This window comes from Kogia breviceps, chromosome 2, assembly GCF_026419965.1.
Source record: "Kogia breviceps isolate mKogBre1 chromosome 2, mKogBre1 haplotype 1, whole genome shotgun sequence".
NCBI classification, from domain to species: domain Eukaryota; kingdom Metazoa; phylum Chordata; class Mammalia; order Artiodactyla; family Physeteridae; genus Kogia; species Kogia breviceps.
This window is the reverse complement of record NC_081311.1, coordinates 8106181-8394538: the sequence shown is the minus strand read 5'-3', so window position 1 is coordinate 8394538 and position 288358 is coordinate 8106181. Positions and strand designations below refer to the sequence as shown.

Here is a 288358-nt window from a genome sequence, read left to right as displayed (position 1 = left end):
CTGGGAACTCCCTGTGGGGTGAGTCTTCTCCTGCTGCAGTCTTTCTGTCCAGTGCTCATTTTGAAAAAGTTGTTCTCAAAGAAGCTAGAAATCAGTGCAATCATATTGGAAGGCCTAGGCTTCCTGATAGAGAAAATGCTACTCGGAGAATTTCTCCTCTCTCAGCGTCCAGCTCTCCTTCCCCCAAGGGACAGAACCCCTCCCCGCAAATAACCTGTGTGTCACATCTGTCCCAAGAGCAGAGCTCCAAAGTGATGGGAAAAGGGTTCAGGGAAATCTGAGTTACCCACCTTCTCCCCACCTCACCCCCGGGGTTGTCTTTCTCAGGAAGTGGTGACCTCAATCAGAAGCCACCTGCTGCACCCACTTCGCTTAAAACCACCTCTAACCTCCAGGCTTGACATGTCTCCCTTAAGGAGAAGCCAGCTCTATTCTACCTACTTTCTTTAAAGGCAATTCTCTCCTCCTCACGTTCCATTCCGATTCCATCCTCCACTGCACGTGGAACTTATTCCTGCATCGCCTCTTTTTATCTGCACCACCTCCACGATGAGGACAGGAGGCGGGCCGCTCAGAGTGACCTCCTTCCCATCCACTGTCCAGAACACTTTCAGGCCGAGGGGCACGGGATGGCAGCATTAACGCCACTCGTTTACTTCACAGTTAACCAGTGTGAGACTCGGAGAGGCAAAGAGATGGCTCAAGACCCACAGCTCGGGCTTCCCTGGTGGCGCAGGGGTTGGGAGTCCGCCTGCCGATGTAGGGGACGCGGGTTCGTGCCCCGGTCCGGGAAGATCCCACGTGCCGCGGAGCGGCTGGGCCCGTGAGCCGTGGCCGCTGCGCCTGTGCGTCCGGAGCCTGTGCTCCGCAACGGGAGAGGCCACAGCAGTGAGAGGCCTGCGTACCGCAAAAAAAAAAAAAAAAAAAGGACCCACAGCTCTTTGGAGATGACCCAGAATTGTCGAGATCGGATGTTCTATCATGAAATTTATCTATCTATCTAGTCTATCTATTGATTGATCCAATCATCTACCTATTAAAATTCCTCACAGCAGACTTGGTATCTCCTAGCGTGGAAGGTGCAGTTGTGAGCAGGCAGGGATGTTTTATTAGCCCTTTTGAGGGATTAAAAGAGTCTGTGTGCCCATGGAGAGAGGGCTCCTGAGGAAGGAAAGCTTCCCTTCCAGGCCATCTGCCCTGAGCAGCCTTCAGCACCGTCGCTGGGCTCAGGGGCAGATGTCAGAATGTCCCTTTTCCAGAAGCCACTGGAAGCTTCGGGGAGCTTGCCAGAAGAAAGAATATCCTCAGTTTCCCAGTCTGAACAATGAGGACCTGGCACAAATGAGTCTGAGGGAGGCCTTCGAAAGCCACTGCATTCAACCTGTTAAGAACACGAACCCCTTTCTCTCCTCAGTTCTGGGTTAGTAGGTTTGGGATGGGATCTAACCCAGGGGGTTCTAAGACCCAGTACATTTATAAACCACGGTGATAGGCTGCTTTGACCTCAGGAGAATCTGCAAGGAACAATCAGCCATGCGAGCCAGTTTCTCTGCTTCTAAGCAACTCCAGCACCTGAACTTTTGAAGCTGATATGTGCAAATTGCTTCAGGGAATGTCCATTGCCCAAATCCAATTCTAATACTACTATGTTGCTAAGAGCACTTGCTACTGAGAATGAGCTAATGTGAGACTGATGTTTAGAAACATCTTTACAGAAAAGCAAAATGGGCTGGGCTTGGGGGAAGCTACACAGTTTGCAAATTTCCTCCCTGCTTTCCTTCCTCTCTTGTTTATTCTTCCTTTCCCCCTCCCACCTCCCCTGCCCTCCCTTTTTTTTCTCTTTTACTTCCACATCCTGAGAACATTTTAATTTTGGAAAGAAATGCTATATAAGCCAAAGTTATGTGATATGTGAAAGTATGGGGTGTGGGAGGGGAGGATAAGAGGGAGGCATCTCAACACCTACCAAGGCAAGGAATGAGCTTTGAAGAGGATTCTAGAAAAACAACAAGCTAAGCGGTGGTCTTCCAGTCTTCACCATCACCCTAGAAGCCGCCTCTGAAGTGTCAGAACACTTAAAGGTGCGATGACTCCCTTAGATCCTGGGGGCCAAACAGCCCTTATCCCAAGAAAGGCCAGGGCAAGCATGAGAATAAAGTGCATTCTTTTCAGCTGACGTATAATTGATTTACAATATTGTGTTAGTTTCAGGTGTACAGCGTAGTGGTTCAGTATTTTTGCAGATTATATTCCATTATAGGTTATTGCAAGATAATGGGTATAATTCCCTGTGCTATACAGTATATCCTTGTTGCTTATCTATTTTATATATAGTAGATGATATCTGTTAATCCCATACCCCTAATTTGTCCCTGCCGCCTCCTCTCTTGCCGTCGGTGATCCCAAGTTTGTTTTCTGTATCTGTGAGTCTGTTTCTGTTGTGCATATGCATTCATCTGGCTCCCCATACAGCAATTCAACCACGTGTCGCTGCACTGCCCAGTCCCTCTGTTCTTGGCTGAGACTTTTAAAATGTGTGACTGGTAAATCGTAACCTGAACATTTGGATTGCACGAGAAGAGACAGAAATCTAGACGTGAACATGGAAAGCAATTTCTCAAATAAGCAGAAGCTTAGTTCTTGGCTCTGGAATGGCAGTTGGTGCGTCCATCCAAAGGCTGCGCTAGAGAGGAGCATTGGCTTGGGGTGGTACCAGGTGGAATGTTTTATAGAAAGAAAGGGGAGTGTTGGTTAGTCAAGCAGAAGTCAGTTAAAAGAGCACCTATTGCATCTGAGAATTCCCAAGGAACCGCTCTCCTCCTCGGTGTGCTGTCTTCTTGAGCTGTGCTCCCAGCCTCCCACCACCCGCCACGCTGGGGCTGGGGTTCACTATCTCATAGATCAGCCTCTCTGCTCCCTGGTTCAGTGGAATGCCTCCCTGGGTCAGCTGTGCTTGTCATTGTAATGAAACGGTTTACAAAAACCAATGAAATAAGAGTGCTGAAAGAGAGTGGTTTCCACGAAAACTAAGTTTGATTTTTTGGAAAGGCTCTTCCTGTGAAGGTGCACTTACAAGACTTTAAGTTCTCACTTATTTTAACGGAGTCAAAATTGGAAATTATAGGCGATGTGTTTGGGGTGGGGTTTACATAAGAAAGAAGACTGGAAACTCCAGACAAAGGACTTGGTCTCAAAGAAAAGCTCTTGGCGGGCCGTGAAATTCTCGCCTAATGAATGATGTAAGTTTTAAGTTAGAGTAAAATGTTTAATGTGTTATTGTTTCATGATTAATGGGAATCGTAAAACTCATGATGGGTCATATATGGCTCATGAAGGAGGTTAGATTTTTCCCTGCAGCAGTGGAAAACCCCTGAAGAATTCTAAGTAGGCAGTGATGTGATTGGTTCGGCCTCTCAGGTAGATCACTGACTGTGTATTGGAGATGGATTGAAGGCGGTGGGCGCGGCATCAGAAGAAAGAGGTCAGCAAAAAAGCTAGAATATGGGATGAGTGGTAAGAGTCTTGACTCAAGAGAAAGGAGATGCAAAGAAGGGGACAGAACAGAGGAAATATTTGGGAGGTAGAACAGACAGGATGAGGTGATTCGACCTAGGGGTTTGTAGTCTGGGTGACTGGGTGGGTGGTTGGAGATGCCTCTTATTAGTTCATGGGAGATTCAGTTGCACTAACAGGGAATTTGTTCCTGAGATTCCTGACTACCCAATGTTAAAGAGGAAATTATTGAGGCGACATATGGAATTTTCCCAAATCGTGTTTTACCAAACAGTTCCGCAGGACACCAACAGGCCATATCATTGGGGGAGGGGAAGACCGGAGCGTGCCCTGGGGGTCCTGTTCCCAAATTCGTATAAAAAGTTAAAGATGTTCTCTTTACTAGAAAACTTCCTGAGGTTGAATATGGCCAGGCGATGTCCTGAATCTCTCAGGGGGGATATTGAAACCGGTTGTCTTAGCACTTTATTGAATCTCCCAGAATGGTGCTCTATGGAACCCCAGTCTGGGGAATATTGGTTTAATGCGGGCCGGAACTCTGCAGTTTCAGGAGAGGTGGCTAGAGTCTAATCATTAAGAGCCATCAGGCAGATGAGCTGGTGTTCCATATGTACGGGCTGGTGAAATAATTTCCCCTGCTGTTCTGTGCATTCTTTTTTCTTTTTCCATTTTATTTAAGGTATAATTTAAATACAGTACAATTCCCCACCCCTGCTTTCAAGTTCATTTCTGCCAATTTTGACAAATGCATGCAGTTGTGTAACCACCATCACAACGAGGATACAGAACAGTTTCGTCAAACGCTCCCCCCCCCCCCCCGGCCCGGCAATTTCCTTGTATTCCTTTCTAGCCAACACTCTCCCCCACCCCTTGTCCCTGGCAACCACTGATCTGTCTCTGCAGTTTTGCCTTTCTAGAATATCATATAAAAGGAATCAGGCAGTATGTAGCCTTTTGAGTCCGTGGAATGCTTGTGAGTTCACCTAAGTTTCACTTCTCAGTAAGTTTCACTTCTCAGTGGCACATTGTTTTTATTGCAAGTAGGGAGGGACCATATCCAAAGACTGTCCATCCACCCGTTGAAGGACACGTGGAGGATTGTTTTCAGTTTTTTGGTGATTACTGAGAAAATTCCTCTAAGCGTCAGTATATAGGATTTGTGTAAACCTGAGTTTCAAATCATTAGGTAAATACCTAGGAGTGGGAATGCTGAGTCATAGGCTGAGTGTATGTTTAACTCTGGAAGAAACTACCACCCCATTTTTCCAGGGTTTTAGGCTTTTGTTCCATAGAAGAGCCTCCGAGCAGGATGGTATTTCTGCCCCTCCTCCTGCTGTTTCTTTCCTGAGGGGGCCCCACCAGGGAGACTTTTGAAGGTCTCTGGACCCTAGTCTTCTGTGTGAGCGGCCGAGGAGGTCCGTAGAGAGCATGTGATGTGGGTACAAATCCCCTTGTATCTGTGCTCCCCACCCCCACCGCCCCACCCTGGGCATCTCTAACCTCTTATTGGCCTACCTAGCCTTTAGCAACTTATTAACATTTTAGCTGAATTCTCCTCAATGGTGTCCAGTTACACAAGTTCTCAGAGAGCTGTCTGTAGGCGGAGGTACCAGTCTTCCCTCAGATGTCTGGTTAGTTGGTTGCCCCGTGACCTGGGCTCTCTGATGGATTCAGGAAAATGCGTGACCCTGCAGACCTCCTAACTCCTAAGGGTGGCAACGATGATTTTTCCAGCTCTTTTCATCCTGTACGGAAGCTGGAAGTCCTGCAGGTGAAAATTTAAACATATCAACTTGAACCCTGGTGTATCATGCTCCTCTATCTCAGGGTATTCAGAGAGAGAGCAGGTGAGGTCTGCTGGAAGATGACTTGTCATTCAATCATTCATTTGGTCATTCTTTATTGAACCCTACTTTGAGCCAGGTGCTGAGCTGGGACTGGAGATTGAATAGTGAATTAAGAGGGGCTGCTTGCTCCCAAGGAACTCAGTCTAGTAGAGAGGCAGATCCATAGGCATCTGTCAGTCAGAGAGCACAGGGTGTTGCAGGGAATGTTATCCAGTGGGGGTGGGAATCGGGACTTGTCCAGGAAAGCTTCCCAGAAAGAGGGACGTCTGAGACCCAGGTGAACCTGGCCACGGGGCATGGGATGGGCTGTATCGGTGGGGAGTGCAGTTCATGTGGCTGGAACATGGACACAGGGTACCAGGAGGTTGGAGAGAGTTGAGTCTGGTGTGCCAAGTAGGCAGATCCATGGAGCCGTCAAGAGCCAGCTGGGCTGTCGGGTCTGAGTCCTGGCCCTGCCACGTAGCATCTGGGTGGCCTCAGATAACTATTGACTTTCTCTCTTCCTCAATTTTCTCCTCTTTGAAGTGAAGATATGGCAGCACCTACCTCATACACTTGTGAGAGGTGAGATGTGTGGTGGCATGGAAGGCACTTAGCACAGGGCCTGTCGTCGTGAGGGCTTCAGGATTAGCTGTAGTTAAGCAGGAACCAGACCGTGAGGGGTCCTGAGAGCCACAGGAACGGGTCTGGATAAGGTCTTGAAGGAGCTGCGAACATCGGAAGGTTTCAAGCACGAGGCTGATGTGATTAGCTTCGCACGAGGCTGATGTGATTAGCTTCGCTTCAAAAGATAAGTTTGACTGTAGAACAGGTGGGGGATTGAGAAGCGAAGAAACTGGAGTTGAGGAGGGCATTTGGGAGGCAGAGATGACCCGGACCTGAAGCAAGGTGGAGGCAGGGGCTGGAGAGGGGAGTGGATGAATTGAAGGTACAATGGACACACGTGGTGCTTGGCTTAAAGGGAACAGGAAGGCGAGCGACGCAACCCAACTTTCTATGGAGGACGCTCACATACAGGAAGGTGTAGAAATGCTCTTAATTCTCATCAGCAAGCATCATGCCTTCTGAAGTTTTACATTCTCCAAACCTTGTGTAGCCCCTGGCGTAGAGAATGTGCTCAAAAAATATCTGTTAACAGAAGGCTTGGCTTCCCCACTTGGTAAGTCACCAAGGTAAATCTTTTTTTTTTTTTTTTTGCGGTATGCGGGCCTCTCACTGTTGTGGCCTCTCCCGTTGCGGAGCACAGGCTCCGGACGCGCAGGCACAGCGGCCATGGCTCACGGGCCCAGCCGCTCCGCGGCATGTGGGATCTTCCCGGACCGGGGCACGAACCCGTGTCCCCTGCATTGGCAGGCGGATTCTCAACCACTGCGCCACCAGGGAAGCCCACCAGGGAAGCCCACCAGGGAAGCCCACCAAGGTAAATCTGAGTGGAGACCTTTAAACATCTAACTGGGACCTTGCTGAACTTTTTTAAACTCTTAAATCGGAAAGAGAAAGGTACATGAAATGAAGGGAATTCAAGAAAGTACAAAGTAGCAGTAAACTTAACTTCTCTGAAAAAAATACAGCACCTTGTAACAAAAATGCGCAATCTTCTGCAACTTGCCTCTCAGCCATGACTTCAAGGCAACCTCCAATTTCATGCTGTGAAAAAGATTTTCACTGCTGGGGAAACGGACAAGAAAATCATATCTTTGGAAGTTTGCTAAAGAGGATGTCTATCGTCTTTCACTTTTCCCTTGAACTTAGTCAAAAACGTTCCCCAAGACACAAAAGTCATCTTTTCTTTCCCTCTCTCCGTCTCCAACACCCATTGTTCCCTCGGCCATCCACTCCAGTCAAATATTTCAGCTGTCACATCGACATGATTTCAAGGTCAAAAATGGGTTCATTTTCCCTCCCGTGAAAAGTCACACACACTCATTCAATTTATAAGAGGTGATTACGATACTTTGTGCTTCAAAAAGCCTTTCTGGCTCAGAGCAGCACCAGAAGAAAGTTCCTAAAAAAACCATCTTTGAAATTCATTGTCTGCAGAAGCATCAGGTGCAGCCTTTTCCAATACACCATTTCCTCTGTATGTCTCTTGTGTTCAACGAGGAACAGTCATGGGTAAATCGAAAGAGAGACAGAGATACAGAGAGAGACAGGGATGGTGGCAGACAAAGAGAGAGCTCATCTGAATTTAAAAGATGAGTATGTTCTGTCCAGGTTTCTCCCTCCAAGTTCCAGGGCTCCTGCCAGCTTGTTCTGAGGACTTCGTGTTGGGCACCAGCCAGGTGCCAGAGGGACACAGGCGTGAAGGGCTGCAGGATCCGTCAAGGAATCCTTAGCAAGCTGGCAGGATGGTCAGACGTGGCTGAATGCCAAAGGTGAAAGGAACAGATGCGACCCGCAAGGAGGCGACGGGGGCACGAGGAGTTAAGGGGTCGACTGGGAACCCAGGGAGGAGCAGAGGCAAGTCACACCTGGGGAACCAGTGGTGCCCCCAGAGACTGGTGGGAGGGCTTCTCATACGGGACTCCATTCAATTGTCATAACACCTCCACAAGACAGATGTCACCCTCCAGCTTGCAGACGAAGCAAAGGAGGTTCCGAGAGGTTAAGCAAAGTACCCAAGTCAACAGTCAAACTGAAGTCTGTCTTTTCTAAAGCTCTTACATGCAGTAGGCAGAATAATGGCCTCCCAGAGACGTGCACGCTTTACGCTCTGGAACCTGTGAATATGTTATGTTGCATATGGCAAAGAGGAATGAAGGTTACAGATGGAATTAAGGTTGCTAATCAGCTGACTCTGAGATGGCAAGATTCTCCCGGATTAGCCAGGCGGACCCAGTGTAATCACAAAGGTCCTTAAAAATGGGAGAAGGGGGGCTTCCCTGGTGGTGCAGTGGTTGAGAATCCACCTGCCGATGCAGGAGACACGGGTTCGTGCCCCGGTCCGGGAGGATCCCACATGCCGCGGAGCAACTAAGCCCGTGAGCCGTGGCCGCTAGGCCTGCGCGTCCGGAGCCTGTGCTCCGCAACGGGAGAGGCCACAACAGTGAGAGGCCCGCGTACAGCAAAAAAAAAAAAAAAAATATGGGAGAAGGAGGCAGAAGAAGGAGCCCTAATAGGTGGCAGCTGGGGGAGGATGCCACCTGCCATTGCTGGCCTTGAAGATGGAGGAAGAGGGTCATGAACAGGGAGGGCAGGCGGCCTCTGGAAGCTGGAAAAGGTGAGGAATCAGATTCTCCCCTAGAGCCTCCGGAAAGAATACAGCCCTGCTGATGCCTTTTTTTCACCCAGTAAGACCCGTGTTGGACTTCTGACCTCCAGAATTGAAAGAAAATTAATTTGTATTATGTAAGCCACTAAATTTTATTGTAGCATCAATAGAAGACCAATACATTAGCCACACTTTTAAGCTGGATTTTAAAAATTCAATAGCGTTTCAATAGAAATTTCATGCCCGGAGAACTACATAGACTAAAAGAACAGAGGCAGGGGGGTCAGGCTGCCTGATTCAAGTCTCCATTCCACCCATCCCACGCTGTATTACCTTGGGCACATTGTTTAAATTTTGTAAGATTCTGTTTTATTCCCTGTAAAATGGAGATAACCAAAATACCTGCCCAACAGGGGTGTAGTGAGGATCAAATGAGAAAATGCATAAAAATGGACTTGTGTGGTGCCTGCTGCAGACGAAGTGCTCAACGAACTGAAATTATCACATCATCACCATCATCATCATCACATCACGGTCATCATCATCACCATCATCATCACGTCACCACCACCATCATCACATCACCATCATCATCATCACATCAGCGTCATCATCATCATCACATTACCACCACCATCATCACATCACCATCATCATCATCATCACATCACCATCATCATCATCACGTCACCACCATCATCATCACGTCACCACCATCATCATCACATCACCACCATCATCATGTCACCACCACCATCATCACGTCACCACCACCATCATCACGTCACCGTCATCATCATCACCACATCACCATCATCATCATCACATCACCAGCACCATCATCACATCACCATCATCATCATCACATCACCACCATCATCATCACGTCACTACCATCATCATCACGTCACCACCGTCATCATCACATCACCGTCATCATCATCATCATCACATCACCACCATCATCATCACGTCACTACCATCATCATCACGTCACCACCACCATCATCACATCACCATCATCATCATCACATCACCACCATCATCATCACATCACCACCATCATCACATCACCACCACCATCATCACATCACCACCATCATCATCACATCACCACCATCATCACGTCACCACCATCATCATCACATCACAGTCGTCATCATCACGTCACTACCATCATCATCACGTCACCGTCATCATCATCACGTCACTACCATCATCATCACGTCACTACCATCATCATCACATCACCACTGTCATCATCACATCACCGTCATCATCATCATCACATCACCACCATCATCATCACGTCACTACCATCATCATTACATCACCACCACCATCATCACTGTTGTTATTAAAGAGTCTCTGGATGGTGGGAAAGGACTGGGACACGTGGGTCTAGGGTCAGAAGGGACAGTTGAAGCGTGCTGCCTTACCAGCCTCACCTCTTCCACTTCCTCTGCCCTCTGCAGGCATCTCTGTGTGGCATCCTCTCGCTGCAACTGGAACCTCCCCCTGGGCTATGTCTGGGTCTTTTGAACCCAGGACAGGCTCTGGGCTGGGTCTGGGGCACCTTTTGGCATGCAGTTTTTGATATACACATCTGGGCTCTACCCATCTGTAGCTCCTCCCCTCAGTGCCCCAGGGACCCAGGCCTTCATTGGCAGCAGCCCAAGAGGGGGTAGGACAGAGATGCCTCTTCCAGTGAGAGGGAGCTGAGGTCCAAATTCTCAGCGAGACCATCTCTGGGGTTTTGCCAGCTTTTCCAGAGATCAATTGGACTCCAAGGCCTTGAGCTCAGCCTGCAGCATCTGTTCTGGCACTCCCCCACCCCTGCTCCCATCCCTCACCTCTTTGGCTCATGACTTCCATCCAGCAGGACTTCTGGTGCTGTTCTGGGGCAGAAAGGGTGCCTGATTCAGCAAACTGAGATTTGCAGAGAATTCCAGGAGAGGCAGTTAGGTTGCGAGGGATGGGAACCACCAGTTCAAGTACAAAGAGGTAGAGGAGACCAGGGACAGTCCTGTTAAGGTACCACGACTCCAAGGACAGAAAACCAAGTGCAGCCATCTCTCTCACATGCTGGAACCAGCAGAAAGCTGCAGGGAGGCCAGTCTTCTCTATCATCTCAGACACAGTGTGCCTTGCCCGCCCTGCTCCTCCCTGGGCATCTGCTATAGATCTCATCACTGCTAGGCCATGGATGGGACTGGATATATGAAATCATGCATTCATCCTGATACCTCCAACGCAAAGTCAATGCCACAGGCTCTTCCTCACCTTCTGCCAACCCAAATTTGAATCTCCCTTTCTTCCACAGTGAGAACCCTGGTTCTAAATTGTCACTATGTTTGTTCAGTTGCTCCATCCCATAATGTACATCCAATAGTCTCAGACTTACTACCTTATTACCACTCCCAACCACAAACCTGTGATATCTGCTTGCTGTTCTTTTTGTCCTTAGAATATATTGCAAGTGAGGGTCTGCCTTCTGGAGACCCTAGTCAAAGGCAAGTGCACCAAGAGATTCAGAAAACGAGGCACTTCCCAGTCTACCTATGCCGCGGGTGTCTGTCCACCCTCTGAAGCTCAAACACAGCCCTGGAAGGCGTGTCCACGGTGCTGGGTGAAAAAAACACTGGGTCATCCCCTCAGCAAGCTAGGTTGGTCAATGACACTATTTTACCTGGTGTCTGAAGCCAAATAGAGCTTCAAGGGCATAAGGCGTTCCCTCCAGTCCAGGCACATGTCAGGCAGCTCTGGAGACACAATAAACATGCCTGCAACAGTCAGGACATAGAGTTTCCCGGGGGTATCAGAGACTACTAAGCAAGCCTCTGTACATTCATTGTGTAGCCATTGTGTAGCTAGCACAGGGCACATGGCCAAACTTGGCCAGCAGTTACTGAGAGTTGATCACGTCCCTGGCATGCTCTCCAGGGATCTACGAGCATCGTGCCACGTGATCCTCGCCTTATGACAACACAGGGGTCAGCACTATTATTAACTCCACTTTACAGATGAGGAAAGAGCAGGTTTGGGGGCCACGGTTTAAACTTAGGCCCCCTGACCCTGGTCTCTGTCTTAGTTAGTGTGGGCAGCCTTCCATGTGGTGGAAGGAAACCACATTTACACCAGAGAGACTTATGACACAACTACCTGACCAGATCATCCTGGTTTGCCCAGGACTTTCCAGGTGTTAGTGCTGAAAATCCCACATCCCAGGAGACCTCTCAGTCCTGGGCAAACCTGGGTGGTAGTTCACTCTCAATGCCTCTCGGCCCCATCTTTTTTTCAGCTCTCATTCAATGGATCCTCGGGCCTCAAGGACTTTACAGGTCATCTTGCCTGGCTCTCGTGTTATGCTTGACCCTCTCCCGCTGTGTCCCTGTGGTGTGGGTTACTCACCTCTGTTTTTACTTGTCCAGAGGTCAGAAACTCGCAACTGTCCCGGTCACAGCCCTTGCTGTCTGACAGTGTTGACCCTGAGTGAGGCAGTGGATAGAGTGGAAAATCTGAACCCTGGACCAGACACACTGGATCTCGTCCTGCCTCTGACATTCACTAGTTGGGTGACCCTGGTTGTGTTACTGGATCACACACAAGCTCGTATGCAAATCTGAGATCTCCGCAGTCCCCTCCTCCTGCCTGAAGGTGCTGGGGCCCCCCCGGACCACACAGCCGGGGGCGCCTCGGCTGGCAGACTTGCTGAGCTCCTGAGCTTGCTGGGGCCCATTTGGAGCCTCAGGCCCGAGTGGTCCTTACTCCCCACATGCTGAGCTTTATCCGCAGTGGACCTCCACTCTGGATTTGGATGGAAGATCTCCCCGCGGGGCTTGGGATGGCTTTCTGTGGGGCCGGATGACACTCTCTTAAGTATGGAAGAGTCAGCTCCCTGTGGGGCAAGTCTGGGCTCAGGAAGCAGCAGGCAGGCGGGTCCACTCCTGCTACGTTCTCCCTGCAGGGAATGGGGATGACTGCTGATGAGTGCAGGGTTTCCTTCTGGGGTGATGAAATGTTCTAAAATTAGATTGTATTGATGGCTGCACAACTCTGAGTATAAAAAAACTACTGAACTGTACGCTTTAAATGGGTGAATTTCATGGCCTGTGAGTTATGTTTCCATAAAGCTATTACAAATGAAACAGTGAGACAAACCTATGTTATTTTAAAAAGTGTACATATATGTATGGACACATAAGACATGTATACAATGAAAGATATATGTGTGTGTATATATGCGTCTGGGTGTGTATATATATGGGTGATATATATAAAAATTGTATCGGTTATTTGAATGTGAAGAACAACCTGTATATATACAGGCTACAGCTGTTTAATGTACTGTTTTTGTTCTATTCTTCCTACTTTTCTGTAGGTCTTTAATTTTTAAAAGTAAAATTTGGGGCAAAGTGAAGTTGCCATCATTGGACCAGGGAGGCAACCCACCCATTTGAGAGGCAGCCAGTGGCCCCTGCCCTCTTAGGACTCTGCAAAGCCATTCACCTGAGTGCTAACTGCTTGGGCTCTTGCCAAATGGGTGCTACCTGCGGTGACAGGCTCCATACGTCACAACCAGAGAATTCAAGTTTTCAAAGCTGATCCTCCAGGCCTGCCTGTCAGCGGAGCAGACTCAGTGAGAAGACCTCCCTCCTCAGGGTCACCTGGTGCCTTTGCCAAGCATGTTGATGCCAGGGCTGGACCCTCTGAATTAGAACCTCTGTCCAGATGTGCACATGTTGGACAAGCTCCTGAGACGTTCTTGTGCCCATTCACGTTGAGGAGCTCTAGACGGGTAGATTGTTCCTTTTGCACCTTCACTGACTGTGGGTTTTGAGGATTACATAGCAAAGATTCTAGGTCAGAATAGACAGCCATGGGTGTAACTGACCGATGCAAAATCCAGTCACCACCCCCCACCCCCCGCCTGGATGTCCCCAGAGACCCAACCGACACCCCGTAGCCACCTTGTCAGAAGAGATTCCTCTCAACACTGTCACCTCAGGAAGGGGGCTTTGGGGTTGTCCCCCAAGGAAGAGTAAAGACAATGAGCTGGCAACACCCCGGTTTAGTTGCCCGACTTTGGGCAAGAATGATCCCCAGAGATGCTCACAGGTCATTGCTGGCATTTCCTCCCACGCATCCCCCACCTGGTACCCAATCATACCTACTTCCAACTGAGAGTTTTATTAGTAACCCCAAAATATTATATGTGATTATCTGTAGGCCTTTGACAAGACTGGGAAAAAGTAACCTCATTAAGTCCCCTTTTTATTAAATGTTTAAATGGCATCCGCTCAGAAAGATTTCAAGTTATGCACTGTTGAATCCGAAGATGAATCTTGACAGGCGAGAGACACTTAAGTCCATTTACAAAGTTTTGTTTACGTTGCTGCTGAGCTGTATACATTTTTAAACAGCCAAGTAAAACCCCAAACCAGTCATTGCCTGAACTCATGTTTGTGAAAATGGGGAAAGAATCTTCCCGATCAGAATGAGGCCATGCTCCTGAGGTTGAGGAAGGTCAGGAGTTTTGCCTGAACAATTTTATAAAGTTTGTTTGAGGTGGAAGATTTAACAATGTAAGCAGATGCTAGTTTAGTGATATCATTAAAAGGCACCAATTATGATGTTTGCCTGACTTGAGCTGACTTGCCCCCTGCTCTGAATTCTGTTAGGCGGTCAGGGGACATTCTCCACCTGATGCCTCACCTGGGCAGGGACAGTGGTTGACTGCCCCCATCAGGGTGGCTGTCCTGGAGGACAGACCTCCAGAGGAGAGGCAGGTCTGGGGCACAGTTCAGGGCCCTGCCCTGGCTGGGAAGTGGCCGGGCCAGTGGTGGCTTGAGATAGTTCCCTGAGCCCAGGCCACATCAGTTGGAGACAGGAGTCAGGGGACAGAAAGAAGGCTTTCTCTCTTCCCCATCTGGCTCCTGTGGGGTGGTCAGCAGCTTGAATAGTTGGAAAGGGGCAGTTGGGATATTAAATATAGTGAAATTTGGGGACAATTTGATCTAGTCACCTATGATCTTAGCGAAACAATGAGAGAAATTCCTCAAACCAGATATTCGGGGAATGTGTATAGAATCAACCTCACTAGCTCCCCAGCACCTACCTTTCTTTCTTTCTTCCTTCCTTCCTTCCTTCCTTCCTTCCTTCCTTCCTTCCTTCCTTCCTTCCTTCCTTCCTTCCTTCCTCTCTCTCTCTCTCTCTCTCTCTCTCTCTCTCTCTCTTTCTTTCTTTCTTTCACTGAACCTTGAGGCTTGCAGGATCTTAGTTCCCCAACAAGGGATTGAACCCAGACCCCTGCAGTGAAAGCACCGAGTCCTAACCACTGGATCGCCAGGGAATTCCCTCTGTAGCACCTTCTTAGTAGAGCCAACCTCATCATCAAAGTCTTCAAGGCTCTCATGTGCCATTCTGAGCTTTGCTCCTGCTTCCTGCACCACCCTCAGGGCCTGTCCTTGGCTCAGAGTGCCACCTTTGCCTGGAATATTTTGGAGGTGTTATCTCCCAAACTACATACGTTGCCAGGCCAACTTAGATGTGACGTCTTCCAGGAAACCTACTATGATTGCTCTTTGGAGAGATTTTATCTTTCTCTTTCAAACTCCCATGATCAATCATTGCTTGCTCGCTTTCTCTCTTTCTCTTTCTCTGAAAGTCAGATTTAAGTGGGTTCTTGCTATTTTTATTTTTAGATCACTCCATCACAGTTTATTTCTATATAGGTTATATGTTCTCTACTATAATTATAGATTAACATACTATTTAAATCATTTCAGTAGCTTTGTAGTTAGACCAGTGTTGAAATCCTGGCTTCACCAGTAGTGTGGCTGGATTTGGGGTCTACTTTTACTTTATGTCTCAGTTTCTTTTTCTGTGAAATGGAGTGTTATGGGCTGAATATTTGAATATCCCCCCAAACTCATATATTGAAGCCTCTACCACTAATGTGATGCTATTAGGAAGTGGGACCTTTAGGAAGTAATTAGATTTAGATGAGGCTGTCAGTATGGGGGCTCCTGTGATAGGATTAGTGCCCTTATAAGAAGAGACAGGAGAGCTAGCTAGCTCACTCTCTCTCTCCCCCATGTGAAGACACAGTGAGAAGACACCCATCCACAAGCCAGGCAGCAGGCCCTCACCAGGAACCAAATCAGTTGGCATTTTTATCTTGGACTCTCCAGCCTCCAGGACTGTGAGAACAAATTTCTATTGTTTAAGCCATGAAGTCTGTGGTATTTTGTTATAGTAGCCAGAGCTGACTAACACAGGGGGGTAATAAGAGCACTGACTTCCTAGGGATTCTATGAGGTCAAATGGTACAGTATGCTTGTGAAGACTTAGGAGTCAGAAGGGCATATAGTAGATGCCCCATCCATTCTGGTCATCACTGTCAGGTTGTGATCTCCTTAAAGTCCAGCCACAGCTTATTAACTTGGCTTCCACACCATAAAGCCATGCCTATCAATGTGCCTTGCTCTTAGCAGACATTCAGTGACAGTTTGCTACATCAAAGAGTGAGTTATCAATTAATAATGAAACAATGCCCTCATCTGCTCTTCAACACAGCAAGTATGTCTTCTCCCCAGAAATTCCACGGCTGATCCTAAACTCTGTACTCTAGCTGCAAGCACATCTGGTTCCTGATACTCAAAAAGATAAGCTCTCAGTGGGGCTTCTCCTCCACCTTTTCCCTGGGAAGTACTTGGACACTGGCCCAAGGTCATTCTAAGAATTTGGGAAAGATCAGGAAAGAGGAAGGAAATGCATATTGAATTATTTTCTACTCTGTTTTGAGCACTGTATACGCCAGTTTCTTTCACATTTGTTATTCATGTCGATCTTTAAAACAGTGCTATTATTTCCATTTTTCAGATAAAGAAACTAGAGCGCCAGAAAGCTAAGCAACTTATTTAAGGTCACACAGATAGGAAGTGGCAGAGTAACATCTGATAACCATCGAGGTGACTCCCAAAACCTTCAGCGCGGGGCTCCGTGTCAGTGATGGGGTCAGCATTGGCCGCGTGATGAGCTAACCCACCGTTCAGAGCAGAGGTGGTCCAGGCAGAGGTCGAAAGAGGACAAAGCTTGTACCAGAAATGAGGGCCAAGAGTTGTTTAAACCAGCGGGCAGCGAGCTTGGTGAGTGGTGGGGTTCCAGCAGAAACAGGGAGACAGTAATGGGAGGAGGTGCGGTCAGTACCGCGGACAGCTCCCCAGCGCTTCCTACAGCGGGACCGTGGGGAGATGCTGGCCAGCTCCATCCCCTCCAAATAAATGTCCTGAGTGGGCTCCTGTTAAAGAGACTAGTGGAAACCCAGCTCCAGGCTTCCTGGCGGAGTGAATCAATCAAGTATCACTGAAGACTGGAGATGTCTGTACTTCAGAGCTGATGGTGGGTGAAGGGCTTGGCTGGGCTACTTGGAAGCCGGCAGGCTGGTGGATATTTTCACACACAGACCCCTGGACTCTCCCTCACTGGCCTCCACTTCCTCCAGGGCCCAGACCACTCTTGGTCCAGGCAGGGGTCCCAACCAAAAGCCACTTAGCCAAGATCTTGTCACATAGTGTCAGGAGTTCCTGGGAAGTGTCAAACTTTGATTGAAAAGGTAGGATGAGTAACAAAAGAACCTTTAAATTCCCAGACTGAAAAGTGGCATCTGGCTACAGCTCCTTAAACAGCATTCTCAAACCTCTCCCTTAAAAAACCCACGAGGGCTTCCCTGGTGGCGCAGTGGTTGAGAATCCGCCTGCCGATGCAGGAGACACGGGTTCGTGCCCTGGTCCGGGAAGATCCCACATGCCGCGGAGCAACTAAGCCCGTGAGCCATGGCCGCTAGGCCTGCGCGTCCGGAGCCTGTGCTCCGCAACGGGAGAGGCCACAACAGTGAGAGGCCCGCGTACCACAAAAAAAAAAAAAAAAAAAAAAAAAAAAAAAAAAAAAAAAAAAACAAAAAAAACCCCACGAAATTTAGACGAAGACAACCAGTCACAATAGCAGTGAAAACTAAGATAGATGATATGTGAGCTGAGGCTAAAATCTAAGGCAGATGGAGCTCAGATAGCAAAGCCCAGCCAGGCTTTCCCTAATGGAAAAGCAATCCGCTGACAGCTGCCACACCTCACAGCCCCTGCCATACACAAACCACACATACACACACATCACACACACACCCCTACATCAGACACACCCCTACGCTCTACACACAAACCATACACACACGTTATACATACACCTCCCATACACACTCCACACATCACACGCATCACACATACCACAAACAAAGCGAGGAGGGGACTTTAGAGACGGCTTCACTTACGATTATTACAGAGCCAGTTAGTTCAAGTTAAGATCTTTAGGTAGCAAGCTAATTTACTACTCAGTGTTTAGCCAGAGCTCCATCTGGAAGCGATGTCATCTGCCCCACAATTCTCTTGTTGTTTGAGCTGTACATTGATGGGTGCTTGGAGTGTGCATATTAAAGTTGGCTGCAGTTAATTCCTGAGGCCAAGCATTTCCAGACAGACCTAAATAATTGCAACTACTGGATGTGGGGATTTTTCCACTACATCAACCAAGCTCTTTGAGCTCCCTGAAGGAAGAGATTGAGGAAGACGTTCCTTGCAGATATTTACATAGAAAAAAAGTCAAGGTGCACGACGTGCCCCCGACAGGGTCCCCTTGGAAAGGCCAGGACACCCTGGAGCTGCCCTTCCCTGGACCCAGAAGTGATGCTGTGATAAAGCGGTCATTTGCAAGAGGCCAGCCTTGCCGCCTTCCCAGGTAGCGCATCAGAAACTGTAATAAACGAACACAGCATTGTTAATCAACTCTATGCCCGTAAACACTTAAAACATGTTTAAAGAAATTGTCATGTAAATTCTAGTGTTTTCAAATGGCTTCAGAGATGGCTCCCGGGCGGCCGATGTGGGGGGGGCTACCCTTAAGAGAGAAGGAGAGAGAATGGAGGAGGGTCGCAGGAGGCTGGGGCCCTGGGAGGCTGTTAAAGCTGCCTTCCCTGCTCCTCACCTGTCTGCTGATCCATAGGAGTTGTGGCCTCCAATGACCTCTCATAACAGCAAAAGCAGCATGTGGTGTTTGGGTGTTTGGGTGGCAGCCAGGCTTTCTGCATCATGGCACATCCATCATGTCAGTAACTAGTACTTACTGGGAAGTAATTAGGAAACTGTTCTGAACAAATGAAGGGTGCAGAGAGGTGTGGGAGCTCTCAAACAGTTGGCAGTCTGGATAAATTTATTTAAAATGGCTTATCCCGCTAGGAAAAAATGGACAAATGCATTCTACCCATACTTGGTGGTAGCAGACCTCAGAGAGAGCCTGCTAAAGTTAGGAAAGGAGAGATCTTTCCCCACCTCTCTTGGAACTCTCCTTCCTCTCCCTGGCCTCCACCCCCATCCTCCATTGAGGAAAGTTAAAGTCATTTGGTCAAGGGCAAGAGGCCTGTTGGACATGGTCCTGTCCAACAGGAGGTTACAGAATCAAGATGAAGGCATTTGAACCTCTCCTACTGTACCCTTTCCTGGTACCCTCACCTGGTACTCACTCCTTGAGGCACTTTCTCTCTTAGAATCGTCTGCTTCTGGATTGCTCCTTTGCTTCTGATGCTTCCTTTGGTTTGGGAGCAGATGCACATCTCTTCCTTAGAAAGACAGGAAGGGACCGGCTGGTCACATGGAGGAAAAGAGATGCTGTTCAAAAGCTGCTTAGGACCATCAGAGGGGGTCCTTGCAGCTCTGGCGGCCCAGCCGGGGTCACTATGGGAACCAGAGAGGGACCTCAGGTGCAGCCAGGGCTTCCTCTGCACTTTAATGACAGCAGAGGGGCTTCTTACATTTCTTTTTTTTAAAAATTTTAATTTATTTTAATTCATTTATTTTTGGCTGCATTGGGTCTTCGTTGCTGCCCACAGGCTTGTTCTAGTTGCATTGAGCGGGGGCTACTCTTCCTTGCAGCGCAGGAGCTTCTCATTGTGGTGGCCTCTCTTGTTGCAGAGCATGGGCTCTAGGAGCATGGACTCAGTAGTTGCAGCTCGCGGGCTCTAGAGTGCAGGCTCAGTAGTTGTGGCACACGGGCTTAGTTGCTCCGCGGCATGTGGGATCTTCCCAGACCAGGGCTCGAACCTGTGTCCCCTGTACTGGCAGGTAGAGTCTTAACCACCGTGCCACCAGGGAAGCCCCCTTACATTTCTTACAAGGGGTTATTTCTCAGACTTGGTGCTAAGCCCTTTCCTGAATTTATTGTGTGAAACCTCAGGGCGATTCTCTGGGGCGAGGATGCCTGTAGCTGTGGAAGATCGGGACACTGGCTCTCCCAGCCCTATCACCCGGTCATCCTCAGGCCAGGCATTTCAAGCTCATCGGATCACCTAAGCCTCAGGACCACCTGTGGGTCAGGTATTTTAAAGATCAAGAAACTGATAGTCACAAGAGACACAGGACACGCCAGGAGCCACGTGGGCAGTACGTGGCTGAGCAAAAACTTGGTCGGGGTGTGGCTGCCTCCAAAGCTCACACTCTTTCTCCCTAATCCGCTTCCCTACCCCCACCTCAGTGCTCAGCTTGTCCCTGCCACCTGCGACCTCAACTCCTCTCTGACCCCAGGGCTGTCTCTCCAGCTGGGAACTCACCGGTTCATGCACTCCTGCGCAAGCTGCCCGTGGGCTTCCTCCACCCTACGCCTTGCTGACTCTGGCACATAAACTGACAGTCTCCTTATCAATAAATACTCAATACACATGAGAAAAGATGACGTGTGTATAGCGCTTATTCCAGCATCTGACACAAAGTTAACACTCAATACATTCTGCTGCTGGTGGAGTGGTTATTATTATTATTGCAGCTGTAGTTGGCAGTTCTATGTTTCTGGCCTGTCCCACCCTCACCAGCTGGATGCAGACATCAGTAAGCCCATTCCTTCATCTCTGAGACATTTTTACTGAACTGGACAGCTTAGTGATGTGAGGAAATCACATCCCAGAAATCACAGCTTCTAGCTAACCTGTAAGCTATAAAGGTTAAGAACAGTTTAAAAAGAAAGGGGGGGGGGGAATGTCTATTTTTATGCCTCAAGACAGACAGCCTTAGCAAAGTAACAGGTCCTCTGCAAAGTGCTCTTTGAAAACAAGTTTCTTATTTTAGCTTAATGACATTCCAGACTGAGCCAAATGATTAAATATTGAAACAGGACTGGCGAGCTTGAGTTTCATCCGGCCCATCAATGTAAGATGAAGCAGCAAAAGAAAATGCAAATGTCAAATGACCAAATCCAAGTGAAGGCTGAGCCTTTGTAAAATGTCACAGAAGTTTCCTGGGCATTTGTATATTATTTTTAACCAAAAGGTAAAATACAGAAGGAAGCGATCAGGATTTCCTCCCACCGTGTTCTGCCTGGGAAGCCAGTGCTGCTGAGAAATGTCAGCCGTGTTGACTAACAAGCGTACATGGCAGAGGATCAGGACAGCAATGAGTAAAGTGAGAGGAACAGACAAAACTCCTGCCTGGGTTTCTTCCTGTGAACCTGGAGCCAATGCCGGGCAGATATCAGAAAACTCAGGGCAGACGGGAGAGGAGCCCACCCACTGGAACCCACAGCCAGCCCCTGTGGCTTGAACCTTCAACCCAACTGCTTCAGCACCTGGGACTGACAAACGAGGAAAGCTAGGATAGCATCACCACCATACCCCACAGCTCAGCAGCAATGTTCCCTGTGCCGAGAACATGAACACTTTCTGTGTTCTTCCACCAGAAAGCACATGATGTTGGTTTTCTCCCATGCTGTGATGTTAGCCATCACTGAGAATGATTTATTCTGGTTTCCAAGGACCAGGGTAAGTTCATGGAGGACATGAGGAGGAGAAGGAAGGGAATTCCAGGCACAGGTCAGAAGGAAAAGTCCATGACCGGCCTGGGAGGGCAGGGAGCTCAGCATGGTTGGATAAGAGAATACAAGGCAAGTGGGATAGCTCAGCAGGCCTGGAGGAAGATGCTCCAGAGCCTGGACCATATCTTGACAGGATGATGGAGGAGATGACGGGCCATGGATCTTCTTCCAGACCAGAAAGAGTGGTGATGGCTTCTAGTTCAATCGGCTCTGGGGTCGTAAGAAGCAGGGGTCACACCTAGCCCAGCTCCACTCACTTAGACCAACTTCTGGACGGCACTAGACAGGACCACCTTCTTGCTAGGCTAGGGTTGTTCCTCGTCTAAAACTACTGTGATAGAACTCGGTCCTCTCTCAAAAGCATCTTTGCATCGTGGAGTCTGTCTCAGTCTGCTTATGGTGCCAAGGTCCCATAGACTAGGTGGTGTAAACAACAGAAATGTATCGTCTCCCTGATGTCCCTTTCAGTCCCAGCTTCACCGTTTATTAGTTCTGTGACCTTGTGCATTTAAGCAATCTCTCTGTACATCAGTTTCTCATTGGTAACATTGAGCAAATTTATTTTAATAACATAGGATTCATCTTGCATATTTTAAAATCAATTTTCCTGAGGTAAAGATTACGTACAACAAGTGCATCTACCTTAGTGTCAAGTTCGATGATTTTTGACAAGTGTTTATACCCAGGTAACCACCACCACAATCAATATAAAGAACATTTCCATCCTCAAAAATGTTCCTTGTGACCCTCCTCTGTCAATTTTATCCCAAACCCCAGCCATAGCCAACTATTGATGTGCTTTCTGTCACTACATATTTATTTTTTTCCCTAGAGTTTTATATAAAAAGAATTATATAGTTGGGCTCTTTGGCTTCTTTTATTTGGCATAATGTATCTGAGATTCATCCATGCTGTTTTATATCAGCAATAAATTCCTTGTAATTTCTTTGTCATATTCCATTGAATGAATATATCACAATTTGCTTATACATCTACTTGTTGATGAACATTTGCATTGTTTCTGGTTAGGGGCTATTATGAATACAGCTGCCAAGAACATTGTGTAAAAATCCATGTGGACTTAGGCTTTCATTTCTTTTGGGTGAATGAATACCTAGGAGTGGAATGGCTGGGGTCATATATTTTTTAACTTTTTAAGGAAACTGCTAAATTGTGTCCCAAAGTGGGTGTATCATTTTACATTCCCACCAGCAATATATGAGAGTTGTAGTTGGTCCCCATCCTTGTCAACACTTGATATTGGCAGTCTTTAAAATTTTTTCTATTCTAGGAAGTGTAAAGTGGTATTTCAATGTGGTTTAATTTCTATTTCCCTGATAATCAATTGACCATCCTTTTATCATTTATTAGCCATATATATTTTCTTGTGAAATGTCTTTTTAAATCTTATGCCCATTTTTAAAATGTGGGGTTGTGTTATTATTAAGTTAAAAGTGTTCTAGACACAAAAATTTTGTCAGAAATATAATTTTATAAATTTTCTCTCAGTATGTGGCTTGCTTTTTAAATTTTTTCTTAAAGCTGTCTTTAGAAAAAGAGTTTTTAATTTTGATGAAGTTCACCTCAACTATTTTTAAAAATAGTCTGTGCTTCTGTGTTCTGTTTAAGAAATTTCTGCCTACTCCAAAGTGGTGAATATTTTATCTTATGGGGTATTTTTGTGAAAGGTATATAGTGTTTGCTTTTCAATCTAGGTCAATGATCTACTTCAAGTTTAATCTTTGTGCTTGGCATGAGGTAAAATTCAAAATTCACTTTTCTCCATATGTATATCTAGTTTTTTTCAACACAATATATTGAAAAGACCATCCTTTCCCCATTGAACAACCTTGGAAGCTTTGCCAAACTCTAACCGATCACATATATGTAGATATACTTCTGGAATCTCTATTCTATTTATCTATGTATCTATGCTTATGTCAATATCACAACATCTTAATTATTTTATTACTGTAGCTTTATAGTGAGCCTTGAAATCAGCATGCTGGACCCCTCCTCTCTATGCATCCATGGCAAGTGTCTTACCTGTTTGCAGGTTGGCGGGTGACAAGTGCCTGGATGCCAGGATCCTGGGGCCCCCTCGAGTGGGTGCTTAGTAGAAGGGGTATCCTCATCCCTCAGGCATGCCAGCCCACTCCTACTGTCTCCCAGGTCCTGGGGCACAGAAAACGGACTCGCCGGGATAGAAAACTCTCCCCACTGCCTCCTGCCCCCTCTTGCCAAACCCCAACCCCAACTCCAGCCTGAGTTTCCCAGCCCACAGCATCTACTGTCCGCACCTGCCTTTTGAAAGTACGACATGTGCCCTCACATGTGCTAAATACAAGAGCAGGGCTGAGGGGCTGAGCAGGTGAGGAAGGCTTGACAATGAAAGTTTGAGTTTGACCCAGCGTTTGAGTTGGGTCCTGACAGCTGGCCAACGGAGGGAAGGATAAGACTTTGGAATTACAGAGAAGTACATGAGATCTTTAGCTAGTGAACAAGTGCTTTTACGTGCAAGGAACACAGGATGGGTGACTGCGCTGGAGGGAGGGGGCGCTGGATGGGGAGACGAGGCTGGGCCTTTGGGTTCTTGGGTTGGAGCCACAGACACCCTGCTGAGGAGGTTGGACTGTATCACATGGACATTGGGGGCTGTAAAAGATTTATGGTTCTAGAGGAGGAGGGACACAACCCAATGATGGCGTGGGCAGTGGTCAGGAATAGGAGGGACAAGGGTAGAGCAGGGAAATCAGGAGACCACTGCACACATCGAGGCTTGAGACGATGAAGTTCAGAGCAGTGACGCTTGGCCAGAAAAGGAAAAGGTGATCTGGTCAGCTGTGGCCATCAAGAGACCACACTGAAGGATGACTCGTCTCTTTAACTCCCTCGGCCTCTTCAACTACAAACTTAGGCTGGGTCTGCTTAACCCCAGGATGTACGAACTTAAAAGATGAAAATTGCAGTCATTTACTTAGATGGGGTAGCTTTGGAAACACATATTCTAGAATTATGGGTTGACTTTGCATCAGGTTGACCCGATAATGGGTGATTAATTAAGTTACTCTTTGCTGGAAGTTTTTGAGCAAAAATGATGATCAGAAATTTGAGGAACACTTGAGAGCTTTTTCCACTGGGTGATGTTAAATTGGATCGACTTTAAAGCTCTAAAGCTGAAAATTCTGTGATTCTATTGTCCGTATAGATGGTAGAAAAACCCTGCCCCTGATGGGCCCATGTCCTAAGGCTTTGACTTGTGGCTACAGTGCAAAGTTGAGTTTCCAATACAATTTTATCTGTGTGATATGACTGTTCATGAAAAGCTTCCAAGTGAAAACCAGTGTTGCTGGTGACTCATGTTACTGAAATATCTTTCTAAGCCACAGCAACTCAAGGATGAGACACACAGTTCACTGCCCAGAAGCAGAAACTGGGCAGGGGAGAGTCTGTTGCGAACAGCTTCAGTTTTCTCCGTGCCACTTCTGACATATCCTTGCCTTTGTCAGCATCCGCTAAGTGTCATTCTTTTCTAAAATGAGGAAGGAAGTCCCGGTGGGGTTTGAGGAGTCTGGAAGCCTCACCAGCTTGAAGTGGGGCAGGACTTGGATGATGCTTCTACACATAGGAAAGGGGCCTTGTGTCATTTGAGTAGAAATTACTTGGAAGCCAAATGGGGAAGAATCAAGATTCCCTCCTCACTGGAGGCAAGGTTGGCTTGTCTGGCGTTCCACGTTTTCTGGCCTCAACAGTGTGACCCAGGATAGAGCGGAATTGTCATAATTTTCTCAGATGATTCTCAAAACTCTCACCCTGGCTTTTGGGTTCACATCTGGGGGGGGGGTCAATGAAACGATCACTGTCCCCCAACTCCCAAGGGCACTGAGGGAGCTTGACATTTGCCCCCATCCTCAGATGATCTGACAGGCCGGTGATTGTCATGCTCCAAGCAGAGGGGGAGGGCTCTCTCAGCGTCTCAGGGCATCTGCTGGGCTTGCCACACTCTGCAGCTTGCCGGGTCTCCTTCCTGTTACTCCTTTCGCGGGACCTGCTGCTCCCATCCAATGGGGCCATGGCTGTTCCACTCACACCCCCAGCACTTCCTAGCCTCTGTGACTCGGCTTCCTTGGCTGTCAATTTCGCAAAAATTTGGCTACTGGGAGCTTGTCTCTTTTTGCCGAAGACACCCAGACCTTCATGCTTTTGTCTTTCTTTACACTGAGCCCTCAGTCCCGTCCGCATTGCATACTGTTGAACTCTGCCCCTCCTTCGAAGTGCAGGTGGAATGCTACCTCTTCCAAGAAGCCTCTTCCTAATCCTCAGTTGAAACGAAACTTTCTTTGAGGCTCTTATAACATGTTCTACCTATAATGATGCGACGAATCTGCTCTGCCCATATTACAGTGATCCCAGTACGTGTCCCATATCTAAATCACAAGTTCCTTGGGATGATAAACAGAATCTTATCCAAACTGATATCTCTAGCTCCAAGCATGGTGCTGAGTATATGGTAGATACTTCATTAAGGATTATGGCATGCCACTGATCCCTCTGGAGACCAGAGCATTCTATTAAGGACATACTTTAGGTGTGGACAGCTCCCTCCTAAAGCTGCAGTGGGTTTACCGAGACGGCATTCTTTATATACAGGCATGGACTTTAAAATTCCTTCAAAAATACTATCAAAATGAGCATGTTATGAAAAATCTATTTAAAGATGTTATGCACTCAAGGGAAATAAATATGGCAGAAATGTCTTTGCAAATACCTCTGGGCTGGCGCTAGCTCTGCATAAACTTCAGCCCACGTGCTCCAGGCCTTTTGCCTCTAATGACAAAAACAAACAGCCTAATGAAAATGGAAACAGTCTGTCAATGGTCTGCACTTTGAGAATTTGCCCAGGTATTTGAAAATATAATTGGCTAAACTTTTACAGGTCTAACCAAATGTTTTCTGTCCCAAGAGCCATGGCAATATTGGGCACACACACACAAACACATAGAATATTTGAGGATGCCAAACGGTGCACAAAGTTGGTATTTTTCCCCGGCATTAAAAATGGAAAATGATTGAAAACCAGAAAACAAAAAGAAGCATTTGCCCGCACTGGGCAGAGAATAGAATCAAGTAGTTCAACCGGCCACAGAAAAACGGAAGAGGAAGGATGTTCGCAACAGCTCCCTCATCGTCTTTGCCTACAAATCCAAAGTCTTCTCTCCAGGTTTACCTGCATCTTCTCAGACTGGAAGCTTGGGTGCCTCCCCAGGAGGTATGAGAAGCAGCCACATCAGCACCTTCTCTGAGGCTGCAGGTCTGGTGCTCTGAGGCGGGGCTGGAACTGACACCTGTAATCAGCTCCCCAGCTGTGGCTGTTCTTGGTGAAGTTTGAGAACCACGGCCCTGAGCTCTCTTCTTGCTGTCCAAGCAGGCCCGAGGGAGGATACTGTTACCAGCCAGGGAAGAGGCCAGTGTCCTTGCACCGGGCTTTGGCACTGTGGTTTGAGCTTCTGTCCCTTTGCCTGCCAGGAGAAAGAGACTGACATTTACAGGATCTAAGACGATTCCTCCCTCATTGCTCCTGACAGGCTCCTCTCAGAGATGAAGGCCGAGTTCCTGTCCTTTTAAAAGAGATTTGCGGGCTTCCCTGGTGGCGCAGTGGTTGAGAGTCCGCCTGCTGGTGCAGGGGACACGGGTTCGTGCCCCGATCCGGGAGGATCCCACATGCCGCGGCTTAGGCCGCTGAGCCTAAGCGTCCGGAGCCTGTGCTCCGCAACGGGAGAGGCCACAACAGTGAGAGGCCCACATACTAAAAAAAAAAAAAAAGAGATTTGCCCCACACAAACCTCAGGGATCAAGTTGTTGGATTTTTTTACCCCTAATGAGGGAAGTTTCAGCTGCTCTAACAGCCAGTCTCTGCACATTTACTTGCGTTGGCCAAGCTGTCCATCTAATTTATGCCCTCGGATTGCTGGGCATGCAGGATGGGCTGGCATTAAATATTAGGAGGCTTTCTCTGGATTCCCCTCATCTCTAGTCTGACACGAGGCTCTGCTACCAGCCCTTCCTTAAGTGGAAGTGCTGGATCAGATGACTTCCAACCCTGGAGAAAGCTCTCTTGGGGAACGTAGAAGGGCCTTTTAGGTGGCTCCTTGTAGCACCCAAAACTTTCAGAAGCAAAGGAAGAAATAGGGGCGTTGCTATTCACCAGCAGGCCTCCAGTATAAAGAAGGAAACGAGAGCCACACGAAGACAGCTCTCGGTGTGTGTATGTGCCGTGCTCCAAGCAACTGGACACGTGGTAGACCCAAGCCATGGAATTGGTGACATCGTAAAGGCCCCATGCCCCTCAGATCTTATTGGAAAGTCAGTTCCTCTCTAAAAAGAGCAGGAAACAGACTGTGGGCTACAGACTCTCTGCTGGGGTCAAGGCTGTTGGGCTTTTGGGATCAATTCCAGTCTCTCTCACTCAAAGTCAACTTACAAATAGCTCAAATGAATGGACAGACCTCATCGCTGTCTGGGGGCAGCAGGAAAAAGAGGCAAGAGTGGGGTTTTTGAGTCATTTTGCCTGAGATGGAATCCCAGCTGAATCCCTCACTAGTGGAAGTGACCCTGGGCAAGAGAATACCTCTCCCAGCCATACTTCGCTCCTCAGCAGAATGAGATGCTAATACCCCTCTTGCAGTGCTGTAGAGAGGACGATGTGGAAGCCATGGGACCTGGGAAGAGCTCAAGTAAGGTTAGTTTCTGCTCCTCCGTGGCAAAGCCTGGGTCAGAACTGGGGGCCAGCTCCACGGGGTTGGAACACGGTGTTCCAAATGCTGGGGATAGAGGTTGCAGGTCAAACCAATATCCTCCAAGACTGGTGACAGCCACCCAATGGAGGAGAGCTGCTCCAGAGGCCTTGGGTCATGCCCTGAAATTAGGGGCACTCATCTATTCACTCAACTGTTATTTAATGATCACTTTTTATGTGCCAACTACAATGGTAGCTCAGGGAAGGCACTGGTGAGTAAGACAGATGGTGACCAGCCTCATGGGACTTACAGGCTAAGGCATATTTGAAAAAAATAAAGGGTTACCTCTAAAAGGAAAGCATTGATTTAAGTTACTCTTATGATAATGTTATTTAAATGTATTCAAATATAAAATGACGTATCAATTCCTTAATTTTGTAGGTAACTTTTAAACAACTAGGGAAATAAAATAAATTTATGAATAAAATATAGATAAGATAATAAAATGAATAACATTTAAATTATCACCATTTGATGGGACAGATGATGCTGTTTTGCTGAAACTGAATGTCCAATTTGGGATTTAAAAACAGAAAGCTGTTGCCTCATGTCTAGTTCTATATTTAATCTAAAATTTAACTTTAATGAATGTACCCACAGAATGGAAGAAGATATTTGCAAATCATATATCTGATAAGGGATTTGTACCCAAAATATGTAAAGAACTCATACAACTCAATACTTAAGAAACGAAATAATCCATTAAAAAAAAAAAAAAAAAAAAAAACAGGCAAAGAGTTTGCATAGACATTTCTCCAAAGAAGATGTACAAATGACCAAGAAGCACTTTCAAAGGCGCTCAACATCATTAGCCATCAGGGAAAAGCAAATCGACACCACAATGAGATATCACTTCACATCCACTGGGATGGCTATAATCAAAAAGTCAGATAATAAAAAGTTTTGGCAAAAATGTGGAGAAATTGGAACTCTCACACATTGCTGGTGGGAATTCAAAATGGTGTGGGCAAGTTTGCAAACAGGCCAGATTTGGCATTTCCTAAAAATGTGAAACATAGTGTTTACTATATGGACCAGCAATTCCACTCTGAGTTATACAACCATAAAACCGAAAGCACAGGTCCACACAAAAATTCGTCACACACAGCAGCACTATTCATAACGGTCAAAAAATGAAAATGTCCAAATGTCCATCAACTGATGAATGAATAAACAAAATGTGTTTATCCATACAATATATGGATTGTATGGACACAATGGTATATCCCTACAATGGAATATTATTTGTCAATAAAAAGGAATGAAAATACTGATGCATGCTACAACATGAGTGGACCTGAAAAACATTATTCTATAAAGTGAAAGAAATTAGTCACAAAAGACCACATATTGTCTGATTTCATTTATATGAAACGTCCAGAATAGGCAAACCCAAATGGGATGGAGTGGCGGATGGGAATAATTATTAATGAATATGGGGTTTCTTACCTGTGGTGGGGGGCAGGGACCAGAAGCTTCTAAAATTAGATGTGATGGTTGTATAACATTACTAAAAAAATTAAATTATACACTTTAAATGGACGAATTGTATGGTATGTTAATTGTATCTCAATACAACTGTTAAAAAAGAAAACACAAGCTGAGGATTCCTGAAAAAATAAAGGTGTGATGTCCATGATATTAGTTACCCCAAGGCACTGTTTTCTAGGGCTGGATATTGAGACCCTGTATGGAACTGGAATTTTCCACGAACTACCTGCAAATGCCACTTTTAAGGAGGTCTCCCTTGATAACTCTAAAAATCTCACTGAAGGTATTGAAGGTGGCATATTGGGGAATTATTTGTCTTAAACTGCACCTCGTCTAATTATTGTTGGAATTGGGAACAAAACATTTTCACGTGGTTTATTTACAATTGGAGTTGGAGCTGGTGCACGTGGAGATGAACCCTCAGCCTGTATGTGGTTTCCTGTCAATGCCCCCTCACCTCTCGCCTCTCATTCTCATCTCTCACCTCTCATCCTAGGGCTGGAAAGAGTCCAGCTCTTTTCAGTTAAAGGCGATCTCAACCATGTGGCGCTCCACCTTTTTTCTACCAGGGAACACTGGCGTCCTTCCACGTCAGCTTGGCCCAAATTTGATTGTAAATACAAATGATGACACTGAAATTCTAGGGTAGGAATAGGTCATCGAAGGGAATCCTAGAAATTATGTGTGTGTGTGTGTGTCTGTGTGGTTGTCATGCACATACACTTGCACAATTATTGTAGAGAAATCTCAGACCTGATTAAATAAACAGATCAAGAGTTTACACAGCCAGGAGTTTGGAGGGCAGACAATGGAAAACAGCAAATCTGCACGGGAGAGAATGGATACGTGTGCTTCTGGGGAGATGAGGCTTGGGGTTGGTCCAGGGCCCTGGACAATGAAATAAGCATTTGGAGGGTGACGGGCTCGAGGGAGGTGATGCAGGTGGGAAAGGCCAGACTTGAATAAATGCCTGAAGGACTTGAAGAGGAGAGTTTCAATGCTACAATGTCACCCACCCCTTCTGTCCCCATTAACTCTCCCTCAACAGGCTCTGGAGGCTGCCCTTCGGCCTTCTTGCTCCTCTCCACAGAGATTTCCAGTCATTTTCAGGTAAAAAGAAGGAAACCACAGACATGAAGAATCTTTGGAAGGTGCAGCCCATGGCCTGGTGGCCCAGAGAAAGAATTATTCCAAAGAGCAGCTAAAGGGGCTGCCCTGTGGCTAAGGCCTTGGCCCTGCTGAGTTTCCACACCTTCTTTGGTTCCAGGGAGTGAAAAGGAGAGAAACCGACTCAATGAACTGAAGGCCAGGCCACTAATTAACATTCTGGATAAAAAGGACCGAGAACTCACTCCCTCTCCTCAGCAACCGAAATGAGGGGTCGTGCCTTCACTTGTGTAGCCAACATCCAATGCACAGACCCCTCCCGGTCCTTTCTGTGCCTCCCAGTTAAACCACAGATCCTCTTTGCTAAGTGCAAACTCCCTGCCAACAGGCACCCAGGGAGCCAGATTGCATTTAGCACATGTGAGGGCACATGTATTTAGCACATGTGAGGGCACATGTCGTACTTTCAAAAGGCAGGTGCTGACAGTAGATGCTGTGGGCTGGGAAACTCAGGCTGGAGTTGGGGTTGGGATTTGGCAAGAGGGGGCAGGAGGCAGTGGGGAGAGTTTTCTCTCCCGGCGAGTCCGTTTTCTGTGCCCCAGGACCTGGGAGACAGTAGGAGTGGGCTGGCATGCCTGAGGGATGAGGATACCCCTTCTACTAAGCACCCGCTCGAGGTGGCCCCGGGATCCTGGCATCCAGGCACTTGTCACCCGCCAACCTGCAAACAGGTAAGGCACTTGCCATGGATGCGTAGAGAGGAGGGGTCCAGCATGCCGACTCAGGTCACATTCTGCAACTTACAAGCTACACGGCCACAATTTGGGCAAGTTATCGACCTCGTTTTCATTTGTAAATGAAGACAACAATTTCTAATAATAAGTCGGTGACAGTAAATAATGAGCTGCTCAGCGACAATAAATGGTCACGCCTTTTTTTCCCTGCCTCTACCCCCCACCCCCCGTCCCCAGATGAGCCGTCTCCCCTCCACCTGCTGATCTTGTTAAAGTTATCTTTCTACTTTATGGCAATGTAATAAGAATTCCTTGCTTGTGCATTTGCATACACATTACCTCTTTGGATCCTCTCCCAAACTGGGGGCGGATGGTTTATTATTTCTGTGTAACTGGTGAGGAAAATGAGACGTGGAGAGGCTAGGTCACTTGGCACAGGTCACAGCGCTGAGTCCCACAGCCCGGGTCAAGGATTCCAAGTCAGCGTTCCTGCCCTCTGCCGCCCCCCGGTGGAAGTGCAGGGAAAGGAGCCGCCGTCCTGCATGGCACCCCACCGTCCATTAGCCCTGTAGCCCCTACTTGGCTGTTGAGAACCCGCTGTCCAACCCGCCACCCACGTCCCGAATTTATGCCTCCCAGTGTCATGCATTCAGCATTTTCCAGAGGTAACATCAACATAGCTTGTTGTAAAAGGGGCAAAGATACACGAGTGAAAGTTCTCTCATCGGCTCCTAACCTAATACCTCCCCTGCCTGGGCTGCCTCCGTGAAAGTTTTAGGACATCCTTCCGGCCCCTTTTGCTAAGCATTTACATGCATACTCATGTGTACATATATTTTAACATGAATGTTGCTGTACGATATATATTATTCTGAGAATTGACCTCAACAACGTGTCTTGTGGAGCCTTCTAAATCCGCTGCCTCATTTTTAACCTGTAGAGTGATCCAGTGTATACGGCTGACCTCTATTTTCCCAGTTCCCCCATGGCAGACATTTAGATTGTTTCCATTTTTTGTTTGCTTGTTTGTATTTTGAATAATGTTGTAACGATCATTCTAGACGTTGGTCTAAGTGCATATGTATAAAAATGTCTGCATTATACCCATTTTACAGATGAAGAAAATGAGGCAGGATGAGGTGAAAGGATTTGCTGGGACCAAAACTTGGGTGTCCATAATCTTCCATCAATGTTCTGGTCTTCGGAGCACAAAGAAGAGAATTCTAGGATTTCCACAAAGGGAGTAAGTCTCATTGTCACAAGGCATTCTGATCACATGTCCTTCCTCCTAGAATCATCCCCCACACAGCAGCCAAACTGAGCTTCCAAGATGCAGCTCTGGCTACAGCCTTTTGCCTGCTTTATTATGGTCCCCACTGTCTTCAACCCAGAGTCCACGCCTCTCAGCCTGGACTGGAAACCTGTGTGACCCCCCCGCCCCTTCAGTGCTTCCCCAGCATTTCATCCCCTTGGAAGCAGCCCGTCCTCTTCCACTTTCCCTAGGGCTTTCCCATGCCGCTGTGTGGCCATTGTCCTTGAACTTCCTTTTCTTTGCCACTGATTACTTGGTCAACACCCCTCAGCTCTCAGGTCTCCTTGATCTATAACCACCCCCAAGAAACCTCCTGGTGTCCTTCACAAAGTTTACCACCCTGGACTGCAACTCTCTGCTTACCTGCCTATCTCACACCAGACCGAGAGCCACACGAGAGTACAGATGCTCCTGCCATGTGTTTACTGGTACATCCCTAGCAGTGGTGTCAGCCTGATGGTGACCACGGGTTTGTAGAACCAATGACTGGACACATGCATCCATGCCAGAGTCACGCTCTGCTCCCTGCCTGGTACCCTCAGAGGCTGGGGAGACATCAGATACTCCAGAACACTGACCCTCCCATGTCAGGCCGCTCCCAGTGTCTCAGGACCGTCACGCATACACAGAATTAGGCCACTTCAGTTGGTTTTCTTTCTGCTGCTTGAGTAGCCAGAGGATCAGGGTTTCCCTCAATAAGGGCAGGAGAGAGAAAGGAAGGAGGCCAAGGAAGAGGGACAGAGATGTCAGGAAGGGTCACCACTGAAGATGTCTGCAGACACTGGCACCTCAGTGGTTGTGAATATTGCATACCTGAAGACAGATTGTGTTTGGGGGCCACGAAGCAGGGACTATTCAAAATGGGTGGGGCTGCAGGACGCCCCCTCCCTGCAGGACGCCCCACAGGGAGGGAAGAGTGGTTGCACAATAAGAATCTCCCTGAAGCCTAGATACGGAGAGGACCAGCACCCTGGAGCGTCTCCACCTGCAAAGACCCGGGAGATCCGACCTTCTGATGTTACTGGCCCATCTACCTGATGCTGGTGGTTCTACAAACGTCAGCACCAACAGGACCGCTGGAGGGTTTGCTGTCCACACACGTGTTGTCCCCGCATCCTCTGTACATGCGTCTAACATTATTTCTGCAGTAGTGTATTCCTGAGAGGTGGTTCTCATTATCCATTGTACAACTAAACGATGGAGGTTGGAACTTGGAGAGATGAGCCACACGCCCACAGGCTCAGGAGGACTCTGTCTCCTGGCATTGCCGCTGGGTCCTCAGATTCCACGGAGAGTGCAGACAGAGCCAGAGATGCCATCTCTACTTCCCTTCTCCTCTCCCCTCATCCAGCCTCCTCTTTCCTCTGCCGCGTTCTATGGCAAAAGCTCCTTCTTCGGAACAGACTCCATGAGTAATTGTTCCTAGGAACAGAGTCCCCAGGAGAAGACCCGCTGCCCTTGTGGAAGGGTCCGTGCAGCTAAAGCAGATCAAAAGCTCGGGGACTGGGATATTTTTGATTTTGAGGCAGGTGGCTGAGACAAGGTAATCCCTAAATTTAGAGAAACGTGTAAAATGTATGCGTTAGACTCTTCTTGGAGGAAGACTTCCTGCCCAGAGAACAGTGCATCTCCGAGTCCCTCAGCTGGCAGCCCAGCTCAGCTTCTCACCAGGGGATTTGCAGTGAGTTTCAGGGCAGTGAAGGGCCGTCCTTCATAAGTGGTTCAAACGTTCGGGTCATGCAAAGATCCCTCCGTATTCCAGAAGGGGCTGGACGGCAGTGTCCAACCTATATAGGAAGAAAGAAGAAGGCAGAGAAAGACCATCACATCTCAGAGGGGAGAGTGAGAACATCAGAGAAGAAAATGACTGTATCTGTCAAGAAACAATAACCAATATTAAAGGGAGAAAATCTGGTTATAAGAAAGCCAGGAGAGAGGAGAATAAGTTAATGACATCATGTGGAGGCAGCTGGAATCCAGCTGGTGGGTTTGTCTGCAGGGAGCCTGGCCTGGTTTCCTCAACAAGTCTGCGTCACTTAATTGGGACTTTGCTGAGTTAGCAGAGACCTAGGGACCTAGTAAGATGCCCTGAGTGGTCCTGCATCAAAGGCTGCTTTGGACAAGTCAGCTCTAGAGAACATCGTTGGGTCAGTCAGGGAAATTAGAAAATGGTCTGGGTATTAGATGGCATAAAAATGTTCCAAAACCAGCAGCAAAGTGGAGATTGTTTACTGGAAAAAAACATCAGATTATGAAACATTTTGTACAGAATGATCTCATTTGAGTGAAGTAAAAAAGGAAGAATACGTACTGAGGTGTTAATGGTGGAAAGCTCTGGGTGGTAGGAATGTAATACCTCTCATTTTTACTTCTGCTTAACTATATGTTCCATTTTCTGCAATGCACATACAGGGAGACGGGTCTGGCCTCTTCAACAAGTCTGTGTCACTTTGCTGCTGAGCTACCGGGGACCTAGGAACATAACAATATGCTCTGAGTGGTCCTGCAGAGCTTCTGAAACAATGAAAGATGAATTTAAAAGCGAAACAATTTGGGCGACATTACTAAGTTAGCATGGCAGACGAAGGGTTAATAACCCCAAAGAAAGCATTCTTATAGTCATAAGAAAACATCAAGGAAAGAATGGAGAAATGGGCCCAGGATACAAATAGAAAATTCACAAAGAAGGCAATGTAAGTGACTAGTACATTTGAAAATGTGCAGACTCATTAGTAAACAAGGAAATGCAAATTAGAACAAGGAACCATTTCTCCCCATCGAATTAAGAAGCACTGGAAAGGAAGAAAACACCCTGTGTATCTTCGTGGCTTCTGGAAGTGGCAGGCCATCCCTGGTGTTCCGTAGCTTGTGGCAGCATCACTCCAGTCTCTGCTTCGTCTCCACATCCGTGTTTCCTGTGCCTGTGTCTCTGTGTCCAAATTTCCTTCTACTTACGAGGACACCGGACCTTGGATTAGGGCCCACTCTAATGCACTATGACCTCATCTTAACTAATTACATCTGCTAAGAACCTATTTCCAAATAAGGTCACATTCTGAGGTTCAGTGTGGACACGAATTTGGGGGGACATCATTCAACCCCATACAAGTGGCAAAACTAATCACCTACCTGATGCAGTTGTTTGAGCTTTAATTGAGTTACTGTATATAAAACACTTAGAACCATGCCTGACATATGGAAAGCAGCATCTAAGTGGTGATGATGATTTTCCTTCAGCTGGAATCTGAAGCTGCCTTCTGGAACTTTCCCCACACATAAGCAGATATTCAAAGCTGCAGAGCAAATAGTCCAGTCATAAACATTCCCCCAATTTTACTGCTATTGCACACCCTGTGGACTGTAGGTGATCCGGTTCGAAAAATCACCTCTGACTTTTAGCTAAACTGGGGACAAATATACTTGACACTCTGGAATCTCCTCTCAGCCCTTAAAAGCTCCCATTTGTTGCTTTGTCCACCAACTATGCACGAAGCTGAGGTGGAGAAAGCAGCAGGGCGAGAGGTGGGCAGAGGAGGTGTAAGGAGAGGGCAGCGCTCCGTGTCCGTCTCTAGGAATCTGCGAGGCTCAGTTGCTCCCTGACTCGAGGTGATGTGGCACCCAGTTTCCCACCAATAAATCGCTTTTGCCAGACTAGTTCAGACTGGGATGCCGCCCGTTACAAACATGATGCCCTTCCTAAAATAACTGGCTATATGCTTGGGAGTTGAGAGTACTCCTGTCCTCTTGGGACAGATTTGGGGCAGGGGGGAAGGAGAAAACTGAACAAATAGTCTGTGACCAGAGTTATGGAAAAGACAAACATCAGGGACAGTGAGGGCTGATGCTTGGGTTTTAATATACTCTTTATATATATATATATATATATATATATATATATATATATATATACACAGCAGCTTCTTTTTTTTTTTTTTTTTTTTGTGTGTGTGTGTGGTACGCGGGCCTCTCACTGTTGTGGCCTCTCTCATTGCGGAGCACAGGCTCCGGACGCGCAGGCTCGGCGGCCAAGGCTCACGAGCCCAGCTGCTCCGTGGCACGTGGGATCCTCCCGGACTGGGGCCCGAACCCACGTCCCCTGCCTCGGCAGGCGGACTCTCAACCACTGCGCCACCAGGGAAGCCCCAGCAGCTTCTTATTAGTCATCCATTTTATACACATCAGTGTATACATGTCAATCTCAACTCATCACACCACCACCTCGACCCCCCGCTGCTTTCCCCCATTGGTGTCCATACGTTTTTTCTCTACTCCCGTGTCTCAATTTCTGCCCTACAAACTGGTTCATCGTATATGCATTAATATAAGATATTTGTTTTTCTCTTTCTGACTTACTTCACTCTGTATGACAGTCTCTAGATGCATCCACATCTCTACAAATGACCCAATTTCATGGCCAAGTGATATTCCATTGTATATACGTACCACAACTTCTTTATCCATTCGTCTGTTGATGGGCATTTAGGTTGCTTCCATGACCTGGCTATTGTAAATAGTGCTGCAATGAACATTGGGTCCGTGTGTCTTTCTGAATTATGGTTTTCTCTGGGTATATGCCCAGTAGTGGGATTGCTGGGTCATATGGTAATTCTATTATTAGCTTCTTAAGGAACCTCCATACTGTTCTCCATAGTGGTTGTATCAGTTTACATTCCCACCAATAGTGCAAGAGGATTCCCTTTTCTCCACACCCTCTCCAGCATTTATTGTTTGTAGACTTTCTGATGATGCCCATTCTAACTGGTGTGTGGTGATACCTCATTGTAGTTTTGATTTGCATTTCACTAATGATTAGTGATGTTGAGCAGCTTTTCATGTGCTTCTTGGCCGTCTCTATGTCTTCTTTGGAGAAATGTCTATTGAGGTCTTCAGCACATTTTTGGATTGGGTTGTTTGGTTTTTTTAATATTGAGCTACATGAGCTGTTTATATATTTTGGAGATTAATCCTTTGTCCGTTGCTTCGTTTGCAAATATTTCCCCCCATTCTGAGGGTTGTCTTTTCGTCTTGTTTATGGTTTCCTGTGCTGTGCAAAAGCTTTGAAGTTTCATTAAGTCCCATTTGTTTATTTTTTAAATTATTTCCATAACTTTAGGAGGTGGATCAAAAAATATCTTGCTGTGATTTATGTCAAAGAGTGTTCTCCTATGTTTTCCTCTGAGAGTGTTTTATAGTGTCCCGTCTTACATTTAGGTCTCTAATCCATTTTGAGTTTCTTTTTGTGTATGGTGTTAGGGAGTGTTCTAATTTCAATCTTTTACGTGTATCTGTCCAGTTTTCCCAGCACCACTTGTTGAAGAGACTGTCTTTTCTCCATTGTATATCCTCACCTCCTTTGTCATAGATTAGTTGGCCACAGGTGCACGGGTTCATCTCTGGGCTTTCTATCTTGTTCCATTGATCTATATTTCTGTTTTTGTGCCAGTACCGTACTGTCTTGATTACTGTAGCTTTGTAGTACAGTCTGAAGTCAGGGAGTCTGACTCCTCCAGCTCCATTTTTTTCCCTTAAGACTGCTTTGGCTATTCGGGGTCTTTTGTGTTTCCATACAAATTTTAAGATTTTTTGTTTTAGTTCTGTAAAAAATGCCATTGGTAATTTGATAGGGATTGCACTGAATCCGTAGATTGCTTTGGGTAGTATAGTCATTTTCACAATATTGATTCTTCCAATCCAAGAACATGGTATATCTCTCCATTTATTTGTATCATCTTTGATTTCTTTCATCAGTGTCTTATAGTTTTCTACATACAGGTCTTTTGTCTCCCTAGGTAGGTTTATTCCTAGGTATTTTATTCTTTTTGTTGCAATGGTAAATGGAAGTGTTTCCTTAATTTCTCTTTCAGATTTTTCATCATTAGTGTATAGGAATGCCAGAGATTTCTGTGCATTAATTTTGTATCCTGCTACTTTACCAAATTCATTGATTAGCTCTGTAGTTTTCTGGTGGCATCTTTAGGATTCTCTATGTATAGTAACATGTCATCTGCAAACAGTGACAGTCTTACTTCTTCTTTTCCAATTTGTATTTTATTTTATTTCTTTTTCTTCTCTGATTGCCATGGCTAGGACTTCCAAAACTATGTTGAATAATAGTGGCGAGAGTGGACATCCTTGTCTTGTTCCTGATCTTACAGGAAATGCTTTCAGTTTTTCACCATTGAGAATGATGTTTTCTGTGGGTTTGTCATATATGGCCTTTATTATGTTGAAGTAGGTTCCCTCAATGCCCACTTTCTGGAGAGCTTTTATCATAAATAGGTGTTGAATTTTGTCAAAAGCTTTTTCTGCATCTATTGAGATGATCATATGGTTTTTCTTCTTCAGTTTGTTAATATGGTGTATCACATTGATTGATTCACGTATATTGAAGAATCCTTGCATCTCTGGGATAAATCCAGCTTGATCATGGTGTATGATTCTTTTAAGGTGTTGTTGGATTCTGTTTGCTAGTATTTTGTTGAGGATTTTTGCATCTATATTCATCAGTGATATTGGTCTGTAATTTTCTTTTTTTTGTAGTATCTTTGTCTGGTTTTGGTATCAGGGTGATGGTGGCCTCATAGAATGAGTTTGGGAGTTTTCCTTCCTCTGCAATTTTCTGGAAGGGTTTGAGAAGGATGGGTGTTAGCTCTTCTCTAAATGTTTGATAGAATTCACCTGTGAAGCCATCTGGTCCTGGACTTTTGTTTGTAGGAAGATTTTTAATCACAGTTTCAATTTCATGACTTGTGATTGGTGTGTTCATATTTTCTATTTCTTCCTGGTTCAATCTTGGAATGTTATACCTTTCTAAGAATTTGTCCATCTCTTCCAGGTTGTCTATTTTATTGGCATAGAGTTGCTTGTAATAGTCTCTTCGGATGCTTTGTATTTCTGTGGTGTCCGTTGTAACTTCTTTTTCATTTCTAATTTTATTAATTTGAGTCCTCTCCCTCTTTTTCTTGATGAGTCTGGTTAATGGTTTATCAGTTTTGTTTATCTTCTCAAAGAACCAGCTTTTAGTTTTATTGATCCTTGCTATTGTTATCTTTGTTTCTATTTCATTTATTTCTGCTCTGATCTTGATGATTTATTTCCTTCTGCTAACTTTGGGTTTTGTTTGTCCTTCTTTCTCTAGTTCCTTTAGGTGTAACGTTAGATTGTTTATTTGAGATTTTTCTTGTTTCTTGAGGTAGGCTTGTATAGCTATAAACTTCCCTCTTAGAACTGCTTTTGCTGCATCCCATAGGTTTTGGATCATCGTGTTTTCATTGTCATTTGTCTCCAGGTATATTTTGATTTCCTCTTTGATTTCTTCAGTGATCTCTTGGTTATTTAGTAACGTATTGTTTAGCCTCCATGTATTTGTGTTTTTTACTTTTTTTCCCCTGTAACTGAATTCTAATCTCATAGCGTTGTGGTCGGAAAAGATGCTTGATATGATTTCAATTTTCTTAAATTTACTGAGGCTTGATTTGTGACCCAAGATGTGATCTGTCCTGGAGAATGTTCCATGTGCACTTGAGAAGAAAGTGTAATCTGCTGGTTTTGGATGGAATGTCCTATAAATATCAATTAAATATATCTGGTCTATTGTGTCATTGAAAGCTTCTGTTTCCCTATTAATTTTCTGCTTGGATGATCTGTCCATTGGTGTAAGTGAGATGTTAAAGTCGCCCACTATTATTGTGTTACTGTCTATTTCCTCTTTTATAGCTGTTAGCAGTTGCCTTATGTATTGAGGTGCTCCTATGTTGGGTGCATATATATTTATAATTGTTATATCTTCTTCTTGGATTGATCCCTTGATCATTATGTAGTGTCCTTCCTTGTCTCTTGTAACATTATTTATTTTAAGGTCTATTTTATCTGATATGAGTATTGCTACTCCAGCTTTCTTTTGATTTCCATTTGCATGGAATATCTTTTTCCATCCCCTCACTTTCAGTCTGTATGTGTCCCTAGGTCTGAAGTAGGTCTCTTGTAGACAGCATATATATGGGTCTTGTTTTTGTATTCATTCAGCAAGCCTGTATCTTTTGGTTGCAGCATTTAATCCATTCCCGTTTAAGGTAATTATCGATATGTATGTCCCTATTACCATTTTCTTAATTGTTTGGGGTTTGTTTATGTAAGTCCTTTTCTTCTCTTGTGTTTCCCACTTAGAGAAGTTCCTTTAGCATTTGTTTTAGAGCTGGTTTGGTGGTGCTGAATTCTCTTAGCTTTTGCTTGTCTGTAAAGCTTTTGATTTCTATATCGAATCTGAATGCAATCCGGGCTTCCCTGGTGGCGCAGTGGTTGAGAGTCTGCCTGCCGATGCAGGGGACACGGGTTCGTGCCCCGGTCTGGGAAGATCCCACATGCCGCAGAGTGGCTGGGCCCGTGAGCCATGGCCGCTGAGCCTGCGCGTCCGGAGCCTGTGCTCTGCAACGGGAGAGGCCACAGCAGCCCGCGTACCGCAAAAAAAAAAAAAAAAAAAAAAAAAAAAAAAAAAAAAAAAAAAAAAGTCTCTCTGAATGCGATCCTTGCCAAGTAGAGTAATCTTGGCTGTAGATTCTTCCCTTTCATCACTTTAAGTATATCATGCCACTCTCTTCTGGCTTATAGAGTTTCTGCTGAGAAATCAGCTGTTAACCTTATGGGAGTTCACTTGTATGTTATTTGTCATTTTTCCCTTGTTGCTTTCAATAATTTTTCTTTGTCTTTAATTGTTGCCAATTTGATTGCTCTGTGTCTCGGCATGTTTCTCCTTGAGTTTATCCTGTATGCGACTCTCTGCACTTCCTGGACTTGGGTGGCTATTTCCTTTCCATATTAGGGAAATTTTCGACTATAATCTCTTCAAATATTTTCTTGGGTCCTTTCTCTCTCTCTTCTCCTTCTGGGACCCCTATAATGCGAATGTTGTTGAGTTTAATTTTGTCCCAGAGGTCTCTTAGCCTATCTTCATTTCTTTTCATTCTTTTTTCTTTATTCTTTTCTGCAGCAGTGAATTCCACCATTCTGTCTTCCAGGTCACTTATCCGTTCTTCTGCCTCAGTTATTCTGCTGTTGATTCCTTCTAGTGTAGTTTTCATTTCAGTTATTGTATTGTTCATCTGTTTGTTTGTTCTTTAATTTTTCTAGATCTTTGTTAAACATTTCTTACATCTGCTCGATCTTTGCCTCCATTCTTTTTCCAAAGTCCTGGATCATCTTCAGTATCATTATTCTGAATTCTTTTTCTGGAAGGTTGCTTATCTCTAATTCATTTAGTTGTTTTTCTGGGGTTTTACCTTTTTCCTTCATCTGGTACATAGCTCTCTGCCTTTTCATCTTGTCTACCTTTCTGTGAATGTGGTTTTTGTTCCACAGGCTGCAGGGTTGTAGTTCTTGCTTCTGCTGTCTGCCCTCTGGGGGGTGAGACTATCTAAGAGGCTTGTGGACGTTTCCTGATGGGAGGGACTTGTCTTAATATACTCTTTTGTTGAGAGAGAGAGATTAAACACAAAAACAACATCCTGTCTGCCCCAGTTGAATATTCAGAAATAGACAAAAAATTTTCAAAAACAACGATGTGCTAAATCACCCAGGGTTTTATTTCTCAGGTGTTGGTGGGTGACAGGTGTTCTCTAAATCCACTCTCTTGTCAACTCTTCAAGGAGTTTCTGACTGTATTTCACAGGGAAAAGACTGGTGATGGAGTGGAACCTCTCCTGGGCCAGCCGGGGGAGGGGGGTGTCACCTGCTAACTGGAGCGCCTCATGCCTGGGGGCACTGCCACGTGTCACGATGCTCAGGCAGCTGAACCATGTCCCGGGATGGTCTGCAGTCCTACAGAAACAGAAAGCGTCTGTTTGTGTCATTTGTGTGTGGTTAGTAGCAGCTCTCAGCACAAATCTGAAGCAAGGCTAAAGAGAAACGAGTGTGGCTCCTTCCACCTGGAGTGCTGGTGGTTCCTCAAAGCCTTCAGGTGTTCTATCTCTGTGCATTTGCGTAAAACATTCCTTCTGTGGGAGACGCCTTTCCTCGTAGGAAAGGTTCAGCACTCAGCCCAGACGTTACCTGTTTCTTGGACAGCTGACATAACCTTAGCAAGCGCCTTGAAGGGCAGGCCTGTAGCATCTTTGTCTCTGTGCTTTCAGCGAGTTCCAGAGGCCCTCTGTACTTTATTGAATGAAAGGATGGATGGATGGATGGATGGATGGATGGATGGATGAATGGATAGATGGATGGATGGATGCCATGTGGGAAAGTGAATGTGATTGATTTAAGATGGCTTCTTAGAATTAGCTTATGGACACAGAACTGAGGTCCTAAAGAATCAGTGACAACTAACTGCGAGCTTCTCAAGTGACAAACACAGACTCTTACAAGCAAGCCTTTCGCAGATTCTCCAGGGTCGATACCAAAGCCCCATGCCCTGAGGAACCCACCCCAGCCCACATGGGCCTTCCCGTAGGAGCTCAGATCTTTCCACAAGAAAAAATCCTCTTGATTCCCCTTTGGATATATACAGCGAGCCTCACCAAAAAATAGCACAGCCCAGGGAACCAGGAGACTGGGTCTTGTCTCAGCACCATGTGACTCAATATGAGGGCTTTGGGTTCCAACAGTTGGAAGCTGCAGGGATGGGGTGGGGTCAGTCCAGGATTTCAGGACCATGGGGTTGAAGTTCATTGGCCCTTTGCTTGTTTTTCTATTGTGGGCACCGTGCCCACTGACGGAGAGGATATAACGTCTGAAACTGCCTTCAAGTCCACGTGGATGCAACTCACCGGAACCTGGACAGAGTGGGTGAAAACTCCCGGAAGCGGCCAGCAGCAGTCAACCTGCTCTCCCCAGTTCACATGCTGACCCTTCTGTTCCCTCTTTTAATTGACCAGAGAGATGGCCTGGGGACCACTTGGGGGACAGAGAACGTGGGCTTTAGAACTAAACAGACTCTGGTCCCAATGCTAGACCTGCCACTTCATACTGTAGAATCTGGGCCAGTTGCTTGATTTCTAAAATCCCTCTGTAAAATGGGGATAATAATGTGCTGTGAAGTGGCAGGATGAACTAGCACGGAGACCCCAGCGTGCTGCCGGCTCCTAGGAGGTGTTGCCCCAGGCCTTTCCTCTGTTACGACTTTATACCGATGAGAAAAAGCGGGAGCGGAGTGTGCTCTCCTGAGAGGACCTCAGCTTCCTGAACAAAGCAGGGCAGGGGTCTGAGGGCTGGGCGTGTAGGAGGTAGGAAGGGGTGTGGTCTTGCAGGAACAGAAGGAGTGGGGGACAGCCACAAGAAGCCAGGAACTCGTCTCCAGGCGTATCTGCCTGGGCTGCGGCACGGGGGGCACCTCTCAGGACCCGGGACTGCCTCAGCCAAGACAGCATCACATCCAAAGTGGATATATTTAGTAGATAAAGAAGGAGTAAAAAGATAGTCAATATAATTATTCCATATAAAAATGCAAATTAAAACTGCACTGAGATACCTCTATCCACTATTACAATGGATATTTTAAAATCACTGACAATACCAAGTGCCAGTGAGCACACAGAGGAAGTTGAACTCTTGTCCATTTCTGATGCTAATGTGAAACTATCACAACCATTTTGAAAGACAGTGTGGCAGTGTTTTATAAAGGGAACATGTCACAAGTCTTTCTATGAGGCAGCATAACCCTAATATCAGAACCAGACGAAGCCAGTAGAGGAAAACGAAAACACGGGCTGATATTTCTCAAAAACACAGATGCAGAAAAACCTCAAAATCTTAGTGAAAAAGGACGGCTAACTAGGAATGCAGAGTTGGTGTAGCATTAGAAAGTTTAATTAATGTATTTCCCTAGGCTAACATTATAAAGGAGAAAATACAAAGAATGACGTTTTCCCCAGGTTAATCTACGGATTTAATGTCACCCTAGTCAAAAGTCCAGCATGCTTTTTATTTGTTTTAGTTTCCATGTTTTGAACATGGTAAATTTAATATAAAGAATTATTAACTACAGTTAGGCTACTAGGAACTCTAAAGAATAGAGGAATAGCAAGATTTGTTTTGAAACACGGCAAGTGATTTAATTTCTTATTCACTTGTGAAGATACATTTCCCATTAAATAATAAGAAAACAAATTGTCCAAATTGTATGAACTTATATAGGCATTTCTAATGCAGAAAAAAAATTATAATGTATGCAAATATCAGTTGTCCCCTCATCTCCCTCCATAAGCCATCCCAATAAAATACCCACTTTCCAGCATGATTTTTAAAAAAACTAAATTGGCAAGCCAATTCTAAAGTTTATATGCCATCAAAGGACACTGTTAAGGAAAGGAATAGACAAGCCACGGATTAGGAGTGTAGTTGCACATATAAATATAATAAATGTCTTAAATCCAAAATATATTTTTAAACTCCTACATTCAATAAGAAAAAGACAAACAGCCTACTTCAACGTCAGTTGCATTGTAAAATTGTACAGATACTTTGGAAAACTCTTTGGCAGTTTCTTATGAAGCTAAATATAAATGTAGGTATTTACCGAAGAGAACTAAAACATATGTATACTTTAAAAAAATAGTACAAAAATGTCCACAGCAGTTTTATTCAGAATATACCCAAATTGTATATAAAACAGTTGTTCATTGATAGGAAAATGGTTAAACGAAATGTGACCTATTCATGTAATAGATTTCCACTCAACAACAGAAAGGAATGAACTAGCAAAACACAGAACGTGCTTAGCATGGCTAAACCTTAAAAATATTATGCCAAGTGAAAGAAGCTTGATAATACAAGAGCACACACCATATGGTTCCATTCATATGAGGTTCTAGAACTTGCAGAATTCAGTTATGATGATAGAAAGCAGAACAGTAGTTAGCTAGGAGGTGGATTGACTGGAAAGGGGCCTGAAGAAACTTTCTTGGGTGATAGAAACATTAGGTGTCTTACTAAGTGTGTGGATTACAGACGATGCATTTATCAAAACTCATCGGTGGTACCGTTCAGATTTGTACTTCTCACTACGTAAAGCAAACCTCAGTAAGAAAAGGAATTCTGGTAATAAAAAATTTTAAAAGTGGATCTGCACAGGAGAAAGAGCTGCTTCCGGTACTGGAGCCACAGCGTACGAAACAGAATGACTCAGGCGATCTGACTGGCTGCTGGACCGCCTCACGGGTGGAGGAGCGGGGTAGAGGGAGGGCCCTCTCATCCACTCCCATCTGCCTGGGTCAGGCTAGTGTGACACCCTTGGCAGGATCCTCAGGAGCTAAAGCTACAATATCTGGTTGAGAGAATAACTCCTGGTGCTGACAAGTGGTGTTTGAGAACGTGTGGTCAGCCTTGGGTCTGAGAGAGGCAATTCCTTTCCTGTAACAGCCCCGCCCTTACCTCTCTGCCATGAGCCAATAGTTTGGTTTCCCATAAAGTGCCCCTTAGTAGTCATACAAAATAAAGAATTGATTTTTCGTGCTTTTTAAATCTTGCTAAGCCTCAAAAAGAGTTGTCATTTAGTAAAAGAGATTTATGTCTGCCTCAGTTCCCTATGTTCCCAAACCAATTTCCATAAAAAAATATCACCTTGATGTCTCTAGAAAATCTTTCTGTCTCTGTCTCTGTCTCTCTCTCTCTCTCTCTCTCTCTCACACACACACACACACACACACACGCGCGCGCACACACACACACTGCCTCTGTCCCTGAATGCATATACAGAGCAGGGCCTGCTAAGCACACACAGACCCCTTAGGTGTGGCGAGCTGAGCCCCGTGATTGCTCTGACCAGGGCACAGTCAGGAGGAGTGAATCCTGGACCCCTCCCCCACCATATCCTCACAGACCTCCGAAGCGGAAGTGGTGCATGGACTTCAGCTGCCACCTCAGCAGAAGGGATTGAATTCCAGCCGAATGGGGAAGGAAGGCCCCACGATCCTAGTCTCTGCCCTCCTTTTCCTGCTCCCTCTCCCCTTATCAAGTCCCTGGTGACATCCATCCTCAAGCAGCCTAGATTCACATGTGACATGGCCTCATCTACCCAGTTCATTTCACGGACGGGTAACGAGAGAGGAAAGAACTGCCCACATGCATAGGGTCAGTTAGGGGCAGTGCCTAGACCAGAATCCTGAACTCCTGCCTCCCAATCCAGGGTGCTGTCCGCTGCACGACGCTGCCGGTCCAAGGTCTCTTTCCCATCAGAGAAGTGGGCTCGTTCCTATTAGACAGTATTGGAAAGTAGCACTCAGGTCAGGGGCTCCTCCCCTGCTGAGGGTATCATGTGACTGCTGCACCAGTCCTGGGGGTGGGGACACAATTAGGGTGACTTCAGAATCACCAGTAAAGGGTGTCTCCCTTTCAGACCCCTGGGAACATACACACAAAGGTAAAGACCCTGGAAACAGCCTCCAGGGAGCCCAGTGGAAGCCAAGTCAGGCCACACATAGGACAGGGAGCAGCCTGGCATGTGCTCCGTGTTGTATATGACCAATGTACTATATGTTACAGGAACTGAGAGATGGACAGAGGAAGTAAAATGGTTTCAAAACATTCCACATCCCCAAATGATTGGGCAATACAATTCAGTGAATACAAGCGTGCGTGCTGGAGTCCGACAGGCCCGGATGTCGCCCCTCTCTAGATGCGAGGCTCACTAGAACTGAGCCTCAGTTTCTGAGTACGCTAAATGGGAGGAAATGGCCCAGAATCCGCTCAAGAAACGTCAGCTGGAGCTGGCTCAGTTTTGAAGACCTGGTTTCAGAACTCAGTAGACACTTGGAGGCCAGCTCTGGGCCTCCACAGCCAGTGTTTCTTAAACGTGATCAGAGGACAGTAGACGGATTGGGGAGAGAGGAGCTGTCCACGTCTCAGTGCTGATATTCCTGGAACTCAATCCCAGGCAGGAGCCTCGTGGCTTCCAACTGCTTAGGACCCCTGGTTCCAGGCAGCAGTGTGGGAGAGTAGGGACAGGAGTGGGACAAGGAACTGAGAGAAACAGCTCTTCCCGAAGATTCTATTCCTGGGGATACACGCCAAGCTCCTCTGCCCCACTGCAGCTCAGAGACAGGAAGTGAAAGGAGGCTAGTCACCCTCAGAAGTCAGTCCAAACTCTGAGAAGCCACTGTTCACGGACTGCTTCAATGCCTCACAGTCGAACACTCAGGGAGATCAATCACACACTTTTGTCTTTGGGGAGCTGGTACAGGTCGCAAATAAAAAAGCTTCTGCTGCCACGGGTAGGGTTAGTGGATTTTCAAGGCAGAGTGCAAACCTCACTGGCTGGCTGTGTGGATGTGGTAAAGCCCCATGGAAAAGCTCCATTTCTGGGCCAGGCAGACTCTAGCCGGACTGCAAGTCCTTCTGTTTTCCCAGCTGCTGGGGGCAATTGTGGTGTAGGTGGTGGAGCCCTGGTCTGGGGCGGGTGGCGGGGGGGAGTCGGTATTCCAACCCCAGCTCTGCCAGAGGCGATGAGATCTCGGGCAAGCAAGCAGCTTAGCTGCAAGCCTCTGGCACCCCATCCGTAAGTGGGAGAGCAGTCCGTCTCCTCTGAACCGTAAGGCCTGGCTCTCAGACAAGGTTACACATATCACACACAGACTTCCTACACCACCCAGGTGGCATGCAGCCCAAGGATCCAGTTTGGAAAAGGAGGTAGAGGAGGGAAGAGTGGGAGTGATGGTGGATTGGGCATAAACGGGAGAGAAGGAAGTGGGGGAGGGGCGCCCAATCTGGGAACCAGGACGGGGTCACGGTGATTTTGCACATACAGGCGCCGAGTCAGACGGGAACCCCCCAGCAGTTCTGACACCCTGGGCAGACCTTAACCTTTTCAACCTCACTCTCCTTATCTGTATGACGGGGTAACTACAGTCTCTCTCGAATAGGGCTGCTGTGAAAATTAAATGAGATCAGGTAAGGAGAGTGTCTGCGTCACACCCAGCCTTCGACAAGTAACATCCTGAGTCTCGTCAGACAGAGGTGGCTTAGCTCCTCCCAGGAGATCACCAGCAGAGACTGCCGGGTACTAGGCTTCTTCTTCCCTTCCCTTGGCCCGCTTCCTGCTACACCCGGCCTATGGGGCCTGGGACAGCCATGGACACTCAGGAGTGACAAAGGCCCTGTTCAGAGATCCAATGCCTCTCCTCACTGATAACAGGCAAGTGAGCCAGAGGCCCGATCCTGTTGGAAAGATTCTGTTCAGTTGATTCTGCTTGCCCAGCGTGAGGGCTGGACCAGGAGGTACGCAAAAACGGCCTGCCTGGAAAGGAATCACCAGCCCCGGAGTGGGCAGCAGCTGGCAGCAGAGAGAGCACTGGACAGTGAGTCCGGGCCCCGTGCAATGAGCGCATCTCTGCGTCACTCCTAGACCTCCCGGTGTTCCGTGGGGTCACGCGAGACAGCAGGGGTGTAAGTGCTTTGACAATAGAGGCCTGCTGGCAGGCTCAGGTGGACAGGCTGGCAGGGATGTATCCCTGAAACAGTTAGAGGTGCCAGGTTCCGGAAGTCATCATCTGAAAGGGACTGACCTTTCTGTCCTTCAGTCTGGCATTGGGCTGGCATCCAGGATTTGCCACCGCCTTTCTTTCCAGCCGTTCTGCAGGCCCACCTTTGTTCCAGGGCCACAAATCCACACTAGGCTCCGGCCTCGGGGGGTTTGCTCAGGCACCTCCCTCCCCCGGAACATGGGTTCCCAGGCTCCCCCTCCACTTGCGGAAATCCTGAACCCTCCATTCTCCAAAGGGATGTGTCCTCTGTGTCTACATCCCCAAAGGGATGTGTTCTCTGTGTCTACTTCAGTTGGACCTCTCTTGGGGCATTGGTGACATTTTGGTTTCTGTGCAGTTTATAGAAATCTTTCATCCCTTTCTGAAGGTAGCTGTGGAAAGGACCACTTCCGTCTCCAACATCTCATTGGTAGGTTATGAGTCATGCGTGTGTGTGTGTGTGTGTTCGAGCACATGTGTGTGATAAATACAGTGGAAAGAACATGAGTCTTCATGTCCAATAGATGTGGATTCCAATTCACGTGATGACTCCACCTTCCTAATCAGCTCATGCTACCCTATTTATTGACGCCAACTTGGAGTGACCTGGAGCAAATTAAGGAACTTGCTGGGTCTCAGCTCCTTCACTCATCAAGATGGAATCATGGGGCTTCCCCGGTGGCACAGCGGTTGGGAGTCCGCCCGCCGATGCAGGGGGCGTGGGTTTGTGCCCCGGTCCTGGAGGATCCCACGTGCTGCGGAGTGGCCGGGCCCGAGAGCCATGACCGCTGAGCCCGCGCGTCCGGAGCCTGTGCTCCGCGGCGAGAGAGGCCGCAATGGTGAGAGGCCCGCGCACCGCAATAAATAAATAAATAAATAAATAAGATGGAATCATGATGTCCACGTTGAAGGGTTGAGGCGAGAATCCCCAATGACGTGTGTACGTAGCTCTGCGTCTATGTGGAACTATATTAAACCATCTAAAGGGATGAGACTCAGTCCTGTTTCTGAGCCCTCCCTCCCTCAGGGCCCACTTACAGCACTTCACGACTCATGTTAACACTGTCATGAATATCCCGTCACTTGTCTCCAGCGCAGAGAAGCATGACACGCAGATCTGGCCACAGTGTGGTCCCCTGGAGGGCACGCTCCAGGCCCTGGATACTCAGCTCTCCGGTCATGCGGGCCTCATTTTACAAGGAGCAATGGGAACCCCGTGTCCAGGCCCGGACAGGGACAGACATCTCGCTTCTTTGGTGAGTGCGACCTCATTGCTTGTCTGGAGATGTGTCAGAACCTGTGCTCAGTGAGGTCCAGCCTGCGGGCTGAGGACCTGACCCTAAGGAGGTCCGCCCTCCCAGACCCCCACTGGGAGCAGGAAGTATTGCTCACAACCAGAAGAAAATGAGTTTCTATTCCTTAGAAAACTGAGTTCAAATATTCTGACTGTCTTTCTGCCATGTTCACCTTTCAGTGCTGCCTTTAAAGAATCAGAAAGCAAATGATCTTCAAAATGATGTGTGTGTGTGTGTGTGTGTGTGTGTGTGTTCACTGATTTATTACTGTTAAACCTGGTTACCTGGTCACCACCATCATTCTGATGTTGCAAAGTTGAGATACCTTCAAGTTCCAGCCCAAAGATACCTGCTCGAGAAAGTGACTGAGGACCTCTGGAGTATGCAGAAGGGGCCAGTCGATGGTGCTCGAGGTGCTGGCTTCGTCCCTAACCAATTCTGTCACTTAACCTCTTTGGACCTCAGTAGCCTCATATCGAAAATGTGGATGAGAAGCTTTTCTTCTTGTCATTGTGACGGGTGAAATGAAGTGCACTGATGTTTGGACGTGTTTTATAAACTCTTATGTGCTGTAAGCAATTAGTTAACACTTCACGCTGTGTTTCCTGCACACACTGATGACCCTCCAGCAAGAGGCTCCAGGCCAGAGCCGCAGAGACCACGGCTGCGGGATAAACCCACGTGATGAGCTGGCCTCCAGCCACTCCGCCCGACCGCTTCTCATAGAGCTTGCTCTTCAGGGTCGTGCTCATGGACCACCCTCATGAGAATTACCTAAAGAACTCACTGAGAGGGCTTCCCTGGCGGCGCAGTGGTGGAGACTCCGCCTGCCGATGCAGGGGACACGGGTTCGAGCCCTGGTCTGGGAAGATCCCACGTGCCGCGGAGCAACTAGGCCCGTGAGCCACAACTACTGAACCTGCGCGTCTGGAGCCTGTGCTCTGCAACAAGAGAGGCCGCGACGGTGAGAGGCCCGCGCACCGCAATGAAGAGTGGCCCCCGCTTGCCACAACTAGAGAAAGCCCTCGCACAGAAACGAAGACCCAACACAGCCAAAAACTTAAAATTAATTAATTAATTAATTTTTTAAAAAAAGAACTCACTAAGAATGCAGAGTCCCAGACCCGAGAAGTATGGCCCAAGGATCTAACTCTTTAGCCGGGATCCCAATTTATCAGGTGATCCTGATAAATACTGAAGTATGAGAATCGTGGCTCCAATGATGCTCACAGAAACGTGTTAACTCAGTCATTTATTCCACAAAGAGTTACCTGGTCACCAGTCTCTCTCCAGGGGCTATTTGTGGGGACAAAGTCTTTGGGAGCAGGGGAGACGTGCAGGCGAATATCTCACTCGGATGCAACACCAAGTATCTAATGAAGATATATCCAACCCTGAAGTCTGTAGGCCACGTGAAAGGCCAAGAGATGAGATTGCTGGCTTTCTGCTCCGTTTCCTCCTCTGGTGGGCAAAGCTCCCCACACAGTATCTTAGCTATTTCTCCCCAGAACTCTGAAAGGTACAGAAGGACACGGAGGCTCCTCGAGGTTCAGTAACTCGCGGGATCCTGTGAAGTCAGTGGTGTGTTGGTAAATGTTCAATCACAGGGTGGGAAGGGGAGCTCCGATCCGCACACCCTCCCCGTGGGGTCCTGATAGAAGGACAGAAGGGCCACAGTCCCTGCGCCATCTCCCGAGGGGGAGCTGGGACCCCGCCTGCCCAGAGTTCCTGGGGTCTTCACCAGGCCACCCTCCTCCCCTTTTTACAAGGAGTTCCTGCATGGTGTATCATTTAGGTCCCTCGCAAACTGGAACTTGCTGCCTCACCAGACCCGGAGCAGGTGGTGTGGGGGCTGACAGACGGCCACACTGGAAGCCAGGCCGGGAGTGCTGAGTATCAGCCCCACCAGGGCTCTGCTGAGACTGGCCAGGCACAAGCGGGCCTGTCCACCTGTAAGCGCTCAGGGTCAGATAAAGGCCTCTCCTGGCTGAGGGAACACCTAGGGGGTGTCGCAGTGTGTCTCAGCGTCTCCCCCCAGCTGGCTCGAGGATGCTGCTGAGGCCCCAGCTGGAGGGTAATGGGAAGAGGGCACCGTCAACCAAGCGCCCCCAGGAGTGTAGCAGCTGCCCTGGGGACAGTGGGGGAGGCCTTGGAGACAGCTGGGGCCAGGGCCTTGATCACGGAGGTTGGAGACGGGTGCGTTCCTTCCCCTCTCAGCAAATGCAGCTTGCCTGAGCTCCCCCAGCTCAGCCCAGAGAGGGAGAAGCATCAGCCCTGGGAGGCTCAGCCAGGACAGGTGGGGTAGGACCTCCAAGGTCTGGCCAGGCTGGCCCTTGGGCTGGGACGGGTGGCCCTGAGGCATGAAGGTGCCCAGACGTCCCTCCCTTTTCTCAGACAGACTTTCTTGACTCAGCCCGTCTCTGACACACGTAAGGAAGGATTTGGGGGTGGGGTGGGGGACAGGAAGCTACAAAGAGCCAATCACCCTGCACCGGAGGCTTCAGGGCTGGTTCTTTCCGAGTGTGTGTGCGCGCGCACGCACCCGCGCGCATCAGCGGGAATTCTGTGAGAGAAGCAGCCAGATTTTGGAGAGAGAGAGGAGAGGAGAAGGAAGAACAAGAGGGGGGGAGAGAACTAAGAGTGGGAGAGACAGACGGAAAGAACAGCAGAGGGGAGAGCGAGGGAGGGGAGAGGGAGGGAAAGTGTAGGGGAGAGCAGAAAGGGAGAGCGAGCCGAGAGAGGGGAGGAAGAGGAAGCGAGGTTGTAGGAGAGGGCGCCGAGCGGAGCCGGAGCGCGGAGGGACGGGGAGAGGGCCGGAGGGCGTAGAGGCGGCAGCCGGCGCCCACCCGCAAGCCGGGAGCCCGGGGCGCGCTAGGCTCTCGGCTCGGCGACGCGGCGGCGCTCGCCCGGGAGGTGGCGCGGGCACCAGGGCTCCGCCGAGCGCGCAGGTGCCGGCCCGGGAGGTGGCGCGGGGCTCCGGGGAGCCATGGCGGCGGGGACCGGGGGGCGCGGGGCGGCGGCGCCGCCGAGGGGCTGAGCGGGCGGCGCCATGGCGGCGCCGGGGTGCGGGCCCTGAGGGCCGGCGGCGGGCGCGCACCATGAACTCGTGGGACGCGGGCCTGGCGGGTCTGCTGGCGGGCACGATGGGCGTCTCGCTGCTGTCCAACGCGCTGGTGCTGCTCTGCCTGCTGCACAGCGCCGACATCCGCCGCCAGGCGCCGGCGCTCTTCACCCTGAACCTCACGTGCGGCAACCTGCTGTGCACCGTGGTCAACATGCCGCTCACGCTGGCCGGCGTCGTGGCGCAGCGGCAGCCGGCCGGGGACCGCCTGTGCCGCCTGGCCGCCTTCCTCGACACCTTCCTGGCTGCCAACTCTATGCTCAGCATGGCCGCGCTCAGCATCGACCGCTGGGTGGCCGTGGTCTTCCCGCTGAGCTACCGCGCCAAGATGCGCCTCCGCGACGCCGCGCTCATGGTGGCCTACACGTGGCTGCACGCGCTCGCCTTCCCCGCCGCCGCGGTCGTCCTGTCCTGGCTCGGCTTCCACCAGCTGTACGCGTCCTGCACGCTGTGCAGCCGGAGGCCGGAAGAGCGGCTGCGCTTCGCCGTCTTCACGGGTGCCTTCCACGCGCTCAGCTTCCTGCTCTCCTTCGTTGTGCTCTGCTGCACATACTTCAAGGTGCTCAAGGTGGCCCGCTTCCACTGCAGACGCATCGACGTGATCACCATGCAGACGCTCGTGCTGCTCGTGGACATCCACCCCAGGTGAGGGTTCTGGGAAGGGCTGCGGGGACTCAGTGGGGGAGGGGAGGCTTTGTGGCAGGAAGGGGGTCCTCGTCTCCCCCAGGCTCTGGCTGTGTGGCTTTGGGCAAGCCCCTTTAACACCGAGCCTCCATTTCCTTTTTGGAAACCTGAGGTGGGGTGGGGTAAGGGCTACCGTTGCCTGTCTCAAGACAGGTGCTTAGAGCGTCAGCAAAGCAGGACCAGCGGAAAACGTGGGTGAAACAAATAGATACGTTTTTGAAGCATCAGCGTAGAAACCACAGAGGAGCCGAACTTTGCTGGACTTCTTATACTTATTTTATGTTTGTAGTTTTCACTTTAAGTAGCATATGAAAAGGCAGTAATCTCTGTTCGCTGCCTTAAATGGTTCTAATCAGGCCCCGAGAGCTTGGCCTGGATGCTTAGGGCGCTCCTGAAGAGCTCTTCAGACAGGAACGTGCTGCTCTGCTGGGTCTTTCCTTTCTCTGGTGTCTGGCATTGCCTCTGTCTCCTGTTCCTGTGTGTGAGAGAGTCCTGCGGCTGCACCTTCTTCTGTGGGTCCTTAAAGGAGCATCTGAAGGGCTCTGAGGGAACCGGGGTGCTCTTCCTACCCTTCCCAGACAGCACCGTCCCGTGTCTCCTGGGCTTGAAGCCTGGGAACCCCTGCAGAGGGAGAGCTTCGTCCTGAGGCTCCGGTGACAAAACCTGCCCACCCTTCCATATTCACCTGGCCTCTGTTTCTCAGGAAGGCAGTCGGGGTGGGCAGTTCAGGTTCACGTACCCCGCCACACCCCGCCCTTGCCCCTGCCCCTGCCCCTGGGAAGTCCTGCCATCCTTCGGAGCCTCTGGGGAGAGAAGGGGGAAAGTCTTAGCTGAGGTGTCCTGAGCTCACCTTGGCTTTCCCCCAGAGAAGAGGAGCACAGCAAGGAGAATGGCTGCTGGTGCCCCTGTAGTAGACTCTGCTGTTTTATATCCTGGTGCCCCAGACGCTAGAAGGGGGGGGTTTGGTGTCAAGATGGCATGAAAAGTGACGCAGGCCGAATGTACCAGTGTGGAGGAGGCCAGCGGCAGGGAGGGAGCTCGACCCCTGTCGTGCGGCTGCCTCCCCGGCCAGGGAGAGGCTTGCGGCTGAGGGCGACAGACCAGAGGGTCAGGGTAACCAAGAGCTCCTTCAGTTCTGGGTTTTTTCTGCCCACGAGCAATACAAAGAGAAGACCTTGAACTTCACTGCGTCTGAACACAGGACATGTATGCGTGTGTCCCTTGTTCCCCTCCGATGGCCCTTCCAGATTACATGCTGGACCAAAGCTTCCAGTCACAGAATCTTCCTCCCAGAATCATGTACACAATATGTACATGTAAATGACACCAGGGCATGTGAACCATGTATGAAATCGTGTGAGCCTCACACACACAGTCCTGTGTGTTCCTATATCAACCGCGTGGGTAACAGATCACTCCATGTCACAGGTGTGGCCCTCCTGCACACTGACACAAAGGCATGCACTGACTCACTGCATGTGGCCATGCATGGTTCAATGTCATTTAAGCCTCGCAGAGCTATTCCCCTTCCTGTCACCTCGGGGCGGGAGGACCTCACTTTACAAGGGGCATCATCCCTAGGACGTGCACGGGGACTGCTCTAGAAGCTGCAGGCAATGTTGTTTAACTCTCGGAACTTGGACGATTTCTACAGTAAGCCCACTTGCCACGAGTCTAACAGCGGAGGAGGGAATGAGCTGGGAAAGGAATCAGTTCTCATCTAGACCAGTATAAACCCCGTCCCCGCTCTCCCTCCAACTTCCAGAACAGGAGGGTGGTGGCTTCTCTTCAGCCCATTTAGGATGTAGGGTCGGCTCCAATCTTGCCGGTCTCTCACGGACTCCAGGCCAGACACTACAGAGAGAGCTCCCAGGGGTGTCAGGAAAAGAGGCGGTTGCCCGGCTGCCCTCCGGTCCTCTCTTGTCTCCTCCACTTCCCTCTGGGGAAATCTGGCTGCTTCTGAGCCCAGGATGCTCTGAGGAGACCCTCTTCCCAGAGCCACGGACAGGGTCCTGCAGGGCCAAGGAGCAGTGCCGGCCTACGCCGGGGAAACCAAGGGCTTCCGGTGGGACGATTGCCCTCGGCCAGTTCAGACAGGCCCCGCTGGCTGACGGTTGGCCTGAGGTTATGGAATTGTGGGCAGGTGGGACAGCACTGCCCCGTCAGTGACCACAACCCGCCTTGCTCTGTGGGGTCGGTTCCCAGAGTGAGAGCATGGGTGGTGGGCCACACGGGAGGGCACCAGCCTCCCTGGCAGCAGATTCACAGGCTTCTTTCTTGGTGTCTCCAAACTCTTCCTTCCCACAAATGAGAAATTGCAGAGCTAACTCAGGGGGGGTGCTGCCCCTAGGTCCCCCGAGCCTTAGGCACTAAGGCTTCAGGAAATTTCCTGGCCAGTTGGTACTGGGAGCTGGGGGTGGGGTGGGGTTCTAGTCCCAGATCAGCAGAAGCCAGGCTTCCTTATCGGGAAGCCGGGGTGGCAGGTGGAGGTGGCTTTGCTCACTGGAAGATTCACTTAACGACCACCACACTGATGGCCTCCTGGGACTTAATGTTGGGTTCCCTGAGGCCCAGGGTGGCATCTGTCAGGAAGCTCCCTGGTGACGCCAGCTCCTCCTGCAGAGGGTTAAACGCAGTGAGTGACAGGCTGGACTCCTCTGCTTTACCACCCCTAAAAGGTCAGGGACTCTCTGCTCTAAATTAAATCAGGGACCCTGAGAGACGTCACCCACTCCTGCCGTTCTGGGGTGGTTTCTCGAGTTCCTACAATCATAAAGGAATTGGGAATTCCTAATATTTATCACCCACCTGGTCTCCAACCGCCCAGTGTGCTTGGTTCAGTTCTCCCAAACCATTACTCCAGACCAGTTATAACCAAATCCTCTCCCTGGTGCCACCAGAGACACAGAAGGGGAGCCCGGACATTGGTGCTGCAGCCCTTCTCTCCCCGTCCAGCTGAGGGCGCCACTTGCCAGCACAGGTTAATGACTTCAGACTAGACTGTGGGTGAAGCATACTTACGCTTGTGATCAAGGGCTACGGGGGGGCTGGCTGGGTGCCGAGCCGGAGGGTGTCAGAATTGTGCCATAGTAGATGCAAGGGCTCTCACTGTGCCCTTGACTTTGCAGATGAGGAAGTTGGGAGCCCCAAGGAAGGGGCACGCTTGCCGTATTGAACAGATCTGGACTGTGGCTTCGCCCAAGATTCACACCTAGGTCTGCTCCTAAGGTTTACGGATGGAGCGAGAGTGCAAACGGAGTTTCACAAACCATCCACACGAGTAGTTAGGATTTCTAAATTCAGCTTACAAACTGTTAAGTGAAATATGTTCTCTCCTCCTACCTTGAGAAATATTCAGTTATAACACTTGGCAAGGCTGGGTTCAGCCTTAGAGTTATTGGGCTCCTTGGAGTGCAGCCTTGTACGTGGCCAGGGGAGGTGAGCGGGCCCCGGGCCACAGCCCACCGCACCCCCGCCCGACACCCCGGCGTGGAAAGGGGCCCCCCTCACACGAAGTGGCCACTGCTGTCTAGGCCTCCACGTGTCGCTCACAGACGTCTCCCCTCCGGGTCAAGCCAAGCACACAGGTGGCACAGCCCTTCCTCGGGAGGACGGGCCCGGGGAAGATGCTGTGCGCTTTCTGGAAGCAGGCTCAGGGCATCTGGGCAAAGAATTCCGTGTCCCATGTGCCTAGAGCTTGGTCTAGAATGGAGGATGTGGGTTCTGGGTGGGCACATCCCCTTGGCCCTATGACGTCTTCATTTCGTGGGGCGGTGTGGGTCCCTCAGTATCCGGGGCCCAGGACGGGCCCCCCCACCCCCTGGCCAGATCGCAGGGCAAGACTGCCCACAGCAGTCCTAACCCCGCACTCGAGGCTCTTCACCACCAATCGGGCAGCTCGTTTCTTTGCCTTTTGTTTCATTCTCCAAAACGCCAGAAAGCAAATCCGGGCGTCTCTCTGAGTATTCTGAGCGTGGCTCTCGGCTACCGTCCCCTGCGGATCAGTCAGGACCCAGACCCAGCGTCTTGTAGCCACAATCGCCTCGTTTACTGACTTTTCAGATATCCCCAGTATCATACGTCCCTCTGCTCTGTTACGGAAGCCTCCTGGGGAATGTGTCTTTGACCCTATGTGTCTCAGTGCTGGAGGGCTCATCTCCTTTTGGCTCAAGGAAACTCCGTGTCTCGTCACGGCCCTGGGGTCGCCCCACCCCGGTACAGTGCTTGCACTCTGGGCGAACGGACCGGGCAGGAGAGCTTTGGGCCTCTCACCCTCTGCACTGCGGATTCTGCTGGGCAGTCCAAGGACTCCAGCTGCCACCATCAGGCCCGGGAATATCTGGGCATTAGCGTAGCTAGACGCAGCGTGCCCATGGCTCAGGGACTCGATGGGGGGACACCCCAGATTTTGGTGTCAGAAGACCTGGAATGAGTCCTGGTCTGTCTTGAACTTACTTTGCAACCCTGGGCATGGCATAAACCTTTTTGGCCCTCCGTGTCCTCTTCTGCAAATACGTACAATGACTGCTTATAGGCCTGCAGGAGTTCAAGGAGCTCCGTTTTGCAAAGCTACGGCGGGAAATAAATGACAGCGAGTGCAAAGTGATTTTATTATGTCGTTGTTTTCGGAGCTGGTGAGCTGCTCTCATACTGGGCTTAAACAATACTAATGATAAGCCAGAGAGCTGCACTGCTCCCGTCGGAGCCTGAGAGACTGCCCTGCTGTCCTCTTGCTGCCGCCTCCCTGGTCTCACCTGGAAACGGGGGTGGGGGCACTGGGCACAGAAGTTGGGTCCATTTCTCTTCCTTTGCAGGAGTTCAGGGATGCAGCCACATGGTTCCAGACTGGGTGTCAGGAACTGGTGCTAGCCCTGCCTGCAGCCCACTCTCCAGGTGGGCAAGTCCTTGTCTTCTTTGAGCCTCAGTTTCCTCATCTGTGAGCTGGGTTGGGTGGGTGAGAGCATCTTTCGTACTACACAGGACTGTAGAGCCTTAGCCAGCCCGCCCCAGAGCAGACCCATGACCAGGCCCATGCAGATGTTAGCCAGGCACAGCACCCATCCCACACACCCGCTGTGCTCCCCCAGCATGCCAGGTGCCATCGAAATTAGGGAATAGCATCCGTCGCGCCCTGGAGACCCAGAGAGGGTCACAGAACCAGCACGAGAGCCCAGACTCAAGCTCAGACCTTGTCTGGCACAGTCCCTGATCGCAGCGCTCCCTCTCTCTCTCTCTTTCTCTCTCCCAGCTACCCTTGTAAATGCAGCAAGAGAATTTTTGCCGTGGGAGGGATCCCAGTGGTTTGGGGGTTCAAGGTAGTGCTGGAACATAGTCGTTGTTTTATAAATATATGCCGAATGAATAATAATAAGGATCCACACTGAAGTGCTTACTCTGAGTCAGGCACAGTCCTAGGTACTTTCTGGGTGTTAACTCAGTTCATCTCAACAGAACCCTACCAGATAGGTACTCGTATTATCGTCATTTTAGAGATGAGGAAGCTGATGCACAGAGAGGCTGGGTAACTTGCCTAAGGCCACACAGCAAGTAAGTGGGGAAGCCTGGATTTGAACCCAGAGGTCTGGCTCTGGCACTGCTCGCATGCTCACCACTTCACCATCAACCAGACGGGACTCCAGGCCATGGAAGTGTGCATGGCCTGACATCTACCGATGAGTCTTGCTTTGTCCGAAAAGCTCAAGATTTTTAAGTCTCACTTTAAAAAATCTGTTCTAGGGCAGATTTCTACTATCATCTCTTTTGAGAAGGTCACTTAAAAATGATTGAGTCTTAATTTTCCTAAGATGTTTTTAAGGGTTGTTCATTAATTCAAAGACATACACTCATTAGGTGTTTTCTGGGTGTAAGACGTTGAGCTTTGCGCTGTGGGAACCCGAAGCAGGAATGTGTGTGCCGAGCGCTTGCTATTTAATCCTCTCTCCTGTACAAAGCTTTGCAGGAACAAAGAAAATTAATTCCCTATAGGATTTTACAGTGTAGAAGAGTGACATTGATTATTCTAGCCTCTAAAGTGCCCGTTTTATTCCTGTACAGTCACTGAAGTGTTTCTGTTTATCCTTCTGAAGACCTTCAGAGCTTTAACCAACATGTCTTTAAATATTCCTCAGGGCTTTGGGGCAGGATTGTCTGGTATGGCAGGGTGGGGGGCTGCTTCTCCTGGGGAGACAGCTGAGTGCTCAGACTCTCAGCAGGAACGCAAGTCCCTCCTTGAGGGCAGGGGCCGGGGAGGGCAGAGGAAGCTCCTCACTCCTTAAGAGCTTGGTAGCTGGCAAGTCACTCCAGTCCCTGAAAAATGGTAGCTCTAGTTATAGTCATAACTCTGAAACCTTCCTCAGATAAGTGAGGGACCAAATTCAGAGAGGTTGAGTGACTTTCTTGAGGCCACACAGCTACGAGGGCACAGCTGGGACTAGGACACATAGCCAGCACTTGTTCACTCCTCAGGGTTCTTCTGAATGTCTGAGAAATGGATAACATGGTCAGGGTCACCAACTGGAGGAGGGCCCGGCCCCAGTGCACCACCAGTTTCGCTCGCGTCCCCTTGATTCATTTACGATGACTTTGGTGCTCATTTTCGAGGAGATGCCCAGAATTCTGTCCTCCTCTCGTGGGGTGAGTGTACTGGCATGCCTCAGGCCACCCAGCTCATGCCCCAAATCTCCAGCAATTCCTACATCGATTGCACTGAGAGTTTGGGGGGAAGTATTTGAATATTAAACAAGCAGTCCTCTGTCATGGAGGATGTGCCAGACACGCTGCTAGGTTGACCGTTGTCCTGATTTGCCTGGGACTGCAAGGGCTCCCAGGATGTGGGACTTTGAGTTTGAAAACCAAAACAGTCTCAGGCCAAACGAGAGGAGTCGGTCACCTTCCTGAACACAGACGTCCAGGGTGGGGACCTGTGCCTTCTCTCCACGCCACCTGTATTGTGCATATGCCACAAGAGCCACAGGACTTTGGGAGAGGACACTGCAGACATCCAGTGTAAATGGAAAGGGAGGAGACTTAAGACTGATTCTTGCTGTGTGGCTTTAGGCAAAGTCGCCCCTCTGTCCCCCCCGCCTCGGCTTGTATTTGTCAGATTTTCTGAATGAGGTGATGCCCCGGTGCCTCCCCAGGGATGTGTAATGACCCCAGTGAATTGACAGATGACACTCAAGGCTCCAGAGTCAGATGGCCTGGGTTCAGCTACTGCCATCACTTAGGGAGACCGGCCATCCTGGGTTGCCCGAGATGGGGGGGGCATCCTCAGACGCAGGATCTTCTGTTTTTAAAACCGGGAAGGTCCTGTGTAAACCATCCAGGCTGCAGGACTTCTAGTGCTAAAACTGGGATGGTGCTGGTTATCTGGAACAAGCTGGTCACACTACTGCCACCCCTCACCAGATCGCTGTGTGATCTTGAGCAGGTTACTTAACTCCTCTGTGCCGCAATCTCCCTCCTTATCTGAAAACATGAAGATTACAAGTGTATCAGTCCTTTGCTTATAGAGATGTGTCAAGCAACAAATGCATATGAACCCCCATCACAGTATCTAAGATGGCACATAGTAGAGACTCAAGAAATGTGAGTTATTAATATTAGCTATTAGCAATTAATTCATAATGTTAGTCATGAGTAAGACAATTTCAGCCAGTATGAAATCTGTGTTTACTGGGCCAGACTCCAGTTCCCAACTCTCTAAATTCCTGGAAAGACACAAATCAAGGGAAAAAAACATCCTGCAAGAATTTCAGGGGGCTTCAGTCCAAACTAACATAGCATTGTCCCTCTGTGATCAGAAATCGGATAAAGAAGAGTCTCGATTAAGTATGAAAATGGCAGTTCTTGTGGAAGGGAGGGGAGGCTGCCCTGGCGTTCATGCTGCCCACGAGCCTGGCTCAGGAATATTCTCTCCACTCCTCGCTTCTGCTGGACAGAGGGACCTAATTGCTGTGCCAGGTCTCTGCCAAGTTATCTTCACTCCTGGGCAACTCTGTCCACGGTCTTCCTCCCCGTGCAGTTTTGGAATCATATGATTTATTTTCAAAGTAAACAGTAGAAACACATGCCCACGTTGGGCCCCATGGTCTGGAGCACGTGAATCCTTACGGCTGGGCTCGCCTTTACGTGCATGCGCCTTGGCTGTGGAAATGGACAGACTGGCTGTTGCTTGTGCATTTCCCCATGGCTGCAGGAAAAGGGTTGCAAGACCACTGCTCCCAGGTGGCGTGAGATGTCAGTTCTCGAAAGGCCGGGAGCAGAGTGGAGTCGGGAACAGGGTGTGGTTGGAGGCGTAGGTGGCCATCCGCGGAGCTGTGGCCCCCATTCTCCAGGGACCTGGCGGGCCCGTAGCTTCGCCTAGCTTCGTCTCTGAACAAGTCAAGTGACTTCTCCTTCAGTCACCTCATAGTGCGTTACCTGTAGCTCCGGGCGGGGCTGAGGCTTTGGGATGGAAGAAACAGGGCTGAAGGTGTGGAGGAAAGGAAGCCCTGGGCCACACTGCAGAGTCCAGGCGATCCCAGCTGGAGAGGACCAGCTTTCAGTCACATGGACACGGGTTCAAATCCCGCCTCCACTTACCAGCTGAGCAAATCATTTGGCCTCACTACTCATGGTCTTTGTTGTAAAACAGGGCAGGTACGACCCACCTGGCAGGTTCAGTTGTGGTAAAGATAAGAATTTGAGATATTACTTACAGAGTGTGGACTCAGGCTGGCCCATGGCACGGGATAAGTGAAGGACATGAGTGCTAATAATGAGTTTAGATTTGCACTTGCTTGGGTTCTGTGCTAATTGCTTCACGTGCTTCATGCATTGAATTCTCGAAGCAGCCCTTTGGGGCATCTTATTATATTACTATCCACGTTTTACAGATGCTGACCCTGAGGCTTAGTGACGTCACACAAGGTGCCCAAGGCCACGTGCCTACAGCGCAGACCTGAGCTCAGGCCTTCCTGGCTCCGTGCTCCATTTCTTACGCTCGCGGCCACTGCCTGCATGCACGCGTAGTAACTCACTGTGGCCTGCAGGCCCCCCGTGACTCGGCTGACCGTGACTGCGCTTTCTCCTCTCTCACACGCAGTGTGCGGGAACGCTGTCTAGAGGAACAGAAGAGGCGACGGCAACGCGCCACCAAGAAGATCAGCACCTTCATAGGCACCTTCCTCGTGTGCTTTGCGCCCTACGTGGTCACCAGGTGAGCTTGGCGCGCGGGCCACGGCCTTGGGGCAAGTGGGCCGGGCACGGGGCTCTGGGGAGCGAAGCAGGGCCTGCGTGGCCTTTAGCTTGACCACGTGTCTTCCAGAGGCTGGATCAGGGGATGAGAGTGAACTTGACGGGTTTAGTGAGAAGGGCACACGCTTTTTCTCTTCAGCCTCAAATTGTTTTGGATTAGACTCCGGACCGAAAGGCAGTGAGCCTCTCTCCCACTTGGTCTCCAAATCACATCATTCTAACCCTCAGCCCCCAACCCCAAGAGACCCGAAAGGAGAGGACAGGAGAGAAAAGACAGGGGATAGCACCCTGCAGGGATTGGGTTCTTACTGTCCACTGAGCGCAGGAAAGCCCAGCTCGACATCCTCAGGCCGGACGCCCTGCAGAGCCAGTGCCACCTGCCCAGGGACCAGGGAGCATGCTGTATGCCCAGGCAGGTGGGCCCACCTGTCCCACGGCTCCAGGGATCTGCCACTGTTAGTCTAGGCATTGTGAGCTTGTCACGTTCTCTCCCAATCCCAACCCCCCATGCCAGCCAAGGTTGCAGTGCGCTGGCCTCAGGGCTGTACGTTCCAGAAGCCAACCTGCTCCAGCTACAGAATTTTGCTCACACGTTGAAGCCAGCAAAAAAAAGAAAAAAAAAGAAAAAAAAAGTATCACCCACTCAGTTTTGCTCACTGGAGGGGAAAATACCCACACAAATGTGTATCCAAAATGGCTTAGCTGTTCGGGAAGGTGACAATAAAAAGGACTTTGATGTTCTATTAGGAGGAGGATGTGGAGCCGGGGAAGTAGGCTCTGTGCGGGGTTTGTGTGCGCGCGCGCGCCTCTGTACGAAAGAGAGAGCGCACGGCCCATCCCCCTGCGTCCCCCGGCATCCTCAGTTGGCAGGGACATGGAAGGGACGCCCTGCCTCCCCGTCCCCCAGAGTCGCGCTCTGCAGAGGAGGAGCTCAATGTACCCAGGTCCCCCTGGCTCTCCCTGTCCCTACTCATACTGAGCTGAAGCCTGGCCCCCCATAGCTCCACCTATGTCCCCCAGCCTGCTTTCTGCAGCCCGGGAGAACGTCTGCCCTCTACTAACAGAGGCCCTGCCAATCTGCAGACAGTGAGCTGGGGTTCCCCAGAGCAGCCCCCATTCTCCAGACACCACAACCCTGGAGCGTCTGTCACTGTCTTTTCTGCATGTGCCAGCGCCTCCGGGGGAGAGCCAGGGGGCCTGCATTTCACTTTAAACATAGGACGTAGGACTGTCTGCAGGTCTCGTCCTGGGTCTGCCCCAGGCAGAGCAGAGCCATCAATTCTTCCTCCTAGAACTGCCCGCTAGACCTCAGCGCTTCCTCACATTCTCTGTGGGAGACCGTCCTGTGCGTCGCAGGATGTTAGCGGCACCTCTGTCGCCTACCCACTACCCGCCGGCAGCACCTCTTCCCTCCTGCTCCCCAGTTTTGACAACTAGAAGATCTAGGCCACCTGGGGACCAGAATCACCCCCCGGGTGAGAGCCCCTGGTCTAGGCCCGCCACGTCCAGCCGGGACTCCGAATACCATGTCGTAGCATCTGATAGGGAAGCGTCCCAGGCTTCTGAGGCAGGAGCGAGTGAAGTGGGCTTGGCTCTGCAGGGAGACAATCGCAGCAGAAGGGACAGCATGAGCCCGGTGTAGAGCCCTGCACGGGAGCCACCAGCCACAGGTCCCTTTGAAGCACTTGAACATGGCTTGTCCAAACCGAGATGTGCTGTAGGTATAACATGCACACTGGGTTTCCAAGGCTTAGCATGACTGTATAATTTTATATATATATATATATATATATATATATATATATATATATATATATATATATATATATATATAAATTAAAACGTTTGATATTGATTCCATAGTGAAATGGTGAAATCTTGGATATATTGGGTTAAATAAGATTCGTGATTAAAATTAATTTCACCGGTTTCTTTTCCCACCCGCGGCCCGCCTTCCCTTTCTGTTGGGCAGGGCTGGCCTGTAGTCAGGGAATCTGGGGCCTAGGTGTGCCGATGCCCTCGCTCCCAGCTCCTTTTTTTCCCTTGACCTCCAGCTGCCCGTATCATCCTTTTCTGACCAGGAACCCACTGGTTCCCAGGATCGCCCTTCCGGCCGCGCTGCACGAGTGCTCAGAAGTCCCTCCCTCCTCCCCCGTCCAGCGCCCTGCTCGATGCTGGAGTTTATAAGCAGTGGCCAAATCAGCATCTTCCTCTGTGGGGTCAGGTGCCTCGAGGCAGGAGTGCTCGGAGGGTCTGAATGAGGGGACATCAGGCCCCAACGCTGGGTGGCAGCGCTGCAGCGGACGCATCCTCGTGGTTAACCCTCTTGCAATCACACCCCTCTGTCCACACCCCCATACCCCGCCTTCCGTGACCGGGGGGGAGAAGAGATTCTGATGAGGTGCCTTGTCTCTGTGGTAGCTGGGCCCCCGGGCACACCCCAGGGAGATGGACACCTGCGAACTTGCTCTTCGCAGGCAGGGGAGCCCTCCGGGCTCCAGGTGTGTGCTGGGCACGGCCAGGATCACACCAGAGCTACACTTCCACCACCGGGGCAGCGAAACTGCCAGGGTGGGCTGGGGTGGGGGTGAGGCAGGATTTGCTCTGACACCCACCTCCAAGGAGCCTGACCCAAACTCTCCCATCTTACGCTGAGTCCGGGCTGAGAACCGCACATTGACTGTGGGGAGAAATCAACATCCAGTAAGGAATCCGTAAAATAACCCGTGCAAGGCATTCCCCCTGGTGTATATATCCCACTATCGCCAGCGCTGGGATCGGGGCGACGCACACTCTGGGCGGTGAGTGATCCTCCCGCTGTTCTTCTCAAGCTGGTTTCTGAGCGTAGACAAGACCACCGCGGTCTCAGAAGCAGCTGAAGTCAGACTCTGCTCTGGAAATGTAGTTGAGAATTTAACTTCTTGCAGGAATTGATTGCTTATGGAGAACCTAGAGCTGTGGGTTATGGAGGTGGACGTTTCCTTAGCAGCGTGTCATCCAGGGAGGGCGAGCTGTTTGCAGCCCACCTGGGATCCGCTGCACGGGGCAAAAGCCAGCGCGGTGTTGATAGGGATTCTGAAGGCAATCCAGTGAGTGACCCAGCCAGGGTTCCAGCCCGGGTCTGCCTGGAGCCAAAGCCCACGCAGGGCGCCCCTTGCCCTGCACTGTTCTGCTTCTCTGAGGGCACGGGGGCTCCCTCCCAGAGGATGTAGGAGGGCACTTTGTGCCATGACCCCCTCAGAACCAGGAAGCTGCAGCTTCTGAGATGATGAGGTCAAGGTGTTCAAGTGTCACTCAAACTCCTCACTGAGCTGTCAGTGCAGAAACCGCTATTTCCCGAGGCTCCACGGTGACAAGCTCTATCCAAGCAGCCCGCCTTGCTACTCCCCCCATTGGAGCCTGATAGGTGGAGTCATGCACAAGCATGTGGGTTCACGTCAGGCCAACCGTGGGGAATGCTGGGAGCTGGCAGAATCAGAATGTCGAGAGAGAGGAGGGGCTTGTGCTGTGACACCTGCCCTCCCTCTAAGTTGATCAGGAAGGTCCGGCTGGCAGGGAGGGGGGTCCCTTCTCTTTATTCCCAGTCTGTTCACATCTGCCTGATAACTTTCTCAGACTGGGAAGCATCATTCTTGGGTCAAGAACCATTCAAGTCTTCCAGTAGATTCTCAGGCTTCCCTTACTGGAGAACGTGGAGTCTTTATAACCATACCTATCACTTGCTCGACACTTGTAATGTACCCAGGAGGTACCAGCACATACCTGATTGTACCTAGTACAGCTGTCCTGCAAGGTGCTAGAGTCCTCATCTTACTGAGGGTCAGCGAGGTGAGATGAGTGGCCCCAGGCCACAGGAGTAGTGGCTGGCAGAGCCAAGGGTTAAAGGGCAGTGCCAGGCCTATTGGCAGTAACTTAGCCCTGTGGGCATGTCACATCTCCAAAGCCTGGGGACCGGGCACTGAAAATGTAGAAGTGCTTATCTGCAGGCTTTTGATCCAATTTCCTATGCCCAGGCACCTTGGCATGAACCCAGACATAGTATCCAGACTCCTGTGGGTAAAGGCAGGTAGGTGAGTGAGTTCTTTCACCAGAAGCAGCGGTGGGACCTCCCACCTGGCTGACAGCAACTTGTGTGGACCTGGGGTGGGGCTCAGAGGCCATCAATGCCGGCAGCTGGAGCCATCGTCAGACTCGGTGGCCTCACCCCGACCACGAAGCCAACACCTCTCAGAAAGACAGTTCCCCCGGCTGCACCAGCCAGCCAAAGAGCCACTTGCACCTGCACTTTGTGGCCTGTCAGATGGCAGAGGGACACTTTGGAAACCTCCACCCTCACTCTTAATAGGAGTCACTACCTTCTCTTCACACATTCACACCGGTTCCCAGGTCCTCCGAGCCCTGGTGGGTCACATCGGGCTCTTTCCAGAGTGTCTGAGCGTGGTCTGAGGATTTGCAAGACATTCGCATCCAAAAGCTCTAATTACGTTTTTCTGAATTAAAACGTGCACGTCCAGAAGCATGTGTGAGGCTATCATCTCTGCAGCGGGACAGGCTTACAAATAATTATGGTTGTCCCAGATCATCGGAGTGGGGCTTTGAGGCATTTGTGGATCAGACGGCACCATTATTGTGGCTTTTCAGAGTCACGGGATTCTGTCAGAGGGGTTGCATATGCAGGTGGCTGTCTGGTGTTAATAGTCTATTAATAAAATGCCTTTTCCCTGCTAATGTCTCATGAACATTTGAAGCTCCAGCTTATTACTTACAGGTCTTCAAATATGCAGACCGGATTCTCCAGAAGTCTTCTTGGGAAGGCATTGGGCTTGCTTCCCAAAAGATATTCCGTGGCCCACGTGGCATTTGGTGCACAGCGTGCGTGCGTGCGTGTGTGCGTGTGTGTGTGTGTGTGTGTGCGTGCGTGCGTGTGGCAGCGGGGAGAGATGATGGACGCACAGGAGGTGTAAAGAGCTGGGGTGGATTTACCACTTTAAATTCAAGGGTTGACAGTAAAGGCCTTGACTGGTCCCCGGAACCGAGTCAAGGAGCTGGGAGGGGCAGCCCGGCACCAGGAAGTCCTGGTCTCTGGCGCCCACAGTCCAGGGTTCAAATCCTGGCTCTTCCACGTCCAGGCCATGTGTCGCTGGCCCGTCACTTTGCCTGGGTTCCTTCTCTGTAGTGTGAAGCACAGGCAACACTGTCGAAGGGCGCGGGTGGGAGGTGCTTGAGACAATGTTTGTCAAGCGGCTGCCAAAGCACTGAGCCTCTGGGGACACAGAGGAGGAGCTGGGTCTGGGGCTACTGGTATTACGGGTCTTGTTCTCATCCCCAGAATTTAGTTTTTTGGAGAGTCCGTTGTCGAGCAGAATCGAGACATTGGTTTCTCTGGGGGTTCCGAGAGTGCCTGAGAGTTCTGGCAAGCGTACCCCATCCTCCTCCCGGGACCAGGAGGGCCAGGCTGGCAGGGACGGGTGAGAGGTCCCCGTGGGTGAGGGGCCAGGCACCCGGCTTCCTGGCCTGTCAGCCCTGTGCTGTGACAGCCATCACAGAGACTTCCCGTGACCCGGATCGGAGGGCCCTGTGCTACGAGAAAGGGCGTGGCTCCCTGGGGGGAGTTCCCCCGAACAAACACAGAGCTACGGGGTGCAGAGGTGGGGCAGACACATAGGACTTGGGGTGGCGGGAGAGGATGGGTGTCTGTTCTGTGTCACCCTGAGTCAGAAAAATACCCATCTCTGTGCTCTGCTTCCGATACGGTCCCAGGCCACACCCGGCAGCATTTCACCCCCCACCCCCCACCGCAACCAGGCTCTGACCAGACGTCCCCAGGCGCTCACAGCGCGTCTCTGAACCACCTGCCTCGGAGTCACCTGAGATGCTTGAGAAAGCAGACTCCTGCTCTGGCTTCCCCTCCCCTTGCCCTCCCCCATCAACCCTCCGCCTGACCTCTCAGCCCAGCGGATCCTCGGGGGAGCCGTGCCAGGCTGTCTGGGGCAGGCACGTGTGCATTGTGAGCACGGAAGCATCGATGTTTCCCCCCGAACGGAGCCTCGTGGCCGAGGTTTTGCCGGCACAGACCTCAGGCGGTGCCTGGAAAGTCACCTTGGTGCTTAATGGAAGGTGAGGGCAGGGGGCAGGGAGCACTGGTCGTGGGGAAACTCTGCTTCCTGGAGGGCGGGGAGGGGGCAGTGCCCTGCTCTGGGGGCTGCTACCTCTGCAGACCTCAGGGTCTACCCTGGGTGCTCACGGGCTCCAGGAACTCCATGGGGCTTGGTACCCTGTTGGTGTTATGACCGGGGACCCATGGACAACCAAATCCTGCCTTACAACCCCCTGCATCCCCACGGGGTTCCTTAGCGGATGTGGATCTGTTTCCCAGCACTGCTGCCCTAACTAGCTTCCACTAAGTGGCTTAAACAATGGAAATGTATGGCCTCGGTCCTGGAGGCTGGAAGTCCAAGGTCAAGGTGTTGGCAGGGTGGTTCCTTCTGAGGCTGTGAGCGAGAGTCTGTTCCAAGCTTCCCCCTGAGTTTCTGATGGTGAACTTGCAATCTTTAGTGTTCTTTGGCTTCTAGAAGCATCACCCCATCTCTGCCTTCATCCTTTTGAGGCATCCTCTTGGCACGCATCTGTGTCCAAACTCCCCCCGTTTATAAGGGCACGGTCACATTGGATTAGGGGCCCACCCTTCTCCATTAGGACCTCACCTTAACTGATGACATCTGCAACTATCCTATTTCCAAATAAGATCACATTCTGAGGTGCTGGGGGTTAGGACCTCAACACATGAATTTGGGGAGACATAGTTCGACCTACAACAGGGAGCTATAGTGAAAGGAAACAAAGTCCCACTTAATTAACACCTGAGCCCAGTAACCCCTAAACTCAGGGCTCTTGGGGCAGAGCTGGGGGCAGGGGCAGGAGAGGGGAGTTCAGTAATGCACCATGATTCGTAGCGGACAGGGAAGAGGCAGAGCATGGCAGGCGCCTAGTAGCGCACAGTGTGGCCCTGCTCCCGCGGGGACTGTGACTGCGCAGAATAATAATGACCCTTTGCTTGGAGGGCAGGGTGTTGGGAGGGGATGAGCAGAGCTGGATCTGGCGTGAGAAGATGGGCTGGAGCGTTCCCTTTCTAAAAGGTCATCTGGAGGGGACCACGTGACCATCCCCTGCCCAGATCTAGCCTTAGAACGAAGCAGTTGTAGCAATACGGAAGTCCCTGCCCCTGCCCAGTCCCCTTAAACAAGTGGGGACTTGGAGCTGTCAGCGCTGGAACAGAACAAAGGCGGCCACAGCAGGCACGTGGCAGAGGGGTCCACGTGCCCGGGAAGATAAAAAAAGCGGGTCAGCCAGTCACATCCGGTCACAGAAGGGAGCATGCTAGCTTCAGCCTGGCCCGGGGGCCACACGGGAGCAGTGCCCAGGCCCAGACGGATCCAAAGCATCTCTTTGCCTGGAGCCCTTGACGGAGGCCAGATGTGGGCTTTTCAAAGCAGAAGTCATGTACACTGTGGCTGGGGCAAGCGACAGAAGTGGTGGGTAGCCCGTAACCACTTCATGGAAAGGGGATGCTTGGGGCTGGAAGGGACCCCAGAGCACATCCAGTCCCATCTGCAGTGTGCAGACTTGAATCCCATCGTGGCACCTAGACAAGACGTGGGCTGCAGTTAGATGGCACTGGGTTTCCCCGTGGAGGAGATGCCGGCTTGCTGCTCAATCTCTCTGAGCCTTGATTTCTTCGTCTGTAAAATGGGACTAACGATGCCCATCCTGCAGAGAATAATTGTAGGGTTAGAGATTGTGCACATCACGTATTTGGCCCAAAGGAGATACTTAACTGGGAATTATTATTACTGAGCCAGGCAAGTTCAGATTTTACATAAAATGTCTGAGAAGCAAATGCAACAGATTTTACCTCTTTATTATCTAAATGGTGAAATTTTAAATTGCCCCAAATAGTTTTACTCTGTGAAATCCACAGAGCCTGCAAATAAGCATTTTGATCTTGCTGGATGGTTTGATGACATTTGACTCTTAATAAATCCTCCTGGGAGAGCCAAAGGGCTCAGACTGAATTTAGCAAACGTATATAGAAGGCTAGACATCCCGGAAAAGTAATTTGGCACCCCATAGCAGCAACAATGTCTTGGTATTCAACTGTTTCATTGTTATTATTGGGTGTGAATTCTAAACTCCGGGGTGTTTGTTCCCTTAACTTCATCACTTCCCAAAGTAGATTTCTTAAAAGTACAGATTTCTCAAATGCCAACAGCTCCATTTCCCCATTCGGGCTCCCAAGGAGAGGAGCAAAACCATGGCGGCATACCCCCTCGGAGTCGGAGGGCAAGGGTGGATAGTGGTGCTGGAAATGGGACACCTAATAGAAGGGCCTCAGAATGGGTTCATTAAGGATCTATTTGAACAGGGGGTCATTGCAGTGGGGGGGGGGTCTCACCCCACCAGCTTCCTCCTCCTCCCTTTCCTGGGCTCGTCCTCACAACCTCAGCCCAAAGAAGCCTTCAGGAAAATCACTGAAGTTGGCAGCCCAGAGTCACAGCCCAAGCGCAGTCCTCTCTGTACCTGGGTTCTCACCTGGGCAGCCCTCCAAGCTGAGAGCCACCGCTGCCTTCCGTCTTGCCGACCTCCCTGCCCTCCCCCCGCCAGGTAGAATACAGGTGCCAGATCCCAGTCTGAGCACAGATGCTGGATTTTCCTCTACCACTGACTTGCTGTGTCTGGGCCTCGATTTCCTCATTTGACAGTGGGTGGGGAGAGGGCAATTTATAATCTCTAAGTTCTCTCTCAGCTCTGTGGCCTTTTCTACCTTATATTAATGCTGGGTAACGTCCAAATGTGGCCAGGGGTGCTGGACACACTTGGGAGAAAAGAATAAATGGCTTGATTTGGGAGAATTCCGTTTACACAGGGGAGGGCTTTTGCTACCTCACAGCCTGGCCTTAGCACCATTGAATGGAGCTGTTCGATGGGTACCCGGAGGACACTCAGAACTGTGCCCCTTTGACACAGGAGCTGCCTCTTCCCTCACCTTCTCCCAAAGAATGAGGGTCCCTTTAGGGCACCCTGACTGCCGCTCTAGCCGGGGACCACCTGAATCCCAACCCTGGGAAGAAGCTTTTCCCACCGGCAGATTCTTTCCTGATGCAAGACATACTCTGAGCTTCGCTGAATGTTTGCAAAATTAATCTCAGCCCTTCGTCCCAGGCCAGCTGCCTTGGAAGGCGGAGCTAGGATTTGAAGCCAAGAATCAGCCTGTCCTAGTTACAACGATCATAGAGATGATCTTATTCAACTCCCCCCTTTTCATAGAAAACACCCAGGCCCCGAGAAGGGAAACCACTTGCCCAGGGCCACACAGCAGGTCAGCAGCACAGCCGGAGCAAATGGCCAGGGTGCAGTTAGCTAGTAGGGCAATTCTTAGATCCGCTTGGGTGCCTGGGTTCAAATCCCTGCCTTTACAGTGTACTGGCAAACTGTCAGTGCTTAACCTCCTTGGACGTCTATTTCCTCACATGTCAAATGGAGAAGTCTGATCTTCCAGGGTTGCACGAAATCACGTGTCAAGTGCGTCCTTAGCCCAGTACCTAGACTAAAAGAAGTGCCGGGAGAACGGCCACCGTAGTGATGGTTGTAAATTGCTCTTGTCATTGTCGCGGGAGGAGGAAGCCTCGGAGAAGCTGAAGCGTGGCCGGGAAGCTGGGCTCAGGGGCTCGGGCTAGAGCCTGGGGTGCGCCCAGCTGCGCCCTCCTAACGAACGCGCTCCCCGTCTCTGTCCGCAGGCTGGTGGAGCTGTCCTCCGCGGTGCCCATCAGCTCCCACTGGGGGGTGCTGTCCAAGTGCTTGGCCTACAGCAAGGCCGCATCTGACCCGTTCGTGTACTCCTTGCTGCGACGCCAGTACCGCAAAAGCTGCAAGGAGATTCTGAACCGGGTCCTCAACAGGCGTTCCCTCCGCTCCTCCGGCCTCACCGGGGACTCCCACAGCCAGAACATTCTGCCGGCCTCTGAGTGAAGGACGTTGCTCCTGCTGGAGAGCTTGGAACGAGACGGCTGGTGAGAAGCGGGGGCGGGAGGGCTTGGGGCGCCTGGGCGGACTCCAGCAGCCGCCACCATCCTTCAAGTCCAGGAATTCCGGTTCCCTGGCTTCGGGGTGGGGGGGGGCTCCGAAGGCTGCTTCCTGGTTCCTCGAGGGCAGATGTTGAACTGTCCCTGTTTATCACCAAAGGACGACCGAGGGACATGCTGTGCTCTGGCGTTTCTTTTTGAGAAGCTCCTTTGAGGTCCTAGACTCACCAGAGTCTCCCCAGGAGTCACAGCCCGTCCGGTCATGATCAAGGACACACAGTGCTGGTGGCAGGTGGGGAAGCATGGCGCCCACCTGCTCACTAACCCCTGGACGCTGGGCTCCATGCTGAAGAAAAGGGGTGACCTCCATGGGGCGTCAGTCGCGCTGAGAGTGAGGCTGGCAGTGGCCACTTAGGCCCCCATCTGGCATGGCCACCCTTCTCCACATGTAGTGGTGGCTGCTTTAACCCAAATATTATTCAGCGGGAACTAACTGAGTTGCACTCAGCTGGGTCCCCTGGGCCCCCGTGTCCAAGGGGAAAACGTTTGCCGACTCGTGTTGCCCAACTGTTGCTGACAAGTCGTCTTAGAAATGGCTACATTGGATTCAACTTTTAGCCCTCTCTTCCCTCCCCCTCCGCCCCAAAGCTAACATCTGTGTGTGTAGACCATCTTAGCATGAAACTGGTTTAAATAAGCAGTTATTACTACATGTAATAATGTTCTTTGAAGTCTGACCCGAAGTCACCTTCTTCTGATTCACATGTCATAACTCTTGGAGCAAAGGAGAGGCAGGAGGCAAGTGGCTGGCAGGTCCCCCACGCTGGTTTGTGACCTGAATATGCAGGAAGCGTTTCACCTTGTTTCACACATCTTTTTTTTTTTTTTTTTTTTTTTTTTTTTTTTTGCGGTACGCGGGCCTCTCACTGTTGTGGCCTCTCCCGTTGCGGAGCACAGGCTCCGGACGCACAGGCTCAGCGGCCATGGCTCACGGGCCCAGCCGCTCCGCGGCATGTGGGATCCTCCCGGACCGGGGCACGAACCTGCGTCCCCTGCATCGGCAGGCGGACCCTCAACCACTGCGCCACCAGGGAAGCCCCACCTTGTCTCACACATCTTGTCCAGCGTGTTCTCTTAGGTGATTGGACAAGAACTGACCTGAGCAGGGTTTTAGCCTTGATTTTAAGGCACTGGCTTCCCTTATCCTAAGGGTTCAGTACCCTAGTTTCTGTAAGTCATCAGCAGACAGTAGAGGCTTCCCAAGGTGATCCAGAAAGTGCCCTGTGGCCGTGATGGGAGAGTGACATCTTTATTGAAAACCGTAACTCTAAAACGTATGCCAATTCCCTAGCAGCCCCCATCTTGAGTTAATAAAAACCAAGGTGAGTGGACCTTGAATTAAATTAAACGCTTTCTGCCCATCCATCTTTTTTTTTTTTTACCATTTCAAATATTGTGTGAACGCTAAGAGCAGTTATTTCTCCATCCTCCACTCTGTGTGATTCCTCCAGGGTGGAAAGGATGGGGCCACAAGAATTAGAGGGCTCATTCTCTCCTTCCTGCTCTGCAGAGCGTAACTTTGGAAACATAGAAGGGAGGACCCATTTCAGTAGGGACCAACCAGGAAGAGCCTGAAGCTTTTCACTGCCAGGTGGCCCCAATATTGAAAAACGAAGTGTGTGCGTGTTTGAAAAGATGGCGTCTCACTAACTTTAGCTCCTCCTTTAGAAAACAAATCACTGAGCCTGGCCTACTCTTGTCTGGTTTCTAAGTTTGCATGGAGACAGACATAGCCTTGGAAGCCTTGCCGCCTTCCCGTTGCAGCCGGAGGTGTGCTCGCACCTGCTTGGGGGAGCCAGTGGCACGCACCCCTTCCCGAGTCTCTGTTCTGGGACATAAGCTCGGGAGCTTGAAATCAGCTGTGATGGGCATATTTATACCAAGAAAGTCAGTAAAGGCTACAAAGTGGGCCTTTTTTCTCCCCCGAGAGCTCATTGCTAAACGTCTCCCAGCACATCACTGCCCAGACAGGACTTTGTGTGTCACCGAAACAAAACCGCTCGGGTCCAGAGCGCATCTGGCCACTCAAGTTCGAATCACAACAGACATTCTTTTTTGTGGCTCTTTCTTAGAGTCAGGCAGCTGTTCACCTTTCACTGTCCCAACATCCAAAGAACCAAGGAGGTCGAGGACAAGCACAGAGTCAGGAAAATATGCACAATTGAGTCTGACCACCTCCCTTTCACACAAATACTCCTTGGGCAGCAGAGGCGTAGTGGCCCAGTGGATGAGGTCAATAGACAGTCAAGTTCAAGCAAACAAATACGTTTTCATCAGTGTCAGGTTGGAGGGATAACTGTCATCTCCTCTTGCTGCTCGCTCTGGAGGCAACAAGTTATACTCCCGGAAGCAACCTTACCCCTTTCACCTCTTCTTTAGTGGAAAAATAAGATCTGTCACCTACAACGCCACATGTCTTGAAAAGATGCATTTCGTAAATTACACGGAGCCTTAGGCCCGCCAGAACGACAATAAAACCCGTTGTATTGGCATCATGGTGACAGCCCCCCAGATATGCCAGTCGGCTGGGTATGTTCATTATTATTTGAACACAGGCATTAAAACCCTAGGAGAAGTGGGAAGAAAATCGCTGCGTTGGCGATCAGCGTCAACCAACTCTGCTAGAAGTACCTTTAGCTAAATGTTTATATACAGTCCATACAATTCTCCTCAGCTTCTTTATTCCCAAGAGAATTATCTACCGCGTTTGGTAATTTATCACACGTAACATGGTAACGTGGGTTTCTCAGGTAGAACGCTTAGAAACGTCCAGATCAGCATCGGTGTCAAGGGCCTGGGATAACTTCCTTGACATCAGTCTAGAATAAGGCTTGATATTGAATTATTGAAGGCCCGAACTTGGGTAGACAGCTGGGCTCGGTGTGAGAGCAATTTAAGAAGATGGAAAATAAAGCCTCGATGGAGAGGCTGTCAAATTCCTAAACCCGCATCCGGGGCTCAGTTTCTAGCCCTACCTGATCTGAACTTGTAGGTTGAAACCCCATCCGTGATGGCTTTTTCAGTCACTCTGCAATTCTAGCTTTTCTTTATGCTGCTTCTTAGCGGGGATTTCAGGGCCCTGGGAGCCACTGAGGGAAAAGCGTTGTGGCATTTGGGGTTTGTGTGTCTCATGGTCCGCTGACCTCCCAAAGATGCTTCCCTGAGAGCCTGCCTATTTCTACCATGAAGTCGGCTGGTGGGGGAGGGGAAGTTGCCTTGACTCATCTCACACCAACTGTACATTCCTTCTAGGACTCAGCTCAGACTTCTGCCACCATGAGCAATAAACCTCTCTCCTCATGTTTGTGAAGCTAGTTTTCTTTTTCACGATGCCCTTCTTTCTGAGAGAAGATGGAAAGAACAGGCCAAGTCCAGGTCCTGGTTGCTGTCCCTTTACGTACTTTGGTGCAGGTAGATGATGCCTTTGCAGGGCTGCAGTGTGACCCTCGGGGGGGACCGCAGGCTGTGCGTTTTTAGAATTTACCCAAATTCAGCATCAACTAATTTGCGTATGATTTCAATGAGGATATTTTACCAGGTGCCAGGAACTCCTCACGTCTGCTCATATCCTTTGGGGCACTTGCACCACAGGGGAGAGAAAAGTCCTGGATATAGTTGAGGCTCCTACTACCTTTCTGGAAGGTCAACGGCGTCTGCAATGAAGCCATTGGCTCCTGACCTTTACTATCCACAAGAATCACCGAGAGACGTTGTTTAAAATTCAGATTCCTGAGCCCCTTCCCTGGAGATCCGTTTAAGGAGGTCTGGCGAGGCCTAGGAGTCTGTATTTTCAGACATCAGGGCCCAGGTGACTGTCGCAGGTGGACTTCAGAGTCCTCCCTGAGGAAAAATGATCTTAGACACCTGGATAAACTCTATGGAAAACTGGGTCTTTCTAAATATCTAGGTTCCGATGGTCTTCCATGGTTCCGTAACATGCCAGATAGTTCAATCTCCGGCTTACTCAAGGGCTGAGTCATTTTGTTCTCAGAGGGACAAAATTGATCACGCCATGACATTTTAAAAACCTGTTTTCCCGAGACTCTGGTGGAACAGGAGGAGCTGCCCACCGTACCTCTGAAGGCCTTGGCAAAACAGCCTCCTTCCTCTCTGTGGGGCTCCCGGCTGGTAGGCACGAGATGCGCCGGGGGTTGGCAGGATGGCGGCGTTCACTGGCTCAGACTCTGTGTTAGAGAAAAGGGAGCCTGGCGCTCAGAGGGCCCGGGAGGGATGCTTGCTTGGGTCCTGACACAGACTCTGTCCGGGCAGCCTGGCTGGGGGAGTCGATGGCTTCTAGCCCCTTCGCCGCTAACCAGAGCCCTCACCCCTGCCCCCTTCCGACCAGCTTCAGACCCGGGGGGCCGAGCCAGCCGAGGCGGGGCCAGAGAGAGACGGTGCTGGATGCCCACCCTTGGGTGTGGGTCTTCCGCGGGTTCCGCGCCTCATCCAGCACGGCTGACCCTGCCGGGTCCCCCACGAGCAGCTCGTAATAATGACGGCCTAAGAGCCGGTGTGTCCTGAGTGAAGACTGGACACCAGACACCACGCTGAGAGTTAGCGGGTAGCGTTTCCGCGAATCCCCGTGAGACTCCTGTGATGTCAGTACTATTACTCTCTCCTTTTTACAGATCGGGCACAATCCGTGGGTCCTCGGGCAGCATGTAGAGGAATGTGTGGGGCAACACAAATAGGCCTCCAGAAGGGGGGGCTGTACCGATGGGAAGCTCCCAGCTCCACCCGGCTCTGGGCAGCTCAAGGAGGAGCAGGTGACTTTCCATCAGCAGCAGAGAACCCCGCGCTCTCGGCTCCTGAGCTGACACCCACACCGGCCCGCTGGGCCTTGGGCCCCTCCCATCGCGGCCACCCCTGCTCTTCTCTTTCTGTGCGTGTGCTTCTCGGGGTATTCGAGGGGAAGATGCTCGGCGGCAGCCTCTGTACCAGAATTTCTGGTCCACAGGTCCTCTTCAGCTGCAGAGAAGCTAGCTGACGAAACGTCGTAGGTGTTTGCGGACTCATCGTCCGAAGAATGTTCCCGAAACTCTGGGCCAGTAGCCTTCACGAGAATCAGTACAACACAGCAGCGCCTGGCACTGAAGCCGACCTTTCCCCCTCACACGGATGCCAAGAGGTTAACGTGGAGAAGCCTGTGCTGGCCTGGTGGCTAGTGGGGAGAGGGTGGGTACAGGTAGCCACCACGGTTTGCTCGTAGCGGGTTCAGGGGAGAAGCCTGGCTGAGAGCAACGGGTTTGTGAGTCCCCTCACCGCCTTCTCAGCAGGCTCCCACTTTCTTTCAAGACCGAGTGGCCTCTTAGCCCTCAGTGAGCTAGCCTGACCCCTGGCCAGCTGCCTTTGCTCTGCTGGCGGCCAAAGCCCCGGCCTGGTCAAAGGAATGCCCGTGCAGATGCAGCCACGACGTCAAAGGCCTCCGCACGCCTCCTTCCACGATACAGGCCGAAGGAGCAGGGGCTGGACGTTTCTGGGAGTCAGCTACCTAGGAGAGAGGAGGCCCCAGATCTTCCCAGGCAGTCTGCGTCGGGAGAGGAAAGCGGCTATAGGACACGAGGCTTCTCTCAGCCCGACCCCGACTCCACTGAGGAAGCAGGGTCCGCAGAGATCCGGGGAGGCGGGGTCCTGGGGAGGCTGGGCCGCGGGGCACGGCAGGCTGCAGGCTCCAGCCCAGCGCTGTCGCGATACCCACCTGTCACTCCTCTGACGTTTACGGAGCGCCTTCTGTGTGCCCGGCCCTGGGCCGTGTCAGACTCAGGGGGGAGACCAGAGATTACTCTACACCGCGGAGGGCGGGGCTGCCCTGGAGCAGAGCGTACACGGTGTAGGGCGCGCAGGAGGGGGGCTGATGCGCTTGGCGGGTCGGGGAGGAGCGTGCTGGAAGCTTTCCTAGAGGTGGTAGCATCGGGCCTGAACCTGCAGTAAGGAAGCGCCTATGACGAGACGTGGAGGAGGTGTGAACAACGTGCCCCAGTGGGGAGTCGAATGGGGTGGGAGCTTAGCGTGTGTCCGGGAATAGGATAGGTTGGGCACCTAGGAGGTGACGGGACTCCTGAGACAGAGTGGATGTGATCTGTGGTCCTGGGGAGAGCACCGAGGTCTTGAACTTGGCACTTGCGAAATTAGAGCTCTTTTAGAAAGAGAAAACGTGGGGGGAAATCCACATATATTTAGCCATTGACAAAGAGAGGGAAGAAAGAAAAGAAAGAAGACGGAAGGAAGGGAGGGAGGGTGGGAGAGAGGCCCTAAAAGCATTGCATCTAATTTGTGGGGCATCTACATTACACAGTGAGTGGGAAGGGGGCGTGACTCACTCTTAAGAAACCAACCATTCGGCCAGGGCATATCCCCTGATGATTCATCTCAGTGGGAATAAAGGTACGTCTTCAGGAGGGAGCGTACGCATTCCACAGGAACACAGGGTCCGCGGGGGCATGGCCCGTACCCCGGAGACAGCTGGAAGAACCCACAGCGGAAACAACCACGTGTTTGGAAATGTTACCCTTGTCCCAAGTAACAATTCAGCCACCCCCGCTTCACACCCATCTCCGGGGCTTGTTCAGCTTACCCATGCGGTGCGTCACGAAAATATGCGTTGGGCATCGAGGGTCCAACGTTATGCATCTACTCAGTCTTAGCAGTGCGATAGTCTATCACGTGTACCCACATTTAAGGACTTCTAATATAGCTTCGATTGTTGACTCCAAAGATTGTGTGTGCCCCCTGTGGGGTGCGCGTGCTCTTGAGGACATTGGCTCAGGGTGTGTCCTGTGGCCTTTCTCTTGCAGTCCTGGTGATTCTATAGTCAGTATCTTCATTACTCCCTGGCGTGGACGAGTGGTGGCACGTGTTAAATAGAACCTAAAGTGCACGTTCTGAAGAGTCTGAAATCTGTATTTGGAGACAGGAATCCCACTTTGAATTTCAAGAGTCAGATCAGAGTCATCAAAGCCTCGGCAATACCCCAGGCTACTCGTAGGAAACGTGTTCAGGGAGCGTCAGACACCAGCGCGATGGCACACAACTGATTGGTTGACCTGAGCCGGTCAATTTCCCAATGACCAGATCAGAGAGACAGCTCCTGCCCGGCTAAAATACCAAACACCCAGCCCCCAAGGGCTCTGTCCACCAGGGCCCGGCGTTCAAGCCATTTAATACCAAATCTTTGCTTGAATTATTAGTAACCAAACCCCATGCTGTATTTGAATGCCAAGTCCGCTCACGAGTTGAAATCATTCCAAACCTCAACGATCCTGTTTTATAGCAAGTTTGTAAACGTAATCTCTTCTGGAACATTTGAGGGACGTTTAAGGAGTACGGTGTCTCACCAAGCCCATCAGGATTTCCCCGGGGGAAGCTTGAAAGTCCAGTGACAAATCAAAGAGGTGCCTTGCCTTACCCTCCTTACCACATGGGACATTCTTATAAAAACAGGGATAGGCTAGTCTTTCTTTTCTTAGGAGAAGGAATTCAAACCTTTGCCATTTGGATGTGCATTGTCCATTGTAGCGAGACAGCTCCTCAGAAGACATAATCTGTCCCTCTGCTATGGTGTTGTGTTGAGCGGATGCCAGCAGACAATTTCAGCCACCCCTATCCATCCTCCCTAATGGAGCACAGCCACCTCCCTCACACAGCTTCATCCGGCCCTGCGTCCGATGGGAGAACCAGCTCCCTGAAGTGAGACCGGTTAGATGCTACCCTTTGAACCCCAGAAGCTCCAAGGAGTGAGCACACCCAAGTTGAATTCTTTGCATTCCTTCAGTTTTCACAGATTTCATTTTTGGAGGGGCTTGTGCAAAGTGGGCTGCGGGGACTTACACTGTCCATAGCTTGGACGTCCAGAGAGCAGAAGGGAGTCTGCACTAAGGAAACCTAAGGCATGTGCCAGCTTCTTCAGCATTCCACATGGAAATGTACTTTATATTTGGATACTTCAAAAATACTTTTGGAAGCCAGGATTTAGAAAAACTAACGATATTTCATTCCCGGGGGACAGAGGGATATGCAAATGGCCGGCTCCTGTAAAATGTTCTGTTCCTGAAGTCAGACCTATAGGAAAATGGGTGGGACGTCTGTGACTTCGTTGGAACAAATGCGCCTGTCACCGTGCGCCCCCATGACTCTGCTTCCCTCTGTGTGCCCTTATGGGCGAATGTTCACCAAGAGCCGCATACGAAACGTAAAACAAATGAAGCAAAATGTTACCATCCTCTAGTGTTTGTTTACATGGTAGTTTTAACTTTATTTTCTCCTACTTTATTAAACAGAAGTACAGCTCTATTAAAACACACACACACACACACACACACAGGCACACATTACCAGAAGCCCTCCACATGTGGCACTGTTACCTCTCATGTGATACACTTGCCAACAGCTGTTTACTATTGCAATGGGACTCAGGACTGATGAATCCAAGGCCAATGTCGCCTGCTCTGTTTACAATGGCTTGTGTTTAGTGACTACATAGCAAATGTTGTAATACATTTTTAGGAGAGAATACTTGGTTAATACAGGGAAAAATATGTATTGGGATTCTGTTCAACAAAGCCTCCTGTTATAAAATCCCATCCACATTTGTTGACCTGGTATGAACACATTTTTATTAGGCACAAGCTAATTGTCGGATATGGTGGTTTTATAATTTCATGGTGGGACATAAGTTTCTATTTCTTTCTATCTTTCTATATATCTTCCTATTTTGCACCTCCTTTTCTCTCCTGCTCCCACTGCTCCAGACACTACTGACTGCCACACAGCCTCCGAGGGTCAGGAGTTCATCCTTTGGGGCCATTTCTTTACTACCCAGGCCCCCCAGAAGTCACCCCTCCCATACACACCTGCCCAGGGACTGACTGACATGGCCCCCACCCTCCTAAATTTTACCAGGTAACCTTTGCCACTTTTGACCCAGTTCCTTAGGCTTTGCTAGATGACAAGTTGCTGCTCAAATCCCAGAGAGAGAGCAGGAAGGGCCTCCGAAGGGGAGAAGTCCCATATTCGTTGACTGCTGCAGTGTGTTGGGCCCTGTGCTGGGGACCTGCCACACACCGCATGTGCGTGTTCCCCCAGAATTCATAGGCTAAAACCTAATCCTCAGTCTGATGGTGTTAGGAGGTCATGAGGGTGGAGCCCTCATGAATGGGATTAGTGCCTTTATGAAAGAAGCCCTGGGGGTTCCGAGAAGACAGCGTCTATGAACCAGAGAAGCAGGCTCTCACCAGACACTGAATCTGCAGGTGCCTTGATCTTGGACTTCCCAGCCTTCAGAACTATGAGAAATAAATTTCTGTCATTTGTAAGCCATCCAGTCTATGGTATTTTTGTTATAGCAGCCCAGACGGACTCAGCCACAGTTCCTCATTGAAGAGTTCCAGAGGTGGCACTCTCATTTAGCAGCTACAGAGACTGAGCTCATAGAGGTTAAATATTCAGCCCAGGATCACACAGCTAGTAAGTGGGGCATGGAGGTTTGAACCAGGTAGCTGATGTTAAACTCCTGTTTTCACTGAATCCCTGAAGATGTCTCCAAAACGTAGGGATGATTCAGCAAAACCTCTCTTTTTACAGTTGGGGAAACTGAGGCATATGGAGGAAGAAATTACTTCCCAACATCAGGCATTAGACCTCAAGTGTCCTTTGATCTTAGGCAAGCAGCACAGAAACTCACATTTAGAAACTCTCAATCAAAGTTCCAACATTACCTTTGTCCTGGGGTCCACTGCGCCCCAGCTGCTGCTTCTTTAGAATGTAACCTCCTACCTAACCAAAGAATTAACTTGTAAAATTAATATCTTCACTCAAGCAATGTCTAAGAGCCAGAGCACATGTGATGAAATACCAGCTTTGCACTAATTTACTGTGTGACCTAGAACAGATGACTTAACCTCTCTGTGCCTCTGTTTCTTCATACGTAAACTAGTGGTAACAGTAATATCTGCCTTGCAGTCCTGTGGAATCATCGTGTTCTAAGTGCTTAGAATGGTGCCTGACACAGGATTAACAGTTCAGTCAATGTTGGAGGCTAATATTGGACTTACCTTCCCAGATAGCATCCTGTCCCTGTGAAAGGGGATCTTGGACCCACCTGGGAGGAATTCCTAGGAAAGGCAGGAGTGAGGGAGACATTGTGGGTGAGGGGGCTAGGCTGGGGCCCCTTTATCTTACCCCACTCCCCCCACCCCGTGCCCACAACACTGCAGCTTTATCCATTTCTGAGCAGATTTGCATGGCAGTCTCAAGCTTGACACTCAGTCCAGGGATTTTTGCAGGAAGACCCAGACATGATGCAGCAGGTGCTGTGTGGTGCTTGGCCTCCCCAACACCCCCTCAGGACCCACAGACCCTGTCCCCACCTCACTGGGCCTACTGAGGCCTCGAGAATGACCGTGATGCATGACGCATCACTGCCCTGCGTGTGCCTGGGGTGGGCTCTGGAGACATCCTCTTGGGTGGGGTCCAGGCCACTGCCCTGATCGGGCTGAGCTGACACCCAGATGCTGCGTGGAGGAGGGCTGGAGTGTCCTCAGGGGAGTTGCGTGTGGGTCACAGCCCAGCCCCCAGGAGAACAGGGAAGAAAATGGAGGCTGTACCTGGGAATGGGATGCCCAGGCCAACAGGGGGCTCCCTTTGCTACCAGGGGCCATCTCCAGAGTCAACCCCGGGAGAAAAGACCCTCATGCAGCCTAAGGGTATGAAGAGTCAGTCTCCTGAGCACCCACTGTGTTCCGGATGCCCCACTAAATACTTCCAAAGCATCACCTCATTCAGTCCCCCAATATTCCTGTGAGGCTCGTATTATTCTTACCCCCATCTTACAGCTGAGGAAGTACGATGGTTAATTTCATGTGTCAACTTGACTGGATCATGGGATGCCAGATATTTGGCTAAACGTTATTTCTGGGTGTGTCTGTGAGAGTGTTTCTGGATGAAATTAACGTTTGAATAGGTGGGCTCAGTAAATTGGTTTACCCTCCCCAATGTGGGGGGCACCATCCAGTTCGCTGAGGAACAGATCACAAAGGAGGAAGGAGGAGCTTGCCCCTTCCTGCCTGATTGCCTGAGCTGAGACATCAACCTTCTCCTGCCCTCAGTTCCCCTGGTTCCCAGGACTCTGGACTTGGACTGAATTACACCACCGTCCTTCCTACTTGCAGACAGCACATGGTGGGGGCTTTTCAGCCTCCATAATTGCATGAGCCAATGCCTTATGATGTTCCCTTATACACATACAAAGATAGGTGTGTGTGGTTCTGTTTCTCTAGAGAATCCAGACTGTGTGGATTCAACCAATAGGGATTCAACCAATAGCTGATATGAAGAGTCAGCTCCACCTCTCTCACTCCCACTCTGCCTCTCACTTCTGCAGGGACCCCACAGTAAGGCTGGGAAGCAGTGTCCAGGGAAGCACTGTTTCCCAGCATCACTATCCACGCTGCTATTTACTGTGTCCCTCTTTGCTGACTTCCAACAAGAGTTAAAAATGAATATTTAGCAGATGCTGGCTTTTTCTCACAATGGTCTGAGAATGCCACTGTGGGCAGTGCTGATAATGCCCATGGAAATGAAAAAAAAGAATAAAAATGAATATTTACAAGAGTCACATTCCATCCTGGCCTCTAACTTACTGGGTTTGACCTTGTACAAGGCTTTTTACTCTCTCGGCTCTAAATTTCTCATCTTTAAAAATAAAGTTATGGTGTAAGTTTAGACATATGTCAGTGGAAAAGAATTGAGAGTCCAGAGATAGATCCACACACATATGGTCAATTGATTCCAACAAAGGTGCTAAGGCAAGTCAGCAGGGAAAGGATGGTCTCTTCATCAAATGGTGCTCAAAGATCTGGATATTCACATGCAGAAAGAAATAATAAACCTTGACCTATACATCATCCCGTGCACCAAGCTTAAATTGAAATGTATCATCAACCCAAATGTAAAGACTAAAAATATACTGGTAAAACTCCCAGAAGAAAACACAGGAGAAAAGGCTTTGCAACTCTGGGGCAGGCAAAGATGTCTCTGATAGAATGCAAAAGGCATGACCATCAAATAAAAAACTGATGAATGGTCCACATCAAAATTTTAACACACTACTATTGAAAACACCATGAAGAAAAATGAAGATGAGCTACAGAAAGGGGAAAACATTTGCAATACATGTGTCTAGCAAAAGAATTGTATCCAAACTAAATAAGAAGACAACCCAATAAAAAGAGGCAAAAGATTTAGACAGGCTCCTCCAAAGAACATTCGCTCATGACCCCCACACACAAAAAGGTGTTCAACATTATTAGCCATCAGGACAGTGCAAATTAAAACTATGGTGAGATGCCAGCACACAGGGAATGGCTGGAATTAAAGACTGAGAATACCAAGTATTGGGAAGAATGTAAAACAACTGGGACTCCCATACATTGTTGGTGGGAATACAAAATGATGGAAAACAGTTTGGCAGGTTCTTATAAAGGTAAACATACACTTATCATATAACCCAGCAATTCCATGCCTAGGTTTTTTCCTAGGAGAAATGAAAACATGTGTCTGCAGAAAGACTTGTATAGCAATGTTTGTAGTAACTTGATGTGTGATAATCCAAAACTCAACACAACACACACATCCATCAACAGGTGGAAAAATGATTGGGGTATATTCTGTAGAACCCCATGTATGTGAAATGATTTCTTAAAAACAGACAAAACTAAGCTGGAGGAATCAGGCTCTCTGACTTCAGACTATGCTACAAAGCTACAGTAATCAAGACAGTATGGTACTGGCACAAAAACAGAAAAATAGATCCATGGTAGAGGGTAGAAAGCCCTGAGATAAACCCATGCACCAATGCTCACCTAATCTGTGATAAAGGAGGAAAGAATATACAATGGAGAAAAGACAGCCTCTTCAATAAGTGGTGCTGGGAAAACTGGACAGCTACATGTAAAAGAATGAAATTAGAACACTACTTAACACCATGCACAAAAGTGAACTCAAAATGGATTAAAGACCTAAATGTAAGACCAAACACTATAAAACTCTTAGAGGAAAACATAGGAAAAACACTCTGACATAAATCACAGCAAGATCTTTTTTGACCCACCTTCTAGAGTAATGAAAATAAAAACAAAAATAAGCAAATGGGACCTAATTAAGTTTAAAACCTTAGGTTTAAACTTTTTTTAAGCTTAAAGACTTTTGTACAGCAAAGGAAACCATTGACAAGATGAAAAGATGAAAAGATTTCTTCCCTTAGAGTGGGAAAAAATATTTGCAAACAAAGCAATGGACAAAGGATTAATCTCCAAAATATACAAACAGCTCGTGCAGCTCAATATCAAAAAAACAAACAACCCAATCCAAAAATGGGCGGAAGGCCTAAATAGACATTCCTCCAAAGAAGACATACAGATGGCCAACAAATACATGAAAAGATGCTCAAAATCACTAATCATTAGAGAAATGCAAATCAAAACTACAATGAGGTATCACCTCTCACCAGTCAGAATGGCCATCATCAAAAAATTCTACAAACAATAAATGCTGGAGAGGGTGTCGGGAAAAGGGAACCCTCTTGCACTGTTGGTGGGAATGTAAATTGATACAGCCACTATGGAGAACAGTATGGAGGTTCCTTAAAACACTACAAATAGAACTACCATACGGCCCAGCAATCCCACTACTGGGCATATACCCTGAGAAAACCATGATTCACAAAGTCACATATACCCCAGTATTCATTGCAGCACTACTTACAATAGCCAGTACCCAGGACATGGAAACAACCTAAAAGTCCATTGACAGATGAATGGATAAAGAAGATGTGGTATATATATATATATATATATATATATATATATATATATATATATATATATATATATATATATAAAATGGAATATTACTCATTCATAAAAAGGAACAAAACTGGGTCATTTGTAGAGAAGTGGATGGACCTAGAGTCTGTCATACAGAGTGAAGTAAGTCAGAAAAAGAAAAGCAAGTATCATATATTAACACATATATGAGGAATCTAGAAAAATGGTACAGATGAACCTACTTTCAGGGCAGGAATAGAGATGCAGATCTAGAGAACGGACATGTGGACACGGAGGGGGGAAGGGGAGGGTGGGATGAATTGGGAGATTAAGATTGACATATATACACGACCATGTGTAAAATAGCTAGCTAGTGGGAACCTGCTGTATAGCGCAGGGAGCTCAGCTCAGTGCTCTGTGATGGCCTAGATGGGTGGGCTGGGGGTGGAGGGAGGTCCAAGAGGGAGGGGATATATGTATACATATATCTGATTCACTTTGTTGTACAGAAGAAACTAACACAACATTGTAAAGCAATTATACTCTAAAAAAAAAAAAAAGACAAAACTAGTCTATAGTGACAAAAAGTAGATCAATGGTTACTTGGGTTTGGGGTAGTAGACATTATAAAGAGACACAAAGGAACATTTTGGAAGTGATAGAAATACTGTGTATTTAATTGTAGTGATGACTGGTTACTCGAGTACATTGTCAGAGCTAGTCAGACTGCACACTTCTACTGGGTGCATTTTACATAACAACGTGAATAGAATTAACATGGCTGAACTGTGCACTTAATATGGTTAAGATGGTAACACTTATGTTATTTGTTTTTAGCCACGATTTTTAAACAATTAGCACACATAGAACAATGGGTGCATTTTACTGTATGTAAATTAAAGCTGAATAAGGTTGATTTAAGAAGTAAAGCTATACATCTCTAAGATCTCTTCTGGCTCCTGAAAATCTTGACAAATTCTCAAAATTATCTTCTCTCACCATTATCGAAAATTCTTCACTTTTCCATACTGCTCAAAATTTTCCTAATAGGATGAAATTAATCTTAAGATCAATTTAGAGGTGGAGTCTTTAAACTTTTATGTGCCATGGACTTGTTGGCAGCCTGTGAACACTATGGGCTCCTCTAAATAACATTTTTTAAAAGAATGAATACAGAAGATTTTGAAAGCAAACAATCGTATTAAAAATGTAGTTGCCAAAATATTTTTTACATATATGTTTGCAGTATAGTGACATATGTGCTTTGCTATCAACACATTAAATAACAAGGAATAGTGACAATCTCAGAATTTACCATCATTTCAAAAGATGAGCCTAAATAAGATTTCGAGTACCTGTATCAACTGTAAAGTGATGTGAAGTTACCTGTGATCTCCACGGGTGACAGAGTTATAGGCTAACACCCCTATGTTCTACTCCTCATTCATAATTGAAGTTAATGCTAAATTTTTTAGTGAAAATGAGGACCACATTTTCCACCAAATTCATGGACTAAATTCGGTCTGTGGAACGCAGTTTGAGTATCCCCAGTTTAGTGTGTGATTTTGTCATTCACACCTTGATGTGACAGCAGCTTTTGACAGCCTCCTTTCAGTTAACCCTGAGATTATCCCCTCACCCACAGGAAGCTGAGAAGGGAGGCTGGAGCACAGGGAGGACGGGGGGAAGGGGGGTACTGAGAGCTCGGGATCTGGATGTAAATGGTGGGGGGTGGCCAACAAGGGCATGGGGAGGGTCTGTCTTGAAGTCTCGCGATGGGCTGGTTTAACCTCTCTCCTCCTTTAAATAGCTTCTCGGAAATGTGGCGCAAGGAGGGGCACCTTGTGGGTTCCCCCAGTCTGGAGAACCCGGCTCCCACAGAAACTGGCAAGAGCTGGAGGAAAGATGGCTTGGCAGTTAGGGGCGGCGTGAGCTCCTGTCCATACTCTCCTGGAGGCAGGCTGGACGCAGGGCAGACCCTCCCTCCCGCCCCGCTTGCGGCTCCGGCTCCCCCAGCGGGCTGCGCAGGGATGGCAGGGCAGGGTCCATCCCGGAGCCCCCGCCACAGCCGCCCCACTGGCTCTCACTGCCTGGGAGGTAGCTTCCACGCAGGGCTCTTGGCTTTGCCTTCAAGGTGCTTTGAGTTCTGCCCTGAAAAATTCCCCTAGGCAAAGAAACACAAAGTGGTGGTTATCTGCTGAAATTCCTCACATATTTACCCGCTGCTGAGGCCCAGAGAGGGGAGGGGACCCGACTTGGGTCCCAGGGAAGCAGGTGGAGGGGCTGAGACCCGCGTCAGGTCCAGGTTCACTGGCTCTCTTCTCCCCTGAGACGTAGGGGTGTCAAGGAAGGGCTGCATCGTGGGCGGCGCCCCGGTAGCCCGCCTGTGGACACACAGGTGGCCAGAGGCAGGGTGGGCCTCGGAGATCGTCAAGCGTGCTTTTATAGAGGAGAGACATGTGTTCCAGAGAAGGGAGGAGGCTCCTGCCGGCGCCAGCAGCTGGAAGTGACAAAGCGGTCCTTTGGTCCTAGGTTAGCGGACTCCGGGGACCAGTCCCAAAGCCGCACGTCAGAACCTCTGTCGAGGGCTTCCCTGGTGGTGGCGCAGTGGTTGGGAGTCCGCCTGCCGATGCAGGGGACGCGGGCTCGTGCCCCGGTCCGGGAAGATCCCACGTGCCGCAGAGCAGCTGGGCCCGTGAGCCATGGCCGCTGCGCCTGAGCGTCCGGAGCCTGTGCTCCGCAACGGGAGAGGCCACAGCAGTGAGAGGCCCGCGTACCGCAAAAAAAAAAAAAAAAAAAAAAAAAAAAAAGAACCTCTGTCGAAGGGCCTGACATCTGCACTGTCACTGAGCAACCCAGGCTCGGGGACCATGGCACTGAGCCATTCCCAAGTGTGCCCTGGAAGGGGCTGGGGTGGGACCTCTGACCCCTGCCCTGGGCTCTAGTCATGGGCAGACGGGAGGGAAGAGGGCAAGGAGAGTGTTCTCCCCTTGGGGAGGAAGAACGGACCTCAAATAGGTGTTGGTTCAAGAAAAACCTTAAGCCTTGAGCCAATCCTTCCGTTCCGTTGGGTAAATCTAGACCTGAGGGGTTGGGTGCAGGGAGGTGGGGGGAGGGGGACTTCACTGGGTACAGCATCATTTTAACTCTCCGATTCTCTCCATTAGATCCAAAGAAGGACAGAGGCTGCATCTTACTCATTTCTGTACCCCAAGCGCTCAGTCCAGAGACAGGTACACAGCAGGCAGTAAATAAATGCTCCTGAATTCCCATTCTTAGCTACGCTGCGTGAGTGGCGCTTTCACGATAGATTTTTCTGCCGCCTCTTGAGTTTACGCAGACACTGGGAGTTGCTGAGAATGCTGCATCCCAAGTCAAAATATTCATTATGACACACACGCTGTTTGCGGCTTCCACAGTCCCAGTCATTACCCCGTAACGTGCTTGGGGAGGAAAACAAACCGCTCTTGGAAAGGCAGCCGTGCGTGCAGTAGCTGAGGTCAGAGCTCTGTCGCCACACTCAGTGGCCTTTCCAGGGCGCATCTCTGTTGACGGAGACCAAAAGGGTCTCTGGACCTGGGAGCGCTGGACAGTGGATCTTCAGCCAGGCAAGATCCAGTCACACATCTCAGGCAAGGTCAAGAAGCCCAAGGACCCCAGGGACGAAACCCACCCCCTGGCCCCTGACATGTGCTAATTGCAGTATGTTTATTTGCAACGCTGGGGACCCTTTCAGTCATGGGAGCAACATAGACATCCCTCTGTTTAACAGACATTTTCCCTGTTTATCTCATTAAAAAAAATAGCTGCACAGTGCAGAAGTTTGCTCCTGTTCTCATTAGCTGTCTCCTCATAATTGCAGGTTTTTAAGCAAGCTCAAGGCAGAGCCTCTGATGGAAATTAACCTCAAAGAGAAAGAGAACAAGAAAAATGCGTAGGAGTTGAATAATTGCATGCCTGTGTCTCTAGCGGTGGTGGGCTCAGGCAAACAGAGCAGCAGATGGGGTCTAAGCTGAAGGAAATAACGGAAATGAAGCTCAACTCAGACAAATGGTAATCAAAGCAAAAGCCCTGAGAACATTTCTGGACAAGCCTCTAGCTCTCTAGCTAGTGTTTGTTTGGTGACTTTACCTGGTAATTGGCTCTGACATTTCCCCCCTGACCCCTGACGGCACTCCCTGGACCTCCTCTCTCTCTTGGCCGGTGAGGGTTCTGGCACCTGCTCCCAGGGCTGCAGGTCACCGGACACCAGCCAGGGGACAGTTGACCTGTACTTTCCCTCCCAGTCTCTCCTGCCAGCTGCACTCACTTTCATCCAGCCAGCTGCAAACCTAAGCAGGGCATATGAGGGCTCTGTACTCTCACAAAGCAGGTGCGAGATTTTTTTTTAACCTGGAATCTTGCTCAGCTCTTCCTCCAGCATGGGCGAGAGGAAAAGTCATGGGCTCTGGAATCAGAATGACCTGGTATGGAATCCATTCATTGCCATCTTTGTGACCGTTGTCCTCTCAGAGCCGCCATCATTAAAATGGTGATAATAACACCCAAACTGGTAGAAGGATTAAATGAGCTGTCTCTGGAAAGCGCTGGCCCGCAGTAAGTACTCCATGTATGTTAGTTCCCTACTCAGCCTCCAATTTCTAAGAAATCCGTAATGTCCTCTGGAGTGAAGGTCAGACCATTCGGGGGTTTTGGAATTGCTAGCTTTTCAGGGCAGCCTCTCTGGAAGGAACAGTAAGGCTCAGTGACAGGAGCCCTGTGGGTTTGAGTCTCCTGGGACCTTGGCTCTGGTCCCCATCCTCTTGGGTCTCCGTCTCCCTGGTGCCATCAAGGATGTGGTGACCCTGTCCCAGGCCCGCCCTGCTCAGCTGACGAGGCTGTCGTGAGTTCTGGGTGGCTAAGGTGTGAGAACAAGCTCTGTAAACTGGTAAAAAGGAACTTTTACTCCAACCCAAATGGGCAGCTTATGGGAACGGGCAGCTCTGGAAACCCACAGAGGAAAAGAATTCTCAAGGACTTTTGCTGGAGACTCCGTGTGGGCTGGTAGCACAACTTTGGTGCAGCTGGTGTCGTGGAAAGAGCCAAGGCTTTGGAGCCTGAAGAATCTCGCTGACCTGTACCTGCTGTGAGGCTCCAGGCCGACTCCTTCCCTGACAGAGGGAAATGGGAAATGCATAATAGATGTAAATGCTCTTTATAAACTGTAAAGCGCAGATCCACCCGTTAGTTGTTTCGTAATTCTTCACTCTAGCCCCAAGGATGCCCAGCTCAACATTACTTTCTGGTTGGTACTTAGTGTAAAATAGATAGTTAGTGGGAACCTGCTGTATAGCGGCAGGGAGCTCAGCTCGGTGCTCTGTGGTGACCTAGAGGGGTGGGATGGGGGGAGGGAGGGAGGTCCAAGAGGGAGGAGATATAGGTATACATAGAGCTGATTCACTTCCCTGTACAACAGCAGAAACTAACAGAACATTGTCAAGCAATTATACTCAAAAAAAAAAAAAAAAAAAAAAAAATCCCCGTAGAAGCGAATATACCCAGACCCTCCCCGAAAGCACATTTATGTCCAAGCAGCCTTTGAAGCAATTAGCCTTTAACAAGATGATATTTAATGCAGATTGGGGTCTGCAGAATAAAGATAATCCCCAGAGCCTGTGAATATGTTATGTTACCTTAAGTGGCAAAATGGACTTTGCAGATATAATTGAGTTAGGGATCTTAAGACAGGAATATTATCCTGGATTACCTAAGTGGGCTTAATATAAGCACAGTGTCCTTAAAAGAAGGAAGACAGGGCAGTCAGGTAAGGCGATGTGACGATCGAAGCAGGGGTCAGAGCCAGAGAGAGACGGAAGAGCTGTGCTGCTGGCTTTGAGGTGGAAGGAGCTCAGCGAGGCAGGCAGTCTCTGGAAGCTGGAAGAGCTAAGTGGATTCTCCCCTAGAGCATCCAGAAGGAACGCAGACCTGATATCTTGATCTTAGCCCATTGAGACTCATTTTGGACTTCAGAACAACAGAGCTGGAAGATAGTAAATCTGTGTTGCTTTAAGGCGCCCAATTTGTGTAACTTGTTACAGCAGCAAAAGGAAACGGATACACAGAAAAATGGAAACTTCTGCAACTTGCATACAAAGATCCCAAAGCCCAGGCACAAGAAGGGAGAAACCTGGTTTAGCAGGCACACTGTGGAACAGAGCTTAATGACTAAATGTCAGTGATGTGGCCCTGGTCACAATGGCAACTTCAGTGTTGAGGTTCTGTTTGTTTGTTTTTAAAGAAGTAGAGTAACTGGAATGAGAGAGAGGATGTTTTACATTCACTGAGGTCACTGGTCACACAGAAACAATGGGTTCAGTTGAGGGCAAAACAATTCCAGGAGGGCGTTACAAACTAGTTCATCTCCTAAGCGTGAGAGAGAGCAGGAACTCTCTCTGGTGGAGAGCTAACTGGTACCACTTCATTGGATAGCGATATGGCAATGTGTATTAAAAATTTAAATGCACATATCTTTCAATCTAGCAATTGCATTGCTCTAAATCTATCATACAGATACCTGTACAGAGAGGTATATGCAATGCAAGGATATTCATGATTGTTTTGTTTGTAGTAGCAAAAGATTGGAAACTACCTAGTGTCCATCAACAGGGGACTAGTTTAATGAAATGTGGTTTTTATTAAACTGCCTATGTTGCTTTTAAAAGAATCAGGTGTGGCTTTAAATACTGATGTGGAATCATCTCCAAAATTTATTGCTAGGTTTAAGAAAAGCAAGGTGCAGAATAGCGTATGTCATATTTTTGTCTAAAAGAATGCGTATACTTGGCGAATGCATAATTTCTCTTGAAAAGATAGGAAGCGGTAATGTGATTATCTCTGGGGAGAGGATTCCAGAGTCTGGAGGTATGGCAGATGAGGTTTGATTTGCCCTTCATCTCACTTTTACACTTTCTCCTCCCATGTGCCTGCATTACATATTAAAGAAAAGGAAGGTAAAAGGGAAGGAAACAGAAGTCCCTGAAACCAGCTCATAGGTGGGGCTGTTAAAAGAATTGGAATATTTACTCTGTGCAGAGATCAAGGCCGAACCAATGGAGAAGATTTGGTCTTTGAAATAAGGAAGAATTTTGCAGCCATCAGAGCTGCCTGAAGGAGAACCAGGCTGCCCCCCTGAGGAGTGAGTTCTCTGTGACTGTCGTGCTGACGAAGCTTAGGCTGCGTGAATCTTTCTGGCGGGGCCACAACGGGGTCTCCAGTTTTGGAGGACTTAGTATAGTGCAGGAAGTTTCACCCCAGCTCCATATTATTATTATTTTTTAATAATAAAAAGGAGCCTTTAAATGTAAATAGTACCATAATTCATCAAAATACTTTATAGAAGTCAACTGCCTCTTAAATATAATCTTATAAACGATGCCTTCTGGAGTTGAAAGTAATGTGGATATGCAATCTGTTTAACATTATCTATTTAGAACATGGTAATAGAAGTGGAAACAAATTAACAATCTCCTATGAAGTCTTCTAAGAAAGGAAATCATGACAAGTTTCTGATCAGAAAAATGCCATTCCATTAGTAAAATGGGTTAAAAAGAAGTGTAAATAGATCTGAATAGGCATGTCAGTTTCCTGGGGTTTGCCCTTCTCTACAAACTTGACTCTTTAATAGCGTTAAAATTGTATTCCTGTTTTCTGTCATAAGCAAAAAATTCCTTAACGGCAGCTCAGAAGTGACCTTAATGTCTTGGAGAAACATAGTTCTTCACCTCCTGACGGTCACCTGGTGCTCCAGTCTCTAGAATATCCTACCGTCCGCTAGTCCTCCCGGGTGACGGACATCACAGCTGCTCTGATTATTCTTCCTCAAATCAATCTCCCACGCTTTGTATATTTTATTACTTTAATTCTTCCAAGGAGGTAGTTTTGGACATATTCATCTAGTTCTCCTTTTAAATCACTGTCCACGAGCATGATTTCCTGGAGAAGCCAGGCAGGCATGTGGTCTAGGAGGCTGTGCACAGGCCAGAGCCAGGCACACAAGCCACCATTGTAGAAACAAGTAGCAACACCAGCCCCTGGCAGATCCATGGAGGCAGACTTGTCTGTACATGTGCTGCCTTCCTTGCATCTGCTACATCTCTGTGGCAGCCAAGCCCTTCCCGGGAAGCATATTGAAAGCATGTTTCGGATACCGCAGGTCTCTCAATGGCTGATCACTTTCATTAAAAGTCACACCCAGTGCAGAAGAGAATTTCACATGATCTTTTTCTGGATCTTCAAGATGGTTATCTCTCACATGGTCAATTTTGTTTGCTTTGAACTGTGATTCTAATACTCCACTTGGACCTCGAGTGAAACAGGGATAGAATTTGGGGAGCAAATAGTCCCTGGAGCCCAGACACCTTGATGAACACATTCTTCAGTGGCTGTCACTTCACTGAAGTTGAAATAAACACAAAGCAAAACTGTCCAGTTCACAGGTGTAAAAGAACATCCACAACAGAAATATTGCACGGTGACACTTCCCGCTGCAGACCCAGCACAGCGGAAGGGCTGCTTTGGACTTCCTGCCGCAGAAGGTGCTGGGGCCATAAGCTGGTGCTGGAGGCCGGGTGTGAACTGGTGTGAGAGCGAGACACTCTGGGGGTGCAGTCGTGGGTTGGGGGCCACCCTTCCGGAGCTTGACCTCCAGGACCCCGGCTCCGTAGTGGAGCCATGTGGGGGACTTTTACATCTCACTGATGCCTCACCCTGCCCCCGAGACCAACGGAGTCAGAATCAGGAGTCTGGGCTCCATTCCGGCCTCATCTACTCCTGTCCCACACCCAGCTCAGAGTGACCGTCTGAAACATCCATCTGATCACCCCACAACCCCCTCCCGAAACTTCCAGTGGTGTCTCACTGTACTCGGGACAAAGATCATGTCCTTGTCAAGGCCTGAAGTCCCTCTGAGTTCTGTTCTCCACCGGTCTGGCCCTCTCATTCACTCACAGGGATCCGGTCCAGATGCTCACCACCATGAGCTTACCAGAAGCACCACTGGCACATTCACTGGGCCTCTCACTGCCCCTGGTTATAATGTTTCACTTTGATTAAAAACACAGGTGCACATATTCCTTATTTCAGGCGTTCTCTAGGGGCAGAAGCAGCCAATTATCCCGTTACAGAAATCATGTACCTGGAATAATGATTATGCCTCAGAGGAATCCAATTGCATCACTTGAATAACGTCAAAGCATTTAGATTGCTCTTAAGGAAATCAGACATGCACAAGAATGACTGACTTGTTATTAGGGGAGATACTAGCTCTGGATGGAAATTCTACCAACTGAGATCAAGAGCACGGGGGTGGGAATGATGGATCCCTTGGAAATACGTTGAGTCTGAGATGCCGTGGGGGACTCCGGCGGGCAAGTCCAGTGCATGGTTAGTTGGATGATTTTGAAGAAGGAGGGAGAGTTCTAGGATGGAGACAGGGTTGGGGAAGCACCGAGATGGAGGAGGTGGTTCAAACTATCTGAGCAAAGAGATCACCCAGCAACTGGGTGTTCGGTGACCGTTTCTGGGGCAGGTGGAAGGAGAGAAGGATGGAGACAAAGAGAAGATGCAGAGAAAGGGACAGTGAGAACAAAACCAAGGAGTGGAGAAGTTTCAAGAAAGAGAGGCAGTGTGTCCAAAAGAATGAGTAAGATGAGGCCATCTCAATAACCCAGGCTGGGGGAGCGAGGGCTCTGCAGGGACTGGATCAGGTATGGTTTCAGGAGCAAGATGGAGGTGGAGGTTGGAGCACAGAAGACAGAGCTATAAGCGGGAGACGAGGAAGGGCCTCAACCGATGGAGGAGAAGTGGCTGCTCCCCTTTGCACACTAAATAAAATTTTAAAAATAAAAAAGAAAGGCTAGTGTCCCTGTCTTCCACCTCCTCCCTGGCCCACAGACCTCTTCTTCCAACCTCTCAGAGCATGGTGTGCATGTGCTGTGTTTAAGTCACTTTGCTTTCAGATTCTTGCCTTTCATTTATTTCAGACAAAAAAAAAAATGTTAATGCATCCCGTATTAGTCAGGGTTCTGCAAGGAAATGAAACCAAATGTATTAAGAGATTTATTTTAAGAAATTAGCTCATGTGATCACGGGGGCTCGCAAGTCTGAGATTCATAGGGCTGGCAGGCCGGAAACTCAGGCAGGAGTTGATGTCACAGTCTTGAGAGAGAATTTCTTCTTCTCCGGGAAACTTCGATTTTTGCTCTGAAGCCCTCCCACTGATTGGCTGAGCACTCCCTGCCATGATTGAGGGCGATCATCTCCTTTATTTGCACTCGTCTGATTGTAGATGTGAACCATATCTACTTCCCTGCAACACCTAGATTAGTGTTTGATCAAATATCTGACTGAAGCAGAAAACTAACCATCTCACCTCCTAAATGATGCAAACGGCTGGTCTCCTGCTCCAGCCAGACCCATGACGGAGTGTTGCATCCAGTTAATAAAATATCAGAAAATGGAAGGAGGACGTGGGGGTCCTCCTACAGCCCCTCAAATAAGACATGAAAAATTGGAAGGAGCTGTAACCCTAGTTTCTCAGAGGATGATTTTCAGTTTCTTCGGAATTCCCCCACATGGCCTGTAAGACAGAAGGAACCATCTTATTATGGATCCAACCGTGTAGCCTCGGAGGACTTCTCCAGGCGTGTTAGCAAGCAGGCGCCTTTACAACGACAGTCGGGGAGCTGATAGAATGCTCTCCCCCACACTCTGCTCTTCCAGTGTATTTAACAAGACTAAATCGGTCCTCCAAGCTTGCTCGTTTTTTCCTCCCTTCTTCTCACGTTAACCTGTCAGCTATGTGAGTGGATGATCCTCGAGGGCCACAGCTCTTCTGCCACAAGGGAAGTGAGGGTCCCCGAGACACCCACACAGCCACCTCTGATGATGCTCTTTGCCCCAACAGAATACCCCCGACCCGAAGTGAATCAGACTGCAGGATCGGTCTGCACTGCAAGTCACTTGCTTTAGATGGGATGGAGGGTGCAGGGGGTGGGATGGGGGGTCCCTGGGATTCCTGCCTGCCCACTCCTTTGCCAGTGCCCTTGCTGCCTTTAGCTTTCTGCAGCTCTTGCGACTCTTAAACTGGTACGTCCACAGTGAGCAACACCCTTAAAAACTGTGGTTATGGACCTACTTGAGACGAGAATCGACATCTCTCCAACTGACCGATAAGACTCAGATCACTGAGATAAAGTGTGGCTCCACTAGACCAGGGGTTTCCATCTGGGTGTCCAGGGGTCCCTTGGGTTCTATGAACCTGAATGGGGGAAAAAAATGCTCCTTTGTTTTCACTGACTTCTCAAATGCAGCATTCCTTCAGTTACGAATGTCGGTGACACTCCAGAGTGGTGGTCTCAGCACCTGTGGCTTTGTCACCAACGGTGATCACAGATATTTCCACGTCTCACCACAGTCGTAGCAGAATTCTCAAAATAGCATTTTTGTTCATCCCTACTTCAAAATTCCAGCCAGTGTGAGTCACTAGCCAGATCTTGCATTTACTGTGTTAATAATGAAGCACACATATTACTGTATCACATTTGTTTTCTCAAATATGTTTATAATTGCATGTCAGTCTAATAAGTTTCTATTGTAACCTGATGTCCATTGTCTTGTGCATTGAAAAACATGATTCTGAGGAATGCACGGCAGGGGAAAGATGCAGAACTTCTGCACTGGATCAATGCTTTTCAAACCACAGCCGTCATGGGTCATAACATCAATTTAGTGGATGGTGACAGGCATTCTTCTTGAAGAAAAATGCATAAAGTAGAAACTATCAGAGCCCATCATGTGTGCTAAAGATGCATTAAACATTTATTTCTGTGAGGCCTGTGTGTGCTGGTTCACAAAGTAAAATGCATTTCTTAGTATGCCTGTGCTGGAAATGTTTGAAAGTCACAGCTCCAGACAGCAACGCTTGCAAGGACGGGGTCGTGGCCACACGTTGCTCACCCCTGCTTATCGCTCCAGTACTTAGGATGATACTCGGAGTTAACAGGTGCTTGTCAAATATCTATAAAATGGAGAAGTGAAAAATCCAGAGAGTAACAACCATACGAGGTACATCTCCATCAAAAATGGTTATAAAACCATTCAAGAAATATCTTTTGAGTTTCTACTATGTGCTGGTGGGCGCTGGAATTTCAGTAGTAAACAGTTAATGGTTTAGCTTTTAGTGTAGCAGAATGAACAATTTTGTTAACTTTGACCACACATACACACACACAAAAGAAAAAAACCTCATGAGTTTGAGATTTTTAACACATATTTTCTGGGTACATGCTTGTCCTGAAGACCCCGAGAAGGATTTGAAGTTGAGGCTCATGTGGCTCTTTGGTGGAGAGCCCACTGGACTCTGGTGTGAGAGTAACCAAGTTTACACGAGGCTAGAACTCAAGGCCAAATGTGCCGAGGGCCAGGACAGTCCAGCAGGACGCAGGTGTTGGGTGATTATCAAAGAAATTCCAACAAGCACGTGTCTTGGGTTAATCGCAACCTTCCTGAACAATGGAAGGATCGTTGACTGCTTTAACCACAGTCCCTGACCTCCTAGCTCAGCTGCTACTGTCCTCCGGCTGTCTAGCTCCATCTTCGTCTTTTAAGCCCACATATTACACATTTATTAATTTTTAAAAAACATTCAACATACCTAGGCTTATCTAGACATTTTCTATTTCATGAACTCATCATTTCTTTTCTATACCTTATATCTTCCTCCTGGGATTATTTCCCTTCTTCTTGAAATATATCAATTAGAAGTTCCTCAGTGGGGATCTTCTGGTGGTATCAGGGGCAGGGCTAGAGTGAGGCACCTACGGTGTCAATTTTAAGGTAACACTCACTCTGAGGTGCTAATTCTAAACTGTCACAGCCCTGAAAGTGAGCACCTCCTTACATTCCAGTGCCCCCTGGCACCTCACCTGCCTCACCCTCGTCCCAGCCCTGGAGGTAAACTTCCTGTTTTTATTTATCTAAATGTATTTATTTCACTCTTATTCTTGAAAGGTAGTTTCACTGGCCCTACAAAGTTAACAATTATTTTCGTTCATTTACCTGAAGACAGTATTCCACTGTCTTTTGGTTTCCATTGTTGTCATTGAGAAATCTGTTCCCCATATAATAGTTTTCATTTTGTAAGTAATTTGTCTTTTTTCTCAGGCTGCTCTGAACCATTCTATTTGACTTTGGTGTTCTGCTGCTTAAGTAGATGCATCTAGATGTGGATTCCTTTTAGTTAACCAGCTTAGTTTTGAAGGGCTTACTGATCTGAGAAATCCCCCCATTATTTGTGGAAAATGCTTAGCAATTATCTCACTGAGTAGTGACTTTTCCCCAATCTCTCCATTACCTCTTCTAGAACTTCAAATATGTGTTGACCCATCATACTTTACCTTCCATTCCTCCTAACTTCTCCTCATATTTTCATCTCATTTTGTCTCTGTGATGGTTTCTGAGTAATTTCTTTAGACCTATCTTCCAGTTTCTAACTCCCTCTTCTGCTACATCTATCCTGGTCTTGAGTCTCTTTGTTGTCTTCTTAATTTCTGTCACTATAGTTTCAATGTCCAAAACTTACACTTGCTCCTGGTCACCTTTTATAGTCTTCTGCTCCTTACTCATGTTTACAATTCCCTCTATACTTCAACAATATTCAGCATACTTACTGTATATACTGGACTTGAGAATTTCATTATTCAAAATCACCATAGGCCTGCTTTTCATTTGCTGTTTTGTCTGACTGTTGCTCAGATAAACAGAACTTACATAGGAGATTAAAGAAAAAACTAAAGGCAGGAAAGGGACTCAAGATTTCTTGGGGGAAGGCACATGTTTCAACAGGTGTTTGGGAAAGACTTCACTGAGAAGATGACAGTTAAGCAAAAACTTGAAGATGATGAGGCAGTGGGCATTGCTAATATATAAGGGAACAGCAGGTGCAAAGGCCCTGAGGTGGGGGTGGGTGGGTCTGACATCTCTAAGGCTGGAGTAGAGGAGTGAGAGGGAAAGTGGTGTGAGGGCAGGAAGGCAGGATGGTAAGAGGAGGCCAGACCGTGAAGACCCTGTGGATGATGGTAAACATATCGACCTTTACTCCGTGTGAGGTGGGAGCCACCAGAGGGCTTGGGGCAGAAGAATGATATGTTATGACTTAGGTTTTAAAAGAATCACTCTGGCTGTTGGCTTGAGAAATGGCTGGAAGCAGGGCAGAAGCTGCGAGAGAAGTCTGTAGCAAGCACGGCTAGAAGCGAGGTGATATTCGTCCATCATACCTGGAAATATTTGGAAAAGAAGCACCAGGGGGGTGAACTGGGGAATTGCTTGGGGTGCGAGAGAAAGAGGGAATCAGGTTGAACGACTCCAGGAGTTTTAGCCAGAGCAACCAGAACGACGGAATCTCCCCCAGGCTGATGTGGGGAAAACTGTAGGAGAGGCAGGGGGGTGAGGAGAGATCAGGGGCTCAGCTGGCTGCGTCCGAGCTGCCCAGGCAACTTCTAAGTGGGGCTGTCCGGTAGGCAGAAGGGTGGACAGTTTGAGTTCAGGGGAGAGGTCTGGGCACAGACACAAATTTTGGAGTCGTCGATGCAGTGAGATGAGTAGAGATAGAAAAGGGAAGGGGTCGAAGACCCGAGTCCTGCCCCAGGCCCCACTCTCAACAATGAGCCTGTGATCCAATGATAACGCCTGGACTTCGGGGTGGTCTTTTAAAATCACTCAAAGATCGTTCACATCTGCTGACTTGAAAGACACCCGGGTGAATAATTTTTAAGTGGCTGACGACAAAGGCGCCACAATCCAGTTCTGAGCCATGTGCCCAACCCCCCGGGGCCAACCTTGCCAAGTCGAGTCGGGGCTGACCGTGGCTGTGCCAGCGCACCCGCTAAACCCTCCTCACACACTCTTTCCCGCTCTGAGCAGCTCTTCCCCATTCCACCAACTGACCAGTGCCGCCTCATTCAGGAACAAGATCACAAGTCACCTGCTGGACTGGTTGATGTTTAGGGGCTACAAGTATCAGGAAACAGCCCCAATCCAGGTTGCGAAAAGGACTGGGGACATTATGGGCTTCAGCTGCCAAACTACAGATGGGAGGAGAAAGGCCAGGCGAGGATGGTGGATCACGTGGCCATCAACGCTGAGGAGGGGTAGGGCCTGTGAAAAGATACACACCCCGTTGCGTTCGTTCCCTGCCTATTTGAAGGGAAAAAGGGAGCTAAACAGGTCTCTCCAAAATGCACAAGACTCTCCTGGCCCCGGGGCAGCGAGCGGCTCTATTCTCTGGGCTGTACAGCCTTTAGCAGCCTGTTTGCTCTGATTCCTGGTTTGCCTGTCAGCCTCTCCATGTAGACTGTGAGCTTCATAAGGAAAAGGGCCACACTTATTCAGCAGCATGTGGAGCAGTGCCCGGCAAACAAGAGGTGCTCGGGAAAGAGTCTGCAGTGAAGAAATAGACACAGGTTCCTGGATGGAGCGTGTGTGCCAGGGACACGCAGATGCCGTCTCATTCTCATCTGCGCTCCCAAAACACATACGTTCAGGCTCCAAGAGGCCAAAGTCATAGGTCCTACCTTCGGTTCTGGAGCGGACCAAATGCTTGCCCAGACCAAATGCTTCACGGTCACATAACTGAAACTATGATGCACTCTAACCTCTGACCTCAAAGGCTAACAAATGCCAGCCGCCAAGGAGCCCAGCAAGCCTTGCGGCCATGAGGACCCATTAATAAGATTTGTGGCGAGCTGCCCTGGAGATTTCTCCTACATCATCCAGGGCATGCCTGGTGACTTTTCATTGTGATTTCCAGGAGTACGTGTCTCTCCTAAGAGGGGACCACCTGTGCACATATGGATATAGAATTTCACATCTCTAACATATAAGCATCCATACACACAGACACAGACACAGACACACACACACACACACACACACACACACACACACACACCCCTCAACACAGAAGATGCCCCAGGACTTCTGGTCTCCTGTCTGCAGGGAAAGTGTTGAGGCTTCCAAAGCTACCTCTGTCTCCATCCCAGTCTCTATGGAAACCTTGAAAACAGACAGGACTAGGCCAGGCTGAGTTATTTGTCTCCTAAATGAGGAGCCATAGCAGAGCCCAGTCCCCGCGGCTAAGAGTTAATAAGACAATGCCTTTCAAATAGACAAGCGCTACACTTCTCTGCCTCTAAATACTGGGCCCACGCAGGCCAGGGACAGTCTTTCAAATAGAGCCAAATGTACTTCTGTGTGAATATAGTCTGTGCCAGGACCAAATACAGGCTGATGTCTGCAGAAGAAATATCAACTAATATGATATAGCTACTGTTTAATAATAATAATAGAAATGAAATAATAAGAGATATAATAGTTGAGTACTTACTATCTGTCAGGCACTGCGTGTAATGCTTTACCTAAAATTATCTCCTGTAATCTGCACAAAGATTATCTCACTACAGTTACATAAACACCCTCTGAGTCCCGAATCCACTGGTTCCCTCCCCCTGCTGGGGTCCTCTGTGGTCTAGCTGTAACGGACTGTTGCTTGGGTCTGCTCTGCCCTGCACCGTTGCCCTTCTTCTGGTAACTGCACTTTGGTCTTCCTTTGGGAAAGGCCCTTCCCCACTCTGTCCGGGTGGCCCTGTTTGAGAGTTGACGGCACTGCAGCTCCAGGGCTGGATGCACAACCCAGGTCTGGCTGGCCTGACCTTAGCCATGGCCATGCCAGTTCATGGTGGATATTTAGCCCTGTGAGCATGTAGGTTTGGAACTGCTAGGCACCTATTTCGATTGTCTATTGCTGTATTACAAACCACCCCAAAACGTAGTGGCTTAAAGCAACAACTATGTTATTATCTCTAGTGATGTTGTGGCTTCAGTGGGATCATCTGGGATGTTCTTCTGTGCCATGTGATGATGTTTGGGCTGTACCCATCTGTGGGCTCTTCTGGGCTGGAACATCCAAGATGGCAGTTGATGCTGGCTGTGGGCTGGGAGCTCAGCCGGGGCTGCTGACCAGAGGGTCTCTGTTCCCATCACAGCCTCTGTGCATGTTTGGGCTTCACAGTGTGTCGAATCAGCTCCACGAGCAAGTGGTCCAAAGGGACAAGCCCAGTGTGCAAGCCCTTATCAAACCTCTGCTTGTCGTTTCATGATTAGCATATAAACAAGATCATGCAGTATGTAACTTTATGAGCTTGGGTTTTTTTTCACTCACATAATGACCTTGACGTCCACCCGGCTTGTTAAATGTTAACAGTAGTTCATTCCTTTTTATTACTGGATAGTGTTCCATGGTATGGATGTATCACAGTGTTTTAATCCATTCATTTGTTGATGGATATTTAGGTTGCTTCCAGTTTTATTACAAACAAAGCTGCTGTGAACCTTCATGTACATGTCTTTGTAAAACATGTGCTTTTGTTCTCTTGAGGAAATACCTGTGAGTGGAATTGCTGGATTATTTAGTAGGTGTAAGTTTAACTTACGAAAATATACCAAACTATTCCCATTTTACATTCGCACTAGTAGGATGTGAGAATTCTAGGTCCGCCACAGCCTTACCAACATTTAGCGTGGCTGGTTTTCTACATTTTAGTCATTCTCTTACATATGTCATGGTATCTCATTGTGGTTTCAATTTGCATTTCCCTAATGACTAAGATGTTGATTTCATTTTCATGTCTGATTTGCCCTCCATATATCTTCTTTGATATATATAATCCCAATACAAAGCCTAAAACCATAAGACTTGCAGAAGACCATAGAGGAAAAAATATTTGTCAGCTCAGGTTAGACCAATATTTCTTAGATACAAAATCAAAAGTATGAGCCACAAAATAACAAATTGAGAAACTGAACTTCATAAAACTGAACACCCCTGTTCAGAAGACATTTTATGAGACTAAAAAGGTTGAAGCTGGTTTTATTTCATTTTATAGATTAGTATGCTGAGTCTCATAAAGATGAAGTGATTTGCTAAGGTTACTCACCTAGAACACGAGGATCAGACTTTGAACCAGATTGTGAATCCTCTAGTATTTCCTTGCAATGTACCATGCCTCAATTTTCCCTTTAGAAATGGGTGCAACCCTTTAAAGCACTTTCCAGTAACTCAGAGATGGTGAAACTCTCTGAAACATTTTCGAAATCCAAAAAGAGAAGAACAAAGACAGGCATGTTTAGAAAAAAATCTCAACAACTTAAATACTCAGAACAACTCCATCAATAGACTCAACACTGCATCCTCCAAGTCTATGGAACGATCATTCCTTCAGCCTCTTAGGAGGAAATGGTGAGGTCTATTTTAGAAAAATGGTTTCCAGCCAAGACTTCAAAGGTGGTCCTTCCCTCACAGGTGCTCAAGGACCCCGCTGTGTTGGCGTGAGGAGGCTAAATCTCCAAGCTGGGGCCATGAGAACTGTCAGGTAAGACTTCGCGGGATAAAGTTTGCGGACTCCCTAACGGCACAAACGGCAAGGCTCACTGGACTGGCGTTAGGAGGAATCAGCCCCTCTCCACCTCCTTCACTTTACTTCTCATCCCTCAGAACAAAGCTTCGTCTCATCGTGCTTGCAAAGTCCACATTGAAGGCAACTTCTCTTGGATCATCTTCGAAGTCTGCCAGGCTCAGCCCCATAGGGATGCAGAGTCCAAGATAAATAAAACACATCTTAGCATGCGCTCACCACAGTCCTCTCCACACAGCTTCTGCACACATGAAGCAAGGTTAAAATAAGCACCGAAGGAGATTTTGCAGGGAAAAAGAGGATGCAGATGGATGCTCACAGAAGAAGCTGGTAGAAGGGAAAGAAAAGTTAACAACAATTCGCTTAGTCTGGAAGTGTCAGGAGGGACCGTGGATAAACACAAGTATAATAGGAGGTGAAGGGGCACCATCATTTAAAAGCACCACTGCTTTTATAGACACCAATATTTTAATCAGTATTACACTATACACAATATAGATGGGTTTTCCATAGATATCTTTCTCTTATAAAAGAATTCACAGTCATTACTAAGCATTTTGTATGTGTCAAGCACTTTCTGAAAATTATTATATTTCATCTTTAAACAGTCTGGAAATGTTGGTATTATGATCCCCATTTAAATGATGAAAAATTTCAGCTCATAGAGGCTAGGGTCTTAGACTTACTAAGTGGCAAATCTAAATTCAAACTCAACCATTCCACTGTACCTCAGGGAGGTTTCTGTCATAAAATGGATAAAAGTCACTGGTATAAACCAAATTCTCCTGGGGTGGGGCGGAGAGGGGGTTCATGATTAACATAGAAAAAGGAGGTAGTTTCATGTGAAGAGACCACAGTAGGTAGGAAGGCAGGAGTGGCGGATACAGTGAGGGGTGGCTGGAGGTTGGTGGAGGGGTTTCTGCAGGAATAGAGAAGCAGGAACTTGGGGGCACAGCCAAGAGTCCCTAGGTCTTTGGTCGGGCTGCCTGCACCTGAGCTGCTGGAGTGGGATAACGGAGTGTGTTATGGGAACTTTTAGCTATGGGCTGGCTCTCTCATGCAGTCATTTCAAGCCAGCCGAGGGCACAGCAGGCGGTGGGGGTCCTCTGGGCGCTCAGCAATAGTCAGACTCTCCTGCTCAGGGACCCCAAGTTAGGTCCATTTGCTCCTAGAAACTCTGGTCCAGCTGGTAGCCTCTCTTCAGTCTTCCTGGACCGTGGCTTTTGGCTGAAAACAAACATGGCACCCAGACTGTCTTGTGGTCACCCCAAAACTACCTGAGCCCCAGGCTCACCTGGAGATCAGCTGGTTCCAAAGCACAGGTAATGCCAGATCTCTCCCTGCCCTAGAAAAACTGACTCCAGGAATTCTGTAACACTGCCAAGACTTTTCCATGGGGATTGTGCAAAGTCCTGTCTCCAGTTCCTAAAACGGAATCTACCCTTGGTCAGGTTCAGGGTCAGGAGATGAGACGAGAAATCAGCAGGTTAACAGGACGACCTACATTACCACTCAGGACTGTGCTTTTATCCTTCACAAGACCCTCAAATGACATCCATGTTCAGGCCATTCTGTACCCCAATCCAGAGTTAGAGTCATCTTGACATTGCACAGTACAGTGATACAGACATTCTTCATTAAAAAAGAAAACCCACAGCCTGAGTTTTGATGGCAGAAATGTGCTATTACGGGTTCAAGAGTTTCTTCTCTTCCTCCCATTTTCTCAGTCAGGAAGGACATTCCACTGGCCATGCAAAGGCTCCTCAATAGATTGAGGGGATTTGGAAAATACAAGCTAATAAGCTGCATCTGTGAATTGGGGTAGTAAGCAAGACTAAAACCAAAGGAAGGTGTCATCTGAGCTGGTTCCCTTCACATCCAGTTGTCCCCAAGGCCCTGCTTCCCTCTTCTCCCAAAATAGCATGTCCTCCAGAGCCCTTCAATGTCAGAGGAGAGAGGGACTTCCCCAGATCATAAGCGGGGCTGGCAGGGAGAAAAGATGGGCGGTGCTACCGGTCTACAGACGCTGTTCCTGTAGAGACCCAACATGGGGGCTCTTCCAATTCACGGAGTGTAGTTAACTTGGGGGCTTATACGTGTATTCCCTCCAAACATCCCCCATACAGCACAGGCACGGGGTGCACCCGTCAGGGAGACTCATTTCCTTGTGGGGCTTGTGGAATCTTATGAATCAGACTCAAAGACAATCTTAGTGCTTGAAGGGAACACAGGGGCCCAATGATGTAAGATGGTTTTATCAAGACCACCTGTAAGATGTTGCGGAGACCAGATCACGGGTTCCTGCTCCCAGGCGAGTGACGGTCTGCAGAGCAGACACACATTCCACGCGCACCAGGCTTAGAGCCGTCCCCGAGGCTGCGAGAACCGCTGTCTTCACGGGGCCGATAGGTTGCTTCTGCAGTCCAGCCATCCTCTTTTTCTGGGAACAACCCAACTGCCTTTTGCAGAACCACCCTCTCCCCCATTCTCCAACCACGTTCTTAAAATGGGCGTGATCCCCTCGCCCCGGCCCTGGAGGTGGACATGTGACCCAGGCCCAGCCACTTGGAGCACTGCATCCCCTGTGCCAAAGACATTGGGTCAGAGATGGGCATATGCCCCCCTGTGAAATAATAAGAGTCTATATTTATATTTATGCTTATGTTATTTATATTTATATGTGTGTTTCTTTGCTCTCTGTTCCTGCTAATATTTGGTCTATGACCCTGGTTCCTGACACAGAGTTCCTAAATCCCTTGGAACTTCCTGGGTGAAAGGAGCACCTTTTGTTTTTATGAGGTGACTCTGGGTGGGCTTCTGGATGGAGGTTGCTCACCGGAGAGATGAAGCCATGATTAGAAGCTTGGGACTTTCAGCCCCACCCCCAATTCTGCACAGAGGGGAGAGGGGCTGGAAGTGGAGTTAATAATTGATCATGCCTACGTGATGAAGCCTCCATAAAAATCCCGAAAGCGTGGGGTTCAGAGAGCTTCTGGGTCAGTGAGCACATCCACGTGCCAGAAGTGTGGGGCACCCCAACCCCACAGGGACAGGAGCTCCTGTGCTTGGGACCCTTGCAGACCTCTCCTTATGTATCTCTTTACCTGGTTGTTTATCTGTATCCTTTCTCATGTATTTTGTGATGTAATAAACCGGTGAACATAACTAAATGTTTCCCTGAGTTCTGTGAGCTATTCTAGCAAATTATCAGATAGAAAGAGGAGGCCGGGGGAACCCCAATTTACAGCCAGTCGGTCAGAAGTGCGGAGGACGACCTAGGACTTGTGACTGGCCTCTGAAGTGCGGGCAGATTTGCGGACTGAGCCTTAAACGCAGGTAGATAGCGTTAGAACTGAATTGTAGGACGCCTAGCTGGTGTCAGAGAATTGGCCGGCACGGGAAAAAACCCCACATCTGGAGTCAGAAGTGTTCAGTTTGAGGGTAAAGGAAAACAGCGTGTTCTTCCTGGGTACAACCCCAATTTGAAGAACCACTGTCAATCCAAAAAGATTTCTTGGAATTATTAGGGGAAGGAGCTCTCCTCTCCTGGTGTTGAGCTGGTAGGATGGTCTGGTACTGCTAAGGCTTATCCCTGACAAAATATGTTGAGAACCCTCCCACCATGAAGCAACTTCAGAGAAAATCAGAGACAAGGTATGAAGAAAGATTTCCCATGACATCATCTGCACCCAGATCCAACTATGTCTGAGGTCCGCTTACTCCTTGAAGTTTCAGTTGCATTAGTCAATGAATTCCTTCGTATCTTAAGCCCATTTCAGTTGTTTTTCTATCACTTGCAATTGAAAGAGGCCTGACTTCTATCATGAGGATGACCCTACGTACCCCCTTCAAATGGAGCTACGCTTGAGAAGCAAAGTCAAGGAACAAATCAAGCCCCTTTCCTACACAGGACCTCCACTTACACTCGGACCACTCCCAGCTGTTAGTTGTCTCCTCTTCTCCACCCCATAACCAACGCTACTTCCCCTCCCCTTCTTGCACCTCACTTCAACCCCCAATATCCCAAGTCCTTCTACCTTGCCAGGCCATTTTGAGCAGCCATCCCCACCTCTGTCCCTTTCCCTCCGCGTCATTTTTGGTGCCAGGAACCCCAGCTCTGTGAGGGGCCTCTCCCCTACTCCCTTTCCTGGCCCCAGGGGACCACGTTTCCTTCCTGCATCCCCGCCGGGAGAGGAGAATTAGGCAGCAGCAGCATGTAGCATCTTATTGAGCTTTTCTAGGACATAAAAGGAAAAAAAAATCCCAAGAGATGTAGAATACAGCTTTTTCTTGGGAGGACTGGTAGACAGTGGCAGTTACAAACAAGTTTAGAAGACAGAAGTTCCTTTATTTGAATTGCTTAGAGACAATATTACTTGTTCCCCCAAAAGGTTAATAAAAAATCACCCAAAATGTGATCTTGGTAACCTCACCTCTTCTCAGAGCTCACGTTTCCCACTGACAGCCAGTTTGGGGGACGGGCTTAAGCTGTAATTGAGTCAAATGCTTTGAAGAGATTGAATCAGACTCTAAAAGTTCAAATAAAGATACTCCTTGTTTTCCAGAGTTATCGATGGGATCTGAGAGGTTCTATGCACTGGTTGTTTGGAGGTGGGGTGGGAAAGAGGAAAGGAAACTTTAGCAGAGCTATAGGTCACATCAGAAGTTACAAACTCGTGCCCACAAACCCCAGCCATTATTTTTATTTGAGTTAGCAACCAACATGTAACTCCCATAACAATCCCAATTTCTGGCTTTTCTTGAAAACCTAGCAGAGCTAGTAACTCGGGGCCACCCCTGGGTGTGGTGCTCGGTCATGCCGGGCTGGAAGTACACGCTACAGGTGCCCTGTTCCTGGCCTGGCACACCCAGCCGCTACCCCTGTCTTGCATCTCAGCTTGAGTGAAAGCAAGATGGCACCTCCTCTCACAAATCACCGCCGGGCCTGGGAAGCCAGCCAGTTAGGGCACACGGGTCCTGTGAGGAGTGACCACAGCCTTTCTGCTGGTAGGAGAAGGGTGGCAGCTGTTACAGCAAGGCCCTCCCTCCCCCCGAACCTCCTTCTCCCTTGAGGGTCCCCCCCAGCCTCCCTCTAGGCCTGTCTCCTCCCCCACCCCCCACCCCCACCGCTCCCGGCACAGGCTGGTGCAGCCACACTCCAGGGCGTGAAAAGGTAGGCCTGTGTGGGCCCGATTAACCCCAGACCATGTGGAAGAGGGTCTGGGGCTGGCTCAGAGACCACTTTTCCTAAAGAAGGACTTCACATAGAAAATGGAGATTGGGAAGTCCTACTTCAAATCTTTCTTTAAAAAATCATAAGGAAATGAAGCCCCGTGACCCTGTGAAACAGCCTATAATCAGGAAACGGGAGGGCTGCATTTCCACAGGTGGCTAAGTGATGCTGCTTGTCCCCAGGGGCTGGGCGTGAAGGATGTCATTCCTGGGCTGGCACACCCGTTTTATGTCCCTGGGCCTGAGTCTCCGCTTGATGAAGAGAAAGATGGCGCCTGCTCCCACAAACTGCTGCCTGGCCCCAGGAGCCCCGCTAAGACGGGCGAGGGGTTTGCCTTCCAGGGAGTGCATGGGGATTTGTAGAAATGACCCTCTGACCTGGCCTTGCACTCATACCTATTTCTCCAGGGGCTCTGGGGTTCAGGAGGGCAACTCCTCGTCATGCGGAGGCTGGAAATTGGCAAGTGGTGGCGCCTAAATGACACCCCTAGAAGAAACTCCCATTTCTCTCGCCTACAGTTATTTTCTGTTGCCTGATAGATGTTACCTCACCTCAGGAACAAGAATGTAAAGCAGCCTCTGGCGTTTATGCTAAGTGGGATGATCCACAGTCAGTAACTCAAGTGTGTAAGCTGAGAGCGTTAATTTTTCAGTAGATTGACGCCTCCCCAGGAGAACACGGTTTCTTTTCAGGACACAGCTACTGTCGACCACATTTTTCTTCCCACAGAAGGTACATTTCTTTCTCATAAGGATATTAGGATATAAACGTTACATGACGCACGGGATACTTGCCTGTTTACGTATATTGTAAAGATACGTAAACAGGCAAGGCCTAGGACTTAGCTAATTACAGCCTTTGGTTGGTGAAACCACGCTGGACAAATCCTCCGCACGTCTGACAGGCATCGGCTGGCACAATGCTCACATCTTTGACTCCATTTCCAATGTACAGAAAAATGCCATGCTTAGCCCCCCAAAGTATAACCAATTAATAAATGGTAGCATAGGCTCCGCTCCTGAGAAAATGATGACTTACGTTTTCTTCCCACCAGCACAAAGGGGAAGTAGAGGGTTTTTTTCGTGAAGACTCTTTTTTTTTTTTTTTTTTTTTTTGCGGGCCTCTCACCGTTGTGGCCTCTCCCGTTGCGGAGCACAGGCTCCGGACGCGCAGGCTCAGCGGCCGTGGCTCACGGGCCCAGCCGCTCCGCGGCACGTGGGATCTTCCCGGACCGGGGCACGAACCCGCGTCCCCTGCATCGGCAGGCGGACTCTCAACCGCTGCGCCACCAGGGAAGCCCCTGAAAATTCTTAATAATTTTTAACAAGGCACCCTGTATTTTCATTTTGCGCTGGGTCCTGCAAATTATATAGCTGGTCCCACCCCTCTCCCCCCGACCTCCCTTCCTCCCTCCCCCCACCCCCCGCCCAAATCTAGCTGACCCGCCTCTGATTTCTTTTCTTTCCTTTCTTTTTAAAATGTTGTAACAGCACCTGGGGATTTTGTTTTGGTTTTTTGGTTAAAGCTAATGGATTTAATCAGCTCCGTTCAAAGAGACATGGCCTGAAAATGGGTGGGATAGATGGGGAAAATCCATGGCAGCCTTGACGAGTCATGGCCTTGACTTTAGTCCTGTCTAATGAGCGGAAAGGAAAGATTGGCTTGGAAGCACCAGAGGGCCTGTTTCCAGAATAGAGCAATCACCAGAGATGTCTGCAAAGAACACGGGCTGGGTGTGGCGGGAGAACACGGCGTAGAGATCAGCGTCCACTCTGTGTCCATTGTCTCTGCAGGGCCGGCAAACATTTATTCACCAAATATTTGCTTTTCTGTCTCCAGGTGTATTGTCGTCCTCCTTTTTGAAGTCACAAATGACTACTCCTAATATCCTCTTTTGTTTTTAGCTGAAGACGATATCCAAGGTGAGGGTTTCAGCCATTTCGGCGACTTAGTTTTCCTGGGCCTCTCCCACGTACATGTGTTATTAAACTTTGGTGTGATTTTCTCCTGTTAATCCGTCTCATGGCAATTTAATTCTTAGACCTGTCAGGAGGACCTAGTACAGCAGAGGGAAATTTCCCCCTCCCTGACTCCACTAGCTTAGCTGGACCTCATAGGGGTGGGGTGTATGTTTTTCCCAGAACATCTTATTCCTCTGCAGTTAGAGGACACCCATCTCCTCATCTCACCGCCCCCTTATCCCTTCAGGAAGGCTTGGGATTTACTGGCCTCCTCTCTCCCTCCAGAAATCCACTTACTTTTGGACCAAGATGTTTACACCCTGTAGACCTTTTTCCACGTGTCCTTCCTGGGTGACTTGAACCTGCAAATTAGCTAAGCACGTCTGTACATTTGACAAGGAATTACCTCACCTCATTTCCTTTACCTGTGAGCTCATGGATGGTCTGGAAGCCACAGCAAACCCACTAGGGCACCACTAAGAACACCCAGAAAGCGCCATTGCCATAAGGACAGAAAGCAGCTCTTGGCAGGAAAGAGCTCTATACAGGGGCCTCCCCTTTGCCCTGTCACCAACTTTAAACTGGGCAGCCCCATGCTACACTCGTCTCCGGCCCTAGCGCACCACTCAAATCTTTTGATCACACAGCACACCTTGCCTAACCTGCTGGTTCTTTCCATAGATCAAAGAAGTAGAAATGAAGACTAAGTAATTAACAGATGACAAGGTCCCTTCCCTAGCTTCCCCTTCAGTAATCTCGTGAACAAACTGTGTGAACAAGACAGCATCTAAAGAAAGATCATTAGGGCTTCCCCTGGTGGCACAGTGGTTGAGAGTCCACCTGCCGATGCAGGGGATACGGGTTCGTGCCCCGGTCCGGGAGGATCCCACGTGCCGCGGAGCGGCTGGGCCCGTGAGCCATGGCCGCTGGGCCTGTGCGTCTGGAGCCTGTGCCCCGCAACGGGAGAGGCCACAACAGTGAGAGGCCCGTGTACCACAAAAAACAAAAAAATTTTAAAAAAGAAAGAAAGAAAGATCACGAGGAATCGACAAGCCAGCACACATGCCTGCACGCAGTGCGGGAGGGCCACGACTCTGACCCCCCATCTCAATGATTAACTGAGATGACTTGCCTTTTTCCTTTTGAAAACTGTCATGGCCGAGCAAGATCTTCAGAGGTGGTTTTGGGGGGACACCGAGTCCACCATCTCCCCCAGATTGCCAGCATTCTAATTAAAAGCAACTTTCCGGGCTTCCCTGGTGGCGCAGTCGTTAAGAATCTACCTGCCAAAGCAAGGGACACGGGTTGGAGCCCTGGTCTGGGAAGATCCCACATGCCGTGGAGCAACTAAGCCCGTGCGCCACAACTACTGAGCCTGAGCTCTAGAGCTTGCAAGCCACAACTACCGAAGCCCGCGTGCCTAGAGCCCGTGCTCCGCAACAAGAGAAGCCACCGCAATGAGAAGCCCGCGCACCGCGACGAAGAGTAGCCCTCGCTCGCCGCAACTAGAGGAAGCCCACGCACAGCAACCAAGACCCAGTGCAGCCATAAATAACTATATAAAATAAATAAATTTATTTTTTAAAAAAGATGGAAAGGCAAAGCAAACCAAATAAAATTTAAAAAAATAACAAAAGCAACTTTCTACCAACATCTCTCTCTCTCTCTCTTTGATTTTCGAGTGGCAAGCAGCTGGACCTGATCTGGTAACATTTCCTCCCCTGCCGTATACCCCTGGCCTCAGCACAGTGCTTGGGGAACAGTAGGCTTCAGTCAATCTGTTAAGTAAACGAGCCAATGAATAGAAACGTTCAGCCAACTTCAGCTCACTTGCTGCCCTCCAGTTACCTGTGGTCCAGGATTCCTTGTAACCAACAGCGTATCAGGGAGGTGAGGAGGCAGAGATCACTGGGGTCTTCACTAGTGCAGGGCATCGAGGTGGTGGGTTCAGAGCATCTTCCTCAGTCCTCACGCGCACGAGTCAGTTTCCCGGAGTTGCCTTCCTCCGGGTTGCAGGTGCGTTTGGCGACCAGCACCAGTGCCCCTGGGCCCGCCCGTCACCTGAGCTTCACACTGACTTCCTGTGGGCAGTGTCCGCCTCGAGGCTCTGTGTTGCTTGCGTCTCACACTCGGGCCCTTCTCTGACACCCAGGAGCCCACCAGCCCTCACACTGGCTTCAGCTTCCTGTCCCTCGTGTGGATGACAGCGGGAGGCATCCACCTGCTTCTCAAAGATGCTGGGGGCGGGAACCGCCATTGACAACAGCTGCAACCTCATCTTGGCCTCTCCTTCCTGCATCACTTACCCGGCTCCCTCACTCCTGTTTCCTGGGATCCCCCCCCTAATAAACTCCCTGCACCCAAGTTCTTGACTCAGACATTACTTTCAGGGAACCCCAAACCAAGGCACACGGTTAGACAAAATATCCCACGGTGGACCCTTTTCTGCTCCAAATTCCCATCTTGCAAACCTTTTAATTATCTATCCTTTTACTACATGCTATTCCCTCAAAATTTCTGCTTCTCAATACACTGAAAAGAGCTTAGACAAGTTACTGACAATTCCCAGGCCTCATTTGCCCCTCAGTAAAATGGAATAATTACACCAATCTTCTCATTTCACTGCTGTCTCGGGGGACAGTGCTGGGTAAGCTGATGCTTGAGAAGTGCTTTCAAAGGGACCAGATTCGCCAAAATTAGGTTTACAATTAAATCCTAAAGTGTGTCCTGCAGTTTCTTGATTTAAAAAAACAAAGGCCTATTTATCTTCCTTTCCTAAGAACTAAAGAATTTTTCCACTCCATTTATTTTAAAAAGGTGGGTTTTTTTGTTTGTTTTTGCGGTACACAGGCCTCTCACTGCTGTGGCCTCTCCCGTTGCAGAGCGCAGGCCCAGCGGCCACGGCTCACGGGCCCAGCCGCTCCATGGCACGTGGGATCCTCCCGGACCGGGGCACGAACCCGCGTCCCCTGCATCGGCAGGTAGACTCTCAACCACTGCGCCACCAGGGAAGCCCTAAAAAAAGGTTTCTAACATGCACATTTTTAGACAAAAGGAACCACTCTCTGGAATGTTTCCATTACTTCTCAGCAAGAAGCCCTGCTCCCACTCTCTTATATTTCTTGGAATTGTATATGTGGCCTCTGCTGAGCTCTCCGCGGGCCTGGAGCACCCACGGGGCTCTGCTCAGAACCGAGGCCGGCACGTGAGGCCTGGCATGATCCTGCTCTGCTTTCCTCTTTGCCATCACCTGTCTCTCCTCACCTGGTTGTTTTCCGTCTCCAACAGGGGATCCTTTTCTAGCTCCTCAAACACAAAACGCCTTGTGTCTGTCTGTGCCGTTGTACAAACTGTTCCCTCTCCCCGGAGAGGTCTGTTCTTCCTCTTCCTCTCTCGGTCTGTGGGGTGGACTAGTTCATCTTCCAAATCTAGCTGAAGGTCACCTTTCCTGCCCTACACCACCCCAAGTCATCAAAGAGAATTGACCTGCCTCTAAAACTGCTATCGACCATAAACAAGATGAAAAGACAAGCCTCAGAATGGGAGAAAATATTTGCAAATGAAGCAACTGACAAAGGAGTCATCTCCAAGATTTACAAGCAGCTCCTGCAGCTCAATATCAAAAAAACAAACAACCCAATCAAAAAATGGGCAGAAGACCTAAAGAGACATTTCTCCAAAGAAGACATACAGATGGCCAAGAAGCACATGAAAGGATGCTCAACATCACTAATCATTAGAGAAATGCACATCAAAACTACAATGAGGTATCACCTCTCACCAGTCAGAATGGCCATCATCAAAAAATCTACAAACAATAAATGCTGGAGAGGGTGTGGAGAAAAGGGAACCCTCCTGCTCTGTTGGTGGGAATGTAAATTGATACAGCCGCTATGGAGAACAGTATGGAGGTTCCTTATAAAACTAAAAATAGAACTACCATACAACACAGCAATCCCACTACTGGGCATGTACCCTGAGAAAACCATAATTCAAAAAGAGTCATGTACCACAATGTTCATGGCAGCTCTATTTACAATAGCCAGGACATGGAAGCAACCTAAGTGTCCATCGACAGATGAATGGATAAAGAAGATGTGGTACATATATATATATATATATATATATATATATATATATATATATACAATGGAATATTACTCAGCCATAAAAAGGAACAAAATTGGGTCATTTGTAGAGATGTGGATGGACCTAGAGAGTGTCATACAGAGTGAAGTAAGTCAGAAAGAGGAAAACAAATACCGTATATGAATATGCATATGTGTGGAATCTAGAAAAATGGTATGGATGATCTTATTTGCAAAGCAAAAATAGAGACACAGACAAGGAGAACAAATGTATTGATACCAAGGGGGAAAGGAGGGGTAGGAATTGGGAGATTGGGATTGCCCCATATACACTATTGATACTATGTTTTATAAAATAGACAACTAATGAGAACCTACTGTATAGCACAGGGAACTCTACTTAATGCACTGTGGTGACCTAGATAGGAAGGAAATCCAAAAAGGAGAGGACATATGTATATACAGCTGATTCACTTTGCTGTACACCTGAAACTAACACAACATTGTAAAGCAATTATACTCCAATAAAAATTAATTTGAAAAAAGTAAAATAAAACTGCCATCAAAGTACTTTTTTTTTTTTTTTTTGGCTTGCCTCTCTTTTTCTGATGAGGCTGCAGTCCTCAATAAAGGCTTTGGACAACACAACTTCTCTTATGACAAACCTTCATTTCAAAGGAATCCACAGTACACTGCTTAGGGCAGGAAACAAGATTTCCTTCACGGGAGAAGGTATGATCATTCCACGTGGTCACTGGAATGGCTGTGTTTCATTTCTGTATAGGACGCCTTTACATCGTAAAATCCCAGGAGGTACGGTGGGTACTTTGATCTCACCCAACTCAAGGCCTACCCCAAACCTCTCCTTTCCAGATCCCCCTGGGCTGGCACGTGATTGGCCAGAACTCACAACAATCACTGGTCTGTGTTTTCCCACTGGGTAGGGAACCGTCTTCGAGGCAGGAACCCTCGTTTTCTCTCCCTCTTGAGCCCTCACTCAGACCTAAGCAGGCCCAGCGCGTGGAGACAGGCAGGCCCTCACTTGGATCCCCTTTCATTGTCCAGGGGGGTGAGTCCTTGTGAAATTCCTGGGTCCAACATCACCGTTGGGGTGGGTCAGGGATTGTTTTCGGACCAGAGAAAGCTTCACGGGCTCAGCTCTTTATAGACTGGCCTTGACTCCAGCTCCACCTTCATTCTCCTTTGCCTGGAGCCTCTTGGCGCCTCTGGGTGCGGCGGGGAGGTGACCGACAGGGAAGGACCTGGGTATTTCTGCACCTCTGGCCTTACAACCGTCGAAGGCACTCACATTCCATCTTGATCCCCAATGACCCCTGTTGCATTGATAACACTGAGTGTCAGCACAACAGGCACAGAGAATAAACTAGAAAGTGGCCCTAAGAACCAAACCGAGGGTCTGCGCGTGGAGGAAGCCCAGTCGTTGACAGCGCGGTGGAGGGGAGCTCTGATCTGAGCTGGAGTCCACATACCATTGTCCGAAGGCTGTAAATCCTAAACAAACAGTCCCACAAGCCAACACTCTTGGTTTGCCTTTTTCTACGACAAGGGCGTAGGATGGGTAAGAGCCTTGCTCAGTTTCCCCTGTACAGCCCGTGCTAGTGGGCCAACCACCCCCTTATCCCTAATGTGCTCGGACCTCACTCCCTCATTTGCATAATGGAGCTGATAAGAACTTCCCCCAGGGTATTGCTGGGAGGCACAAATAAAATAATGGCTGTGCAAGTCCTTGGTAAACTACAAAATGTCGTGTAAATGAAAAAAATGTTTATCCAGTATTCCCTGAAAAAGAAGAAAAAAAACCACCAAAGTTAATAGAATTGCTTCCTAGGAAGTGATTTTCATAAAGCAGTAATGTCCCTTATTTTCTGCGAGCCTGCTCCACCGGAGTCAGCCGCAGGCAGGATGTTCGTTTCACCACCTCCTTTCAGATCCCTTCTCATCGTCGCTGGCTCATTACGGAGGTGAGGACACTGAGTCTGCGCAGGAGGATCAAGTGACTTGCTTGGAGTCAACAAGGCAGCGAGTGACAGAGTCTGAAATCAAATCTTCTCTCTCTCCTTCTAATGCCCAGGCTCTCTCCTGCGGAATCAGTGAAGACCCCCCACGTGAAAACAAGCAGGGGCTATTTATTCAGAGGTGGTTATAGGATGGAGGCAGCCACTATCTCTTGCATTTGGGCAGAGATTTCAAAGGCAGGCAGAGGAGCAGAAAGCTTTCTAGGGGAAACAGGGAAGGCTCCAGGTGCACCCTGATTGGAGGCTGTAGCCCTGGGGAGGCTGGAGGCAGACTAATTAGAAGCTGAGCATCCTGTGCGATTGGTTAGGGGACATACTGAACTGTCTCTGGTTAGTTCCAACTTGGAAGCAGGGACAGAAATCAGGGAAGGTGTCAGTTATTGATCAAGTCCTGGCCATTTGAGGTTGATTGTTACCGGGGTTATTGCTTGGCTTCCTGAATTATTACAGGAGATACGAGAGTCAGAATGCTTTCTGACTTCCTGCAAGTCCGACGTAGAGAGCGCAGGCTGGTTTCCTGGGCTGGTTGCTGCAGATTGTGGGTCAGAATCCTATTTTTATATATGCTCTGGCTGCGGTCGATTTGTATATTCAGTTTCTCACTCCCCTCTACCACCTGACTCAAAGCCCAACCCTTCACAACAGGACACATTGCTTTACTAGGGTTTTAGGAGAACACAGATCATTTAACCCCCTATGAAGTAACTGAACAAGCAAGCAAACACCCTTAGGTATTCCTTACCTTTCTGCTAACCAAACGAAGTATTTTGAGAAGTTCTTTATTTATTGATCAGCTAGAAAGTATGAAGCAATGTTTTGAAATAGTGTGCTTCTATTCTCTGCAAAGGCAAAATTATCCAAGGTCACTGATATGGATTCACCAGGCTGAAAGTCCCCACTCAGAAGTGTGACCACAGCAGCGTCCACGGCTCCATCAAGGTCAGTATACTGAAGCATTTTTCCACTCCAGAATCCTTAACAATGGCTGCTGAGTTAGGAGGTGGTACCCAGCGACAGCTTGAGAAACATTAGAAATAGCAGGCGATTTGGTGAGATTGTCCACAAAGGACCTCAGTGCATAATGGAACATCTGAACACAGGAGCTGAAAATACCCCCAGCAACACGGTTATTCTTTTCAGTCACCGTTCAGCATTTTGGCTTTTGGTTTCTAAAGTTCCTAGGCAGACTAAATTAGAAAAATATATGCAAAAATGTTCCTGACTTCAGTGTTGCTGATGGGTTGGAGATGCTAACTTTTGCATCAGAGAGACCTGAATTTGAAGCTTGCATCAGTTAGGCTAAAGATCTGCTGCATATAACTAAAACTGAGGCTGAAACGAGGTAGGTGGGAAACATCCAGAGGAAGACAGCTGGGGACTGATATGGTGGCACTTGGGTATCTCCAGGCCCCAGCTCTGCCATCTTCAATGCTTGGTTTCCATCTTCGAGACCCATATCCTAAATGGTTGCTGGAGCGCCAGCCTTCATGTCTCTGTTCCAGGCTGACAGAAGGAGGAAGGAGAAAGAACAAAAAGGCAGGCTCTCCTTTTAACCTCACATCCTGGAATTCTCACATCTCGTCATCCAGAGCTTATAAACGTGGTGCCACCCCTATACACAAAGACAATTTAGAAATGCAGCCTTTTCCTGCCCGTATTATTAACCCTTGAAAATGACCCTTGAATATACCCAGGGTTCAGTTACTAAACATGAAGGGGATATTAAGCAAACCCTTAGGTTGGGTTCTCCAGAAGCAGCTTAGAGGTGAGGATTTGTGTAGAAGGGAGTTATTGGGAAGTGAGTCCTGGAAAATGAGGTAAAAGCGTGTGGAAACCTTGGATCATGAATGAAAGAGTCTAAGTAAGGACATGATGTAAGCCAAGTCCCATCAAGGGTGACCTTGACCCACCCCGCCTGGGCTTCTGGGGAGAGTGTACGGTCAACTCAGAAGTGTCCTGCTCAGGGATCAGGGGGTCAGAGTATTTGCACACTCACATCCGTCACTCACTGGGGAGGGGATGCCCAGGGGAGCACGTGTCCCCGGCCATTCTGGCTCTGCAAATACTAGCGAAGGGAACCCCAAAGCTAGAGGGCAGCCCCATACCTAGAAAGACCATTGCTGGCTGTTAGAAGTAAGAGCTCGCCTACACACAGTCTTTCGTTTGGCCATTTGTATATTTTGAACTCAAATCAAAGAAGAATTGCGTGCTTACCAGGAAAGAGAACAGCAATTTGCTATTTGGACCTGTGAGTTTTTGAGAACAGTGGCTAAGATGGTAGCGTTAAAGCTGTTGATAAGTCCTCTATGTTCGCGTATCTGTAGCTCAGAAAGAACTTTACCTTTCATTGTGTATTTGATGTTTTCCTATCTTCAGAGGCTGTTAATAAGTTAAATTACAAAGTCTCTGAAATTAAAGGTGCAAGGATCTGATGGGTTTATAGAGATAAACTCTTAAAGAAATTATTTCCTATAATTATAAAATAAGGACCTTAAACTTCTAAAACTTTAAATATGTTAGCAGAAGCTAACATAGAAGCATTTTAGGAATCCATATAATTAAGGCAAATCTTTGGCAAATGGGACAAGTTTAATAATTTTGATTTACTAAAAATCACTATGTCTTCTCTAATTGATTAATGCTATGTATAATAGGGGACTTTTATTCGAAAAGGTGTTTTTTTTCTTAGACTTACTCCCTTTTACTTATCAAAGAAGCTAACATTATTCCCAGTTAATGTTTAAGGCTCTGAAAAATGTATATTTGTGTTCAACTAAATTGAATCATTATTCTGACAATCTCTATATTTCAACAGTAATTATGTTTTGTAGTGTGTCAGCTTGAAGATAATTTCCAAGCTTTTTAAGTAATTTAAACCCTTGGACTGACATTAAATTGCATTAACTAAAGGCTAATCATTGGACGCCGAGATCATTTCTAAGCAAGACAAATGCTGAAACATTGATTACTAAGCAGTTTTGCATCTCTAGACCTCTGCTTCTTATTTTTACATTCATTGGGCCATATTAATGAACATGTACATTTTTACTACTTTTAGAGGTTCCTGAAGGGAGGCACGTGGCTATAGACATTTGTTATGTCAATTCGCAAGCTCCGCCAGCTGCTAAAGTGCTGGTGTGAGATATGGTTCTCAATGAACCAACCCATTGTTTGCTGGATGAAAGAGAAGTTACTTACTTTGGTTAAAAATTATAATTTCGACAATCAGTTAAGACTATACCGGAAGCAACAGTGAAGGGAGATACAACTGAGCACATGCTCCTATTTCTCAAGGAAAAGAGTCGTTTTGCCCTAAAGCAGCGTCTCATATTTTTTTTGTCTCTGAGTATCTTTATCCTCATAAAAGTGACAGAGGACCCCAAAGAGCTTTTGACTTCAGAGTTTTAACTATCAATGTTTCCTGAATCGGAAATTGAAACCGAGAATTTTTAAACATTTATTTTATTGAAGTACAGTTGATGTACAATGTTGTGTTAATTTCTACTGTACAGCAAAGTGATTACGTTATACGTATATATACAGTCTCTTTCATATTCTTTTCCGTTACGGTTTATCCCAGGATATTGGGTATAGTTCCCTGTGCCATATACAGTAGGACCATGTTGTTTATCCATCCTATGTATACTAGTTGGCGTCTGCTGACCCCAGACTCCCAATCCATGCCTCCTCAACCCCTCCTCCCTCCCTGGAAACCATGAGTCTGTTCTCTGTGTCTGTGCGTCTGAAACTGAGAATTATTTAAATGCTAATTTATGGACACATTTGAAGAGACCAATGAATGCATGGTATGTTAATAGCATCTTAGTATTATTTTTAAATGAGTCCTGTCCTCACAGACCCCTGAGACCTGTCCTGAAGTAGAGTGTCAGTTTATTCCAGAACATGAGGGAGCTAATGAAGAATAAACTTGCAAAGTGAATTTTATTTGCCTTGGTTTGTTTTTTTTAAATAGATCTTTATCGGAGTACAATTGCTTCACAGTACTGTGTTAGTTTCTGTTGCAGAACAAAGCCAATCAGCCGTATGCATACACATGTCCCCATATCCCCTCCCTCTTGCGTCTCCCTCCCACCCTCCCCATCCCAGCCCTCTAGGCGGTCACAAAGCACCGAGCTGATCTCCCTGCGCTATGCGGCTGCTTCCCACCAGCCGACTATTTTACAGCCGGTGGTGTACATATGTCGATGCCACTCTCACTTCGCCCCAGCTTCCCCCTCCCACCTCAAGTCCTCAAGTCCATTCTCTGTGTCTACCTCTTTATTCCTGCCCTGCAACTAGGTTCATCAGTACCATGAGAACACTACCTAACACCATACACAAAAATAAACTCCAAATGGATTAAAGACCTAAATGCTTTCGTTTTTAATAGCTGAATTCAGAAACTCTCACTCTTCTCCCGATTCCGAATGGCTCTATGGTTGTCTGCATGGGTTCACTAGGAAACTGGCTTCCTTTTTACTAGAATATAATTGGAAAAATTACTTATGCAACCAAGGTCTTGACTGGAATGTCATAGTTGAAAATGCTGCTTATTTAACCTGGTAAGACCATGTTTTTTTGAAAACAGCTTTATTGCATATAGTCTATACCATACAATACACTCAGTTAAAGCGTACAATTCAATGGCTTCTCAGAGATGTGCAACCACCCATCACTACGATCAAGTTTAGAACATGTTCACTATCCCCCAAAGAAACTCCCTACCCTCAGCCGTTACCTGCACCCAATCTCCCGATCCCCGCAGCCCTGGGCAACCAGTAATCTGCTTTGTCTCTATGGATTTGCCTATTCCAGACAGTTCACGTAAATATAATCCTCCAATATGCGGTCTTTTGTGACTAACGTTTTTCACTCAGCGTCATGTTTTCCATGTTCATCCACGCTGTAGCATGGATCAGTATTTCTTGCCTTTTTGCGGCTGAATAACATTCCACTGCATGGCTAGATCACATTTCATTTATTCATCTAGCAGTTGATGGCTATTCGGCTTGTCTCCACTTTTTGGCTACTATGAATTATGCCGCTGTGAACATTCCCACACGAGTTTTATGTTGACATATTTGCATCTCTCTTGAGTATGCACCTAGGAGTAGAATGCTGGATCATATGGTAACTCCATGTTGAACAGTTTAAGAATCCTGCCAGACTGTTTTCTAAAGTGGCTGCACTTTTCTCTAAAAATAGTCCATTTTTGTTTCTAGATCTTTTTGTTGCTGAAGGTTCCAAAGATTTTAAATACATTAACAATGACTGAATCTCCACAGCAACTCTAAGAGGCAGGGACTACTAAACCCATTTTAGAGATGTGAGAGTTCAGAGCCATAAGGCAACTTGTTCAACACCACTCAGATGGTAAAGAGCAGGGATCACACTTAGGCCCGTCCCCCAAAGCTCCACGCCTCCCTCTCTACCCCACTCCCCGCCCCCCCACCCAGGAGATGCAGTGACCCATGGGCTCTTTCCTTCCTCCGCAGACCTGGGGGCACTGGGGAACATTTCTCCACGGCGTTTGAAGGTCCCCCCCTCTTCTTCTTGCCCTGAAGGGTCCCCCTGGCCCTGTGCACTGTGTTCTGATTGAACCTGCCAAAGGCACAGAACCAGATCCTGATGTTCTGGAGTCTCTGCACTTCCTAGGGCTGATGCAGACAACACCCAGAGGACAATGGCCTTTGCTGTGTCCCCTTGGCCCATCTGGGGAGGCTGGCAGCTAGAGCGTATGTCTAGAGGGAATGAGGGGCGAGGGAGAGTCACACAGGAAACCGTGACTCTCAGTGAAAATTCATTAAAAGCCAACACGGTGCGCTAGGTATTCTTCACAGCCCGGAGATCTACTTCCGTAGCTCCGAGGTTGTCTCTCTCCCCAGCTCAGCTCTTACCTCCCTCACCCACCCCGCTAAGGCAGGTTTCCAGAGCAAATCAGGGTGTAGATCAAGATGGTCGCTTCCATCGTAGTAATGAACCTAAAGCCATCAAAGTGGGTGGTCTGGCTACACATATTGAGGCATTTGCTCCAAGCCTCGGTTTCCTCATTTGAAAAACAGAAATAATGATACTTACCTCGAATGATATCAGCAATCATGAGGATCAAAAGTTATATAGCACGTTGCTGGGAACATCGTGCCTGAAGAAAAATATTCAGCTTCTCCTCCGCCTCTTAGTGCTTAAAGTGTGCCGGGTACCAGCCTAAATGTCCCCCAGCGTGGATCCTCACGAAAAACATGTGAGGTAGGTCCTGTTACTACAGCAGTCCCCTACATATGAACGCGTTCTATTCCGAGGAGCGCATTCGTAAGTCCAATTTGTTCGTAAGTCCAACAAAGTTAGTCTAGGTACCCAACTATCACAGTCGGCTCTAGAGTACTGTACTGTAATAGGTTTATGATACTTTTCACACAAATAATACATAGAAAAACAAACACAAAAAATAAAGACAACATTTTTAATCTTACAGTACAGTACCTTGAAAAGGACAGTAATACAGTACAACAGCTGGCATCCAGGGGCCGGCATCGAGTGAACAGGCAAGAAGAGTTACTCCGTGGAGGAGGGAGGGAGGTGGGAGATGGTAGAGCTGAAGGATCGTCAGCAACAGGAGACGGAGGGCGAGCTGCAATGTCACTCACGCCTGACGTTGATGGCACAGGTTCCGGTTCCTTGCTGGATTCAATTCTATCTACCCTCTTGAAAAAAATGATCCAGTGATGTCTGGGTAGTAGCTCTTTTTTCTCGTCATAGATGACATGGTAGCACTGGATCGCATTCTGAATGGCTGCTGTACCCTTCGCGTACCGTTCTATGTTCAGGTCCTGTGCCTCAAAAACTAACAGTGCCTCCTCAAATAAGTAAAATCCCCTGCCATTTCCTGCATCGTGAGCCTCTTTGGTTCTTCAGTTACTTCTTCTTCCTCTTGTCTCCCTTCATCCTTTATCTGGGCCTCCAATTCCATCAGGTCTTCACTAGTAAGCTCATCGCGTTGCACAGCAAAGAGTTCAATGAAGTCATCCTCTTGCACATCTAGCTTGAAATAAAGATACTGTACTACTGCACTCTGTGAAGTACACAAGAGCACAACCACTTGTAGAGGACGCATGCACGTGGGAGCGTACGCCAGACACTTGAACTAACTTACGTGACTGGACATGCAAACGCATGCTTGCATCTTTGGAAGTTCGAAACTTGCAGGTTTGTATGTAGGGGACTTGCTTGTATTCCCATTCTACAGATGAGAAGACTGAGTCACAGAGGTTATATAATTTACCCAAGGTTGTGCAGGGACTACGAGGCAGGGCTGGCCCCACAACCCAGATCTCCCGGCTCCAAGGGCCAGGCTCCTAAATACTTTGCTCTAAAATGAGCCAGAGGTGAGTGAGAGAGGCTTGAAGGGGGCTCCAGAAAGAGGTCCCGCCACGGATGCTGACAAATGGACCAGATGTAGACACAGTCCACTAACAAGGCACTAATGAGCATGAGTGGAGCCACTGTCCCCATTCCTCCGTCAGCTTTGCTCTTACAGTAGATTAGGTACCAAGAAACGCCAGCGTGATGCTGAGCTCAGCAAGCTGACCAGGCTGTGGAGGACACGGAGCTGCACCTGTGAGGAGCATCGTTCACTGAAAATCAAAATGGGGACAGGAGTCAGGGCAGCACCCACCTGTTAGGTCGTCTGAAGGGGACAGAGAGCTGTGATGGCAAAAAGGCATCCAGAATCGGGCCCAACCGCTTCTTCAGGGCTTTATTGCACATTCCATCGGTTCCTCCCTAACAGTTCCCCCAGACAAGCTGATCAAATAAGGGTTACCATCTTTCGTCCTCTGATTTCCCAAATGCACCCCGACTCCCAAGGCTTCCATCACCTTCTTTGCTCCTAAGAAAGTCAGGCCAAGAGGCAAAGACTGCAGGGCTGCTCCAGGACCTAATTACAGTGTTCCAGGAGGGCGGTGGAAAGAGCACTGCTCTGAGAGTCCTGCCTCTGTCATGGGCTGAGACACAACTTTGGATACTTTGTGCCTCTCCATGGGCCTTGGGTTTTCCATCTCTAAACCCAGGGGGATTGGGCTAGTTCAAGGGATGGAAACATGAGGAATCACTGCTGTCTCTCCTTCCCATACCCACAGCAGACACAGCTAATCAACTAATTCTTTCCCACTGGGCCAGAACTTTGCCTCAGAATCTTTCTTAACACAGGGCTCCAAGCAACTACTACCGATAAATCAGCATTGGCCTGCAAGAGGAAACTCGGTTTCCACCCTCGGACTCATTGATCTTGAGGTGCCCTCCGCTCTAAAGACATGTCATTCTCCTCTGTACATACCAGAAGGCGCTGGAAGACTCTATCCCATGGGCTCCAGCTCTCTGATTTCATTTTTCTAGTTTTTTCTGGACTCCTTACGTCTTGACTGGGAACTTGGCGCTGGGTATGGGGATACCAACACGAAGTGGCATATGGGAATTTGAGCTTCTCCAGGCAAGGTGGTGATCGGCAGGGCCAATTCTGAACCAGCACACCTGTGATACTTTTCCAGCCCAGCCACCCAAATACCAAGTAAATACAACATCCTTTATACTACATCATGATTTAGACATTAACAACACATTGTAATAAAAAGGAACGAAATTGGGTCATTTGTAGAGACGTGGATGGATGTAGAGACTGTCATACAGAGTGAAGTAAGTCAGAAAGAGAAAAACAAATACCGTATATTAACGCATGTATGTGGAACCTAGAAAAATGGTCCAGATGAACCGGTTTGCAGGGCAGAAGTTGAGACACAGATGCAGAGGACAAACGTGTGGACACCAAGGGGGGAAAGCGGCGGGGGGGGGGGGGGTGGTGGTGGAATGAATTGGGCGATTGGGATTGACACGTTGACACTGATGTGTCTAGAATGGATGACTAATAAGAACCTGCTGTATAAAAAAAATAAAATTTTAAAAAGCCACATTGTAGTTTTAAAGTTGTTCTTAATATCTTTGTTACACAACGGCTGGATAAATCTTGGGGTTTCCTGTTAAAGTCATCAAAACTGAGCTGTGATCCCTGAAGGACCCTGATTTGAGCAGCTCCTTAAATACCCTTTAACCAAAAACACAGGTGGCGTTAAAAAGAGCAACGCTGCAGTGGCCACCTGGGCCCTGAGTGGGAGACTATGCATAAACAGACAGAGGATTCTCTGCCAGAAGCAGAAGTTTTGTGTTATTTTACCCTAAAGAAAGACATCCAGATGGAAAGCAAAACCTTCTATAAATCTTTCAGACATGCTTCTACGCAGTCAAGTATTAGACTTACTTATAAAAGTGAAGACTCTCGAAGCAGTAAAAACACAGTAAATAAATCCAAGTTACGGATTTTTAATTTCTGAAGTCGCATTTTCTTAACTTATCAGGGACTCTTATAAACAAAGCAGCACATGCACAAGGCTAGCTCAGTTCCACGTGTATTACTGAACACCCGCTGGGAGGAAGAAGCCGAGCCAGACTTGTGGGGCAGAGACAGAGGGGGACGGCGTCGTTCTTGCCCTAGGGGAGATTCTGGGACAACGGCAGCGGGAGAACCAGAGGTAAGATGACCCCCAGTGGAAAGGGATGGAGAGCAGTGGCCCTGAGAGGCCCCAAGGGCCCTGCAGGTCTGTCCTAATGCATCCATGTTGTGAGACGGAGGAAAGCTTCCTGCAGGAGGTGGCATTTGAGAAAAGCCTTGAGAGGAGCAGGAAGGTCTTCAGCTGTGGGGAGAGACGGGAGATGCAGAGGCCCGACGCCGCCCCTAGGCAAGATCCGGGAGGGGTAATTCTGGCTGAAAAGCAGGGGAGAAGTCCAGTTGCACAGCAGCCCTTCTTCTTCGGAAAGAAGAAGACGGTGAAGGAAGACAGTCTGGACTTGAAGGCCCAGCGAGGAGGAGCCGCTGAATTATTACGGAGCCGATGGGGAGCCCACCCAAGGGGCTGCGTAGAGGAGCGGCTCCAACAGAACAGGGCCTTAGGGATCTGGAAGGTCACTTCTCCACCAGAAAACAGGGGACGCCACAGCCAGACAGGCCTTGACAGTCCATCGAGCCCGCGGGCTTACTTTGCAGGAGCAGATAAGAGACCAGAGAGGCTGCCTGGCCGAGACCACACACCAAAGGGTGGTGCCAGGTCTGGAAGCCACAGCTCCCACCTCCTGCAAGCCCGAGACACCTGTTAATGGACTAAGTCTGAAGACAGGCCTTGCAGACGACCAAGAATTGCTGAACGTGGCAGATGGCTACTGCAGCCCCAAGGGCTACAGCCCCATTGCTAGACGGTGGCAATGAGACAATCACCTTGGTACCAAGTGTGGGGACCTGGCCTCCCAGTAGGACGAGGCCGGAACCTGAGGATCTACCGTCTGCTGATGCAGTTGGAATGGTTAACGGCTCTGAACTGCAGGGCTGACTGACCATTTCAAGGCCTTTATGTTGTCACCTGTCATATCTAATGCTGCAAGAGGAAGGTTTTCCTACAATGGGCTTCATGGAGAGCTATATGGCGAAGAGCTATATGACTACTGAGAGTTAAATTTATATTCATTAAAATTATGTAACTAGGGCTTCCCTGGTGGTGCAGTGGTTGAGAGTCCGCCTGCCGATGCGGGGGACACGGGTTCGTGTCCCGGTCCGGGAGGATCCCACATGCCGCGGAGCGGCTGGGCCCGTGGGCTGTGGCCGCTGGGCCTGCACGTCCGGAGCCTGTGCTCCGCGACGGGAGAGGCCACAGCAGGGAGAGGCTCACGTACCACAAAAAAAAAAAAAAAAAAAAATTATGTAACTAGAAATGCCTTTCCCAAGTTGCATGAGTCACATTTCAAGCACTCAATGGCCACATGTGGTGAGCGGCTACTGTGTTAGATACTACAGAATGGAACATCTCCATCACTGCAGAAAGTTCTATTGGACACCGCTGGTTTATAGCAGGGGTCAGCTAACTATGCCCCAGCCTGCGGCCCAAATCCAGCTGCCATGTGTTTTTGTTTTTGTCTTTGGCCGAGCTGACTGACTTGTGGGATCTTAGTTCCCCAACCGGACCCCAGCAGTGAAAGCGCCGAGTCCTAAGCGCTGGACCACCAAGGGATTCCCTGCCACGTGTTTTAATAAAGTTTTACTGGAACACAGCCATGCCCATTCACTTACGTATGGTGTAGGACTGCTTTTGTGCTGCAGCAGCAGAGTTGAGTACTGGTGACAGAGTCTTTACGGGCTGTAAAGCCTAAAATACTTACGATCTGATCCTTCATAAGAAAAGTTTGCTGATCTCTAGTGTAGACTGTCAAAAAGTGACATGAGGATCTTTTCTGGAAAGATGCTCACTGGCAGACCCAGGGATTACTAGTGGGTCCCAAGTGTCAGGATGACTTCACCGCACCACAGCCCCCACTGAGGAAGGAGGTGGGGAACATAAGGCTGGCAGCATCACCACGGAGCTTGATGGGGGTGCAGGACGCCCCTCCCCCAGCAGGCGCCTTCTCCAGGGTGACTGACCTTCTCCAGGGTGACCGACCTTCTTTCTCTAGGGTGACCCACCGCAGACAGACGGGGTGGGATGTGGTGTTTGGGTGGCTGCGAGTCTACCCAGGAAAACCACACACTAGAAGGAGCTCATCACTTGCTTTCTTTATTTTTCTATTCTTCGCAGGTCAGTGAGGCAGCAACATTAATAAAAAGTGAGAAGAACTCTTTTCTTGCATGGCAATTCAATAACCCCTCTCACACCGATGCTCCCAGATAATTCTAAGGGCTTTTCGTCAAATTGAGTCTAATCTGGATGGTCTGGCATCCCACACACCGAAAACAATGCCCGGAGTGATGTCGGCCAGCTTAGGAGTGCTCGTTTCCAGGAAAGGAGGGCTACGTTGAACAGAGAGGTTGACAGTCAGCCTCCTTCCAGCTCTTTTCAAGTCCTAGCAGGTCAAAGAGGAGAGCCAGGCTAACTGCTCTGGTTCCTTAGGGAGGTGGGCGCCTCCTGCTCTCCCCACCCAGGGAGCCCCCAGAGCTACTGCAGCAGCAGGAAGTTTGGGGGGTTCTCTGTGGACCCCACTGCACGCCATGAGCCCCAAAGCATGCCTGCTACCCACGCTCACTCTTGAACTATTCCAGCCTTTCTCTCTCTTTATGTGCATGTGATCCTTTGTTGAAAGGGAAACGAAGCTGACTCAAGAGGCCAACAGATGCTCGCTTGGTAATGTCTCTATTGTCAACAGAGTGCAGGATTTATTTGCAGCAGCTTGGAATGTCCTGGGGCCAGAGAGGGTAGATTCTCTTAGAATGCCCACGAGCATCTCGAATGGTAACATTTGGGACAGCAGAGCCCTGGGAACGCTGCCATTTTAGCCACGCAGATTGCAAATGTATGGGGAACTCTTGCTGACACGCAAACAGGAGAAGCACCAGTTTCCCTTCCTGTATAGCCAGGAGGCCCTCAACAGGCAAGCTCCTCTCTCTCTCTCTCTCAGACTCCCAGGATGACTTGCTGAACCCTCCGCCAGCCTTTCTCTGCTGCCCTGCCCAAGTTATTTGGATAAATGGGAACAAAGAAACTATCCTAAGCCTCCCCTCAGGACCAGCTTTGCAACGTACACATACTCCCAGGCCTTCTTGAATTACAGAGAAAACAATGAGGAGTGAGTCCTCTATGGAGCTACAACCAGGGTGGTTTAATTTGCAGGGGTCCAGGACACGACTCAAGAGTTGGGAGGTCACCCGCGCTGTCGTCTTTTCCGCCCCCGCAGCTTCAGCCGCCTGGCCGGCAGGCTGACGGGCTGCTTCCCGAACTTCTCCATGATCTCTCTGATCCTGGCCAGGTTGGTTTTGCTGAGCGTGAAGTCGCACTGTGTGGCCCCCATGTCATAGCCGACTACGCAGTTCTTGGTGGACGAGGTGAAACCTTCCGCCTTGGCCGTGACCATGTACTCTCCGGGGTTCAGAAGGCGCCAGTAATCCCCATCACTGGCTGTGAAAAGAAAGCAGGGGAATTCAGAGCAGCTCTTTTCTAACAGAGGTATCACCAGCTCTGTTATTCCAAGACCAGCCTCCTGGCCAGAGGGAGACTCACGGGCAGGCAGTGTGGAATTTGAGCCCCAGCAGATGCAAATTCTTAATGCATTTTGGAAGCCAAGATGTTTTCCTTTTTGGAAACCACCTTAATGGTTTTAACAGGAAGGGGACTGGGGTGTAGGCTCCCCGCAGCGTTAATACGCATGAGCAGAGATGGAGAAACAATCGCTAACATTCCTTTCTCCCTGACAATACACACCATTCATTATGAACTTGAATGTCTGAATGGGGTGCCTTTGCCACAGAATGCCATCTTGAAAAGCCATCTGTGCCTGGCTTCCTGGCTTCCCTTAGCATGGCTATAAATATAGAATAGTAGTATAGGGGTGGGGCTCTTCACGGCTGAAGAGAAGGAAAGGGCTACAAACGACCTCGGGGGAGGCCCCAAGGTCCACACCTCATTCCATGGTCCTCTATGAAGAAACGGAACTACAGGAGCGGGTACACGTGCACACGTTGCAGGCAGAGTCCCCTGCCCCTCCCCCCGCCCCGGTTACACCATATTGGTCAGGCACCCAACAGGCATCTAACTGGAGCCGGGTCCATCCTTAACGCAACGCTAGATCCTTGTTGCATAAAGTGGGGTTCTAGGCCAAGGCCACTCCTCCCCAGGGGGCCTACACCTGCTGAGATCACTTGGACCCCTGACATTAAAGAGGCTTCGAGACAGAAGAGGAGACATCAACTCCCACGTAGCACATGGAAGGACAAAGCAGGCACCGATCCACTGAACCCTCCAAGCCAAGTCCTGAGGTAGGTTGTATCATGATCCCCTTTTCTACATGAGTAATCGGAGGCCCAGGGAAGTGTCACGTCCTGCACAAGGTCACACAGCTAGTGACTAGCTGGTCTTCCCGGGCCAGGTTTGTTTTCTCTCTTACGATGATCTGTCCTGCCCGGTCTAAAGAGAAAAGGCTGGATTCGGTGAAGTGCTACGTAGGCCCGGGCAAGGTTTACTCATCTGAACGAACCCTGATGTCCTCTAAAGAATGGAAGAGAACTCCGTCTGTGTGCGAATATTTATCTCCCACATACACGCATATAACCCTCTGAAGCACCGTGGTTAAATTCACATCACAATCTTTATTCATCTGAGACGCCCCATGCAATGCGGTGAGCTCAGGAGAGCACAAGATGTCATGAAAAATGAAATACGCAGGCAGTTGTTCGCCACACGTCTGCACCGTCTACTAGCTGGTAAACAGGCCTCGATGTGAGAGCCCCAGGCACACAAAGCAGGCAGACGGCTCCCTGACTTTCTCGGCACTGCACCCTGTGTCTTCCTGCAGTGAAAATGCAAGGTTCTCAACTAAATAAAAGGCCACTTGGTGGCTTTTCAGAAGCCGAGAGCCACGCCCGGCCGCCTTCGTCTTGCTATGGGAAGGCCCGAGGCTCCCGGGCAGGCACGCGCTGAGACGTCTCCCCGGGGCTCCCAGGCACACCTGCCAGAGCCGCCCCTGCACCCTCCAGACCTCCCTGTCCCGTCTTGGCCCCGTGTTAAGCTGTGGGCTCCGTAAGACCTGTGGCTTATTCTTCGCCGCTTAACTGTGTGTTTCAGTCGTGTGTCCTTGATGTGTGCCAGCTGGATTAGGTGGGATGAAGACAGACAAACATGAAGACAAATGTCCTATTAACGTGACGAGTTGTACACATGAAGCCTCAGCCACTGCAGGTACTTTCTCCCCACCAACACCGGAGTGGATTCGTTAAGGCCAGGAACCGGCCACCTGCCAACTAACCTGATGGAGGCCGCTGGAGGCGAGACCTTTCAGTGGGAGCGCCCACCTTGAGAACACATTGAGGTCAGTCTGAAACACCCCAGGGAAGGGGCAGCCCGGGTTCTCACCAAGGGAGATGCTCAGGAAGCCAGGAGTGAAAGAAATCCGTAATTAACACGTGCTTGGCAGCTCTACTGATTCAAATGTATAAGGCGGCTTTGTAATTCTTTTTCTCCCCAAAATAGCAGAAGGCTCCCTCCTCATCCTCTCCCCAGTCTGCCCCCCTTTGCTGTGCTGGCCTCCTTCTTATTACATCATGGTGCCCTGTCAGGGGTGTGTTTCGGGGGTGAGCTCTGTGGAGCTGCAGGGGGAGGGTGGCGCCCGGCTGGCGTCGCCCAGCGTCAGTGGACAGAAGCAACGACCCAGGCCCTAATGAGTGGCCGTTGCTTAGCAGGTCGGGTTAGTGTTCCCAAACAAAGGACAGTCACGTGGCGTTCTGAGCCAGGTATTGGGCCAACGTATTTACCGGCATTTAGAAAGCATCCTTTACTAGCTTCTCTCCCTGTGGAAGTCCACTTAATACCCCTGTTTATTGTATATGCAAAATCCCTCCTGGAATAGAACTTATCAGATCACATAAGCCTCAGACAGAAATCAAGGCAAATTCAGAGCTTATGTGGAGCAATGAAGGACCCCGAAACCAACGCAATAAAGAACCATCCGTGACACACGGGACTCCTCTGTGATGCGAACGTGCTGGGAGATTAGTTTGTGGAGAATAAAGGGAGACGGAGCTGCGTTTTCCATTAGTTCATCAGAACTGTCTCCTTGATTACAAGGGCTTTGAAATTCCGAGCTCATTAGGCAATGCTCTCTCTGCTGGCTTGTGCGCCCCTGGGGACACTTTATCTCCCACTCTGTTTAAAACTCTTATTTTCTCACATTGCCTACAGAAGACTAACAGTCCAAGGAATGTTTCAGGCTCTTTTACAGGCACTCATTAATAATGTTTAAAATGCAAGGCCTATGCAGAACCAGATCAAATAGCCCCTTTCATCCACGGTGATCACCTGCACCTTGCATGTCTGGCCCGTGACAAGTTTACAATCTGCATCTGTTGAATTAATGAATGAATAAGTGAATGAATGAATGGATCAGTGTATGCCTGCCTATGTGGGCAACTATGTACCAAATGCCATGCTACCCAGTGTGCAACCTTGTGGTCAGTGGCTACAAGACCCTGGAGGACAAGTGGATGCTCAGGAAATATGGCTGCATGAAGAAACAGGCAACTACCTTGAAAGAAGGCGATTCAGGCCATCACACCACAGTCTACTGTTTTGTGGCGTTTCACCCATTTACAGAATAATTGTCCTTCTCTGCCAGGCAGGTAGCCTGGTACTGAAGAACACCTGGGCCAGGTCTGAATCCCAGCCTCCCCTGTGCTAACGTCCTAGAGCCTCTGCTTCCTCACAGGTCAAATGGGATCACCTCGGGGAGGACAGGGTGTCTTCACGCCCGTGATCAGCTAGCGGGGAAAGGGACCCTTCTCTTGTTCAGGGGGAACAGCGTGGGACGAGGCAAGGGGGACCCCATTGAGAGTCTCAAGCTCTTGGCTCAATCCCAGCTCAGCCTCTGGCTGTGCATCTGGGAAACGCCACATAACGTCCAGTGCGGCTGGCCACCCCGGCACAAGGTAAGCTCCTAGATCCCTGGGCACAGGTCAGGCCAAGTTAGTGTCAAATCTTGTTTCTCCCAGTTCAAGTGTGTCTGCAGGCTGAAGAGGTCTCTTTTACAGAAATCATGGTTTCCTTCCTCTTGCTGACGATGACTCTGTTTGCTACACCTGGGCAGGACCTGCCCTAGGTTGAAGGATGCCCTGCCCCCCACACCCTCCAATGGTTCACATCCTACTACCCAGGACCTACAAATTAACCTTATTTGGAAAAGGGGTCTTTGCAGATGTAATTAAGGATCTCAAGATCATCCTGGATTATGTGGATGGGTCCTAAATCCAATGACAAGCGTTCTCATAAGAGACAGAAGAGCAGAAGCCAGGAGGAGACGGAGGCAGAGACTGGAGAGATGCAGCCAAGGAAGCTCAGGAATGCCTGAAGCCACCAGGAGCTGGAAGAGGGAAAGGGGATCCTCCCCAGGGGCTCCAGGGGGAGCACGGCCCCGCTGACACCTTGATTTCAGACTCCCGGCCTCTATAACCGTGAGGGAATACATTTCTGTTTCTTTAAACCACACAGTCCGTGGTCATTTGTCATGGCAACCACTGGAAACCAATGCAGGACCCAGTGCCCTGCTCACTGCAGCTGACAGGAAAGCAGCATCTGCCTTGCTGACGCGGCGCTCCCCAACATCGCCCCCCACCCCCCCACGGAGGAAAACCTCTGCGTGTAGGTTTAAACATGCCTATGGGCACATCATCTCCAACAGAACGCTCGCTGACAATCTGACTTAAGCATCCAACCAGCTCTGTCCCACGTGCATCTGTCCCTGCATCGCGCTGCAAACATCAGCCATCAAAGTCAAGCTGGCCATTTCTCATTTCCCCCTGAACACGCCAAGTGCCATCCCAGGTGTTGAGAGTCCTGGGGCACAAGGGTAAGCCTGGGCTTGTTTCCGTATCACTTTCTAATCGGCAAAGAATGAGGCAGCCCTTGTGCAGATGCTCGGTGTCTGCGGGCTGCTTCCCAGCCAGCGCTGGAGCTCTGGAGCAAGCAGGGAAACAGCAGGGCAGCTGCTCCAACGGCTGAACCCAAGCCCCACGCGCCTCCTGAACCCTCAGTGGGTCCTTCGACCTCTTTGAGCTTCTGGTTTTCCCCTGAATAAGCGACAGAGAGAAGCCAGAGAGCAGAGGCTGAACACCTTGCTTTCCGGGGTCTCCACGCAAAGTTGGAGAAGAGAGACAATAAGCCAGGTCAGAGGAAGAAGTTTCTGGGCCTCAACTTGTGGTTTTAACTCAAGTGAAACACTTCAAGAAAATGCATATTTCCTCTTGAGAAACAGTTCACACACATTATCTGTAGTTACCTGTTCGGATGTCGTGGTTAACGCCCTCTACGGAGATAACAGCATTTGGAATTCCTTTTCCGTGCAAATCCCTCACCAGGCCTTTGATGCCCCGATGGACCTGCTCGCCAAACAGGAGAAGCGGGTGAGCTCGCCGATCAACTGTCAGAGCCAAGAGGGCCAGAAACCTAATGCCAGCCCAGTGCCACCAAGAGCCCCCCACAAAGCCACATCGGGCTCAAAAGCTCCCCGGCTCTGCGTGGGTTTGGTGTGTAAATTTCTGTATTCCTTTTGGGTCCATCTACTGGAAAGTCTTCCACTGGAGTTAAAATATTCCAGGAGTTTAGAAAATATTAGGATCTGAGATGGTTCATAAAAGACACATCCGGTAAAAATGGAATTTAATTTTTATAGGCACGTTTATTTTGACTTTCCTGGACTCTACAGACTCAATACATAGACTTTAAGAGTCAAAGAGGAGAGAAAAGACTCAAAAGACTCATCCCTGTAAAGTACAGTTCATCCTCAGGTCCCTTCCATTGATGAGCCGTGTCACATGACACACACCAACTCTGAACCTCGTGCCTCAGGCCCCCCCATCCGAAGATCCAAGGTGACATACCCTCATTTCCAGTGGCATTCTTTACACATATTGCTATGCCTGGGCACTTTATTCATAGGAGGCTCTTTGGCTAAACTGGGATCATCACGTTAGAATGACTAAGGCCTTCTCTCTCTTTGTTCATATATGAAATGAAAAACGAGCCTTCCCTTACAAAATTCCAGAGTGGGGATGGAAAGTGTGCTCATGGCTTCCCAGGAGGGCAGAACAGGTTCACACCCTTCTGTGCCAGGAAAGTGGGCTGTGGGCTGTGGGCTGCACTGACCCTCCCAGGATCCTCATGGATCAGACTTGGATGCTAAATCACAGGGACAACCTCTGCTACCACGAGGAGGTGCAGGTACCAGGAAGCTGGCAGCCCAAGCCCTTGGCTGAATGCTTCTTCTGACTCACCGATGAGAACCCACGCAAGAAGGGCAACCTCCCAATACAGGCTCAGCACCTTACTTCCAAATGAATGTGAGTCACGCTAGTCATAGGAAGTTCCACATCCTTTTTACTTCTCTGGTTCCTGTGAGTCTATTCCTTGTAGGGGCATGGATGTTATTTGGTTAGTTTTAGTACCAAACTAGAACCGGTTTGCTCAATGCTACAAGACAGGCGTATCCTTGAGAGCAGGAGGAAAAGAAGGCGTGCGAGGGTCCTAGCATACATGGCAGGACTTCCTCACCAGCTACAAAAGCAGAAGCTCAGCAGGCACTTGTTAGAACTGTTCCCAGGTGACACCCGACACCTGCAGCAGTGACTCCTCCTCAGCCTCCGAGCTGTGATGGGCTGAACTGTGTCCCCCACAAATCCATCTGTTGAAGTCCTTACCCCCAGTATCTTAGAATGTGACTATTTGGAGATAGCATCTTTAAAGAGCTGATGAAGCCCTAAGAGTGGGCCTTATCATCTGACGGCTGTCCCTGTAAGAAGAGGACATTTGGACACACAGGGACACCAGGAGTGTATGCACACTGAGTAAAACCACGTGCAGACACAGTGAGGAGGAGGCTATCTGCAAGCCAAGGAGAGAGGCTGCAGGACGAAACCAACCTGCTGACACTTTAATTTTGGACTTCTAGCCTCCAGAACCATAATTGCTGTTGCTTAAGTTCCCCGGCCTGTATATTTTGTTATGCAGCCCTAGCAGACGAATACAAGGGGCCAGAGTATGCTGGCTGGACAAACACCCCTTCCCCACGGAGCAGCATCCTAGAACCCCGGAAGTAGTCTCACTCACCATGAACCAGTGGGAGCCACTGACACTGACTTAGAGCTCACAGGCAACAGTTCCTTCTGACACTGCAGTCGCTAGCCCAGGGTGATGGCCACCGTAGGAAGCGCTAATTTTTTTTGTTTGTTTGATTGTTTTTTTTTTTTTTTTCGGTACGTGGGCCTCTCACCGTTGTGGCCTCTCCCGCCGTGGAGCGGACGCGCAGGCTCAGCGGCCATGACTCACGGGCCCAGCTGCTCCGCGGCATGTGGGATCTTCCCGGACTGGGGCACGAACCCGTGTCCCCTGCATTGGCAGGCGGGCTCTCAACCACGGCGCCACCAGGGAAGCCCGGAAGCGCTAATTTGATCTCAGGCTTTTGGCCCTCTCAAGGGCTCCGTTCCCTAGCTCCACCCCCCCACAGCCGTGTGCCCACGTCATACCTGCTCCATGAACACGATTAAGGATTCCCGATTGTTCTCCCACTCCTCAGGCAGCTCGCTCTCATGTGGATATTTATCACAGCCCACGTAGATGGACAGCTCGAAGCAGTTTGTGTGAAGGTAGCTGAAATCGTTGAGACCTGCCGAGCCAACCAGACAACGTTTTAACTGAACAGTGGTGCTCAAAGTGGCCCTGGGAGGCAGCAAGAATGTTCAAGAATGTGCTTCAGAGGACCTCCTTTGAACAAGGAGGTATCAAGTGTCTACTCCACACAAAAAATTAATTAGAGCAACTGATGGGGGACAGAATGGGGGGTTGAAATGGAGAGAAGATGCAGCCGGAACAGTCTGTGGGGAAGACAGGCATAGGTAGGACATCTTTGACAAAAGGACTGAAATGTTTTTTACATAAAATTATTTTCATTTTATTAAACTCAGTTTAATACTATTTTTAGGATAAAGGTATCATTTCTTTATTCTTTAAAAAATTGTTTTTTTTTTTTTTAAATTTATTTATTTATTTATTGATTGGCGGTGTTGGGTCCTTGTTGCTGCGCGCGGGCTTTCTCTAGTTGCGGCGAGCGGGGGCTGCTCTTCGTTGCGGTGTGCAGGCTTCTCATCGCAGTGGCTTCTCTTGTTGCGGAGCACGGGCTCCAGGTGGGAGGGCTTCAGTAGTTGCGGCATGCAGGCTTCGGTAGTTGTGGCTCGCGGGCTTAGTTGGTCTGCGGCATGTGGGATCTTCCCGGACCAGGGCTCGAACCCATGTCCCCTGCGTTGGCAGGTGGATTCTTAACCACTGCGCCTCCAGGGAAGTCTCTCTCTTCTGTTTTCTTTTTGTTGTTTTTTATGTTTTGAAAGGTATCATTAATCAATAGTATGGATTTTTAGTGTTTAATTAAATTTAGCTCAATAGTTATGCTGCTCTCTCAGCTACAGCTCTATAACTGTAGGATAAAAACTGCAGTTGTCTATTCTAAGTCACGAACAGAACTATCCATCCCACCATTTACCGAGTGTTTTACATAAGCCAGAAGCCGTCCTTAGCGCTCTGCATCCAAAGCTCATTTAGTCTTCATCACAAACCCAGCAGAGAGGTAGGCAGCATAGCCCAGTTTTACAAATAAGAGAATTGGGGCGGAGAATGGTTAAGGACCGCATTAAGGAAGGTATCCAGAATCGTGCGTCTGGACAGTCAGGGTTTGAACCCAGGTGTGGGTAATGTCTGCCCAGCCTTGCTTGTCCCTGCTGGGGGACTGAAGGGCAAATGTCCTCACCACCCAGCTGGAAAGCAGACAGTCTCATGCATCCTGACATGGCTACAACAGGCCTTGGTCCCTGTATTAGTTTCTTAGGGCTGCTGTTACAAAGGACCACCAACTGGGTGGTCTAAACCAACAGAAAATTATCCTCTCATACTTCTAGAGGCCGGGAGTCCAAAATCAAGGTGTTGGCAAGGCCAACACCCCCCTTTGGAGGGGGGCCACACCCCCCTCCAAAGGCTCTCCCTTGTTTCTTTCAGCTCCTGGTGGCCCCTGGCGCTCCTTGGCTTGTGGCCGCATCACTCCCATCTCTGCCTGTCTTCACAGGGCCTTCTCCTCAGTGTGTGTCTTCTCCTCTTCTGGCCCTTACAAGGACATTTATCACTGATTTTAGGGCCCATCTGGGTAACTGAAGAGGACCTCATCTTGAAACCCTTATCTTAATGACCCCTACAAAGACCCATTTTCCAAATAAGGTCACACTCACAGGTTCCAAAGATTAGGAAGTAGATGTATATTTGGGGGGTCCCATTCAACCCACGACAGTACCCCAAATGCATAAATGAATGTCAGGTGGCATAAAGTCCAGTGGCTCTCTTCCCAACATTTTATTTTTGGAAACCATTTGAAATAGCAAGAACACAGTGCTGCTATGTTATGTGTGAGGGCCAAGAGGACTCCCCCAGCAGAAGGCACCACCGACAAGCCCACCCTGGCTTCTGAGAATCAAGGCCACAGAGAGAGGAAGTTGGCTGGGCTGGTCTCTCTCTTGACCGGGGACAAAAAGCAGGTCCTCCTGCGCTTCAGCCTCGGTACTCACCCGTCCTCTCTTCCCTCCTTCCTCGGAGCGTTCAGTGATACATCCCTCAGTACAAATGTCTGTTTAAACATCACAGCTTTGGGTGTCAAGAGCAATTCTGTATCGATCTGCTGCCTAATCGATAAAGTCACAGACAAAAGGATACAAAATACACAGCCACTCTCTGTGCCAGATTCCAGATTCCAACCATTCACAGGTCACCAGCCATGGGACTTTGATCACATCTGTGATCAAATAAGAACAGTGACAGCAGTGGGATAAAAGGAGTGGGACGGTGTCAAGTTAACGGAAAAATCCCTCACAGGGCCTTGTCTGGCTGAAGAAGGTTGGTCAAAAATGCCAGCTCAGCTCATTCAGTGGAACCCGAGGCGTGGAACCTCAGGCAGGGCCCACAGATCAGCACAGACAGGCCCTCCCGGGAGGGCTGGACCCCTCCGCACACACACACGCAACTCTCATTATCCCAACCTCCAGGCCTTGTTAGTACTGAAATAAATAAACGTGATATTTAAAACTCTGGAGTGGGTCTGCCATTTTGCAATCAGTGCTAGAAGCGCTAGAAGGGTCGGCAAAATGAGAAACGAGGAGAGCGGTGGAAAACTTGCGCCAGGCTATCGTTAACGCTGAATTCCAGCCCTTCGGCGAGTGTCACGCAGCTGAGAACCCTCCGTAAGAAATGGCTTCAAAAGTGAAACGTGCGGGCAGGCGGTGTGGGGTGATCCAGATAGCTCTTCCCGGCTGAGGCTTCTTCCTTTGTGTTCTCTCTGGGCCTGGAATCCGGCTCTTGTCACGGCTTCAGTGTGGAACACGGGGCCACGCAACCCTTAAAGCTCTGTGGGCCCGATGCTGTCACAATATCTGCCTTCCCTGTGCGGGAGAGGATGCCAGACAGCAGCCGACACAAAGAAGGTCTCACATCCCTTTGGAGTTGAAATGCACACACTGCAAACGATGTGCCTTTTGAGGTAGACTGGACCCTGCTCCCAGCTACGCGCTCCCCACTAACTAAGGCCCGTCGGTGCACCGCTAACGAGTGAGCAAGACCCAAACACAAAGGAGTGGAGGGGGAGGAGAGGAGGGAAGGAAATTAGAAACCCCATCTCATTAATCTACAAAGAAATGAACCTGCAGACTTTGTCACACCGCCTGCAGGAAGAATGATTAAAAAGGCTTAAGCCACCACATGGCTCTGCCACAAAAGTCCCGAAATAATGGAAAATACAATTGATAGAAACAAATCAAATGCTGCTGATGTGATTAAGTGGCAGCCGACTTTTCAAAACGTTGCTATTGACCCACTGCTGACAAATCCCGCAGTGTCTGAACCCAATTTAGTCACAGCAGCCATAAAACCTAAACAGATACTTCACATAAAGATTATTGTAGGTTTTTAGGACTAGAATTGAAAAAGCAAGCATGCTTTTGGCTATAGGAAATTTTCTTGATAGGGATTTGCATTTATTTTTTTTTACTTTGAACAGAGCAAAACCCTGATGGAGAGAAATAAAACACCTCTGCTTGGTGTGTAACTAAGAAAGAAATGGCAAGCTTTCTGCATATGTTTAAAAATGGCCACGGGAACAAATATGTCTACTCCTTTTTAATTTTTTTTCCCCAGAGTGTCACATACCTCTAAGGTATGTGAAGGCTGAATCTCTAGCAAAGGAAAATAATATTAAAGTTAACGAGTACAGTAAAATAGAGATTAAGGATATGCTCATAAAAGATGTTTCATGGTGAGCATGCTACTAGAAGAGGGGGAAGGGAGGGGGTGGGAACTTATAACTGAGTGTTTCTGACAAGTAAGACACAGAACACACACATCCACCATCTACGTAATCCTCACAACAGTCCCAGAGGGATCATCGTCGTCGTCATCATCATCATCACCATCCTCAAGCCCATTTTACAAATGGAAAATATGGGGGGGTTCAGAGAGGTAAAGTAACTTGCCCAGAGTCACACAGCATTTAAGTGATGAACTAGAATTTGATCCCAGGTCTATTTGACATGGGATATTTTTCAAATTCATCAGCGGTTTGACCAACCTTCACAAAGTCAAGAAAATAAGCAATGAACGTTACATCTGGGGTCTTACCTTGCCAATGCAGAGGGACCTAAGGGAATGTGACATCCTCAACCATCCTCATTCTGGAGCCCTAGGCCGGGAGCAGCCCTGACACAGGAAACAAAGGGCTCATCCTGAAACTTGGACCACGGGGTCACCTGGCTGCTGCAAAGGAACTCCTAAAGTCTCCGCTGGAAGCCTCTGTGTCCTAAGCGGATGCTGGGAGCAGTACCTTGTCTTCCCCGAATCACAACAACGGGACTTTGGCCAGATGCCCTGATGTGGCTGGAAGACCTCCAGGAAACAGGAGATTTGGAAAAAGTCTCGAGCGTGGGATCAATGCCCCGCCTCCTCCAAGGGCTGACAGAACGTTTACCATCTCTGACCCTGTAACAGCCAACTAGCTCAGTGGCTATGAGCAGACCACAGAGTCAAACAGACCCCAGCTCTGCGCCCTGGGAGCCTGGACGGATCCCTCCCCGTCCCCAAGCCCCAGTCATCTCACTTATAAAACAGGGAGTAAGCCACGCCCCCTCAAAGACTACTGTGCGGGTGAAAGAGGAGTCCACAGAGAGTTCTGGCACCTTATAAATGGTTAACTACCGTAGCTATCATGCTGGCAACAATGATAAAAGAAGGCTGGGCAGGAGATGGTCCTCCCTCCCGGTCCAGCAGTCAGTCCGTCGTCATCGGGCCGCACGACGACCGCAGGACCATCATACTTACTTCCGGCCACAGTGTGCCAGGAAGCCCCATTGACGGTCCCATCCTCTTTCTGGAAGTCCTCCGTGTGGCACGCCCTCCTCCTGGCATCCGTCATGAGGCGGTGAGTGGAGGCGTAGGCGTAGGCCAGCCAGCGGAACACGTGGTCGTCGGGCGTGGGCGTGTGCTCCTGCATCTTCCACGCCGACCTCACCATGTCGTAAGGGTAGGCCACCACCAGCTCTCCCCCCTGTAGGTTGCCACCCAGCACGAAGGGGATCTTCTCCATCCAGGCTATGACTGCCCTGGTCTCCGCTGCCACCTGTGAACGTTCCACATTGAAACACATTTGAGAAATCAAAGAAGGAGGAAAGTGCTTTCTCCCCCTAGCTTTCCACACGGGGACATAGTTGAAAAAGCCATCATTTTACGGAATCACCTGAGCAAAATTTAGAGTTTCAAAATCTGTCCTGGGAAAACTGGCCACTGTGGAAATAATGAATAAAAAAAAGAGAAACCCAGAGAAGTTTCGTTTCCCAGGAACATTCCAGTTAATGCACAAAGAGGGAAGGACAGAATTAGAGCATCAACGTTCTGCAACTCCACTGAATTAATGGCTCAGTCAATGGATTAACGCTCACCAATCGTTACAAAGAGAGAGAACCAAACGTAACGTGTCTCCTGATGAAAGAACACACACCAAAAAAAACCCATCAGCCCTGTACGTGACCAAGCCTCTAGGCCAGGGGTCGGCAGACTTTTTCTATTAAGGGCCAGATAGGAAATATTTTAAGCTTTGAGGGCCATGCAGTCCCTGTGGCAACTACTCAACTCTGTCATTGTAGCAGGGCGGCACCACGGACAATATGCAGACGAATAATCATGCCTGTGTTCCAGTGAAACACCATTTACACAAACAGGCCCGAGTGGGACACGGCCCACGGACTGTAGTTTACCAACCCCTTCTTGCTCTACGTAGGCTAGCGGTCAGGATCTCACTGCCGATTGACAAGAAACATAGAGGAATATGTTACATGACATCACAAGAATACAGTCAGTAGCACATAGACAGTGGGAAATGTTAGAAGACAATCTAGTTGTTTATAACCTAGTTGTTACAAGATAAACAACAAAAACATTGCAAGAAAAAATGGAGAAAGTGATACAGGAGATACGTACAGTTTAAAGGAGACTTGAAAAGCTTATAAACCAATCAAAACGAATGGGCTCTAGTTGGATCCCAATTAAAACAAACAGAGAGAGAGAGAGATGGAGAATGATTAGAGGAGAAATGTGAACACTGACTGGATATTTATAATATTATGAAATGATTTATTTTGATATGATAATGGTAATAATTTATGGCTTTAAAAGAGAGTCTGATCTTTTAAAGATACTTCCTGAAATATTTACAAATGAAATGATATCATACCTGGGATTTGCTTCAATAGTCTTGGGGGGGAGGAGGAAGTGGCTGAAGATGTAGATGAAACATGAATTGATGTGTTGAAGCTGAGATGGGTACATGGGGCAGGAGGTCCTTTACAGCTTCCTCTCTAATTTTGTATGCTTCACTTTTTTTAATGATAAAAAGTTAAGAGGAAAAAAGAAAGGAAGGAAGAAAGAAAAGGAACTGACAGTGTTAGAAGCTAAAATTGGGAAGCTTGATACGGTCAAATACTGATCAGTAATCAAATATTTATCATGTTACTGATCCGTCCGAAGATAATTCCAGTAGGAAAAAATGATAATGGAAAAGAAATAAACACTGGAAATGGTTTAACTATGCTGTATGGAAAACTGATTAAGGAATGAAAATGACTTGAAGGATTCATTAAGCTTTGCTTTTGTTTTTGTTCCTAAACACATCAGGGGCCCTGGACTGGACGAATCTTAGAATTTAGCTCATGATACAGTATCATTATTGACCCACACTTGGTCATCTTCTCTTATATTTTGATATAATAAACACCGGTGAACCAAAGAATCAGCTTTTATTGACAATTTCTGCATACACATGTGATTTCCTCTGTCCCATCCTCCTGCTTCTCACTCGGAGGTAACCGCTATACCCTAAACGATATGATTCTGATTCTCTTTTGTTTAACTCCACATGTGTATGCCTAAAAATATACTGCTTGGTTTTACCTTCTTTTGATATGAAAAAAGGCAGAGAAACCATACTGATTACTGTCTTCCGTAATTTTTTCGCCTTAGTTTATGTTGCTAAGACTAATATGTGTTGCGTAAAGCTATATAGTTCACTTCAATATGAAGATCTCATCAAAATGAATTTATCTGTTCTCATGGTGATGGGCATATAGGAAATTTTCCATTTTTGGCTATAATGAATAGTGTTGCTTTTAACTTGTGCTGTCTTCTGGTATACCTGCGCTGAAATTTATCTTGCATAAATCACTAAAAGTGTAGCTGCAGTCATAGGTATATACATATTCCACTTTACAAGATAATCAAATTATTTTCCGACATCGCTGTGTTAATTTACACTCTCACCCACGATGAATAAGAGACCCACTGTCCCATATCCTCTCCAGAGCTCGGCTACTGTTGATTTTGCTGAATCAATGGGTGTAAAATGTTCTCTTAACTGCATTTCCTTCGTACTAGTAATGCTGAACATCTTTTCTTGTTTATTAACCATATGTTCCCTCCTCCACGAATTGCCTCTTTGTATCTTTACCCATTTTTCTACTGAGCTGTTTCTATTTTTTTCATTTGTTATTATCTTTTTAAAAATTCTAATTCTTTTCCAACTGTATAATTTTCAAATAACATCTCTCAGTTTTTAACCTCTTATTATAGTTTTTAAAATCTTTCGACAAACGGGCTTTTAAATTTTGATGTAGCTAATTTATTAATCTTTTATTATGCTTTGTCCCAGTGACAGTAAGTAACTAGACCCACAGGCATGAAAGGCGGCCTTAGGAGGAAATGTGTCCCACACATAAAATGACTGGAAAGAAGAAAGTAGCAGCAGAAATCAATACCACCTCAACTTTCCTGAGCGTGAGGCCTCATCTGTTGCTATGATCAGTGCCCTCCTGCAGTTTTGAGGATTGAGAAATAATACCCTTTTGCTCCTGATATTTGACACAGAACCCTAATGTTGATGGCACTGCCATGCAGATTGGTAGCCAAGGTGCACACTCCTTCTCCCCTGGGTGGACGATGGTGAGGGGTGCACAACAATGTGAATGTACTTAGTGCCACTGAACTGCACAGTGAAACATGGTTAAAAGAGGAGGTTTTCTATTATGTGACTTTTACCACAATAAAAAAATTTTTTTCAGTAATAATGATAGATGGATAGATAGACACACATGCACAAATATCAAAGGGATATGTGTAAGGGAAAAAATATTTGTCAACTCATTCATCAAATATTTACTCTGTTTTTTAGTGTTGGGATGTATATTGTTTGTGATTAATCTCCTCAGTTAGTATCCAGTCTATCTAGTACCTGATTGAACTCAGGTGAACTAAAGACATTCTACCAAATATGTATCTTACTTTGATTGTTACAAAGATATTGAGTTCATTTTTCTTATGCTACAAGAATTTTTTTAAAATTAGGTATCTTGGGCTTCCCTGGTGGCGCAGTGGTTGAGAGTCCGCCTGCTGATGCAGGGGATACGGGTTCGTGCCCCGGTCCGGGAAGATTCCACATGCCGCGGAGCGGCTGGGCCCGTGAGCCATGGCCGCTGGGCCTGCGCGTCCGGAGCCTGTGCTCCGCAACGCGAGAGGCCCACGTACCGTAAAAAAAAAAAAAAAAAAATTAGGTATCTACTGAATTCCATGATAAGTACATTAGATGCAGTTAGGGATAGAAAAAATGTTTCAAAAATATATAATGTGCCCTCAAGCAGCCTACCATTTAGCAAGGGAGATAAAACTAATGATAAACATCTCTTTTACAAGTTTAAAAGTGCCAAAAACTCATAAAGAAGACGTGGCTAAAATGGCATGGGGGTTCAGGAATTATGACAATTATGCAGTCGTATCCACTATGTTTCCATAAATTAATGAGGCATTACAGCATAGTTATAAGAACTGGAGGGGGCGTGGGATGAACTGGGAGATTGGGACTGACATATATACACTATTGATACTATGTATAAAATAGATGACTAATGAGAACCTACTCTATAGCACAGGGAACCCTTTCAATGCTCTGTGGTGACCTAAATGGGAAGGAAATCCAAAAAAGAGGGGATGCATGTATACGTATAGCTGATTCACTTTGCTGTACAGCAGAAACCAACACAACACTGTAAAGCAACTATACTCCAGTAAAAATTAATTTTAAAATATTTTATTTTAGGATTAATACCACTTAAAATCATTTTCCTCACCATGAAAAATCATTGTAAATGACTGTTAAATTTTATCAGATACTTCTTTCTGCAGACAAATTATTTCTTTTGTTTTTTTCTATCATTTCATTGATTTTTGCTCTTGTTAATCACAGTCTTTCTACATTTGGGGGGTTTCTTCTGTTATTCTTTTGCTAGCTTCTTAAGTTAGTTGATGTTCAGCTTTTTATTTTGGAATATAATCATTCAAAGGTATAAATTCCTGAAAGCACTATTTTTTTGCTATACTCCACAAATTTTAACATTTAGTGTTCTCATTATCTTTGATTTATTTTTTAGTCGCCAGTATGAACTCTTTCTTTGACCCATTACTTAATTTTTTAAAAAATTTTCTAAATACATGGTGATGTTTTCATTAACCTTATTACTGTCTGATAGTTTAATTGTATGGTGGTGAGAGACTCATGGTCTGCCTGACTCCTATTTTCTGAAATTTGTTGAGATTTCCTTTACAGACAAGAACACCATCAATTTTTGAAAATTCTCCAGGGATTACTCAGAAGAATATGTATTCTCTACTTGTTCGTTGTAGAACTCTTACAGATCCCTATGTCAAGGCTGTTAATTGTTATTCAAATCTCTGTCTTTGCTGATTTCTTATCTATCTAACCTGTTCATAACTGAGAAAGGTATTGGTGATGGCAGGTGTGTGTAATTCTCCCTGTGTTTTTAAAGAACAAGCTCAAAAAACTAAATTCTAGACTTAAAGCAAAGACTGAAATCCAAGGACTTTCCATAATTGTGCTAAAATGATTACTTATCTCTCAGAGACTCAAGGCTAAGAAAACTGGCAACCATATTCCAATTGCGGTCCAAGCGTTCCCAAATTATAACATCACGTGAATCCGCAGCTTTGCCAGATGTCACTAGTATGTTAGCTTGGAAAAAATCAGGGATTATGTAGGGTGGAATTAGGAAATGTGAGAAAGGATTCAGAAGACCCAGAGGGCCTGAATTCTTTACTTCTCCACCTCCCATAAGGCGCCCTTGGGCATCCTAACTAAACCACATGGTATGGCCACTGTCTGTCTCCATCATTTGACCGGTTGCTTCTTGAGGTCCTGAAGAACACGATCCTGTGCATCACTAAATGAAGCAAGCACGCTGGCCCTCCAGTAAGTGGTAACCACATGTGCTGTGAGCCGGAGCTCTGGAGAGCTGCCCTCTACCCATTCATCTTTTTCCCCTTGATTCCTCAAGAAGAAAAGCCAATGATTATTAATAATTTTTTTTTTTTGATCTTGCAATGTGCTTGCCTAAAATATAGCATGTCCCAGCCTTCCCTTTGGTGGGTTGATACCGAGTTTTGAGTAAATTCTCCCAAGAATTAAACAAAAGTATTATGCAGGAATTCTAGGAATGCCTAGAAAGTTAACTGATTTATCTGAGAGAAGACTTTTTTTTAACCTTTTCTCTCCTTTTCCTTCAAAGACGTGATCGCTGGAGCACCAAGATGGAACTGCCATCTTCAATTATGACCTTGAAAATCAAAATCCACATGCTAACATATGGAGGCAGAAAGATGACTTTTGGGTTCCTGGTGATCATAGGCTTCTATCTGGCTGGCCCTGAACTATCTGCCTCCAGGGTTCTCTTTTTTTTTTTTTTTTCTCGGTACGCAGGCCTCTCACTGTTGTGGCCTCTCCGTTGCGGAGCACAGGCTCCAGATGCGCAGGCTCAGCGGCCATGGCTCACGGGCCCAGCCGCTCTACGGCACGTGGGATCCTCCCGGACCGGGGCACAAACCCGTATCCCCTGCATTGGCAGGCGGACTCTCAACCACTGCGCCACCAGGGAAGCCCTCCAGGGTTCTCTTATGTGAAAAAAGAAAAAAAAAACACTTTTACCTCGTTAAGCCGCTGTCATTTTTTTCTGTTGGTGTACCCAAACCTAACACTCATATAGTAATCAAGGCAGATTACTATATAGGACAAGAGACTAAGGGTAAAGAGCATTTACAGTGGGCAGAGGAGGCAAGAAAAGGCATGGGAAATTCTGCGAAAATTATTTCTTCCGCAAGGTACTTTTCGGAAAACTAGACCTAAGAAATTTGGGGGAGACATTTCTCATCCAGTTGCATTTTTCTTTCCGAAGAAGCACCACATGTAATAAATCCATGGGGACTCGTGAAAATAAAAGATATCTCAAGTAATCAGTGAGGTCTAAGGACAAATTTCACTGCAATTTCACGGCACTGCCAAAGGTGAAGATTATAATGACCGAAACAAACATGCACAATTCAGGCAGAGTTTTTTCGGGAAGCAGTGCAAAGAGATCTAATTAAATGATTTCTCTTCTAGGAAGAATCTCCTCAAATTTCAATTTAAAAGGTAGTTATTATCTAGCACACTTCCCTACTTTTGGAGAAAACATGAAAGGAAAAAATGATTTTGTCTTGTTCTTAAATGTTATATCCTCTGCAAATACCGGTGGGTTTAACTTTGGCCTCTGCTGCTCTAGAGATTATGGGGTCTTTTTACTCACCGTGGCATTTTCAGACAGAAACCACTCAGGGATTGCAATATAGTGATTGGGAACTTTCCGTGGGACGTTCTGTCGGTCCTCTGCCCCCCAGAGCAGTGTGTTTAAGTCAGGAAAGTTGTTGTTGATGTCAATTCCGTCATGGGTCCAGCGTCCCAGGGACCAGCCTCCCAGCTCCGAGCCCTGGGAGAAAATTCAGAATATGAGGAACCCACAGACTTCTGGACCATTCTGTCTCTCACATACATGAGGCACCTCCGTCTCCATCTCCATCTCCATTGGGGGTGTGTCTCTAAGCCTCTACGCACCCTCTGACCCAAAGATGACATCCAAAGGAGAATATGTGGCTAATAACCTGTTAATATTTGGTGGGTGATGGATAATATAGCCAAGCAACTCCAAAGAGATTCCAGAATGCACAGAATCGTTCCTGCCATATGGCAGTGCTCAGAAAAGTATTAGGTCTCCCCTGCCTCCTCTTCCTTCACCTCTTCTACACAGGTTGAATGAAACTCAAGTAGTAATGAGTCTAAGACTCTGTCAGTGCAAAAATCCAACGCCACCAAGTTAATGCTTTCTCCCTGCAATTCTGGCTCACTATTTTGCACTGCAAATCCCTAACCAGCCATTTGCACCAATAAATACAACCAAAACTCTGCACTGTAAAACTTGCATTTGATAGGTACCATTGTTTTAAATATAGTTTTCCATTTTATTCCCAGATACTGTGATATATAATTATAAATACACAATACAACATTACACTAACTGTAATCTATACATAACTCTCTATATAACTATAACCTATATAAATTGTATATCATAATTGGAACATGACATATAAACAATATATCAGAATAATAAGAATAACTGTCCTCAGAGAACTGATGAGAGGACTGCAGGTAATAATCGAGGTTAGAACGCGCCTGACGTGCCCAATCGATGCTATAGGTGTTATTATTCTTCTATCCTATTGTTCCCACTGTATATATAACAATGTTATTATTCATGTTCATTTTCTTCAGTCTGTTAGTGTCTCCCCATAATTCTCAATTACTGCTGTGCATCTTTCACAAGCCTTGCAGGTTTCCTTGTCTCAGCAGAAAGACACTTAAGCAGAAAGCTGGTAATGTGGAATTCAGATCAACTCATGGCTCAGCACATTGTGCAGGGGGGAGAGGGGGTGGCTAGCTGCTGTGCTGGGTGAGAGGAACGGTCCATTACCCCCTCGTAGGCCTTCTCATAGCCGTCGGGGTTGAGGGAGGGGATGATGTGGATCCGGGTCTCCTCCACCAGGCGGACAATGCGCGAGTTGCGGGCCAAGTACTCCTGGCACAGAAACTGCATCAGCAGAAGCATCAGCTCCCGGCCCAGCACCTCGTTGCCATGGGCCCCTGCGATGTAGTGGAACTCGGGCTCACCTTTACTCAAAGATGGGAAAAAAACAGAGGATCATGTCGGGCGCTTCCAGCAAAACAGTCCTCATCACATTGTACTAGGAAAGAAATCTGAATAATAGAAACTTACAATTTTAGCCCTCTCTGTTCTTTCAAATCAACCACAATTATACCAGTACAATTTTTATTAATTCCCAGATAGTCAGATATATAAGAAAATGAGTAGAAAAATCTCAAATGATATCCAGCCACGGGGAAGGAATGTTTAGACTTATTTGGCAAGAACAAATACAATAACACAGTGTTTAGAGTTTAAAAGTTACAAATTAAACACAAGCCAGAGCAATTATTTTTCTCTTCCGGGAGGCAATTATTTTTCTTAAAAGAACTTTGTATTCAATTTTATAAAGATACAGAGATGAATAAATGCAAGCAGAAAATAGTGTCAGGGCAAGTCAGCAGGGACACCGTTTTGTAAAGGGGGCCTGTCTTTGAGCTTGTTCTCTTCAAAGTTCAGCTTTTTCAACGTCGCATTTGTCAGTGCGGCCGCGAGCTGACGGCACTTCTGCCTCTTTTGTTGGCCAAGCTACTGCTTTTGCGGAAATGTGATTTCACCCACAGATAAAGCCCTTACCCTTTGAAAGGCACTCCTGAGAGAAACTCCTGGAATACCGATGAAAATTAAAGTCGAGAGAATCAGACAAATCTTTGCATTTAACTTGCAGTGGATTTCTAAAGGGCTCACAATTTTACCAAAAAGAAAAATCTCTGACCCCACTCCCGCTCCTCCAAACCCACTGACTTGTAGGAGAACATAGTTTTGGGAGTGATTGAATGAGAAATGGCTGAAAACAGGAAATGCTTGAAAATAGGAGGAAATTTAAAAGAAAATTAAGGGAACCACCTCTAACGAGAGCCCTTAATGACCAGGAAGTCCAGAATTTTCTCCGGGAAAAAAAACTCTGTCCTGGGCTTCCCCGGTGGCACAGTGGTTGAGAGTCCGCCTGCCGATGCAGGGGACGCGGGTTCGTGCCCTGGTCCGGGAGGATCCCACATGCCGCGGAGCGGCTGAGCCCGTGAGCCATGGCCGCTGAGCCTGCGCGTCCGGAGCCTGTGCTCCGCAACGGGAGAGGCCACAATGGTGAGAGGCCCGCGTACCACAAAAACAAAACAAAACAAACTCTGTCCTAACCATCTCCAGCCATTTTCCTCTTTGGTTAGCATGACCGGTCTCAGAGACGGGGAACAGAATTAAATACAGTCCGTTTGGAGAAAAGGAGGGTATTTCTTAAGTAATTTGATAGCCCACATCATAAAATGAGGCGTTCACAGAACCAAGATCTGCAGCATCTATGTGGGAGTGAGTGCATGGACAGCTCCCGCTCGGTTTCGTGAATGTCCTCACAGGGGGACCATCGCCTCGCTCTTTAAGAAAGCACCAGACTCGGGCTTCCCTGGGGGCGCAGCGGTTGAGAATCCGCCTGCCGATGCGGGGGACACGGGTTCGTGCCCTGGTCCGGGAGGATCCCACATGCCGCGGAGCAACTAAGCCCGTGAGCCATGGCCGCTGCGCCTGCGCGTCCGGAGCCTGTGCTCCGCAACGGGAGGGGCCACAACAGTGAGAGGCCCGCGTACCGCAAAAAAAAAAAAAAAAAAAAAAAGAAAGCACCAGACTCGAAGGGCCAGGTGCACTACGGAGGGGCAGCCTCACCGACTTCATGCTCCCCGGGGTGGTCGGAGATCTCCACGGCGTACAGCTTCAGGCCCTGGTGGCTCTTGCCAATGTTGTAAATCCTGGTGATGTTGGAGCACATCTCATTCACGACCTTCATCAACTGAGAAACAAGATGGGTTTACAGCCCTGCACGAGGATGGCCACGCTGCGCGGAGGGCAGACCTCTCAGGAAGACGGCCCCCTCCCACGGCCCCCCTCCTGCACACCAGCGCCATCCCCCTGCCTAGAATGTTCTCCTCGTGGCCCCCCTGCCCTGTCTTCCAGCACCTCGTGCTCGTGTGTATCACCTCCCTGGGCTGTCGTGTCACCTCCCTGGGTGACGAGGTGTTAACCTTTTCACTGTGGTTTCCCGTTTTCTTATTGTGCCCTCATTAGACAGACTGGGCCTTTTCTTTCTATACCCTTGCCTAAATAAATATTTATTACTGAATATCATTTTTTTCTTACACTGTAATGAGCAATCTGTGATGTCAGGCTGAAGAAACACACACGGCTTCGCCCCCCTGGAACTCAAAGTGAGGTAACAGATGGAGTGCCATCGCCACTTCATTGGTGCCAAGTAAGGGGTGCGTGGAGGCCAGGGTGACGGGAGCCGTGCAGTGAAAGCGTGAGGGATGCAGGCTTCCACGAGAAGGTGAAATATATACAGGGTTGTCTCCTGAATTTTGCTTGGACAGTCGAGCTTGTCAGACAGCTGCCAAAGGAAGGGAAGAGGGTCTGCTCATCACAGGAGCCCTGGGGCAAAGGACAGAGACACCCCTGCCAGAGGCTGCTGTGCCTCCCCTCTCTGAACGGGTACCTGTGAGTGAGCTGGTTAAGTGGCCTTGACTTTCCGGGGGAAACTGTTTAGCCATCCCCAAGTGAAAGAAGCTCTGATTCAAAGGATGTCTCTGCCAGGCACCAGACTAGCCACGCTTCTCCATGGTAGAGTCGGGTGCGTTCATGAGATAACTTCTGACAGGGTGTTACAGACCAGGAGGGAAGCTTGGGTGCTGTGGAAGCAGCGAGGGAGGACATCCCAGCCTGAGGGGTGGGCGGGCGCCCACCAGGGAGGGATTCATCCTTTTACAAGATGAGCAGGAGCTGGGCTGGTGGTGATGGAGGGAGGGGTGGCATGGGCCTGGGCATGCTCTAAGCATCTTTCAAAACATTCGTCATCAACCAAATGATCCATAAAATGTCCTTGTAAAGTGTAAATGAACAACTCTGTCTCAAACGTTACGGTAGGTTAAAATCGATGGAACTGGTAAATCGGTATCGTAGAATTTCTGACGGAGTCGAGTGACATTGCACTTGGTTTGCCTTTTGTTAACAACATCCTGCACTGCTGGGTGGAGGGCGATCCCGGGGCCTCGGTGCGCATTTCTAAAGGAATGGAGCTCTTGCTGCTGGTGCTTTGCTTTTACGACACACCTCCCAGGTGTTACGGCCACAGCCCTGGTCAGGCATTCAGGGTCTATTCTCTCACCACTCCTGGGAGGGGGAAACATGCTTTGCTTTACGATAACTCACTTTGTGTTATCATATCTAGGTGAGAGAAAGCGAAAGCTGGCTATAAAGGACTCTTGTTCAAAAAGGGAAGAGGCGGAAACCCACCATCCCTGGAGAAACCCCATGCCAGCAAGGTTAATGTAGCTTCACACCTCTCACCATGAGGGATACATACCGAGGGGCTGAAGTAGAGCCACAAAGGAGTAGGCCAAGTTTTAACAAGAGACATGGTGATAATGTCACTAGCAACGTTCACCATCGCGGTGACAGTAAGTTCTATTTCTCTACTGAACCTCATCGTGACGACCACCAGTGAAGTAGATAAGCAAGGAGGCCTGTCCCCATTCTACAGCTATGGAGACTGAGGCTCAGAAAGACATTGAGGGATTTGCCCAGGGTCACCCAGCTGGTGCCAGGTGGAGCCAGGGCTTTGGACTCTTGAGTTCTTATCTGTCCATGAAGGTGCAGCAGAGCAATCGAAACAAGCAATGCCGCCTCTTTTGTCTGTCGTACACGGGATTGTTCCGGTAGACGGCCACAGCACAAGCACCATCTGATTTGGGCCTCTCGTATCAGTCTCTGCCGACCACACACGCTCCACTACCAGCGTGGACCTCAGCAAATCCTGCTCAGCAGGTGACCCACTGTCCTGCGCTCAGATCAAGGACCAGTTCTGCAGACACAGAGCCACTCGGCTCGTCCTGAACTAGGTGGTCAACACAAGCATTCAGTACAGAGTCTGGTTGTCCTTTAATGCCTACCCTCCTTCCCCTTTTGATGAGCTGCCAGAGGAATGTGCCCCCTGTGCTGGAGATCATGACCTTGACATTGGAAAAAGACAAACAGCATCTTCCCTTGGATGCACACTTAGCCAGGGATACAGCCTCTCAGGATGGGATGATTCTTAGCCATAGCTCATCGGAGTCACCTCTTTATCCTCTACCCACCACTGCAGTATTTTTATACCAGTCACATGTTCCTTCTTGGTGTTGTGATATCACAGGTATCTTTTCCACGCACAGGAACGAGAACACGGGCATTTGAAGACTCCTTTTAGGAAGTTTCTTGACAATTCCCTCTGCACCATGGCCCTCTGCAATGCTGGGAAGGATTTCTCCAGGGGCCATGGGCATCCTCAAAAACCCGGCTGGTGAGCCACCTTGCTTATTCCCAGAAAGAGTCAGAGGATTTTTTGGAGTCTGAGTCTTAACGGTAAATGTTTTGAGTCTTGAGGTCTAAAGTAAGAGAAAGGGATAGAATTTTCTTCACTGCCTTGTTGAGGAAGCATTCATCCTCAACAAGGATGATATCACCCAAAGGAGGTGAAAATTGGTTTTCCAGGGGCTAAAAATCTTAAATATTACATGCATTGTGGCCCTCCAAAGTGCAACCCTACCCAACAAAATTTTATTCCTTCGTTTTTAGTGTAATGGGTAATTAAGAAAAGTGTCTAGAAAGGGCCAGTAAGGAAACATGGTTGAGAAGCACTGCCCTCGAGAGTAGTGGGTTTTGTAAGATGCTCAGCAACCTCAAGACTCCGTCTCCTCATCTCTGAGGAGGGAAGAAATCACATCCTGGGATCTAGTGAATTCCTGGCTCTGTTGCTTCCCTCCTCTCCTGAAGGAGACAGGAGAAAGAGCCCCCTTTCCTAGTAATTCAGTTTCGAGCAATACATCAGAGGATCAGAGTGGTACGTCAGAGGTAAATTAGGTGCACCATGCCACCTGCTGGAGCAGGTTTCGTCCTCTCACACAAGTCACTGCAAGTGGGGAGCTATCCAAAGGCTCCAGGGCAGAAAGGTAGCTGAGAAAACGGATGCATCCACTCACTGGAACATTCCGCAGCGTCCAACGACAATTATGCAGACAGCAATGAAACCTGCTAATGATCCAACATTAAGTGAGAAAATCTGGGCAAAGTTGCAACCGTCCTCTGATCAAAATCGTACGAATTCTGTGAACACAGACATGCAAACCCTGGATAGAAATGGGGGAAAATGAAAACCACTGATTCTTTAGGGTATTGGGTTCATGGAGGATTAACCTTGAGACTTTTCGTTTGTATTTGATATAGTCACAATATTGTTTATCCAATGAATTAAAATGCTAAAAAAAAAAAAAGAAAGAAAGAAGGGAGAAGAGAAAAAGTCCTCTTCCATCATCTTTACTCATTTGTCTGAGAAACAGACACTGCATCTGATCAAGTGAAAAGGAATTCCAGAGGGAGAGGGAAGGAAGAGAGCCAGGGTAGGAGGCGTCCCGTGGCGGGCGGAGCTGGGCTTGTCTGGATCCGCAAGCCTGCTGTCCTGCCCGGGTTTCCTGCCTCCATCGTGCACCCCCAGGGTCAGGAGCTCAGCGACCCCACCGCCTGCTACCCACGACCATCCTCAGCTGCCTGGGGAGATCAAAACCCTTAGCCGGCTGCCTTCCCACCCACGTCTCTCCTGGACTCCTTTCTACTGCCTCATGTCACACGCTCCATATCAGCCAACCAGCCAGAACTTCCTGAGCATTTGGCACCTGACAACAGCAGGTCCCCAACCAAAGTCCAATCTTTTTAACCTCTCCCGCAAACCACTTCTTTTTCTCCCGCTGTGAACGGTATCCCGGGCCCTGGGAAGCACACCAGAATCCTCTCTCTCTCCAACTTATTGGGGAATCCTGGGACTGGTCAGTCCCCCTCAGAAACTCCTCCCCCCATCCTTCTTCAGACCCGGCAGGTCCCTCTCCTGGGAAAGGGACAGAGCTCACCAGTCTACTGTCCATACAACTGCCAGAAGGATCTCCCCAAACGCAGTTCTGCTCCTGGAGAAGACCTCCCTACTCTCAGACTCAGGACTAAAGCCTCTCTTGGCACTGCCGACGGTCCCAGAAACAGGCCGTCCCCTCCTGCCTCTACAGTCCTGTTCTCACTGCTCAGACCACCCTTCCTTCCGTCTCTTCCTGCCACAGGCCCTGGATGACGGCGGACCTCACTTGCAACCCCTTCCCTTCCCAACCACGGCCGGCCATGCCGGCCCTGTCCTCAAAAGATCCCCCCCGTAACAACCTCAAAAGTACAGTTATCCAATACACTTTATGGATTTAAGATGAAATGACAGAGTCTCTGCCCTCGTGGTCCCAAATGACGGAGAAAGGTAACGTACACGTAGACACAGAGGTGACTGAGGAATTGTGAATGGTGACAAGCTGGGAAGGCCTTCAGCGCTCAGAACAATGAACTCAATCTGCATCATAATGTCAGCATTTGCGCAACGCCTCCTGCCTCCCCCCCCTTCCCAAGCCCCCGGGGCTCCTCCTGCGGGGAGAACGGTGTCTTACAAGTCAGAGCTCCAGAAATACCTCTCACACAGGCTAGTCGCTCACATTCTCATGATTTCCCCTCCAAAGCAACAGCTGTTCTGTTTTCTCTTCCTGCTCGTGCGTCTGCTTCCCATTTTTTGTGTTTTTTGTAAATGTCTCTTGCAATACTAGGATAAACTAACAGTTCCCCACCCCACCCCCCGAAGCGGAAAGATTTCTACAGCAATCTAGCCGACTCCATACAGGGAATTGCTAAAAGTGCTGGCTTCTTTCCCACCCCCAGGAGCCAGGAGTCCAAACGGCAAATCACTTCTGGCCTGAACACTCTTCAGGATTGAGAGATGCCCCCAACGCCCAAACTCAGAGAGTTTCCAGCTGAGTGCTGCGGGGTCCTGAGAGATCGGAGCGGCCACCCAGTGTCCCCTGCAGGGGCTGCATTGCTTTCTCGGGCTCCTCTTAGCTCTAACACCTACCAAGAGATGGCGACCAGAGTCCCCCAGGGTCATGAAGCATATCCATTAGCTCTCCTCATATGAGAAGGACCTCCATTCTCCGTGCGGGACCACTATTTAAAGATACCACACTCTCTGTGCAGTGAGCTCATTTTACACGCATTTAGATAGATTGCTTTTGACATTAACTGCACCATAAGTTGACAGTTGCCTAATTTCTGGGCAAAAAGATGTCCCGAGATGCCCACTGAGCAAAGCTGTGTTAAGACGCGAGTGCTTCACAAGATGGAACGGTGAGAAGTCACATAAACAGCCGGAAATGGAAAGCATCAGGGAAGAGTCACAGACCTCAAGTGCAAACACATTCCCCTGATTTCTGCAGAGCAAGACCACAGGACAGTTTCTTTAGCACGCCCCACCTGCAAGTCTGTGCCGACAGGCGCCTGCGCGCTGTGTGTATCTCAAATTCAACGACATGGAGACTAGCTGGGTTTGTTGACTCCCTGGGACGAAGCCGAGAGCCCTCGTGGCAAAGCCTAATTGCTCCGACCTCAGGAGGCTGGTACCGCTCTCTCAGCACCTATGAGCCCTCGCCTTGAGCCATGTTATTTTGGCCTTTGGTGCACGCTTGTTCATTAAACATATTCGTGAGTACATTTCTCTGTTCCTTCTCTTCCGACGATTCTTGCACGTCTAAGGGTTTCTCATTTGCCAACACTTCCCCGCGCTTTCTAGCACGAGGCGTGGGGGGAACGCTGAACGGGAGATTACACAGGCAAAGCACTCAGCATAGGGCTGCTTTTGTAGCCTGTCCTAAAAAACTCTTGGTCCCTTCTCCCTTCTGCACCCACTGGACAAATGCTGTCAATAGCTCAGGATTACTTGGTTTCTGTCATTAAATCTGGGGACAGTCTCATCTGGGACGTCCTTTCCTCCTACAAACAGTCTAAAGCACTGAGAGCCATAAGGTATCAACCCGCTGTTCTGAAACCTGCCTGTACATTAGAATCACAAGGAGAGCTTTAAATAATTTAGATTCCCCAGTCCCTTTTCCTCAGGATTCTGCTCTGATTGGCCAGAGGCAGGTTTCAAGTCTAGGTATTTTTCCCAATTTCCCCCCGTGATTCTAATACCGAGAGAATCAGAGAATCAGAATACAAGGCGAGTGTTACATATTCCCTGGGTGACTCAGTTTCGCCATCAGTAAGACAAGGCCAGCAACAGTCCTCACTCCTAGGGTGGTTAGAGAGACTGACCATGTTAACATAGGTGAATTCCTAATGTAGGGAAATTGATGTAGGTCGTATGCGAGAGCTTCCTGCTATTACTATTACCGGTGTTATTCCGGATTCCTTTTCTTCTTCGACTCTGCACATGGCTATTGTCCTTAAATCAGTGCTACCACTCGAACACGAAGTGATGTATTTTTTTTTAATTGAAGTATAGTTGATTTACAATATTGTGTTTCAGGAGTACAGCAAAGTGATTCAGTTATTTATATATATATATATGGAACATTATTTTCCATTATCGGCTACTACAGAATATTGACCATAATTCCCTGTGTCATCCAGTAAATCCTTGTTGCTTCTCTATTTTATACACAGTAGTGTGTATCTGTCAATCCCAACCTCCTAATTTATCCCTCCCCCTCTCCCTTTCCACTCTGGTAACCATAAGTTTGTTTTCTACGCCTGTGAGTCTGTTTCCGTTTTGCATATAGATTCATTTGTATCATTTTTTAGATTCCACACATAAGTGATGTCATATAATATTTGTCTTCCTCTGACTTACTTCAGTAAGTATAGTATTCTCTTGATGCACCCATGTGGCTGCAAATGGCAATATTTCATTCTTTTTTATGGTTAATAGTCCATTGTATATGCATATACCACATCTTCTCAAGCCAATCATGGGTTGATGGGCGCTTAGCTTGTTTCCATGTCTTGGCTATGAACATTTGGGTGCATGAATCTTTTCAAACTAGAGTCTTCATTTTTTTCTGGATATATACCCGGGAATGGGATCGCTGGATCACATGGTGGCTCTATTTTTAGTTTTTTTAAGGAACCTCCATACTGTTTTCCATAGTGGCGTCACCGATTTACATCTCCACCAACAGTGTAGGTGGAAGAAGTATAGTATTAAATCAGAAAGCTTGGCTTCGAATTCTGCTTCAATCACCTGCTGGAGAGGGAGGTTTCCTCTGGTCACCTGAACCCCAGGGCATCCTCAGCCTAGAAACTACGAGCATTTCCTGTGGCTTCAACAAACCATAAAAGCACAAAAACAAACACCTACGTGCGTCTGGGCACAGGAGAGATTTCTCTTTGAGAAACCGGGATCTTACCTGACGCATTTCCTTATAGTTGTGGTGCTTAAAATCCAGGTCATCGGTGGTGGTCATTTCATTCCGTCGGTGATAGTAGTTATTTGGATCTAGGGACAGAAATATGGTTTTGAATTCATTCACATTATTCTGTTGCTTGTGGTGGCTGCGTTAGGTGCCCGATCTGTGTGGGAACACAGCTCAACCTCCAGCTTCTAACTTTCGCACAGAGGTGAGAGAGCCAACTTTCAAGAAGCTTCTTAAGAGTCAGAACTACCCAGTGGGGAGAGCCTGGGCCTGGAGCCAGAATGCCTGGGTTCCAATCTCTTCTACTCGTGTGCTGAGTGACCTTGGATAAGTCACTGGAGCGGTTTTTCCTTAGTGTCTTCACCTATAAACAGGGGAACACCGGTACCTCCCTCACTGGTTTATTGTTAGTATTAGTGCCCGGCAAACAGTCACACTAAATGAAGGAAGGAATAAGTGAATGAATGAATGAATATCACAGCTGCACGGAAATTTTCAGAAGTGTGGTGGACTCTATCAGGTGCCTTGCCCAGCATGCAGTCCACTTTCATCCTTCCTAACAGAAGCCCTGTGTTGTTTGGGAGTCCCCACTTCTCCGCTTCTAGGAAACTGACCTCATGCCTTAAGCTCCAGGGGTCCTACATGACCGGTCTAAGCCAATCAGAACGCAGCACTCCTGGCTACTCTTATTGGTCCAGATTGAAGGGAAGGACTTCAATGGCACAGAGGGGTGAGTGAGAATCCGTCCAGAGTAGAGGACAGAGAGAACTTCAATAGCTACTGACTGACCCAACCCGAGATCCCCATCAACCTCCCTTGGGACTTCCAATCCCACGAGATAAAGAATTCCCTGAACTGCTAAGCCAGTGGGAGCTGGGGTTTCTGCTGTTGGAGCCAAAGCACCCTAACAGGCATAATCAGGGCGCCTTAGCAGTGGCGACCCCTGAGGACTGAGGAGGAGATGCCTGCTCTTGACTTCTCTTCCAGATAAACTGACTGTTTTCTTTAATTCCTATAAGCCGATGTCATTTATACAACTACAGAACCAAAGAGCACGCAGAAGAAAGGAGGGGAAAGGGAACAGGAAGAGCTAGAAGGAGGATGAAGGGGGCGAAGGGACCATTCAGTGGACCCTCTCCTGACCTGACAAAAAGTCGGAGGCTTACGGAGCCTCAGCCAGACTCGCCATCTCCGGCTCCAGCTCCACGCAGCCAGAAATCCTGGTCAGCTCAGATCCCTCCCCAAGGCAGAGAGGTCTAACATGGTGCTTCAGACAAGTTAACCTACTAACCCAGGAACCAAGTGAGCAAAGCTGGAACCATAGCAGCTGTTTGATCCAAGTGGCTCAAGGGATAGTTCTGGAGGTGATGGCAGTGGCGGATGATGGAAGGATGAACACCTGCTCCCAGGGGTGTTAGGAGCGGGGAGCCCTAACTCATGCCACCAAACAAGGCCACAGACAGCAACACTGGCTGCGCGTCAGACGCAGCCTACGCCTGCTGAATCCGAATCCACGTTTTAAAAAATCCGGGGCTTTCCTGGTGGCGCAGTGGTTGAGAGTCCGCCTGACGACACAGGGGACACGGGTTCGTGCCCCGGTCCCGGAGGATCCCACGTGCCGCGGAGCGGCTGAGCCCGTGAGCCGTGGCCGCTGCGCCTGCGCGTCCGGAGCCTGCGCTCCGCAACGGGAGAGGTCGCGCCAGTGAGTGGCCCGCGTACCACACACACACACACACAAAATCCAGACGTTTGAGAAGCACCGTGTTAAAGTACTGAGCGCCTGCCAGCAGGGTTGAGGTCCGCGGTGCACATCACACCCATCCGCGATCACGTGAGCTGGCTGCCTGTCTGTAATCCACAGCCACCTGGCGTGACTGCCGCCTGGAGCCTACCTGCCGAGGTCCCCTTCAAGACTGGCTTCGCCCTTGAGGCTGCGGGCACATGCAGCACACGTTGAAAGTCACATGCAGACCCACACACCAAAAACGACTCGGTGTTTAAGAGTCACACAAGGTTTCCCAGTGACGCTATTAGAAGCAATTAATCACCATTGAAAAAGAAATAATGTGGGTAGGGGGCAAACCGGCATTCTGTTCCAGAAAGAAAGCGAAAGTAGTTCAGGTTCAGCAAAGGCCCCCAGCTATGTTCCAAGCTCTGTCCTTTGGGGAGTGCAGGCTGACCGTACCCTCCAGCAAGCAAGCCTCCTGCCCTTTGGTTTCCAAACCTGTATGTTTCAAAGCCAAGGTAAAGCACATTTTCACATTACTTCACACAGAATTTACCCACCTGCTGATTCCTTACAGCTATTCAACACCCCGCCCACAGGTCCCAGGGGCCTGTTTCCAAGACTCTTCTTGAAAAGCCCCTTTTGTCTTCAAACGCAAGTTATGCCTTCAAGGTTCTTAAAAAGGATTGAAGAAAAACGCAGAACTCAACGTAGAAAGATCTCCATGTTTGACAACATCCTTCCTGCCTTGAGACTAATCAATTTGAGGGTATGGGTACAAGTTCCAGAACTGACTCAGAACCACAGGTGAACATTTTCACAACCTTCAGTCTTCCACCTTTCGAACAAATACTTCTAAACTTGTCCACTTATTCTGATTGGATAAAGTTTTATTGAGAACCTATCAGGGCCCCAACACTGTAGGTAACGAGTGAGAACCAAGCCCAGGCCTCCCTGGGGCCCATAGTCTACAAACCCACCCCGTTAGTCAGCCAAACCCACTGTCCCCTTCTCTCTTCTGTGGACCAGAGAATCCCAGTCTCCTGTGGGGAATCTATTCTAGATGCTTCCAATGGAATAGCCTTGCCCAGCACTCACAGGTATGGGCGTGTGACCCAGGTTCAGCCAATGAAAACACACGTCCTCTGGTCACAGCCACTGGCTCAGAGATGGTCCCAGGATCCAAGCTGGGCTGATAAGACGACTCCCCCCAGAGCTCCTCCCCACGAGGGTCTCCTGCTGGCGTCCCTCACGTGGTGGATGAGTTTGGGGTGTTCGTGGCCAAGCTTCCTGCCTGCACGGTGGTGAGGAGGGGAGCTCTGACTACACCAGGAAGGCCCTGAGATTGCAGACCTATTCCTACCTGAAGCCAGAGTCAGATCTACCCCGGGAATTTTCATTTCATTCCTGTGAGCTAAAATTTTCCTTCTCCCCCCACCCCTCCCAAGGTAATTTGAGTAGGACTTCCGACATTTGAAACGGAAGTCTGGATTTAGTCTGCAAGGCTTTTATCCTTGCAGATGGAGCTTTGGCGAAGCAGTCTCCTGCTTCCTTTCATGTGGCCGGTTTCATGTATCAGATGTACTGACCACCAGCTGATCCCTTTGGAACACCTTAGTGATGGGAATAGACAAACTGCAGACGGGTCACATGCAGTCTAAAACCGCCCTCCCAACATTACTGCTCTTATTCGGTGGCTCAAAGTCCTGCTCTGTCCCAACGGGGCCACTCATGAAGCCTCCTTTGGGTTGAATGATGCCCCCCTCCAAAAAGATATGCTGCAGTCCCGATCCCCAGGACCTTAGAACGTGACCTTATCTGGAGAGAGGGGTTTTACAGGGCTAACCAAGTTTACATGAGGTCCTGTGGGTGGGCCCTATTCCATTATGACTGTGTCTATCCAAAGGGGAAATGTGAACACAGAGAGAAGGACGCAGGGGACGCCACGTGACAGTGAAGGCAGAGATGGGGGTGATGCATCTAACATGCTGAGGGATGTCAAAAATTAGAGAGCGAACCACCAGGAGCTGGGGGAGAGGCAAGGAACAGACTCTCCCTCATGGCGTCAGAAGGAACCAGCGCTGCTACACCTTGATCTCAAACTTCTAGCCTCTAGAACTGTGAGACGATACCTTTCTGTTGTCCTAAGCCACCTGGTTTTTGGTACTTAGTTACGGCAGCCCTGGCAACGACTCCACACCCTGAACGTTCCCAGCTCCTCACTGATGTGGACACTCGCTATTCTCCGCCCAAATGTGGCACCAGCTCACTGCACTATGCAGACCAAACCCCATTACTGGACATCCAAGGGAACACCACGATTCTTGGACCATTCTGCTCGGCTGTTTGCTGCTTTGGGGGTTGGGATCTTGCTTTGCGGGTGCTCAGCTGGGAGAGGAAAGGCTATCTTTCCTGGAAAGGGGGCTCACTGCAATCTACGAACGCTAGTCTCATGACGTGCTTTATCCAGAACAGGCAAATCCATAGAGACATTGCAGATTAGGGGTTACCCCGTGGAGGGGGATCCGGAAGTGATTACTCAGTGGGTCCAGGTTGTTTTAGGGTCCATGACAAAGTTCTGAAACTAGAAAGAGCCAGTGATCACACAACCTTGTGAATATACTAGCACTGAACTGTATGCTTTAAAAAGAAGCTTAATTGTATGTTATGTGAATTTCACCTCATTAAAAAAAAAATATTGCTGGCCTCCAAGTGCTCTCTGAAGACTAAGGAGGATACCAGAAACGCAGCCACCACAGATCTTTCTTTCCCTGCCACGAGGCCAGCCCCTCACCCAAGGAAATGCCCACCACAGTGGCCTTGTGGCCTCCCTAAGCCCCGACACCCCCAGCACAGAGCCCTGAGCACAGATGACCTGGCACCATATGCAAACAGCACCAAACCCCTTCTGCAAAGAGCTGGCTCCCTGGGCTTCCCTGGTGGCGCAGTGGTTGAGAATCCGCCTGCCGATGCAGGGGACACGGGTTCATGCCCTGGTCCGGCAAGATCCCACATGCCGCGGAGCAACTAAGCCCGTGAGCCATGGCCGCTAGGCCTGCGCGTCCGGAGCCTGTGCTCCGCAACGGGAGAGGCCACAGCAGTGAGAGGCCCGCATACCGCAAAAAAAAAAAAAAAAAAAAGAGCTGGCTCCCTAATGAGAAGAAGAAGTCGCACTTGTCCAGTGCCATCTGACTGTTCTGATGACAAGGTCACTCCAAAAGGGGCAAGGGGAAGACGTGGACCCCCAGGCAGAGCCCATTATGATCTTAGGTCACATCACTGTCAGTGCAGAAGCATCAAACCCTCAGCTCCACGTGGCTCCAAGGAGGGAGCAGCACGTCATTCGTGCTTATTTCCTTTGCCGCCCCACCGCATAGCATTTCCACCACGCGGCTCGCGTGAGTCCGGGAAACCCTGTGATTTCTTGGCTGGTGTTCCTTCTCCAGGAAGTCCCAGGGCCAATCTGCAGCCTGACTGACAGGAGAATCTTCAAGAGTGTTGCTGTTTACGCAGTTTCCTAAGATAATCGACACCAGGCAGTTGGACAAGAAGAGAAATCACACGTTTATTTAAACTCAGGAGGGCAAGCTGCCTTCTGCGACAGGGGGCACAGCCAGCAAGCCTGGAGCCCCCTGAATTGAGAGGGATTCACTGGGGACAAGATGCCAACACGCCTCCCCCACTGGACAGCGAGAGCTCTGGGAGCAGCAACTGTGGTAGCTTATCTCAGAATCCTCGGGCCCTGACTCGGAACCGGTGCTCCCGAAGCGTCTGATACATGAATGAATGAGTGAGGAATGAACGGACGGATGGATGGATGGATACTCCAGTCAAGTTATTTAGAAAGGGCTAGTTGCAAAAAGATCGCACTTTCTAGGGCCCAGGCGACCTCTGAGAAGAGGCCCGCTTTATGCTGCGATGCTATTACCCTATCACTATATGGCAGAACGGAGAATGGAGGGTGGGGTGGAGCGAGTGGTAAATGAAAACCACATCCTCAGGACTGAGGAGAATTATGGAACATTATGCCATCTTTGGATCTGTCAGTGTACGGGTTTCCTAGGGCTGCCCTAACACAGTGTCATAAACTAGGTAGCTTGAAACAGACGTTTCTTCTCTCACAGTTCTGAAGGACAGAAGTCTGAAATGAAGCTGTCAGCAGGGCCGTGCACTTTCAAGGCTCTCAGAGAAGATCCTTCCTTGTATCTTCCCAGTTTCTGGCGGTTGACAACAATCCTTGGCTTGTAGCCTCATGATTCCAGTCTCTGGCTCAGTCATCACATGCCTTCTCCCTGTGTGTCTCTGTTTTCTCTTCTTAAGGACACCAGTCATTGGATTTAAGGCCCACCCTAACCCAGTATGATGTCATCTTAACGACTCACATCTGCAAAGTGCCTCTTTCCAAAAAAAGGTTACATTTTCTGAGGTTCCACGTGGACATGAATTTTGGGGGGAGTGTGGCCTGACTTGGTGAAGCAAAGTGGAAGGTAGTAAAGCAAATGGATTTCAAAGGTCCTTGCAGCTCCGCTGATCCAATAGAACCCATCCTGCCCTCAATTTATACAAATTGTTGAGAGGGGGAGGGGCAGGCTGACACATTATTACAGTTCAGCGAGATTGGTGGTGGTCTTACAATGAAAACATTTTCTCAGTGGCTTATGAATGGAGGGTGTGTGTATTCAGAGAAAGGAGACACAGCATTTCAATGGGTCCTGGCCCGCCCAAAGGAATGATTCAGGGGGCACTGCCCTTGAGCAGCTCCTCCATGCTTGAGGGACACAAGCTCCTTTCCAGAGATCTTTGTACAGCTCACCACAAGCTCCTCTGGGTCGAATTCAAGACCCTGGACTCCTTGGCACTGTGCAGAGAGAGGACGGTTGCTCAGCCCTGGTGGCCAGGAAGACGAGGTGGGAGGAGTGAAGACTTTCCCCAAAGAGGTCAGAGTCTCACATTCATAACAGAAGCTGCAGACCAGCACCAGGGGCTCAAGCACTGCCACCCCCCAGGACCCTGGGCACAGTTCTGGCACCCCGTGGGGAAATCGTGTTCAGAACAATGGAGCTCTTTTTTGAACGAGGCAGAGCACATTGCAGTGTTGTTTGCAACAGCAAAATACCTGAAAACCACCAAGGCTGTGATCCGGAAGTCAGCTGGCGTGTGTCTTCACCTGAATTCTTCATTATTAAAAATTTATCTTAAGAAGCTCTCCCCAGAGTTTCCGATATACATAGATCCTTAGTCCAAAATAGACAAGTCCATTCAAATTTGGGGAAGAGGACTTCCTTTCACTTTTAAAAAAAATGAACAACATTTAAAAGATTTGTTTGAATTAAAAAAAATTTTTTAATCATGGTAAAACACACATAACATAAAATTTGCCCTTTTAACCATTTTCAAGAGTACTGTTGAGTAGTGTTACATATATTCACATTGTTGTAGAAACAGATCTCTAAAACATTCTCAACTTACAAAACGGAAACTACAACCATTAAACAACACTCCCCCTTTTCTATTCATTTTGAGCTTTAAAAATCCTATTAATAGACCATGGTATAGGGCGATTCATTTTCTAGTTCAAAAATTTCTGGACACGTTATTCATGAAGACTTAAAAAGAATCTTCCCCTTCCTCTGCCCCCAGCTGAGAGTCCACAGGAAGACAGGGAGGACAGAACAAAGAGAAGCAGAAGCAAAGGTAAATGAATTTTTCATAAACAAGAGTTCCAGGAAGAATAGACTCCGGGCGGTTGCATGTAGAGCACGAAGTCACCTTGGGTTTGAGTGGCTGAGGTGCCTGGGTCGCCCCTGCCTTTGGCCTCGTTAACTTGCACAAGGAAATTGTGTCAACAAGGCAACTGAGCAAGATTCAATTACCCACATGGACACGGGGCCCCTGTGCCACCCCAGGCCCTCCGATGTGGCCACCACCACACAGCATGCACAAAGGCCAGCTCCGCTCTGGGCAGACCGCTAAGTAACTTCTAGAAGAAAAATGGCCCTAAATATTCAGGGTTGGAAAACAGAACCATTCCAAGTCCGTACTTGAAACCCATCCAGATTTCACGCTGTAATTCTGTCTTTGTGTTTAAATTGCCCCCAGGACCTATCTTCAAACATACACACACCAAGAATAATTTAACAGGAAAATATTTATTTCATGAGACTCTCACAGGCTGCCCTTTGCCCTTTACCAACAACAGATGAATTCCTGCCCTCAGAGAGAAACCGTGACCCTGCTGTTTGAAGCAAGCACACCAAGGCTGTGCTGAGTGACCTGGCACAAAGACGGGCTCACAGACCCCCGCCTACGTCTGTGCCTGCAGACGCAGTGAACTCGGGGAAGCCCAGCAGGCCCTGGTCAGCAGCAGGCGACTGTCATCCCAGGCTGAACCAGCCACGAAAGGAGGCCCAGATCCCAAACTGGGAAGCCTTCAACATTCTTTCTGGATCATCCTTGGAAACACATACACTTACTTCCGTTCTGCCAGCCACCCACCGAAACCTAATCTGAGCAATAATCCCATAATTTTTACAATAATTTTGCACGCGCACCACGACATAGAAACAAAGATACTCACGGTGGGATTCTGCAGAGAATCAAAACACTGGACGCAACCGAACTTCTAACTATAAGAGGCAGTTTGAAAACATGAGGTATTGTCCACAGACTAGGATAAAAGCATCCGCAAGACAGATGGTCTCTAACAGTTTTAATGACATGAAAAAAGTTTGCCGTCTAGTAAGCACAAATCTATAACAAAGAATCTGTCTGGTGTGAGGGTAGGTAGGTAGGTAGGTAGACCCATCTTTCTCACCAATACAGAACGTATGTTCTGCAAATTCATACTTGGCAAAGCAAGATCATGGATATTACGGGATTGAGGGAAAAGCAATAAATGACATGAAATATCCTCCAAAAACTCAGTAACACTAAGTTCACGGTGTGGGGGGTGGGATGGCTATAGAAAAAGCATGACGGATATACCGGCACCTGAGACGTCAGAGCTGGTGGTACCCTTCCCCCTGGCCGGGGGAATCCAGAGGTAGCAAGGCCTGACTCTCACACTAGACAAGAAAGTTGAGGCTTTCCTGGAGGAGAAAGTGTAGGAGAGAGATAACCCGAAGCTGTGCTCCTTGTTCCCTATGGCCTGACTGTGGGTGGACAGGAAAGTGGAAATTCCTAGAGGCCCTAGTGAAGGACCTTAGGAATGTTCTGGAGGCCAGCTTCCTTCCCTGGAGATGTCTGGACAGGATGAAGAGGCTGCCACATAAGGCTCCGTGTGCACACAAACTCGTAAGTTCTGAAAGGCCGACAGAGCAGCAAGCCAAACAAGATCAGCCTGTCCAGAGCAGCCATCAGCAAGGGTCCACGTGTGAATTCAAGCCCCCATCTTCGTGTCACTCTGGGGTCACACCCAGATGCCATGATGTGAAGACAGGGCAAGGGGAACACAACCTAAAGGAGCAAAGCATTTACCCAGAGACACAGGCATCCAAGCGAAGTTACTTTTACAGAGAGACTACATACGTGGTCAAGTTTAAAATGAACGCCTACCATCTCCTCTACCCAGCGTAGCAGGAGCAGTCAAGGGCAATTAAACGTGTTACCAAAAAAAATGTTAGGGCTTCCCTGGTGGCGCAGTGGTTGCGAGTCCGCCTGCCGATGCGGGAGACGCGGGTTCGTGCCCCGGTCCGGGAGGATCCCACATGCCGCCGAGCGGCTGGGCCCGTGAGCCGTGGCCTCTGAGCCTGCGCGTCCGGAGCCCGTGCTCCGCAACAGGAGAGGCCACAGCAGTGAGAGGCCCGTGTAACGCAAAACAAAGCAACAAAAAATGTTATCTAATATTTTTTTTTGGCCTGCTTCTGAGTAGTAGCTTTGAGTGAATTTTCAACCTTGCAACATATATCATCTTAAAATCCCAGTAGGCAAAACCACAGCTGACATGTTACTTTAATACACCAAATGTTCATGGTGTTTCTGAGTGGGGTGATGGGAGATTTTCTTTTTGTTTACCTATGTTTTCTAAATATCCTGCAATAGATGTGATATTTTTTTACATGAGAAAAAGATGGTGTGGCTTACTTCTATTCACCTTGCTGGCTAAGCACCTGTGCGCCATCAGCTCTCCTGCCCTGCAGGAAGCACGGGCAGACTCACCTGGCAAGGGGCAGCCGAGGATCTCCATCCTCATGCAGATGCTCCCATTATCGAACCAGGACTGTGGGTTTATGCGGATGTAGCGCGCCACCATGGGGACGGGCAGCTCGTTGAGCACAGGGATCTCCTTTTCACTGTTTCCTTCAAATATCTATTTATGCACAAGGGGAAACAAAGGGAATCTTTTAGAGCTTGATTATCAAGGCATGAAAGAGTCAGTAATTCACTCATTCCACAAGATCTCGAGCAACACCTAACGTGAGCTGGGCATTGAGGGGGAAGGAGAAATGGATCAGGCCTGGACCCTGCCCTCAGGAAGCCCCAGTCTACTGGGGGGGGGCAGGGAGAAGGAGGGGTGTTATATTTAGATGTCATAGGTGAAATCTATTAGTGCCATGCAAAGAGACATCCACAAAGCTCTGGGACGTCAGAAGAAGAAAAGGACCAGGCAAAGCTTCAGGGAAGAGGTGCCATCTGAATTGGCCTTGAAGGAAAACTCTTTAGATGTGTAGGGATGGGAGGGATTGTAAAGAAAAGGAAGCAATGGCTGGAGAAGCCCAGAGATGGGGTTCAGGAGAAGAGCAGCCGTCTCCCTGTTACTGGAACACAGAGGAGTGTGTGCAGGGTTGTGGGGGCGGGGGGCACGGTAAGTATGATAAGGAAGGTTGAAGTGGAGGCTGCAGTCAGATCTTGGAAGGCACTGGAGACCATGTTTGGAACTTGCGCTTGAGAACCCGAGGAAGAGGGTGATAAGATCGGAACTGGCTAACCGGGAGGGAAGCGTGGAGCTGAAAGACCAGGGTCGTTAAAGAAAGTTCGGGAACTACTCTAATTGACTAGCTGTGCAGGCCCCAACTTTCCCCATGGGCCGCTGACCTTCCAGGGCTGAGCTGTGACTTGTGAAAGAGACTGAATCCCAGCAGCTCCGAACTTGAGCCCTAAATGTGGGCAACTTGGTTCCGAGCTTCAGGGTACGGAAAGGGGGTCATTATCCATCAGACTGGATGGCTGGTCTGGGTCGACACAGAACCAGGCAACATCCAGGTGCAAATCCTGGTCGGGTGTCCACGGCCTCTGCCCAGCCCTGCACAGCCAGACGCCAAGGGCGTGGTCGGAGGGAAAAGAGACTCACCATGTCTCCAGATCCATTCTTAACAGTGACCCATGTATGGCTGTCATTGCTCACCATGACCTTATAGGAGGTTACCCAGTCACTCCTAAGAAAAAATAAAACACCATTGGGACAACACACTTAAAAATGTTTTCCTCTTCCATGCAGAGGTGCAGCAGTAGAGAAAGCAGGTCCCAGAGGTGGACAGCACTGGTTCACACCCTGGCCCCCACTGCTCACCCTCCTTGTGGCCTTGGCCAGGTAAGTGACCCATCTAGGCTACAGTTTATCCACCCATGAAATGGGAATTATAAAAGCACCAAGCTTAAAATAGTAATGTAAGCATTAAATGGTTTCATACCCATTAAACACGCAGGACAATGCCTGGCCCCCAGTAAGAACTAAATGTTGGTCACACACACAAAGACACACAAATAACTTACAGATCGGTTTATACTGAACGTTTACATCACACACAGTAGTGGAGTTCCACGTGGGAAAGAAATCTCAGTAAAAGTGGCAAGTTGGCCTAGAAATTTCATTTGGAAAACTGTTTGGGAACATAACACACTAGATCCCACCAACCACAAAAACAGCAGCCTGAGTCTCTAAGACACACGAGGTTTCTCCTGGGCTGTCACAGCCGTGCAGACAATTCTCCCACCCCACTCCACAGCCAGCAATAATCCAGTGATATCTGGGCCCCAGGCCAGACCCCTTTCATCACATCCTACTGCACAGAAATTACTGAGGGTAAAAGAGCCAAAATTTGACTTCCCAGAGTGGAGGTCAATTTGATAAGCAAAAAAAAAAGACTTTCCTGTGGAAAACACATTTTTCCCCTCTGCCTCAGTTTTTTATAACATTAATTGTTAAGCAATATAGACAAGTCTTCCTGAGCATCTTTCTTTCAAATTTTTTAAATGTTGGAACTAAGCACCAATGTACTAAACTTTTAGAACATTCCACCAGCTGAAGCATTTGGAATCCTTGTTTTCCTGCTGTGCAATCTCCTTGGACTCAGGATCCAGATAGATGTCAAGAAGGTTCCCGGTTTCCAATCCAAATCAATACTGTCCAGGAGAGTTTGTTTAGAAACTGCAGCTGGCTCTACTCATTCTGAATTGTCTGACTCGTTCAAAAATTATTCTTAGGTGCTTTTCTATGTGCTTGGAAGCCAACCCTCTGCTGAACTTTCTTCCTTCTCTCACCTGTCCACCAGCTTTGTGTAACTACCTGCTGGGAGCCAGGATCTATCAAACAACATGCTCCTCCTCAGGAGGTTACGGGCGTGAGCCCACGCCTGCAGATTAAGATGCGCTAAGCACGTCTTTCGAAAGGCCCCTCAGCAACAGCTCAGGCCCTTTGCTCCGGAAAATGATGCTCACCCCAAATAGCAAACTGTTTCCAACATTCAAATCATTTCCAAATGACTTGCATCCGCAGTTCCTTTGCCATCTGCTTTTCTGCTGATCACGCCCCGCTGGGACCCAGCGAGGCAGCCAGCAGAGGTGAGGGGTGGCAGAGGTGAGGGGTGTTATCCCGCGTGGGTGGAAGTGATGAATTTAGGAAGCCTCTCAGTCAAAAGAAGCACACAAACAATAAGAGGGGGGTGGAAAGAAAAATTCAAACAAGTCCTCCAAAGAAAAGGCGAGAGAGAAGAGAGGAAATGCAAACCGAGTAATAATTTCTCAAACTTAAAAAAACCCAAATATGGACAAATTCAACACTTTATGTTTGAAGGGTAATTACTTACATGACTCAGCCCTCTCCTCTGAACCGCAGACCCTCCCTCATATCCTTCTGCCTAGCTGACCTCTCCACTTACCGCCTCAGCGACGTCTCTAATTGAACCCGCCCAAACCGACTGATTTATTCCGTCCACTCTGTACCCCAGCCTGGGAGCCCCTGCCTCAGAAAAAGCACTGCCATCCACCCAGGGCAACAAAATCCCAGAGTCCTCCTTGGCCCCCCTTTCCCTCTCTCCCCTACACTGAAACCATCACCAAGTTCTGTCAATTATACCTTCCACTTCCTTCTAGAATCTCTCCACTCCCTCCATCTTCACTCCCACCAACCAGCCCATTCTCTCTGGCCAGGACTATTGCAGTTGCCTCCCACTGGGCTTCTGAAATTTAAACTGCCCTCCAATCTATCATGCAGTCAGAGGTTTACTCTTCTAATGAAATACTAATATGTCACCTCCTGCTTAAAATATCAGTTATGTTAGTATTCAGACCAAATTGCTCATCATGTTCTATAAGACCCTTGCTTACCTCCTATTTTCCACACTCTTTCTTTCAATTCCTGATACTGATTATACTCTCTCTTGCTTCAGGGTCTTTGCACATACTGTTCCATTTGTCTGGACTCCTCTTCTCCTGTTCTCTGTCTGCCTCTAAGCCAGCGGTCCCCAACCTTTTTGACACCAGGGACTGGTTTCGTGGAAGACAATTTTTCCACAGACCGGGGAGTTGGGGTGGTTTGGGGATGATTCAAGCGCATTACATTTACCGTGCACTTTATGTCTATTATTATTACCTTGTACTATATAATGAAATAATTACACGGCTCACCATAATGCAGAATCAGTGGGAGCCCTGAGCTTGTTTTCATTTGCCACTCACTGATAGGGTTTTGATGTGAGTCTGCAAGCGGTTGATTTGTTACGGTCTCTGTGCAGTCAAACCTCTCCGCTAATGATGATCTGTATTTGCAGCCGCTCCCCTAGCATCACTGCCTCAGCTCCAGCTCAGATCATCAGGCGTCAGATTCTCCCTCGCATGCGCGGTTCACAGCAGGGTTCGCGCCCCTACGAGAATCTAATGCCGCCGCTGATCTGACAGGAGGCGGAGCTCAGGCGGTAACGCGAGCGACGGGGAGCGGCTGTAAATACAGATGAAGCTTCGCTCGCTCACCCGCCGCTCACCTCCTGCTGTGCCGCCCGGTTCCTAACAGGCCACGGACTGGTACCGGTCCGTGGCCGGGGGGTTGGGGACCCCTGCTCTAAACTATTCAGACCTCAAACTTTATCAGATAAGCCTGTCCTAATCCTCCAATCTAGCCAATTTCTTTTCTTATATGTTCGTTTCTTTCAGATTTTAATTGTTGGTAATGTTATACTCCCTTCTAGAATTATCTTCATCCCCCACCGGAATATAAGCATCTCATAGATGGAGGAAGATGAGATTGTGGTACTTTGGAGGATGCAAAAGGAAGCTGATATCCTGGAGGAGAGTAAGGGACAGGGCAGCAGAACTGCGGTTCCACGGGCTCTGCAGGCCATTTGATAGAGGCAGAACTTCCTCTGCCAGGCAGTAGGGAGCTGGCCCCTTTGCTGTCCGCCTACCATGGTTAAAAGTACTTTAGGACTAATTAGACAGCCTTCTCTACTAGCAAAACTTCCGTCTTAATAGAATGCTTGGAAATCAGAGACTATCAAGTGTTTCCTGTTTACTCTATGAAACTGACTCACCTTTTAACCACATTTGACTCTTGAAAGAGACAGCAGAGGGTCCTCTTGCGCGAGTTTATGAATAAACAACCTTTGTTCATTTTGTCTCAGGCTAAGTTTTGTCTTTGACATTTCATATTATTGCCCATAATTATGATTTTTTTCATTCTCATTGCTTTCTGGTATTCCACGCTGAGAATGGTCAATTTATTGGGCTGGCCAAAAAGTTCGTTTGGGTTTTTCCATGACACCTTTTTTTTTTTTTTTTTTAAACATCTTTATTGGAGTATAACTGTTTTACAATGGTGTGTTAGTTTCTCCTTTACAACAAAGTGAATCAGTTATACCTATACATATGTTCCCACATCTCTTCCCTCTTGCATCTCCCTCCCTCCCACCCCTCTAGGTGGTCACAGAGCACCGAGCTGATCTCCCTGTGCTATGCGGCAGCTTCCCACTAGCCATCTAATTTACGTTTGGTAGTGTTCCATAACATCTTATGGAAAAATCCGAATGAACTTTTTCTGCCAACCCAGTATTTGTCCATTTTATTGCTAATGAGCACCTGAGTAGTTTCCAGTTTAGACTATTATGAATAGTGGTAGTTCTATGGAAATTCTAGGTATGTATCTTTGGGTGAATTTACATAGAATTCTTGGTGTGTAATTAGGAATAGAATTGCTGGATCACAGGGTCCTAGGATACACGTACGTTCATCTGCAGTTTTCCAAATTAACTGTGTCTATTTACACTTATACCAGCAGTGTATGAGAGTTCCAATTGCTCCACATTCTTGTCTACACTTGGTATTATCTTTCTTTTTCATTTTAGCCATTCTGATGGGTATGTCCTATTATCTCACCATACTTTTCATTAATTCACTGGATGACTAATGAAGTTCAACATCTTATATGTTCATTGGGCATTTGGATATATCATCTTTTGACAAAATGCTTATTCAAGTTTTTCCCTTTTTTTCAATTAAGTTGTCTGTCTTATATTGATTTGTAAGAGTTCTTTATACATTCTAGATATAAGGATTTTTGCTAAATATATGGATTGCTAATATTTTCTCCAGTTTGTGTCTTATACTTTGTAGTATTTTTTGATGAAGAGAATTTCTTAAACTTTATATACTCCAATTACCTATTTTTTTTCTTTACAGTTTGCAGTATTTGTGCCCTTTTCAATAGATTTTTGCTTACTCCAAGATCATATTTTCTTATGCTTTCTTCTAAAAGCTTTATTGCTTTACCTTTCACATTCAGATCTGCAATCTACGTGAAGTTGATTATTGGACAGTGTGAGGTAAGGGTCAAGATACATTGTTTTCCATTTGGGCTTTCAATTGACCCATAACCATTTATATGATTACTTTCCTATTGCACATCAACGACACCATTGCTGTAAATCACGTGACTGTACATGTGTGGGTATGTTTCGGGATGCTATATTCTGTTGCGTTGTTCCTTACCTTATGCTAAACCCATTCTGTCTTGATTTCTGTAGCTTCGTAATAGGTCTTTGTATCTGCTAGTGTACGTTTTCCCATTTTGTTTTTGCTTTTCACAATTTCCTTGACTGTTCTTGGCCCTTTGCATTCCTATATAAATTTTAGAATTTGCTTGTCAATTTCCAAAACAAAGCCTTTTGGATTTTAATTGAGATGGCATTGAATCTATAGGTCAGTTTTAAAGGAATTAACATTTCCAATATTAAATCTTCCAATCCATAAACATGGTATATCCCTCTATTTATTTAGGTTTTATTGTACTTATCTTTTGTTAGATTTATTCCTAAATAGTTGATGTTGATTATTTTATAAATAATATTTTAAGTTTTATTTTCTCCTTTTTTGTTGCTGGTATGTAGAAATATAAATGCTTTTTGTATGTTGACTGTGTATCCAACCACTTTGCTAATTCATTAATAAATCAAAGAGTTTGAGATTCCTTTGGATGTTGTTAAGGACATGATATGTCATCTGAGAACAATGATAGTTCTGTTTATTTCCAATTGTTAGGGCTTTATTTTTTTTTCTTGCCTTATTTATTATACTGCCTAGGATCTCCAGTTCAATGTTTAAAGAAATGCTAATAATAGACATCTCTGCCTCATTCCTGAGATTGAAGGAAAGGTTTAAGTATTTCACCATTGAGTATTTCACTACGTTTCCAGTAGGGGTTTTTTTCCTTTGTTTATGTGTTAGTTTGTTTTTATTGTAACCAAGTATGAGTTCATTCTTTCTCACATAACAAGAGAATCTGGATGTTTGCAGCTGCTAGCACTTATGCAGCTGGTTGACTTTTCCAGAGTCAACATCAGTAGACATTCATTTTTCATACTCATTGACTCCAAGTTCTAAGAAGACATCCTTACCCATTCATTTATCATACTTGTCTTGGAGGTCTAAGAATACATTAAAATATATTCATTTTTCATACTTCTTATCTTTGGGTTGTAAGATGGTTGCTGCAGCTCCATATCATGTTATGTTCAGAAAATAATGAATACAGTCTTTCAGCTTCTATCAAAATACTTTCTAATGTTATAACAGGAGAATATGTAATTCCTGATGTTTGGACTTTTTTTTTTTCATGTTATAAAAAACTTTTAGTTCTCCAACTGAGTCAGTACATAGAAGCTTTGGAGTCACAGCAGGAGCTCCAAGCAGATTCTGCAGTGTGAGCCCCAGTGCCCCTCATTGCAAGGAGCTTGGCTATACTCCACCATGGGCTTTTGGTAGATAGTTTTCTTCAGATTAAGAAAGTTCCTCTTTATTGCTTTTTTATTAAAGGTATCTTTTTTCTTTTAAACACAAATGGCTATAGAATTTTCTCAAATGCCTCTTATGCATCTATCAGAGTGATCATATTATTTCTCTCTTTAGTTCTGTTTGTGGTGAATTATAGCAATCGGTTACAACTGTGGCTAAACCACACTTACATTCCTGGAATAAATCCCACTTGGTGGTAATGGATTGCTGGATCCATATATTGCTGGATTCAATTTGGCAATACGTTGCTTAGGATTTTTTGTATCTATGCTCAAGAAAGAAATTTTTTCATAAATTTGCTTTTTGTAATGTCCTAATCAGATTTTGATATCAAAGTTATGTCAAACTTATAGGTGGGAAATGCTTCCCTTTTTCCATTTTCTGGATTTTTTTTTTTTTTTCTTTTTTTTTTTTTTGTGGTACACGGGCCTCTCACTGTTGTGGCCTCTCCCATTGTGGAGCGCCGGCTCCGGACGCGCAGGCTCAGCGGCCATGGCTCACGGGCCCAGCCGCTCCGCGGCACGTGGGATCTTCCCGGACCGGGGCACGAACCCGTGTCCCCTGCATCGGCAGGCGGATTCTCAACCACTGCGCCACCAGGGAAGCCCCTGGATTTTTTTAAGTGCTATACCTTTCTCAAATGTTTGGAAGAACTCAAACATTCTGAAATTGGCAGTTTTCTTTGTGGGACAATATTTAATAATGAATTGACATTTTTAGTAGATATTGGACCACTCTGATATTCTATTTCTTCTTCTGTCAGTTTTAGTAACTTGTGTCTTTTGAAGAATTATTGCGTTTCAGCTATTTTCAATATTATTGGCACAAACATGTTCTTAGTATCATTTTATTGTCTTTTTAGTGTCTGTAAGATTTTTAACAATGCTCCCTTTTCCAATTTTGGCATTGGTAGCTGATTTTTTTCCTCTTTCCCTGATCTGCCATGAGTTTATTCATTTTATTAATCTTTTCAAAGAATCGACTTTTGGCCTTGATTACTCTATTATTTGTTTCCTATTAGGAACCATATGAAACTACCATTTTTATAGATCAAAATGATTGAATATCAGCAACTTCCTAAGGCTCAAAGTAATATTTTATTAATTTCTACTCTTATCTTCATTATCTTTCTTGGTAATTCTTTAGGTCTGATTTGCTGTTCTTTTTGTACAATTTATTGAGATCACTGATATTCAGTCTTTCTGCATTTCTAATATGTGCATTTAAGGTTATAAAGTCCGTCTCAGCACTGCTTTAGCCACATGCTATAATTTTTGATATGTCATACCTTCATTATCATTCAGTTCAAAATATGAATTCCAGTTGTGATTTCTTCTTTGATCATGAACTATTTAGGAGTATAATTTTAAATTTCCAGGTACTAGGGATTTTCCAGTTATCTATTTACTACTGATTTCTACTTTAATTCCACTGTGGACAGAGAACATACTTTAAATCATGTCAATCCTTTGGCATTTGTTGAGGTTTCCTTTACGACTCAGCATATAGTCAACTCTAACGTTCCATGTGCACTTAAACTAACTGCAATTCTGTGATTGTTGTATGCAATGTTCCACACATATAATTTTGAACAAATGTATCAACTGTGTTGTTCAGATCTTCTGCATCAATAATGATTTTTCATCTGCTTATTCTATCAGTTATAGAAAGATGTAAAAAGAATGCCAATCTGCCAGTGAATTTGTCTGTTTCTCCTAGTTCTCGCAATGTTTTCTATATATATTATGAAGCTATGTTGTTGAGTACATACAAATTTGAGACTGTGATGTATTGTTGGTAGACTGACTCTTTTATGATTATGAAATATCCCTTTTTATTTCTATCAATGCCTCTTGCCTTAAAGTCAGTTTTGTCTGATAGTAGGATAGCTAAACTTGCTTTGTTTTGGTTAAGATTTATATGATATATTTCCTCCCATCCTTTTACTTTTAACTTCTGACTGCTTAAATTTAAACTGTGTCTCTTGTAAATAGCATATAGTTCATTTTGCTGTGTTTTTTCTTAGGTGCAGTATGATAATATTATTCTTCTATTGGATAATATAGTTCATTTAAATGTAATGTAATTCGTACTACATTTGGATTTATATTTACCATCTTACTATTTGTTTTCTATTTGACCCACCTATTTCATGTTCCTTTTTTCTACTTTTTGAATTTTTATTTTATGATCAAATATTCTTATTATTCTATTTTCTCTTTATTAACTTACTAGTTATACATTCACACTATTCTTTTCATAATTACCCTAAAGATTACCTATGTATCCTTGAATTACTAGCCTTATTCAAATTTTAATTTCTACCGCTTCCATGATAATACTAGAACCGTACAATAATTTAAGAATTATATATGTATTCTTATGTATATTATATAAGAATTTAAGAATAATATATCATAATTAATATACTGTCAAATTCTATACCAACATCTAGGATTACCAGTTGAATTATAAACATAATTCTCATGCTCCCTTCAGACACTTCCAGAGAGCGACTGATATTCAGGCTTAACCCTTTGTGCCCCAGTAATAATAAAAATCTGTCACAGCTACAAAGAAATAAAGAATTAATTACTTTTTATTTAAATTTAAGAAGGTTGATAATCCAGGGTGATAGAAGAGATATTTGCCAATCAGTAATGCTGGGGTAGGACTGAATTGTCTGAAAGTTCTACCTGCATGAAAAGATGAAGGCAACATGGAATGTGTGAAGTCCTGTTCCTAACCCTGCAGCTATTACATTGCAAGTACCCTGCCAGCCGCTGAGACTACAAAGATAAATTATACATGATCTATTTACTCAAGATGTTTACAGGTTAATGAGGGAAACGGGGAAGTAAATTAGAAATTTCAAGAGAATATGATTAAGTGCTGTGATGAGGCCCGTGCATGAAGTTGTGAGAGGGCAGAGAAAGGGTGTGCGGCCAAGGGGAATGAAGGTGGTTGGGGGCAGGTTAGTGAATGCAACACACTCCTTATCTAACATAAAAGCTGCATATTTTATTCTTTTGTGACTGACACATCCATTGTTTAATTAGAGAGCCAGCTTCAAAAATTGGAGCTATAATGCCCATGTTTCCTTGTCTCCTAATCCTTGGAGAAGGCTTGAAATTCACAGCACTTTGTGGCTTGTTTCCCGTTCCCTCAGAGAGATCTTCCACATCACAAAACCACCTTGACATTTAATTCTCTGTGACTGGAGATTTCAACTCAAAGCAGTGCAGCCCAAGTAAAGACGCGCTTGTGACAAAGACTTCCTGACTGCAGAAAGGCTGAGGGGCTCTGCTGAATCTCCCCTGGGCTCCAGCCACCTCCCTCACTTAAAACAGAAACAAAAATAAAAAACAATCCCCCCCTCCCCCCAAATTCTATCCTGGTATGAGATTAGGCTTCCCACCAATCCAGCCTTCCTTCAGTTCAGGAAAACAGAGGAGGTGGGCTACAAAGCAAAATACTGGAACACATTCAGATATTTTACTACCTGATGTTAATTTGGTTAAAATAAAAACCAAGAATGTCCACCATCAACGAAATGGTAGACTAGATGCTTACAGACCCTTCTGCTTTAGTACAACGAGATCCTGGTTACATTAAAACAAATGAATGTTTTAAAACGCCAGTGGGCTTGCAAGCAAGTAAAGGACATGTCCAAGGGAAAAAAAAAAAAAATGATCTGTGAACTGAAAAAAACATGAATAGTGAGCAAAGAAAAAGAGCATAGTCGCCCTAGGGAAACATGCACATAACAGTGCTGGGATCCAAACAGTAAGCGTGGGGACAACAAAAGGTAGGGAAACTGACTCAGGGACTTTTTCGTGGACCCTCAAAGGGGGCTAAAATGACTTCAGAACAGCACCATCCATCCAGCTCCCAAAAGAAGCACACAGGAATCCCCTCTAAACAAAAGAGCCTTCAATTTAGGTTCTCAGAGGTTTCACTAAGTTCAATCACATAGGTGCTCACAATTTTAAAAAAATCATTAAACGCACAAGAAAACATTCTCTATGGGAAAGAAGCAGCAGAAACAAAAAGCAACAAATTTAGAACCCGAAGAATTTAACTGACTACAAAGAAAACTGCAAAGAAACCAGAAAAATTATTGGACTTGATAAGAGTTCAGCAAGATGACAGGACATAGGCTACTATACAAAAATTAATCACAGTTCTATACATAAGCAGCCAAAAATAAGATACTTATAAATATAATGAACAAAGGATGTGCAGGACACTTGTGGAGAAAACTTTATTGAAAGACTTGGTTTCAAAAGATATAAGTGGAGATCTATATACCACGTTCATAGATAGAAAAATGTCAATTCTCAATAAAAATCCCAATAGCATATTAAAGAAACTTGACAAACTGATATTAACATTTATAGGGAAGAAAATAATAAGATACTTTATAAGAAGAAGAAACAGGGGGTAGGGGGGAGTTGCCCTATCAAGATATTAGGACTTATTTATAGCCTCAGTAATTAAGACACTGTGATATTGATGGATGAATAGACAAATTGTAAATGGAACAAAATTGAGAGCCCAGAAACAGGCTCGTGTACATATATAAACTTGATAGAGATGTCTTACATACCAATGGGAACTAAATAAACTATTACAAGGTATGTCCAAAGGCAACTGGATATTAATATAAAAACAAGTTGAAACTGGACCCTATATTTCACATCTTTTACAAAAATCATAACCAAATGGATTAACTACTTAAATGTGAGAAGTAAAACTTGAAATTTTAAAAAAAATTAATGAACATATGGGAGAATTCGTTTGTAACCATGGGGTATGAAAAGATTTTATATATGACACTATCATTCTAATCATAAAAGACAAATAAATTGAACTACACTAAAACTAAAAACTTTTGCTTTTCAAAAGACACCATAAAGAAACCAGTAGGAGAAACCTTAAGCTGGGAGAATATATTCTGAGCACATTTAACTAACAAAAGGATTAATATTCAGAATATTTTTATAATTTATCATTTATAGAATTTTTAAAAATTCTATAAATCAATGAGACAAAGAAGAGAAACAATATAGACATGAAGAAACATGACAGGTATTTTACAGTAAAGGTGACAAAAAAGGCAAGTAAACATGGGAAAGGAAGTTAGTTCAACCTTAATAGTGATTAGGGAAATGCAAGTTAGGACTACAGTGAAAGATACTGCTTGGTATTGAAAAGACACTCTTTATATTGAAAATTTAGGAGAATGGCAATACCAAATGTTGGTGAGGATGTGGAGCAACAAGAACTCTAAAACACGACTGGAGGAGAGGCTACCTGGACAACCACTCTGGAAAATGACTTGTCATTATTCCATTAAACTCAACATTTATATACCTTGCAACTCAGCCGTTCTGCTCCAAGTACATACCATGGAGATCCCCTTGTACACGTGCTCCAAGAGACATATACAAGAATGTTAATAGCAGCGTTATATTTAAGACCCAAAAAAAAAGTATAATAAAATAAAGTAACAAAAAATTGAAAAGGGGTCAATTCAATCTCCATAAGGCATATTGCCAAGGTGAAATGGCAGTACAAATTAATGAACTACAATACGGGCACACAAACGATCCTTTGAAGCATAATGCTGAGTTGAAAACAAATTTAAAAAGCTACATAAAGTGAAAAATCTTTTTTATAAAGCTCAAAAAGAAAGATAATTTCTTGCACATGTTATACATACATGATAAGATTGTTTTTAAAAGGCAAGGGAATAATAAACCCCTAATAAGGAGAATGGTTTCACTTTGGGGAGGAAACTAATAGGTGGGATCAGGAAAGGGCACACAAATAGTTTCAGAAGTGTTGGCAATGTTCCAGCTCTTCAGGTGTGTAGTGGGTTGCTGAGTGTTGGTTTTATTATAATGCTTAATACCTTAAGTGCATGTTACATCAATGGTTTTGTAACCGTCAAACATTACGCAATGAGAAAGATAAAATATTTATTTGAATATTGTGGGATAGGCTTCTGCACAGGAAAATGTCCCAATCATCTCCTGGGACAGGATGTATGTGAAGATGCTACATTCATCCTTAAAGATGTATTTTAAGAAAAAAACATAAAATCTTTGCCCTGGTAACTTCTTATAAATACACAATAATTTTTTCTTTGAAAGAGCAACTATACTAACATTTCCTGATAATAATTCATATGGCCTTCAGTTTACGAAATGCTTCCACACACACATGATCTTACTTTATCTCAGAAGAACAAGTCAAGTTTCTCATTAAGGATGTGGCTGTGAGCTGGGCTGGTAGGAGGAAAGGGTCAGATTGCTTTTCATTCCTGTTTCCCCATCCGGGATGCTCCAGGTCTCCTATCCTTTGGTTTTCATCATACTCCTCTTTTCCCTCGGCTCTGGGTGCAGGATTTCAGTATCCCCAGAACAATCACCAACCTTTTGGGGGGTACTGAAACAAGTTCTCTGGAACTACACGTGGGGACTAGTAACTGTTCTCAGTCAAAAAAGGCTTACAACTTAAACCTATAATCAGCACTTCTCAATCACTTGCAAATAATCTCAATTTCTACAAAACACAAACACGAGCTGATGTGTGGTCACAAAAACAATTTTCAGAACTTAAAAACAATCGAACATTAAAAATATAAACTAGGGCTTCCCTGGTGGCGCAGTGGTTGGGAATCTGCCTGCCAATGCAGGGGACACGGGTTCGAGCCCTGGTCCGGGAGGATCCCACATGCCGCGGAGCAACTGGGCCCGTGAGCCACAACTACTGAGCCTGCGCGTCTGGAGCCTCTGCCCCGCAATGGGAGAGGCCGCGATAGTGAGAGGCCCGCGCACTGCAATGAAGAGTGGCCCCTGCTCGCCACAACTGGAGAAAGCCCTCGCACAGAAACAAAGACCCAACACAGACAAAAATAAATAAATTAATTAAAAAAAAAAAACCATAAACTAAACATGCAATCTAGATCTTAATCAACTTTTCTGATGAGTATTATGTAACAACAGCTGTTTTCAACAAGTAGAGATGAGAATTCAAATATTTGAAGGTGTGTGCCAAAAATGGTAATTATATCTGTCTGGACATATCGTTTTGTATGTTCAGCCTATTATTTTCAGGAGTTATCTTTCCATCCATATCTTTCTACATGATTACCTTTGGAGCAGATATTTTAGGCAGCATATGACCCTGCACCCTGGCCATGGCTGAATGGCCTAAAGGTGGGTGCCAGGCCAATCACAGTACCTTGATGATGTGACCATAGTTGATTTGCCTACACTTGATACTTGACCCAAGATAAGCCAATACATTCTCTTCCCTGGGATTTTGTGTTTGAGACCAAGTGACACTTGCAATTGTAAGTTGTAAACCTTGAGTGCTGATGGCTGGAGAAGCAGAGGCCAGTCTAGAGGCCAGAAGCAGAACAAAGTGAACCTGAAGCACAAAGGAGCTCTGAGGGGACCTCAGACAGTCCCAGCAGTGCTACAACCCCAGGTTCCGGCGGAGGAGCCCAACTCCACCTCCACTCCTGCTCTCCGGCTCCCTGACACACCCAGTGTGCCTCAAAGCAGACTTGGGTAACTTCCACCCCAGGGAGTCCTATTCAAGAACTGGTAAGTTTTTTGCTAAGTCTGAGTGAGGCAGAGAGTATGAGCCGAGGCTGGGAAGTTGGCGATTACTGTTCTTCAGGAGCAAAGCAGTTAAACTGTTACCAGCTGTGTTTTTGTGACCCAGTCCACAGGTCCAATGAAGCTAGGACAACATGGCAAAGCTAAGATATTGGAGTGGGTTGGCTACATCTTGCAGCTTCCATAAGGTATTCATTACATTAAGAAGAGACAATGTTCAGTCCAGACTGATTCACCTGGAAACAGGGAAGGAACAGCCAGTCAAGGGCAGGTGTTGTCAGAAAGTCCTACCGGCCCCACCAACCAATCTGAGTCTGCTGAGGGCCAGATAACCAAGTACCCAGCCAGACAGCATCAGCCAAATTTCCCACTGCAGCTCGAGGAAAGCTTGTGGATTAGAAAACAGAGATCACTACCATGACAATGCGGGTATTTGAGAAGAGCCAAAAGGATCAGAGGAGCCTGGCCTCCCACATCCTTCCCGAGCAACACGGAATGCAGTCAGAGGGCAGATAGCATTGTCAGTATCCTCTAACAACTGCCATTTGTGAAGATCAAATGAGCTAATGTATATAATATATGCATCAACTCTGGTACTCAAGAACAGCAGCTGTACTAGAAATATAATACCCTCCTCTTTCAAACCTCCTGATAAAAATAATAGGACCACACAAGGAATATGTAAGCACCAAATTGGAATAGATATGTATGCATGGTGGACTGGTAAGTAATAGGATATAAAGCCTTCTAAGTAGTCTGGAATTTTGGTTTCTACCCAGAGCAGGCCATGTCTCTCCAGCCTGCAAAGCTCTGTATTCTGGCCAGTACAAACACGCATACTCACGTGAACGCACGCGCACACACACGTCTAGCGGGACCAGGGTTACCATCTGAAACAAGGGATCAGTGCTCACTCTGGAATGTCTGCTCCCAAGTACCCCTGCTTTGGACTTTATGCTCACTGGACTCCTGTTTTGACCTCTAGACTTTGAGAGCTATGTGAGTTTCCTATACCTGCTGTACTAAATTAGCACACATTTACTGGCTTAAAAGAACACAAATTTATTATTGTACAGTCCTGTAAAACAGCAGTCTCATTGGTCTAAGGTCAGGGTGTCAGCAGGGCTGGTTCCCTTCTGGAGGCTCTAGGGAAGGATCTGTTTCCTTGCCTGTTTCACCTTCTAGAGGCCTCCTACATTCCTTGGCTGACGGTCCCCTTTCTCCAACGTTGAAGCCAGTGGTGTTGCATCTCTCTACCCAGTCTTCAGTAGTCACGGCTCCTCTGACCACAGCTGGAAAAGGTTCTCCCTTTTTAACCCATAGGATTAGATCAGGTCCACCTAAATAGTCCAGAACCCTCTCTCCATCTCAAAGTCCTTGACTTAATTACATCTGCAAAGTCTCTTTCATCATGTAAGGTAAGATTCATAGGTTCTGGGATCAGAATGTGGACTTCATGGTGGGGGGGACGCCTGCCCACCACAAGGACCCCACTCAGACTCCAGCTCCACTCTTAAACTCACTCCAGCCCCTTCCTCTCCTTCCCTAGGCTTGTGGGTCCAGACAGGTCCTACCACCTCAGTCCCAACAGGATAAAACAATGGTTGGTTAATTCCATTCAATGAATGGGAAGCTTAGGGCTTTAGCCAAAAACCACAGCCACAGAAATCTAAGTCACCCTGCCCGTCTCAACATACCAGTCTCTCTCCCAAAGTGGAACTAGAATCCAAATCAACACTGAGGAAATTCCTTCCCATCTGACAAGTCAGTGTTTAACGTCATGGTTCACTTACCATAGCTGAAGTTTCCTGGTGTTTCTCAAAACGTCTGGTTCCTTCTATGCGACGTTAGAAGCCATGTGCCAGAAAGAGGCACACGCTCTGTTTTTTACCCATCATGAGCCCAGCTGGCAAGAACAAGCAGGTCATCATGTTGGCCACCAGAGACTTCTAGAAACACTTCCAATTCCAGCCCAAGACCCGATACGCTCTGCTGAGCACTCCGCCAACCACGTGGGCAGACTCCCACCGCACACTGCGGAACACCAGCAGGCCCTGAGCAGCGCTCCCAACTGTACTTGACTGGGAAGAGACCCCCCAAGTCTGCAGGTACAATGAACAGATCTCAACTGGGGGCGATTTTGCCCCCCGGGGACATCTGGCAAGGTCTGAGACATTCCTGATTATTATGACCGGAGGATGGGCGTTCAGTGGGGTGCTACCATGGGGGGGCACCTAATGCGTAGAGGCCAGGATGCCACTAACAGCCTGAAATGCACAGGACAGCTCCCAGAGCTAAGCTACCCAGCTCAAAATGCCGCAAGTGCTGAGGCTGAGAAACACCAGTCTAAACAAGTCAAAAACAAGATGGTAATTGTCCAATTGATTTGTTCAAACTACTTTGAGATAAATGCTATTGGCAATTTATTATCAAGGAAACTGAGAAAGGGGGTTTTCAGGGGTTCATGACATTTTAAATACCGGGATGGATGCTGGCTAATACACACTTCCTCAACATTCTCCTGTTTATTCACCTAAATAACAAGAAGGACTCAGAAACAGATACATGAGCAGCCAAGCTGGTGGCTGAGTGAGTTCACAGAAGGTGGCTTAGCTGTGTGACGGACACATGCAATAAACAGCTGAACAGTGAACAGAAGCTGGTCTTCTCCCTAGTGTTCTGGAAAACCCCTGAATAAGGTTACACTGGGACTTTGCTTATTAAAACTTGTCTTTATAGATGGTGCCAACCTCAGCTCACGCCGTGTTCATCCTAGCATAGCTGCCACCCGTGTTCACTCGAGCAACACGCGTGTGTCAGACCAGGAAGAGGGAGGGTGCCCGGCACTGGGCTGGAGTGAATCTCAAAGCAAACCCGGCCCTCGCCTCAGGGAACTTACGGTCTACTGAGGAAGACAGACATCGCATAATTAATTGTACAATTACTTATTAAACTGCAACTGTGATATCGTTCAGAGGAGAAATACAGAGAGCTTATAAATAAATGGAAGGGGGTGCTGACTTAGTCTAGGGCTGGATGGGGAAAGTGTTCCTGGAGGGCGGTGTCTGGGCTGAAATGTGAAGGATGAAGAGGAAGTAACGGGGTGAAGAGTGGTTAGTATTGTATTAAAAATTAATACAAGAGATTCAACATGCAAATAATAATAACTTCAAAAACGTTGGCAGGAGACAATGAAGGAAGAATAAGAATAAAAGAATAAAAAGAAGAATAAGAATTTCCCAGAACTGAAAAATATGAGTTCCCTTATTTCAAGGTCACATCAAGTGCCAGCTACAACAAGGTGCAACATTGGGCAGTTTTTAGCACCAGGGATATAGAAATAACCGTAAAACTTTATTGAGGTAAAATAATTCAAAAGTTTGTAGGTATGAATATACTCAGATCTTTATACTGTAAGACTGAAAATAAAGAGGCAACGGAAAAATGTTTCCAAATTATAAGGGATAATCATCTGTTTCAGGGATGATGAAATATTATAAATTGATTGTTGTGATGATACCACAACTCTGTGAATATATTAAACATAATGAACTATACACTTGCAATGAGTGAACTGTAAGTTATGGGAATTATATCTCAATAAAGCTGTTAAAAATTCTTAGGGAAAATTATTTCCAAACTATCACTCAAGAGTGAGGTCAACAAAAAATACATTTTCAGGCATACAAGGAATCCAAAATTCTGCCTCCCGAGCTCCATTTCCAGAAGGCATGTACCACGAAAATAAACAGAAAAACAGAAAACCTGGGATCTAAGAAATACAGAATACAACTCAGGAGAGATAGGAAGAGAATTCCAATAGGCATGACAAGAGCAATGTTAATAGGCTTGAAAAACCTACAAATTCAGATGCCAGCAGAGGCCAGATGGCTCCGGGAGGGATCTCTCCAGGAAGAAAATGAAAGAGTGAATTGTTCATATCATGGACACATTCAGAGGAGATTTTCAGGTCTATCAGACAGCTTCAGAATGAATTAGTGAGAAGTACCTCGAAAACCAAGGAAACCATTAAAAAGAAGTGACTATTAGCTCCAGTAAAAGCAAAAAAGTTCCACAGGAAAGGAAAGGTAATTATAGCATACCATGTGACCCAGCTATAAATAATAGTTCAACAATGATCTTGATGCAAAAATTAAACACCGATTCAGCTAAAATTGATAATATAACTCCTTTGGGAGGATGGGAGGACACACACACACACAGAAAGAGACACAGAGAATAAGTGTGTGTGTGTGTGTGTTAGAGGTAGGTCAGAAAGAGATTTAAATTCTTCCCTTTCATAGTAGAAAGTCAACAGATAAATAATTTAAAAGAATCAAGAAAGAGTACTAACGCATTTTGTTCAGAAACACAGGGTTTACGAAAAATAAAACAGAAGAAACAGCTGAAGGGTTTGCAGTAGTTACCTTGGAACACCAGGAAACAGGACCAAGGGGTATGGGGACATGGGCTGCTATTTTAAATTATAAGTAGTGCTACTTGACTTTTTAAACTACACACATGGTTTGTTAATTACAAAATAAGCCCCCCCCCCCCCATTTCTCTCTTTCTCCTTTCTGCTTCACTCCTCTGGCACTTTATCAAATTTTCCACCCAGTTCAGGGTCATTTTCTTCCAACACGTGCAATTCCAACAAATTGAGGCGAATTTACATCTTGGTTATAAACAGAAAGCAGGATTAAAAAACAGAGTTTCTTTTCCTTTTAAGAGTTGGCATTTTACTATGTTACTTTGGAGAGAAAGTCGGTGGAATTGTACGTGAGCAAAAGTGGAAAGCATTTTGCTTTTGCCTTCCCGTCGCCCGCCTTGTGTTCGCAATGTATTGCCAACCCACTACTCTGTTGACAACACTAATAGACTTTAAAGAAAAATCGGAGATCAGAAGGTTATTTAAAAAGAAGAAAACTAACAGCTGCTTTGAAACTGAGCAGAGATTTTAACTTTTAAAAACGCTTAGAAATACCATGGGTTCAACATTCCCTCCACCTGGATGGGAGCTAGTGAAGAATGAAAAGTCTCCTCCCAAAAAGAGAGGTCTTGGCGGAAAACAGGAAGCACTCCACCAGGCATGAAAGACGGTACCAAGGAAGCAAAACCCACACCAGGAGAGCTGAACGTTCTCAATCTCAGCTGGAGCAGACAATTCCTGGTGCAGGATGGCATCTTGGAAATGCACGGGAGAACTGGGCTCTGAGACCCACCCGGCCACGTACTAACCGTGCCACCTCTGGCCTTTGCAGTTCTTTGCAAGGGTAAGTGGTTAGATGCTAACTGCCAAGGATGCTGTAAGGAACAAGGTGAACACGTATGATGCACTTACTACTGACGCGGTTCAACACGTGGCAGATATTTTCATCGTGACCGTTCTGGAAGGAAAGGTGACATCTTCCAGCGCTGAATGACATGAGGCAGCAAGGGCTCGGGTGCTCAACTGACTGCCATTCGCCTGACCTAGTGGAAGGGGAGGGGCCAAGGCAGAAGAACTCGCACCCAGAGGAATCATGTCTTTGCCTGTTTGAAAGCCTACTTTGCTCCCAAATCAAAACTACAAAACACGGTTTGGAAATTTCTGCTGAGATGGTTGGACACCTACCAGATATCCCAGGAAGACCAGAAGCTTCTGGGTAGAGGATGACAACGAGAAAACTTCAACTTCTGGACCTATGTTGTGCCTTAACCACAATTGAGAAGGGATTTCATAATGTGGAGAATCCACTGGCTAGACTTCATGGAGGCCTCTCACACCATGTGTTCTACACAGATATTCAATGTGTATATATATAAAGGAAAGAATCAATCTGAAAAAAAGAAATTAACGACCTCAAAAACAGAAAAATAGCAGAACTAATAAATAATGCCAAGGAATGCTTGTTCTTTAAGAAAAAGAGGGAAAGAGATGATAGACAAACCACTGGGTAACATAATGAAGAGAAAGAGGAAATTCACAAATACTTAAAAATAATAAGGAGAAAATAATCACCAATCAGAAGAAATTAAAAGAATCTGTCAGACAATTTTGTTGAATCAAATACAAATATTTTTGAAAACACAAATTTTCTAGGACAATAGAATTTATCAAAACTGATGGAAGAGACAGAAAATCTAAACAGCCTGAGTACCACAGCAGAAAGAGGGTCAGTCATCGAAGAGCTCCTTACCTACCATGTGTTTGTTGGCCATATATACACAACTATATATAAAATAGATAACTAATAAGGACCTACTGTATAGCACAGGGAACTCTACTCAGTGCTCCAGGGTGACCTAAATGGGAAGGAAATCTAAAAAAGAGGGGATATATGTATACATATAACTGATTCACTTTGCTGTACAGAAGAAACCAACACAACCTTGTAAAGCAACTCTACTCCAATAAAAATTAATTTTAAAAAAGAGCTCCCCTGAAACCACATGCCTGTCATTCAAAGCATAGAAAATTTTATACCAAAGAGCAACAAAGATTGCTCACAGAAAGGAAACGTTAGCCTAATGTCACATCTGAATATTGATGCAAAAATCCTAAAAAAATATTAGCGAACAATACCATTCACAATTGCTCAAAAGAGATGAAATTCTTAAGTATAAATCTAACAAAACCTGTACAGAACTTGTATGCTAAAAATTATAAAACACTGATAAAAGAGACTGAAGAAGATCTAAATAAATGGGAAAACACTGTGTTTGTGGATTGGAAGACTCGACATGGTAAAGTTGTCAATTCTCCCCAAGTTGATACAGCGTTTAATACGATTCTTATTAAATCTCAGTAAGACTCTGTCACAGATATAAACAAGGTGATTCTAAAATTAATATAGAAAGGCAAAGGAACTAGAATAGTTAAGATGATTTTGAAAAAGAATAATATGGGAGAAATCCATTTACCCAGTTTCAAGACAGTATATAGCTATAGCAATCAAGACTGTATGGGATTGGCATGGGGGACAGACCCATAGATCTATGGAAGAGAATGGAGAACCCAGAAGTAAATCCATACAAATATGGTCAACCAATATTTAGCAAAGGTGCAAAAACAGTTCCACGGTGGAAGGACAGTCGTTTCAACAAATGGTACCAAAACAATTACTATAGATCTATAGGCAGTTATATATCACTAGGTTTACAAGATATATCATTAAACCTCACTAAACCTAACACTTTATATAAAAATTAACTCAAAATGGATCATAGATCTAAAACATAAAACTATAAAACTTTAGAAGTTAATAACAGAGAAAATCTTTGGGATCTAGAGCTTCGTAAAGTGTTCTTAGAAATGACACCAAAAGCACAATCCATAAAGGAAAAAAATCAATAAACTGGACTTGATTGAAATTACAAACTTTTTCTCTGAGAAGCCAGTGTGAAAGCCAATATTAAGAGGATAACAGATAAGCTATAGACTGGGAGAAAATATTTGCAAATCACGTATCTGACAACAGGCATATCTAGAACTGATAAAGAACTCTCAACACTCAAAAGTAAAAACACAAACAAGGCAATTAGAACATAGACAAAAGACACAAAGAGACATTTCACTAAAGAAGACATACAGGGGACATCCCTGGTGGTGCAGTGGTTAAAAATCCATCTGCCAATGCAGGGACATGGGTTCAAGCCCTGGTCCGGGAAGATCCCACATGCCACGGAGCAACTCAGCCCGTGTGCCACAACTACTGAGCCTGCGCTCTGGAGCCCCGCGTGCTGCAACTACTGAGCCCATGTGCCACAGCTACTGAAGCCCACGTGCCTAGAGCCCATGCTCCGCAACAAGAGAAGCCACTGCAATGAGAAGCCCGCGCACCGCAATGAAGAGTAGCCCCCGCTCGCCGCAACTAGAGGAAGCCCACGGGTAGCAACGAAGACCCAAGGCAGCCATAAAGAAATAAATTTATAAAAAATAAAAATAAAAAAGAGAAGACATACAGATGGCAAATAGGTACATGAACAAATGTTCAGCATCATCAGCTATTAGGCAAATATGAATAAAGACCGTGATGAGACATCACTACACACCTATTAGAACAGCTAAAATAAAAAATCATGACAAGACCAAATACTAGAGAGGATGCAGAGCAACTGGATCACATCCATTGCTTGTGGGAATGTAAAATAACACAGCCACTCTGGAAAATACTTTCTTACAAAACTAAGCATGCAATTAACACAGAAAATTACTGAGGAAAAAAAATCCATTTTTTTAAAAACAAAAAACAGTACAAAAAGTTAAAAGGGATATAGCTGAACAAATGGAAAAGCCAACCCCATGTTCTTATATAGAGGAAGACACTCTGGTCTTAGGGATGCCAGTCCTCCTGCAATGAACTAAGGCATTCCCCTCTAACATATCACCCGAAATTCTTCTGGGGGCTAATTTGGACTTACTGAAAAATTCATATGAAAAAAGAATATGGCAAGAATAGCCAGGAATATTCTGAAAAGATTAATAATAAGGAGGAAGAACTAGATCTAAGAAATAGTAAAAGAGTACAGTACATGCTGTAATAACTATACAGCAGTTTGGTACTGGCATATAAAGACAGCAGTGAGACGGAATGAAAAGTCTGGAAGTAAACCCCATAGAAGACAGGAATTTAGAGTATCTTGTTGGGGGCGCTTTAGTAGGTGTCTTAGTCCCTGAATTAGGCTGCTGTAACAAAACACCACAAACTAGGTAGTAATAAACAACAGAAATTTATTTCTCACAGTTCTGGAAGCTGGAAGTCCAAGATAAGGGTGCCAGCATGGTCGGATGAGAGCCCTCTTCTGGGTCACAGACTTTTTGCTGTGTCCTCACATGGTCGAAGGGGCTAGGGAGCATTGTGGGGTCTCTCATAAGAGCACTGATCCCAACCACGAGGGTTCCACCCTCATGACCTAGTCATCTCCCAAACGCTCCACCTATAAATACCATCACATCAGGCATCAGAATTGAACACGTAAATTTTGGGAGGACACAAACATTCAGACCACGGCAGTTGGAGATAATATGGAAAATAAATAGGACATTAGGACATCCTAATGGCCATTTGAGGGTAAAAAGAGACTGATCTATTACATATACCCTACATCAAAATACATTTCATATGGTTTAAAATGTCAATGTAAAATTTGAAATCATAAAAATACTAGAAGAAAATATGGGGAAAATTACTTATACCTTCAGAAGGGACAAGGTCTTTCTAAGCATGATATAAACCTTAGGAGGCTGATCATGGTAATCATATAAAAATTCAAAATTTTTGTACATCAAAAGGTCCTCTAAGCAAAGTGATAAGAAAGAGAATAATTGGGAAAAGCATGAGTAGCTCAAATCACAGTCAAAGAACTAATTTCGACTGGATGCACGGTAAGATCTGACAGTGCCCACTGGGGGTCTATCACACTGGAGTTTCGTGGCAATTAGTCCTGCTGGTCAGATTCTTCTCTCCCTCCACCTCGCAACAGATAGAATCTCCTCAAATCCTCAAAAACCACCACCATCAGCCTCAGCACATATCATCTGATGCAGCAAAGGAGCATTCATCAGCTAAAACGTCGCTAATAACCCACAACCTCTGTTGTGAACAGCTCTGGGTGTTGTCCACTTTCTCATACAAGTTGGCAAAGCACTCTTCAATCCCTTTTCAGTCAGAGAAACAAGAGCCCGACCATCTCTCTTAGTTTTTATGCCAATTTTCTGTTGGAAGCTGGCAGCTTTTTCTTCCTGTCCATCACCTCCTTGACAGAGCTCAGCAGCCTCAAATCCTGGCCGTGGCTGAGTGATACCTCTGGACAAGACCACTACTCCCCAGAGTCTAACTTCTGTGGCTTCTAGAAACATTGGGGGGAAAACAGGTTTATCTTTGCCCGACAAGAAGCACGGGCATGCCTGACACTCAAGAACGTTAAGTGATACCGACCCTGGTCCTCTCCCTCTCTCCCACCTCTGTCTGCTGGAAGCAAAATCACACGGGGTTAAATGGCTCTGCCACATCCTCAGTGCAGACAAATCTTAGACTCTGAAAAACCAACCCACTGATTTATTGGATTTTTCACTTTGGACTGGTTACCATGGTTATTTGAGAATTCAGACCATAGGAGGGAATGTTATAAACTTAGAAATATTGTCTATTTTCCATTACCTCCAGTACAAGTTGTCTACCAGGGGAAGAGGGGGGAAATGCCACTTTGGGGGCCAAGTCCAATAAATCTGGGAGAAGGAGGAGGCAGTTCCTAGTTAAGAAGCCCCACTGCAGAGAGCTAAAAGAAAAAAAAAAAAAAAAAGTATTTAAAGTCCTCCAAATCTGAAAGAGACGCTTGAAAGAGCAGGAAGAAAGGAACCAAAGAAATGGCTCACAGGAATCCTAAAGAATGCAGGGGAGAGAATCGGCCCTGCTTCTGTTCAGTTATAGCTGGACGTCTCCACCGGGGGCTTGCACCAGAGAGGGGAGCGGGGGCATCCAAGGCATGTGAGGGCTTCTGTGGGCTGTGGGTACTTTTACCTTTATTAGTTTTCTATAGCTGCTGTAAAATTACTGCAAACTGAGTGGTTTAAACAGCACAGATTTATTAGCTTATGACGCTGGAGGTCAGAAGTCCTGAAATCAAGGTGTCAGCAGGGCTGTGTTTCTTCTGGAAACCCTAGGGGAGAATCTGTTTCCCTGCCTTTTCCACCTTCCGGAGGCGCCCACATTCCCGGCTCATGGCCCCTTTCTCCATCTTCAAAGCCAGCAACAGCGGGGTTCTTCTCACACTGCCAGCTCTCTGGTTCTCTCTTCTCCTCCCTCCTCCACTTTTAAGGACCCTTGTGAGTACATCGGGCCCACCCGGATAATCCAGGGTCATCTTTCGGTTTGAAGATCAGCTCATTAGCAACCTTAACTCCATCTGCAACCTTGAGTCCCCTTTGCTACAAAACCGAACATATTCACAGGTCCTTGGGACCAGGACCTCCACATGGAGGAAGAAGAGGCCCCTTCCTCCATTAAAAGAAAATGGCTTTTAATCACATTTTACGACTGCACTGGTATAAAGATGAATATATTAACGTTATATATTTTCCTCGACCTAAAAGTTCATTTACTTTCTCCAGATTATAAAAGAAGTTTGACACTTTTCTGGGCCCCTACAGGTCACAAGGCCCCAGGCATCGTGCCTGCTGTGTCTGACAGGCAGGTCAGCCCAGGGGCAGCCATGCAATGTCCCCGAGAAAGTGCTCAGATGAAGTACAAACGAGCCCATCCACGGGGCTTGAGGCCTGGTGAAAGCCGAGAGTGGTAGTGGGGAGAAGGAGGGAGCAGAAAGGACAAGCATTTTCACAAGCTCTCCAAGCCTCAGTTTCCTCATCCACACAATGGGGACAAGAAAGGGACCTTCCAGGCAGAGTCACTGAGACACCACATGAGGTAACACAGAACCTCAGCAGCTCGAGTCTAGGCGTTTTATTTACAGGAATTTCCTGCTGACCAAAAGTATCCGACAAAATACAGACGTGTCACAGGAAGATTTGCACACAACGTCAGGCTCTACTTCTCGGCCGCAATGTGACCGATTCGGTTCTGAAGTCTTTCCTGGTGGGCGACTGGGGGCTCTGGAGGTTCAATTCTGGATGGCTGGGGGCTTGGGGGCTCGGAGACGGGAGGGGTGAGATGAAGCCACTTCGTAAATAACAGCAGCCACAGTTCATTGAGCATCTGCTGGGTCCAGAAGATGTCAGCGTTTTCCATCTGCGTCTCACTGAATGCTCAAAACAAGCTCTTCTCACCAACCAGGAAACCGAGGCTTGGAAGAGTGAGGAGAACACCCAGACCACCCACCTACGCAGGCCTCCTGTTAACATCTCTTAACATCTCTAAGACCACGCAGAGGGCGAGAGGGCCGCTGGGGAGAGACGGTGATCTGACCGCTCCAAGAGCGCTGGCTGGAGAGAGGAGAGAGGGATGGCGGAGCGGGTAGTTAACACGTGAGCAGTACCCTCCAGCACAGAAGGGAAGGAATCTTAAGAAAACAGCAGGAATGACAGACACTTGTAGGGCACTCAGCAGGTGCCAAGGACTCTCTTAACGGCCTGATGTTTATTAACTCATTTAATCCCCACAGCAATCCAGGCACTATTATCATCTCCATCTTATAGATGAAGAAACAGAGGCACAGAAAAGCTCAGAAACACACGCAAGGCCATGCAACCAGGGAGTCTGGAATCCCAGTCTCACTCTGGAACCTGCACTCTGATCCGCTCGGCTGCACCAGGTGAGGACCTGGACATCTGAACAGGAGGGACTCCAAAGGGATACGAGAGCTGCGTCCCCACAGAATGTGGCTTCTTTTCTCCCCGTGGTTAGGCACTAAAGAGCCCGCTATGGTGGGCAGACACTGGGATGGGGGTGGGGGCCGTCCAGCCTCAGGAGAGGACAGTATCAGGACATGATCTGAGCCATTCTGAAGGATGGGGTAGGGGGTGGGGATGGCAGTCATGGAGACCCTGCCCGTGCAGGGCACTGATCTAACACTGAGGATTCAGTGGCAAAAGGAGCCAGGCCCTGTCCACTCCCTGGGAGTGACGTCAGTGTACGTACAAATAACCAGGGAATCAAATAGGGCCAGGTGAGGACACAGAACGACTGAGAGCGGGCTTCAGAAGGCTGGTCAGCCTCTGAATGCAGGGAGCATTGCGCCTTCAGGCAGAGAAAACGGCAGATGCAAAGGCCCTGAGGCAGGAACATGCTTGCTTATCTGCAAAACAAAGAGAAGGCTCCTGGGCTAGAACTGAACGAGCAAAGGGAAGGAGGTCAAACAGGCCCCATGGGTGCAGGCGTGGGAGCATTACATGAGCGAAGCTGGAGAGGGAACAGAAGAGAAGAAGGGTAAGTGCACTCAACAACCTTCCGGAGGGCTTTCTGGGGAGTCAGAGCCAGGGGACAAGGACCCTGGAATAAACCCGGGTGGAAGCTTTATCTCCACAAAGGAGTTCTAGCGTTGTTCCCTCTCCAGAGATTTTACCTTCTGAGAACTTATTCCTTAGTCACTGGCACCAAAAAAACCAAGTATGAGCCATAAAGCCACAAGGGAGAGCTTTATTCAATTTCAAATAACTATGCCTGCATTGTGGAAACATAACACAAAGTGAAGAAATGACTGTGTGTCTGGCCTTCTACTTGAACTTGGAGATGGTTTCATTGAAACCCCTCCATTTTAGCCAAACTCAGCAGTTCAAAAACTGACAGTTTTCAAAGAGGTTAGAAAGGGGTTTGGAAACTTCTGTCTCCCCCGCCCTCCGCAGGTGCCAAACATTTCATTTCGCCAATAATGGGGGAGACGCCGCAGGACACGTGCTGAAAACACACGCAAACTCTCTCCCGAGAAGACGAGGAGGTGATTTACGAAGCACCGGCAGCCTCCCTTCGAGCCCTGTTCCCAGGGCCTGCCAGGTGTCCTCCACACTCGGGGCCCAGCCCAGCGCCCCTTTCCTCTGCGCCCTGGCACGCTGCTGCTGCGGGGTTGGGGCCCGGACTGCCAAGGACCGGTCCCCAGGCAGTGGAAAATCAGATGGAGTTGACGAGAAAGTAGGGGCTGGGCGGATACTTCCCACTGTGGAACCCAGAGGTCCAGCCACTGGGTGGAACCCCAGGCCAGGAAGGTGTTGGGAAGGTTCCATCTCCATCCCTGGTCCCTGGACCAACATCCTCAGCTGCTTCTGATCTGCCTCCGCCTCTTCACTTTCCTTCTCACACAGACCCCACCATCTCTTCAGCTGCCTCCTGATGCCCCCTCCCGAGCTAGGGTCCAGCGCGTCTTGGAGATCCCCCCAACGGGGAAAGCACTGAGCAGCCAAGCCTGCAACCTCACGACGCCCAGAGATCTGCTCCTCTCCGGCCCCCCACGCACCCCTCCCTGACCCCAGTCATCACCTGGACGCCCCCGTGCAGTCCCCAGGTGGCCAGTGTCCTCCCCTTGCGAGTTTCTACCTTCTCTGAAGCTTCATCTTCCCCAGGGGCTCTGTAAACTTGACCTTAGCTTCTAGGGAATCAGCGCTCTGGCTCTGACTCCTTCCTGACCAGCCCTGGATCTCAGCCTCACAACCCTTCACCCTTAACACGCCGTGTCCTACCAGGTCCAGCAATGCCCTTGTCCCTGGACCTCCTCCAGCTGCACTGCCACCAACTCGCCACCGCCCCCCACAGGGGCGAAAGCGCCAACGGTGGCAAACGGGGCCATTACGACTTTATTCCATGAGCTCGGGGGGGACCAGCCCAGTCCTTTCTACAAAGGGACAGGGAACCTCCCTGGCCTTCTTAAGTTTCCAACCCCTAAATCTGCCTCACTCACCGTCTGCAGAGGACCCGCCTCCTACGCCACCAAGAATAGAAAACCCTCTGCTGTGAAGGCTCTGAATCCATCTCAGCTCTTGCGCCCTGATTTTTCTCTCTCGGGACCAGGAGACCCTCCTCCTTCCAGGTGAACCCCCGCACCCGTGTCAGCGCCACCCGTGCCCCTTAAGGACCTGCCCCTCCTATGAATACAGCTGTCTCCAGGAAAAAGAGCAGCAAACAGGCCTTTCCTTGACCTTGTCTTCATCTGGTTTGGGTACCCCCATCTCCTCCTTTGCTTCACCGTCAGAATTCTCAAAGGGGAAGCCCACACGAAGAATCTCGGCTACGACTTCGCACCGACAAACGGAAAGCAAGCTTCTTCAGGCTGGGACTGTCTTTTCTGCCACCTCTGTGTCCTCAGCCACCAGGCTGGCTCACAGCACACGCCACTCATCCTGCTCTAATTAGCCAAACTGCTTCTAAAAACTTCAGCCAGCCAGGCAAACCTTCCCCACCCATATCAATCAAACTGCTGTTTCTCCTTAAGGACACATGTACGGACTCTCAAGAGAGGATGAGAATTGTCTTGTTTAGTAACTAAAGTTTAAAACATTTGGTTAAATTGCCTGTATTTTGCCCAAGTCATTAGAAGCAACTATCCAGCTCAGACAGAATAATTAACTTTTCAATCATCACGTTGGTTAATAACTGCAACACTCACAGATCTAATATACTTCCTGAAATCAGGAAAACAAAAGATTGGCTTTTACTAGTATAGTAACATTTTTCTAACTTGCAATGTAGTGGGGAAGGATCGTTTATATTGGTGAAAAACATAAATTATTCAATATCATGAAAATAATTACATTTTATTACTTTCAAATAGTATGAATTATTTGAAAATTATTACAATGAGTATCATAAAGTTTTTCATCAACTTGGTTAGGAACTCGTCCCGGATCATGGCCAAGCATCACGACCTGCCATAGCACCTTTCACATCTGTATCACAGGTCTGATAACAGACCTCCTATCCCCATCCCATGACGTGTACGGTGCCGATTCTAGTTGACCTGTCAACATACTGGATTCTTCGAGACTGAGAGCTCCCTGCAGGCAGGCCAGTTCTTATACAGAGTGCTTAGTGCAGCGTGCTCAATAAACAGATGGGCGGATTCATAAAAACATAAAGAGGATGTCAGAAACAAATAAGATGATGGATGTTCATTTTAAAATACCAACCACAGGGCTTCCCTGGTGGCACAGTGGTTGAGAGTCCGCCTGCCGATGCAGGGGACGCGGGTTCGTGCCCCGGTCCGGGAGGATCCCACGTGCCGCGGAGCGGCTGGGCCCGTGAGCCGTGGCCGCTGAGCCTGCGTGTCCGGAGCCTGTGCTCCGCAACGGGAGAGGCCGCGGCAGTGAGAGGCCCGCGTACCGCAAAAAAAAATAAATAAATAAAATAAAATAACAACCACAGAAGTTTTATAAATGAAATATACTCATAGTGTTCTGAAATATATATTGTAACTCCAAAGTGCTCCTATATTCTAACAACCTGATAGACGCTACTTAGAAACAGCAACATCCATCTGGCCAACCCCCAGGAGCCCTCACTCCATTTCCCTTCCATTTCTAAAACATCACCAAACACATTGCAGCACTCTGAGATTATGGTATGTTCTGCCCATTTCACTAGAAAAAATGAAACTCTAATTCCAACTCTGGCGTCGCATGAAACTCTAATTCCAACTCTGCCGTCGCATGAAACTCTAATTCCAACTCTGTCGTCGCTTGTCTTGGGTTGAATTCTACATCTGCCTGTTACCCTGCAGGATTCAGGAAGAAGCAATCGGCACTTGGAGTAGCTGGCAGGATTGTAACTTGCAGAGAGGCACCCTCAAGCTGTTTAGTATGCTTGTTACACAGTGATACTTTCATAATGCCTCCTCCAGGGGTGGTCCTGTGAGGGGTCAAGGGGAGGGCCAGGCAGGCAACGCTCTCCCCACCACCAGATTCACACGAAGCAGCCTCATCTGTCTGTATTTTCTGTTTCCAGGAAAGACTTTATATGAAGGAAGGGCTGTGGCTAAAAATAAATCTTGAAAACGACTGTTCCCTCTAGGTGCAGAGGGAAAAAAGTCCCATTTACTGAGCACTTATTACGTGCTGGGTAATTTTAAAACATCGTAACATCATTCCATTTAACTTTCACCACATCTTTATGAGTTAGACAGTAGTTAACCCATTTTAGAGAAGAGCATACTGAGGTTCAAAGAAGAGAAATCTCATAACCAGCAAGAGTCAGCCATGACATTATTCCAATCCCACATTGTTTTATGTGCCTCCACCTCTAATAAAACTCCTTATCACTTGTCAGTCTACTCTTTTCACATCCCCTCCCCTCTCCCCCCTTACAGTTTAAGTCTGCTCTCAGTCATTTACACTCATAATTAATTAACTCATTACCATTCGGTGTGAATGACTCTGCCAATTTGCTACTTCCTTACAATATGCATTCATTAAAGAATCACTGATTGAGCATCTATTAGATGCCTGGTACTGGGCCAGGTCCCAGAGACACAGACTATCAAGGCATTGCCTCTATCAAGTTCTCACAGACTAGTGGGGAGAAATATGGAAACCAATAAATAGGAATATTAAAAGTGGTACCGTAGATGGCTGTACTGGGAACAGCACGGGGATAGAGGCCCTGGGAGAGAGAAAGAAGGACAGCTACTGTCTTCTTTACTATTGATATTTGGTGATGTCTGTTGTTGGCAAGCTTTCTGGTCACAGTACCTCCAGCGCCTCTGGGGCGAGGGGCTCAGATACCAAAATGTACCCTTGACTGTTTCCTCCTCACTCCTTAGTACAGAGTCCTATTCCAGGAGGTAAGATAAACTGAAACTCATCAGATTTCATTTCATTGTCCTTGACCTGAAATACATTTATACATTAAACAAACTGACTCTTAAAAGCAATTCTATCCCTTGCCTCCCTCTTAGATGTTACTGTACTGGGCTTAGTCAAAGAAAGATATTGTTCTACTGCAATTTCTTATTCACCCCAAACGCGCTTGTGTTTCCAGCTGAAATAGAATGTGAGCAGTTCTCCTACCCTGCTCTTTCTTTCTAATCCAGTAATAACCCAACTACTGCTTCTCTAATGATACTGATTAGACAGGTTAATATCCAAGCATTAAGGTAAAATCTCTGCTCTCATCCCTACAGACGACCTCAAATCAGTCTTTCTTTCCAAGTTTCTATTCTCCTTGAGCAATCCAACTTTGTTTCTTCTAAAATTCTTGCCTTGCAGAATCTACACAGTGAAAACAATTGTTATGGTAATAAGCCGCTGATTAGAGCAAAACACACACCACAGAGCAAAAATCAGCATATGTGAACACACACATAAGTGCTGCTGAAAAGTGAATAAAATGTGAGTAGCACGAATACTGAACCAAACGTTGTCAAAATGTACAGATTATCCCCGCTCTGCAAATTTATTTGAAGGAAGTAATTCAAAGGAAGAAAAAAGTATATAAATGCTTTCCTGTAAAATATGTGATAGTAGAAAATTGAGACGGTGATAGAGGCATGGCTGAGTAAATTATAGGCTATTAAAAATGATCCTTATGAACTCTGAGTAACAGCATGAAAATGTTATGGATATGCTTTTAAATTAAAAATCACAATTGCATATGTAATATGATTACAAATCTGTAGAAAAATTATGTTTGCTTAAGGACAGTGGAATCACGGGTAGTGCTTTTAAATGTTGTTGGAGGTTACAGTATCGTCTTTACAATAAAAAAAAGGTTCAGAGGAAAACAGATGATGAGTCATTGCCTGACAATTGTCATTTTGTAAGAAAGTCCCCTTTACGTTGACAATGACAGGCAGTTAAATGTGAGCACAGATGCCACGTTCCCTCCTCTTATCCTGGTTTACTTATTCATGTTGATCTTTCCTGGCATTTAAATGAATCTAATCAACAAAGACAGACTTTACACGGTTGCCAACTGGTAATCAGTAAAATATGAAAGGGACCAAGACATGGGATTTGCGTGTGCAGTAAGTATGGACAGGGCAGGGGGAGGGGTGGCAGGACAGGAGGGCTCTTAGCTAACTGGGTCCACAGTTTCCTAATGTCTAAATAGAAGGCATTTGTGCTCTTGGCTTCTCAGTGTAGACAGATGTTAGAGGAATTGAACATTTCTTGTTTAAATTAAGAAAGCACCCAAGGTCCTGCAGCCCCTCCTAACTCTTGCCCAACCCCCAGTCTCTGCATGCTTGCTGTCTGCATAGCTTGAGCCACAGGACAACCCCACACATAGAGTCCTGCCTCTGTCTCCACCACCATCCCTGGGCTGAAGTAGAAAGGTTTTGTTTGGTTTACATATATATTTTTTGTTTATTGTAGCAAAATACACGTAACATAAAATTAATCACTTTAAGCGTTTGGAAGTGCGCAATTCTGAGGCATCAAGTACATTCACATCGCTGTATAACCATCACCACCGTCCATCTCCAGAAATTTTTTTCATCCTCCCCGACTAGACTCCATACCCATTAAACAATAACACCGTATCCCCCTCCGCCAGACCCTGGCAGCTACCGTTCATCCTCCTTTCTGTCTCTATGACTTAAACTGTTCTAGGGACCTCATGGAAGTGGAATCATACCGTGTTTGTCCTTTGGTGTCGGGCTTATTGCACTGAGCATAATGTCCTCAAAGTTCATCCATGTTGTAGCGTGTGTCAGAATTCCCTTCCTTTTTAAGGCTGAATAATATTCCAGTGTATATATGTACCATGAGATGAGTTTTAAGGAGCTACAGCCCACCTCTCTTGGGACTCTACTACTATTCACGACCCGGCCCTGATCCCAAGCTCAATTCTGAACAGAGGGCTATTCCATCTCATTCTCAGGCCCCAGACTGGCTCCTCCTTCAATTCTACTCCTCCTCCAGTGGTTCTTTATTTGGGAACCTGCTTACATAGTTCATCTCTCTTCCCAGAATCTGGAAGATTCATCCCTTCTACCCCAGGACAGTGGCTGGAGACCGTTACCTGTCACTCACTGATTGTGCAGAGTTCCTACGTTCGGATGTGTTCGGCCCACCAGTCAGGGCACCAGTAGCTCGCCCCAGATCCAAGATGGCAGCTACCTGCCTACCCTGCCTGAGTTTGACAACACCTTTGTCTCCTCAGCCTAACCCATGGATCCTTCTCTCTGCTCCGGTATCAGGGAAGGTGTTGTTCCTACAGATGCACCCTCCCGGTGTGTCTACAGCCAGGCCAGCCTCCTGTCCTCACTGAAACTTTCTTCTTTTCTATTGCCTATCCCCAGATACCTCTCTGCAACTTCCCTGACCCTGTCTAAACTCTAGAACTTTAGACTCAAGGCACAGAGTCTAGGAAGCACGGGTCCAGCCACACTTACAGCCAGAGCGAGTTCCTCCCTTGAGTGATGACACCAGTGAACTTGGTCAGACGTCTGGCATCCACTTCAATCCACTGATGGAGGTCGTTCCTTCCCGCGCACCACGCCCCGTCGTAAAAATCATTCTCATTAATACCTGCCTGAAGAGAAAGAGAGGAGTGCTCTTCACTACTACATATAAAATAGATAACTAACAAGTACCTACTGTATAGCACAGGAGACTATGCTCAGTATCTTGTAATAATCTATAAGGGAAAAGAATATGAAGAAGAATATACATATATACATGTATACGTGTGTGTATATATATATATATATATATATATATGAATCACTTTGCTGTATACCTGAAACTAACACAACACTGTAAATCAACTATACTTCAGTTAAAAAAGAAAAAAAAAAAACAGAGGGGTGTTCTTCAAAAAGACCCAGAATAGAAGAAAATTAAGACCAAATTTTTTATGAGATTTCAAGGAAGGGAAAAAAAGAGAATGAGGAATTGGAAAAAAAAATCATTGTGCCCTGAACTCCTTATTCTAACATAAAAAGGAGTTGTTTATTATTAACAAGCTGGAAATATTTCAATATGATAAGTCCTCCTCTTGCCCAGAGTGTAAAAGATGAAATTTAATGAGCTCTCCTATTACTCATTCGTCCAACAGACACAGACCATCTCCTACATACCAGCCTACACATGCCAGGTGCTGGGGGTACAAAGGTGAATCATTCCCTCCTAGAATCTCAGGATCCAGGCAGGAAGAAAGACATGAAAACAGATGAATTAGAACACAGCAGGGAATGTGTCATTTCAGGAATAGGAGCAAACTACTATGGGAGCACTCAAGCCTAGCACAGCTAACTTGGTCTGGGGGAGACCACGGACAGGAAGCCCCAAGTCAGAGACGATATTTGAACTTGTAGTTGAAGGTTAAGTTTATCTAGTGAAAATTTATTTATTAGCATTTAAGTCATTTGATGTGTCTGAGTGTCAGCTACTACTACTACCAAAGATTCCCTTGATCTGAATTTACAAGGTACGTGAAGTTTCTGTTCTGGAATTTTCCCTGTATTATTACCATGTGAAGAGACAATGCCCTGACCTAAAAAAAAAAAAAAAAAAAAAAAGACAAGTGAGCCAGGTGAACCTTTCTAATTTACTAAGATCTTTTCTACATGAATCCCATTTTCCTATGGTTATTTCACAAGTGCACAATCAGATGAAAAAAAGTCTGAGTGACAGTCAAGAGATAAGAATGATAGGCCAGTCTATCTTCCCTACCTATGAGTACTTTTCAGCTCAAATTCTTACTTGTAATGGCCAACACTGATGGGAGACTCAGAGCTCAGCTATAGCAGAGGAACAGCTTGGCTAAGGGTTCCATTAGCGGAGCTCATCCATCACTGCACCAGCTAACATGAGCCTTGTATCAGGACCAACACAGCATATGCATTCCCAGTCCATTGCCGAAACAATCTTGAAACAGCTTTGAGAGAATGTCAGAATACTAACATATCATGGCCTTCTAAAAGCACTACCATCTCAAATGAAGGTGAATTTAAAAACTGTTAGTCTACATTCTCCAGAGACCCAAGCTCTCAGTGAACCCACACCTCCATGTCTGATGGTACACGGGGTGTCTGCAATAAGGACCTAGAGGTGCTGCAAGGTTCTGCCTTCTAGAGCCATCAAAGAAAAGCTAAATTTTGCAAGTGCGTGTTAATGGTCCTACCTGTGCCTCAGTGCATTTTGTTAAAGTGATGAGGACTCTTAAGTATAACCTCTCATCTCCCAACATTACCAGTCAACAGGGAGGTCACCATCCCAGCCTGAAGGCTGTAATTACACAATTGCTCCCTTTCTTCATCTAAGGCACTTAGCCCCCAATGGAGGAGACCTGAAACCCATTAACGACCTACAATATCACAATTCATCTTCTTTCAAGAAACCACAATACACACTCCGTTTTTGCTGTGGTTCCTCTTTTCTCATATACTGCCCATGAGACTGGTGCCTAGAATAGCTTCATTTATTAAAATGAACCTTCACCTTGTCTTTGCTATATGCCAAGTAGTGGCCCCGGCAATAGAAATACAAAGGTAGACAACACGGGCCGTCCTGCCTCCCTGGAGCTCAGAACAGGCAGATGGACTGAAGTCCCCTCACGGTGCTTGTGTCTTTCTTGGTCTTGGCATCTCAAAATCACCCACTGCACAGTGTGTTGATTAAGAGCGTGTGCTCTGAAATCCTATCTGGGTGTGAATCCCAGTCCTGCAACTTTCATCCTGCATTAATGCAGGCAATTTGCCTAAATGCTCTTCTGTGTTTAGTTACCCCATCTGTTCAAGTGACAGGATGCTGAGCTGACTGTGCTTTCAGCAGGGCCTGGCACTTAGTTAGTAGCATGGGCTCAAAAAGAATTGAACACTCAGTAAATGCTAGTTATCAGTACACCTAAAACAATGAATATCTGGTAAATCATGGAAATATGGGTGTTTTAAGAATTATTTCACACTGTACAAAATTCCAGGGAATTGCAATACTATTCCAGGTAACTGCTGTCACATTTTCTATAACCTCAAATATCCACAATCGAGTTATAAAATCTGAAAAAAGAGGAGGCCCACTGTCTAAAGTTCTTAACAGGAGTCCACGTTGCCCCCCTCCAAGGGATATTTGGCAACGTTTGCAGTCACTTTTGGCTGTCACAACTGGGGGAGGTGTGTGCAACTGGCAACTAAGAGACGGAAGCCAGGGATGCTGCTAAACGTTCTACAATATGCACGTGACAGCATCACCCCACAAAGAGCTGCCCGTCCGAACATGTCAATAATGCAGAGCTTAAGAATGCCAGCTTATGGGCTAAGCAGACAAGAAAGAGCTGCCACACAGCTCAGGATGTTTATCCCTACAGGATCACGAAAGCTTGGAGCAGCTGTCCTCATGTCATTCGGCCAAAGTCTACTGACTGGTATCTGACATTCAATTTACAGTTCCTGTTTTTGCCAGTCTGTATATTTTGTTTCTGCTGCCAATCTCAGTTCTTCTTGAGCACCCCAGACAATCAATTAAACGTAATAAGGTGTCAGGAGATTGAAGAGCCCTTCCTGGAGCTGACTCTTTGGGAAATGACAGCCACCTCTGCAAAACCAATTATAAATTTATAAGGCAAGCATCTGGGAGAATTCAATGAAAGAGGAGGTACCAGCCCCAGAGATGTCACCAAATTACACCAGTGCCAAAAATGGTATCAGTAAAATGTCTGCTACTGTAGGATGTGCTCCACAAAAATGAGGCAGAACACCAAAAAGAGGAAGATGACAGATCCAGAAAAAAAGGGTTCTGACATAGGAGGGACTTCTCAGAATGATGGTGAAGAAGTCCCGAGATACTAGTGATGTAAAGGACACAGAAAGCAACCTATTCACAATACAGCAGGTCAAAGGGCTCCCGAAAGAATGTCTACAGAAACACACAAAAAAACCCAAAAGTCAGACTAAACATCATTGAACAGATCTGACCTTACAGAAAGTTATATTGCAGGGTATTTTACAGACCCAGAATATTGCAGGGTGTGAGGAGATGTTTTTAAAAACATGAGCAGTTCCAGGCAAACAAAAAGTTGTCAAGAAATTATATAAAAGAAATTATTTCTTGGCTTAAAACTACAATAATTCTTCGCTCAATAGTAAGCAATATTTATAATCATAACAATGAAAACCTCAAATGTAAATTTATCCAAAATCTGAGATACGATTTTATTGGAAAGATTAAAGAGGGGTAAAGGAGTGATTTTAAAAATGAGCTGAAATTCTCATCTTCTGTAATAAGAATTCAAAAGATAAAGTCCCAAATTTATATCAACCAATACATATCAATATGTGCATATTATTTAGAAATTAAGATTTAAATGTCCAAAGAAACAATTTAAAAGAGTTGGAAATAGTTGCCCCATTCACAGCATTCAGGGGCAGTCAGGGGGTGGGGTGGAATGTGGAATGCCTCAACAGGGACCACTGTTTTGTTTTTGTTTTTGTCTTTTACAACTTTATTAGGAATAACTGGCAGATACAATTGTATATATTTAAAGTGTACATCATGATGATTTGATATGCATATACATTATGGAATCATTACCAAGATCAAGATAATTAATGCAGCCATCACCTCTAGTGTTAACTCACGGTTTTGTGCGTTCAGTGAGAATGCTTAAGATTTAACTCTCAATAACTTTCAAGTATTATACAATACTGTATTATTAACTATAATCACCATGCTATATGTTAGATCCTTTGAACTTATTCTTCTTATAACTGAAAATTTATACCGTTTAACCTACATCTCCCCATTTCCCCTCCTGCTCAGCGTGTGGCAACCATCATTCTATTGTTTATTTGTTATAATCCTTTAATGCTTTGATATCTTTAACTACTTGCTTATAAAACTGATTAAAATAAATTTTAATTTTAATGAGGAAAGGAAAGGAGAGAAACAGATATAAATAGTAACTGATATACAACCTACTTTTAAAATTATTCTTAACTAGGCACTCTGATCTGAAGTGCTAATGAAACTAGATGAAGCACAAAGAAAAGAAAAAAAAAAAAGCAATCTGCAAACCCCCTGAAAAAAATGCCTCTGTACCTCTAGCTTGTGCGGAGGTTGGTGTCTTCAGTGGAGTCCCCTATTGCAGGGGGACCTTCAAGATGGCGGAGAAGTAAGACGCAGAGATCACCTTCCTCCCCACAAATACATCAAAAATACATCTACATGTGAACAACTCCTACAGAACACCTACTGAACGCTGGCGGAAGGCCTCAGACTTCCCAAAAGGAAAGAAAATCCCCACGTACCTGCCGTGTGGCTGACAGGGTCTTGGTGCTCTCGCCTGGTGTCAAGCCTGAGCCTCTGAGGTGAGAGAGCTGAGTTCAGGGCATTGAACCGCCAGAGGCCTCCCGGCCCCACATAATATCAATCGGCAAGAGTTCTCCCAGAGATCTCCATCTCAATGCTAACACCCAGTTCTACCCAATGGCCAGCAAGCTCCAGTGCTGGATGTCCCATGCCAAACAACTAGCAAGACAGGAACACAGCCCCCCCCATAAGCAGAGAGGCTGCCTAAAATCATACTAAGTTCACAGACACCCCAAAACACACCTCTGGATGCAGTCCTGCCCACCAGAAAGACAAGATCCAGACCCACCCACCAGAACACAGGCACCAGTACCCTCCAACAGGAAACCTACACAAGCCACTGAACCAACCTCAACCACTGAGGGCAGACACCAAAAACAAAAGGAACTATGAACCGGCAGCCTGTGAAAAGGAGACCCCAAACAAAGAAAGATAAACTAAATGAGAAGACAGAGAAATATGCAGCAGATGACAAAGCAAAGTAAAAACCCACCAGACCAAACAAATGAAGAGGAAATAGGCAGTCTACCTGAAAAAGAATTCCGAGTAATGACAGTAAAGATGATCCAAAATCGTGGAAATAGAATGCAGAAAATACAAAAAACGTTTAACAAGGACCTAGAAGAACTAAAGAGCAAACAAACGATGATGAACAACAAAATAAAAGAAATTAAAAATATTCTAGAAGGAATCAAGAGCAAAATAACTGAGGAAGAAGAACGGATAAGTGACCTGGAAGATAAGATAGTGGAAATAACTACCACAGAGCAGAATAAAGAAAAATGAATGAAAACAATTGAGGACAGTCACAGAGACTTCTGGGACAACATTAAAGGCACCATTTTAGGTGTCCCAGAAAAAGGAGAGAAAAAGAAAGGGTCTGAGAAAATATTTGAAGAGATCATAGTTGAACACTTCCCTAACATGGGAAAGGAAATAATCAATCAAGTCGAGCAAGTGCAGAGAGTGCCATACAGGACAAATCCAAGCAGAAACACACAAAGACACATATTAATCAAACTACCAAAAATTAAATACAAAGGAAAAATATTAAAAGCAGTGAGGGAAAAGCAACAAATAACATACAAGGGAATAACCATAAGGTTAACATCTGATCTTTCAGCAGAAACTGTAAGCCAGAAGGGAGTGGCAGGACATACTTAAAGAGATGAAAGGGAAAAATCTATAACCAAGATTACTCTACCCAGCAAGGATCTCATTCAGATTCAACGGAGAAATTAAAACCTTTACAGACAAGCAAAAGTTAAGACAATTCAGCACCACCAAACCAGCTTTACAACAAATGCTAAAGGAACTACTCTAGGCAGGAAATACAAGAGAAGGAAAAGACCTACAATAACAAACCCAAAACAATTAAGAAAATGTCATAGTAACATACAGATCGATAATTACCTTAAATGTAAATGCTCCAACCAAAAGACACAGACTGACTGAATGTATACAAAAATAAGACCCATATGTATGCTGTCTACAAGAGACCCACTTCAGAACTAGGGACACATACAGACTGAAAGTGAGGGGATGGAAAAAGATACCCCATGCAAATGGAAACAAAAAGAAATCTGGAGTAGCAACTGTCATATCAGACAAAATAGACTTTAAAATAAAGACTATTACAAGAGACAAAAGAAGGACACTACATAATGATCAAGGGATCAATCAAAGAAGAAGATATAACAATTGTAAATATTTATGTACCCAACATAGGAGTACCTCAATACATAAGGCAAATGTTAACAGCCATAAAAGGGGAAACCGACAGTAACACAATCATAGTAGGGGACTTTAACACTCCACTTTCACCAATGGACATATCATCCAAAATGAAAATAATAAGGAAACACAAGCTTTAAATGACACATTAGACAACATGGACTCAATTTATATTTATAGGACATTCCATCCAAAAACAACAGAATACATGTTCTTCTCAAGTGCTCATGGAATATTCTCCAGGATAGACCCTATCTTGGGTCCCAAATCAAGCCTTGGTAAATTTAAGAAAATTGAAATCATATCAAGTATCTTTTCCAACAATAACACTATGAGAATATGTATCAATTACAGGAAAAAAATGTAGAAAATACAAACACATGGAGGCTAAACAATATGCTACTAAATAACCAAGAGATCACTGAAGAAATGAAAGAGAAAATTAAAAAATACCTAAAAACAATTAAGAAGATGTGGCACATATATACAATGGAATATTACTCAGCCATAAAAAGAAATGAAACTGAGTTATTTGTAGTGAGGTGGATGGACCTGGAGTCTGTCATACAGAGTGAAGTAAGTCAGAAGGAGAAAAACAAATACCATATGCTAACACATATATATGGAATCTAAGGGGAAAAAAATGTCATGAAGAGACTAGGGGTAGGACGGGAATAAAACACAGACCTACTAGAGCATGGACTTGAGGATAGGGGAGGGGGAAGGGTAAGCTGTGACGAAGTGAGAGAGTGAAATGGACATATATACACTACCAAACATAAGATGGATAGCTAGTGCAAAGCAGCCACATGGCACAGGGAGATCAGCTAGGTGGTTTGTGACCACCTAGAGGGGTGGGATAGGGAGGGTAGGAGGGAGGGAGCTGCAAGAGGGAAGAGATATGGGAACATATGTATATGTATAACTGATTCACTTTGTTGTAAAGCAGAAACTAACACACCATTGTAAAGCAATTATACTCCAATAAAGATGTTAAAAAGAAATACTTAAAAACAAATGTCAATGAAAAAGGGATGACCCAAAACCTATGGGATGCAGCAAAAGCAGTTCTAAGAGGGAAGTTTATAGCAATACAATCCTACCTCAAGAAACAAGAAAAATCCCAAATAAACAACCTAACCTTACACCTAAAGCAATTAGAGAAAGAAGAACAACAACAAAAAAACCCCAAAGTTAGCAGACGGAAGGAAATCATAAATAAATGAAAAAGATCAGAAATAAATGAAAAAGAATTGAAGAAAACAATAGCAAAGATCAATAAAACTAAAAGCTGCTTCTTTGAGAACATAAACGAAATTGATGAACCATTAGCCAGATTCATCAAGAAAAAAAAGGAGAAGACTCAAATCAACAGAATTAGATATGAAAAAGGAGAAGTAACAACTGACACTGAAGAAATACACAGGATCATGAGAGATTACTACAAGCAACTATATGCCAATAAAATGGACAACCTGAAAGAAATGGACAAACTATTAGAAAAGCACAACCTTCCAAGACTGGACCAGGAAGAAATAGAAAATATAAGCAGGCCAATCAGAAGCACTGAAATTGAAACTGTGATTTAAAATCTTCCAACCAACAAAAGCCCAGGACCAGATGGCTTCACAGGCAAATTTTATCAAACATTTAGAGAAGAGCTAACACCTGTTCTTCTCAAACGCTTCCACAATATAGCAGAGAGAGGAACACTCCAAACTCATCTATGAGGCCACCATCATCATGATTCCAAAACCAGACAAAAATGGCACACAAAAAAGAAAACTACAGGCCAATATCACTGATGAATGTAGATGCAAAAATCCTCAACAAAATACTAGCAAACAAAGCACATTAAAAGGATCATACACCATGATCAAGTGGGGTTTAGCCCAGGAATGCAAGGATCCTTCAATATACACAAATCAATCAAGTGATACACTATATTAACAAATTGAAGGAGAAAAACCATATGATCATCTCAATAGATGGAGAAAAAGCTTTTGACAAAATTCAACACCCATTTATGATAACAACTCTCCAGAAAGCAGGCATAGAGGGAAACTTCCTCAACATAATAAAGGCCATATAAGACAAAACCACAGCCAACATCGTTCTCAATGGTGAAAAACTGAAACCATTTCCTCTAAGATCAGGAACAAGACAAGGATGTCCACTCTCACCACTATTATTCAACATAGTTTGGGAAGTTTTAGCCACGGCATTAGGAGAAGAAAAAGAAATAAAAGGAATCCAAATATGAAAACAAGTAAAACTGTCACTGTTTGCAGATGACGTGATACTATACACAGAGAATCCTAAAGATGCTACCAGAAAACTACTGGAGCTAATCAATGAATCTGGTAAAATAGCAGGATACAAAATTAATACACAGAAATCTCTTGCATACTTATACACTAATGGTGAAAAATCTGAAAGAGAAATTAAGGAACACTCCCATTTACCACTTTAACAAAAAGAATAAAATACCTAGGAATAAACCTACTTAAGGAGACAAAAGACCTGTATGCAGAAAACTATAAGACACTGATGAAAGAAATTAAAGATGATACAAACAGATGGAGAGATATACCATGTTCTTGGACTGGAAGAATCAACATTGTGAAAATGACTATACTACCCAAAGCAATCTACAGATTCAATGCAATCCCTATCAATCTACCACTGGCATTTTTCACAGAACTAGAACAAAAAATTGCACAATTTGTATGGAAACACAAAAGACCCCAAAGAGTGAAAGCAATCTTGAGAAAGAAAACTGGAGCTGGAGGAATCAGGCTCCTGGACTTCAGACTATACTACAAAGCTATAGTAATCAAGACAGTATGGTACTGGCACAAAAACAGAAATATAGATCAATGGAACAAGATAGAAAGCCCAGAGATAAACCCACTCACGTATGGTCACCTTATCTTTGACAAAGGAGGCAAGAACACACAATTGAGAAAAAACAGCCTCTTTAATAAGTGGTGCTGGGAAAACTGGACAGCTACACATAAAAGAATGAAATTAGAACACTTCCTAACACCTCACACAAAAATAAACTCAAAATGGATTAAAGACCTAAATGGTAAGGCCAGACATCATAAAACTCTTAGAGGAAAACATAGGCAGAACATTCTATGACATAAATCACAGCAAGATCCTTTTTGACCCACCTCCTAGAGAAATGGAAATAAAAACAAAAATTAAAAAATGGGATCTAATGAAACTTAAAAGCTTTGCACAGCAAATGAAACCATAAACAAGACGAAAAGACAACCCTCAGAATGGGAGAAAACATTTGCAAGCAAAGCAACTGACAAAGGATTAATCTCCAAAATATACAAGCAGCTCATGAAGCTCAATATCAGAAAAACAAACAACCCAATCCAAAAATGGGCAGAAGATCTATATAGACTTTTCTCCAAAGAAAATATACAGATTAAAACAAACACATTAAAGGATACTCAACATCACTAATCATTAGAGAAATGTAAATCAAAACTACAATGAGGTATCGCCTCACACCAGTCAGAATGGCCATCATCAAAAAAATGTACAAACAATAAATGCTGGAGAGGGTGTGGAGATAAGGAAACCCTCTTGCACTGTTGGTGGGAATGTAAATTGATACAGCCACTATGGAGAACAGTATGGGCGTTCCTTAAAAAACTAAAAATAGAACTACCATAGGAACCAGCAATCCCACTACTGGGCATATACCCTGAGAAAACCATAATTCAAAAAGAGACGTGTACTACAGTGTTCACTGCAGCACTACTTACAATAGCCAGGTCATGGAAGCAAGCTAAATGCACATTGACAGATGAATGGATAAAGAAGTGGTACATGTATATAATGGAATATTATTCAGCCAGCAGCTTTATTAACCCAGCAGCTTTTCATGTGCTTCTTGGCCATCTGTATGTCTTCTTTGGAGAAATGTCTATTTAGGTCTTCTGCACATTTTTGGATTGGGTTGTTTGTTTCTTTAATATTGAGCTGCATGAGCTGTTTATATATTTTGGAGATTAATCCTTTGTCCATTGATTCATTTGCAAATATTTTCTCCCATTCTGAGGGTTGTCTTTTTGTCTTGTTTATGGTTCCCTTTGCTGTGCAAAAGCTTTAAAGTTTCATTAGGTCCCATTTGTTTATTTTTGTTATTATTTCCATAACTCTAGGAGGTGGATCAAAAAAGATCTTGCTGTGATTTATGTCAGAGTGCTCTTCCTATGTTTTCCTCTAAGAGTTTTATAATGTCTGGTCTAGTATTTAGGTCTCGAATCCATTTTGAGTTTCTTTTTGTGTATGGTGTTAGGGAGTGTTCTAATTTCATTCTTTTACATGTAGCTGTCCAGTTTTCCCAGCACCACTTATTGAAGAGACTGTCTTTTCTCCATTGTATAATCTTGCCTCCTTTGTCATAGATTAGTTGACCATAGGTGTGTGGGTTTATCTCTGGGCTTTCTATCTTGTTCCATTGATCTATATTTCTGTTTTTGTGCCAGTACCATATTGTCTTGATTACTGTAGCTTTGTAATATAGTCTGAAGTCAGGGAGTCTGATTCCTCCGACTCCATTTTTTTCCCTCAAGACTGCTTTGGCTATTTGGGGTCTTTTGTGTCTCCATACAAATTTTAAGATATTTTGTTCTAATTCCATAAAAAATGCCATTGGTAATTTGATAGGGATTGCATTGAATCTGTAGATTGCTTTGGGTAGTATAGTCATTTTCACAATATTGATTCTTCCAATCCAAGAACATGGTATATCTCTCCATCTGTTGGTATCATCTTTAATTTCTTTCATCAGTGTCTTACAGTTTTCTGAGTACAGATCTTTTACCTCCTTAGGTAGATTTATTCCTAGGTATTTTATTCTTTTTGTTGCAATGGTGAAGAGGATTGTTTCCTTAATTTCTCTTTCTGATCTTTCATTGTTAGTGTACAGGAATGCAAGAGATTTCTGTGCATTAATTTTGTATCCTGCAACTTTACCAAATTCATTGATTAGCTCTAGGAGTTTTCTGGTGGCATTTTTAGGATTCTCTTTGTATAGTATCATGTCATCTGCAAACAGTGACAGTTTGTCTCTTGTAACATTCTTTATTTTAAAGTCTATTTTACCTGATATGAGTACTGCTACTCCAGCTTTCTTTTGATTTCCATTTACATGGAATATCTTTGTCCATCCGCTCACTTTCAGTCTGTATGTGTCCCTAGGTCTGAAGTGGGTCTCTTGTAGACAGCATATAGATGGGTCTTGTTTTTTGGGTTTATATTTGGGTTTTTTTGTGTGTGTGGTACGCGGGCCTCTCACTGTTGTGGCCTCTCCCGTTGCAGAGCACAGGCTCTGGACCCACAGGCTCCATGGCCATGGCTCATGGGCCCAGCCGCTCCGCGGCATGTGGGATCTTCCCAGACTGGGGCATGAACCCGTGTCCCCTGCATCGGCAGGCGGATTCTCAACCACTGCGCCACCAGGGAAGCCCGGGTCTTGTTTTTGTATCCATTCAGCAAGTCTGTGTCTTTTGGTTGGAGCATTTAATCCATTCACGTTTAAGGTAATTATCGATCTGTATGTTCCTATGACCATTTTCTTAATTGTTTTGGGTTTGTTTTTGCAGGTCCTTTTCTTCTCTTGTGTTTCCCACTTAGAGAAGTTCCTTTAACATTTGTTGCAGAGCTGGTTTGGTGGTGCTGAATTCTCTTAGCTTTTGCTTGTCTGTAAAGCTTTTGATTTCTCCATCAAATCTGAATGAGATCCTTGCTGGGTAGAGTAATCTTGGTTGTACGTTCTTCCGTTTCATCACTTTAAGTATATCATGCCACTCCCTTCTGGCTTGTAGAGTTTCTGCTGAGAAATCAGCTGTTAACCTTATGGGAATTCCCTTGTATGTTATTCGCCGTTTTTCCCTTGCTGCTTTCAATAATTTTTCTTTGGCTTTAATTTTTGCCAGCTTGATTACTATGTGTCTCAGCGTGTTTCTCCTTGGGTTTATCCTGTATGGGACTTGCTGCGCTTCCTGGACTTGGGTGGCTATTTTCTTTCCCACGTTAGGGAAGTTTTCAACTATAATCTCTTCAAATATTTTCTCTGGTCCTTTCTCTCTCTCTTCTCCTTCTGGGACCCCTATAATGCGAATATTGTTGCATTTAATGTCGTCCCAGAGGTTTCTTAGGCTGTCTTCATTTCTTTTCATTCTTTTTTTTTATTCTGTTCCACAGCAGTGAATTCCACTATTCTGTCTTCCAGGTCACCTATCCGTTCTTCTGCCTCACTTATTCTGCTATTGATTCCTTCTAGTGTAGTTTTCATTTCAGTTATTGTATTGTTCATCTCTGTTTGTTCTTTAAATCTTCTAAGTCTTTGTTAAACATTTCTTGCATCTTCACGATCTTTGCCTCCATTCTTTTTCCGAGGTCCTGGATCATCTTCAGTATCATTATTCTGAATTCTTTTTCTGGAAGGTTGACTGTCTCCACTTCATTTAGTTGTTTTTCTGGGGTTTTATCTTGTTCTTTCATCTGGTACATAGCCCTCTGCCTTTTCATCTTGTCTACCTTTCTGTGAATGTAGTTTTTGTTCCACAGGCTGCAGGACTGTAGTTCTTCTTGCTTCTGCTCTGATATTGTCCTTTTTTAAAAAGCCATTCTAGTGTGTGTGTATCACACCTTGTTGTGATTTTAATCTGTACTTACTTGATGACTAATGATAAAGAGCACTTTTTCTTATGTTTATTGGCCATGATATTGCTCCATAACCATAGCAGGGCTCCAGCCACATTGGCTTTGCTTTACTTCCCCCAATATATCATATTCTCTCCACCACAGGGCCTTTGCACACACTGTTCCATTCAACCTGGAATTCTCTCCTATCCCTTCTGTGAACTCTTCATCTGATAAACCCTTAACTTCTAATATTGCTTCAAATCTTGTATCCCATCCCCAGGAAAGCCTTCCAGATTTCTAGATTGAGGCAGGTTTGTTGGGCATAGAGAACCATGGTGTTATGGGTTGGATCATGTCCTCCAAAAAGATATGTTCAAGCCCTAATCCCTGGAACCTCAGAATGTGAACTTATTTGGGGATAGCGTTGTTGCAGATGCAATTAGTTAGGCAATGATAAGGGCCCTAAACCCAATGACTGGTGTCCTTATAAGAAGGGGAAACCTGGATACAGAGACAGCCATACAGAGAGGAAAGATGATGTAGCAGCACACAGGGAGACTGCCCATGACCACAGAGGCAGAGACTAGAGTGATGCCACTACAAGCCAAGGAACATCCTGGGTAGCATGGGGACCAGAACCTGGAAGAAGTAAGGAAGGATCCTTCCCTCGCAAACTCCGAGGGAGCGCAGACCTACAAGCACTTTGATTTCAGACTTCCAGCCTCTGAACTGTGAGAGAATAAATTCCTGTTGCTTTCAGCTGCCCAGGTTTGTGACACTTTGCTATGGAGGCCCCAGGAAACTAATGCACCTGGTCCTCTCCTTCTGCGTATGCATTACAGGTTGTCATTGGGCATTCACCTGTGAGATCTTTTTAAAAAATAATTTCAGGGCTTCCCTGGTGGCGCAGTGGTTGAGAATCCGCCTGCCGATGCAGGGGACACGGGTTCGTGCCCTGGTCCGGGAAGATCCCACGTGCCGCGGAGCAACTAAGCCCATGAGCCATGGCTGCTGGGCCTGCGCGTCCGGAGCCTGTGCTCCGCAACGGGAGAGGCCACAACAGTGAGAGGCCCGCATACCGCAAAAAAAAAAAAAAAAAAAAAAAAAAAAAAAAAAAAATTTCATTTCTCCATTACATTATCCAAGGCCAAAAAAAACATCGGAGGAGGCACCCTTGACTCCTCTTTTTCTCACACCCTCTTCCAAACTTCATCCACTCCATCAGAAAAGCCTACCTTCAAAATATGCAATATCCAACCACTTCTCACCACCTCCACACTCCCGTCTTGGCCGGAGCCAGCACCACCTCTTGTCCGGGATGCTGAGGCCACCCCCTGCCACACCAGCCTTCCACTGCTCCTTGGTAACTGGTAATGCCCGGCCTGCTGTAGGCGCAGGACACTCAGGCTACTCCAACTGCGCAGATGCTCCTCCCACAGCTACTTGAGCCCCTGCTGATCTTGAAGCCAACTTGGCACAGACATTACCTCCCAAAAGCCCAGACCTTGATCACCTTTAACTATAACCTGCCCCTTCCCCAGAGCCGGCCCTCCTGACCCCACTGTCGGCTACAGGTTTGTTTTTCTTCTCTCCGTCACACTTATCCCCTTCTAACATTCTATAAAAATTTTATTACTTTTCTTGCTTTTATGTGCCTCCCTCCCACTAAACCGTAAGCTCTCAGATGGCAAGGATCTCTGTCTGTTTTGGTCACTGAGGCATCCCAAGCATCTAGGGCAGGGCCCAGTACACAGGAGATCCTCCATAAACATTTGCTAAAAGATCAGGGACTTTTCTGGGTTTGCTCATCATCGTCTCCCCAGGACTTGTGATTTTTAGTGCCTGCCTAGCACCAATAAGGTCCCCAGGAGGCGGGGTTTTTAACGAAATGAATGAATACAAGAAAGAACCTGTTCTGATCTTTCTTTCCCTCCTCCCTTCCTGTCTTTCATACTCTCTCCACACAAGCCTTCTCTGCTTGTACAGTGTATGCTGCGTCCACTGGAGCCCTAGCTCAGAATGATCTGCACCCCTGACTCTTAACTGTACACGTCCAGGAGACAGTCTGGCTGGCCTGCGTGTGGCTGGGGAGACAGCACAGAGGGCCCACCCCCACGAGGCACCATTTGAGACGGCACAGTCGGCTTGTGCCAACTGAATGGACACGAGGTCCCATGGGGGTGACTGCTGACCCCCCCCCCCCAGACTTCTCTGGGTCCTGCCAGGATGTGGGCCTGGAAGGTACTAGGGGAGGCAGAAGCCAGTGGTCAAGGAGATGAGTCAGAAGGTGGGGTGCCGGGGGAAACCACGAGCTAGAGAACACACTGAACCTTCTCGTGGACACCTGAGATGCACAGAGAGGAGCGCGGAAAACCGACGGCCGGAAAACTTCAACCCGAGCCTCAGCTCTGCACTTACTGGCCGTTGGGTTAGGGCAGGTCGGTCAGCCTCTGACTTCCATTCCTTTTTTCTAAACCAGAGTTCCCCTCTGAGTATGCTGAAGATGAAATGAAATATTAATGTAATGAAATTTAGTAAAAGAGCAAGGAAAAACCCACACGGCAAGCGGAACGGAGTCCACTTCTGTGCCAGGGAGCCGGTGCTTCCAGAATGGCCTGGGACCCAAAGCTCAGGCACATCTGTTACTCGGGGCTCCCTGGTCCTCGCTGCCCTGCTCTGTTCCTAGCTCTCCTCACCACACTCGCGTTCACGACGCTTCCGAGAGCGAGACCAGCACGTCAACCTCATTATGGCAAATTCTCACTTTGAACTTCCCAAAAGTCATGATCTAAAATACTCAGCCCTGCTATTCCCATAAAAATCCGAATACCCCAAATTCCAACATCTTGGCATCCGAACACTGTGTCCCAGACTGTTTCTTGACGCCAGAGGCGGAATGAAATCCCTTTATCGGAACAAGCACGGCATTTCCTTGGTTTGGAAACTATCCCCTCTGTGATGATTTCAGCCTCTGCAGCACCCAGCACATAAACAGTCCCCAGTGAGGGCTTGTCGAGTCACAGCAAGGGTTCGTGCAACCAGAAAGAACTGGGAGGCTGACAGGTAGAGAACTGGGATGGTGTGAAGGAACAGACAGGCTCTGGGGTCAGAAGACCTCGGGTGCAGATGATTCCAGCAACAGGCAGGAGTGGGGGAGTGCGGGGTGACGCCTGAGAAAACCGTGCTGCCCTGGGTGGTCCTCATACACTCCCCGCCCGGATAAACGTGGGGCACCAGGTGTCTCAGGGCCAAAGAGGACAAGGGGACACACGTGTGGGATGTGCCCATATGCTCGTGAACTTCGACACCAGGATAAAACTTGGTTCAACGTTTCCCTAACTGACTCCCTGTGGGTATATCTGAAGCCACGGGCGGTGGCCACCTTCATGGCTTACAGCTCATGTCAGGTAAAAAGATGATCAGGTCATTGGCAGTGGATTCTAATATCAGCATCCAGGTGCTCTGTAGAATTTGCTGAATTGAATGACTTACGAGAGGAGCTGTGTTTCGTTCCAGTGGTGCTGAGAAATGGTTCAGACAGATGCTATTATTATAACCAGACATTTCCTCATCAAAGAGGGCTAACACACGTGAGACAAGTCGTGGGCCACAGAGAGTCAAAGAATGGTGACCAGGCATTGCAAAGACATCTGCAGGGTTTTTTTTGTTTTGTTTTGTTTTGTTTTTTTGCGGTACGCGGGCCTCTCCCTGCTGTGGCCTCTCCCGTTGCGGAGCGCAGGCTCCGGACGCGCAGGCTCGGAGGCCACGGCTCACGGGCCCAGCCGCTCCGCCGCACGTGGGATCTTCCCGGACCGGGGCACGAACCCGTGTCCCCCGCATCGGCAGGCGGACTCCCGACCACTGCGCCACCAGGGAAGCCCCATCTGCAGGTTTTAACGCCCCATGGTTTTTCGTGCAACCTCAAAACACCAGCTCTTTCTTTAAAACTCTGATCAGAATATCAACTCTCTGACATTCCGGATGATAGGCAGGAATCACGGTGACATCCTGAGGTCCGGCCAGGCTCTCAGTATTTCATTTCTTCTGATCACATGTCAGGCTTATACTTCCCATAACTTTAGAGTCTCAAGAATGAACTCGAAACCCAGCCCTTTGAAATGGCAAGCGCTGCTATAAGCTGCTCAAGCTTTGCAGTTAAGAGGGCATCGAACATCACAATGGTGCTGGGATCAATCACTCAGAGAGTAGTGCTGTCTCTGACCCCACCTTGCTGAGTTTAGGAGCCACCGAAAATCTCTCAGGGTCCTTAGAGGATTCTGCTGGGACAGGAGAGGTGATGAGCTGCCAGTAAATGACCCACCGGAATACAGGAGTACCTCCTAAAACCGATCAAAGGCAAACGCTCCAAGTGTGATTTTAGAGGTCATTACTGAAACTGTCTCTCTGAGACCCGGAATGTTCATTTCCAAGCTGCCTGTGACTGGTCCCAGAGCAGTAGCAGCCAATGATTGTTTCTAAATGCGATCACAGCCTCACAAGTGAGTTAGTATACATGGATTCTGGGCACACTGGCAGAATAATCCTAGGGGAGAGGACAAACCGTTGCTACCCTGCTGAACTGGATCTCTCCCTTGAATTCTTGAAGGGCTCTCTTGTGCCAGTGTACCAACGAAACGTAAACCAAGGCTTCTCCTCCAAGCTAATGTTATTAATTGACACCAGCAAAACTCCACTTGCAAAAAAGAGAAAAGTTATAAGTTGAGCTCTAAGGTGCTTTTAGTCTCTCAAAGCCTCATGCTTAAAATGAGGACAAAGAATGCTCTAGACTGAATACTTGTGTCCCCCTCAGTATTCATAGGTTGAAACCTAATCTCCAAGGTGATGGTATTAGGACGTGGGGCCTCTGGGAGGTGATTAGGCTACGAGGGTGGAGCCCTCTTGAATGAGATTAATGCTCTTATAAAAGAGGCCCGCAGAGCTCCCTCACCCCTTCCACCAAGTGAGGACAAAGGAGAAGATAGTCATCTATGAACCAGGAAGCAGGCCCTCACCAGACCCCTTGACCTTGGACTTTCCAGCCACCAGCACTGTGAGAAATAAATCTGCGTTGCTCAAAAGCCACCCAGTCTAAGGCATCCTTTTACAGCATCCCCCAATGGACTAACGCCGAGACAGGTGTTTCTGCTATAATGTGGCAACTGCGATTCAGTAAATGCTCATCGTCTGCAAAAAACCTTGCACTTAAAAAATCCAAGTTCACAGGAAAAATAAGGTTCAAGATCTATGCAGCTCTGTAATCAGAAGAAGAACAACAACAACAAAAATCAATCAATTCCAAAAAACATCACTCCTGGTTAAGGAGACACGTTAAATTGATTTAAAACAGTTTTTTTTAGCACAGCTATAATGACAGAATTTGACCTTCACAAACCACAGTTAAGGCAGTATGGTGGAAGGGGGTGCAAGGAAGAATGGAAGCTGCTGGGTTGTGAGCACATGGGCAGAGGACCTGAGCGGTAAGCATCCTAGGACAGGGCACGTGGCCGCCCTGAGCAAGAGCACTGCAGAGTGACAAGCACCACGGACAGGACTGAGCTCTTCTGAGGCTTCTGCCCGCAGCTGTGCCGATGGTCCCCTGGCGTCAGGGCTGCTGCCTGGTCCCACAAAACCCTGAGGTACTGGCAAAAATGGTACGTGAACCAACGCTATTTCTGCGTCACAAACGACATCATCCCATCCTCGCCGATCACATACGAGCAAATTCGCAACAACCAAACACCAGGACGGCCAAGCCACGTGCACCAACCCCATCTACTTCGAGGAGACTTCAAGGTAGCCACGGCGCCTTCGCATTGCAGCAGCTACCCGGGGACATCTATGAGGCACGTACGTGTGTGCGGACACGGTGCTGAAACAGCGTGGGAATCTCAGAAAAACAAGACTCGCACGACCCGGGGAGGGTGACCCTTGAGTAAATCAATGTGAGATAAACGTCAGAAAAGAGACTTGCACGCGGTTTAACACTCATCCGGAGATGCCTAGAACACTTTAGCTGTTGGTTGGGACAGTTTTATGGGGTCGTTTGGAGCAACAGCTCCAGGTTTAAAGCAGCTTGGAGTCACATCCTGCCTCTCCTGGGAAGTCTTAATAAAGTTACTCTACCGATCCATGCAGCTGTTTTCTATAAGACAGAAGTAATAATAATAATAGTCCTTGTCTCATGCCAAGGAATAGATGAAATAATGCAGGCAAAGCACTCAGCACAGCACCAGTAACTATCAGAGCTGCTTCCGGCTCTCCTTCTGCTGGAGACTGAGGCAGCTGGAGGAAAGGGAATAAATAGGAGCTTTTCTTCTTGGCTCTGCAAGGGCCCAACAGTTCTGGTACATAAAGGGCACTTTGCAATGGTCAGGTGAGTGAAGGGATTTTAATGGGCACGAACGTGGCATCTGAGAATTGCTGAGGATGACTCTCTTTCCTCCTCCTTTTGATCCTCACATTCCAAGAAGTTAGCAAAGGTGAGCATCTTGCCTGAAGCCTCTCAGCTCGTTAGCAGGAGGACCGGGGAGCAGAGGTCAAGCCTGAGTTCTGGGCGGACCACAGTCACGCCTGCAGAGCCTGACCAGCGAAGGGCTGGACTGACCTCGCTCACATCCTGCACTAAGTGCCTTGAAATACGGTTTCTAATTCCAATACCTTGCTGTTTCTCACACGTAAAATTCCTTTAGCTTGACAAGCCTACCAAATCCTCAGATGTGAGACAAGATGTAGCTATGTTTAAACTGCATTCAAACGGCATGTGTGGGAAGATGCCTTTTGGGGCGCCTGCGGCCGTGGCATCACGCTTCATATGGCACCAAGTCCGGAAAGTGGGACCCACCAAAGGGTGAACTTAAAGCTACCGAGCACTTTAAGCAGAGGAGTGAGAAATTCCAGTAAATGCTTTAAAATGATAAATCATCTAATTTCACTGCTCAAGGAATCCTGTGAGTGCTTGGGACTCCCATGTTGCTGATGAGGCAGCTAAGGCTCAGAGACGTGAGATAATGGTTCCCAAAGCCCCCAAATCTAGATGGGTCAAAGGTCAAGGTCTGAACTCAGCCTGCCTGACTGGACTGCTTGCGGTGTGTCCGCTCTGCCCGTGGGATTCCCAACTGGAAGCACGCGACCCCCACCCTCTGCCCCCGCCCCACATATTTGGGACTAACTGGGCCTCTCCTTTTCTGACCGGAAGTGTGGATAAATGTGAACACTTCCTCTTTCATAAAGGATAACTTCATTTCCGGAGAAAGAATCCAAGGCATCGGGTGACAGATCCACTCAGTCATGCAGGAAGCAGGCCTGTAGACATTTGGATGCAGCCCTGCTCAGGTCTGACTTGAGTTACTTGGAGGACTGCAGCCCATGATAGATGCTAGAGGCACTCCGATTATTAGCAGGCGCTCCTGTCTGTGCTTTGAGAGTGCATCCTCTGGTACAATAGTGTCCAGCTGTACGCATCCAAATGTTGCTTAACAGTTGTTATGAAAAAAGAAGAAGAACAAAGATTTTTAAACCAACTTTAGATTTCAGGAAAGTTCGTTGTGAAAACGTTCTACCTGAATTCTTCTGAACTGAAAAGCGGTTAGGGTTGAGTGGTTTGAAAGTCTATTTGATGCGGTCAAGAGGAGGGAAGAGATGCTTGGAGTCGGAGCTCTGCGCAGATGTCCCCCTGCTGAGCCCAGGGGCTCCCTGGGAGGGGGTCTCATCCACTCTCGTCCAGTTCTCAGCACAGCGGCTGCCCGTAGCACGTTTACAGCGACAGCTGGGGGAATGAGCTGTCAGCTCTGACGCTCGGAAGCTGTGAGCCTTGAGCGCAGCCTTGACGACTCCACATGGTGGGCACGAAAGGACTACCTTCCTTCCCGGAGGCTTGCGGAGACGGCACGTGTGCCAAGGGGCTTGGAAACCACACAGTTAAGGGTCAGGTGGGGAAAGAAACTAAAATATGAGGGAACCACACACTCGGAGAAGCACACAGGATGGCATGGGATCAAATGCCAACTTGAGAAGGGGTGAATCAGCTGGAGTCAGAGCAGGAGGGAAAAGGCACCCGAGATGGGTTGGCAGAAAAACACACCCCTCCCCAACGAAGATGTCACGTGCTAATCCTAGAACCTGTGAGCGCTCGAAGTTATGTGACAAAGGGGAATGAAGGTTGCAGATGCAGTTAAGGTCGCTTGGGATGGGGAGATGGTCCCAGACTATCCAGGTGGGCTCCATGTACTCATAAGAGTCCTTAAAAGCAGAAGAGGGAGGCAGAAGAGAGAACCAGAGAGGTGGCAGCCTGAGAAGGTCTCAACCTGCCATCGCTGGCTTAGAAGAACAAGGAATGGGGGTGCCTCTAGCAGCTGGAACAGGGTAAGAAATGATTCTCCCTGAGAACCTCCAGAAAGAACTCAGCCCTGCCGACACCTTGACTGGAGCCCAACGAGCCACCTGTCCTCCAGAACTGTAAGAGGAAAAACCTGTGCTGCATAAGTGGCTACATTTGCGACAAGTTGGGAGACAGCACGAGGACGTGATGCCACGGCTGAGCCAGGGTTTACTCTGCTTGGGCAAAGTGGAGGGAGGGGACGTGGCAGGCCGGGGACCTGCTTGGGAAAAGGCCTGCAGCCAGCAAGCTCACGGTGCACGGAGGGAGCCTGGAGGAGCCCACCTTCCAGGAGCAGGACCTTGACAGCACCGAGGGCCAAGGTGACGGAGGCCTTGGAGCCTCAGGGAGGGAGGCCAGACGCCATGAGCGCCACTAAAGGGTTTGACCTGGCGGAACACAGCGGAAGGAGCCACAGGACAGCCTGGAACAAGCAAGTGGGGAAGAGGCGAGACGCGTCAGCAGGGAGGCAAGAGAGGACGAAGGCCACTGCCGGCCCACGGCCGCAGCGGTCCAGCCTTCTCTCCTGCCCTTTTCTCACAGATCAATCACACGCAGGTGACCTGATCTGGGTCCAGGAAGCGGCAGCAGCCTTTTGACTAACGAGTCTCTGGAGAAGACATGTATCCTGAGCCTCAGGGATCATTCTCTAAACTGTGGATTCTGCAGCAAGGCCCTCCCCACCATGAGAATGAGAGCTAATTCGTGTTCAATGCCAGGCACGGAGCCTGCCCCGAGCTCGGCGAACCATCGCTGCGTCTGTACCCAGAGCAACTGGCCCTGCAATCAGAATCCTTCCCATGGCGCCGGCGCCTGTACCTGGATGTTGAGTCTCCCCCGGTGCGCCCCCAGGCCGTAGCGCTTCGAAGTGGACGCGTGGAGCTGGAAGTCTGTGATTTTTAAGGTTTCCAGACCAAGAGGCGGGCAACCTGGAAAGGACAGTGCTTATTAAAAACAAGGACAGATGTTGACAGAAACGAACTTCTGGTTTTCTAAATCTGGCCACGCGCTTCTCTGTCTCTCCCCTGAACTCCCGCTCAGCGTTGCAGCCCCGCTCGCTGGTATGCGCAGCGTTTCCGGGACCCACGCTGTCGATTCGACTGTGGACACCGTGCCAGTTTTCCTTCTGGTCGGCATTTCCTTTCTGGGTGTTTCTGCCCTGATATTCCTTCTGTCTGATGCTGTCCATGCTACTGTCTGAGGCTGTTTCCAATTAAGGATCCTTGCGCAGTGTGACTCAGCCGGGGAGAGTTCATTGGTTAGAAATTTCAGAACGAGTCCATGGCTGAGCTCTGCAAATTAATCAGAACTTGTTGATTTTGCTTCAGCAACTCTTGCCTTTGTATTGTGAATACTGATGAGCAGAGCAACAGAAAAACACAAACAAACAAACAAACAAACAAACTATTGCCTTCCATTCCTGGCAAAGCCGGTAATTTTGAGAATGGCTACTCAACACGGTTTTGTCCAAGCTGCCCCTGGAATAAGATGCTGGCACCTGGGCCATCATCGCAATCCAGCACATCGTCCCTATGGATAAGAGCTTTAACAGCAGCCCTGGGGCTGGATCCCAGGCCTCCGGACTCCTGGGCTGCTAGTCTCACCACCCACCCTACCATGGGGCTGCAAATCTCCAAGTGATGCTATCTTCTTCAATCTGGCCCTGGGGAAAGAAAACACTCGGGAGGAGAAGTGAACAAAATCTACTTCTGTGAAAACTCCCTAACATAACAGAGGCAAATTTTAAAAGCCCTGTGGGTCACTGCTGAGATGGAAGTGCCCCTGGGATCCCTGGGGACGTGAGCATGTCTGTCCATCCACAACAAACCCCTGCAGGGAAAAAGTCCTTCCGGTCCTGGGAGGCTGGAGGAGCCTGGCGAAACAGTGGCCGCAGGGCGTGCTCTGTGGGCACCAGGTAGTAAGTCTGTCCAGGTGCTGTAGCCAGAGGAGTTCAGACCTGCCAGGACCTGAGATGCCATCAAGTCCTCCCCTTGAGTTCTCAGAAGAGGAAACCCAGGCCCCGAGACTTGAGGTGAACCACCCAAGGCGTCCCTGCCAGCGGCAGAGCCACGCCTCAGATCCCGGTCTCCAGATTCTCAGCTCCGGGCTTTCAAAGGATGCCGCGCTCTCCCTGGCCCACATCTGCCGGGAGGCTGCCTGTACTAGCACAGGGAGGCAGAGGTACCAGTGCCCAGCGTGGTAGAGAGCACAAGAGAGGAGGTGACAGTTCCACTGGCACCTGCCAGATGCTGGCCCAGGATTTGGAAGCCTTCATTCAGGTGGTCTCATGATCATTCTCAAGATTTCTGGCAGGTCTACTCAATGTCCAAAATAAGCTGCCTCTCCTCCTTGGACCCACCCGCAATGTAGAACAGTACCACATGGGAAAGAAAATGACACAGGATGATTAAGAAACCTGGCCAGCTCTCGAGGCCACCTCTTGGTCCTTGAGGGGACATCGGCAGAACTTCGGCCACTCAGCTGCTGCCTGGACTTTGACACAGTGGGGGAGGGCTGCTACCGTAGCCCCAAAGGCAGTAAAAGCCTAACAAAACCCACAGAATGAATAAGCCGTCTCAAGGAAACCTCCGTATCTTCAAAACGGGAACTCCGGAAGGGCAGAGAGGATAAGAAACAGACAAGCGGCCCCATTCCAGCCACAATTCCTGCCTTGTCCATGACTTCCAGGAGATAAGACGCAATCACACTAACACGAGGCTTCTCACTGGCAACTCCTGCACCCAAGGGCTGAGGGACAGAAACGAGAATCTAGCACCCACTATCTGCCAACAGTCAAAAGGGCAACTTCAGGCAACTGCTTAGAAACTTTACCCCACTCCCATCATAACCTCAGATTCTTGCTGAAAATACTGCTGGAATAATGTGCCCCCCCCCCCCACACACACACACACACACACACGGTACAATGAGAGATGAGTGCTCTGTGCAGTGACTCCCCCCAAAACAGCCCAGTCACTCTACCTGCCGAAGAACTCCAAAAACAATGCAAAGTTGAAGCAAGAAGCTAGAATTCCTTTGGTTTTAAATTCTCAAAGATACATCCGGCCCCTGTACAGAGAGCAGCCAGTCATGATACCACGTCCCAACAGGCAGGACTTTTCTCCATCTTTAGAAAATATTACTCGGGAAGCCAGGGGTGCTGCCTCGAGGATCAAATAAATGAAGGAGACACGAGTGTTTCAAAGCTTAATTTAAATCTCCACAATCAGAAAGTCAAAAGGCCAGGCAGAGAGATGGCGTCATTATGGAGCCGTGCTATGTTGGTATTATAATCAAGATTATAATGTCAATTGAGGAGATAATTACTAGGTTGAAAGAGCGCTAGAAGTCAATGGGAAGCTCATTCCCAGCTCTTCACCCCTCCCCTGTGTCCTGAGTCCCCAGCCAGGCTGCACTGAGGTAGCTCTGACAGTAACTCAGCCAGGACTCAGCTCCTGGGCCAAGCTGTTCCAGAAGCAGCCCCTGAACAGCCCTCGAGGCAGCTCCCCGTTCCTCCTCCAAAACCAAACAAAACCCTTTATCATCAAATCAAATGTTATCTCTAAGAGGAAAAAGACTCTAATCCTGAGAAGCATGTGGGTGAGAAGAACATGAAAAAAATGTGTGAAAAGAACACTTCAGGAAAATATTAATTAGAGATGGGAGATGTGTCATAATCTGGAGGAAAGCATAACAGTCGTCAAAGATGACTCGACTTTCCTCTTCCAGGCAGCGTGGCTCCTGAGAACACCCTGTGCTGAGCGGGGCACTGCTTCCCGGGCCTGAGCTCTGTTCCCAGGACGTGGGCGAAAAGGGGACCCTCTCTGTCTCATTCCACACCCCCCCTTCGACAAGTGCACACAGGCACACACACGTTTCATGAAATCTGTCCCTGGCTAGAATCCTCTGCATTGCAGCCACTTTACAAAATGGACATTAGCACGATGGCATATATTTGTTATTCTCACCGCCATCAATTACCACATGTGCACACCAGCTCTGTAACAAATCAGAAGTGCTCACGGCATTTAATTTCGTGACCTGTAAGTTACGGAGCACGGACTAGATAGAGTGTATAAGCTGGAACTCTGAACCAGGAGTATCAATCCCAACACCCTCAAAGCCCTAAATCTGTCTGCAGGGGAGGCTGTCATGAGAGTCAAGAGAATCATTTTAAAAGGTCCGGGGAGCAGTGCAAGCAACTACCATGAGCCAGACCCTCGGAAGAGACTTTGTCCCTTCATCTTCACAAGAACCGTGCGAGACGGGCATTACCATCCCCACTTTACATAAGCAAAGACTCGAAGAGGCTTACACAGAGTTAAGCCGCTGCCAAGTATCGGAGTTAGAATTTGAAGATCAAGTGTGACATAAAATCCCAGGCACACGCTTTGCGCCACCGCCCTTTGACTTGAAAACTCAACGGTGTGGTACAAATGCGAGTCGCACGGTGGCATTTGGGGTCACAGGGAAGACAGGAAGTAAGGCTGGGATGGGCGTCACCAGCTGGCAGAGGGGAGCTCAGCGTCCAAGGCCTTCCGGCCTGCTGTGAAGTCTGCTGGAAACAGAGCAAAGAATTCTCCAAGACCTCGAGAGCGCTGCCAGGGGCAAGCTGACAGCCATCCTGAACTTTTGCTTTCATGGTCGCCCATAAACTGAATAAGTCTTAGAACATTCTTTCCTTCGCCTTTCTGAACTTGACATTCCCTTGGATCCGCGAGAGTGTGAGGGCCCTTGCTGGTGCACTGGAGAGTGTTTGCAGTGGCTCTTAGCCCGTCTCAGAAGTCGCTGGCTTCCCAGAGGGCGCGCCTCCCTTGGGGTCTTGCTGGTCTTCCCAGAGGGCATGCCTCTAATCCCAGCCTTATCTAATCACCCTTGGAAAGCTCCTCCCTCACTTCTGGACTCCTTCAGGCAGCAGTTCTCACCCTGACCCAACATCAGAATCTTCTGGCGAGGAAAAAAAAAAAAAAAGATGCCTAGACCCCCTCCCCAGAGACTCTGATCCATGGGACTGCAGAGGGGCCCAGGCCCTAGTCTAAGGCTCCCAAGTGAATCTTCTGAGACCCTGGTTGGCTGGTGTCCCTTACCTGTAACGCTACACAAACTCGGGATTCTCTTTCCCAGGCCCCAGGGGGTCAGGCAGAGGAAACTCTCAGGGAGCTGGCGGAAGGCACTCATGCCTGGAGCCTGCCAGACCCTCGTGTAATCTAGAAGCTCCGACCTCAGATCAGTGGTGGCCTCACATGCAAAGCCTCCAGAGACTTCGTCCCTCAACACCCACCCCTCTCATCCTACCCACCCCAACCTAAGAAAAGTACAGATCACACTGTGAATGTCCCAGGGCGGTAACTATGCATCATTGAAGTCCCAAAGCCCAAATCGGTGTTTCCCGCATGAATGAATGAATTTGTAATACAATCCAATATAACTAATAATCACTATGTCTGCATCGTCATGGAAAATTTAGTCTATTCTTTACATATCGCTTATAAAGCCAAAAAAGGAATAATTGGATCAAAATAGCACTTCTCAAACCTCAATCCCTTGCTTATCGTCTCCATGAATTTTTCCAGGCACTATTGCTTAATTGATTACTCTTACTTAATTTTTATTTAAGTCAAGTAATTTCAACAGAAATACGTTAATGTCAAAAGAAATCTTATTACTAGAAGATAACACAGAAAAATATATTCATGATCTTGGGGTAGGTTAAAAAAAAGTTTAAACGTGAAACAAAAGTACTAAAGGAAAATAATGATGAATGGTCTATATTAAATTTAAGAAGATCTGTTACTCTAGAGACACAATTGCTAGAATGAAAAGGTAAGCCAGAGTGCGAGGTATTTACTATGCATATTAATAACAAAGGACTCACATCCACAACATTTTTAAGAAAAGCAAACAAACAAACAAAAACCATCCTATCAATCAATAAGAAGAACAATGGGAACATATGCATATGTATAACTGATTCACTTTGCTGTAAAGCAGAAACTAACACACTATTGTAAAGCAATTATACTCCAATAAAGACGTTAAAAAAAATTAAGACGAACAATGAGCAAAAGAGCCGAAGAGGCATTCACAAAAGAAGGTATCTTAAGGGTGAGTAAACATTAGTCATTAGCTTTCAGGAAAATGCAAATTAAGACCGCAGTGAGATACCAGTACATACCCATGAATACAAATACAGCTAGAAAGACAATATCAAATGTTGGTGAGGAAGTGAAACAACACTGCTGGCACAGGTGTTAACTGGTACAACCAATTTGGAAAACTCTCTAGGAGTATTTACTACAGATCCTCACGCCTGTGACCCAGCAATTCTACTTCTAGGTATACACACAACAGAAACACATTCATACATATGCCAAAAGATTCATGCAGGAATGATCCTAGGAGAACTATATCTAATAGCCAAAATCTGAAAACAATTCAAATGTCCACTAATATGAGAATGAATAAATTGTGGGGTAGTCATGCGATAGAAAACTATAAACTAATGAAAATAAGGGAGCCATAGCTCTACACAACATGGATGAATCTCATAAACATAATATTGAGCGAAAGAAATCAGCCACGAAGGGAATACAATGTATGATTCCATGAATATAGGCTCAAAACAGGCAAAAATCATCTCTGACGGTGGTTATCTGTGAGCAGGAACAGGAGGAAGGCCTCAGAGGTTCTGGTCATGTTCTGTTTCTGATCAAAATGACAGTTACAATGGAGCATTCACATTATATGGGAGTGGTGTAGGTGACAACCCAATAAGTTATATCCTTATGATTTCTAGACTTTTCTGTATGCATGGCACACTTCAATACTCATAATTTTTAACAGGCTTAGCTTTTCCTGACTATTACATCATATTAATACCAAACTAAGTCTATTTATCCAACTCAGAAAGAGTGAAAGAGAATTATGCTGAGGGAATGAAGCCAATCTCAAAAAACTGTATACTGTATGATTCCATTTGCCTAACCTTCTTAAAAAACTAAATTATAGAAACAGGACACAGATGAGTGGTTGCCAGAAGTTAGCGACTGGGGAAGGGAGGGTGTGGCTATAAAGGGGTAGCACCAGGAAGCCTTATGGTGATGGAACTGTCCTGTATCTGTGGTGTTTATTTCCATGAAACTACATGTGCATAGGACCACGTACACACACACATGCACACCCATACACGCACATGCATAACTGGTGGGGTCCGAACATGCTCTGTGGACAGTACCAATGCCAATGGCCTGATTTTGTTATTGTACCAGTTACCCAAAATGCACTGGAGGAAGCAGACTGAAGGGAGCACAAGACCCATTTGTTTGCAAGTTCCCGTAGGTCTATAATTACTTCAAAGAAAAAGCTCTTTGGGCTTCCCTGGTGGTGCAGTGGTTAAGAATCTGCCTGCCAATGCAAGGGACACGGGTTCGAGCCCTGGCCCGGGAAGATCCCACATGCCGTGGAGCAACTAAGCCCGTGCGCCACAACTACTGAGCCTGCACTGTAGAACCCGTGAGCCGCAACTACCGAGCCCATGCACCACAACTACTGAGCCTGAGCTCTAGAGCCCGTAAGCCGCAACTACTGAGCCCATGTGCCACAACTACTGAAGCCTGCGTGCCTAGAGCCCGTGCTCCGCAACAAGAGAAGCCACCGCAGTGAGAAGCCCATGCACCACAATGAAGAGTAACCCCTGCTCACCACAACTAGAGAAAGCTGGCGCATAGCAATGACGACCCAACACAGCCAAAAATAAAAACAAACAAATAAATTTATTTTAAAAAGAAAAAGCTTTTTAAAGAGATCTTAAAAGGGACAATCTTCTCATAATGTGTTCAGGGTTATTCACCATAATTCATAAAGTCACCAGTTGTACAGAGGCATCACAGACTTTGGGGAACTCTAGCTTAAAATTCTGCAGCCTCTCCCAAACTCATCCTAAAAAACTATGAAGAGGCAGATAAGTAAAGACTCCCAACAGTGCTTCAACCTAATGCCAGAGGTGGAAGAACATTCACCACATGTGAGTCCACTAGAGACAGCTGGGGAAAAAAAATGGAGATGACCAGAGGAGGGACAGAAAACCCTTCACCCCTCTTGCACGCCTCCATTTTGAAACCCAGGGTCTGCAGCAACTAGAAAATTGGACATCTATCTCTAAAGCCCAGATGGGGCTTTCTTTTTTTTTTTTTTTTTTTTTTTTTTTTTTTTTTTTTTTTTAACATCTTTATTGGAGTATAATTGTTTTACAATAGTGTTAGTTTTTCCTTTACAACAAACTGAATCAGTTATACATATACATATGTTCCCATATCTCTTCCCTCTTGCATCACCCTCTCTCCCACCCTCCCTATCCCACCCCTCTAGGTGGTCACAAAGCACAGAGGTGATCTCCCTGTGCTATGAAGCAGCTTCCCATTAGCTATTTAATTTACATTTGACAGTGTATATATGTCCCTGCCACTCTCTCACTTCGTCTCAGCCCACCCTTCCCCCTCCCCATATCCTCAAGTCCATGCTCGAGTAAGTCTGTGTTTTATTCCCATCCTACCACTAATCTCTTCATGACATTTTTTTCCCTTAGAGTCCATATATATGTGTTAGCATACGGTATTTGTTTTTCTCCTTCTGACTTACTTCACTCTGTATGACAGACTCCAGGTCCATCCACCTCATTATAAATAACTCAGTTTCATTTCTTTTTATGGCTGAGTAATATTCCATTGTATATATGTGCCATATCTTCTTTATCCATTCATCTGTTGATGGACACTTAGGTTGCTTCCATGTCCTGGCTATTGTAAATAGAGCTGCAATGAATATTTTGGTACATGAGTCTTTCTGAATTATGGTTTTCTCAGGGTATATGCCCAGTAGTGGGATTGCGGGGTCGTATGGTAGTTCTATTTGTAGTTTTTTAAGGAACCTCCATACTGTTCTCCATAGCGGCTGTATCAATTTACATTCCCACCAGCAGTGCAAGAGGGTTCCCTTTTCTCCACACCCTCTCCAGCATTTATTGTTTCTAGAGTTTTTGATGATGGCCAATCTGACCGGTGTGAGATGATAGCAGATGGGCTTTCTGAGGCGGTGGGTGCTCACCTCTCCCCCAAGCCAAGTTTCTACAACTGTTTGGATCAGAAGTTCTTAGAACACAACCGGACAGGAGGTGGGGGGAGTTGTGGCAGTCTGACACTGATAGCCGCATACGGAGGTTATTATAGTTCCCCATGAACCCCATCAGATCACAGCGTCTAAGAACCAGCAGTGCGGGAAGGAGTTCACACCTAAGAAGAGCAATAATGTGTGAAAGATAAAAGGCTGCTAGAAAGTGGAAACTGTACTGGGGGTTTTGCATGTTGACCTGGTCAACATCTGTAGATCTGAGGGAGGGCTTAGGCTGTCCCCAGGGGAGAAAACCTGACTCATTCAAAGATGAGTAAAGAACAAAACATTAAAAGAGGTACACCATCCAAAAGACTCCAAAAGAAATAATGTGATTTGACGTAATAACCAGGAAAATGTTGTTCACCCTAGGTATAGTGCAAGAGACACGGCCGCTACTTGCCATGAAAAGGATATGCTGAAAAAAAAAGACAGAAAATATTTAAGATAAGCCAAACATCAAGAAAACTAAAAATCCAAAGACAGAATTAAAACCTACAAGGAAAGATCTATTATTTTTGAACTAAGCTCTTTGCCAGCGCAGTAGGGAAAAATAAATAAAAGCCTTGAAACATGGAAAGGAAAAAGAAAACTGTCATTATTTAGTGTACATTGATTCTGTACCCAAATCCAAGTTAACATATGAATAAAGAGTTTAGCGAAGTTGCTGGGTATAAAATCAACATTCAAACATCAACTGTACTCCTGTACACTGGCAAAAGAGAGTTAGAAAACTGAAATTAAAAGCATCGCAGGATGTCAATTATCTAAGAATAAATCTATTGAAAAATGTGCAAGGCCCATGTATGGAGATATATTTTGAAAGATCTAAGAAATACGGAGATATACATGTTCGTGGATTAGAAAACTCAATCTAAGTATGTAAATCTCCTCTAATTGATTTTATGGAATTAATGCTACTCTAATCAAAATTCCAGGAGAGTTTTTAAAGAACTTGACTACATGGTGTAAATGTGTGTGTGCACACACATACTTTCAGTGGGTCAAGAATAACCAAAACTTTTGAAGAAGAACAAAGTTCTGCTCTGTCAGATATGAAGATTTATCATAAAGCTATAATAATTAAGAGAGTGAGATATTTTATGCACGGGTAGAAAAATGAAGTAATGATAGAGAAGAGAACTGGGAACCTGAAAACAAAGCCAAGCATCTATGTACACCTGATATCCAGCACATAGGAAAGCAATGCAAGACACTGGGGAAACAATAATTATTCCATTTGGGTTCTTACAAGAAAAAAAAAATTAAACTGAACTTCAATCTCCTCTCACAAACAAAATCCATTCTAATATATAAAGAGCTAAGTGAGAAAGAGAAAAAAAGGAATTAGAAAGCGTTAGAAGGTAGTATAAAATGTCTTTATGTGTTTTTAAAAAGGAATTTCTTAAAGAAATCACAAACAGCAGCAACCATAAAGAAGACTGCCATATTTGACTACATCATAATTAAGAATTTCTGCTTATGAAAAGAGCCCATAGGAACAAAAATTAAGTCACAGAAACAAAGAACATATTTGCTACCAACGCTATAAAGTCAGAGCTCATACTTAGAATGGATAAATCTATATGAAAAACACTGAACAGGAATTTCACCCAAAGACACATAAATATATGAAAAGATGCTCAACTTCATTAGCAATTAGCAAATGTCCATGAAATCACAATGAGTTAACCATTATACACCCCGTAGACTGGCAAAATATTAAAGTCTGATCATACAACAGTTGTTCAGGATGCAGAGCCATGGCAGCCCCACACCATGCTGATGGGAAGTTAGGATGCAATGGCCAATGAGGAAAACAACTGAGCATTTGTTCAACAGTCAAGTCGAACCCAGTCATTCCATGCCTAACTGTATACACACCAGGAGAAACTCAAGCCCGTGGACACTAGGACGTGTGTGCAAGACTTTTCACTGGCAGCACTTTTCATAAAATATAGAAAATGCAAACAAGTCAAATGTCCTTCAACATTAAAATGGATAAAGAAATTGTTGTGTGTTCCTATGATGAAATGAAAATGAATGAATCGAACAAGTATAACACTGATAAAATGATACACGACATGACTGAATATACACGGTATAACTTCACTCATGTAAGTTCCAAAAACAGGCCAAACGAACTCATTTAGAAATACAAACGCCAGTGGTAAAACTGTAAAGAAAACTAAGGAAATGTTAACAAAGTTAGCACAGAGGTAACCCCTAGAGTTGAAGGGATAAAGATGCGACAGGGAGGGTGAAGATGCTCTGCTTCCTGACCCGGGTGACGGTGACCTAGGGATTTGGGCCTTATAATTATTTGTTAACAAAACATACACTTTATGGACTTTTTCTCTATGTATGTTTTATTTCACAATAAAAGTAGGAAATATTCTATACAGAGCAGTACAAGCAGAAATACTACTGCAGAAAATCACATCAGTGATGCGGTAACAAATGTGTAAAGATATCAGAATATTAAAAGGACAAAAAAACCGAAAACATTTTAAAGAGGAGAGAAGTAACACTGAATTTTTTTGATGGATGGGGTACTATAAAAGAGACCAAACTCCTTATAATACCATACATACTCTTATCATACGATCCAGCAGTCACGATCCCTGGTATTTACTCAAATGAGCTGAAAATTTATACCCACACAAAAACCTGCACATGAAAACTGATAGCAGTTTTATGCTTTTTTTTTTTTTTTTTTTTTTTTTTTGTGGTACGCGGGCCTCTCACTGCTGTGGCCTCTCTCCCGTTGCGGAGCACAGGCTCCGGACGCGCAGGCCTAGCGGCCATGGCTCACCGGCCCAGCCGCTCCGCGGCACGTGGGATCCTCCCGGACCGGGGCACGAACGCGTGTCTCCTGCATCGGCAGGCGGATTCTCAACCACTGCGCCACCAGGGAAGCCCAGCAGTTTTATTCTTAACTTCCAAAATTTGGGGGCAACTGAGATGTCTTTCAATAGATGAATAAATAAACAAATGTATGTGGTACAGCCATATAATGGAATATTATTCCATGATCAAAAGAAATGAGCTCTCAAGCACACCATGAAAAGACCTGGAGGAACCTTAAATGTAAATTGCTAAGTGAAAGAAACCAGTCTTTAAAGGGTACGTACTGTATGATTCCAACTATTGGACACTTTGGAAAAGACAAAATCTGGAGACAGTGGTTGCCAGAGGTTTGGGGGAAGGAGGAATGAATAGGATGAACACAGGAGACTTTTAGGGCAGTGAAACTATTCTGTATTATACATGGTAGATACACGCCATTACATCTTTGTCCAAACCCATAGAATGTTCAGCAAAAAGAGTGAACACTAATGAAAACCACAGACTTTAGTTAATAAGAAGGTATCAATACTCTTATCAGTTGTCACAAATGCACCACACAAATGCAAGGTGTTACTAATAGTAGAAACTAGAGCAGGAGGGGAGGTATATGGGAATTCTGCACTTTCCTCTCATTTTTCTGTAAAGGTGAAACTGCTCTAAAACAAATGAACAAATAAGTTTCAAAAAGAAAATATATTAATGGAGTGATGATATCTTGAGAAATAAAATTTATCAATATGAACTCAAAAGAATAAAAAAACCTGATAGATCAAGAACCATGAAAGAAAGTAAAGAATTATCAAAGAAATTCTTCTGTGGAAAGTGCCCAGCTCAGATGAATTTATAGCCTAGTTCTTTCACACTTTCAAGGAACAGATTATTCTATGTTCCTATACAGTTCAGGCCTTTATGAAGGATAATCCAAGCTTAAACAAAAATTTTTAAATTGCTATATAGCTTTTTAATGTCACATAAAATAGATTTTTTAAGTCCAAAAGTAGTATTAGTCATAAAGAAAGTCAATACACAATAGGAAAAACACCCACAATTCTCCAGGAAGATGAAACAATTTTAAACGTGTAGGCATATGCGAAAGGGACCACTTCTTCGCTCCTGGCTTCCGTGGGAGGGATGCTCCTGGGGGGGGTTCCATACCTCTCTCTGCCACCTGACTCACTCTGCCCTTGGGGCAACCCGTCTGACTGGTACACGGGCACCCACAGATGGTGTGTATAGTTCAGCTCTGCCCTCCCCTCTTCCCTCTTGGAAGCAGGATGCCCTCGGGAAGCATAGTTCCACTCTTCCTCACGGGCTCTGCTCCTCTCAGGGGAGCGATGCCCTGGCCTAGAGCCGCCTACAGCTGGGAGTGGGGGTGCCTGCACCTTTTGGGGTCCATTCGCACCCATCTGGTTCTCATGCCAAGACACGTCTTCCAACTCAGCCTCTATCAGAAGAAAGATGGCCAGTTGCCCCAGTGAATGATTGATAGGAAGCTCATTCAATGGGACCTAATAAGGTAATAGTAACCTTTACTGAGCATTTACCATGTGTCAGCCACTGTTGTGAGTGCTTCGTTCAAGTCATCTTATTTAATGCTTACCCCAATCCTATTTCCAAGTGCATGTCCAAGTATTATCCCCCTTTTATATTTGAGAAAATGGAGGAACAAAGAGGTTAAACATCATGCCCAAGGTCAGACAGCTAGTGAGCCAAGGACTGGGCTTTGATCTCCACTCAGTTTGCTTTCAGAGTTCTTCACTGCACTGTATTGCAATGTATCAATAGAGGGGCCCTGTCCTTCATATATAAAGAGCTCTTATAAATCAACACACACAGACATCTGGGGGACGACCAAGCTGAGACTCCGAGAGCCATCTGGCCCTGCGACGAGGGGAAGGCTCACAGCAAGGGCTTGGATGAAAAGCCAAAAGCCAATCTGTCTGTGATACAAAGGAAAACCCTCAAGTTTCACACACACACACACACACACACACACACACACACACACACACACACAAGGTAGGTCAATCCCCAAGCACCGTACCTGGTAGAGGCCTCAAATCTCACCCAACCCAGCACGAGGGAGAGTGCTGAGGGTGCGCCATTCGCTGACATGCACTGCTTTGGGAAACCACCCTATTTCCACAATGGCAAGAAACCAAGCTTCTTTCCTACAAATCAAAGAGCACTTCCTGTGGAGGGCCAGTCCTGCCGATCTGGGCCATGGAGAATCCACTTCAACACGCATGGAACACCTGATCTCTACCCCAGAACACCAGTGCCGACACGGCGCGGGTGCACGATCAACTGGTTTGTTATTCTGGCCGAGTGCTGCTGCGACCGACGCTGGGCATTTCCTGAGGTGAGTCTCACAGGGAGCCTGCTCATAAACATTCATAGCCGCCCATGTCAGAAAAGACATGCACAGGAATCACTGCGATGTGAGAGAGGAGAGGGCCAGGAGCACGAGGAAGAGATACAGGAAAGCCAAGGACAGGCGATCAGGGCAGACTTCCGAGAGGACCAGCCAGTTCTAAGGCAGAACCATCCAATTCTAAGGCAGAATCATCCAGTTCTAAGGCAGAACCATCCAGTTCTAAGGCAGAACCATCCAATTCTAAGCAGAATCATCTAGTTCTAAGGCAGAACCATCCAGTTCTAAGGCAGAACCATCCAGTTCTAAGGCAGAAGCCAGCAAGCTACAGCCCAAGTGAGGGGTACGGCCCATGAGATAAGAACCGTTTTTACATTTTTTAATGGTTATTTAAGTACCAACATAATATGCTCAACTTTGCTTGTTGGCCCATAAGGCGTGTAATATTTACGATCTGATCCTTTAAAAATATCTGCCAACTCCTATAACTAAGGCATGAAAAGTCCCAAGACAGCATATAAAAATCATAGCTAATGTTTGCTGACAGCTTACTGTGTATACTCCACTCTGCACACATTATTTCATCCCCACAAAACCCTATAAAAGATATATTATCCCCTCTTTACAGAGGAGAAAACTGAGTCATAGAGACAGTAATTTGCCTGGAGCATCACAGCCAGCGAGGGTAGAGCCTGACCCCAAAGCTGCCTCTGCATCACCAACTGAGACGCTTGCTCAGTTCCCTTCAGAGGAAACACGTGAGTGAGCTTTCAGCACAGGGCATGTCTGAGAAACAAGCTCCTGTCTGGTTGGAAAAAAAAGGGAGGCAGAGGCCAGAAATAAGTCAAATCATGGTGGGCTCTGAATGGCAAGCAGGGAGTAATTCTGCAACCAGTGCATGGTAAGTGACAGGGTATAGGCTAAGTTCGCTGCGATACTCTTTATAGCAGCAAAATATTGGAAACAACCTAAATGTCCTTCACTTAAGAGGTTAAATAAATTACAGAACATCCATTCAACAGAACACGATGCAACTTTTTAAAAAATGAGGGTTTTCATCTTCACTGTATTTGTCAGCTATTGCTGTGTAACAAAACACCACAGACTCTCAGTGGCACGTATTCCTTAGTTGTCTACAGATCAGCTGGGCTCAGCTGGTGGCTCCAGACTGGCTGCAGATTGGGCCCATATCTGCTTCACCCATCTCCCAGGCTCCTTGGACCAGTGGCCTAGATGCATGCATTCTTCTCATGGAGATGGCAGGGTGCAAGGAGCAAATGTAAACAAACAAAATCCCTCAGCACAGAACTGGCACCTTGTCAGTCCACCTTATTCTATTGGCCTCACCTAGGCACATGGACCAGCCCAAAGTCAAGGGGCTTTCACCTTTTGTGAAGGGAACTGAGAAGTCATATGGCAAAGGCTGTACATATAGGGAGAGGGGAAGAACTACCCTAATAACTCGACCACTGCATATGCTGTTCTAGAACAATATCCACTCGCCACAGCTGACACTGGTCCTTAGTCACGGTGACAGCCGTGTACATAATCTCTCCCTTAAAGCTAAGATTCTCTCAGGGTGAGTCTGAAACAGGAGGGAAGGGGACTGGGCGCCACCTTTAAAAGAAGGACATAACCATTGGGGACACAACAAAAACTAGTTAGAACCAGCTAGGTCCAAGATGACCGAAGATTCGACTTCCAGTGGACCTTGATCCTCATCGTACGCTCACTGTAACAGATCAGCTGCTAAATGACACACCCACCAGCGCCATGACAGTTCCACGGCTAACCATAAAAGGCCAAAAAGTGGGCGGTGGCCCAATTCCTGGAAATCTCCACACCTTCCCCAAAATAGTTGGAATAATTCCCCCACTCATTAGCCTATGAAATTACCCAGACGATAAAAACTAACCACCCCGTTATTTGGGGGTTTCTCGCCTTCTGAGATGGCCCGTTCTCTGTCTGTGGAGTGTGTTCCTCCCAAAGCCCTTCTCGCCTTTTGAGACAGACCGCATTCTGTCTCTGAAATGTGTATCTCTCTAAATCCACTTCTTACCTATCACTCTGTCTCTCACCGAATTCCTTCTGCAATGAGACTTAAAGAAACTGGGCTCCACATTAAGTCCGGAGACCGGCTCTGTCATCTCAATTACAAGACAGTGGGTTCAAGCCCCAATCTGGGTTGTGCGGTTTCAAATCCACATCTAACACGAGCCCTTTGATGAGAGTCACCCACATAACTCAGTGTGGTTAACATCTGTACTGCCCACCGCCCTGAAAATGAAGCAGGTGACATCTGGTCCACCTGTGGCTCTGCACGTGATGTAGGTGACATCTGGTCCACCTGCCACCTTGGACACAGGGTAAGTGACAGCCACCCTCCCCACCCCTTCACTCTGCCCCATCTCCAGCAAGGCCCCCAGCTCGACCAGGGGAGATGCTGAGAGAATGATGGATGCGGGGTCCTGAGCCTGCCCAGCTGTCCATCCAAGGCCCTGCTCTGCCCAGCCCCAACCGCAGGGGTCCCCTCCTGGTCCAGAGCAGTGTTCCCAACTGCTGTGCCACCTGCCTCCTGCACATGACCTCCCCTCCTCACCATCTCTCTCCCTCCCATAGTCGCATGCCAGGGCCCACACAGCTTCTCTTCCCCGCCCCCCAGGGTGGCCCTCAATTCTGTTTTAATAGAAGAGCAATGTGAACAAGGCTCACAGGCCAAAATCACGTCCAGGGCGCTCAAAGAGTCAGAGCCAGAATGGCTGCCTTTGAGACCAGGGGTCCCACCTGTTCAGAAAGGGCTCTGAGGTGAAGGGCGGGGCACAATCCTGAGTGGGCCAGGGTGGGGAAGGAGAACGTTCGTGTGGCAGAACAGGAGGTGAGTGCGGACTTCAGAGTGCACGTGTACACACACGTGGGTACAGAAAACGGGCCTTGAAAAACCTCTGTGAAAATGCCTTTCAAAATTGTACCAACTTCCAATTCTGGTAATGGAGAAGTAAGATAATTCAAACCGGCCCTTGTGCTAAAGCTACTAACAAAACTGGAAAAACTATTTTTAAAATATGTTTGAAAGCATCTAAGAATTAACGAGACAAGAAAGAACTCTCTGGCCCAGATCTGACAGCAGCAGAACCCAGAGAGCGGAGGCCAGACTAGAAGCCGCTTCAGCCCCGTGACTTGAGATCCTGAGAAACAGTTGGTGTTTTATCAGCCTGCTGGGGCAAAAAGGGGACGAAGAGTCATGCCCGAGGCCCACCCAAGGTGGGAGTCTCACTACCACCCATTTAGTTGAAACCCCAAAGGCCCACACTCTCAGGGTGAACCGGCAGGAACACAGCCTTAGCACCCCTTGGGTCCTCCACACACCGTCCAGATATGCTGGGCCCTCCCAAGGGCAATGTGTCCAGTGCACATCTGCCCAAGGGAGCACACCATTCCCTTTGTGACAATCAACTCTGGTACACGGTTTGCGGGCTCACGCGGCAACTGAAGTCGGATCCTGCCTCTACCAACCCAAATGTGTGAAATGCTCTATTTATTTCAAGCAGCTGTGCTGCTGAGCAGAAACCAGCAAATCTTGGGTTCAAGTCCCTGTTTTACAACTTGCAAACTGCACAACGGTAGGCAAATGATCCATATTATTGAGTCTCATTTGCCTCACCAGTGATGACGACGATGATGATGACAATAATAATAGCCACGATACCCAGAGGGACACGAGGAGCCGTGACGTACGAGGCCCAGTGCTTGGCAATTACTCAGAGCTCAAGTGTTTAATACATGTCTGCTATTACTAAGATCAGCGCAAATGTCATCCTAGATACCATACTTTCTTTTTCTTTTTTTTTTTTTTTTGCGGTACGTGGGCCTATCACTGTTGTGGCCTCTCCCGTTGCGGAGCACAGGCTCCGGACGCGCAGGCTCTGTGGCCATGGCTCACGGGCCCAACCACTCTGTGGCATGTGGGATCCTCCCGGACCGGGGCACGAACCCGTGTCCCCTGCATCGGCAGGCGGACCCTCAACCACTGTGCCACCAGGGAAGCCCAAGATACCATACTTTAGAGTAAGAGAGAGATAACGATAAAGGGGATTGTAATAGTTAATGATAATAGTAATAGCTCTAGCTAGTGGGTCAGAGTTTGTCCATGAGTCTAGAACTAATGGCTTTGACCATCCTAAGGTAAGTAATGAAAGGACCAATATTTTTACATGATTGTAACATGCCAGGCCTAGCATTACATGCTTTGGAAGTAGAAGACCGGACCTCTGACACTGGAGGCCCTGGGGTCGGCTGGGAGATAAGAAACGCACACACAAGGCTGTGGACAGCTACGAGGCCCCACGAGAAAGGAAATGATGTTGTCTTCAAGAGGGGAGGGGGAAGGGCAGGGAAGGCAACCAAGAGCTCCAGGAAATTCAGAAATGACCTCAGTCAAGCTGATGGGGAAAATATGGCTGTGAGTTACGGTGTGCAGCAGAAGAGAGAGCCTGTGAATGTTCTCACCCCCGTACGGATGGTCCAGAAGGCGCAGCAGACCCCAGGCACACCCGTGCTCAGGACTCGGCTGCTGCGCTGGGGCCTGCGCCCTCCCAGGGCCGGTGATGAAGCGGGGGCCTCACTCACCCTCTCTGACAGCGTCATGGGCCACAGGGACCCTGTGATCATCACCGGCAGCCTTCTCAGAGCTCTTGGTTTTCACGCCTTTTCTGTTGCTCTTTTTACCTAAAAAGAAAAGAGAGAGAGAGAGAGAGAGAGAGAGAGATGCCTTTACTGTCACATACGTCAGAATCATCCCAGGCTGGTGAGGACTCAGTCGTCTTCTCCTGCAAAGCAGACGTCTCTACCCTGTGCCTTCCCGGGCCCCAGTGAAGGCACCTTGGACCCTGAGGGGCTGGTGGTTAAAGGAAAGGAAGTGTGTTATTGTGAACACCCAGGGGAATAAACACTCCTAGTAAAAACAACGCACACTTGAAGGTGGTTACTGTTCTAAGACGGCAAAACGTCGTGTGGAGTACCTCTGACCCTCCCTGGGGCCCCAAAAGTGACACCACGTCTCATTGATCAGATGGACCTGGAACTCCAGACCTCTGACCCCGGGGCAAGATTTCCTACCACGCTGGGCTCCTCCCACCTAACTCTCCAAGGCCCCGGCTGGGTACCTGGAGGTGTGATGATCCTACCCACCAATTGGAGGGACTCCTTCCAGGAGCCCAGGGAGTCTGCCTGCTCGAGCCTCGCTGGCCCGTCCAGCTTCCCCTCACCCTGGGCTCTCTCTCTGCTCCACAGACACTGGCTTCCTTTCAGCCTGCAGTTCGTATTTCCGGCCACCAGAACTCGGCACGTGCTGTGCCTCCTCCTGCAACACCCTTCCATTCACTCTCCAGCTATTTAACTCCTGTCGGTCTTGCAAATCCAAGCTCGGCCATGCCCTCTTTGAGATGGCTTTCTTGAACCCCCCACCTACATCAGTGTCTCCTTGGATGGGCTCTGAGAGCACCTGTCTCTGGTCAAGTTGCCTCTGTGTGGAGCCTGAGGCAGGGGTTCGGTGCAGGTGACGTACTGAGGGAGGGCTCCGAGGAGAAAAGGAGGGAGGAAGCAAGGTGGCGCAGAGCCAGGAGCTCAGCTAGGCTGTGTTCCCAGGCAGAGTCGAACTCAGCCTGATCCCCTGGGGAGCTCCGGAGCTGGAGCTGCACACAGTGTTGCCCCACCTTGAGATAAGGGGCCACCTTTTCCTATGCTGGTTAGCCTCTGGCTACAGACTGATCTACTGCGGGGGAGGGGTGGGGGGGGGTGGTGGGAGCTGTCGCCTTCCAAGGATCCTGCTCCAGAGAGGGGAGCAGCTGTGAGCCATCACAGCCAAGCCCCAGCAGCTGTGGGATGGGTGTGCCAGTGGGAAACGAGGACCTGGGTGTGGTGTCAGCAGCCCCCACTATGGCTCTGCACACCCGTCCTGTGTAGCATTACCGAACACATGTAACGTATGTCGTTCGGTTCACGGGGGCAGGAACTGTGTCTGGTTTTGCTCACTGCTCTCCCTCCAGAGTCTGGTTAAGTCTGTGAGGAACAAATGATCATGAATGACCGTGAGTCAGTGGATGGCCAATGAGACAACAACAAGAGGAGGGGAAGGTCTATGGAGAAAGATACTTAGTTTGGATTTTAAAAAGCAAGTTGAAATACCAAAAACATCTAGTGGATTGCGCCAATTAATGAAATCATTTCAGATAGTTCTAGAGTGACCAAAAAAAAAAAAAAAAAAGATATTTATCAAGAAAACCTTAAATCTTCAAAAACTTCAGGGGTGCACTGGGCCCAGCCACAGGCAATCCTCTCTCCATCATCTTCTTGGGTGATACCTGTTGGGCATATCTTTCATTTTTCACGTAAGCTAAAAAAAAAAAAAAAAAAAAAAAAAAAAAAAAAAAAAATCACAAAATTAAATGTCCTCCTCCGGTCAAGGAAATCAATAAACCAAAACATTCAGAAAGGCCAGAGGACGAAGACTGCCAATCTGAGTGCATCTGATGACATCAGCCTAATGTCACCTCGGCATCTGTCCCATTTTTTGTGGGTAGGAATGTCAGCCCGGTGACCTCCAAAGATGACTTCTTCTGAAAGAGCCTGATCGAGGGTCTGTAAAAATATTGATTGTTTGGAAAACTGGGTGCCATAACTTTTGAGAATGAAGCATCTGATTTGGCAGAAAGATAATATGTTAAGGGAGGAGAAAGTTTTACAAAATATGAGAGGAAAAAGCCATCCAACCCCTCCCTGGAAGCCGGCCATTCATTGCAGGCCTTCCCTCTGCCTGGGCAACCTCTGCAGGAGCTCCATGGGCAACATGGGAGACAGAGTCAGAGGACACAGCCCCACGAACACCCTCAGCCTCACTGCCCTGGGCTGGACCCACGCCCTGTACTCAGCTCCGGGAATCCAATAATGGTCCAGCTGTGAGGCAGATGTGCTACCACCCCCGAGACCAACATGTGGGGAACAGATTCCCCGCAGGGAGTGGAAAAGGGACAGAGAAAACAGGCGGGGCACCTGCCACCTTCTCTAGGGAAGACACACTTCCAGGACGTGTACCTGCAGATCTGCTTCCAGCCCCAGGCGGCCAGGTTCTGCCACTGCACCGACCATGTGTGGCCTCCGGGGACCCGCCTCACCCCTCCTGTGCTAATTCCCCTCATCAGTGAAATAAGGAGACATGGTACCTGCCTCGGTGGAAGTTAGGGAGAGGAAAGAGATGACATACATCAAAGCACTGAGGGCCGTGCCCGACCTGCAGTGACCTCTGAATAAAAGACAGCCTCCACCTTCTCACCCTTCATATTAGTCTCAAGTCCCCACCGTCACAAAGCACCCTCCCAGCCCCTGGAACAGTAACAGCCAACACGTGGCGTATGAGGCACAATTTACAACGCATTTTCACATAGATTAAAACATCCGGGGCTTCCCTGGTGGTGGCTCAGTGGTTGGGAGTCCGCCTGCCGATGCAGGGGACGCGGGTTCGTACCCCGGTCCGGGAGGATCCCACGTGCCGCCTGGGCCCGTGAGCCATGGCCGCTGCACCTTTGCGTCCGGAGCCTGTGCTCCGCAACGGGAGAGGCCACAACAGTGAGAGGCCCGCGTACCGCAAAAAAAAAAAAAAAAAGTTAAAAACTTATAAAATACTTTAAAAACAAATAGTAGGGCTTCCCTGGTGGCGCAGTGGTTGGGAGTCCGCCTGCCGATGCAGGGGACACGGGTTCGTACCCCGGTCCGGGAGGATCCCAAGTGCCGCGGAGCGGCTGGGCCGGTGACCCATGGCCGCTGAGCCTGCGCGTCCGGAGCCTGTGCTCCGCAACGGGAGAGGCCACGACAGTGAGAGGCCCTCGTACCGCGAAAAAAAAAAAAAAAAAAACAACATTCAATCTTGGCAAATACCCATCGAGGGCAGGAAGCTTGCTATGAACATGATTCTACAGAGGGGGACACGGAGGCTCAGAGGAGAAGAGACCCACCCAAGATCAGTGACAGAGCCAGGAGGCAGCAGAGCAGGAGCCTGACGCCAGGCCTAGGCCCTTCCCTACCCTTCTTCTCTTACAGCAAGAAAGGCAGCATATGGTCTGTACAGATGACAGAAAGAGTGAAGTGGAAATAATGTACAGAGAAGGAGCCAGAACCAAATCAACATCTCCATCTGGGCTGCGTGACAAAACTGAATTCCTTAAAAGTAGCAAACTGAATTGCCAATGCAGACCACATATTCTATTCTGGTCCATGGTGATAAATATCATGCTCCTTGATTGACAGGAAACTATTTTTTCCCCTCTCTATACTAGGAGCTTACAGTAGCAACCCCAGAATCTGAAAAAATTCTTTGCTGCATATTTGCATTTTCCCAAGAAATTCCAGCCCTATGGCACCTGCACTCCCTCTTGGGAAGGACGCAGCCCCGCCCTAAGCTCCTAGCCTGGCTCTTGTGAAGGAAGCCGCATGAGGAGGAAGGCCATGCGGGAAACCAAGCCACAACAGGTTCTCGGGAGCTCCCCAGAGAGGCAGCCTCGTGGCACCATGACAGACAATAATTCCGCTTTTCTCAAACACCATGGGACCAAGGAGGACCTTGCAGGTGAACTGCAAAGCCGAAACAAAAGCGGTTAGAAACCTGTGCTCCCGGGACTCCCCTGGCGGTCCAGTGGTTATGACTCCAGGTTTCCACTGTAGGTGGCGTGGGTTTGATCCCTGGCCGGGGAACTAAGACCCCGCAGGCTGCGCGGAGCAGCCAAAAACAAACAAACAAACAAATCAGAAACTCGTTCTCCCTGTGTGTGTTAGCAAGAAAAGGATCATGACACAGGGAGGGGACGGCCTGTGTCCTTATCCAGTTCCCAAATCTGAGACAGTCAAGCTCCTGGCAGAAAGAGGTTTCCCAGGGATCCGGTGAAGCCTGAAAAAAAGGGGCTGAGTGGCTAAAAGACGTACCTGCTTCCATTAATCAGTGGCCCTGAACGGTCTGGGCTGGAGGTGGAAGCACCAGTGCAATTTTCTAAGTACTTTTTTACCAGGGCTGGATCAAAGTCAATCGATCAATCAATCAGTCAATCAATCAATCAAAACGCCTCCCCTCCTCCTGCTCGGCTGTGCCTTCCCTGGGAAACTAGCTGATCAGACCGTGTCCTCCTCTGGGCTGGCCTTCTGTACAGAAGACCTTGGTCTCGTGCAGAAGACTTGGCCTCCACCAGGGTCCCCAGGGCAGAAGCGACAGCCACTCCCAGCCTCTGTGCAGCAGCAGCCACCTTCCTGACCTGAAACCAAGTAAGAAGCCCTTAGCCTTTAAACAGATACACCCACCCCCCACCCCCCACCCCGTAACCACAGCAGGTGGGGTGTGCCAGCCCTGCAGGGGGCACCGCTGGTACTTGCTGGTCTCCGTTTGGGTTCTGCCTGGAACCAGCCTGAGACAAGGCCTTGGAGGCAGGAGTGAACGTGACAGGGGATTTCATGAAGCACAAATGAAGAAGTGGAGGGAGTGAGACTCGGAGAAGGAAACGCCAATAACCTGGGCTGCATTGCTAAGCGGGGTCCATCAGGACTCAACGCAGCTGGGGGACCTGAGGACACTGGGTAGAAGCTGCTCCGACCTGTCCCTCGAAAGACTGTGAGGCTGTGCATCAACCTTCTAACCTCACAGCACCTTGGGAAGCTGATTATCATTATTATTATTATTCCCCTGCCACAGTGAGGAATTCGAGGCGTGAAGATGTCACACGTGCCCGTGAGTGGCAGAGCCAGATTTTGAATCTCTCTGAATCCTGAAAAAACGATGCCAAACCCTTACATGTGCCTCTCATGGATCAAGTATTCCGTAAAAATCTAGAGTCTTAAATGAACATCTGAAGGTGTCTTGTGTGGCTCTGACCATCCTACGATAGATACCCAGATCAGTGGTCAATGGGATCCCAGACAGTTACAAACACTAGCCCTTCCCGTAGCCATCCAAAGGCACCCCAGTTTTATGGCTTTCATGATCCCAGAAAAGCAGCAATGGGGGCAGGGACCTCAGAAGGCCAAGCCATTGCTGGAGGCGCAAAGCCTGAGAGCTCAGGCTCCCTGGCCACCTCAGACATCCAGCGGAGACCCCCACCTCAAAAATCCAGGTTCCAAGGGGCTTCCCCGGCAGCCCAGTGGTTAAGACTCCATGCTTCCACCGCAGGGCACACAGAGTCAGGAACTAAGATGCCGCGTGGCGTGGCCAGGTTCCAGGGCCCAGGCTGCTGTTGCCATGGGACTGAAGGCGCCATCCTCCGTGAGATCTGGCAGCCAGGGATGCTCGGGCCACGCAGGAAAGGTGATGGCTATTTTCAAGAACCACAGCATCCAGCTCAGCTTCCCCAAACACGCAAGTGTCTGTCCCTTCGTTATCACGCACAAGCCCTGGTTTCTGGAACCATGGGCACAGTCGAGAGGAGGTCTGCCAGCGCGAATAGCTGACTTTGGAAAGCATTTTGGAAACAGAGGTGGTGTCTCAGAAAACTGCCTGCTGATGTACATGAGAAGACCTATTTTATAAAAAGTCCTTTCCCTCGGAATTTTGTAGGGAGTTGGACCAAACACTTTGGATTTAACTCTTCAAGAGAATATATAATACCATGATATAAAGATGTCTTGTTATTTGTTTAGGTGTGCTGACAGCCCTGTGATTGCTTTTAAAACGTGTAGTGAGATATTTACAAACACATTCATCTAATCCTCACACTTCAGCTTTGCCCAGCAGAAGACATTTCCATCTGAAGGCCAAACCTTGCAAGACACCCTGAAGAGTGTTGCAGCAAAAGCTTAAAAGTGAAGCTCTTTCCAGCAACTAGCTGGCAGCGCATAACAGAAAGGGCTTTGTTTACAACCAAATATGCTCAAATAACAACTCTTTGATTATCGCTGCCCGTCCGCGGCTCCCTCCCCCACCCCCCAGCCGCCACAAGCCGGGGCAACACAGTACAAAGTGCAAACTCTCCAGTTCTGGGCACAGACATACGAACAAACATGGCTCGCTGCCCACTCTGCGAATTCCATGGACTCAAGACCGTGGACCAAAACCATGGGTGCAATGCAGGCAGGCGTGTGTTCCAACAGAGGCACATGCTCCCCAGTCCTTGAAGAAAGCAGCAAACAAGCAGGAACCCAAAAGTTAAAGGCTACTTCTACCCAGTGGAGGGGGGAGAACAAAACATCTTCAAATCACCCATTAAGAGTCTTGTTTATTAACTTGTTTGTTTCTTACTACCACTTGGGAGGGAAATGGCAAATCAGTTATATAACTATGGTTTACTTCTCTGTTTCATTTTTTTCTCTTCAAAAACTATGGCTCCAAACCAAGTCCATCAATTTGGAGATGACATGAGAAGTACACCCCAAATCCACTCTCATGCCCAGAATGTGGTCCCTCTCACTCTGCACCCTGGGATGATGAAAACTGGGGCCAGAAGACTCACTCTTTGGACCTCAAAGCGTTCCAGCTGCAGGGATCTAGAAAATATTGAATTTGGCTAGAAACAGCTGAATAAATGGAATTAGAGAGAAGCAGCTTGCCAGGTCTCTGTGAAGAAGAACATTCTAGCAATCAGTACTATTTATCCAATGGATAAGCAACCTCGCAAGGTGATGTGCACCCATCAGTGGAAACATGTGAGCCAAGACTGGTGTTGAAGTAAACTTCCAGGGGCTTCCCTGGTGGCACAGTGGTTGGGAATTCGCCTGCCAATGAAGGCGACACGGGTTCGAGCCCTGGTCCGGGAGGATCCCACGTGCCGTAGGCAGCTAAGCCCGTGCGCCACAACTGCCGAGACTGTGCTCTGGAGCCCACATGCCACAACTGCTGAGGCCCGCGCGCCTGGAGCCCGTGCTCCACGGCAGGAGAGGCCACTGCAGTGAGAGGCCCGTGCACCGCGGTGAAGAGCGGCGCCCCCCGCTCGCCACAACTAGAGAAAAGCCCGCGTGCAGCAACAAAGACCCAACACAGCCAAAAATAAAATAAATAATTTTAAAAAAGAAAAGTAAAGTTCCAGGCCCGAGATGGAGTTGCTCTTACCCGGGGTGCCACATCAGGAAACAAAACTTAGATAAGCTTCTTGTTCCTGACAATCTCCTCTTAGTCAGAAATAGTTAGCCAATTCCCAAATGCCAAGCCAGCTCTGGGTCTTCTCACCCCAAACAAAGTGGACTGTGTCACCCCCGCCAACCAGATATTTTCTATCTTCTTCTTCCTTGTTCTTTATTCTTTGTCCTATAAAAGCTTCCTGCCTTCTGCCCCATTTTGCCATTCTCCACAAGGAGACTGCCCATTTCATGAAAGTGTTAAAAAAAGTTTATATCACCTAAATTGTCTTCTTTAATCATTTTTATTTTTTTTATTTTTTTGCGTTACGCGGGCGTCTCACTGTTGTGGCCTCTCCCGTTGCGGGGCACAGGCTCCGGACGCGCAGGCTCAGCGGCCATGGCTCACGGGCCCAGCCGCTCCGCAGCACGTGGGATCCTCCCGGACCGGGGCACGAACCTGCGTCCCCTGCATCGGCAGGCGGACTCCCAACCACTGCGCCACCAGGGAAGCCCCTTTAATCATTTTTAAACACCAAGCCGCCCACTGTCAGAATCTTGCAGTAAACAAGAACTTGCATGCGATGAACACTTAGAGTCCTTGAAGTTCTAAAATTCTGGGAGTTACTGATGTTCAGTGAGGGCCTCAGAAATTTTATGATATTGAGTCGCACTCCACCACAGAAACGGATTTCACAGTCCTGTCTCCTGATGGTGGTGATGGTTCCATGAATCCACAGATGTGAGACAATGCAGAGAAGCACACACACACACACACACACACACACACACACACACACACAATTGGCCCCAAAATGTCAATACTGCCAAGGTTAAGAAATCCTGTACTGTAGTTCTAAAAGATGTTATCATTGGGGGAAGCTGGGAAAAGAGCATATACAGCAGCCGTCCCCAACCTTTCTGGCATCAGGGACCAGTTTCATGGAAGACAATTCTTCCACAGATGGGGGGTGGTGGGGTGGATTGGGGATGATTCAAGCGCATTACACTTATCGTGCACTTTATGTCTATTATTATTACCTTGTACTATATAATGAAATAATTACACGGCTCACCATAATGCAGAATCAGTGGGAGCCCTGAGCTTGTTTTCACTTGCCACTCACTGAAAGGGCTTTGATGTGAGTCTGCAAGCGGTTGATTTATTCTGGTCTCTGTGCAGTCAAACCTCTCCGCTAATGATGATCTGTATTTGCAGCCGCTCCCCTAGCATCACCGCCTCAGCTCCAGCTCAGATCATCAGGCGTTAGATTCTCATAAAGGAGCGCGCAGCCTAGATCCCTCGCATGCGCGGTTCACAGCAGGGTTCGCGCTCCTATGAGAATCTAATGCCGCCGCTGATCTGACAGGAGGCGGAGCTCAGGCGGTAACGCGAGCGACGGGGAGCGGCTGTAAATACAGATGAAGCTTCGATCGCTCACCCGCCGCTCACCTCCTGCTGTGCCGCCCGGTTCCTAACAGGCCACGGACCAGTACTGGGGACCCCTGGTACACAAGATCTCTCTGCACTATTTCTGCAATTTCCTGTGAGTCTATAACTATTTCCAAATAAAAACTTAAAAAAAAATTTAAGATTTCACTCTATTCAGCATATCAGGGCTCTACTTCTCTGGAATCTGTCAGCCACTTGTGGAAAAATGCAATGCTCTCAATTAACCAAAGGATTCAGCTATCCAAGCCACTTCCAGGAGAATGTCAGCCCATGACATCCATTGCACATTTCTGTGGTAGCGTGAAAGAACAGTCAAGGGGCAAAGTCAAACTCACACCAAGATCAAATCCCCAGTGCCCTTGGCTCCTTAAGTAAACCTTCCTATGGGATTCAGAGAAGACTCCCTCCTAGACCCTGACGCACAGAACATCTGCCTTGCATCTTCCCTTGAGCCCAGGCTTTATGCAAGATACCGGCTATCTGGAAAATATTTCATTATCTGCAAAGACAAAGCACATGACAGACTTTTCAATGAGTAGTTATATATGCTTTCACATTCTTTTTCCTCTCTAAATCTAACCTCTCACTCCCACCTCAGTGTCTAGACAGTGCCTGGTATGTAGCAGGCACCATCTACCCAGTCCAGAAGTTCACAACAAACAGAAACGAATGCTTCTATTATATCACGAGCAGTACATATATCAAGCCACCCCTTAAGGGGAGCAAAATCATTTCCTCTTACTGCAATTTAACTGCACAAACTGTCACTGACCACCCCCCCCAATCAAAGTCAGTCTTAACCAAGCTCCCCAACTTGGGGTGCGGGGTAAAGGGTTCCAGTGGTCAAGTGCCAAAAAAAGCGGGATGGGGAGAACAGACTTGTAAGTATTTGACCAAGGTCACACTTTGTTTGTCAGAGTCGGGGAGCTCCTGAAAAGCCCCACACAATTTATTAGAAACACACACTCCAGGCAGGAGGCCTGGAGGCAGCTCTCCAGAAGCTGAGTCTCTGGAATTTCCAGGGCCCAGTTTTTATTTTGGGGAATCAGCAATGCAGCCCTCAACACACCTGCAATAACCTTCTCCAAACTGCCAACTTTGGTGCATTCCAGGAGGGTGGGGCCGGGGCTGTCTTGCGCTCCCCTCCCCCAGGACCTCACCCAGCACCTGATGTTGGAAAGGTTCTCCATACGGACCTGCGGAATTATGAAGAACTCACAGAAGCACCAGCACAACCTCGAGCTGACACACTGCAAGCTTTCGCTGAAAGGCTCATCAAACAACTGACAAGTAAGGTAGCAGGCACTGGTCGTCTTGGGCGGATAAAGATGCTGAGGTCCAGGAAGCTGAGTGCTGAGCCCCAGACCCAGGCGTTAAGTGCAGTCCTCAGACTCTCAGTCTGGGACTTCTTCCATGCTCCCCTTGCCGTCTCCCCAGTAAATACCAGAACCTAACAAATGTGTCTCCCACCCACCTGCCCCAACCATGCCCAGCGCTGTGCTAACCACGGAGCAGATACTCAAAACACAAACACACATGCCAGCTTGATTCAAACTACCAAACAAAAAAGGTCTTGAGTTAAAAGCACAGGAGAAGGGCTTTCAAATCTCCCACGCCAGCGAGTGACCCTAAGCAGCTTGCCTACGTGGTCAAAGCCTCAGTTTCCTCATCTGTAAAGTAACAAGAATACCCACCCCTCAGAGCCCCTGAAAGAATTAATGAGACGGCTGTCCACAGATCTCCTAATAAAGTCGCAGCGGATGGTCTACAGATACGAGTGTCTTTTCCCACCCCTATTCCTGTTACTAAACCAGTACGCTTTTTACAAATCTTAATGCTCATAATTCCCCAGAAAATATAGGAAATTCCGGATGGTTCTGTTCAAGGTTACACAACTCACAGAACTGCCTGCAGATGTACAGAGTCGCCCACAAACTGAAACATGGCAGGACTCCCCCTCCAGGTAAGTGCAAAGGAGCTGCTGAGATGGGCCCCCACACTCAAGAGTTCTGGGCCGCCATCTCCACTCCTTCCCCACTGCCTCGCTGCTGTCTTCTGTGAACAGTTTCACCAAACAAAGGTGATGCCTTTCTTGCCAGGAGCTGTGTAATGGTGCCACTGGCACGTATCTCCTTTCAAGGAAGGCCGTTACAAGGCTGGAGAATTTGGCCACAATCCTGCCTCACTCCTCAATCTTTAAATACTCAGACCGCAGCCCTCTGCAATTTGAGCAAAGAACATTTGGGACAATAAAGAGAAAGTCCCCCTTCTCAAGGAGTGTAAGAAACCAAATGCAAGTCATTTCCCCAAGACGGGGCAGGCAGAAAGTGGGGACGCAACTGAGAAGGCTGGGAGAGACGGCCGGCTTCAGGCGCCACTGGGCTTCCCTAACCCCTCCTCCGGCACAGGAGTCCGGCTGCAGCCCAAGGCTCCCCGACAGAGGCTCTGCCATCCTGCCCCTAGGGACCCACAGAAAGCGGGAGGGAGGGAGCCGAGAGGGGACCCTGGCTGGGGAGAGACCCGCCGCGGAGCTCTCCCCAGAAGGCCACGGTGCCAAAACAGACCAACTAGTCACATCGCCAAATATAGGAAATTCACTCTCAAGAAAACGCCCTGGGAGAAGACTGAAAAAGTAGGCAGAGTGGGAAAAAGTGTCCGGCAGGAAGATGCTTTGCCCAGGAAACGTCAAACCTGGGGCATTGGTACCAGCTCCCCGGGCAGCCCCCCAACCGCACAGTCCGTCTCTAGCTGAGAGGGGCCCCCCGGAGCGGCCCCGGGATGCGCGGTGCAGCGCCTAGGAAGGGGGTGGCGGGCAGCGAGGGGGGAGGTTCACGGGTCTCTCATGCCAGACACACGGACAGCGAACGCCTCAGACCCGGCCGGCCACCGCTGGGACAGGCGCGCGGCCACGGGCGCCCCCTCGGGCCGCGCGGCGCAGAAAGTTACTTACCTGGCGGAGGCGTCTCCGGAGCCAACTTCTCCCTCTTGGTCGCCTTCTTGGGCGGCCTGGGCTCGGAAGCGCGCAGCTTCCGCTCCTCCTCCCCGGGCCCCGAGGGCAGCGGCGGCGAGAAGGGCTCGGGCTCCAGGCGCGCGTAGTAAGGCTCCCGGCTCCAAATCTCTTGCACGTAGTAGTCGGGGTCCTCGACGGCTGCGCCCTGGGCCGCGGCCCCGGCCAGGGCCACCGCCAGCAGCGCGAGAGCCAGCGCCAGCGCGGCGGCCCCCCGGCGGGCCATGCCCGCTCCTCCCCGCGCCCGGGGCAGGGTCACGGCGGCCGGGAGCGCCGGGCGGGCGGCGGGCGCGGACAGCGGCGCAGGGCAGGGGCGCCGGCCTCAACAGCGGCGCGCACGGGACGCGGAGGCGGCCGGCCGGCGGCGCGTGTGACCCGCTCTCCGGGCTGGGCTGGGCTGGGCCGGGCCGGGGCGGGCCGGGGCGGGCAGGGGCGCGCCCAGACGCGGGGCGGGCGCAGGGGGGCCGGCCCCGCCCTTCCCTCCTCCCTCCCTTTCCTGCCGACCCCGCGGTGGCCGGCCCTCGGAGCCGGGTGTTGGGGGCCCCCTCCACCCCATCAACTGTCTCCACACCTCCCCCTTTGCCCGCACTCCCGAAGCCGGCCAGCGCTGGAAGCCTGCTTCCCCAGAGACTCAAAGGGGTTTCATCTAGAAGGAACCTCGAGCCGTTTCACAGGCTGGGGAACCGTGACCCACGATGAGAAAGGATCGGCCCACGGTCCTAAAGCAAATTAGAGCCCGAAGCCTAGTCTCCAGCTCTCCTGACCCCCATCAGACACGGGTTCCCCGCCGGCCAGGCAGACCTTTCCTCAACCTGACCATGATCCTATTTCAGGAACTATGAATGAGGAACCCAGGTCCCCAGGGGTAAAGGGGGTGGGGGGGCGGAGCCCTGCTCCTGACTGAGAAGTGAGCCTGTTGGGTGAGGAGAGAAGTGGAGTCATCCTACTGGCTGACCTGACGTCCTGGCGGTCACAGGGCGCATTTGGTTCATTGGATGATTGGGTGCCTGTCTTCAGGGCAGGGAGCTCACACTACTTTTTGAACAAGTAGCTTATGCCCTTGGAAAACCTTGTGTTCATCTTTCAGGCTGGGATGTTGGGGAAATGGGGCCTGCATTGGTTTTCTATTGCTGCTGTAACAGATTACCACAAATTTCGTGGTTTAAAGCAACACATACTGAGTATGGTACAGGTCTGCAGGTTGCCAGTCTGAGCGGGTGTCACCAGGCTAAAATCCAGGCTTCGATCAGCAGGCTGCATCCCCTAGCGGGGCCTCTGGGGAAGAATCTTCCAGGCTCACACAGGTGTTGGCTGAGGTGAGTTCCCAGAGGTGGTAGCCCTGAGGTCCTCTTTACTGGCCGGCCATCAGCCTGGCCAGTCTTCACTCCCGGGTGCTTCTGTGTTCCTTCTCTTGCTGGCCGTGAGGCATTGCCAGCAGCCTCTCTCTGGTCCTGTCTGTGGCCCCTGCATTGCAGGGCCAGCACTGGCATGTGAGTCCCTCCAGTGGCTTCAAATCTCTCCCTTCTGCCAGATCGTCCCTCTTTCCAGCTGGGGAAAATTCTCTGCTCCTGGATCGGACGGACCCACCCAAATAATTCAGGATAATCCCCTTCTCTTAAGGTGGTGACCTCAGTCACATCTGCAAAAGCCATTTTGCCATGTAACCTAACTGGTTCCTGGGTCCCCAGGATTCAGGTAGAAACATCTTTGGGGAGCCTTTCTGCTGACCCCAGGGACAGACTGACCCTCAACTCTCAGTTGGGCTATCACCTTCCCAGTCCCTGTGGACCCTACCATTCCAGGGTGCCACTGAGCTGGGTCTGGGCACTCAGGCAAGGCCTCCCCATCTCCCTGGAGTCACGCTTCTGAGCCCACACAGTGAGCAAGCTTGGGCCGCGTCCTCTGCCTCTGGCCTCCCCCATTTGCCACCTGGTTTTCTCCCATTGTCCCCACACAGACCGATTAACCAGGCCATCCTCGAGGGCAGATTTCCTGGGCTCCCAGACCTCAGGCCAAAGCAGAGTGGGCGGGGAGGGGTGGGGGTGGGTGGGAGAGGGGTGCAGGCTGAAGCAGGGCCCTGCCCTATCTCCAAGGGCCAGGAGGCCTTGGACTTGGTTGTCAACTTCCCAGGTCATTCTGGAACCCAGAGCCAGCAGAGGTCTCCAGAGTGAGAGACGAGGAAGGCCCTCTTCCCCTCCCTCTACTCTCCAAGCAGGCCTGGGCTGGGCTGGTCCATGACCCCCTCTGGATGCTTTCCCACCCTCTTCCAGGATATATCCCCTCGGGGCTCAGTCACAGGGGCTCTTTTATCTAAAGCCAGGCACTCCAGACAACAAAATAAGTCCACGCCGGGCTTCAGTGGCCAAAAAAGCAGCAAGTGACACACCCAGAAGTTCCAGCTGGCTATACAAAGCGCAAGCGAGAGGGTCACCTGGAATCCTCCATCCAAGCAGGGTTGCCCCCTGCACCACCTCCACCAGAGACCCCAGAGCTTGCTAAACACACAGATGCCCAGGACCCACCCCAGACCTACAGGATCTCCTGAGGGGTGAGATTGGGCTCTGGCACGTCTAGAAGGTCCTCTCATAATTCTGATACAGTTAAAGTTTGAGACTAACCTTCTCCCTCCCATTTTACAGGGGAGGAGACTGAGGCCCAGACTCACCCAAGGACACAAAGCAAACTAGTGGCAGTCAGACGAAATCCTTCTCTCCTGCCTTTATCCAGTAGTTAAAGTCAGGCAGTCTGAATCTTGATGGCCCCAAAGCCACAAGTTTTGAAAACGTGTTACTTTCCTGGCACGTCTTAGGTAACTAAAATAACATACACCTCCTCTGCAGCGTCTGGTAAACGATCAGAGAATGTCCCACTCAAACGTGATTCTCAGCACATCCCTCGAATCAGGAAACGTATCCCACTGATCACTGTTCTCTGTATTATTGCTTGTTTGTTTTCTGTGGAGAGGCACATAATTCAAGCAAGCAGAACAAACAGAACAAGAATTGGCACTGATGCCAACGTAGCAACCCGCTGCACGGTTCCTGGAGCTGCCTTTGTCTACCTCTGATTCTCCATCTCTGGGGCTGCTCGCCTGGAAATTTGCAGGGCACAGCCAGAGTTCATGAAGCTTAGGAAGAGGGGGTGGCCAAGCTGACCTCATTCTCTTGTTCACCAAGCCTCATCCTGCTTCTCCACCCCAGCTTATCTGCCAGGGAGGATTCCCTCATTCTTCAGCTTCCCAGATGAAGACTTTATACCCCATTTATGCTTTACCTTCTAAGACTGCTGACCCGTCTCTGAATCCTGTTGCTTCTTGTGGCACATCTTCTTTAACTCACCTCTTCCTCCATTCCCACTGGCAGGATCCTGGTCCATTGCTCAGAGCCTCGCGTCAGATTACTGGGATGCTTGCTTGGCAGGTCTCTCTGCTTCTGGCCTCTGTGACTTGCTGTTCACCCCACGTGGGAAGCTACCAGCTTTCTCCCTGAAACACCCATGTATAATGTTGCTCTCCTATTGAAGAACCTAACGTGCTTACCCATCTCACATAAGTCCAACCTCTCTGCATAGGACTCAGGCTCACACACCCACCCAAACTTAGTTCTCCCAGTGCACCAACCAGCAACAACGATAAGACATACTCTTCACTGCCCCTTGCTCAGTGTCTATAAGATCTTTATAAACTAGTAGTTATTATAATCTGCTAATTTCACATCCTCCACAGACACAATAGAGTACGAGAAAGATGGAAAATTCTCAGTAAGTCATTGTTGCATGACTAATCATGAGTAAGGGTCTTTCATGGCATCAGCAGAGAGTGCTTTTCTCTGAGACCTTTTTGTTCTCAACCTAATAATGTATTTATTGAACTTAAGTCTAGGACCCTAACAAACGGCTGTTTTCATCTCCCGATAGTGTAAGTGGAGCTCAGCAAAGTGCTAACTAATCTTGGATATTTGCCAAGCTATGAAAGCAACCCCTCGAGCTGGGTGTAGTAGCTGGGGCAAATTTGGAAACCAGAATGGCAGCTCAGAATCCCTTCTGGTTTCTGAGTTCTTCAAATGGTGTTTCGTTTTGTTTTGTTTTTAAGTCAACTCATGGTTTGCTTCAGTTGGGAATCTGTTTATGTGCATTTCTGTTAAGCAAGGTAAGCCAGAGTTCATTCATTCGTTCGTTCGTTCGTTCCTGAGACTCAGGATTCTGCTAAGCCAGTTTCTGTTCCACAACAAATGTGTACTTGTCAAAAAATCCTCACACACCTTACAGAGCTAATAATTTTTCAAATATTTATGAGCCCCACAGAGAAGATTTATGTTAAGCTGCTTGACAAGGAACAATAGAGTATACTGGTCCAGGGAACATTCTGTCGAAACAAATGTTGCCAAGACATCAGTACTTTTATAGCATTTTTCATAACGAACTTTCACACTTGCTCATTTCCCTAATGATCCCTGAGACGTTTACACTCAGAAAGAATGAAAATGGAATTTTTTTTAAGATCGGTAATTTGAAAAATTAGCTGCTATATAAAGAAAAATACACTTTCAGGCACAGTCATTGCTAAAAATATAGTCTTGAGATAGCTGCTCACAACGAGAGATACTAAGTTGTTATGGCAACGATGATTATAATTACGAAGCTGGAGGGTTTTTCCCGTTCATCACTCTGTTGAGATGTGGTAGTTTAAATGGCAGTGTCCTTTGTAATGTCCTCAATCTCATTACTACATAATCACCCATTTCATATTTAATTTTCAACATGTTTGTTCTCACTCCTAGACTCTATAGATTTGGCATCGTTTGATAAGCTTCGTTCTCAGTTCACGGGTCCCGTACCCTTGCAGCTCATTTTCTCTCCTCAGTATTGCCTTTGCCCTGTGATTTCATTTCCAGTTTGACCTGGGGAAACTTGCTTTGGCTTGAGATATTCCATTTGTAAACAGTAAGATGCTGTTGTCAAAACTGTTAAGAAATCATACCAACAGACACTTGGGGAGACTTTGAACTCAGATTAGTCAGAGGCTGCTCAGTATCCCTGGAGATACAGCATTTCTTGGTCACCTACTATGTGCAGGACAATTTGCAGATAGGATCACATCTAACCTTTGTGCTGATTTCTCTCCGTGCATCCGCTCCCATCTCTATCCCCCTCGGTGGTCTGCCTCCTGAAAGCTGACCCTTGTGGAATGAGCATCCTTGCCCTCTGGTTTCTGATTGGTTATGGTCAATAAGAGGTGTCAGTAGGAGATAGGAAGGGGGGTGGGGAGAGAGAGATCTGGGTACTACTCCTTCCCCCAACCCTTCCATGTCCCTCCCTACTTCGGCCCCAGGGGTCCTACTGGTGGCCGCATCTTTGTGCTGCCCTGAAGCCCCCCTCCTCAGCTCCTGCTCTGCAGGCCGATGGGCAGCAATGACTTCCTGCAGGTCTAAGCCTGTTCCCACTAGTCTCTGACCCATCACGGGGCCCAAGAGGCACTTAGGCACAGGCCCACCCAGTGCTAGTCATGAGGGGTTCTTGGGGGTGGCTTTAGCTGCCAACAGATCTCTAGCCCCTTCTTCCAGTGGGATTGCTTAGGACCTATAGTCCTCAAAATGGAAATTCTGGAGCTGCTCCTGTGGTCACTTAATGCATGAAACCTAAAGGAGAAGGAGCATTCATCTCTGTGGAATCACTGTTGGCATGAAAAGGAACTCAGTGTGAGAAACCAGGACACAAAGTCCAGGAAGGTTCTTTCCTGTCCCCCCCAACCCACCGCCAACACATGGGGCTGCCGCACTCTAGCCCAGATCAGAAAAAAAGTTTTCAAAGGTCTGAAGCTCAGGCCTTCCCCTTTCTCTCCCACTGTCAGGGTACAGGGCTCTCGGAAACAGCAATGCCAAACGCACTTAGTCCACAAACTCAGGGAGGCCTCAGAAATGGAAAAGACCACCCACGCCTGTAGCTTATTCTCGTGCAACCAAACCCGAAACCAGGGGTTGTACTGCAGTTTCTGCAGGAGGAATCCCTGATCTGTCCACATCACAGAAGATACTGAGCTTCATAGAATAGAGACCAAAAATATAACAAGAAAGTATTATAAGCTTAACAGATTTGAAAATCTAATAAATTCCTAGGAAAAATATAAAATGCCAAAGTTGACATAACAAGAGAGAACCCAAAGAGACCAACAATAGTAAAGAAACTAAAATGGGAGTCAGCTAGTCTTTGTAAAGAAGTTCCTGTGGTTTTACAAGAGAATTTACCAAACTTTTTAAAAGGCCAAATTCCCATCTCATAACAGTTTTATTCTAGGAAACAGAAAAAGAGTGAAAGCTGCTTAGATCATTTTATGTGGCTAGTGTAATCTTGATTCTAAAACCACAGAATGAAAATATATGAAAAGAATATAATGAGCTCATTTTATTATGAATACAGATGCAAAAAAATCCTGAGTCAACTATTAGCTAACTGAATCCAACAGCTTATTTTTTAATACAGTATAAGAAAGCTAGCCTTGTTTTAGGAATACAAGGTTGGTTCAACAGGAGAAAACCTATCTACGTAGTTCATCACAGCAATGGACCAAAAGACAAAAATTGTATGATTATCTGAATCAGTGAATTGTCAATGCATTATCTGAATCTGAAAAGCGTTTCTTAATATTCAACACCTAATTAGGAAAGAAACTCTTAGCAAACTACAAATAAAAGGAACTTTCTTATCCTGATAAAGGTTATGTACCAAAAATCTATAACAAACATTATAATTAATAGAATCAATTTAGATGCATTCACTTTAAGACTGGATTCAAGGCCAGGTGTCCACCATCACTGTTATTGTTTCACATGGTCCTGGAAGCTGTGGCCAATGTTATAGGGGGAAAAAGGACAAAAAAGTGTAAATTGAAGAAGGAAAGAGAAAAAAATCTTTATTATTAAAGATTAATCATCTGATCATTTATCCAAGAAAGACAAGCAGAATCATCAGGCAAAATAAGACATAGTTTTGCAAGATAGGTTGATGAAAGATAAATTTTTTAGAAACCAGTACCATTTCGGTACACCAGTGATAACAAATGAGACAATATAACACAAGATAAGATAAATTCACAGTAGTAGCTAATTACGGCTGGAACTATCAATACTTTGGAATTTATCTGACCAAGAATACAGAAGACCTGTAAGGAGGCAACTCTGAAATTTTAGTAAAGGACTTAGACGATGTCCTGAACAAATGACAAGATAGAATTCCATGCTCTTTTCTGAATAACTTAGTATCATAAAGATTCAATTCTCCCCCCTACATATTAATCTATAAATCAATTAATTGTAAATATAAGTAACTTCTATACAATAAAAAATCTAGTTGGATTTTTGAGAAATTCAATACACTTATTCTAAAATATGTATGGAAAGAAAAAAGTCCTGAAATAGCTAAGATAGCCTTAACTTGTCCAACTAGGTATTAAGACATCACAAAGTCACAGTTGAAAACAAGGGGGAAAAAAGAAATAGAAATCATGGTAATGACACAAAAACAGACCACAGACAAATGTAACAAATGAGAGAGCTTAGATACAGACTTACGTGTAATGGGAACAATACACAATGTGAGAATGTTATGAAGCAAGGTAGAATTTTCACTCTGTTGGCATTGGGAAATCTGACTTTCCATATGGGGAAAGCTAAAACTGGATCCCTACCTAAGACCACTCAAAAAGGTGAACTCCAAATGGATTAAAGAGCTAAATGTGAAAAGCAAAACCGTGAAGGTAATAGAAGAAAATAAAGGAAAATATCTTTGTGACCCAGAGATGGGGAAAACTTCTGAAATAAAACCTCAGAAGTACAACTCGTAAGGCAAAATAATTGGTGAAGTTGCTTATATTGAGATAAAGGATTTACATTCCACAAAGGGCACCCCGGACAACATGAACAGACAGATAACATAGAGAGCCGGTACCCGCAATGTTTAAATCTGACAAAAAATCAATACCCATGATATGTAAGAAAGAAAAGCCCCAGTAGAAAAATGGGCAAAGGATCTGAACACGTTACTCACAGAAGAGAAAACTCAAAAGACTAACGACATATAAAGAGATGCTCAAAGTCATTAGCAATCAGAGAAATAGAAATTTAAATGATGAGGTATCAACTGGCAACTATTAGCCGCACAGAAACGAGAAAGCTGGATAGTGCCAAGGGTCGGTGACGATGTGAGGTTAGATGACCTCCCCTCCAGCTTTGCTGGTGGGCGTATGGGGACAGGTGACCTCCATCTGGAAGGCAGACTCGTGTTCCCTGATGCATATTCCTAAAGAACTCATGCCCACCCCACCAGTGCTCGTTATTTGTATAAGACAAAACGTTAAAGATTATGAACCCAATGAAAAAGAAAGATGTAGCTGAGAAGCACTTATTTTCCCCGCTAAAATGCTTCTGCCAACAGAGAACATTACATTGATGCGAGATCAAATCACAGAAACAATATCTACATTGCCATTTGCACACAGAAGACTTTGGTCAACCCGCTTAACTTACTTTCTTCTTTTTCACTGAATTGAATAGACGGGTCAATTTTGTGGCACTTCCTTCGAGAGTCAACCCAAATTAATGATTTGGTAATGCCAATTCACTTTAATCCTTCCATAACTTTCGGATGACTTTTAGGAAATAACAGATATAGGAATAGGTAAGCAAATGTACTATATTAAAAGCATTTGTAGGGGCTTCCCTGGTGGCACAGTGGTTGAGAATCTGCCTGCTAATTCAGGGGACGCGGGTTCGAGCCCTGGTCTGGGAAGATCCCACATGTCGCGGAGCAACTGGGCCCGTGAGCCACAACTACTGAGACTGCACGTCTGGAGCCTGTGCTCCGCAACAAGAGAGGCCGCGATAGTGAGAGGCCCGCGCACCGCGATGAAGAGAGGCCCCCGCTAGCCACAACTAGAGAAAACCCTCGCACAGAAACGAAGACCCAACACAGCCAAAAATAAATAAATAAACAAATGTGGGGTTTAAAAAAAAATTATTAAAAAATTATTAAATCTTTTTTTAAACCCAAGCTACCAAACTCCAGTGGATAAAACAGAAAGCCTGTTTGTTTACTGTTTCCATTCTCCATCCCAGAGGTAGGAGTGAGGGCTGTTCAATACCGAAGTGCTTAAATTTAGTATTTTAATGTATAAACAGCCTCCAAACATAATTACTGACCCAGGAGAGGCCCATCTGAGGACCTGCAGACCGGGGCACAGAAAGGTAGCCCATCAGAGTCAGACCAACATGGGCCTGAGGTCCTCCCTCACCCTGACTCTACCCCTCACTAGCTGTCAGCCTGGAGCAGGGGCTGACTGCACCGTCCTAGCCTCAGTTATGCATCTGCAAAGTGAGAGAAACCCTCCTGACCTAATAGAGAATTGTGGTGAGACTTTAAGAACGAGATGCATGCAACTGCTTAGCCGAAAGCTTGGCACATAGTAGATGCTCAGTGAAGCTGAGCTGCTGCTCTTGTGATTTGTTGATTATCTTGTTCTGTCAGAGCAAGGTGTATGCTCATCCCTGCCTAATGGAGAAAGGAGACCCCACACCATGCCCTTCACTCTTTCCTGGCTCCCCCCACCAACATCACTACCGCCCCCAATTTGCACACACTGTTGCCACTACCTGGGTGCTCTCTGGTCCTTCCTGTCCTAGCAAACTCCCACTTGTACTTCAAGGCGCCCCCTGGGGGAGCCCTCCCTGACTGCAGGTCTTCTGTCCGCCCCCCCAGGCTCCCACAGCACCCTGCACATGGCTCCCATGACCCTCAGGGCATTGTGAGTTCCCCACTGCCCAGTGAGCTCCTCCAAGGGAGAGGGCGCAGAAAGCACTTGGCTTCTCTCCCACACGCAGAAGGTGTCCGGTACACGCTAGCTGCGTGGCTGCATGAAAAGAACTTAGCAGCGACCAAAGCCTGATTTCTCTCTGGGTCCCCTTCAGCACCTATCCCAATGCCTGGCACACAGTAGGTGTTCAATGAACAGTCATGCATTCAAATTGACTTTCAAAGTCCACATCACCTAGACTGCATTTGCCTCCAAGTGGCTCGTCCGGCCTTCCAGCGCAGCCTGGGACCTGGGGTACCTGCCTCTCTTTTATCACCACCCAGTCCTCAGGTGGTCCCCTGACATGGGTGAAGCCCTCCTAGGGATGTGTGCACAGTGTGAGGAGGAAGTCCCTGCTACTCCCACAAGAACAGAGACCAGGGTGCCTGCACCCCCCCTCAGGCTGGGGGAGGGGGCTTTGCAACGTGCAGAGAGTGCTCCCCAGCTGCCCCGGCCACTTTACATTTTACAAGGGATCTTGTTCTCAAAAGAGGAAAGGAGGAAAAGCCAGAACCAAGCCAATTAATTTTTTAAACACCCCAGAGATACAAATTAAACAAGGTTTGCCAGACACAGCTATAGCCTGACAAAGATAGATTTTCAGTCTCTGGCGTGGGTTAGCCTGGCCAAGACCCTTCCTTCTCCTGTCAATTCCCACGCAGTTAGAGGAGATTCCTGAGTTTGCCCCACCTCAGCTGACGCAGCTCTTAGCTCCCTCTTTGGAGAAACAAATTCATGAGACTTAAGAAGTGAAATAAAAATAGCATAACAATTAAAATCAACATACAAGATTTTCGTTTTCAAATGAAACCTTTGCGGTTATAGTTACATAAATGAAACACCTTTCAGCCTTCAGGTCTCAGTTTAAATGTCACTTGCTCAGAGAGCCCTTTCTGGAAAATTCTATTTCATGCAGGCCTTACCCTGCTCTCCTCATTTCCTGGCTCTGCATCCTTCTTTTCCTTCATGGCACCCAGCACACTTGGTCACTCTTTTCTGATTGCTCGGATACTTGAGTCAGTAAGAGACAGGCTGGTTCAGTGACTGAGAGAGTGGACCCTGGATCAGTTGCTGGAGTTCAGAGTCCAGCTCAGTCACTCAGCAGCTGTGCCTTGGTATCCTCATCTGCAAAATGGGCGTAACAGTGCTCCCTCATACATATACAATGGAATATTACTCAGCCATAAAAAGGAGGAGATAATGCCATTTTCAGCAACATGGACGGACCTAGAGATTATCATACTAAGTGAAGTCAGACAGAGAAAGACAAATATCATATGATATCACTTATATGTGGAATCTAAAGTATGATACAAATGAACTTACTTACAAAACAGAAACAGACTTACAGGCATAGAAAACAAAATTATGGTTACCGAAGGTGAAAGAGGGGGAGGGATAAACTAGGAGTTTGGGAGTAACAGATACAGACCACTATGTATAAAATACATAAACAACAAGGTGCTACTGTATAGCCCAGGAACTATATTCAATGTCTTGTAATAAACCATAATGGAAAAGAATCTGAAAAAGAATGTATATACCTACATATATGTATGTATGTATAACTGAATCACTTTCCTGTACACCTGAATCATTGTAAATCAGTTATACTTCAATAAAAAATTATTTAAAAAAATAAAATTTAAAAAATAGTGTCCACCTCGCAGACCTGTGGGGAGTAAATGTGTTAATTTGTGTAAAGTGCTTGGCACAGGGCCTTGCCACGGGAAGGGCTAAATTATGTTATAGCTCCCACTTTTAGCTTCAGTGGTTTTATTCACTAAGATATGACCACACCTAGCACCACTCCTGGCACAGAGAACGCGGTCAGTAAAGGCTGGGTCCTCCTCAAGCCCGGCCTCAGCCAGCGTATCCACACTCACCCCCTCCTCTCTTATTCATACACCCCTTCTCAGGCCAAACTGCGCATCTCCTTCTGCATTCACAGGTCGGGCTCTCCCACCTCCCTGCAGTGCTGTCCCCTCCGCTGCCACCCGTCCAGCCCTTCCTTCTGGTTGTGTCATCCCTCCCCCGGCCCCCTGCCCCGTGCGTACCCGCGGCAGCGCCCAAGCACTGCTTCCTCCGTCCTACTCTTTCCTAGTGAGGAAGTAGCCCTCCTGGCCCCGGGAAGCTGGAGTCCCGGGCAGTGCAGCCAGTGACCACGCTCTGGGCCAGGCAGGTGGCAGCTGTGCCAGGAGGTCACCCCAAGGCAAGGACAGAGCAGGGCTTTGCAGCTCCCTTATCAGGCGCTTGCCTTCCCAATACCCTGAGCTCCCCTCCGCCAGGCTGTCTCTAACGGACGTTGCCCCTTCAACAAAGGCGAGGAGGGAATAAGAGAAATTATGAGGGACGCGACACAGCTGGGTCATTAGCAGCCAAGGGGTTCCCGATTGAAGGATGACGTGACCCTGGCGATGAAGCTGTGGTCCCAGAGAGAGCAATACAGAGACATCACTTTGGTTCCAGAGATGCGGCGCTCCGTGCCTCAGCCTTCCAGAGCCTCAGTTGCTCCATCTGCAAACTAGGGAGCTGGGCAGGTGAGCCGGAAAGCTCCTCCTCCTCCTCCTTCAGTCCCCGACCTTCTGATGCACAGTGAGCGAACGACTGAAGCTTTCAGTCCAGGGCAGAGGATGCCTGCCCATGACCAAGAGACGGCCCCACCCAACACATCAAGTTCCAGACTTCTCTGTGGCTCCCAGGACCCGGCCTGCTTCTCGTCTGCCCCACGCATTACATTCAGCTCCTCCTTTCCACCCAGCCAACCCCTTCCCCGCCCCCGTGAGCCCCGGTGTCACCATCACAGCCCCTGCTGCCCAGTGGGTTCCCTCATTTCACCACCTCCCTGCCTCCCACCCCCAGCCTCCCACCCCACTCCATCCTCCATCCTCCATCCAGTTTTGAGGCTCGGGTGCTTCCCTGCCATCTGGAGGATGACGGCCAAACCCCAGGGTCTGCATGAACTGGCCACCTGCCAACACTCTCCCCACGGCTTCACCCCACCAGTGACGCCCAGGTACAGAAATGAGGTCACACCATCTACAAGGCCCCCCCACCTTCTTGCTCACCCACGTCCGCTGCCAGGAACGGCATTACCAACTCCAGGCAGCCTTCCCCTGCCAGCTCTTCTACCTGCTCCCACTCCAGATTCCCACATCTCCATATCTCATTCCAGAAGTCTCCTCAGAAACGTGAAAGAAAAGGGAACATGGGCAGACCATGTGCTAACCTCATCACTTAACTTTATCGAGCCTCAGTTTTCTCATCTATAAAATGGGACACTAATGCCTACCTAGCTCAGAAGAGAGCTGGAACAAAGATGCTTCACAAACTGGAAACACCGCATAAATGTCTCCGGCCGGTGCCATGTCTCACTTCGCTTATCCCTCCTGCCCACCCACAGTAGCCTCCGCACTCCAGTAGATGTAGCACCTCATGTTCCAAACAGCTAAGGATCCTGAGGCGTCTGCCTGATCTCCACTCCCCAAACATCCCTGATATAAATCATGTCAGTCTCCCTCAGCTGCCTCTGAGCCTCTGGGCATGTGTGCGGGATATCAGAATAAAGTTGAAATTAAATCCAGAAGCTGCAATACTTCATAAAAATCACACTGCAGATTCCCCACCAGGGATGGCAAACCAAAAAACTAATAATAAATAAATACTACATTTTTGCCCCATGGACACCGAATGTCCCCCAGCTTGGCTCCACGAGGCCTGGAGCCCTTCCGAAGATAAGAAATCTATGCGGGAAACCTCTCACATTTTCTTCAGGATCCAATTCGTTCCCAAGCGTTTTCTGGAAGGAGAGAGAGAAGCAGGGTCCTGAGCCACCAAGAGCCAGAATGATGACAATGACTCCCAAATGGTGCCGCTGGGAGGGAGGGGGTCAGCACGGCTTTCCCCATGGCCACCTCCCCTGCAATAACCAGCCCTTGTTTTCTACTGGTGAAGTTTCCAACTGCCCAGCAGCTGCCTGATGGGAGGCTTCTACCCATCTGGAGCTCACTGGCAGGATTTAAGAGTTTCTGGCCCTACATGTTCAGCTCAATGAACTTCGTGCTCAGAGGCACCTGTGAGAAGCCCCAGAGGGTGTGTGTGTGTGTGTGTATGTGTGTGTGTGTGTGTGTGTGTGTGTGTGCGCGTGCGCGCGCACTCTAAACAGCTGCATTGGGACTTCTCTGGTGGCGCAGTGGTTAAGAATCCGCCTGCCAACGCAGGCGACACGGATTCGAGCCCTGGTCTGGGAAGATCCTACATGCTGCAGAGCAACTGGGCCCACGCGCTACAGCTACTGAGCCTGTGCTCTAGAGCCCGCGAGCCACAAATACTGAGCCCTCGTGCCACAACTACTGAAGCCTATGCGCCTAGAGCCTGTGCTCCGCAACAAGAGAAGCCACCACAATGAGAAGCCTGCGCCCCGCAACGGAGAGTAGCCCCCGCTCGCCGCAACTAGAGAAAGCCTGTGCACAGCTACGAAGACCTAAAGCAGCCACAAAATAATAAATAAATAAACAGCTGCACTTCCAGGGGGGCTCCCCTCCGTGTGGAGTGTTTACAAGAGGCCGCCTAGGGGTGGTAGGATACCTGTTCCTGGTGCTAAAATGATTTGCTGATGTAATTAACATACGGGCTGAAACTGAAGAAGGCGGTTCCAATCACAGTGACTATTTTTAGAGGTCTCTTAATGGAAAACTCTTTTCCTTTCAAACCACACAGCTTTCTATAATTAGGATAGAGACTATTATTCAAGTCAGATCTTTTTTTTTTTCCCCCTCAAATCTCTGTGCTTTATACGATGTTATCATGAAAATGCATTTACTTGGGATGGACAGCACACAGAGCGAGCCGCCCGGCCGGGGCAGGTGTGATCAGGGCACCCACGGTGTCCTCGCCCACCCCATGTGGCAGAGGCAGGACGGTGTCCCCACCACAAGCCCCCTAGCCCCAGCCCATGGCCCACCCTGACAGTGATCTCTGGTGACATGGAACCATCCATCCTTGTGCAGTTTTCTCTTAGGAAGCAGCTGAGGGTCCCTGAGAGCACTGACATATCTAGAGAATGATTTTTTAAATGTTTCTTCCGCTGTTCTGGTTATATAGCCATAGATATACTCCTACAGGTTCATTCATAAACTCAGAAATAGTTCGTGAGTGTCTGCTTGGTGCCGAGAGGGCCTGGACCCTGTGAGGGTCTAGGATACACAGATGTGCATGGGAGCCAACCCCGCTGCCTTAGGTAACTTATGTTCTAGAGGGGGGAGGGGTTTATGTTCTAGAAGGGGGAGGGGTTTATGTTGGGGGGAGGGGTTTATGTTCTAGACGGGGGAGGGGTTAAGTCAACAAAGCAATATATCAACAAAAGGCAGCTCTGGATAAATAAGTAAGAAAAAGAAGGGAGAGAGGAAATGAGAGATGAAAGCAGGGTGGGGTGAGGAATAACAGAAGGAAAGGGGAGGGGAGGAGAGGAGGAAGAGAGAGAGAGGATGGGAGGGAGGACCAAGGTGCTCTGACAGGGACAAGGGGAAGGGCTCCGCGCTGGGATAATGTTGGGTGGGGAAGCCCTCTCTGAGCAGCCTCGGGACCACCACGTGCATCTGCCTGAGGTGCCAGGGACACTGCACTGCACGGGGACCAGGCAACCAAGTGGAATCTTCCAGAACAGCTGGCGTCAGGCAAAATCCATCCCACCCAAATTCTGTCTCTGTAAATTCAGACTGCAGTCCACACTACGCTTAACTTTTTTTTTTTTTTAAAGAAACCATTTTGGGGGGCTTCCCTGGTGGCGCAGTGGTTGAGAGTCCGCCTGCCGATGCAGGGGACGCGGGTTCGTGCCCCGGTCCGGGAGGATCCCACGTGCCGCGGAGCGGCTGGGCCCGTGAGCCATGGCCGCTGAGCCTGCGCGTCCGGAGCCTGTGCTCCGCAACGGGAGAGGCCACGGCAGTGAGAGGCCCGCGTACCGCAAAACAAAAACAAACAAACAAAAAACATCTTTTGCTAAAGTACCGAATCTGGGTTGAATAAAGTAATCCGCGGATGCCATGCCAGCAAGCAGCGACGTAATTTATGTTCTGCTCTGGTATGCTTGACAAATAGAAGACGGTGTCCCTGCCATTTGCTCCCTTTCCCCAGCGGTTCACTCGGTTCTCCGTGCCTTGGTCCAGGGCTCCTTGTATCCGATGTGACTTAATTGCTGGGTTATTCTCCTTCCAATGTTTTCAGAATATTTCTCTTTCCAATCTCACGTTACTAAATTTCTGTTGACACATCCCCAAATGGAGAGGCTGACGGTCAGTCTCTGATGTCTACAGCAGGACTCGAATGGAAAGCCAGTAAAAGCTCCCTACGGAACAGCTTTCAAGAAGGCATCTGATTTCATTTAGGGTAAGCCAAAGAACACAAAGCACAAGTGAATGACTATACCATGCTTCTCCCCCTGTTGTGTTCCTTGACCATGGAGGGGAGGACATGGGCCTTTTCCATTGTCCAGGGGTCGTACCACCCAGGAGGGCCTTGGGGGGTCAGTAGGTAGGACCGTCCCAGGCCCACTCTGCAGACCAGCCTGGATGCCTGGGTGGGGCTCTGAGAGCCACGTGCCCTGAGCCCAACTCCACCACGTTGGCCAAACCACACAGTTGGGCCCCTGCCTTGGGACACGTGGCCGAGTTCTGTTATTCTGTTTCCCTCTGTGCATCCACGGCTTTGGATGTGGGGTCCCTCTTCAGACAAATGACCAAGATCACGAGCTCTATCCCTAAAGAGCCCTTGGATGTCATATCAGCTTCAATCAAGCCTGACACCTCTCCCCACCCCGTAGGTTCTGGAGACTGGCTCCTGGGTCCCCTGGCCCCTGCTGCACCTCAGAGCCAGGCCCACAGGTGGGGGCTTTCTCCAAGCCCCCTAGTTCCACAGGATTCTCCACCTCAGCAGGCCTGCCAATAGTGCCCACCAGATACAAGCACCAGTTTGGTTCAGACAAGTCAATTACAAATATCTGTGCAAATGACCTAGACTGACAGACGCGAGACACGGGTATCAACAGCTTCTCATCCAACGACACGCAGCTCTCTGACTCACCATTGACTTTGTATTCGTTTCCTGGGTCTGCTGTAACGAAGCACCACCAGCTAGATGGCTTCAAACACATGCATTTATCCTTTCCCAGTTCTAGAGGCCAGGAGTCTGCGATCAAGGTGTCCACAGAGCTACGCTCCCTCCGGAGGCTTGGGGGGGGGGGCCGGCTTTCTTGCCTCTTCCAGCGTCTGGAGCTCCAGGGGTTCCCTGGCTGTTCCCTCCCATCTGTGCCCCCATCTGCACACACAGTCTTACCTCTGTGCCTGTACCTCTGTGTTTTCACGTCCCACTCTCCCGTGTGTCCATGTTTGTGTCCAAATCTCCCACCTCTTACAAGGACAGCGTTTGTATTGGGTGGAGGTCCATCCTAACACCGCTCCCCCCTTAACTAGATTAAGGCTGCAGAGACCCTATTTCCAAATAAGATCACATTCATAGGTACCGGGAGTGAGGCCTTGAACGTGGCTTTTGAAGGGCCACAGTCTAACCCATAACAGACCTGGCTGCTTTTTCCCCTGATGTATATCTAGTTTGGTGGCTCTTTCACTTCCTAATTCATTCAACAAGTACTTATTGAGCAGCTACTGTGTTCCAGGCACTGGGCTAGGTGCCAGGGCCTCCTGGCCTTGAGGCTTCTCGGTCCAGTGGACGAGAGAGAAGGTAGCAGGGATGAAGTGTAATTCGGAGATGCTGAGTGGGGGCAGGGCAGCACCTCCTCCAGGCGGAGCTCCTCCCCCAGTCCTAGAGCATCCCGGCTGCTTCCCGACGATGGATCTGAGAGCTGGGGTGGATACCGGCTCTCCAGGCAGAGAGATCTGGGCGGAAGAAGTCTCAACAGCACAGCGGGGAGAGAGAAGCTTAGGGTCTTTAGGAGACTCGGGGGACCCAGAAAGGCTGAAACAGAGAGAGGCGGGGAGGGGGAGGCTGCAGAGATGCGAGGGGAGCACGTCCAGAAGGTCACGTGAGGCTCTCACGGGTCACCCGGTGCCTCAGATAACAGGGCTCACTGTTGCCCACCCGCTGTGGGCAAGCTCTACGCGTACCACCTCCTGGGACCCCCGTGGCAGCTCTGGAGGTGTTCTCGTGGCCACCGCACACCTGAGGAAACAGGTTCATCACCCGAGGGCACACGAGGTGTAGCAGAGGCTGGACTCGGACTCTGCTCCAAAGGCCAGGTGACAGTCCCGCATCTGCAGACAGGTCCTGCCAAGACATTTCCCAAGGGGAAAAGGAGAGCCAGGGTTGGTTTGTTTTTACCTTGACACTCTCTGGCTCAGTGACCTTGGGCCTCCCCGACCTTGGGCCTCCCCCCCTTCGGGGAGCACCGCCTGCCAGGGCTCAGGAGCCCCAGGCCAGTCCAGCCTGCAAGGCAGTTAACTCACTTCATGCTAGGCCCCCATAAACAATCCACTCTTGCCATTTTACCTCCCATGACCTATTAATATATGCTTTAAAAACACCCTCAATATAGTGGACCACCTAGTTATTTTTGTCCCTCTGAAGTCAAATAACAGGTTCTGTCATTTTGTTGCTGTGGTTTCATCTGCCAGGTGGCTCTACAGGTCATGAAGGAGCGAACTCTTGTCTCTTTATCGCCCTCTGTTGCCGTATCCACAACTCTGACGAGGCTAGTCCACCCTGGAAGTTTCTGGGTGGTCCAGAAATGCCCAGTCTGCTGCAAGACCGCTTAGTGGTGCAGATGGTCCCAGGCTCTTCTCTGGAGAGACGAAGAACTCTAAATGCACACCGTTCTTATACTTGTCAGCCATTGGGCTCTCGGCCCTGAGTTGATTAATGAGCATAGCGTTTGGCGGAGGCATTCTTGGAAGAATCTGGGTCGGTCATGTATATACATAAAATAAAAGACGTGCTGTGGGTATTTTTAGTTGAGCACGACGGATAGCTATGTTTATTAAGACAGGAGCAATCAAACTCGGGCTGTTTTAAGTTATACACAGATACACCAAAGAAGCACTGCCTCATCTAAATGCAGGTCACAGGATAACCTAAATGAAAATCCCTGTGTTCCAAACAGCATTTGGTAAATGACAAGAGGCTAGAATACATTCCCCCCACTCTCGATTCTCTTCCTAATAACGGTGTGGGTAGCACTGGCTTGGAAAAAGAGCAGTTGGGTTATTGCATTGTGAATGTGTTTATGTGTGTAGGTGGGTATGTGCATACGCCGAAATGAATGTAAGTATCTGCCACCTTATTCTCGCAAGAGAAATTAAAGGTGGCTCACAAAGATACCCAAAATAGAAAGAAAAAAAAACAGACAAGGAAATTAGGGCAAGTGAGATAGAAAGTGGGAAATAAAAATAGAGAGAGGAGAGCCAGTAGGTGTAAGGACAGGAAGGAAAGAAAAATGGGAGGAGGGGGAGGAGCAAAAGAGAAGAGGAAGTGGTGAACAAAAAGCTTCTGTTTCCATGGTGACCGTCAGCTCCAGGTCCACAGAGATGAAGCTCCGGAAGATGGCATGGACTGTTTAACTGGATGCAGTGGGCATCCTTCCAAGTGCCAGTCCAGCCCAGGAGGCAGCATCCTCCTTGCCCTGGAAGCTGGGAGCTGCCCTCAGCCCACGCACTATGCCACGCACCGGCCCTCGGCCACACCTGATGGATGTGGTGACCACTGCACAGTCTCTCCCCTGGGGGTTTGGAGTTCAAGCAGTCAGTGTTGGCTGGTGGCCAGACCTGTGGATGGAGCATGTAACCGGGGAGGGGCTCTAAGTTGCCCTGTGGGCTGAGAAGCAAGGAAAGTGGTTGCGGTCAAATTGAAGGTCAAAGCCGTTGACCTTTTGCCAAGGTCGGCCATAGACTCCACGTGGCCAAACACGATTGTCCTCTTCTTCGTCACTGTCTCAGCAACACTGGACATGGTGGACTGTGGCTTGCTTCCCAAACCCTCTACCATACTGGAATCCAGGAGGCCGCACCTCCTTGGCTTTCCTCTCACCACCCTGACCAGGCCTTCTCTGCCTCCTCATCCTTTATGGCACCCTAGGTGGTCGTGCTTTTAGCCCCTGGGTGGCCCCTTCTTCTTCCAGCTCCCCCTCCTCTCTCTAGAGGATCTCTTCCTCTCCTTCGGGTTTAAATACCACACATGTGAATGGGTCCCAGGTAGGAGCTCCGGGTCGGTATGTCCACAGCCTCCCGGACGTCTCTGCTTAGACGCTGAATCAACACCCCAACTTAAGTCCTAAGTGAGTTCTTGATTTGCTCCCCTAAATTCGTTTCCTCCTCTCAGTAAATAACACCACTCTGTTCCCAACTGGTGACTTAAGCCAGAAACCCGGCACTCAGCTTTATTTCCATCCACACCCCCTCTTTTTCTCTAAAATCGCTGCTCCCATCCATGTCACCACTATCTCCAGCCTGAGTTTGCTGGATGGCCTCCTAACCAGTCCCCATTTCCACTCTTGCCCCCTGAAGTTTGTTCCCAGGCAGCAGCCAGAGGATCAGTTCACAACTGATCACGCCTCGCCCCAGCTTTAACCCCTTTCAGCGACTTCACACTAAGAATAAAGTGCGAACTCCTTTCTCAGGCATTTGCCATTGGACCCCGTCTGGTCCTGCACCCTCTGCAACAGCTGCTCTGGCTCTTCCCCAGCCCTCCCTCCGACCAACTTCTTTCATTTTCTCAAATATGCGGAGGGCCTTTGCACACACCCTTCCTCTGCCTAAGCGCTCTCTGCCCTGCCCTTCAGACTCCTGCTGCTTCCTCCTCTACCTTGCTCTGCATGTGATCCCCCCAGGGAGACCTCCTCCCACCCCTTTATCCAAAATAAGCCCCACCCACTGCACTCCATCACTGGCCACCTGCTGGTTTCCTTCCTGGCACTTAACACAACCGGTAGGTTTTTATCAGCTTGTTGCCTTGTATAATGTCAACTTTCCTTGCTGGTCTGTAGCTCCCTGAGGACAGGGACTGTGTCTGGTTCACCGTCACTGTATACTCAGGGTCCGTCCGTAGTAGACATTCAGTGAGTATGATTTTGGAAGCTAAGCCGAGAGAAGACAACAGGAGACGGAGAAAGTGTTCTCCAGATGTTCAAGCTCTGGTTCTGGTTGCTCTGGAAGCTGGTATGCATTCCCAGCACTGGAGTTCCACTGAAGACTCAAGAATCTCCCAGAAAAGCCCCCTCCTGGGTTTGAGCAGGTTTCTGCCCCTGAAACCAGGGTCCTCCCTAGCACCTGGACCAGAGCCTCTATTCGTGCGCTCTGGGAAACCAGCATCAGCTCCAGAAGCTTGCGGATTCCAGGGCACTTGGCATAAGGCTTGCTCTATTCTCAGGCTTGGAGTTCGACGGGGCACTTTATGCCTTGGGAGGAAATTAAGTTACTGCAAGAGGGGAGGTCATCTCAGCCACCACTCATTTCCAGCCCTGGGAGCATTATGTTGGCCACTGTTGAGCCTGGAATTGCATCCCGGGGGGAAGGGAAGGGGCAAAGTGGTGTGATTTGTGTGACAGGGCTGGCGGGGTGAAGGGAGAGGAGGAGAAGGGGCCCTGGGGTGAGGGCAGGGGTTCTGACGAGCTGTGAGACAGCTAAGACTCTGGGTTCCCCTGGGATTCCATATCCAGGTCTAGGTCGAGACAGCCAAGCCTTCAAGACAGGCATTTCAATGCATCCCCCTCTCAACACACCCACAGATGCGCGCGCACACACACACACACACACACACACACACACACACACGCCAGCCAGGAGTGACAGGCACTGCTCCATCCCACAGTCCCATGGGAGTTTCTATGCACTGACTTTGGCCTCTTATCACAAACTGCCTGAAGTTTTCTCTGACTGTTAAACCTTCCGTGTGTGTGTGTGTGTGTGTGTGTGTGTGTGTGTGTGTGTGTGTGTGTGTGTGTGTGTGTGTGTCTGATCTCATTAACTCAGAAGCTCCTCAAGGAAAGGGACCTTGGGTCTCACTCCTCCCTCAGCTCAGAGCCTGGCATACAATAGGCATCAAATTAATGTTTGTTGGTTTGATATGGCTAAGTTATGGCAAGGGTCCCTTCCATAACTTAGATGGAAAGATAGGAGGCAGGAAGGAAGCAAGGAGAGGCGGGGGGAGGAGAGGGTGTGCCTGGCTTTCTTGAAATTGAGTGAGGTTGGGTGGAGGCACAGACATTCAGAAAGAGCTTGAGGAAGAGCTGGAGAGAGTGGGAGGTGGAAATAGATCTACACAATCACCAGATGCCAAAATATTCAGAATGTTCGTGTATGTCCTTGGAACATCTCCCTAGAGAAGCCCATGGAAAAGATCCTTCATTCCATTTCTAATTAAGGATCCACTCTGACGCGCTCAGCCACACAAAGGAAAGTTACAGTGACTAACATTTTAAATGTCATTAAAAATCATTAAATTACACAGCCATTTCTTACACCTGGCCTGGACATTTTCCCAACACTTCCCTTCAAAATGAACCATTGCAAAGACATCAGGGAGTTGGAGAGAGCCCACGGACAGAACCTTCATTTTAACTGCCACCCTTGGCAGAGGGCTGTAATGGGCTTCCCAATCCCTTTGAAATATTTTTGCTATTGTGTATGCATAGTAACAGACATCATGCCTCCAAATTGAACGGCGCCTTTCTTCCTGACAACCGAACCGAACGTGCTCTCACTGACATCCCCTTTTTTTTTTTTTTTTTTTTTTTTTTTTTTTTTGTGGTACGCGGGCCTCTCACTGTTGTGGCCTCTCCCGTTGCGGAGCACAGGCTCAGCGGCCACGGCTCACGGGCCCAGCTGCTCCGCAGTATGTGGGATCTTCCCGGACCGGGGCACGAACCCGCGTCCCCTGCATCGGCCGGCGGACTCTCAACCACTGCGCCACCAGGGAAGCCCGACATCCCCTTTTTATACATTGAAGAGGGAAGAAGAATTACTTGCCCCATTTTACAGAAGGAGCAATTTGCAGCAGCCCAGTAAACACTAATATTCACTGAACGCTCACCAGACCCCAGACGCTGAGCTTCTCATACGCTGTCGTTCACACCCAACAACCTTTGAGGTCTGAGCCAGGATCCAAACCCAGGCTAAGAACACACATGCTTAAACACTGTGCTATATCATTTGTTCAACAAGTGTTTGTTGAGAATCTACTACATGCCAGGTACAATGCTGTGTGCTGGGGAATATAGTCGTGAGTGAGAGAGACAGATCCCTGTACTGGAAGAGATGATGTAATAATAGGAACACATACCGAACAATCAATGAACATGACAACTTCATATAGAGATCTATCTGAGCCAGGGAGAGACTAAAACAGGGCCATGTTATCAAGAGTATGTAGCGGGGGGGGGTGCCAATAAATTAAGAATTTGGGATTAACTGATACACACGACTGCATATAAAATAGATAAACAGGGACTTCCCTGGTGGTCCACTGGGTAAGACTCCACACTCCCTATATAAGGGGCCCGGGTTTGATCTACGGTTGGGGAATTAGATCCCACGTGCACGCCACAACTAAGAGTCCGCATGCTGCAACTAATATTTTTAAATATTAAAAAAGATAGGTAGGGCTTCCCTGGTGGCGCAGTGGTTGAGAGTCCGCCTGCCGATGCAGGGGACGCAGGTTCGTGCCCCGGTCCGGGAAGATCCCACATGCTGCGGAGCGGCTGGGCTCGTGAGCCATGGCCGCTGAGCCTGCGCGTCCGGAGCCTGTGCTCCGCAACGGGAGAGGCCACAGCAGTGAGAGGCCCGCGTACTGCAAAAAATAAAATAAAAAAATAAAAAAGAAAAAGATAGGTAAATAACAAGGACCTACTGTATAGCACAGGGAACTATATTCAATATCTTGTAATAACCTATAATGGAAAAGGATCTGAAAAAGAATATATATATAAAACTTAATCGCTTTGTTGTACAGCTCAAATACTGTAAATCAACTATACTTCAATTTTTAAAAAGGACAATGAGAAAAGAAAAAGTATGCAGCAAGTGGAGGAGGAATTAGCGGCCTCCCTGAGGAGGTGACATTTAAACTGAGAATTGAATGACAAGTAGAACCCAGTTGCAGGAATATAGGGCAGAGCATTCCTGACAGAAGGAAGCACAAGGGTCTAAAAGTGTTCATATTATTTGGCTCAGTAATTCCACCTTAAATATCTATTGTAAGACAATAATTCTTTTTTCCCCACTTCTTTAAACTTTATTTTTGCATGAAGGAGATTTTTCAGAACACGTGTATACCTTTCATTTATTGGGCAATAATCTCCTAATAAGTAAAATGTATCTTGCGGGCTGAAAAATCTGAACTCCGTAGGGCAGGCCTGCAGGCTGAAAACTCTTGGGCAGGAGCTGATGCTTCAAGGACAGTAATTCTTAATACAGAAAAAGATATTCATGGCAGCTTATTTATAATCATGAAAACAAAGAGAAATGACCTAAAGTCCAATAGGAGAAAATATCAAGGAATCATGACATATGCACTTGATGAGATATGATGCAGTCATGAAAAATAACTTTACAGGCTTCAATTCTGGAGGGGAGTTACACCCAGTCTATCTTTCCCACTGACTATAACTAAAAACTCCAATAGAATAGATGAAATAGCTATCAGAACACTCTAAAAATAAATAATAATAAGCAGAGTGGAGAGAGAAATCAAAATTTGAACAAATGCAGACATGGTACTGAATGTCCTGGGGTCCCCACTGCCCCTGTATTTTCTGGATTAGACACTAAGGCAGCCAAATCTTGGAACCATGCAACAGATGTGAAAAGAATAAGTTCCAAGAGAAATCCTCTCTTTCTGGGCAGAGAATCAGCAAGGCGGGCCCTGCAGTACAGATTGTGGGGGGGAAATCCCCATTTTGTTCTATTTTTTTCTCCTTTTCCTCTTCCAGCCCTGCCCTGAACAAGCCCCAGTGGTGAAACTATAATCTTTCAGCATCGGTGGACATGGCAGCCATTCGAGCACGAAAGTATTTCCTCTGACTAGTAGAACTTGGAAATGGGGCCCTGTGGTCCAGAGAGTGAGTGGGAAGGATGCCTGTTATTTTGTCTTTTTTTCCTAGCTGCTTTGTCCTCATGGTGGACCCAGTCCTGGGGAGTGGGTGAGAACACAAGGAAGTTAAAAACCTCAGCTTTCCAGCCAGAGCACCAGGAGAGGGACCCTGGGAGCCGGAACATATGGAGAACGCTGGAGAAAGAGATCCCGGCGTTCAATCTATGTATGAAGTCCCAGGCTCACCTCTGAGCTGTGTATGTGTGCAAACTGACACAAAGCAGTGTAGACAAGGCTTTGAGAAAGTAACCAGAGGATGACCACTAGCCAGGTCCCAGACCGGCCCCTGTGTGGTGCATATGCAGAATACATCTGAACAGCACTGCAGACGCTTTGAAAACTAAGCTGCATTGAACCTGCAGTCCACTAACCTTAACCAGGTTGGTTGCCTGCTAAAACAGAAAAAAAAAATCAACATTTACCAGAGGCTTTTAACAGCACCCAGAGTCTCATGACATAGTATTCAAAATCCTCAGGATACAATCCAAAATTATTCAACATACAAAGACTCAGATAAACTCTAACAACTCTCGAGGGAAATGACAATCAACACATACCAACCACAAGCTGGCCCAGATGTTGGAAGTATCGGACAAAGACTTTAAAGTATGTATGACAACCATACTCCATGAAGGAAGGATGAACACTCTTGAAACAAACAGAAAGTTTAAGTTCTCAGCAAAGAAACAGAACCGGTGAAACAGAACCAAGTGAAAGACGAAGTACTAGAACCAAATTTTTTTTTAATCAGTAGAGGGCACAATAACAGAATGGAGATGACAGAGTCAGTTAATTTGAAGATAGACCAATAGAAATTATCCAGTGATAGAGAGAAAAAAGATTGGAAAAAAAATTAGTCTTGGAGTCCTTTAGGACAGTATCAAAAGGTCCACTATTCACATCATTGGAGACCCAGAAAAATGTAAAGAAATTTTTAAAATAAATAATGTTCTTTAACTCTCAAATTTGGTTAAAAAACCATAAATTTACAGATTCAAGAAACTCAGAAAACCTCAGGCAAAATAAACTCAAAGGAAATCATGCCAAAATACATCACAGTCAAACTGCTGAAGACCAAAGATAAAGGAAAAAACCTTGAAAGCAACTAGAGAAAAATGACATGTTACAAATAAGGGAACAACAATCTGAATGAGTGCAGATTTCTCATCAGAAACCGTGGAGACCAGAATACAGTTGAAAATTTTTTTAAGTTTTCAAAGGCAAAAATGGCCAAGCCAGCATCCTACATGTAGCAAAAATATTTATCAGAAATGAAAATGAAGGACTTCCCTGGTGGTGCAGTGGTTAAGAATCCTCCTGTCAAGGCAGGGGACACGGGTTCAAGCCCTGGTCTGGAAAGATCCCACACGCCGCGGAGCAACTAAGCTCGTGAGCCACAACTACTGAAGCCCTTGCGCCTAGAGCCCGTGCTCCGCAACAAGAGAAGCCACTGCAATGAGAAGCCCGCGCACCTCAACAAAGAGTAGCCCCCGCTCACCACAGCTAGAGAAAAGCACACGTGCAGCAGTGAAGACCCAATGCAGCCAAAAATAAATAAATAATAAAAACTTATTTTAAAAAAGAGAAAAAGAAATGAAAGTGAGATAAAGATCTAAAACCAATATAATTTATCATTAGTAGTCTATAAATTAGAAAGTAAATTTTAAAAGAACAACACAAAATTATTTCACAAAGGGACTGTAGTAACTTTGAAATTTTTCTATGACCTAATGTTTTTGTGTTCATTTGTTTGTGCTACTTAAAGTTTATTTTTCCAGTAAAAACCTCAAGACCACCTAGTATTCTGATGAGTTTAGGCTGTGTTTTTGGTCCCCACCAAAAGTCCTGTTGTCCAGTGCATTCTGACCCTGCAAAAATCCTCAATTCTTTTTTTTAAATTCATTTTTTATTGAAGTATAGTTGGATTACAATGTTGTGTTAATTACTGCTATACAGCAAAGTGACTCAGTTATACATATATATATATACACTCTTTTTCACATTCTTTTCCATTACGGTTTATCACAGGATACTAAATATTGTTCCCTGTACTATACAGTAAGACCTTGTTGTTTATCCATTCTATATAAACCGGTTTGCATCTGCTAATCCCCAAATCCCAATCCAACCCTCTCCCACCCTCCTCCCCCTTGGAAACCACCACTCTATTCTCTATGTCCCTGATTCTGTTTCTGTTTCATAGACAGGTTCATTTGTGTCATATTTTTGATTCCACATGTAAGTGATATCATATGGTATTTGTCTTTCTCCTTCTAACTTACTTCACTTAGTATGATAATCTCTAGTTGCATCCATGTTGCTGCAAGTGGTATTATTTCGGTGGTTTTATGGCTGAGTAGTATTCCATTGTACATATATGTACCACATCTTCTTTATCCATTCATCTGTTGATGGACATTTAGGTTGTTTCCATGTCTTGGCTATTTTAAATAGTGCCGCTATGAACATAGGGGTGCATGTATCTTTTTGAATTATAGTTTTGTCTGGATATATGCCCAGGAGTGGGATTGCTGGATCACACGGTAATTCTATTTTTAGTTTTCTGAGGAACCTCCATACTGTTTTCCATAATGGCTGCACAATTTATATACATTCCCACCAACAGTGTAGAAGGGTTCCCTTTTCTCCACACCCTCTTTAGCATTTGTTATTTGCAGACTTTTAAATGATGGCCATTCTGACCAGCGTGAGGTGGTACCTCATTGCAGTTTTGATTTGTATTTGTCTAATAATTAGCGATGTTGAGCACATTTTCATGTGCTTATTGGCCATCTAAGTTTCTTCTTTGGAGAAATGTCTCTTTAAGTCTTCTGCCCAATTTTTGTTTTTTTGTTTGTTTGTCGTCGAGTTGTATGAGCTGTCTGTATATTTTGAAACTTAAGCCCTTGTCCGTTGCATCATTTGCAAATATTTTCTCCCACTCTGTAGGTTGGCTTTTCTTTTTTTTTTTTTATGCTTCCCTTTGCTCTGCAAAAGCTTGTAAGTTTGATTAGGTCCCATTTGTTTCATTTTTATTTCTATTGCCTTGGGAGACTGACCTAAGCAAGCATTGGTACGATTTATGTATGAGCTAATGTTTTAAAAAATTATGATGCAGAATTACATAAACCTTATGATTCCAATCACATTCAAAAATACTATTTCTAGAGAGAAAGTTAGGTGAAAGTAAAATAAAGTATTTTAGTGACTTCTTTTGGTAAAAGAACTATTGGTAATTTTCCACTTCATTTTATTTTTCTATATTTTCCAAACTTTCAGTGGATAATCAACTATTTTTATAATGTTAAAAACTTACCTCTAAAAGTTACCTCTGGTTAGTTTGGACGAGGATAAAGTAGATGTTTCCATTTTAGTACAAGAAAAATAACAAGTTTTAAAAAAAGACGTAAGACAGAGCACCTACCAGTTGAAGAATACAGCAAACGCTTCCAGGTTTCACCCATTTTCATGAGGTTCCAATTTCCCAAGATAACTGGACAAAATAAATCACCTGAAGTTCAAAGTCATTGCACATTATAGGTTTGGCCTGCCCGATAGTTCTTAATTCTGTTTATATGGGGAAAAAAGGTCTTTACAGAGAAGAATCTCCAAGATGCTAATGGTAACCACTGATCCACAGTTGATAATGTCATCAACTGATAGGAAAACAAACAAACAAAAAACCCACAAAAATCAGCTAGGCTCAACAGCCAAAGCAAATGTATAAGCTTAAGGGATGCTCAGTGCAGGAGACAGACGATTGGCAGCCCACCCATCCCACGAGACAACTGAGTAAAGGCAAGCGAGAAAGGAGCACATGAGTTCAGGCTCCGGAGAGGCTCGGTTGCCAACATCCCGTGGGCTGAATAATTCAGGGGCCCTACGGGATGCTGATGGAGACAGCCATGTGTGCCATTGTCGGCCTGAGTGAGGACGGGAGAGACAGATACTTAAGGAGGTACAAAGAACCCCAGGAGGCATGGCAGTTCAGAACCAAGGGTTACAATTCGTGGCAGCTTCCAGCTCTGGGGACGAAAGCAAATTTCTGGCCTCTGCCTCTTCCGGCGGTTGAAAGGGAAGAGATGAGGTCTGAAAACTGTGATGGCTGACAGAAGCCTTCCCCGCTTCACTCAGCTCTTTTCCACCAAGAAAAGCAATGT

General features: G+C 47.4%; 2 protein-coding genes, 1 non-coding gene and 1 pseudogene across 7 annotated transcripts; 2 read left to right on the top strand and 2 right to left on the bottom strand.

Annotated features, from left to right (window-relative positions):
• The first annotated feature begins 53701 nt into the window (after positions 1-53701).
• Positions 53702-106938, top strand: GPR26 (G protein-coupled receptor 26). 5 transcript variants are annotated; one of them, XM_067024419.1, is made up of 4 exons: positions 53702-54427; positions 63552-63665; positions 73498-73770; positions 106057-106938. In XM_067024419.1, exons 1-3 carry the CDS (start codon positions 53760-53762, stop codon positions 73727-73729), a joined length of 1014 nt encoding a protein of 337 aa, XP_066880520.1. In that variant the 5' UTR covers positions 53702-53759; the 3' UTR covers positions 73730-73770; positions 106057-106938. The 5 variants fall into 5 exon arrangements, with proteins under 5 accessions (XP_066880520.1, XP_066880521.1, XP_066880519.1 ...); XM_067024420.1 differs by lacking the exon at positions 106057-106938 and adding an exon at positions 91525-92838; XM_067024418.1 differs by lacking the exon at positions 106057-106938 and adding an exon at positions 78800-80060.
• LOC131751699 (small nucleolar RNA SNORD35) lies at positions 85344-85424 on the top strand. Its single transcript, XR_009334266.1, has one exon. It is a non-coding gene; the product is annotated as a small nucleolar RNA SNORD35 (small nucleolar RNA).
• On the bottom strand, positions 95472-96248 carry LOC131749041 (polypeptide N-acetylgalactosaminyltransferase 11 pseudogene; annotated as a pseudogene).
• Positions 106939-131115: 24177 nt separating the features above from the next.
• Positions 131116-259493, bottom strand: CPXM2 (carboxypeptidase X, M14 family member 2). Its single transcript, XM_059052639.2, has 14 exons — positions 259211-259493; positions 247356-247454; positions 229160-229269; positions 206640-206779; positions 173045-173129; positions 171913-172063; positions 162024-162112; positions 154405-154528; positions 152521-152717; positions 151300-151479; positions 144446-144743; positions 139573-139712; positions 137331-137430; positions 131116-132466 (listed from the first exon to the last, which is right to left on the bottom strand). The coding sequence occupies exons 1-14, from the start codon at positions 259491-259493 to the stop codon at positions 132213-132215; spliced, it is 2250 nt and encodes a 749-aa protein (XP_058908622.1). The 3' UTR covers positions 131116-132212.
• Positions 259494-288358: the final 28865 nt, after the last annotated feature.

Coding starts and splice junctions, on each gene's coding strand:
- CPXM2 (XM_059052639.2), bottom strand. CDS start 259,493: ATGGCCCGCCGGGGGGCCGCCGCGCTGGCGCTGGCTCTCGCGCTGCTG. Junction 152,718..154,404: donor CCCCGGGGAGCATGAAGTCG/GTGAGGCTGCCC, acceptor CTTTGAGTAAAG/GTGAGCCCGAGTTCCACTAC. Junction 139,713..144,445: donor CTGGCACACTGTGGCCGGAA/GTAAGTATGATG, acceptor TTGGCTCGGCAG/GTCTCAACGATTTCAGCTAC.
- GPR26 (XM_067024419.1), top strand. CDS start 53,760: ATGAACTCGTGGGACGCGGGCCTGGCGGGTCTGCTGGCGGGCACGATG. Junction 54,428..63,551: donor CTCGTGGACATCCACCCCAG/GTGAGGGTTCTG, acceptor TCTCACACGCAG/TGTGCGGGAACGCTGTCTAG. Junction 63,666..73,497: donor GCGCCCTACGTGGTCACCAG/GTGAGCTTGGCG, acceptor CTCTGTCCGCAG/GCTGGTGGAGCTGTCCTCCG.